Source organism: Ooceraea biroi, chromosome 5, assembly GCF_003672135.1.
Source record: "Ooceraea biroi isolate clonal line C1 chromosome 5, Obir_v5.4, whole genome shotgun sequence".
In the NCBI taxonomy this organism is placed as follows: Eukaryota; Metazoa; Arthropoda; class Insecta; order Hymenoptera; family Formicidae; genus Ooceraea; species Ooceraea biroi.
In genome coordinates this window covers 7142803-7431160 of record NC_039510.1, presented here as the reverse complement: position 1 = coordinate 7431160, position 288358 = coordinate 7142803, and the positions used below count along the sequence as shown (strand labels likewise).

Sequence of the window (288358 nt, the reverse complement as noted above, 5' to 3'; positions counted from 1 at the left end):
AGCATAATTAGGATCGAACTTCACTTGGTAAGTTCGTTCAATCTAACAATTATGTTATTAACGCGATTGATTCCGGTTCCCCGATTAGTCTAATTAAATCTAGCATGTTGCCTGCGAATTCGTACATTGTAAAACCGTCGAAAAATCACGAGTATTGCGGTGTGAATCATTCTCCATTTAGAATTTTGGGTATTTTTAAGAGAGTCGTAGACATTGATAAAATTTTGATGAACATAATGTTTTTCGTCGTTCCGGACAATACGATGTCATGCGTTGCGATTCTTGGTCGCGATTATATGTTGTCTCCGTCTATTAGAATTACGTTGGGTCACGAATTCAGAATTGAAAAAGTAGATTCGAATATTGGTGAAAGCGAGGCTGATGATTTCGTCGGTCAAATTATGCAGATCGAGTCTATCGACACATCTGAGGGTACCACCAAGAATTTGCATATTAATCCGGATATAGACTTCGGGACGTCTTTGTTGGTGAAGAAATTGTTTAGCGACGGCTCTATGACGCGAAGCGATCTCGAGTTTGCGCCGAGTGAAGTGGAGTTCACCATTAAACTTACGAGCGACGAACCAATTGTCTTCCAACCGCGTCGATTGGCGTTCGTAGAAAAGGAGAAATTGTGAGAAATCATAGACGATCTATGTTCAAAAGAAATAATTAGGCCCAGTAACTCGCCTTATGCCAGTCTAATCGTACTGATTCGAAAAACCAATGGTGAAATCCGTTTATGTGTAGACTACCGAGAACTAAACAAAATCACTGTGAAAGAAAACTTTCCGGCACCAAATATTGATGATTGTATCGATCAGTTGCGAGAGAAAAGATATTTTACCAAACTTGACCTAAAGAATGATTTCCATCATGTTAAAGTTTCGAAATCGTCGATAAAGTACACTTCCTTTGTTATGCTTTACGGGCAATTCGAGTATTTGAGGATGCCGTTTGGACTTACTAATGCGCCGCGAGTTTTTCAGAGATTTATTAATAGGATTTACCGGGTCTTGATAGATAAAGGGAAAATTTTAATATATATTGATGATATTTTAATAGCTACAAACACGATTGAAGAGCACCTCGACATTCTAGAAAAGGTTTTCCGTTTGGCTGGAGCCCATAGGCTACAATTTCGGCTTAATAAATGCTTGTTCTTTTACGAAGAAGGTACATATTTAGGCTATTTGATCGACAACCGGGGAGTCCGCCCCAGTAGAGAAGGTGTCTCGTCTGTATTAGATTATCCTATTCCTTGGACTACTAAAGGAGTACAACGATTTGTAGGTCTGGCTAGCTACTTTCGATTATTTATTCCGCGATTTTCCATTTTAGCAAAACCTCTTTATGATTTATTGAAGAAGGGTACGACATTTTTCCTCGGTGAAGATGAAATTAATGCTGAGTTAAAAGACAAATTGGCATCTGAACCGGTCCTAGCTATTTGTTCGCCGGAATTAAAGACCGAGTTACACTGCGACGCAAGTGCGAGCGGATTTGGTGCAATATTGATGCAAAAGCAATCGGACGGAATGTTTTGCCCCATGTTCTATTTTAAAAAAACGAGCAACTCTTGCCGAATCTAAATATCCGAGTTTCGAGCTGGAGTGTTTGGCCGCGATATATGCAATTAAACGTTTTCATGTTTATTTGTATGGGATACGTTTTATAATAGTAACGGATTACGATAGTTTCTGCCTCACATTGGCTAAGCAGACGGTTAACCCCAAAAAAATCGCGATGGGCAATATTTTTGCAGAATTATAATTACGAGATCGAACACTGTTCGGGATCCAAAATGTTACACGTCGATACGCTGAGTCGCACTAGCGTACTTGTTCTCGAGGCGAACAGTTTTGAACATGTATTGTCGTTAAAGCAAACACAAGATGTATCTATTGGGAAGCTCCGCAAACAGTTGGAGCAAGGCGAGCTGAAACATTATGAATTGCGTGATGGACTAGTGTATAAGAAAATGGACGACGGGAAACTTTTATTTTGCGTGCCTGACTGTATGGAAAACAATGTAATTAAGAGCTGTCACGATGACTTAGGACATTTAGGTACGGAAATGGTGATCGAGAGTATATCGAGAATCTATTGATTTCCACAAATGCGTAAAAAGGTGAAAAGTTGTTTTGATTATTTGTACCTCACTTGAGAAGGACCCAAAACAAGGGTTGAAACGTAGTGGAGATTGATTATTACCATTAAATGGCCAGTTAAGGTCGAAAAATATTTTAAACGTCTCTTCTTTATCCTTACAATCATCACTGGCGAAGATAAGAACCTGACATCTTCTTTTCAGTAAAAAGGTGAAACATACAGGGTGTCCGGCATGAAGCGGACCAACGCTCGTGAGCTGATAGAGCACAGTGAACTGAAAAGAAAAGTCCTGTACCACTTTGCAATTTTCGCACTAATTATCGAGTAATTAATTATTAAAAATTATCATATTAAGCCCGCCTACCGCCAAATAGAAGCGCGCGGGGCTGTAACAAGTTTGTTACAAGCGGCAATGGCGCACAAATGGCAAATGTCATATGGTAACGAAGTATGATCGCGCGATGAGAGCCGGAGTACGCGCGAGAGCGGCGGGCGGAAGCGACGCGTGATGTTGGGATCGGCGTGATGCTCGTATCAATCGATAATTGTTTCGTGTTTTTAATGAAATTATTTTATTTCAAGAAAATGTAGCGGCCCTATCATTCCCCTCACCACCATGCGGTAGATAGCATGGCGCGTTTTTTTAAAGTGGTTTCCCCATTAGGCCTAATTCACTCTTATTTTTTAATGCAACAGTTGTTCGAAATGTTCTCCTCGTTCTTGCAAGTATAATTCTGCTCTATGAATTATGCTACGCGTGGCACGATATGCCATTTCCGGCGTGATAGATTCGAAGGCCGCTAAAATCGCTTCGCGTACTTCATCTTCTCTATTATCACGCTAATTCTCAATTAAATTTTTAATGTAACCCCAAATAAAAAAATCTAACACATTAAGGTCGGGTGACCGTGGCGGCCAAGCAATAGGCCCCCTCGACCTATACACCTTTCCGGAAAATGCACATTTAAAAATTGCCTAACCTGACGGGAAAAGTGTGCAGGAGCTCCGTCTAACTGGTAACTCATATCTGCTCGTACGCGAAGAGGGACGTCCGCGAGGAGTAGAGGTAACTGATTTTGAAGAAAGTCGGCGTATATTTCCCCATTGAGACGTGGCGGGAAAAAATATGGCACAATCTGAAAACCATGCGAAAACATTTAAAGAAAGCTACAGAAGGAAAATTTTCTAACGCATACGACTACTTACCACTCTGTCCATGATTACTCCTGCCCACACAGTTATAGACCAACGATGTTGAAACGAAGTTTGGCGAATGGCATGCGGAGTTTTTTCTTGCCACAATAAAAAATTGCGGGAATTAAATATTCCGTTTGGTGTGAACGTCGCCTCGTCCGTCCATAAAATTCGGTCGGGAAATAACAAATTCCGCCTACATTGTGCGAGGAACCCTGTTTGCGTTTTGTTTAATTATTATTAATTAATATACCTTGAAAACTATCGCAACTATCGAATGAAAATAATTACAATACCTTCACAAAAATAGATGCGTTGTTCTGCATCCCTCGCAAGGAGCTGTTGAACTCGCTGAAAATGATACGGGTGCAACGCGTTCTGACGTAAAGTACGGTGCACCACGTATCGCGAGTAACCGAGCGCATGAGCTGCACGGCGCACACTGCTTCCTGGATTTTCTTCGAACATTCGCAAGATCCTTTCTTCGTCATCGGCACGTATATGTTGTCGTGCATTACACATGTCATTTCTTCGCGGCTGAAGAGATCCTGTTTCTCTCGCACGTTGTACACATCGTATACTTGTATTTTTTTATGAATGTCGATCTCGCTCGGGAAATTATTCCGCTGTTATTTCTTTGTTTCTTCTCTTGTTTACGAAAGAGTTTCGTGTCGCGATACATCGTGTTCCTGTCCTCATTAATAATTTACGATGGCGTTTATGGCTCAACAGTATACTGACATGATTATTTGTTACGGGATGGCCGAAGAGAATTCTCGTGAAGCGGCACGCATTTATGCGGAGCAATTTCCCGAGCGAGATCGACATCCATAAAAAAATACAAGTATACGATGTGTACAACGTGCGAGAGAAACAGGATCTCTTCAGCCGCGAAGAAATGACATGTGTAATGCACGACAACATATACGTGCCGATGACGAAGAAAGGATCTTGCGAATGTTCGAAGAAAATCCAGGAAGCAGTGTGCGCCGTGCAGCTCATGCGCTCGGTTACTCGCGATACGTGGTGCACCGTACTTTACGTCAGAACGCGTTGCACCCGTATCATTTTCAGCGAGTTCAACAGCTCCTTGCGAGGGATGCAGAACAACGCATCTATTTTTGTGAAGGTATTGTAATTATTTTCATTCGATAGTTGCGATAGTTTTCAAGGTATATTAATTAATAATAATTAAACAAAACGCAAACAGGGTTCCTCGCACAATGTAGGCGGAATTTGTTATTTCCCGACCGAATTTTATGGACGGACGAGGCGACGTTCACACCAAACGGAATATTTAATTCCCGCAATTTTTTATTGTGGCAAGAAAAAACTCCGCATGCCATTCGCCAAACTTCGTTTCAACATCGTTGGTCTATAACTGTGTGGGCAGGAGTAATCATGGACAGAGTGGTAAGTAGTCGTATGCGTTAGAAAATTTTCCTTCTGTAGCTTTCTTTAAATGTTTTCGCATGGTTTTCAGATTGTGCCATATTTTTTCCCGCCACGTCTCAATGGGGAAATATACGCCGACTTTCTTCAAAATCAGTTACCTCTACTCCTCGCGGACGTCCCTCTTCGCGTACGAGCAGATATGAGTTACCAGTTAGACGGAGCTCCTGCACACTTTTCCCGTCAGGTTAGGCAATTTTTAAATGTGCATTTTCCGGAAAGGTGTATAGGTCGAGGGGGGCCTATTGCTTGGCCGCCACGGTCACCCGACCTTAATGTGTTAGATTTTTTTATTTGGGGTTACATTAAAAATTTAATTGAGAATTAGCGTGATAATAGAGAAGATGAAGTACGCGAAGCGATTTTAGCGGCCTTCGAATCTATCACGCCGGAAATGGCATATCGTGCCACGCGTAGCATAATTCATAGAGCAGAATTATACTTGCAAGAACGAGGAGAACATTTCGAACAACTGTTGCATTAAAAAATAAGAGTGAATTAGGCCTAATGGGGAAACCACTTTAAAAAAACGCGCCATGCTATCTACCGCATGGTGGTGAGGGGAATGATAGGGCCGCTACATTTTCTTGAAATAAAATAATTTCATTAAAAACACGAAACAATTATCGATTGATACGAGCATCACGCCGATCCCAACATCACGCGTCGCTTCCGCCCGCCGCTCTCGCGCGTACTCCGGCTCTCATCGCGCGATCATACTTCGTTACCATATGACATTTGCCATTTGTGCGCCATTGCCGCTTGTAACAAACTTGTTACAGCCCCGCGCGCTTCTATTTGGCGGTAGGCGGGCTTAATATGATAATTTTTAATAATTAATTACTCGATAATTAGTGCGAAAATTGCAAAGTGGTACAGGACTTTTCTTTTCAGTTCACTGTGCTCTATCAGCTCACGAGCGTTGGTCCGCTTCATGCCGGACACCCTGTATATCGATAACTGTTTGAAGTGCATAGAATTCTCCCCATCTAACGGAAAGTCTCAGGGGTTATTTGCATAGTATTGTTGTGTCTGGGATGGTGTGTCACCCGGTACACCGGGCGACGTCGATCGGCAGAGGCTGAGAGATCGTCGGCTCGGAAGAAGACGCACGTTGCCAAGAGGAATCAACAAGCGAAGAGTTCACGAGTTGACGCTGAGCTATGGTGACAGCCGGACGTGTCGCGAGCTCAGGCCAATTATTGAGAATATTGTGTTCGAGCGTTGTATCGGAGTGCAATTGTAATAAAGTTTTTTCCTTGGAACGCACGAGCTTTATTTACGCGAGAGCGCGAGTGTTAACGAGCGCGGATCACGAGTACGGGCCGAGCGGAATCCTCACCCGGACGCAATATTTTTGGGGCTCATCCGGGATCGGATCGACGAGCGATCGCGAATGATCCGCGAGGGACTGTTAAAGACGTGCAGTGAGAACGTGCAAAACGGAAGGCGACAATGGTGTACTCGTCGCGATGAACACGAGGGCAGACGCCAGCTCCAGGACAGACGCCGGCCCCAGCCGTTTCAGACGCAGAGGATTTGAAGGCACTGCTGCAGGAACTGCAACAGCAGCGGGAGGTCCGCCGGAAATTTGAGGAGCGCATGGAAACGTGGCTGGCGGAGCGCGATCAGATCTTCCAGCAAATGGAGCGCCGCTTAAACCAACTGAGTCATAATGCTAATTCTAATGCTTCTAATCATAATTTACCTGTCGCGTCGGGAGCGGGTCAGGACCGCGGTCACCGGGATGGTCGCGCGTACGGAAATTGACAGGTTAAAATTAAAAACGGACACATACGACGGATCGGTTCCGCTGAGGGAATTCCTTGCGCAGTTTACGATGGTCGCGCGCGCGAACGGATGGAGGGACGCGACAAAAGCGGTGGCTTTGGCGTCTTGTCTACAGGGAAGAGCGCGTGCAGTGTTGAGTGCGTTAGAAAACCCGGAATCGTTTGACTTCGATGAACTGAAGTCAAAATTGGAGGGACGGTTCGGTGAGAGTGCTTACGCGCAGGATTATTATCTGCAGTTCACGAACCGTAAACAGAAAGACAGTGAAGATTTTGCGACACTCGGCGCGGATCTTGAGCGATTGTCAAAACTCGCTTATCCAGAGTGCTCGATGAGCGTGCGCGAGAAGATCGGGTGTTCACAATTTGTGGCCACGTTATCAGACGGCTTCGTTCGGCGCACGCTACAATTGGAGGGAGTGACATTGTTGAGGGCAGCCGTCGAGCGGGCCAAGACGGTGAGGATAATTAGTGAGAATAGCTTCGCGAAGAGGAGAGAAGGGAACGGGGAAAGCTCCGCGGGAAAAGCGAGTATAAGAGGGGAAAAACGAGATAGCACAGAGAACAGCGTGAGGAACAGAGCGAAAAGGCCCGAAAAGACGAAGAGAAAAGAGAAATTAGTGTTGGCAGTGTGGCGCTAAGGGACATTTTCGCGCGGAGTGCCCGAGCCTACCTAAGGAAAACTAGGCTTTGCCGAGCTCAGCGGGGTCGGCCCGGCAAGTGAGGCGCAGGCCTCGAATGGTTGTAAGGATTTTTTAGTTAGACGCGTCAATGTTGAGTTTAAATCGATTAAAAATCGTTTTTGCTTTTGCGGTAAGGTGAATGGGAAGTCGTGTAGGTTCAAAATTGATACGGGCTCGGACGTGTCTATTCTGAATCGGAAGTTTGTCGGTCTTGTGGAAAAAAGAGAGGAGGTTAACGATTGTTGTAATTTGTGGTATTCCACGGGGGAGCGAGTTCCCGTGCTGTTCAAGGTGAGTGCGAATGTCTCCCTTGGACGATTTTGTGTTACATTGCCGATGTTCGTGACCCGGATGCAAGAGGATTGCATCCTGGGAGCAGGTTTTCTTGCCGAGACTGGATTTCTCGATGGCTTTCTTGATGGGACCCTGGGCCGGCCGATAGAGGGAGGGGATGGTGGGGTGGTCTGTGCCTGCTCGCGGAGCGAATTTTCTCCGAGGAGCGGAGGCGCGCCTCAGCTTTCCCCCTCACTGCTGGAAATATTTAAGCGTGGATCAGCGAATTTGGATTCTTTGCAGAGGGATGCCTTTTCGTCTTTTCTTTGTAAATATCAGAATGTGTTTTCCGATAAGATTGTTGCAGGTAAATGTAATGTCATCGAACACGAAATAGAGCTAACTGATCCTCGTCCGATTAAACAAGCTCTTCGACGAAGTCCTTTACATTTAAGGGGTGAGGTGAACAACATCATAGAGGATATGAAAAAGGAAGGGGTAATAGAGGAATCGAATAGCCCCTGGACTTCCCCGGCGGTCCTTGTGAAAAAGAAAGACGGCTCATTGAGGTTTTGTGTGGATTTCCGGAAATTAAATGCCGTTACGAGGAAAGATTCGTATCCATTACCAAGGTTCGACGATATTTTAGATCAGTTAGCGGGTAATGTTTGGTTTACCACTTTAGACCTGAAAAGTGGTTATTGGCAGGTAAGAATGTCTTCTAGAGATAAAGAGAAAACTGCTTTTTCTATTGGAAATGGATTATGGCAATTTACTGTCATGCCTTTTGGGTTGTGTAACGCCCCTGCTACCTTCGAGCGGTTGATGGAGAAGGTATTAAAAAGATTAATTTCTAAAATTTGTTTGGTTTATTTAGATGATGTAATCATTTTTGGAAAAAATTTTGAAGAAATGATTTTGAATTTAGAGAGGGTCTTTCAGAGGTTCAGGAATGCTAATTTAAAAATAAATAAACAAATGTGTTTTTCTTAACAAGGAAGTGAAATATTTTGGACATCTTGTGTCAGCGGAAGGCGTTACCACAAATCCCGAAAAGATTTCCGCGGTTGTTGATTGGCCTCTTCCAAAAATAAGGAAGCAGATACGGAGTTTTTTAGGATTCTGTTCTTATTATAGGAAATTTGTTCGGAATTTTTTATTATTGGCTAAGTCACTATATCTTTGAACCAAGGAAGCGCGAAAATTTGAGTGGTCCTCGGAGTGTCAAGCAGCGTTTGAGCTGCTTAAAAAAGCTTTGGTTTCCTCACCAGTTTTGTCTTTTCCTTCCGGGGAGGGAAGTTTTATTCTTGACACTGACGCTTCGAACCACGGTATCGGTGCGGTGCTTTCTCAGGTGCAGAACGGCGCCGAGAAGGTTATCGCTTATTTTAGCCGTGTGCTTAGTAAACCGGAAAGGAATTATTGTGTAACTCGACGTGAGCTTTTGGCCGTAATAGAGGCCGTGAAATTCTTTCATCATTATTTGTACGGTCGAAGATTTGTTATCCGTACGGACCATGTTTCGTTACGTTGGTTATTGTCTTTCAGAGATCTAGAGGGTCAGCTAGCACGTTGGCTGGAGCGCCTTCAACAGTATGATTTTGAGATTCTTCACAGAAGTGGGATTCCCATGAGAACGCTGATGGACTTTTCCGACGTCCCTGTTTAGAATCAGCTTGCCGATATTGTGCGAAAGTGGAGTCCAGGGAGACGGCGGTTCTCGAAGCCAATATTAGTCGTATTGTTTTCCGAGACGACTTGGAAGACTGGCGTTCGGCGCAGTTACGGGATCCGACGATTTCTATCCTTCTACGGGCCAAGGAATCCGGCAAGGTGCGCCCGGTTTGGCAGGATGTGCCCCCAGGAGAAGTGTCGACGAAAATCTACTAGTCTCAGTGGGACGCTTTGATCGTGCGGGACGGCGTTCTCTACAAGAGGTGGGAGTCACCTAGCCAGAGGAAGAGTGTTCTACAGATCATTGTCTCTCGTGACAAGATTAAAGATATACTAGAAGAGGCACACGACTCGCCAACAGGCGGACATTTCGGAGTAAATAAGACTCTCGCCAAGATCAGAAGGGGCTTTTACTGGGCCACGTGTAAGAGAGATGTGGAAAATTGGTGTGCCTCCTGCAAGACATGCGTTTCAAAGAAAGGTCCACCAGGAAAGGGAAAGTCTCCTCTTCAAGTTTATAATGTGGGTTGCCCCTTTGAGAGGATACAAACTGATATCTTGGGCCCAATTCCTACTTCGGCAACAGGAAATAGATACCTATTGGTGGCAGTAGATTGTTTTACTAAGTGGCCCGAAGCAATCCCTCTGAAGAACAAAAGGGCGTCCACCGTCGCTGAGTCGCTGGTCGGCTGGGAGGTATTCTCGAGACACGGGATTCCCCTGGAACTTCATACTGACCAGGGGAGGAATTTTGAATCGCAATTAATGGCGGAGTTGTCGAAATTGCTCGGCATGAGAAAAACAAGGACGACGCCCTTGCATCCACAGTCAGATGGGCAGGTAGAGCGTCAGCATCGGACGATCTTTATTGCGAAGTTTATTGCTGAGAATCAAAGAGATTAGGATCGTTGGATCCCCATGTTCCTCTTGGCCTATCGGTCTTCGAGGCAGGAGGCGACTGGTGTGACTCCTGCGGAGATGTATATCGGGCAGAATCTTCGTTTACCCTTGGATCTTCTCCGTGGAAGCCCTCCATCGGACGTTTCGGGAGACGCCGAGGAAAGGAGTTATGTTGCTAGGTTGAGAGGGAAGTTAGATGAGATACATCATTCTGCTAGAAAACGCTTCGAAGTAAGGTCAAGAAATATGAAGGCCTGGTACGATCGTCGAGCGAGGAAGGATTTCTTTGAAACAGAACAAGAAGTCTGGTTTTACAATCCCCGTCGACTTATAGGAAGGGCTCCAAAATTGCAGAGTGCGTGGGAAGGGCCTTACGAAATCGTTAAAAAGTTGAGTGATGTAGTGTTGAATATTAGAAAATCTCCGAGGCATAGGGGAAAAATAGTGCATGCGGATAGGTTGGCGCCTTATCGTGTGAGACATGTTTTATAGTGACGTGATATGTAAGACGTTTCGGTTGTGGTTGTGTCCGTCTCGAGCCCGTTCCGTATCAATTTAGGGGGCGTACTATTAGAACCCTATTTAGTTGTTAGGACTTTTTACTGGTTATGTTTTTGTTTTTCTTTTATAGAGTCCTGAGACTGGTGGAGGAGCTGGAAGATATGGAATTAAGCAACGCGCGAAGACCATCAGGCCTGCCTTCCTCGCGGTTTTTGACTGGGGTTTTCCCGCGAAGCGAAAGGGTGAATGCCGAGGCTCGGGAGTCCTCTTCGGAGGGCAGTGGGTCCCCGGCAGCAAGTTCCCCCCCCCCCCCCGAGCCTGAAGAGAAAGAATTCGAAGAGTACAAGCGTCACGGAAAAGCGGAAGACGGTCGCGGAGCTGCTTCCTCGGAGGAACCCTGGTTCGGTAACCTGTGGCAGGAGCCCAGGGTAGAACAAGTGAAAGGGTCCCGAGGACACTACCCTGTGGGACTGTCGGGACAACAGTCTTACAAGGAAGGGGGGTAGTGTTGTGTCCGGGATGGTGTGTCACGCGGTACACCGGGCGACGTCGATCGGCAGAGGCTGAGAGATCGTCGGCTCGGAAGAAGACGCGCGTTGCCAAGAGGAATCAACAAGCGAAGAGTTGACGAGTTGACGTTGAGCTACGGTGACAGCCGGACGTGTCGCGAGCTCAGGCCAATTATTGAGAATATTGTGATCGAGCGTTGTATCGAAGTGCAATTGTAATAAAGTTCTTTCCTTGGAACGCACGAGCTTTATTTACGCGAGAGCGCAAGTGTTAACGAGCGCGGATCACAAGTACGGGCCGAGCGGAATCCTCACCCGGACGCAACAGTATTAAGAAGGAGAATTTACCTTTTCACACCATACACATAGACCACTTCGGTCCATTGGACAAAAGTAACGGCATGAAATATATATTCTCCATAATCGATGCATTTACGAAATTTATAAAATTGTATCCATATAAATCGATACCTCCGCGAAGGCGATTCAACGTTTGAAGGAGTATTTTAGAAATTACAGTAAACCATGATGAATTATAAGCGATCGAGGAACAAGTTTTACGGCAGGAATGTTCAAAGACTCTTTAAGCGAGCAATCCGTTGAGCATGTATTAATAGCAACTGCGACATCTCGCGCGAACGGGCAGGTCGAACGTTTCAACCGTGTGATTTCCCCTATGCTATCCAAGTTGGCAGACCACCCAACGAAATGGAAAAAAATCGTGGATGAGGTAGAATATGCACTTAACAAGTCCGTTTATCGTGTCACCGGCGAGACACCGAGTCGATTATTGTTTGGCGTAAATTAGTTAGGCAAAATCACCGATAACATGCGCCTTCGTTTGGATTCTGAGGTAGAAAACGAAAGAGATCTAGTGGCATTGCGTGATGGCGCCTCTTTGAATATTCGAAGAAGTCAGCTTGCGAATGAAAAATCGTATAACCAAAAATATAAAGCCGCGATAGAATATCAGGTCGGAGATTATGTAATGATTTCTAATCGCGATGTAACTCCCGGCACAAACAAGAAATTAATACCGAAATTTAAGGGACCATACGTGGTAAAAAAAGTCCTGGACCAAGACCGCTATGTAGTCAGCGATATCCAGGGATTCCAACTCACTCGCATACCGTTTACAGGAATCTTCGGTCCTGATCAAATGAGAAATTGGATTCAACCGTAAACAAACAAATATAAATTATATAATTGCGAAATTTTATGTATTTATTGTAAGATTTGCGATAGGAAATGCAACTGGCCAAATTGTGAATAGGCCTACCAGACAATTTCAAATATGTTTGCATGCTCAGGTTTGTTCATATTGACGATTATAGAAAATTCAGAACTGGCCGAACTGTAGTCAATCGTTGAAATTTGGTCGATTTAAGACGCTATCGCGCTAGATGTTGCGAAGCTAGACCATAACACTAGGCATCACGATAACACTGTGTGTTGCCAATCCGATACAGTCAAGTCTCCACAGGAGGGGCAATAATAAAAGGAGCGGAGAAGCGAAAACAGCTCTCTTCCTCTCTGGAGTCCGTCCGCGCTACGATGTAACCAGTGCCAAATATACAGGGTGCTCCCGGGTTAAATCGCCAAACTTGAAATATGAATTGAGGACCTCAAAACAAACAAAATTGTCCTCTGGACCTATGCTTGCAAACGCTTCGTTTAAGAGATATTGACTTCTTAAGTAACATTCGAAATATCTCTTTATTTTGGATTTAACACCATTAGACTTTTTTGTATGGGGTACTCTCAAGCAAAAAGTGTATGAAGTGCCTGTTAATGACCTTCAATCATTAAAACAGAGGATAGTGCAAGCGTGCGAAGAAATTACAGACGCACAATGTCAGTCAGCTACTCATTCTGTGATCGATAGGTGCACCGCTTGTCTCCGGGCTGGAGGCCATCATTTTGAACAAAACATGTAATAGTTAAATTTTGATTACTATAAAGCAATAAACAGGATAAACATATAAGAAATATTTGATACAATAAAGTAAATGTTATTTATTCCGATAATTAAAATGTGAAAATAAAATCTGTTAAGCTATATTATTTCGCTTTCCTTTTACCTTCCTTATCACTCAATTATATTATAACATACAGGTCTCAATTTTTAAATATAGGGTATCTCACACTATCTTATTATTATTATACAGGGTGTCGATTTTTGATATACTATATAGGGTGTCCGATTATAATTGACCAAACCGAAAAACTTGTATCTCTGTTTCGAGAAAAATTTGACACGATAAATTAAACGTTACTTATTCCGATGATTAAGATGTGAAAATAAAATCTGTTAAGCTATATTAATTCGCTTTCCTCTTTTGACTTCCTTGTCACTCAATTATATCAAGAGACGCGGTAGTGTCTCGCGCCAAGTTCACGCGCAGCGCAACGGCAGCGAGAGACGGACCGTGTATCTTTACGTGAGCCGACTAGTTGAGACTAGCCGAGATTTGCGGATCTTAATAACGCGTGGATCGATCGAGTTAAGAACAGGCTCAATCGATTCTGCGTACTCGAATTATATAATGAAAGTGTTTTTATTTTTCTCCTACATGCCCGGTGAAGGGAGATATTGCGATGCAAAGTCTACATCGTGAAATATTTTATTAAGAAACTCTCTTATCGTCGTCGTCGTCTTGGTCACGGAAAACGTACAGTTCACCTTTTAACCACTAGGCGGCGCGGCGTTTACGGCAGTGCCGGCATGGCTGACGGCTCCGCTAAAGAGAGCAGTGCGCATTCTAGTAGTTGTGATTCTAGAAAAATTTAACATGACAAATTAAACTTTATTTATTCCGATGATTAATTATAATATACTGGGTGTCGACTTTCGATTACAATTTAAAGGGTGTCCGATTTTAATTGACAAACCCAAAAAACTTGTAATTGTGAGATTCTAGAAAAATTTGATACGAGAGATTAAATTTTATATTTATCGATGATTAATTATAAGATTAATTATAATATACTGGGTGTCGACTTTTGATTATAATATATAGGGTGTCCGATTTTTATTGACCTACCGAAAAACTTGTATTTGTGATTCTAGAAAAAGTTGACATGATAAATTAAACTTTTTGCATTCCGATAGTTATTACAATATACTGGGTGTTGACATTCGATTATAATATAAGGATGTCCGATTTTAATTGACTAACTCGAAAAACTTGCAGTTGTTATTCTAGAAAAATTTAACATGATAGATTAAATTTTATTTTTTCCGATGATTAATTATAGTATACTGGGTGTCGACTTTTGATTATAATATATAAGGTGTCCAATTTTTAATGACCAAACGAAAAACTTGTATTTGCGATTTTATAATATACTGGGTGTCGACTTTTGATTTTAACATATAGGGTGTCCTATAAGATTATAACATGTAGGGATTTTAATTGACCGAAAACTCGAAAAACTTGTATTTGTGATTCTAGAAAAATTTGACATGATAAATTAAACTTTTTGTATTCCGATAGGTATTACAATATACTGGGTGTTGACATTCGATTATAATAAAAAAAGAAATGATATCATAAAAATTACTTTTTTTAAAAAAAAGGAGAAAAAAGGCGCCAAGTACACGCTCCAGTCGCAACCAATCAAATAAAAATTAATCTATTAAACAAATGTCGTATATATATAAAATTAACTTATTAAAAAAATGTCGTATATAAACCTATAAAAAATATGATATCGGAAAATGGCGCCAAGTAAAACTTTACCAGTCACAACTAACCAAATAAAAATTAATTTATTTAAAAAATGTCATATATATAAAAATAAACAATAGTAATGCTAAAGAACTTGGCGCTGCTACATAAACAATATTCACTAAGTAAATAACAATATTACATTAGTGAACACTGTCAATTAACGTATTTAAATATTAATTAGCATTGTCAGTTAACGTATTACTTGATGATGTACAGCGCCAAATTCTTTAGCATTACTATTTTTTATTTTTATATATATACGACATTTTTTAAAGAAATTAATTTTTATTTGGTTAGTTGTGACTGGTAAAATTTTACTTGGCGCCATTTTCCGATATCATATTTGTTATAGGTTTATATACAACATTTTTTAATAAGTTAATTTTTACTTTTATATATATATATATATATATAAAATTAACCAAGTAAAACCAAATAAAATTTAATCTATTAAACAAATGTCGTATATATATATATATATATATATATATATACAACATTTTTTAATAAGTTAATTTTTACTTGGTTAATTTTATATATATATAATTTTATATATATATAATTTTATATATATATATATAATTATATATATATATATATAAAATTAACCAAGTAAAAATTAACTTATTAAAAAATGTTGTATATATATATATATATATACGACATTTGTTTAATAGATTAAATTTTATTTGGTTTATAATATACATGTCTCATTTAAAAATATAGGGTATCTCACTCTATCTTATTATCAAGAGACACGGTAGTGTCTCGCGCCAAGTATACGCGCAGCGAGACCGCACCGTGACTCTTTACGCGAAGCGACGCTTTCGAAGACACTCAGATTATTAGATCTCAATAACCGCTGAACGGATGAACTTCTAAGTAGGCTCAATAGATACCTTGGGGTCGAATTATATAATAAAAGTGTTTTTATTTTTCTTGTACGTGCCCTACGAGCGGAGATATGGCGATGCAAAGTCTGAAATTGGAAAATTTCATTTAAGAAACGTCGTCATCGTCGTCATTTGTACAGTCCGTTCTTTTTCGTCGAGATGGCAGCAGCTCCGTTTATACCGACCGGCGGAAATGCTGTTGGTATATCCGTGTGACTCACACATAACGATCATATGTAGAGGCTCTACATTAGAAAACTCTAACTTATCGACCCGACCGTCATGTGTAAGTCACACGGATCCGGTCGGTGTACGACAAGTGTACGACGCGATGTAGTGAAAGAATTGGAGTGAGAAAAGATATATTTGCGAGAGAACGAGTGAGTGAGTGAGTGAGTGAGCGAGAGGGCGAGTGAGTGAGAGGGCGAAAGAGAGAGAGAGTGAATGAGAGAGCGAGTGAATATGAGAGAGCGAAAAAGCTAGTGAATGAGAGGGCGAGAGAGCAAGTGAATGAGAGAGCGAGAGGACGAGAGAGCGAGTGAATGAGATGGCGAGAGGGCGAGAGAGCGAGTGAATGAGAGAGCGAGAGAGCGTGAGTGAGAGGACCACGTCGACGACGACGACGACGTTGCACCACGTCGATGACGATAGAGAGTGAGAGAGTGAGAGAGCGGGAGAGCAAGAGAGCGAGAGAGCCAGTGAATGAGAGACCAAGAGGGCGTGAGTGAGAGGACCACGTCGACGACGACGACGACGACGACGATGACGACGAGGAGCTCAAAGCAATACCAGCTTCAGCGTTTGAAAAGTGTTTTGAGGACTTACGCATTGGCACGTGTGTATTGCATCCGATGGGGCCTATTTTGAAGGTGACAAAATCAATATTTACTACGTTTACACGAGCGCTACTTTTGTAGTAACTTACTCGAATTATCGTAAGTTACTATAATTCGAGTAAGTTACTACAGAAGTAGCGCTCGTGTAAACGTAGTAATTGATAAATAAACAAGTAATTTGTGTTTTATTAACTAATTCCGGATACTTTTTTTACAGAATGTATATTTATATCACAACAAAATTACCTTTTTAAAAAAAGATACAAAAAAAGCGCCAAGTATACGCGCCTGAAGTTCTTTCAAAAAAGGACTCTACAAAACTAATGATATGAACAAATTGCGCCAACTCCAATGGGTATTTATGCAAACCAGAAAATCTATTACTTTATTATTATTCTTTGACCAATATTTATTGTTGATTCTGATTTAAGACCATCTTAAGTACAATCATAAGATATTTATGAAACCAATCACACAGTCGTATCAGCATTTTAAGACATTACTTCAGATCGTCTGGAAATAAGAACGGACTATGAATACTAGCCTTTGATATTAAAAAATAAAGGACATAATAATATTAAGCAGATTTTTTTATACGAATAAATATTTTAATACATAGAAATATATTTATTAATACAAATAAGTGTTTTTTTCAAAATACTTGGCGCTGCTAAACCGAATCATTATGTTAATTGCCTCATTCTCTTTTTTTCTCTCTTGTGAATGCGTGCATGGGTGTGTATGTGTGTGACATTAGAATTAAGTATAGAATAAGTTTAACTACATTTGTACATATATGTATTTCAGCGAGTTGTTATGTAATTTAGAGTTTAAGGAAATTATTGTAATCTTTAGATTATTTAAATACTAAGACAATTTTTGATTCGGTTTAGCAGCACTAAGTAGTTTGAAAAAAACACTTATTTGTATTAATAAATATATTTCTATGTATTAAAATATTTATTCGTATAAAAATATTTGCTTAATATTATTATGTCCTTTATTTTTTAATATCAAAGGCTAGTATTCATAGTCCGTTCTTATTTCCAGACGATCTGAAGTAATGTCTTAAGATGCTGATACGACTGTGTGATTGGTTTCATAAATATCTTATGATTGTACTTAAGATGGTCTTAAATCAGAATCAACAATGAATATCGGTCAAAGAGTAATAATAAAGTAATAGATTTTCTGGTTTGCATAAATACCCATTGGAGTTGGCGCAAGTTGTTCATATCATTAGTTTTATAGAGTCCTTTTTTGAAAGAACTTCAGGCGCGTATACTTGGCGCTTTTTTTGTTCTGTATATACACAAGGGGTAACTGAGGTTTTTTTGAAACCTATACTTTCTAAAAATACACTTAGCTTTAAATACCATTAACGACTTGCTTGTTTTAAACCATAAAGGTTTATTCAATTTACATACCTTGTTTTCCTCACCGCGCTTAACAAACATTTCCGGTTGTTCCATATATATTTCATCGAACAAGTTTCCTTGAACATACGCGGATATTACATCCATTTGATGTATATATATTTGCTTTATTACGCAACTGGCTAAAAAGGCCCTAATTGTTTCAAACTTGGCTACTGGCGCGAAAACCTCATCAAAGTCGATTCCTTCACGTTGTTGATCCCCTCGTGCGACCAGTTTGACCTTGAATTTTTCTGGTGTCCCTTCTTGATTCCTCTTTATTTTAAACACCCATTTATTCCTTAGCACCTTTTTGTTCTGTAGCCTGTACAGCAAATTTCAGGTGTTGTTCTCCATTAAAGATTCGTACTCCATTTTCATGGCGGCTAGTCACAGGTCTTCCTCTGCACTGTCCATCGCTTCCTTTATGTTCCGGGGTTCTTTGTATTCTTCGCTTTTTATTTCTTGATATAATTTTGTGGTCTGCCTGGCTTTCCGTTTCTTATTAATTTAGGTCGTCCTTGTCCCTTTTTAATCTGCATGGTTTGTGTTTTTGGAGTTTCTGTTTGTACTTCCTCTTCTTGTTCACTTTGTTCTTGTTTGTATATTTTTTTCTTTTCGTCTCCCTCTTCTGTTTCTTCCTCTGTTGCAGCTTGATTCGTCGGTGTCTCCAATAATTCCGCTCTTTGTATAGAATGATCTTCAATAAAACGAACACCTCTTCTCTTTACTACCGTTTTGGTGCCGCTTACTCATAATCTGTATACCTTGGATTCTTGTGAGTATCCTACTAATACATATTCTTCTCATTTTGGTGAAAATTTGTTATCTTTGTGTGTTTTCTTATGTTACGTCCAGAAGACTCCACGGTTCCTTGCTCTCAAAAGAAATAATACATAGCTCTAGAGGGAAAAATTTATAATTTAACGAACCATTTCCCACGCTGCGATAAGTGTAACCGCGCGGGTGCAGGGGCTATGTGGTCTCAGTAAAAAATGTCTCAAAGTGATGGGCGAAAACTCTTCCACAAAAAAATTAAGAGTCTTGGCGCCTGTTCCCAGCCGAAGCATTCAATAGACAAAACATATCTGGGGTATGCAGATGAAATCAACTAACGGAGATCGCTCCAGATCTGGGAAAATTGGGGCGGCACTTGAAAGATGTCACCCGTTAACGGCAATAAAATAACTCACCGATCTTTAATACCAAGAAATTCGGGCACACATGGCCATCCGCGAACCAGATACTCAATATAAATAAATCCAGACCAACAAAACGAACACCTGGATTGTTATATTTGGGGGTCAAAGGGTGGTTCATCACAGGTGCCGCACATTAATTCCCGAAACAATTACCATAAAGCTGTCCGCTGATACTGTGATAATTATTAAAGCGACAACGACGCTGGTTCATGAAAAAACAATTCCCAGAATCAGAATAACTCCTCCCTAAGCCTTTCTAGCCCTATATAAAGGGAACGATCCGCCCCAGAGGCTTCCCTTCTGGACCCGGCATTCAGCATTACGTACGAAAGTCTCGTTTCCGTCCGCGGAACGCCGCAGTAGATTAAAAACGTAAAGTCAGTGCTAGACACCGATCCGAAGAACCTCCGGACGGATTGACTCCCTGAACAGAGGCAACGATTCCAAGACCAACATCTGAAGATTCCTCAGCCTCGAAGAAAGTAAGCGAAACCTGCACACTGCTTTTACTTCTCCCTCCCCCCTTTTTTGCATCTTCACCGACTCATACTTTTATTTCTACAATAGTATCGAACAAAGATTCTATTCCGTTTTCCCCTTTTCAAGTGGCTTATATAAAACGCAGAAGCAGAAGCACGACACCCCCACCAGAATCATTTTCAACCGACCAAAGGGCAGCCTCCCCTGAACCAGCAGCGTTTGAACGGCCGCGGAAACGCAACAATTCCGTATTAACCTTACCGCGGTCCCCCCGTCGCGATCGTACCGAGCGCTCAACAATAGACACACCTTCGCCTACTTCTCCTTCATTTATTCCATTTTCTCCAATATCCCACAGATCTTCTATTTCACCTTCCTCTTCTACATTCGCTAAACCACCTTCTCCCAGGAACTCCCCTTTCTCCCTCCCAGAACTGTCCCCAAGCTGGTATTCTCCTATCCCCACCCCGGAGCTCGAACAGTATCTACTTCCTTCGGATCTCGAGGAAAGTCCGAATCCTCCCCCTGTATCTCCCATCCAGGTACCCACAGTGATCCACAATCTATCTTTTCTCTCCTTTGCTGAACTTAGAGAAATCTATGAGGGTGGCCTCGAAGTTTTGCGCGAACATATCCTCGATTACTTCTCCACGTTCACCTTCCCCCGTCCACCTTTCACCTTCGTCCTCGGACCTGATTCCATTGACATAACTACATTGAGAGACGCAGCTCCTAACACTGTAGTTCCTCTGATTACGCGAAATCGTCAACATCCTGTCTTGATCCCCGTCTCATATATCCAATCACTTTTTATTAATAATCTATCACAGATACCTCGCAGCGAATAGAATCCTATTTTTAAGATTAAACATATATATATATATATATATATATATATATATATATGTTTAATATTAATATATATATATATATATATATATGTCCCTTCTTTTTTGAGAAAATTATTAAATTCTTTGGAGAGGTATTCTTTCGCGTTATCGGTTTCTTTATGCAGTGTCCAGTCATTTTTTCTACACGAGTTTTGTATTCCTTGAAGGCGTCCAGTACTTTTGACTTTTTCTTCAATGGCTTAATTTCTATAAAACTATAAGTTCTTGACGACCAGACTGGTAGTTTATTTAAAAAATAAGAACACAACGTTTCGATCAAAGGTTCTGATCCTTATCAAGTGTTTAACGCAAAAGAGTATTTCAACTAAATCTCATTCTACAACATAATAAAGTCACACACAAGAAATATTAACAAAAAATAAAAGACTAAAATTCAAATAAACGCAACGCAAAAATAGAAGTAAAATAATAGTAAAATACATACAGAATAATAAGATAAATACAGAGAACAAAACTTACTGGAAAAAAGAGATTCAGAAACTCAAGAAATGACTTGTAGAGAGAAACACCTCCGTATGTGATGGAAGTTTACAAACAAGTGAGACAAAGACAAAGGTTACATGTTTGCCAAGACGGCAAACTCAAGTACATTTACAGGTATGTCGATATGTTCTTAATATTGCCAACTGATAAGATCCAATACGTCTTGAGTATTTTTAATAGCTACCATCAGAACTTAAGTTCACGGTGGAACTGGAAAGCGACTTATCCATTAACTGTTTAGATACCACAGTAATACGTGATAAAGGAATGTTGATCACTAACTGGTACCGGAAACCTACATTTTCCGGTAGATACACGAATTACTTTACTAGCAATCCCACAACGCATAAGATTAATGTAGTCACTGGCTTGACCGACCGTGCCATTTTACTATCAGACAATCGTTTTCACAATGACAACATTACCGTGGTCAAAGAAATTTTAATTCAGAATTGTTATCCACTTGATTTGATCAATAAGTACATCCATAAGAGGCGGAAAAGCATTAAGTATAGGAGTCAGACCATTGATTGTGTTCCGGACAACAATAACAGCAGTAAAAACGACAATAACAACAATAATAATGACAATAACGACAATGATAATGACAATAGCAATCATAAACATTTTGTGAGCATTCCATACGTTAAAGGTGTAAGCGAAAACCTCTCAGGCCTTCTGAAGGACTGTCAATTCAGAACTGTTTATTCAGTTTTTAAAAAATTGAATTCGTTAATTAAGCTTGGTAAAGACAGACTCAGCAAGGGTGAAAGAACTGGAGTGGTTTACCAAATTAACTGTATGGATTGTGAGGCTTGCTACATAGGCCAAACGAAACGGCATCTGAACACTCGCATTAGAGAACACCAATTGGACATTACTAAAAAAATTATAGTTGTTTGTCGGTCGTAAGCAAATACAGAATGCTTACCGAACCCGATTTCGATTGGTCGAATATTAACATTTTGCATCGTGAGAACAAATTAAGAAAGAGAGAGATCGCCGAAATGATCTTCATAAAAAGGCATCCTAATGCAATTAACTTACAATTAGACGTTGAGAACCTGCCTTGTATCTATGACGCCGTCTTGGCAAACATGTAACCTTTGTCTTTGTCTCACTTGTTTGTAAACTTCCATCACATACGGAGGTGTTTCTCTCTACAAGTCATTTCTTGAGTTTCTGAATCTCTTTTTTCCAGTAAGTTTTGTTCTCTGTATTTATCTTATTATTCTGTATGTATTTTACTATTATTTTACTTCTATTTTTGCGTTGCGTTTATTTGAATTTTAGTCTTTTATTTTTTGTTAATATTTCTTGTGTGTGACTTTATTATGTTGTAGAATGAGATTTAGTTGAAATACTCTTTTGCGTTAAACACTTGATAAGGATCAGAACCTTTGATCGAAACGTTGTGTTCTTATTTTTTAAATAAACTACCAGTCTGGTCGTCAAGAACTTATAGTTGTTTGAATTTTCTGGCGTTACATCATACACTATTAATTTCTATAAATCTACAGAGACAACCCATAAGTAAATAAACATCTTGATTTTCGGACATTGTCTTTTATTTCACAGTATTTACTTTATATAAATATGAAATATGTATACTAAAACTTAGTTGCTCCACCCTTTGCTTTCTTCATAGCTTTAACTCGATCGGGCATGGAATCAATAAGTTCTGCTATATTGACCTGTGGAATGTTAACCCACTCAGCACGCAAACACTCTAAAAGCTCTCCATGGGAAGCAGGTCTTCGTGAACGTCGTCTCACTGCACGATCAAGTATATACCAGACATGTTCTATAGGATTCATGTCAGGTGACTGACTAGCCCATGGAAGCTTTCGGATGCCTTTTTTGCCTGCCAGACTTGGGTCTTTTTAGCAGTGTGGCAAGGAGCTCCATCTTCCATAAACATAGTGGATTCTTTGCTCAGCAGCCTACGAGAAAATATTGGAAGGAGACCTTTCTCCAAAATGGTGATGTATTTTTCGGCATTAATATTGCCCACACATTTCACGAGCTCTGATCGTCCTGTGCTCCAAATGGCACCCCACACCATAACGGAAAATCCACCATGCTTGACGGTTGGTTGTAGTCGATTCATATTAAATTCTTGACTGGGCGTTCTCCAGACCCATGTGCGTCCGCTACATGAAAATTGAGCAAAGGACGATTCATCTGAGAAGATGACACAATGCCAAAAACTCAAAGGGCGTTCCATTTCAGTTGCCCACTGTTTTCTTTTCGCAATATTGGCTTCGCTGAGAAGTGGTTTCCGCCTGGCAGCTCTTCCATGATAGTTTAGCTGATGGAGATACCTGACAGCTGTGTTACGACTCACTTGCAAATGTTCTGCAACATCTGCAGCCTTGCAACGGGGATTTCCTTCCACCACTCGTTTTGCAGCCCTCAGTTGTCGTTCTGTTGGTCCAGGTCGACCTGAACGTGACCTAACAGTTTCCTTTTTCTCTGTTTTGAACTGCACAATTACTCTATTGACAGTGGACAGCGGAATATCCAATTTTAGAGCAATTTGTCTCTGGCTTATACCACCCTCATATTGTCCGACAATACACCCTCTTTGAAAATCACTCAATTCTTTGGCGCCAGGAGTTCGTGGCATACTTCTTGATTTCAAGAACTTGTCACTACACACAAATCTCTGAAAATAATGGTAAATCAGCACTGTCATTAGCATAAAACACATTAATTTTCGTTTAATTAAGGTGTCTATTTACTTATAGGTTATCTCTGTACTGTTATCGTCTATAAATGTAACAAAGTATTTCGCTCCTGCGAGTGATGACGTGCTCATTGGCCCACAAATGGCACTGTGCACTAGACCTAATATTTCTTTTTCTCTTCTCTTTGATGTTTTATATGATAATTGATGTATCTTGCTTTTCTCACATGTCGAGTTCTTTACGTTATCTAATCCCAGATTTCCTTCTTGTGTGATATTCAGCGATGAATCGCTAATTACACGAAAAGGAATTTATAATTTCCACATGCATTTTTGGAGCGACAAAAATCCCAGAGTCACGCGACTCAGAAACTTTCAAACTCGCTGGAAGATAAATATGTGGGCTGGAATAATGGGAACACAAATACTTGGTCCAATTGTTCTTCCGCAACAAACGTTAATTAGTGAAACATACGTCGAGTTTCTAAAAGATAACTTTCCAGATTTCTTAGAAGATGTACCGTTGTTGGAAAGAAACAACGGTATTTTTATTATTAACGGTATATTTATTTTTCAACAGGACGGTGCTGGGCCACACAACGCTAGAAGTGTAACAAATTATTTAAATGACCAGTTTCTTGGACGCTGGATGGATCGGTATGGCCCTGTACGTTAGCCCGCAAGATCTCCGGATCTCAACCCTCTCGATTTTTTTTGTGGGGCTATTGTAAGGAAGTAATTTATAAACACTTTCCGAAGATGTCGATGATGTAGAAACAAGACTCCAACATGCCATTTGAGACATCGAAGAAGATCTAATGCAGGACGTCGAAAGAAATTTATTAAAACGCATGGGAGCTTGCATTAGGATGAATGGTAGTCAGTTTGAGTACTTATTATAAAATTTCTTCACGTCCAATCCGCTCTTCTCAGAGCGAGTAAAAGCAATCCGTTCTTCTCAGAGCGAGCAAAAGCAATCCGCTCTTCTCAGAGCGAGCAAAAGCAATCCGCTTTTCTCAGAGCGAGCAAAAGCAATCCGTTCTTCTTAAGGCGAGCAAAAGCAATCCGCTCTTCTCAGAGCGAACAATAGATTTCAACGTGAAACATCTTTTGCAGTTTCAGAAACATAAGAACAATCCAAAAGAGGGATCAAAACTTCGGTTGGCGTTCTCTCAATATTTATAATCAATCTTATAATCTTAAAGTTCATTTCACGTATAATGCATTATTTATCCTTGTTTAATATTCCATGAACAACAAGAAGAAATGATGCAATATGCGTAAAACACCTTCAGTCTTCTTTGTTATTTGAAAATAATTATCAACATAATATGGATCAACATCAATATCAAAATAAAATCATAAAATCATATCGTTACGTCATTGAAATGATTGCTCTGAAAAAGGGCCTGCTAATTCTTCAGAATTATATAATAATTTTTCTCATGCGTTCGGAATTTCGGGAATGAATGCACCGCCCCTCTCTCTCTCTCTCTCTCTCTCTCTCACTTACTCACTCACTCAAACCAAAACGGGAGAGAGAGTGCGCTGCCGAGCGCGCCTTAAACATAATCTACCATAACCTTATTGAATGTTTGCCGCGTGCGTCGAGCAGTCTCCACATCGTGTAACTGCGCGGTGTATGTAACGTGTTTCTTTTTTTAAAGTGACTTTAATAATTACTCAGTGGTGATTGAATCTTTGGTGATCAATGATGACTGTGAATAGTGATGAAACAATAGATTCGTTCGTGAATGCCTCGATAGTGATTACTGTGATTGTGCGTAATGTGTTTTATTCGTCGAGTAATTCTCAGTTGCCGAATAATTAATCGATAGTGAGTAATAAACCGATAAATGCATTTATAAATCAATCAAGTGCGTGAGTAAATACGTGATACAAATGTATTAGGTTGTTCATTAAGTTCTGCGGTTTTCTCGATAGATAGCGTTTTTCCATTGAAAAAGATAGCATGCATCGCCTGAACCGCGGATTGCCGCATACTCCGTGACAGGTTAGACAACGCTTGACATTTCGCCAGAGTCTTTGTTGTGTTTTGACGTGTTGTGTGTACGCGCTATTCATTGAAAATGGAGGATCAAAAGGTGCATTTTCGGCACATTTTGCTATTTTTCTTCCGCAAAGGAGTAAAAGCGACAGACGCACAACGTGAGATATGTGGCGTGTACGGGGACTCGGCCATAAGCGCTGACACTTGTCAGCGTTGGTTTGCGCGCTTTCGTTCCGGAGATGTGAACGTCTCCGATGCTGCTCGCTCCGGTCGTCCATCCACCACTGACGACGACCAAATCGTGGCCGCAATCAAAGCAGACCGACACCTAACGACGCGGGAGATCGCGGAGCGCTTCGACATCGCCCATACAACGGTTGCGCAGCGATTAAAACGGCTTGGGATGTCGAAAAAAGCAGATGTTTGGGTCCCTCACGAGCTCACTGAAAAGAACATTTTGGACCGCGTCATGATCTGTGAATCCCTGCTGAAATGGAACTCGCTGGAGGCCTTTCTCAAACGGGTGGTCACGGGAGATGAAAAATGGGTGGTATATAACAACATTCGACGCAAGCGGTCATGGTGCGGTCCGGGTGAGTCGTCACAATCGGTTGCCAAAGCGGATTTGCATCCGAAGAAAGTGATGCTGAGTGTGTGGTGGGATTGGCGAGGCGTCCTGTATTTCGAGCTGCTTCCGCGCGGTCAGACCATCGACGCCGAGAAGTATTGCGCTCAGTTAGAAAAATTGAAGCAGGCAGTGGTGGAGAAGCGGCCAGAATTGGCGAACAGGAAGGGCGTTGTCTTCCACCACGACAACGTCAAACCACACATTGCTTTGGTGACCAAGAAGAAGTTTAAGTGCTTTGGCTGGGAAGTCATGCAGCACCCACCGTACTCCCCAGACCTTGCGCCGTCGGATTACCATCTGTTCCGGTCACTCCAAAACAATCTCGACGGGCAGCGTTTTAATTCAGTGGACGATATTCAAACGTACTTGGAGGACTTTTTCGCGCAGAAGTCGCGCGACTTCTACAAACGCGGCATTATGTCTCTTCCAGAACGTTGGCAGAAGGTGGTCGATCAAGATGGACAATACATTCTAGATTGAATAAATGTGTAAGTACAATAGATTTATGTTTTAATTTAGAGCAAAAAAACCGCAGAACTTAATGAACAACCTAATATTAAAGGAAAAGAGTTGTGACTCATTACTCGGTGTATTACATGTAAAATTGTAATTTTGTTATCCGCGATCGTGGGGCCATTTATTTATTCTTCGCCTTTTTCAAGCTACTGCGGTATGAAGACATCGAATATCTTATAAGGTAAGAATGTGCGTGCGTGTGTGTGTGTGTGTGCGCGCGCGCGCGCGTGGCGCATGTGTGTGTGTACGCGCGTACCACTGCGTGTAGCAGCTGATCGCGTAATTGCCCGCGTCGGACAGTGAGTTGCGCCGCCCCTGCTTACCTTTCGTACTCGCCCCATAATTTGTTAACTATTTTCTCTTATAACTTGAAAACTAAGCTTCGGACAAAATTTTGGTAAAGCACAAATTGTTTTAGAATTACATCAGGAATACGTCATTTTAAGGACTGACGTTTGTTCTGAATCATCCTGTATAATCTCATAAAAATCGCATTTCGAATTTTTTTAATGGTTTTGGAGATTGAAGTACTGTGATTAAAATGGGACACCTTGTATAATTAAATTACACGTTATATAAAAATACAGTTTTATAAAATACAATATAATTTCTTAAAAAGCAGAGGAGAGTTGTCACGCGTAAATAGAGAGCAATCGAGTGCATCGTTAATCACGAAAAAATACACGATTTACAGAAAACAAAAAAATAGATGGTCATATGACCATCTTTTCCTATTAGTACTCGAAGATAATCACAGTCCTTCGCTAAAAAGTGCTAAAGTTTCAGGCACATGTACGGAAGTGCTTTTATATGCCTATGAATTTGCGTCTGCAATTTGACATCACTGCTTTTCGTCTTTCTAGTTTTTTCCGAATCTATCTTATTCTTTACCCTTTACAGAAAGAGAAGTCTTCTATTCAAATATTTTGAATTTATATTATATTAAGCAATAATATCGCATTTTTTGTATATATGTCGTAACTAATAAGTTGAGATCTTATTACATTGCTATTTTTATACACAAATTATCTTACCTTTGAATATTCCTAATATGAAATATATGCAATGTTAGCAAGAGTAAGTTTGCAAGGTTTTACACTTTGTTGCATTATCAGCAGCATCGACTTTTGCATCTTTAACGAAACTGGGTACTGTTACGTCCAGAGCTTCGACGGCTCTACAATGGCGCGGAACAAGACGCCTGTCGAGTTTCGTGGGCACTTAGCCGCAGAAATCTCGCGTCGAGCCTTCCCATACGCTTCGCTGTAAAGGCCTACGACCTTAGGTCGTAATAACCCGAACACACGAAAGGGTCAGCTCGTGGTCCCTTTTTAGGCAAGGGAACTGAATCCCTATTGCCAAGGATAGGACCTGTACGATTCGTTGCGATAAGGAGAGATGGATACGAGGTGGTTAATTAACCAGTTCTTCTTGTTTTGAAAAATAAAACATCGTTTTTATTTTTCCATTCGCAAATTGATTACAACATTGAAATTATACAGTGGTTTTCAATGAACTAAATCTAATTTATAAAATAAAAAAAAATTTTATATGAACGCGAAATGTAATAATAGCATAATAAGGGGAAGTTCTACAAAGTGTGTGAAAAATTGTCGAAAAATAACATTTGTATATATGAGACAGGGATCAAAACTGGGTATTGTCTGTTGTGTGTGATTAGGGGAAGAACAAAATGAGGTGGTAAGTCTGATGGTGGTACTTAGAGTAATCGGGTCAATTGGTCCTGGTCCAAGGACATAGGCGTTAGGGGGAAGGGGAAAAGTAAGTAAGGGGAAACAGTCAAGGATGTTCTCGCGGATGGATTCGAGGCCCGCCTCATAAAGTTCCCTTAGAGTATTCAAGGAAGGAAAGGTTAAGTCTTCTACAGATATTTGAAATGGTGAAACAGGGTGAGGAACGAAGTATTCTTCGGAATCGGAAGGTAGAAGGTATTGATCTAATTCACCTGAGGGGATGGGAGAGTACCAACCCGGGGACAATTCAAAAAGATCAGAGGGGTTGAGCGGAGGCGAGGATGATTCGGGATAAATAGAATGAGTGACTCCGCAGACAGTGCAGACGGAGGGTGGTATGGTGTTAACAATAAAATTCTGCGAGAGATTAGCTGGTGGTGATTCAGGGGAAGCTGCCCCCTGGTTGTTCGAAATGTGTTCCGTAGTCGAGGTTGCGTCTCCGCGGTTTACATGAGCCACTTAAAAAGGGGAGAATGGAAGATAACAATTTTGTTCTCTGTTATACATATATATATTTACGAAGGTGATAATCGGTGAAGATGGATAGGAGCGAGCTAGAGAAAAGTAACGGTAGTGTGCTGGTTGCACTTACTTCTTCTCTGCAGGAAAAATCTTTCGATGGTGTAGAGTGGTTGACTAGTGGTTGGTTCTGCCCAGGGAGCTGACCCGGCCGGCCAAACTTCAGAACGGTGGCACTGACTCTAATCGTCACGGCTTTCCGGACAGAAACGGGTTACCGGATCCAGACGAAGAGTTTAATTATTCGGATTGACGCGGCTTTCCGTAGTCAGAAGCGAAACTTTTCGGGCAGAGTAACGTACTACTGGATCCAGAAGAAGTGCAGAAAAAAGAGGACTTGTAAGACGTGAGTCTATTCGACACGAGAATTATTTGTATAACGCGCGCCAGTACGGCCTATGACAGCACGGTCTAATCGATTTAAGGCGCATGCGAGACGAATAGTCCTATCTACGCATGTATATCGATCGTCGATCGATAGTAATAAAAGGAGCGTAATCGCCTGCCACGTCCTCTTTCGTTTCGGGGTTCTGAGACGACAACATCATTCTCAGCAATTCTACATCAACGAAATATCAGCCATTTTTGGACAGCCATGTAGACTCTATTCCATCGGAATATCGGGATTGTGACGAGACTCGCAACGAGTATCATAAATGACGCCGTATCCTGGACAGGAGTGGACTTGGTTGATCACCGATTGAACAGCACGCTCTCAGCAAACACGAGAGATCAATTTCCGAGTCAAAGGACCCTGAAAAAGGTGAAAGAGCCAACGAGGGATCAAGCGCTCCGTTCTATTCGATAACTCAGATGAGTATTTCTATGAATTGAAACATAATTTCCGCGCGTTTATGTATTGAACAATGACTCGATTTATAATATGATTTCCGCACTTTTATTTTGAATAATAATACGACTTGTTCGATGATTTCCTCGATTACCTGTATTATATAACCGAAATATCATTATTCTCATCTGCTCATGGAATTTGAATATGTTTATTTGAAACGGATAATCGTTCGTCACCATCCTCTTGTTCGTATCTCGAGCCCCGAACTTTATAGTTAAAGTAACGAAAAGAATACATAGTTACAGACTCCGGAGCGGATCACTCCCTTTATATAGGGCTAAAAACGCTCATGGTGGGATTATTTCGTTTCTGAGAATTGGTTTTTTCATGAACTAGTTGTTACTTTAATAATTATTACGGTATCGCCGGACAGTTTTATGATAATCATTTTCGGGAAGCTAAATGCGGCATTTGTGATAGACCACCCTCTGACCTCCCGAATATGACAATCCTGACATTAATTACCTTAGTCTGGATTTATCTAACTGGTTCATGTGTGGCCATGAGTGCTCTAATTCTGAGTATTAGAGCTATCTGAATAAATTTATTGGCTTCCAGCGGGTGACACCTTTCAAGTGCCGCCTCAATTTCTCCAGATCTGCGGCAATCCTTATCGCTAATTATGTTTCATCAATCAAGTGGTTCGGCTGAGTACAGGCGCCAAGTCTCCTGCCCCCCTTTCCTTCAGTTTCGTCCGTCATTTTGGACATTTTTATCGTGGATACGTGGCCCCCCTGTACACCCGCCTCCACACTTGTCCCGCGCTGGAAAAATTCATTCATCTACTAAATTTCTTAAAAATAAATTGTTCCTTTTGGGAGCAAGGAACCGTGGAGTCTCTTGGACGTAACAGTACCAATTTCCGAAATGACTGAAAAATTATATATTTTACCTGTAGGGTTTATTAATTATGTACATTATAAATAAATTAGGTAAATATTGACAATAACGGAGACCGCCCCGATGACCTTGATCTTGACATATATTGTCAAGGTAACCCTTCTGAGTGACCTTCAAAAGGTTTTAGCCGTCGCTCGTTGTTTATTAAAAAGTTATTAACAAAAGAAGTTTAATAATTTTGCACGAATTTTCAGCTGTCCACGGAGACGTGAAGCAAGGACTTGAGTTTGACATATATTACAAAGGTCACCTTCCTGAATAACCCGTACTAGGTTCCACCCTTCGCTCGTTGTTTGTTAAAAAGTTATTAACAAAACTGTTTAATGAATAAAGCATAATTTTACGATACCATATACGTTTACGAAAGAGTATATTTGATGGAATTTTAGCTTTAAATCAGAAATAGGTTTGAGTTAGGTTATATTTTCCGAAACCGGAGCCCCGGACACGTACGTTTTCAGCCCGCTTCTCGCGGGGCAGGAAGGCAAAGCCCCTCCCCCGCCGGGATCCGTGCCGTGTACCAGATGATCAAAATCTGCACGGTGAAATCTGTTACACTGGCCCCGGCGGGGGGAGGGGCAAAGCCTCTCCCCCCGCCCTCCTGTGAAGCGGGCTGAAACCGAGCGTATGTGTCCGGGGCGACAGTTTCGGAAAATATAACCTAACCAGGCTAGGTTAGGTTAAGTTAGGTTAAGTTAAAAGCAGAGAATACTTTGTATTTAAGTGTTTGTGCTTTTGGTTAAAGTGAAGAATACTTCGTACTTATATTAAAAGAAACTATTCTACTCAATCACTGCTTTAAATGACTTTCAGCACGTATGTTTCGATTTATTTAAGGTCGTCAAGTTAGGTGACTCACCCTGTATATACAGGGTGTCCCATTTTATATTTGTCAGTCAAATATTTCGATATGACGTCGTTTCAGAGAAAAATGTTTCAAACAAAAGTTATATGGCTTCGAGGGGGCAAGATGATGATATTATCACTTTAATTGTAAATGCCACTTTAGAGATTTCATCATGGCGGCCATTTTTTCAAACGGAAGTTGAGTTTTCTCTCTAAATGAAAGTTGTAGCTGATAATGAGACGAATACAACGGTTTTTTGTTTTTTGCAATTGGACCAGTTTTCAGTGAGTTACAGCATTCCAAAGTATACTGTTTTATAACTTAAGTATACACATAAACCAAATCTTGTATCGAAAAATGTTTCTTACAAAAGTTTTATGACTTCAAAGGGGACATAAGATGCTGCCACTGATTTGACCTTGGGTGCACCTGTCAAGGTTATGTGAAGGTTAACTTTTTTTTAATGGATTTCTTTATTTCTCATTATACAGTCTTGTAGCTTACCTCGAGAGCTTTTCAAAACGCTATAATAAAGTATTTTGTCGTTAAATATTATTCGAGTTATGAGAACTAAAAGCGTTTCTCGAAAGTAAAATTCCACAAAGATTGTATATAAGTCGCTAAGCCAAACCGCGAATTAATTCTGTCGTATTGCGGCATACTGAGAGGAAGCTCTGCTACTCTATGGCGTGATAAGTTAGATATACGTTAAAGTTTCTTCTCTGTTCATATTTTCATTTCTTAACTATAATATTATTAGTAACATATTTTTTACGATAGTAGACATGGGTGATTATACTCCTAAAGAAATCGTCGATATGTTAGCAGTTTTCGGAGAATGTGTTGGCAATTACCGTGAAGCTGCGAGACTTTACCGAAATCGGTATCCAAACAGACGACATCCAAACAATACCGTCATTCGGAGGCTTAAGATAAGAGCCGAACAGGGTCAGTTGACTCGTCGTCACGCTAAACGTGATTATGATGTTGATGATGTACGTGTTCTGGCTGTCTTAGCGGCTGTTCACATTGACCCTCATATTAGTACGCGCCAAATAGCTAGACAAACAGGTATACCACAGAGAACGATTGTGAGAATTTTGAGGAAAAAGAAGCATCATCCATACCATATCATATTAACGCAGGCTCTAACTCCAAATGACATGCGACAACGTGTACTGTTTTGTCAATGGGCTAGACAGATGATTGCGTATGATGCAGATTTCTTTAAATACGTTCTATTCTCTGATGAATCGACATTTAAAAATACCGGAGAATTAAATACACATAATTGTCATTACTGGTCGGATGTCAATCCTTATTGGCATAGGCAAGTTAATAATCAACATCGTTGGAGTGTAGTAGTTTAGTGTGGAATTGTCAATGGTTATCTAATTGGTCCTTATTTTTTTCATCAGAATGTGACCGGACATAGCTTTCTAGAGTTATTAAGAGACTACTTACCCACTTTACTTGAAGAAGTCGATTTGGAGACAAGGCGAAGAATGTGGATTCAGATGGACGGTGCGCCACCACATTTCGCACGAAACATAAGACATTTTCTGGATCAAAACTTCAACGGTAGGTGGATCGGACGGGGTGATCCAATTGCATGGCCTCCTCGGTCACCAGATTTGACTTCACCTGATTTTTACTTGTGGGGGTACGTGAAAAATTTGGTGTTCGAACGGGAACCGACGACAAGGGAAGACATGATCGAACGATTTCGAATGGCTTGTAGAGCAATACCAAGGGCTGTCTTACTTCGAACGGTCGAACACTTCGCAAAGAGAATCAGGTTATGCATTTGAGCCAACGGGGATAACTTTGAACAACTTTTCCGATAGATGCTGAGAAACAGTTAATCAAGCACCCAGAATCGTGAGAGGCTAGAGGACTCGCGTAACTCAAGTACCCCGAATCGCGAGAGGCTAGGGAACTCGCGTAACTCAAGCATCCCGAATCGCGATAGGCTAGGGGACTCGCGTTAATCAAGCACCTCGAAGGGAACAGAAACCTACTTTGTCCACGCCGTTGTTCCTGGGTAGCGCTAAAAGTAGGATAGTTGATAGAACGGTACACTTTGGGTAATGCAAATGCCGGCAGTACTGTAACTTGTAGTTCGTATAACTCGAATAATATTTAACGACAAAATACTTTATTATAGCGTTTTGAGAAGCTCTCGAGGTAAGTTACAAGACTGTATAATGAGAAATAAAGAGATCCATTAAAAAAAAGTTAACCTTCACATAACCTTGACAGGTGCACCCAAGGTCAAATCAGTGGCAGCATCTTATGTCCCCTTTGAAGTCATAAAACTTTTGTAAGAAACATTTTTCGATACAAGATTTGGTTTATGTGTATACTTAAATTATAAAACAGTATACTTTGGAACGCTGTAACTCACTGAAAAATGGTCCAATTGCAAAAAACAAAAAACCGTTGTATTCGTCTCATTATCAGCTACAACCAGGGTTGGCAAAAAACTTGTTTTTTTTTCATTTTAAACAAAAAACATTGACTTTTTGATCAAAACAATGTTTTTTTTGTTTTATTCGTGTTTTTAAGTAAAATAACAAAAAAACGTTTTAAACAAAAAAAAACATGTTTTAAATAAGCAAAAGTCTTGAGTAGTTTTAAGATGTCGTCCAAGCAATGAAATGACCGTATTATCGTACTTAAGACGATTTTGAATAGATCGGCCTATAAATTCCGGCTGTAAGGCTTTGTGTACACGATGCAAGAAATTGGTCAAAGTTTCGAGAATTGTGTGACCAATCAACTTGCAGCTTTTCCATTAAAGCCATTCTACAATGGCTGCGTTCAGCGGAGAACACTGCTCAGTGATTCTTCATTATGATTGGTTTCTGCACTTAGATCGAGAGAAGATCTAAAGGCAAGAATCAATTATATTAAAGAATCACTGAGCAGTTTTCTCCGCTGAACGCAGCCAATGAGACATAAGTCGAGTATTCTAAAATCAACTGTGATTGGTCAATTTTCTTATGACTGTCGACTAATGGCTCCTGCTCACAGGACGCGGGAATGTGGCAACGCGGTAGCCAATCACCGTCTTGCTTTTCTGGCAATACTAAATATACTATCAGAAAAGCAAGATGGTGATTGGCTACCACGTTGCCGCGTTACCACGTCCTGTGGGCAGGAGCCTTTATGTCTCATTGTCGAATGGACCTAAGTGCCAGTGTTGTTATTGTTGTTAGGTTAGGTTTTCAGTCAATCACATTCTTTTTAACAAATATAAAATGACGGGAAGGAAGAAAGATCCAATATGGCATAATTTCATTGAAATTAAAGAACACAACAGATCTGTGAAAGCAAAATGTAAAAAATGCGATATAATTATGGTGGGATTAGTCGCTAGAATGAAAACACATGTAAAGTAATGTAACTCAACATTAATTAATGTTGATGAAGATAACGGTTCTGATAGCAGCACCAGCATTCATTCCCGGTCCTCGTCTTGCATAAGTTAGTATACATAACATTCTATTTTCTATTTAATATCATTAAAGTATTGACTACTTAATTACCTATACAGTAATTTCCGCGTAACTTTTGACTTTTCTTTTGACTGACAATTTTAAATATTTTTTTAACAGTGGCAGCGACAGATATGGATATTATGGATACTTTACCATCAGGATCTAGATCTACAATATCCACGCTAACACAGTCCAAAGTGAGATCAATGGAACCATTTATTGTTAGAACATCAATTGAAAACAAGAAAAAATTTGACGTACAGGTAGCTAAATTTATTTACGCCACAAACTCGGCCTTCAGACATGTGGAACACCCAGAGTTTATAAAATTAATAAACTTGTTGCATCCTGGCTATAAACCGCCTTTAAGACGTCAAATCGCAAATGAACTACTAAATGAAGTATTTGACTCAGAGATTGTAAAAAGAAAAGACTGTTTAAATGAAAAGAGTGTATGTATGGCTCAGGATGGATGGAGTAACATTCACAATGATTCTATAGTATGTGTATCAGTGACAGATATCATTGATAAATCTGTGCATTTATGCGATACTATTGATACCGAAGGTAATAGCCATACTGCGGAATACCTGCTAAATTTAGCAGTAACTTCAATCAAAAGCTGTCAAAAATATGGTTGCAGAGTTAGAAGCTTTGTGACTGATAATGCAGCAAACATGCGTAAAATGAGAGAACAATTAGCAATGTGTGAAGAACTTGGCATGCCTGACATTATTACTTATGGATGCTCCGCACATGTTTTAAATCTCCTTGCGCGCGACATTGAAATACCAGGAATCAAAGGAGACATTAAGAAAATTATGAAATACTTTCGAAATACGCATTTTGCCGCTGCTAAGTATAAAGAAGCAGGTGGAAAAGCTTTAGTGATACCACAAGATGTTCGCTGGAATACCTTGGCTGATTGTCTGGAATCATATATTAGTAACTGGCCTATTTTGTCTAAAGTTTGCACTGATAATCGAGTAGCAATTAATATTGATATTTCATCCAAAGTTAACGATATAAATTTAAAAATCAAAGCAATGGATTATTTGGAAAAATTAAAAATAATTTCAGTCGCTTTAGACAAAATTCAACGAGATTGCTGTACAATCGGTGAAGCTACAGAAATTTGGATTGAAATGGTAAACCATTTTCAACAGAACAATTTGTTGGAGTCTGATTTTAATTGTGTTTTGCAGCGTTTCAAAATGGTAATGACGCCTGCACATTATTTAGCAAATTTGCTAGATCATCGATTTAGAGGTCTTCAGTTAAACCAAGAACAATTAGATGAAGCAATGGAATATGTCAATTCGTATCACCCTGCAGCAATGCCTGACGTAATGTCTTACCGAGCAAAAACTTTTCCATTCAAAAATTATCTTTTTTCTGAAGAATCCATTAAAAATGTTCAGCCGATAACATGGTGGCTTGCGCTAAAAAATAATGTCAATATTGTAACGTTCGATTTGGTAACACAACTCCATACAGCAATTGCTTCTTCTGCTGGGATAGATAGGCTGTTTTCAGCTTTTGGTTTAGTGCATACAAAACTGAAAAATAGATTAGACGTAGAAAAAGCTGCAAAATTGGTAACAATTTTGAAAGCACTCAATAAAAAAGGTACAGTTGATGAAACTGAACATGAGATTGAGACTGATTAGTGTGAGACTGTATAATCTGACCCCTTAAAAAAGTCTTTTTTTAGTTGAAAACTATTGCTACTATTCTTTCTAAATATATATATTACTATATTCAGTATATTCTATATTTTATTCTGTTATTAAATTTAAAAATAAATATTTATAAATGTACCTAATGTATGCAATGACTGCAATGCAATTCCAATATGTTATCGTTATTGTTCATATCATCTCATTGTTCATTTTTTTATATTTAAGTGGTTATTTTTTAGTTAAAGATTGACGGTATTGTATTTATTATTTGCAATGGGTGCTAATGCAATGTGTCATAATTTATTATTTTATAGTTCCTTTATGAATGAAAAAGAAGAATTGAGATTGTTTTTAATTTCTAAGTCAGTCAAAAAGTAAAAAATACAAAAATAGTCTCCGTACTCTTTGTATTATGTAATATCGAAAAATAAATATTCTAGTAAAATAATATCCATCTTGTCATATTTATTTTATTATTTATATTTTTATATTTGTATGTTACATATATATATAAGTAATTATATTTTACATTTTTTAACAGTATTTTTCCAAATAATCATGTATTTTTATGCAATGTTTTAAACAGTATTAGTCAACAGTTTAAAATTGTTTAATAAAAAAGATTAAAACAGTGTCCACTGTTTTAAACAAGTTTTAATCAAACTGTGTTAAACACTTTGTTTAAAACATGCCAACCCTGGCTACAACTTTCACTTAGAGAGAAAAATCAACTTCCATTTTAAAAAATGGCCGCCATGATGAAATCTCTAAAGTGGCGCCATCTACAATTAAATTGATAATGCTATCATCTTGCCCCCTTCGAACCAAACGACTTTTGTCTGAAACATTTTTCGATACAAGATTTGGTTTTCGAGAAAAATCAATGCGTTACTTAAAATGGCTCACATAATATTGTATCTTTTTTGCATAAAGTTTTATTTTCTTATATTTTCATATACATTTATAATTATAATATATATTTAACATAAAACATTTGTAATTGAGAGAAACGTGATACATTTTTAAATATTTTTATTCAATAAACATTTTTATAAATAATCGAGACAACAATTCCAAACCGCCATGTGAACTTCAAAGTAATAAAACCTCAATTTTCCTCGACCAACTCTGGCTCAATATATTTCAATAAATACACAACGTTTCAGCCTAACTTGAGGCCCTCTTCGGGTGTATACAATACTATAATAAAGTCATTTCCTGTAAATAAAAACCCAAAAACTATAAAGACAAATACATAAAATTCAAAAAGAACATTATATTGAACTTACTGCCAGAAAATGACTAAACATAAGCAGACAAGGTGACAGAAACGTCTGTACACATCGCAAGTCAACTCACGACTACCCAGCAAAAGAAGAAAACTAAGTGTTTTCCACAATAACATCGTATATTTCGGATAAGTTCTCCGTGTCGCGTTTTAGATTGATAGTATTTCGACTCTTCTTTATAAAAAACATTTCAGCAATCTCTTTTTTTCTATTATTAGGCTCATAATGTAAAATGTTTTTATTGTCCCAGTCAAAATCATGTTCGTTAGTTAATCTATGTTTACTAACCACCAAATGATTGCTGAAATGCTTTTTAATGTCATCTCTATGTTCCTTCAGTCTAGTGTCGAGATGCCGCTTGGTTTGACCTATATAACTTGCGTCGCAATTTAAACAGTCAATTTTATAAACTAAACCCGTCCGTAGACCTCTCTCAATTTTATCTTTCACACGTCTAATAATTAGATATAACTTTTTCGGAACAGTATTGACCACATTCAACTTAAATCTTCTTAACAATCGTTCCACATGCTCACTTACACCTCTGACAAACGGAATCGCAATAAATTTAACATCAGAATCAATACTTGTTTTCTTTTCATTACTATTCCCTTCGTCAATCTTATTTATTTTGTGACTCCTAACCACCCTCCACCTCTGTGTGTGTGCGTGCGTGCTTGCGCGAGCGTATACATGAGGGAAAAGTATGGAAACCCCTAAATTTTTCGAAAATTATGCATTTCAGAAACAAATGTTTCAGAAAAAAGTGTATCACGTAGAGGCCCGGTCGGATTTACACCTCTTTTGTGGTGTGTGTATGTTGTGTAACGAAAGATCCGGCCAGCTAAGGCAAGATCGAGGAAGGATCCGACCAACTAAGGCAAGATCGAGGAAGGATCCGGCCAGCTAAGGCAATATCGAGGAAGGATCCGGCCAGCTAAGGCAAGATCGATGAAGGATCCGGCCAGCTAAGGCAAGATCGAGGAAGGAACCGGTTAGCCAAGGCAAGATCAAGGAAGGATCCGGCCAGCTAAGGCAAGATCGAGGAAGGAACCGGCTAGCTAAGGCAAGATCAAGGAAGGATCTCGAGGGAGGATCTGGCCAGCTAAGGCAATATCGAGGAAGGATCTCGAGGGAGGATCTGGCCAGGTAAGATAAGATCGAGGATGGATCCGACCAACTAAGGCAAGATCAAGAAAGGATCCGGCCAGCTAAGGCAAGATCGATGAAGGATCCGGCCAGCTAAGGCAAGATCGAGGAAGGATCTGACCAACTAAGACAAGATCAAGAAAGGATCCGGCCAGCTAAGGCAAGATCGAGGAAGGATCCGGCCAGCTAAGGCAAGATCGAGGAGATTTTTTTTCAAAGCAAGTTTATAATAAATTTTCAAAATGTTCACCATTAACAGTTTGACAGTGTGCTAGTCTATTGATCTTGCCTTAGCTGGTCGGATCCTTCCTCGATCTTGCCTTAGCTGGCCGGATCCTTCCTCGATCTTGACTTAGCTGGCCGGATCCTTCCTCGATCTTGCCTTAGCTGGCCGGATCCTTCCTTGATCTTGCCTTAGTTGGTCGGATCCATCCTCGATCTTATCTTACCTGGCCAGATCCTCCCTCGAGATCCTTCCTCGATATTGCCTTAGCTGACCAGATCCTCCCTCGAGATCCTTCCTTGATCTTGCCTTAGCTAGCCGGTTCCTTCCTCGATCTTACCTTAGCTGGCCGGATCCTTCCTTGATCTTGCCTTAGCTAACCGGTTCCTTCCTCGATCTTGCCTTAGCTGGCCAGATCTTCTTTTACCTTTGTGAGGTCTTTTTAGTGGGATCTCATTGCTTTTTATAAATTTTTTATATTTTGAGATATCTCAAATCCGCTCTCTCTCTCTCTCTCTCTCTCTCTCTCTCTCTCGCTCTCGCTCTCCCTCTCGCTCACCTTTTCACTCTCTCGTCATATTAATCCTTAAAATTTTCTTATGGGATTGGATATCGTACATCAGATGCAGTGTGACTTCTGCGTAACCTAACGCGCCTATGGGAATACATCTTGAAGGACAAACTCGTTTTGTTTGTGTGCGTGCGAGCATACGGAGTGGCACCCATTTGGCCACGTTGATATTGACCACGGTCCCGATTGACCACATTGAAATTGACCACGTTCCGATTGACCACGTTGATGTTGACCACGTTGCGATTGACCACAGTTCCGAATGACCACGGTCCCGATTGACCACGTTGATATTGACCACGGTCCCGATTGACCACGTTGATATTGGCCCATCGTACCGATAACTTGACAGTGTTTGCGTGGGGCGGGTAATGCAAGTGGAAGGGCTTCGCTTTCGGCGAAGCACCTTCCACCTGCACCCTCACCGAAAAAATATAAACAAACTCCAGGGAGCCTACCTCGTCCGTGGTGGACCTCGATTGGCGTGGAATGTTCAAGGAACGGACCTCGTTGAACCTATGTGGAATCATTTACTGATCATTAACAATTTTTCGTTCACAGTTTTATTAAACAATCGTGCAATGTCTAATAGTACGGTGTCCAATCGTTTCGCGTGCAAACGGGATACGCCTGTTCAGATTTCTGATTTCCAATGTGTGGTCAATCGGGACCGTGGTCAATATCAACGTAATCAATCAAGACCGTGGCCAATATCAACGTGGTCAATTGGGATTGTGGTCAATATCAACGTGGTCAATCGGGACCATGGCCAATATCAACGTGGTCAATCGGGACCGTGGTCAATATCAACGTGGTCAATCGGGACCGTGGCCACTATCAACGTGGTCAATCGGGACCGTGGTCAATCGGGACCGTGGTCAATCGAGACCGTGGTCAATATCAACGTGGTCAATCGGGACCGTGGTCATTCGGGACTGTGGTCAATCGCAACGTGGTCAATATCAACGTGGTCAATCGGGACCGTGGTCATTCGGGACTGTGGTCAATCGCAACGTGGTCAATATCAACGTGGTCAATCGGAACCTGGTCAATTTCAACGTGGTCAATCGGGACTGTGGCCAATATCAAAGTGGCCAAACGGGACGCTCCCGAGCATACGTACGTGAGTCTGAACAATCTGGAGAAAAAGGAAAACGGAACGTCACAATCTTAGCATACGATTACGATCTCAGAATAGACTGCACCAATCCTATTCGAATGGGTCGCAATCGAAAGGTTGCACTATATTATTAAAGTGCGATTAGATTTTTAAATAAGGCTTTAGTTCCTGAGATATTTTAATCGAAAGAATGGGTGACGTAAAATTCCGGATAAGCTACTTGGTAGCGCGCGACGTGCAGTGACTTTCATCGCTCGGAACCTTGTTCTTTATGTACTTGGCGATGCTACCGCGTCGCTTGATAATATAAACGTTTCAGTCCAAACGTTGGACCCTCTTCAGTATACCGATCCATATACAGAGTGTTTCTTCTAACTGTAGCACTTAGAATATCTCTGCTTCCTTTGATGATATGAAAAAAGTCAAAGGACGATAATTGTACGATTCAAAGAGACTAGTATTCTGGTAAGAAAATTTTTTTTTTTTCATGTAAAAATAAAAAAATAGTAATGCTAACGAACTTGGCGCTGCTACCTTCGCTCAGCCCCGCATTCCACGATTATGTCGCTATTATTGTTTCGCGAGGGCGACACTAATCAGGACCTGATATCGCATCGCATTATATAACGGGTGATTCGCATTTTTATTACAGTACATTACAAGAATTAGGTTTTAAGCGTTCAGAGTCAGATTATGGTTTATACAGGGTGGTCCACTTAAATCGATCATCTTAGATATTTCACTTGTTTTTGATGATACGAAAAAATGTCTCAGGAAAAAGTTGCACCGTTCGAAGGGGCTATCATGATGACAGAACAACAATTTTTTCAAGGCTATTTTTTTCGGAGATTCAAAGGTCAAGATAATTTTTTTAAATGGAACTGCATATTTTTGTTTGCGCAATTTTATAGCCAACATCGAGAGGAGTTCAGCGACCTATGACAACATGACCTTTAAATGATCTTGAACGCGGGAAACAGAAAAATCAAACTTTATGCTCTTCAACACAAACATTTATTTAAGGAGGTGTTCGAAATGATGTCCTCCGACTTCAATACATTTTCTAAGGCTCCATGGACGTTCTACTTATCGAAGCCACCTTAGATTTTCGACGGTCCAATAGTTCATATTTCTTCTATTTACTTGTCCATGGTTAGTGAACATTGATTCATCGGTAAACACTCTCATGTTCTGGAATTCAATGGAATGTAAGATTGAAATAATTCCATACATGTATTGTGTGCGTGTGTGTATGTGTATGTAAATATTTATGATCGTGAAATGCTTTCGCAGTTCAGTTCATTTCCTGAGCTTCTCGATATCAGAGTTTAAATATGACTGATTATACGAAAAAGGAAAGAATAGAAATGCTTCTTATTTACGGTGAAAGCGGAAGAAGCTCTACAGAGGCGCAGAGAATGTACGGCCAAAGATACCCTGAAAAGCGTTTACCGTCTCGCGCTGCTTTTGACCGTCTTATTAAAACATTTCGTGAAACTGGAAGTGTTTGTTCACGTAAGAAAATGCGACCTCGTTTGCAAACTAATGAACCAACAGAAGTTACTGTTTTGGCTGCAGTGGCAAATAATCCACATATCAGTTCTCGACAAATACAAAGTAATACTGGTATTTCCAAGACAAGTATTTTACGCATTCTTAAACGCCACTCATTTCATCCATATCACATTGCATTGCATCAAGAACTTCATGGAAATGATTTTATTAATCGAATAGAATTTTGTCAATGGGCGCTACAACAGTTGGAGGTCAATGAATTCTTTTTCAACAGAATATTGTTTACCGATGAATCAACTTTCACTAACCATGGACAAGTAAATAGAAGAAATATGCACTATTGGTCCGTTGAAAATCCAAGGTGGCTTCGACAAGTAGAACGTCAACGTCCATGGAGTCTTAATGTATGGTGTGGTGTTTTACACAATCGAATCATTGGCCCTTTCTTTATTGATGGTACATTAAATGGTCAAAAATATGCTGATTTTTTGTCCCAACAATTACCAAACTTATTGGAAGAGGTGTCGTTAGAAACTCGTTTACAAATGTGGTATCAGCATGATGGTTGTCCGGCTCATAACGCACGTGTTGCACGTACAGTTTTACACGAAATGTTTCCGGAACGTTGGATAAGAAAAGGAGGACATATCAGTTGGCCAGCACGTTCTCCTGATTTGAATCCTTTAGACTTTTTTTTGTGGGGAATGTTAAAGAACACTGTTTACAATGATGTACCAACTACACAAGAGAACATGAGAGAGCGCATTTTTTGTGTAAATGGAGTTTTAAATCGGGAACTATGAAAAAAAATTTTTTATGTCTTATATTAATAAGTCTTTTAAAAAAAAATCGACAGAAGTCCATCTATAATATCTATGGAAGAAAAAAATAAAAACTGAAAATCGCATTTTTTTCAATAACTCGAGAAATAATACAATTAAAGGACTGAAATTTTGAGAAAATGTTTTTGTTATAATGACAAAATAACAGTCCAAGTGTCGTTCCAAAACTCGCCGGGGGCACTTTTAGTATGCTTATCCGGTTATGGCCTTTGCTACATATCTTTTCTTTTTGTCCTCTGGATCGCTGATCGCTTGTTCGCTTTTGCTCTCGCTCGCACGCTAGCCGCTTGCTCTCGCTTGTTCTCGCTCGCTCGCTTATTCGCTCGCTCGCTTATTCGCTCGCTCGCCACTTGTTCCGATTTAGTACACGTGCTATCACTAGAACGGTCTACAGAGAAAAGGAGCGAATCCACATACGCACAATCCTATTTCCCTTATTTACAAACGCAGCTACCAGAGGACTCTGATATCTTCTCACTAATGAGGAAATTACCGCCAAGTACAAATAATAATTCTCAACAGAATCTAATCCCTATTACATGGGACAGGGCCTCGTGCGATAAATTGAGGAAGGAAAGGAGTAAATAAAGTAAGCGTGAATTAACATGAAGAAATTAAAAATAATTTATTTTAAACAGTCAAATGTATTATTTAATGATTCGGTAACCCGAAATTGAACTTTTAAACTCTCAAAATTTATACATAATTGAAACAAAATTATAATACAAATATGACTATGAAATTGATGCTTAAATTAAAAATCGGTTGACTGGGACTCTTCGGGGTCCACAGTGTTGGCCGAAGGTGGAGGGGTCATAGGTGGTGGGTCCGAAAGGAAAGATGGCAAGTGTGAGAATAATGGATAATCAGCCGGGGAAATGTTATTACTAGGGTGGTCAGCGAAAGTTTCTATGTCCTCCAACGGGATTGGAGAAGGAGACCGTGAATTATTACGCACGGGGGAGTGTTGAGCTAGTTGATCTAATGGGATAGGTGAATATGATGGAGATGAAGGTGGAGGGAAAATATCTGTATCGGTCAAAAATGATCTATTTCTTGCAGAAAATCCTCAACTTCTTTATCGATGGTTACCTCTGGTTTTAGTTGAGGGAGTGGTAGGCGATGCAACGGAATATTAGTTTCGTAGGGTGGCACTAAATGAGTCAAAGAGTGGCAATGTGTAATTTAAAGGGAAAAAGACAAAGGAAGAGGCAAAATAAAAGACAATGACAACCAGTAGCAAAAAGAAAGGAAACCAACAATAGTAGGTTAGGGGGGCTGATTCTAACCCAGGGATCTGAGGGGGGGTGAGTCAACGGGGGGAGGGGGGGTACGACGTCACACGGCGAGGGGGTCGCGGGGAGGGGGGAGGACTGCTGACCTAACTCACACGCGACAGTATTTGCTGGCCCAACCCGCGGGAGGGGGGAGGGAGGACCGTGACCACCTAACCTAACCAAGGGGGTTTTCGCGGACCCAATCCGCAGGGATTGTGACAGTTTTTTGCTGACCCAACCCGCGCGGAGGGGCGAGGGGGAGGATGCACGGCACGTGCGCGATGTAAGAGAAACCCCCATTGTGCGCAACGTGCGATGTAACAGTTAGCATTTTGTCAACGAACCGATGTCGCGGTTCGCATGTGCGCGACGTAACCGATACCCTCTTCGCTGTACACGTTTTTCGCGGTGATAAGACGCGAGCGCCGACGTCCGGCTGCTATGTGTGGGTTTAGTTTATTCTCTCTACTCTTTAGACGTAAGCAACAATAAGAGGAGTAAGTATGCACGTGCATAATGTACGTGTACCATGGTAATCTCCTCATCGCGCGGTCCGCGAAGATATCACGTACCCCTTCCGAAAGTGGCACGTGTACCATGATCATCACCTCATCGCGTGGTCCGCGAAGATGTCGCGTACCCTTTCCCGAAAGGTAGTTTTGCTCCGATCTCTCCATTGTTCAGACCTTCGTTAATTGTTAATTGTTGCCGCAGTGACATGGTGCTTCGCGAAACGTTGCGAAAATTTTTTATCGTGGGTGGCAACTTGAATGGTCGAATAGAAGCATCTGAGTATTTGTGTAAATTATCGGACAATGATGAGGATAATTATTATGTATTTCGATGTTTCGCGGAACTGTGCACGAACACAATGTTGAGTGTAATGGTGCTGTTCGGACATTGTGCCGATGATAGACGATTGATTGCAATCATCAATGACATTATGGAAACGCGAGTATGCTTCGACCATGAAGAGGAAGACACGGGGGATCACATCGGCGAGTTTCTGCGACGAAACGAAAATGTGCGAGAAAGAGGTAATAGTAAATAACAATTATTACAAGAGGAAGCCGCTCTTGTTCTTCACCTTAATAACTATTTATTTCGTAGGATGCTCCGAGGAATAATCCAATCAGAACGCGCACAACATGCCACTCATCGCCATCTCATCAGGTGAGAAAACACTTAAAGAGTGTTATGTGTAAAATATGTACGTGCCTAACTAATGAACATATTGTATTTGTAGATGAGGAACAATGAAATAATACTACTTAGTGAAAGAGAGACAAAGTTGTGTGTGTAAAAAACATGGAAATGGAAGGGGACAATAATTTTGAACGTTTATTAGATGAAGACAGCGAAGAAGAAGCGGTATCGAACGAAAGCGCTTACCACAGTGATCATGAGTATCGTGAGGATAATACTGAGAAGACAGTGCCTAACGCTCAACTCCTCGCTCTCGGACGTACGAAAGTGTGCGCCATATATTTCTATTACACTACCGGTGGTAGTGTACTCGTGTGTACCCCGTGCATGATCACGCTGGCGAACGGACAACCCGGAGAAATGTACGCCGTGCGAGAGCACGTAATCGCCATACATAACGACGTGGAATGGCACTACTGTTCGAACTGCCATGATCCGCTGCTAATGATACTGCCGTGCAACATGTGTCAGATATGCATGTAATAAAAAAACATTAAACAATACCAGTGTTAATACGCGAGCGGAACACGAGTGTGACAGTTGAATCCATTGTTATTAACAAACAGTATATTTAAAGAGAACATATTTTTATATTTTATGATATGAAATAATATAAATATGTATAATTAGTATGTATATGTGAGGAAGAGGAAGAGGAGAATGCATAAAAAGCAGATTGTAATAAAATAATAAAAATATATAATTAATGAAATAAAACAATAGAATGCATAAAAAGTAAATTGTAATACAATAATAAAGATATATATAATAAAAACTGTATATATAATAATGTACATGTATATACTAGTATGAAAAATAAAAAATAAAAAGAAAAAAATATATAAACGAATCATTTCCAAATTTCGGCCGTGTAGGGAGGATTTATCCCAAATAAAATTCTTAAACTACAAATATCGTCCTCCTCCCACGAGTTTGTTTATCGGTCTTCCCAGGATTGTTGGACATCCCTGTATTTTTACGCTCATGACGCACCCATTTCATGTGTTCCACATTAATAAACTTCGATATGCGAATCATCCACCGGGGCACCCGCTGAAAAAAATATCTATCAGAAGAATGTTGTTAATAATATATGACAATGAATAGATATGCCTACCGTAGGTGGTGGGAACGCAAGGTGCACTGATCGATGTAGCGGACCCTCTACAACGGGGGTGGCATCCACTAGGAGAAACTAAAACAAAGTTATCATCGATTTTATTAGCAGTGTAAGTGACACTCGCAACGACTGTCACCTTCATCCAATGCAATTGATAAGGTACTTATCGCTGTTTGCGGAAATGTCACGTGTAACTCATCCGCGTTAAACTGCTCCTCCTCCTCCCCATGCATCTTGGCGTTAAACTGCTTCCACATGATTTTTAAATGACTGCAATAACTGTATTGAATGAGACTCGCAATAAGCGGACGCGTGACAATGGAAGCCCATGCTCATAAGGTAGGGTGATCAGATGAAAACAACAGTCAGCAAAGATAAAGCACGTTCCCCGCGATTACTCGATAGCCGCATATACCTGTGTCTGCATATTGGTACTATAAGAAAACCGCGACGTGTGTGTGATGTCATGGAGAGTCCGCCGTAATAGGGGACGGGGGAGGACAAAATAGAATAAAAAACACAGACGCAAGTTGTAATAAGGAATGCAGTTTATTTCAGGCGGTTCGACCACCAATTGTAGAGTTTGAATACATTTTGTAAGGCGCAATGTTTCACATGGTATCCACATCGAAATGTATTTACTATATCTAATTTATATAAAGGAGCGATATCTTCGTAGTCCACATCCAAAGTCTCAACGAATACGTCATCTCGCGCATCGTCTTGAAGCAAATCGTGCAGCCATTCGCGCTTCTCGTGTCCCTTGACGTACACGAGGGGTACTGTTTCATCATCATCCTCTTTGTTCGTCGTGCCCACCACCGCCTTCGTGATCCGGCGCCTAGCCCATCGATACGGAACCGTTCCAACGTCCCATGATAGTCCGTGATGATTCGCCGTTAACCAGGATGCTTGCGATCTCTCAGATTTTAAGAGATCGTACCACGATCCGTAGGGTTCAAAGATGTAGTGCGAGAGAACACATCCCTCGCTGAGAGCGGCAAATTCCTTCACGACGAAGTTTCTGCCGACGATGAAGCCTTGCAGGTCCACAAACGTCGGTACGGACATGACGAGTTTCCCTGGATTAATGGCCACACTCGCAACGGTCCGTAGTTATAAAGAGATATCTGCTGACGATGCAATTTTACACAATTCTGCGCACAACGTTGGTCAATGGACTGTATTCGACCACGCGATCGTGCATTATGAGGCAGTAGGCGGTAGTATTCGCAGGTATGTTCTCTTTGCAGTCAAACTCTAATCATACATCTACGGTAGCACTCTTGATCGACTCGTTCTGTCGCGAACAATCGATAACCATGAAAGGACCGCGAAGAAGAAAGTTGGTAGTGGTCAAATATGCCTCGGCGCAGTCGCATCTATAATACGCCCTACGAAAACGTGAATACATGTCGTAAAGGATGACGTATTTGTTCCTCTCAAAATCCAAATTCAGGTCGTCGTAGGGATAGCATTCCGAGTTTAGATACAATTTCACGTTGGTTAACTTGCAGTCGTCGAATATAGTAACGTCCTGGGACATTACATTTTTACGCCCAGTCTGCAATGCAAAGATCACGTATCGCGGTTTCTCCAGCTGAGTCGCGGCCTTGACAGTCCACGAGTGCTTGGTGGTGCTCTGTAGTAGAGGAAACTCGTACAGATCCCACGATCGGAATGTCATGCTCAGATATCGTCCGCTCTCCAAGGCTCGTAGCATCGATAGCTTATTGACTGCATTCAGTAACGCATGCGGCATTCGCCACTGTATCTTGAACAGCTCAATCTTTGGCTCCAGTGCGGGATCTCCCAGTAGACTATTGTTGTCGTTGCGCGATCGTATTAGAATCAGCTCATGACGAGCGTTGATCACCACGCGTTTGTAATCCTCGCAAAATCCCAGTAACATAGAGAGTGGTACACAAAAATTAAAGTTTCCATCCACATTATCAATATATGTATCTCAACTGGCATTACCCAGAGTCACGCCTTTGTCGAGTGTTAACAATGTATAGTTTTTGAGTGTCGAGGCCATTCCAACATTTTTGTTGCGATCAATTTCCACTCCGTCAAGTTCGTAGCGTATCTCATCGAACATAAACGCCACGCAATTATTCCCCAATATCACATTAGAGCCCTCAATGGCTCTGTTTGTTGTTAGTTTGCCCTCGACGTACAGAAAGTTCTGACACGGTAAGGTATACAAATCTTGCTGCTGTATGGGTATTCGTATCTCATCGCTGTGTCCCAACAGCGTGTTGGCGTACGGATTATATGTATGAGTCTCAATCTTGACGATGCGATCGTCGAAGACTGGTTCACTTCCGATATTCAAAATGTCAATCATTTTTTCCCTGCGATTAGGTATTTCGTACTCTAAAGCCCAAAGATTTCAAAAATTCAACGTTTGATGCACTGAGCTTCTTCGTATTAGATTTTACAAAGTCAATGTTCGGCAGCTTTAGTTTATCGAATGTCACAGCAGTTCTTACAACAGTATCACGCACGTGCTCCGTTTCGTTCAGAAAGAGCATCTCATCTTACACTACACACACTATCGTTGTCGCCGTCGTACGTCTAATCTGACGGTAATCTCCTCACTGCGAAAATCAAGTAATCGCCTGTCTTGATCCACAACACGTAACGTCAGATCCGTAATGCACCGTGCGATGATCGGCAGGTAAATGATCTGCGCAGGTGTTTCCGATAACTTATATCCTGGTGGCACGCGCGACGAAAATTCGTGTATCGTGTGCACACGCGTACCGTTGCTGTACGCACCGGCGGTCACGTTACACTCTATGCGAATAATGTTCACGTTCATGATATTGACCGGTACGTCCGATTCGTGCCATTTTCGCGGTTGCAATATCCGATTCGACGAGAATCCCAGCAGCGATCCAATGTTGTTCGGTTTCTTAAAGTTTATTCGATAGGCACACTTGATTTCGCTCCTCATCGTATTGTGATTAGCACGAAGCACTATCGGATACTCCTCATCAACGACGTTTTTGGCATTATCGCTGGAACCAGCTACGTGTCGTTCAATCGCACGCTTCAGATACTCATCTGTGGCGTGTAGTTCGTACGATCCTTCGGGTATAGTAATTTCCTTGTCGTCTTTACCAAAGTAAAATTTATTATTCGAGGAATTCACGTTTGGTATCGTGTAATACGTTTCAAAATCCATAAGTCCGAGCTCGTACCCATCATCGCTCAAATCAATCGCGGGAAAGTAGTTTACCGCGAGGGTGCTACTCTTCCCGGTTAGCGTAAGCGTCAGCGACATGTTCGAGCGAATACTGAGCGCCGATCGCGGAATGTTATGGTTTAAATGTTTTGCCAACCGTCTGGAGAAACTTCAGGCACAATTGTCCGCAAATGCTCTGATCGTACGTTTGATACGCGGTACGATTGTACTCAATTTTCACCGCGTTATGTCCGAGATAGCGCACCAAGTCCCTCGGTGGTCGAAGATTCCCAAAACTGTTAAAATATATAACGCGATTTCCTCGCTTCGCATAAGCTACCCAATGCGTGCCCGGGCCTTCCGCGTCATTCAAATTCACAATACCGCTCTCGTTTCGACCAACTCCGTCCATCGGCAGGGCATTACGCATAAATACACCTCTGAAGAACGGTATACGCATACGATTAGCCAAGTGTTCCAATTGTGTATTGATGGTTATACCCGTAGGCATTCTTATGGTCTTTTTGACGTTTTTTTTTCCCACCATTCTTCTTCTTCGAGATACCCTTTCCACGCTTGTACGGAGCGAGATAAAGTCCCTGACCTTCCATAGCGCGATTGTGACGGTGCATTTCATCCAGCTGACGCCGCGCGGCCTTGTTGTCATTCACCGCTTTCGCGACTCCCGCTGCCCCCGCAGCCAACGATCCGATTACTCCCAGCAACGGCAGCAGTGGCAGGACACCGCCGCGTCTCGCTATCGGAAGCATTCGTTTCTTCGGTACTCTTCTGATAGTCATCTTTTTCTTCGTCTTCATACCCATGCCCAATTTGGTCTTGGCTTTCATAGCTGCCCAAACTGTTGTAGCGGCAGCTCTCTCTCTCTCAGAGTCGAATCCCTCGCGAAAATGCGTTCTCGCGCCCTTTCGGCGAGTATCTTATCCGCCGCGTGTCTGTTGTCAAGATCGTTGCTACGTAGGTACGCTATATCGTGCTCGCGACACGCCGCGTCCAAGGAATTGATACCTCGATCGCCTCTAGCTAGACGTTCTTCCACACGAGTTCTAGGACCGCAAAACTGATAGCCCGGAATGTGCAGTTCGAAGGGAAGCGCGTTTATCGCACGATTCAGCAAACCTCCACCTCTCATTACCGTTTTTGGCATGCGTAACAATCTCTGATCAACGGTACCGGACCGTCGATGTGCGTTTGCTGCTACGGTTGATTGTAATGTTCGCAACAGCGGCGATAAATCTGTACCTCCGAATCCGCCTTTATATGGTCCGGAAGCTTGTTCCACACGCAGTTGATATAGTTCCCATACGCTCGCAACAGAACGATCTTCGGTACAAATTGTAACTGTTCAGCGGTTAAGTCGCGAATATCGGAAGGACATGACAGTGTGAAAAACATTGTGGTACTGATGGCTTTCGCGATTCCACCAACCTATAAATAGTCGTTCGACTCCCCTCCTCCTAGCAAGTGTAAATATGAGATTCGTGCGACAACCGTTGACGATACGCGTCACAAATTTGGACGATAGAACGCGGGTACTATCGGAGAATGAGGTACGCAGACATAGAAAACTGTTGCCACACACGATACGCGCGATTGTTTGTGGGCCCTCGAATTGTGGCAAGACCAACGTGCTGATAAGTCTGTTGGAAAGTTCGCACGGTGTACGTTTCGAGAACGTGTACGTGTACTCGAAATCGTTGCAACAGCCCAAATATCGGTACTTGGAAAATGTATTGTCACCGATTGAAGAAATTGGCTACTTCACGTTCTCTAATAACAGTGACGTCATTCCACCGAGCGAGGCGCGTCCAAACTCGATCTTCGTCTTTGATGACGTAACGTGCGATAAGCAGGATACTGTGAGAGAATACTTTGCGATGGGGCGACACTCGAACGTCGACTGTTTCTATCTCTGTCAGACGTATGCAAAGATACCCAAGCATCTTATACGCGACAACGCGAACCTGCTGATCTTGTTTAAACAGAATGGTACCAACTTGAAATGTACAACGATCACGTGAATACCGACATGCCGTACGATGATTTTTGCGCATTGTGTCGCAATTGTTGACAACGCAAATACGGTTTCGTAGTGATAGACAAGGACAGCGCGATCACTAATGGGCGGTATAGAAGTGGATTTAATGAGTTTGCGATACCATAAAGTGGTTAGTCACCGTTAATACGTGTTCAGTGAACCATTCGTACCCCGGTACGACATGGCGACGTTCACTGGCGAAACAGATATTCAAGCGCGTGAGAGGATGGTGAAGGCAATTGCGAAAACCAGTGATTCGATCCGCAAGAAACATCGCGCTCTAAAGACTGGCACGATGGTGGAAGATGCAGCGTTGGAGAGACATTTTAGACCGATCATCGGGCCTCTGCAGAAGCTTGTCGATAATACCACGGGTGATACATCCAGCCCGCTCATACAGCCAGACGAGCCGATGAGCAATGCCGATGACACAGAGAGTGAAACACTATCCCCGCAGAGAGAGGTGAATGTGAGAGAAGATAAGAAGAGGAAACTCTCGTTGAGCGCATCACCGAGAACGTCACCGCCCAAGCGAAAACGAGTTCCATTCAATATGACAACCTCTACCCCGATGAAAGTAGCGCCGCAACCGTTTGAACGGTCCGCGATCGAAATCTCTTCCGATGAAGATTTCGAAACCACGAACGAATCGCTACGAACTTCCGTTCATCACACGCTGCAAACACCGGAGGGTCGAGAGATGCTGCACAGTCAGCTAGGTCCGCTAGGACAACAATACGTAAGCCCTGTCCTGAGCGGTGACCGAGAGAGCGGCATAGATAACGTGTACGGCGTTTATCTCGGTCAGGATGGAATGATGTTCGGTAATAAACATTTCGACGTGGACACCCGTGATAACATATTTGTCGACGGCGTGCGATACATCGGTACACCCGGTCTTTACGAACTGATCTTCATGAAATGTCCTAACAAAGTCGTGTACACAGTTAATGATTTGCATGCGTACAAGAGCATGCTGCTGACGACGAATGCGCATAGACACAAACACATCGCGCATGGTCAAGTAAAGAGCAACAAGGGTTACAAGTACAACCGCGTAATCGCACCGTTACTGCCAATCGTACCTAAGAAGCGATCTGGAAGAGGATTAACTCGCGCTGTGACATTAAATGACAATGTGACACTAAACGACAATGTGATCGATTACTTGCACTGGAACGATCCCAACGACTTGGTGGATCGTCTGCGATTGCTCGAAGCTTTGCGCCAAGCGGGAAATAACAACCACGATAATGAGATTCTGTCGATTATCGAAGAACTTCGCGAGGCAGGCCTCATTATAAATTAAACAGTACATCAACGACAGTATCAGTCGCTCGTGTGCATCAACAAGTTCGGTGTATTACTAGAAAGACGGGAGGCACCGATGAAAAATCCGTGTTATCCGTTTAACAACTACGTACGTGCAAACGCATTGTTTTAAACTGCAATAAATTTGTTCAAAAAATATTTAGATCTATTATACTTTGACTTTATAATTTTTTATATGGTTGCAGGACGTTATTTTATTTATTCCTTCATTTATTGCGCTTGAGGAGTTTGTATATTTATCGTTAATTTATGTGACAATGGAGGAGGAGTGGGCGGAGGACGAGTAGGAATACTAATTATAACTCTATTTCTACATATTGCATGTTTATTATTATTATATATTGACACACACTATAAAAAGATAGGAATCACAATATATACAATATACAATATAGGAATACGCAATATAAAATATAGAAATACACAATATACAATATAAAATATAAGATGTATTGGCTTCTTCCTCCTACTCCTCTAACCTCGGTCGTTTGTTTATGGGTAACACCTCTGAAAAAAGTCGTTTTTTAATTTTTACTATTAAACGCAATGAAAATATTAACAAAAGAATAAAAAAATAAAATAGTCCACCTATTCCTTCGTCCTCATCCTCGTCCTCATCCTCGTCCTCGTCGTCCTCATCCTCGTCCTCGTCGTCTTCATCCTCCTCATCATCCTCCTCATCATCCTCGTCCTCGTCGTCTTCATCCTCCTCATCATCCTCGTCCTCATCATCCTCGTCCTCATTCTCCTCATCTTCCTCCTCATCTTCCTCGTCCTCATCCTCATCGTCCGTATCTTCGTCTTCCTCGTCGTCCGTATCTTCGTCTTCCTCCTCGTCCGTATCTTCGTCTTCCTCATCCTCCTCCTCTATCCTCGACCGTTTGTTCGGGCATACTTCTGAATTCTCTATCCATGTCCTCTTTCGCGCATATACTGGTTCTGAAAAGGCGCCACAGATTACATACTACCATGAAAAAAGGAAAAAATACTCACCTATTTCCTTGTCCACAATTCGCAATCTTTTGCGAAACTCCTCTACCAACACGTTCTCCTCCTCCTCCTCCTCCTCGATCCTCGCTCTCTTCCTATCATATATTATTTCTGAAACAAAGTCGTGTATTAGTAACAGAACGCAGTTGTATAAGAACTGTAAAAAAATACATACAATACTCACCTAGGTCATCATCATCCTTTATTTCGATCCTCGCTCTCTTCCTATCATATATTATTTCTGAAGCAAAGTCGTTTATTAGTAACAGAACGCAGTTGTATAAGAACTGTAAAAATTACATACAATACTCATCTACGTCATCATCGCCCCACTGTTTTTCCATTATTTCAAATAAGCGCCTCAGTTGGAAAATATCCGCGCCTTGGAAGATATGCAACATGTTGTCAAAATAGTTGGCGTAGTACTCCCTCTCCCTTCGCTCCCACCTCGTCCAATTCATGTGTTCGATGTTAATGAACCCTTTTATCGTCCGGAAATCCATGTTTTCGTCCACTTATAATTACTTGCACTCTTCACTTCTTGTGTACTTTCACATTCGAGACTCTTCGCTCGACTGCAGATTGACCGACTGAAAGCACGCTGCAAGCACCGGAGAGATGCTGCACAGTCAGCACTTAGACTCGCTAAGACAAAAGTGAGTTAGCGGTGTCCAAAGAGATTGTCGTGTCGCTTCGAAGAATTTCGCGAGGCAGGTCTTATTATTATAAATTAAACTGTACATCAACGAAACGAATCAGTCGTTCGTGTGCATCAACATGCCAATCAACAAGTTCGGTGTATTACTAGAAAGAAGGGAGACACGATGAACAATCCGTATTATCAGTTCAGTGGAGTAGTGAGAAACTACGTACGTGAAAACGCATTGTGTTGCCACGCTGCTGATTTTGACGCACAGTCGCGCAAAATTCGTCGTGTAGCGCAGCCTGAGGCTGATACCGACGCTGTCAACAAACTATACGTGGAACAGTATGGTAAAGTGTTGCAGAATCAACATGCAGAATTTGAGAGAAAGCTGAGTATTGCGTTCGAGAAGGACACGCAAGCGTTATGGGCTGCGATAAAGGAACTTCGCCTCCTGCTGGCGATTACTGCATCAGAAACGACTAATAGAACGGCAACGAACGGATAACGAACAGTGCCGAACGGCTCACGAACGACTTAAGAACGGGTCTGGAACGGCGACGAACAGGACTGGAACAGCGACGAACGTGGCAAGAATGGCTCAAGAAAGGGTCTGGAACAGCGACGAACGGGGCAAGAACGGCTCTGGAAAGGCGTCGAACGTTTACAAACAGTTTGAGACATATATAACTACACGCCTAACAGTCGTTGATTGTATCGCCAAAAACATGCGTCGCGAAAATCCGATGGACGTAAAAAGATTGTCAGTTCCGAGAAACGGCGACTCGTCGAGGAACTGCATGCTCCGGCGAGAAGAACTTTTCCACGAAGACGCGTCATAGTCCGCGGATACGATGACCTGTGGCAAGCTGACATAGTGGAGATGCGTCCGTACTCACGTTTCAACAAAGGCTACAATTATATACTCACAATTATAGACGTGTTGAGCAAGTATGCATGGGCCGTACCGCTCAAGAGTAAATGCGGGAGCGAGACAGCCGATGCGTTTGCAAAACTATTTTGAAAGGATGGAAGATGTCCAAACAATTTGCATACTGACAGAGGAAAGGAATTCTACAATACTGACGTGCAGCGGCTCCTGATGAAACATGATATTAATCACTATTCTACGTATTCACCCATGAAAGCCTCGGTCGTGGAACGGTTCAATCGTACGCTAAAGAACGACATGTGGAAAATGTTTACGCTCAATGGAAACTATAGATGGATCGACGAACTACAGCAGCTCGTCGCAAAGTACAACGCGCGAAAACATCGGACGATCGGTATGCGATCCATCGATGTAACGCCCAAGATCGCGGATAAACTCTTGGCCACGGTGTACAGCAACGTAAAGATGCAGCCCCGGCGCGATTCACAGTAGGTGACTCGGTACGCGTCAGCAAGTACAAGACGGTCTTCGACAAGGGCTACACGCCAAACTGGACGACCGAGGTATTCAGAATCATCAAGGTGCAGACGACTAATCCCACGACCTATCTCATCGAGGATTCGCGCGGCGAGCCAATCGCCGGAGGATTCTACGAACACGAATTGCATCGCGTTGCTAATCCGGACATATATCTCGTGGAAAAGGTGTTACGCAGGAAAGGTGCCGAGGTTTATGTGAAATGATTGGGATTCGATGATTCGCACAATTCATGGATACACAAGGATAATGTAGTTTAGAAATATATTTCGTATTGTAGTGGAATATCTACGACAAAAAATATATACAATATCATATGAACATTACAAAACCTGTATTTCCTATCTACGCTAAGTACACACACTATTTACAATGGTATCCGATAATGTCCCCATGGTAACGTGTCGTTAGAACCGGCTATACCATAACGCTTATCGTCGTACGGACTTAGAGCGATTTTCGGCTCTGACACAGTGTACACCTCATGCAATTTTGATCTTATGCATGATTGGCGTCGTGTCACTTCCGTATGATCTTTCAGACACTGCGTGTAGTCTTCAAATGTTATCGCTTTCGATACGACATTACTCTTGACACCTTTCGCTTTTTTGGTGTTTTTCCTACCGGCCACTCTCACAGCGTACATCTTTGCTCTAAGCCCGACGAACTCTGTCATTATTGCGCCGTTGTTTTCGTCCTTCATCAAACCGGGTACCTTTTTATTTGCGAGTGGCATTCCATACGCATTATCGACCTCGTAATCGCTCGTATCGAATCTCGCAACATCATGTTTCATTTGCTCGTACACGTCGTCGCACTCGATATAGTGAATTAAACTACCCGTATCCGTGTACATGATCTTGCATTTTTCGCGATAAAGAGGTACCATATACTCGTGATGAAACTCGTACAAACACGTCTTGGATATGTCGAGTATGCACATACCCACGTAGATTGGTTTGTTGAATTTCACCTGGAGTTTGCGCAGTTCAATCGCGACCAGGTTTTCCGAAAAGACGCTCCGGCTATGGAAATTTGGTTTAGCGATCAGTGCCTCCGCACCGTACCTTCCGTTCCATTTCGTTACAAGCTTTACATCCATATGATTGCGTACATTTTCCATAGTTTTTCCAAATACCGCGTTGTTCATTAATTTGTACAAATTTTTTTCGAAATCGTTGGTCGCGCGCATTCGAAATTGTGTATTGAGTTCAATGTACCTACGAAGCCATGCGGATTGCGCGAATTGTAATACGCGATGAATTTTTATTATCCGCAGACCGTGACGCGTACACTGCTGCAGGTTGCGATAGTGTATCACGTAACGTTCCTTATCATATAACGTTGCGAGCAACTTGTCCTGGCGCTTGCCCGGCGGCTTATCGCGCGTCGGACAGAATGGTAGGTCAGTGTGCGCATCGTGCAGATGCTGTGGATATTCGAGATCGACCCCGAGAATGTAACCGGTGGACGAATCAGGAGCGATAGAGTTCACGTCGAAGTCCGAGACGTCGTCGACCCATTGAAAATCTGCATAGGGCAGAGGTTGAGACATTGCCCAACCGTATAAATTATTAACGTCAAAGTACGTCAAGTACGACGATGGTTTCAATGGATCGTACGACTCCATGTATTTATTGTTGGCACGGGCGTACCTGTTTGAACACTGACTTAGGCCGCCGCGTATGCCGCGTTCTATGAACATAACCATATCGATATCGGTGAGCAGTTCGAAATTTATACGCGTATGCTTGAGCATTGCGTCCCACGTGAAGCCCGGTAGCGTATAGTAATATGCCGCATCGAGACCATAACTTGTGATACAACTGTCGCGAAAATTTTCAAAAATGTTGGCCAATAATAACACGTCGGTTTTCAAATACAAGTCGCTGTATTTGCCTAACGTTTGAATGGCGAACCGCTGCCAGATGTTCTCGGCGTGCGCGTAATCGCTCTCGGATATCGTGTCACCCGTTAAGGAACTGTAGAATGATTCTCGCGGTGGTAAGCGGGTATCTTGCAACTTTTCGGCGCAATCCACGTACTCGTACGGGAAGACGCCTTTTTGTGTCAATAGGTCGAAATCCTCGATTGATAAATTAGAGAATTCTGATCGTAAAATTTTGAGTTTGTCTTTGCTGAGAAACGATGCCAATTTATCCAGACTACTACTCAGAAATCGTAACGAATCAATAAAGCGCAATTTTACGTGGTTCCGAAATACTGCATCTGCCTCGTTAACATTTTTGGTAAACGAAATGTACTTTTCTTTTGTAATCGGTAGTAGCTCAATTGTGCCCTTGAAATTACTAGCCAATTCTTTGATTATAAAATGTGAATCGTAGCCGGATAAATTGTGAAATACTATCGGAATAGTATAGGACTCTTTATAATTTAGATTACAATTTGAATGCGCAGGACCTCTGTACCGACCGGTCAGATGGCAATGATCGCGTACTCGCGTCTCGTCTTGCGCGAATGGCTCTTCGCAGATATGACAGTGCGTCGCGCTATGGTATGCTACTTCCTGTTCTCTCGTTAGATTTTCCATGGGCATATTAGCGGTTAGAATTGCTTTTACGCGAAATGCTAGAGCTTTCAGTTCTTCGACAAACCACGAAATGCAGTCGGTGCCGCGACGATATCGATACGCGGATAATGAGTTGTCGTATGAACACCGCACGTAGTACGCAGCACTATATGCCTTGTGATGGTGATATGGGTATGTGCCGGATTTTTCCGCTTCTCTCTTCTCCAATGCACACTCCAAGTCGGCGTATACGACGAACGGCATCCGCTCCTTCCTGCTGTGGTTGCCGAAACGCAGCCACTTGTCGTCCTCGTTCAGTAAAACGATGACACAATCGTTTAGTTTTGTGCAATCTACGGAGTGGGCCTTCAATCTCCCGTTGGAAGAGAAGTAGTGCAAACACCTGCATGAATGAAGAGATCTATTACTTCTGGTCAAAAACAGCGTATTTTATTATAATACAACGTACTTACCGATCGCAAATATATTTTTTTCGTTTATTGCTGCTAAGTTGGATGCTAACTAGCCGAGACAGGTTCTTGATCCACGTGAAGTGGCCCAAGCCATTATCTTGTGGCACGTACAGTAGATTTATGTGCCGGGCCTTCTTATCATCGATGAGACGCAGTGGAACGATACTTAATGATCCTTCTTTTTTATTTTTTTGTTTCCGGCATTCATTCATATAGTATATGTTGATTGAGACATTGTTGAGCTCTTCAAACTTGTTGACTTGCTTCAATGTCATGGGAAATTCTATGCCTTGGAGATTGAGTACTGTGGTATAATGGGGGTACGATGATTGCCGCTCTACGTGTCTTTTTGCCGGGTACAGAGTAGCAACTACTGACCATGCAAAACATGTAACATCGTTACTTTGCACGTTTACCACTGCTTTCTTCGCCATAATTTCCTCCGGCAATTTGACGTGACATCCCGCGTGCATAGGGTTATATTTGTTAACGTTAACCGTCAAGTCCAGTATACGCGACAACGCCCATCCACTGTCGCGTTCCTGGAATTCTTCAAAAGACGCCAAGGTGGGCTCGATAACGTATCGTGCAAACCACTCTTTCAGATTGGACGTACGAAAGAGTGCTCGGTTTCGCGTATTGATACTTTTATTGGCGGTCTTCTCACCCGCCACAAACTCGCCATTGAACACGGTATTCAATTTCACACTGTCATATTCATTTATTACCTTTTGCACATGATCGAGCACTATGATGCTAGCGTCTTCCAGACATCGCCGTGGTTCGATATAGCCGGAATTTATCACAGCACCGGTTAAAATGCGGCTCTCGAACGCGGTCTCTATCTCTCGCCAAGAGTTCTTCGACACCGTTATTCCACCCTGCACACTTGCCACCAATATGGATAAAGCGTCTTTCTAATCGCTTCTTCAGTCCCTCGAGCCGCGTGACTCGAGCTACTACGGACTGTTTGTTTCCGATAGAGAGTCGCGGCTGCTTGGCGTCGCGACTGCGTTCTTCCAATTGCTCGATAAGGTCATCACACTGTTGTGTCCATGCGAAATATTCACCCAAGTTTGATACACGCGATGATTGTGCCACAATGTTCTGTTCTAGTTGAGTGAGGTTCTTCATTTTTTTCGCCTTTCCACTCCTTCAACGTGACCGATGTAACATGCGGCACTTCTGACACGTATACTGATATGCTATTGCATATCGTTCCCTATTATATGATTTACCACCCTATATCTTTTGTCTCACTCTAATGCACACGTGTTGAAAAATTCGCCTTACCGCATCTAAAATATCTTGCGAGGCTATATCGAATGTGCTCGCATATTTTGCAGCTTAAGTTGCACGTGTCTCAATGTGATGATATACCTACTATTTCGTGAGGCTACACAAAAATGTGATCGCGTCATTTGATACCTTCTATGATACTTATCTAACCTATGCGAATAACTGAGGACTGTAGAAAAGTGCACTACATGTTTAGGAGTAAATGTTTTTTTATTGCATATATTTGTTACATATTAACAACGTATTTCAAAAGGCTAATGCCAATAACTCACAATCGATAAGTTCCTTGTCATCGAAATATTCGCTGTTTTGTATGGCAACGGTTATGTCATTAGGATTATCTACGCAACGTGCGATCTTATAGAACTGTTCGTACTTGTCATCTACATGGTCGGTGCAGCTCACTAACCAATTGTACATGTAATCGATACATTTATCGAGATTAAACAGAGTTGTTAGTGTCGATGCCATCATTATTGATCGCACGTTTGTTGCTTCGAACCGAACACACTTCGTATCGTTAAACGTAATAAATTCTACAGTTAGCGGCCCGATATATATGGGATCTACGGGTCGTTTATCAGTTTTGGAAAAATACTCCTGGATTAAATGCTGATGTTCCACGAGGCCTTTCCAGGTTTCCATTCCGAGGATCAATTCATTCCCACGTTTGTCTCCCACAGCAATCTCCATGTGACTCGGACCATATCCCACGTTTATGCCAACTTCCAAATACTTGTGTTCCGTCGTTGTCAGCGCGTACCTTCTTCCTAGGATACGAACGCATCGTCGTCGGCGTTGTGATTGCGATGCTGCAGTATCACGCACTTCGGAAGTGACGGTCGGTGTGGAATTAGCACTGTGGAGAAATATTATAGGTATATTAGACATCACACCTTTGCTTATTACATCAATTGCTAAATATACTTACTAGCTTCGCTTCCTCCCTGCTGTATCGCAATTCTGCTCCATGTGTCTCTTGCTCCACATTGTTCCTTCTAGCTTCTTCTCTTCAGATCTAATCATGCTCGTTCCACTGAACAACTAATGTTTGTAACATTCGCTCTTCTCTTTAAATATACGTTTAACCCCCACCCCTCCCCTCCCTCCTCTTCGCGCACACTTACGAGTCTAACCCTATAGCAGTCTACTTGGACCTGAGACGTCGAATTGTGCAATCAGCGCATTTTTCGTAGCAGCCGGATGTCGGCGCTCGCGTTGTCGAATATTCTCCGCATGCATTTTTTTCGCCGCGAACGTATCTTTAATCATACTTTAACATCCACTCATCCGATTTCATAGTAGCCGGACGTCGGCGCTCGCGTCTTATCACCGCGAAACACGTGTACAGCGAAGAGGGTATCAGTTACGTCGCGCACGTGCGAACCGCGACATCGGTTCGTTGACAAAATTCTAACTGTTACATCGCACGTTGCGCACAATGGGGGTTTCTCTTACATCGCGCACGTGCCGTGCATCCTCCCCCTCGCCCCTCCGCGCGGGTTGGGTCAGCAAAAAACTGTCACAATCCCTGCTGGTTGGGTCCGCGAAAACCCCCTTGGTTAGGTTAGGTGGTCACGGTCCTCCCTCCCCCCTCCCGCGGGTTGGGCCAGCAAATACTGTCGCGTATGGGTTAGGTCAGCAGTCCTCCCCCCTCCCCGCGACCCCCTCGCCGTGTGACGTCGTACCCCCCCTCCCCCCGCTGACTCAGCCCCCCTCAGATCCCTGGGTTAGAATCAGCCCCCCTAACCTACTGAGATTCTCAACATCGGGAACAAGCCGATCTTTGATGATCGCATCGTCAAGATCGAGACTCACACGTACAATCCGTATGCCAACACAACGTTTGGATACAGCGATGAGATACGAATACCCATACAGCAACAGGATCTGTACACGTTACCATGCGAGAGTTTCCTCTACGTCGAGGGTAAATTAACGATAAAGAAACCCGCAGCGAATAAGCATGTGGTATTGGAGAACAATTGCGTAGCGTTCATGTTCGATGAGATTCGTTATGAACTCAACGGTGTGGACATTGATCGCAGCAGAAACGCTGGAATAACCTCCACTCTGAAAAACTATGTATCTCTGACGGCATCAAGGAATGGGATGTTGAAGAATGCTGGATGGGATATTGTGAATTTTTCAAACGGCGAAGAGGGCCACTTCAACTTTTGCGTACCGCTTAGCATGCTGCTGGGATTTTGTGAAGACTACAGGCGTGTGGTGATTAATGCACGTCATGAATTGATTCTCATACGATCGCGCAACGACAAAAATTGTCTAAGAGGAGATGCCGAGATCCAGCTCGAGATTGAATTACTCAGAGTACAGTGGCGTATGCCCCACGTCGTATTGAACGAGATTAACAAGCTGGCTATGCTACGAACTTTGGAGAGTGGAAGATTTCTGAGCATGAGTTTCCGCTCGTGGGATCTGCAAGAATTTCCTCTGCTGCAGAGTACGACTAAGCATTCATGGACCGTCAAGGCAACAACGCAACTCGAGAAGCCGCGATACGTCATCTTTGCATTGCAAACTGGTCGAAAGAATAATATAACGAGATCGATAACTCGATTCGACGATTGCAAATTAACTAACGTGAAACTTTATCTAAACTCGGAATTTTATCCATATGACGATTTGAACCTCGATTTCGGCAAGAAGAGATATGCCATCCTGTATGATATGTACGCGCGGTTTTACAAATCGTATTATGGAGGCAATCATGATGAGGTGTTTCTTCCCATCGACAAATTTGAATTTCGCGGTCCCTTCGCCGTCATCGATTGTTCGCGACAAAGCGAATCTGTGAAGACTGCCACCGTCGACGTGCGATTAGTGTTCGACTCTATGGAAGACATACCGGCGAATATTACAGCCTACTGTCTCATCATACACGATCGCGTGGTCGAATACAGCTCATTGACCAACGTTGTGCGCAGAATCACTTAAGCGCGCGATAACATCGAGAACCTGATATATAAAACATCTGCGATTTATCGAGAACGATTGTAGTCGTCTTCTTCTCGACGCGTTGATACAACAACAGCCATGTCCGTACCAACATTTGTGGATCTGCAAGGCTTCATCGTCGGCGGAAACTTTGTCGTGAAGGAGTTTGCCGTGCTGAGAAATGGAAATATTCTCTCTCACTACATTTTTGGACCCTGCGGACCATGGCGCGGTCTCACTAGAGCGGAGAGATCACAAGCCTCTTGGCTGACGGCGCATCATCATGGAATACAATGGGAGGATGGAACGACTCCATACTGCTGGGCCAGGCGTTTGATCACGAAGGCGGTAATGGACGACGACGATGACGATGACGAAGCACCACCCATCGTATATGTCAAGGGACTCGAGAAACGCGAATGGTTGCGGAATCTGCTTCTGGATGATGATATCTACATCAAGACTATTGACGCTCACTACGAGGACATACCACTTTTAAATAAGCTGGACGTTGTGCACACTTTACGTTGTAACAAACATGTATCACACTGCGCTTTGCAAAATGTATTTAAAATGTTCAACTGGTGGTCTCAACAAAAAAATAAAATATATTATGTATAAAATACGTTTTCCATTTTTTTTACTTCCTTTTCTCCTTCTTTTACAGTAAAGAATCCCCTCCTCAATTGTTGTAAAGAATCCCCTCCCCTGCGGTAAATAATCGTAACACGTTCGAACCTGTTCGCACACGTTTAGTTTAGATAATCTCCTCCCCTGTTGTGGTAAAGAATCCCCTCCCTATGGTAAAGAATTGTATATATACGCGTTCAGACGTGTTCGCGCACATTCAGTTTTACATCTGCCACAGCGTGTGAAAAACCTCGATTCTAACCGGCAGCAATGTATACCGGTCAGGAGAGCAGTAGCAGCATGAACTATTACGTTCTATACGTTCCGCCTCAGGATGCTGAAACTCCATCGAAAAAATGTACCACGTAAGTTACAGAATTCTCCATTGTCTTATACTTTGATTTTTTAATTTATAGAGAAAGTATTTTTACTCATGATTTTTTTCCATAGCGTTTTATCCGCACGTCGCGCGATTCGCATACTGAGCAGGCGATATGCACTGACGGCTACGTGGTATAAGTACTTGGAAATCGGCATCAACGTTGGTCCGTCGAGCTATGTCGAGATTGCGATAGGAGATAATCGAGGGAACGAGTTGATCATGTCTCTCGAAACGTGGAAAGGACTCTACGAACAGCGATGGGATATTCAGAACCGTCTCCGCAAGGATGTTCGCGACCGCCCTATCAGCGTTGGACCGTTGACGGTGCGAATCAGTGAGAGTCCAGTATCTGATACAAAACTCATATATCTGGAATCATCCAATGTACGTTTGGTGATGACCGAATCGACGTTCTTCACCATGTTCAACCTGGACCGATGTAGCAATTTGATGTTCGACCGCTTGAACCGTATGGTCGATAAAGTCGACACAAAGTTCACACAATTTTCAAACATGGCGTCCACCAACCCTAGAAATGTATCGAACGCCATACGCGCCAGCGATTGTTTCGATGAGAATCACATTATGGATTGTGAACTGTTGGCTCTATTTTTTTAGTAAGCTACAGATATAACTTGTAAAAATATTATTATTATTATTAATAAAAATACTGTTCTAAGCATAAATTATAATATTATTTTTCCACACCTATTTCCCATTTTCCTCACACGAATGCATCTATGAGACATTCAAAGTATTAAGGGACGCTGCAATCGTCTGTATTACCAATGGAATGACATTTTAAAAAAATCTTTTTTACCGGTAATACGGGATACTCAAGATCCCCATAAAAATCGCTTACTCATGTCGGTAATATAGACGATCGCAGCTTCTTTTTAAGGACGTTCATCGGCTAATCGAGTTTCTATATATTTGCTTGAAACTTGGACTATTATCGTGAATTTCTGTGGAATGTATCTTAACAACAATCATAATTTCGTTTTGTATATGTATTTGCCATACTTTGAAGTATTAAAATAATTTAAAAAGAAATTAATTAACCCAAAAATTGTTTTTGAAAATTTGAAGGTTTCAAGGTGGCCTGACCCCTTAACTAGCGTAAAAGGAGCAGGTAGTGGTGGTGAAGGAGCAGGTAGAAAAGACGGAAGGGGTGATGGAGGAAGCGAATAAATTGTAATTATTTTCTATAACGTTTTTTTATTTTTTGATAAATGTGTGTGTGTGTGTGTTTTGTACATGTTTTTTTTATTTTTATAATTTTTGTCATCTCCGCTCCTGTTCCTCTTCGTCCTCCTCGCACTCCTCCTCGCACTCCTCATCGTCTTCCTCCGCGAACCTCATGCGTTTCCGTTCACAGAGGAATACTGAAAAAATTACATCAAAGACGTTCATTAGTTACTTTACAATATAGCAATAAAGAATAAAAAATAGAAAGTAAATAAAAAAATACGTACCGACATCCTCGTCATCATCGTCGTCCCTCCGCAACCTCTTTCTCTCGAATACAATTTCTGTAAAAAGAAAAGAGTTGGTTATTACACTTATTCATAATAGAATGCAGTTGAAAAGAAAAAATAACTCACGGATATCATCATCCTCTTCCTCAATCCTCAATCCTTTTTCTAGATCCTCCCCCGATGTCTCCAATATAGCATCTGTAACAATAAAAAGTCGTTTATTAGTTTACTATTGGTAATAGAACAGTTGTTGTTTGGCTCTTCATGTGCCGAGTAAAAAAGGAGCGGATCGGGTGTAATTAAAAGAATATAATATTTGCTCGGTGTATAATGAGCACAGCCCGAATTGTATTCTGAATCCGAATATACAAAGACACGTCCGCTCGCGTAGACGATTACCAGTCGAATCCCTTATTTGTCGACCTCTTGGTCGTCGAAAGCCTACTCTCACGAGCCTGTTTGTTTCGTAGGACCTCTCGAAGGTCCTTTTGAATTTCCTACGGGAGGAATCGTTCCGCCTATTTATCGCGCCCTGTTTCTTTCGGTGACCCGCGCCTCCATGACGCGATCACCACACTTTCAGCCGCCGCGCGTATGCCTCGTCACGGTCGTCGGTACGAAATCCCCCGACATTTCGCGGAACACTTGCAAATCTGCAACGGCTCGTTGGGGATTCCCTATCTAACGGTCTAGTCTATTATCCGCTAATCTGTTTATTTTGACGACGTGTTTTTCGGTCTATTTGCCTCGCCTGAGTCTAGCCGCGCGATACTGCCGACCGTCTAGGCGATGACGTATGTGGCCATATAATCGCCACAGTTGTATAAAAAAATATGTAAAAGAAACAAATAATTAAAATAAAATATTCACCGATGTCATCATCCCAATTTTCTTTTAACCATGCCACCCATTCCTCCTCCCGCTCCTTTGTGTGCAAATTTATCTCATAGGGTATTTCTGAAAGATTAACAAAAACGTTTATTAGTTTAATATTTGTAATAGAACAGTTGTATAAAAATTAATGAAAGAATGAATAAATTACATACCGATGTCATCATTCCAGTCTTCCTCCTCCTCCCACCCCTCCATCCCGAACAGCTTTCTTAAATGGAAGATGTCATCACCGTCGACGGATTCTTCTGCCATGTTATGAAAATTGCGTACTGCTTCCTCTCCTTACGCATCCACCTAACCCATCTCCTGTGTTGGATGTTTACAAATCCATTGATGTTAATATTGACCGGATCTATGATCTGGAAAAAGAAAAAGCAACGGTATAAATATATGCAAGTATGTACGGGAGAATGTATATACTTACCGGGGAGGGATCGAATTTTATACCGACCTCGCGGTATAATTGCACTTGTTGGAAGGGCTGGTCACCCACCCATATATACTAAAACACATAAAATAAGAAATGAAAGAAAAGTGTGCAGACGTTAGCACGCAAACGGTTAAACAATGTTTCTTGAATATGTTACTTACCCCAGTATGCGGGTATTGGACCTTTACGATATCCGCGATGTTTCCACAGGCCTGCTGTTGCAGCTCCATTTCTCTTCGGTAAGCGGCCCACATATTCTTATTTCTGTTCACTGACACACACTTCTTGCACAACCGTTTTGCTCAATCTGACTGGCCGAATGTGAAAAATCTTTTGCAAGTAGAAAAATAGGAGTAGGGTTTGTTAGAGGCGAGGGTGGAGACTTTGCGTGAAAACTGATTGGTTTCAAAATTTGTGAGAGATGGAACTTGGTGAGGAGGGGATTTGTTGTTAATATTTGAGATCGTAGATAGAAAGAAAGTTTAGGATTTAGATAAAAAATATTTGCATGCTATCGAGTATATTAAGATACCATACTAGGTCCTGCAACAGTCGCGATAAACGTCTAGACGATATGATGTAATGTAAAAAATGACATACCTATGGCAGGATTGAACTTGGAGCGGGTCGCCCATATAACCACTCACTCAACCATCTGAGCCACGCAGGTTACGATAGAGTTTACACATTACACTACACTTAGCTTATCCGCCAGACGTTATCTTACGATATATCATACATTCCAGCAGCCGGGTATCGGCGCTCAAATAGCGTTAGTGTCACAGAGTCATAAACATAATCGTAAACAATAATTCCTAGAATATAGATAGAAAAGTGTCGCAACATACCATTCGTGACGTCATACCCCCCTCGCCCCCGGTTTGGACCACCGACCCAGAACCGACTTGGGTTAGGGTTTATCTTACCCCCTCCCCAAAAGTGAGTTAGAACCCGCCTATACCCTCTACTAATACGTATATATTAGGTTGGTGCAAATGAAATGGCCGTTTTTCTTATTTTAAACTTCTCACCTTTGTAGTTCACCTTTCTTTCGCGTCGATAGCGCTGTATGTATACTATATCAAAAGTACATTTCCCGCGCGTGAATTTGTATACATAATCTGACTTTTTTAGTAGGATAGTGGTTGTTGAAATTCATGTTTATGTCAAGATGGAAAATAAGGAAATTCGAATAATTTCTTTGTACGAGTTCAAACTCGGTCATAGTGCGGCCCTGGCAACGCGAAATATTAATACGGCTTTCGGCGAAGGTTCCGCGAATGAAAGAAGAACGAGGCGTTGGTTTGAAAAGTTTCGATCTGGAGACACAAACCTTGACAATTTGCCTCGTGGACATGCACCTTTCGTCATTGATGACACTATTTTAAAGGACATGATCGAAGTGGATCCGATATTAACAGTTCGAGAGGTTGCAGAAAGGCTCAATGTTCATCACTCAACTGTCGTCAGACATTTACGAAGGCTGGAAAAAGTGAAGAAGTTGGATAAATGGGTTCCCCATGAATTGACGGAGAGAGACAAAATAAGACGTTTAGAAACCTGCATTTCTTTGCTTTCCCGGCATAATAATGATGGAATATTGCACAGAATTGTGACGTGCGATGAAAAATGGATATTATATGATAACCGTCGACGATCTGCACAGTGGCTGAATGTGAATGAGCCTCCAAAACGTATGCCAAGGCCGAACCTTCATCCCAAAAAGATTATGGTTTCAGTATGGTGGTCAAGTAAGGGAATCGTGCATTATTCATTTAACAAACAAGGTGAGGCTATAAACGTTGATAAATACTGTCAGGAAATTGACGTTATGTATGCAAACCTGTGCGCTCAACAGCCGGCATTGGTCAATAGACATGGTGTATTGTTACTTCACGATAATGCTAGGCCACACGTTGCAAAAAAGACTATAAAAAAATTATCCGAGTTAAACATCGAAGTTCTCCCTCATCCTCTTTATTCTCCAGATATTTCACCGACTGATTATCATTTGTTCAAACATTGGATGGGTTTCTAACTGGAAAAGTTTTCCAAGAAGAAAAGCGTGTAAAAGATGCATTCCATGAGTTCATCGGCTCTCGTTCTTCAGATTTTTTTAAACATGGTATTGATACACTTGTGTCACGTTGGAACAAATGCATTGAAATAGATGGAGACTATTTTGATTAATATAGTAAGTGTTAAGTTTGTCAAATAAAGCTTTAAAGTTCAAATTCAAAAACGGCCATTTCATTTGCACCAACCTAATATTTGAGAAAGCGAAATACAGAGTGTGTTCTCATCGACGGATCGACTGCGTACGAACGACTCGTAGGAACGACTGACTCGCCCGCGGAAGAAGTTCGCGCCGGGCGCACAAAAACAAAAGAAAGAAATCCAATCGCGTATGATATGTGGAACTCGCTGGTTCCACCTTGTGTAAATTAAATAAAATTACATCCTATTTGCTCGAATACTTATAATAGAGGCTTGAAAAACTTATTATCTCTACAGATACGACGCTGGAAATTTAGGGCACAGTGTATATTTGGAGCACCCTCGCCGAAACATAGGTAACATTTTATTACATCACGATTGACAATGTCATATGTACATTTATAATCTAGTTGATCATCACACACTTTCTATTTTCCTAATTCTTTTATTACAGTACAGCAAGTATTGCAGATTACTCTAGTATGTTTAATCTAAAAGAACTTAAACTTAAAAACTAAAAACCTATATACGTACTAAAATATGGTTAAATAAAAGGAGGTAGATATGCCTAAGATCTGAGAAAAATAACAAAATAAGTAATATGTTAGCGCGCAATTTAAGTAATAAATTTACCATTTTGTTTAGTCTTTTTCTTGCTATTAAATAAAATCAAAATAAAAGTCGAAAGAAAATGCAATATATGCTATCAAATAAAATGGCAAATTTATTAACTAAATTACGCGCTAACATATGTCATATGTACAGGGTGGGGAAAAATTATTGGTCAAGCTTTCGGCAGTCGATTCTACTCGTCGAGATCGCCAACATTGCATCATAAACATGGTGCCGCAAAATTAACTTTCAAGGTCATTTTCAATGTCAAATTTTTTTATTGGCTTAGTCGATTCTACTCGTCGAGCTGAACAAAAGTCTCAAAGGGACCATATGCCGGAAATCAATATTTCATAGAGAAATCTTCGTTTGAAGTTTTTAGAAGTCAAAAAATTTCGTAAAATTAATTGTGATGAATGTAAAATCTGCTTAATCTACTCTTAACGCTACCCAGGAACAACGAAGTGGGCGTGGTAGATTTTTGTTCCCTTCGGGGTATTTTGGTACCCAGTAACATTTCAACGGCTGTTGGTTTCTTAAAGCAACGGTCATTTGCCTCGGAGAGGAATAATATATCGCTCCATAAAACATTCATTACTTGTGTTTAAGAAGCTTTCCATCCATATCCAGACCTTTTTCGTGATTATTAGAAGACCGCCGCTGATCTTGAATCAATTTTCAGTGTAAAATTTAAAAAAATTGTTTTAATTTTTTACCAAATTTTTTCTAAGAATAACGTTGCTGTAGCATACCTCGACGTGGTGGCCGTGGTGGTCGTGATCGGGCGCTTCGGGATTGGCGTGACCAACGTCTAATGCTTCGAGTAATTGATCGTGCTCATGGTAATTACACACGAGCACGAGCTCTTTATGCTAGTTGGTTGCGACGCCAAGCTAATGACAGACCATTACATCCAGGTTCCGTGCCTGATCGTCGAGAATTTCAACGACTCGATGAACGATTACATGATCAGGAGCAAATGAATTTTGCAGGTGCTGGCCACCGTAGGGCAGGTCGTCCTCGTGTGTCTTAGAGAATTGAGGAACGTGTGATTGCTCTAGCTCGAACTTATCCTGTCATGGGATCATGACGCATAGGCGCGCGAGTAGGGGTTGATCATAAAACAGTCTTGCGCATTCTCCGTGAGGAAGGCCTACGACCCTACAAAGTGCAGGTAGTGCATGAGTTACGACCTGGTGATCGCACAGCTCGTCTTCGTTTTTGTCGGTGGATGCTTCGCAAGATCCGAAGATATCGGCACTTTCTGAAAAATATAGTGTTCACTGATGAATCCAGTTTTTCCAGCACTTCTATTTTGAACCGGCAAAATGTTCGCATCTGGCGCAGACGCAATCCACACGCAATGGTCCAAAGAGTTTAGCAGGGCCGTTTTTCAGTCAATGTTTGGGCAGAGATACTCGGGAATGTTTATATTGCTCCTGTGTTTCTCTCAAACTGATTGTCAAGCGTTGAGTATTTGCGGTTTCTACGTCATACTCTCCTGAATCAACTGCGACGTATGGTTCCGAGGAATGCCCGTAATCGAATTTTTTTTATGCATGACGGTGCTCCACCGCATTTCGGCAGGCAAGTCCGCGCTTTTTTACAACGAGTTTTTGGAACTCGATGGATCGGTCGTAATCCTGCGCCACACTTATGGCCCGCCCGTTTACTTGACCTGAACCCTCTGGACTTTTATTTCTGGGGAGCTCTGAAAGCTATTGTTTATGGGTCGAGCAGGGCTTTAAGGACAGCTCAGGATTTACGAGATCGCATTGAAGAGGCGGTTGCTACTTTAGCACGAAATCGAGCTGTGCTCCGTAGAATGCGAGATAATTTGGTGGAGAGACTCCAAGCTTGCATTGATAACGATGGTGGTCACATTGAAACTGGCAGACAAGCACAACTGCTCAGAGCTATTGGGGCCGAAGGGTCAGTTCTGTTTGTTCGTAGGTAGCGTCGACGACGATAAAGAGAGGCAAGGGGAACTCACTGTAATCAAGTCACCCCGAAGTGAGAGGCGAGGGGAACTCATTGTAATCAAGTCACCCCGAAGGGAACAGAAATCTACCACGTCCACGTCGTTGTTCCTGGGTAGCGCTAAGAGTAGATTACGCAGATTTTTGACCTTGAAAACGAATTTTTCAGGGTCATTTTTGGGGGGTGATTTTCGCTAATCATGATCAGGATATTCAGAACATGAGTTTAAGAACTTTATAAGCATCAGATTTATTTTCTGACTTCATAAAAATCGATTTTTTTGAAATTTCAGGCAAAAAAACTTCAAACGAAGATTTCTCTATGAAATATTGATTTCCGGCATATGGTCCCTCTGAGACTTTTGTTCAGCTCGACGAGTAAAATCGACTAAGCCAATAAAAAAATTTGACATTGAAAATGACCTTGAAAGTTAATTTTGCGGCACCATGTTTATGATGTAATGTTGGCGATCTCGACAAGTAGAATCGACTGCCGAAAGCTTGACCAATAATTTTTCCCCACCCTGTACATTTATAATCTAAATTTGACACACTTTCTATTTTACTAATTTTTTTTATTACACTAAAGGATAGTTTACAATAATATATATAATTATTTCATATATAAAAAAAAAGAATTCTTACGAGTTGTTAACTCAAGATCGTTTCCTATATTTGAGAAAAGCTCGTAGAATTCAAATAAAATGGCAAATTGATTAACTAAATTGCGCGCTAACATATGTCATATGTACATTTATAATCTAAATTTGACCTACTTTCTATTTTACTTTTTTTTATTACACTTTTATTTTAATTTTTTTATTACACTAAAGGATAGTTTATAATAAAAAAGAATTCTTACGAGTTGTTAACTCGAGATCGTTTTCTATATTTGAGATAAGCTCGTAGAATTCTCCCTGTTACGGGATGTAACGTTAATATTTTAGTTTTTGGAGTCAATGCATTTAAGCAATTTACCCCAGGGACTGAAGTCGTGTACGTTTTGCGATTTAAGGATACTTTAAATGGTCGGAAAAGGAATGTGAGAGTCGGAGATTCAATTACTAATTGGATAGTTAATTACTAAGATATTGGATTTATTCGAGTTGATTAATTGGCAATGTTGAATGAATTTAGAGTGAGGGAGAAGTAAATATGAACCTTGAGTTGTGATCGCGTTGACGCCGTTTTGGAGATCTCGTTGCTGTACTTCTTTCTAACCGCGATATGAGTGAAGAGAGCTGGTGGAGAACCAGGAAGAGAAGAGAAGAAAAGAGAGCCAGGAACCTTGGTTGGTTCCTTTTATACAAAAAATCGTGAGCAACAGAATTTTCCTTTAGCCAATAGGAGATCTCGAAAACGAATGCAACAGGCATAGACAGAGAGGGAGGATCCCGCGCAAATCCCTGCTCTTGGCCTACAGAATCTTCGCGAAAGTTCTAACGATTCTTATACGTATATATACTTATGGTATTTTATATATGATTTTATCTTGTTTTTAAACAACGGGAATACAAATATTGATATCGTTAATCTGTGCGTTAACATTATGCAATAGACATATCGTTTTAAACCGAGCCTTGGAGAGTGACTATATCGATATATGAGAAAACAATTCAAGATATGGTCACGCTTCGCCTCCAGGACGCGCGACCTGCTTAATATTTACTTATAATTAAAATGCTATAAAAATATATCTCGTGTGTAAGTCTAAGTAAGTGTAAGTTAGGCGCTATGTCGGGGAAGATGACTAAGCGTGCAACCTTGGTCCTTTGAGAGGTTGTTAGGAAAGGAATTTTGGGATGGATCATAAAAGAGAAAGTTTGTCTGAAGGCAGTGACATCGGCATATGACGGTTAAATCAAAAAAAGGAATCCGGAAGAAAAAGGAGACTTGTCGGGACGTAACATCCCTCTTAGCTTTGTTCTCTATTCTCTATTCTGTGCCATTTGTTTCATGTTACTAAGGATCTTCTTTATTTCGTTTACCTGAACAAACGTGCTGATAGGTGTTCCGCGGCTTTGTAGAAAGTTGACGAATACGTCACCGTGCTCTATTGCTTCCTGCAGTTCAGAAGGAGGTTATACACCGTTGTCATTCTTAGTGTTGTTGCTGCTCTGATTATTGTTATTTTGATGAAGATTGTTGTTCTTGTTGTTGTTGTAGAAAATGTAGTCCTGGAGTTCTCGATTATATTGGGTCGTCCGGAAAGTTCGTGTCGATTTTGAAGGAAAATTCAAAGGCAACATTTTTTTATGTCGATAAATATTTATTGACTTATGTATGCACCGTTTTGTTTCACAACCTTTGTCCATCTTTCACGCAACTGGAAGATTCCATTCTTTCAGAACTTCTTAGGTTTCGCGGCAAAAAACTCCTCAAGGTGGTTTTTTATGTTGATCAAAGAGTTGAAGTTCTTGCCGCTAAGAGAATTTTGCAAAGACCTAAATAAGTGAAAGTCTGAAGGTGCAATGTCTGGTGAATACGGTGGGTGAGGTAGCACATCCCAGCCAAACTCCAACAATTTTTGTCGGGTAGTCAAAGAAACATGAGGTCTGGCATTGTCCTGATGGAACACGACGCCCTTCCTATTAGCTAATTCTGGACGTTTTTCCTGAATCGCTGTCTTTAATTCGTCCAGTTGCGAGCAGTACTTATCTGCATTTATCGTTTGGTTGTGCGGTAGGAGCTCATAATATAGGATTTCTTTCCAATCCCACCAGACACAGAGCATGACTTTTTTTGGATGAAGGCCGGCTTTCGAAGTGGTTAATGCTGGTTCATTTCGCTTACCCCAGGATCTTTTTCGTTCTACATTGTTGTAAATGATCCATTTTTCGTCACCCGTCACTAATTGCTTCAAAAATGGTACGTTTGCGTTGCGCTTGTACAGCGAGTCGCAGATGGAAATGCGATCCATTAAATTTTTTCGGCCAAATTATGCGGAACCCATACATCATAGCGACTTACGTAACCAAGCTTCACTACATGATCGTGGACAGTGGTTTTCGATATTTTCAGTATCTCTGCTAATTCACGTGTCGTGTAGCGCGGGCTATTCTCGATCAGTGTCTTGATTTGGTCATCATCAGTAGTAAAGGGTCTGCCCGAGCGTTCTTAGTCTTTAAGGTTAAAATCACTAGCTCTAAACTTAGCGAACCACTTACGTACGGTTCTTTCAGCTAAAGCGCCTTCTCCGTAAACAAAACATATCGAATTTGTTGCTTGTGAGGCATTTTTGCCTTTCCGGTAATAGAAAAGCATCAAGTGTCTAAAATGTTCTTTGTTTTCTTCCATCTTCAAAAGAGTACAAAATTGACACGAATCAATTTATCTCAAACAACTTTTTTCCTAAAGATGCGTTGAAATGTCACCTTTAAGCATATGTATATAAATCGTATGTTTTCAATAACATTGATATATTCAGACATGTTCCAACGCCATCTATTAAAAATCGGCACGAACTTTCCGGACGACTCAATATAATCGAGAACTCCAGGACTACATTTTCTACAACAACAACAAGAACAACAATCTTCATCAAAATAACAATAATCAGAGCAGCAACAACACTAAGAATGACAACGGTGTATAACCTCCTTCTGAACTGCAGGAAGCAATAGAGCACGGTGACGTATTCGTCAACTTTCTACAAAGCCGCGGAACACCTATCAGCACGTTTGTTCAGGTAAACGAAATAAAGAAGATCCTTAGTAACATGAAACAAATGGCACAGAATAGAGAATAGAGAACAAAGCTAAGAGGGATGTTACGTCCCGACAAGTCTCCTTTTTCTTCCGGATTCCTTTTTTTGATTTAACCGTCATATGCCGATGTCACTGCCTTCAGACAAACTTTCTCTTTTATGATCCATCCCAAAATTCCTTTCCTAACAACCTCTCAAAGGACCAAGGTTGCACGCTTAGTCATCTTCCCCGACATAGCGCCTAACTTACACTTACTTAGACTTACACACGAGATATATTTTTATAGCATTTTAATTATAAGTAAATATTAAGCAGGTCGCGCGTCCTGGAGGCGAAGCGTGACCATATCTTGAATTGTTTTCTCATATATCGATATAGTCACTCTCCAAGGCTCGGTTTAAAACGATATGTCTATTGCATAATGTTAACGCACAGATTAACGATATCAATATTTGTATTCCCGTTGTTTAAAAACAAGATAAAATCATATATAAAATACCATAAGTATATATACGTATAAGAATCGTTAGAACTTTCGCGAAGATTCTGTAGGCCAAGAGCAGGGATTTGCGCGGGATCCTCCCTCTCTGTCTATGCCTGTTGCATTCGTTTTCGAGATCTCCTATTGGCTAAAGGAAAATTCTGTTGCTCACGATTTTTTGTATAAAAGGAACCAACCAAGGTTCCTGGCTCTCTTTTCTTCTCTTCTCTTCCTGGTTCTCCACCAGCTCTCTTCACTCATATCGCGGTTAGAAAGAAGTACAGCAACGAGATCTCCAAAACGGCGTCAACGCGATCACAACTCAAGGTTCATATTTACTTCTCCCTCACTCTAAATTCATTCAACATTGCCAATTAATCAACTCGAATAAATCCAATATCTTAGTAATTAACTATCCAATTAGTAATTGAATCTCCGACTCTCACATTCCTTTTCCGACCATTTAAAGTATCCTTAAATCGCAAAACGTACACGACTTCAGTCCCTGGGGTAAATTGCTTAAATGCATTGACTCCAAAAACTAAAATATTAACGTTACATCCCGTAACAGGGAGAATTCTACGAGCTTATCTCAAATATAGAAAACGATCTCGAGTTAACAACTCGTAAGAATTCTTTTTTATTATAAACTATCCTTTAGTGTAATAAAAAAATTAAAATAAAAGTGTAATAAAAAAAAGTAAAATAGAAAGTAGGTCAAATTTAGATTATAAATGTACATATGACATATGTTAGCGCGCAATTTAGTTAATCAATTTGCCATTTTATTTGATAGCATATATTGCATTTTCTTTCGACTTTTAGTTTGATTTTATTTAATAGCAAGAAAAAGACTAAACAAAATGGCAAATTTATTACTTAAATTGCGCGCTAACATATTACTTATTTTGTTATTTTTCTCAGATCTTAGACATATCTACCTCCTTTTATTTAACCATATTTTAGTACGTATATAGGTTTTTAGTTTTTAAGTTTAAGTTCTTTTAGATTAAACATACTAGAGTAATCTGCAATACTTGCTGTACTGTAATAAAAGAATTAGGAAAATAGAAAGTGTGTGATGCTCAACTAGATTATAAATGTACATATGACATTGTCAATCGTGATGTAATAAAATGTTACCTCTAATTCCTCTAATTCAAAATAAGTGTCAAATAATATGTTAGCGCGCAATTTAATTTACTTAATAAATTTGCCATTCTGTAAATTTTTTTGTTCTTTCTTTAATTAAAATAAAATAAAAAAAAGTCGAAAGGAAATGCGATATATGCTAGATACATTATATCCATTTTACATCCAATGAAACGTTAATAACGATGAATACACGTGATAAACATTTGCTATTGTATGTAGTTAGCGATATAACATTATATCATTGTACAAAGTGATAATTTAAAGAATTTTCAAAGATTATTTATAAGGATTATTTATAAAGAAGTAACTATGAACCAAAGTTAACTGTCAATGCTGTGATGCAAATGTGTACATAAGACTGCGCGTAAGTGCCAGATGATTTATTATTAGATATATGTTAGATATCGAATTTTCTTAGATATATATCTACCTCCATTAGTTTTATTTAATCTTATTTTATATAGTACGTTTATAGTTTTTTAGGTTTTAAGTTTAAGTTCTCTTAGAAATACTAATCGTATGTGTAAATAATTATATTTAGAATTATATTAGAAATACTAATAGTATCTGTAACAAATTATATTTTAAAACATAAATAAATAATTGTAAATAATTAAAATTGTAATTATATATATTAAATCTGATACCAGAAATGAGTAAAGTGATAAAAACTTATAGGTGCATTAATACCATTCTATTCGCATTCCCAATAATATTTTGCTGCATACAACCTACTAATACCTTTATTGTTTAGAAAAATATAAAGGGATTAAAATCAAATAGTTAATCGTGTAAACGAAAAAATTCTATGTAACTTCGAAAAGATAGTTATCTTTTCTTAAATATCAGAAAAGAATTTTCGTTTGTCCAGTATGACCGCATCTCGCAGTATTAATGCATCTGTGTGTAGAACAATGATCCGATCCCTAAAAAAAGAACTTGTCTTGTAATAATACTGAAACCACTTTACTTACCATAGTAATTTCCACTTTATCCGGTGACTACTACTCTATGTGGTTAGTAAGAAACTTTACGCATCCGCGCCACGTGCACATCGCAGGACATGGCAATGTAGTTCGTCGGATGCTCGTAGATACCATTTTCTGAAGAAATATAAAATATTTTGTTTGTGTTTATTGCAATTCAATTTATTAAGTATTAAAATATTTTAATATACAGTTTTCTGTTCTTAGTTCATGTTGATCTATTTGTGATCTCTAAGAATTAAGATTGTATGATATTTATAGATAATTAGAGATGACTATAAACAATAACATAAATCTCATATTTTATAATTTTATTTTATATATTTTGTTTTAAGTTGCAATAATCGTTTCATAAGAGCCGTGTCCAGCCTTCCAGTATTATAGTTATGAGATTTATGATCTCAATAGCAGAAAAGTGTGAAATATCATATTCAATTGTAGAGAACACTGTCGCGTTTTTCTCATGTTTATTTTCATCTTTACATCCAGTTAAAAACGATGAATACACGTGAGTTGCTATTGTATGTATTTAGCGATATAATATATATAATATTGTACAAAGTGATAATTTTAAGAATTTTCAAAGATTATTTATAAGGAAGTAACTATGTACCAAAGTTAACTGTCAATGCTGTGACGCAAATGTACAGAAGATTGTGCCTGCGCGTGCAGATGATTTATTATAGCCAAATTATGTATAAATAAGTGTATAGCAAACTTTATTTTTATTATTTAGAATGTAGAAAAAAGAAAAATGCTCTTTTCATGCATAAACAAATACTTTAATTGATTATGTGCTATGTATATTAATTCTTTTTCTTTCTTCATAATAAGGTTAAATAAAAAAAAATGTAAAGGTAATTGTTCAGAAGTACTTCGATCGGTATGGATGTATACATATATACTTAATAGAATAATTATATATTTATAATTAAACATTAAACAGCAATTAAACGTTAAACCTGATGTATCGTCCATTATGGTGAAGTTATTGGATACTTTGCCGGAAGAGTACGAGAGTTTGTGACAAGCTTGGTGGACTAGACCGGATGAGCAACAAACGCTTGAAAATTTAGTGTCATTGTTGACTTCTGATGAGAAGCGGAGGCAGTATCAGAATCAAAAGCAAGATGGACTGGCGCTGGCGGCGGCACAGGTAACATCGGAAGTCAAAAGTGACCGTAAAGATGGTGCTAGCGGAGCTAGACCCAAGCAGCAGAAGAAATCTACCAATGAGAAAGCCAAGACAACGAAGAAGACCTTCAAATGTTACGGATGTGGTGAAACGGGACATATTCATCGAAACTGTCCGGATGCGAAGCCGAAAAAGATGTCTGATGCTGAGCAAGCGTACGTGAGTGAAAGTATGGCAGTCAAATACGATGACAAGTCGTGGATCGTGGATACTGGTGCAACCGACCATATAACCAATGACAATACATGGTTTGCGACATATCAACGCTTTGAGACTCCTGTCACGATCAAAGTAGGTGATCGGTCAACGATGGAAGCGCTAGGAAAAGGCACTATTAAAATTGAGGCTGCTGTCAATGATCAATGGCTACCAGGATGCATGTACAACGTACTCTACGCTCCAAGTGCAAGAAAGAATTTATTTGCTGTGACGTCAGCGTTGGATCATGGTCTAACATTTCAATCATCGAAGACTGAATGCAAATTCATAAAGGATGGCGTTGTAAAGGCACGCGGCCTTTACAACGCCTCGAATCGGTCAATTGTTTAACATGGTGATACGTGTAAAGAAACCAGACGTTTTAATCGAAAGCAAGGTTAATTTATCTTCGAGAAGTTCTTTGCAGCTTTGGCATGAGCGATTGGGGCACCAAAGTAAGCGTCATGTTCAGAAATTTTTGGCTCAAGCTGGAATTGAAGCAGAGAATGATGAAGAGTTTTGCAGTGCGTGTATTGAAGGGAAGCAGCATCGCAGCGTGTTCAAGCTTCGGCAACAGCGAGCTACGGAACCAGGAGAAACAATACATGCCGACCTTTGCGGACCTATGGAGTGTAAGTCACTCGGTGGAGCCAGGTATTTTGTATGCTTCACATGTGATTACACGAAATATCGAATGGTCTATTTTCTTAAAGAAAAATCAGAGGTAGCAAGCAAGATTAAAGAAATGTTGCAGGTGATGAAGACTCAGCTTGGAAAATCCATTAAGAGATTTCAGTGTGATGGCGGTCGTGAGTTCGAAAATCAGGAAGTGCGTAAACTTCTGAAAGCGGATGGAGTGAAGTTCATCGTAACAAATCCATATACGCCCGAGCAAAATGGGTGCGCTGAAAGAACGAATAGAACGGTAGTTGAGGCAGCACGAACTATGCTGCTGGCTAAGGATTTTCCAAAAATATTGTGGGCAGAGGCTGTGAATACAGCCGTCTACGTGCTAAATCGTACAGGACCGAGCTGCATCAATGGGAAGGCACCATACGAATTATTTACGGGAAGATCGTCGAACTTGAAAACGCTCCATGTCTTTGGAACAGGCTGTTATGTGCATACACCGAAACAGCAACGGAAGAAATGGGACGCTAAAGGGCAACGTGGAATTTTCGTTGGCTATTCAGCAGACATTGATGGATTCCGAGTGTGGATTAAAGCGAAGAATCAAGTAATTCGAAGTAAGGATGTAATATTCGAACCAGAAGGCACAAGTAAGTCTTTGGCGTTGGTTCCTGCAGAGGCTGAAGAGAAGTTGAATATCCCAGAGCGGACGGTAACTGAATCTGTGGAGGAAACTGCATCTGAACCTGAGCAGGATGTCAGTGGTTCAGTGGAAACACCAAAGCGAAATTTACAAAACAGAGATAAAATAAAGCGACCAGTGCGATTCGTTGAAGTGCTTTTAACTGAAATAGGTGAACCGAAGAATTATACTGAAGCCAAGAGTTCACCTGATAAACATTTTTGGCAAAAAGCTATGGATGAAGAGATGAGTTCGTTGGGAGAAAATTCAACCTGGACACTAGTGAAACTACCCTCTGATCGTAAACCGATATCAAATCGCTGGGTTTATCGAATTAAACGGAAGGCGAATGGTAATATTGATCGTTACAAGGCTCGCTTAGTCTTTCGCGGGTTTAGTCAACAAGAAGGGCTGGATTACAATGAGACTTTTAGTCCGGTGGTACGTTTCGATACCATTTGTTTGGCTCTGAGCATCGCGGCACGAGAACAGCTAAAGACAGCACAGTTCGATGTGCAAGCAGCCTTCCTCAATAGTACGATTGACGAGGAAATTTATATGCTACAACCGGAAGGATTTGATGATGGCAGTGGACGTGTCTGTAAACTTCAGAAGAGTTTGTACAGTCTGAAGCAGTCCCCCAGATGTTGAAGTCAGCGTTTCAAGCAAGTTTTGCATGATTTCAAGTTACACGAGAGCACAGCGGATCCATGTTTATTTTACCACGTTACTGAAGAGGACAAATTAATTGTGGTACTGTATGTAGACGATGGAATGGTTATCGCAACAAGGATGGCAAGAATCAACGAATTTTTGGAAAGGTTGAAGCAAGAGTTCAAGATAACGTTTGGACCTCTTGAGTGCTTCTTGAATATCCAGATTAGGCGTGATAACGACGGCTCGATGTTTGTTAATCAGAAACGATATACTGAAGCAATAATTAAACGCTTCAATATGGAAGAAGCAAAGCCGGTGTCGACTCCGATTGAAAAAGGTTCACAAACGATGGAGCAATCAAGTGATCAAGAAACGGAAGCTCCATATAGGGAGGCAATAGGTTGCTTCATGTATCTGGCAGTAGCAACACGACCAGATATCGCGTATACCATTAGTTATTTGTCTCAGTTCCTCGAAAGACCAACGGAACGACATTGGACGATGGTCAAGCGAGTTCTAAGATATCTTCGAGGTACAGTGGCGTACGGAATCAAGTACGGATCGCATGAAGAATCTGAGCTGATAGGATACACCGACGCAGATTTCGCCAATGATCCGGAAACTCGCAGGTCTGTGAGTGGAATCCTGTTCAAGTACAACGGTGGAGTCATCACGTGGATGAGCAAGCGTCAGCAGAGTGTGACACTTTCTACGATGGAGGCTGAATACGTAGCTGCAAGCGAAGGTGCAAAAGAAGCTGTGTGGCTAAACAGACTGTTCAGTGAAATAACCTTGTTAGACAAAGTGCCAGTGATATTTATAGATAACGCGAGTGCAATAAAGCTTGTCAAAAACCCTAGCTTCATAAGCGTTCAAAGCATATTGCGGTGCGTTATCATTTTGTGCGAGAATGTGTTGAGACAGGTCAATTGATAGTTAAATACATTCCGAGTGAAAAACAAGTGGCTGACATTTTGACAAAGCCGATTCCACGTATTCAGTATGAAAGATTGCGTGACCAATTGGGTCTGATTGAGTGAATGAGCATTAGAGTAACGGAATATTATATTGTACTGATTTACATTTATTTGTGTTATGTATGAAAGAGAGTATGATATATGGTTAATTTCGTTGATTTCGTTTATTGTTTATAAACGTTTATTGTAATGCACTACAATGTTTGATTTAAGGGGAAGTGTTGAGGATATGTAAATCCGCCCATTGCGTAGTGCATTAGTGAGTTGGTATCACTGTTAAAAAGTTTTAAGTTGTCGCGTTCGCGCGCTTGTCCGTCCGATCGCGCGCCCCGCACGTCCGATTATTCGTTTCGTTTCGTTCTCGTTTTTGTAACGACTTTGTAACTGCACACGTAGTGCATGGACAATACATATTTGTGTTCTTAATAAAACGTGTTCTCACAAGAGCATATTAATGTTCACTTCGCTCTGCGGCTATCACGGAAACATTAACAAGTTCCATATAGAGAGCTACTCGGTAGTCTTATGTACGCTTATGTTGCGACCTTAGAACATATACTACTGGAAGGGGCACTGAGCACCAATTGTGTGCGGCACACGCGTGCGAGAGAGAAAGGTAGAAAGCCCGAGTTGTCTGCAATGCGCATGCGCAGATATCGGCGTTGCTATAGTTACGTAAACTTACGTGCTCGAGCAAAGCATATAGCATGTCTTTCACAACGATACCATAGCAACGCCGATATCGGCGCATGCGCATTTCAGACAACTCGAGCTTTCTATCTTTCTCTCTCGCACACGTGTGGCTTATTGGTCCGTTCCATAGGACGTATAGGCAATGCCCCTTCCAGTAGTATATGTTCTAAGGTTGCAACCCGTCCGGATTTAGATTGTGCAATTAGTACTTAAGTAATACGTTTACCGAAAATCCTAATAAAACACATTGGAATGCGTTGAAGCGCGTATTGCGTTACCCGAAAGAGTCGTTATATTACCAGTTAACGTTTGGAGATTCAAATGCCGCGACATTAATAGGACATTGTGACGCGAATTGGGCCGGAGACATGGACAATCGTCGTTCTACTAGCGGTTATGTATTTTTATTGAATAATACTGCGATATCTTGGTGTTCAAAGAAGCAGCAAACGGTGTCACTTTCGACAACCGAATCTAAGTATATAGCGATATCGTTGGCATGTCAAGAATTGTTATGGTTAAAAGGATTGTTAAAGGAAATAGATGTTTCGTATGTTAATGCACCGATAACGTTGTTTGATAGCCAAAGTGCGATAAAACTTGTGCATTCTAATAATTTTCATGCAAGGTCTAAACATATCGATACAAAATATAATTTTGTAAAGGAAAAGGTAGCGAGTAAAATCATAGAGCTTATGCATGTTCCTAGCGAGGAAATGTTGGCGGATTCGCTTACGAAACCTGTAACTCCAGATAAAAATGCGTATTGTAATGTCCATATGGGATTGAGTGTTTAATACGTAGACGATTTGGTAATTTATTTTTGTTAAGATTATTTAGTTTTAAGTAATCGCAATCTCGAGAGGGAGAATATTGGTATACGATCTTGCGATTAATATGTTAATGGTTAAGTAGTAAAGGATTGTTAACCGAGATGGCGTTGTTGTAACGCGGTTAGATTTTGGTTTTCGTTTCGTCAGTCGTCTACACGCTTTCAGCAAAGACCTTTTCTCGCTCACGCATTATATTCCGTTTGTGCAATAATCAGTTTGTGTTACCAATAAATGGTCTTTTGTTCAATCCTCACTACTGGCACGCTTATTTCCAACAACATGAAGCTGTAGTAAATTTAAGAAATATTGGTTTAAAAGTTTTATGTATCACTTTAGACATGGGTTCCAATTTTGTTAAGCTGTCTGAATTACTACATATTAGTATCGAAAAACAATATTTTGAAATTAATAATGAAAAAGTATTTTATATGTTTGATGTGCCACATTTACTAAAAGCAACGAGAAACAATTTATTACGACACAATGTAGATGGTGATAAGGTTACATCATGGCAATATACAGGGTGTCCCAGACCTACCATACCACCGGTTAATGGTAGATTCCTGAGGTGATTCTGAGACGAATGTTCCTCTTGCAAAATGTCGAGGGTGGCGTAGTTTCGGCTCTACGAAAGGTTGTAGTTATCCTATCCTTGTGCAGAATTTTCCTGCGTTCAGTGACGGTGGGTCGAAGGGGTCCCGCGCATCGCGCACACTTCAATTTGAACAGCCGCGAAAAATTAAGATCAAATTGAAGGGTGCGCGATGCGCGGGACCCCTTCGACCCACCGTCACTGAACGCAGGAAAATTCTGCACAAGGATAGGATAACTACAACCTTTCGTAGAGCCGAAACTACGCCATCCTCGACATTTTGCAAGAGGAACATTTGTCTCAGAATCACCTCAGGAATCTACCATTAACCGGTGGTACGGTAGGTCTGGAACACCCTGTATAAATAATTTATATAATAGTGACAAAAGTAAGCAATATCATGTTGCACCTAAATTAACAGATGCACATATTAATCCTAACAAATTTCCAAAGAATGAAAGTAAAATTTGCTACTCAAATTTTAAGCGCTACGGTTTCAGCTGCTCTTAAGACATATATAAATTTAAGTATAATACCTGCCGAAGCTACATTTACAACAGAGTTTATAGAGCGTTTCAACAAATTAGTTGATATTTTTAATTCTTCTAAACTTTATAGTAATAATCCTAACAAAAAGGCGTTCACAAATTCAAATGAACAAAATCTGTTTTTAAACGATACGATATCTTTTCTTCAACGTATAAAAGTAATAACTAAAACCGGAAAAGATGTTACACGTTCAATAACATCAATCAAATGTTGGATTATTACTATCAAATCATTGCTTGAAATGTGGAAAGAATTAGAACACTCTCCGAGTCCCATAAAATTGTTATTTACACGACGACTAAATCAAGATGCCTTAGAGAATTTCTTTGGTGCTGTGCGTACTCAACATGGTAACGCCTTTAATCCTACTCCAATACAATTTTATTATTCATTTAAAAAGTTATTTTGTATAAATTATTGTCAAGTTTCAACAGGAAATTGTAAAACAGATAAAGATCAAATGTCAATTCAATGTACAAACTTTCGCAATATGAATATGTTAGAAATTCAGACAGTTGTTAATAACAATACTTCTGTAAATACAGAAATAGATAATTATGAATATCGCAATATGCCAATAACTGAAGAAAATGCATTTACATATATTTGTGGATACCTATTAAAAGTTTTGTATTAAAACGTTGTTTTATAAAATATACATGTGAAGCATGCACACTACTATTAGAAAAAAATAGTGATTTAAACGCTTTAAAATTATATAGCTACTTCTGAGCATATGATAATTCAGAAAATACATTTGGCCATTTGCATATTCCAGGTTCTTTGTTTGTACAATATATTAAAGAAATGCATACAAAATTTTTTGAAAATTTTTTTATCATTAAACATTCTAATGTAGTGCAAAATTTTATAAACATTTTATCAAAAATAGAATTTCCTCATCCATGTTCGAATTTTCCGAGAAGTTATTTAATTAAATTGTATATTAGAGTTTGTTTATTTTATACATTAAAATTCATAAATCGAGATTTTACAGAACAAAGAAGACATAAAAAAATAACAATTCTTCAGAATAAGTAAATATTATTAATTAAAATATTTAATATTTTGTTTTATATGTTTTATCTGATAGGTTTTACTTGATATGTATTATATGTTTTGTATTGAATTATATGTGTACCTTGTTTTTGTTTGTATTTGTATGTTATAAAAATATTGTTTGTAAATTATGTTATAATTATAAATATGTTAATATTAATAAATATGTTACAATATTAAATAATCATTCATTATTTAAGCGCAATAAAATTTTCTAGCAATTTATATCATCGTCTAGTTTATATTTCTTATAATTAATCTTAAAATGTATTAAATAAAATATTTTTAAGCACACAAAATCAATTTTGTAAATTTATTTTTGTTAATTTTTTTCAACAGAAGCTTGTTTTTATTAATTTAATTATTAAGCAATTAATTAATAAGCAGGGTAATTAAAAGCAATTATTAAGCTTGCCATTTTTGCTTTAAAAATATATAATTAATATATTTATTATACTTTTTTAAAATTAGAATAATGATATTTATAGAATTTGATCACATTATAAATGGCAAACGTTGCTATATTCAAACATTGTCAATAAAATTGGTACACGTATTTGATAATAAGTGTCAAGCAGTTCAAATTGAAGTTGGCACTCCAATTCTTCTTTCATTATTTCTTATACTGTGGTATAGATGCTCCGGACTTGTCAAAATTAAGGGAGAATGTTGGAAAACGAATTAACCAACATATAATTTTGATCAAGCCGGTTTGATGCATGATCGGAAATTGCCGACCATTACCGATCATTCTCGATTGATTCGTGAAGCGACCGCTGTCTTGTTATTAGGGCAGAACAGTGAAAACAGTCTAGAAGTCGAGGTCATTCCGTGAGAAGCATTGCATTGTATTATTTTGAGTTTCTTTCTTTATTGTTTCACTGTGTATAACAGTTCGTTTATTTTGGAGTTATATCCAGAGATCATTTATTGTCGCTATTATTCCTCAAGTGTAATAAACATTTATATTCATGAGAAGAACAAGCCAGAGTGATTAATTATTTGTCGCCACGTGGACCCACTCAAGAATGCAAATCCTTCACATCAAAATAAATAAATTGTATCATTTCAAATTTTTCTAGAATCATAAATAAAAATTTTTTGGTGTAATAAAGTAAAATGGAACACCCTGTATATTACAATTTATTGAAAAATATATATATATATTGACTGATAAGGACGTTACATAAAGAGAAAAGCGAAATATAGCATAATTATTACTAAAAGTATAAATTTTTTTTTATTGTATAAAAAGAGAGGGCCTTGGCATCGCCATCCGGTCAGCGGTTACAATATGTGGACTTATAGTATCGACCGAAAACTACAGCTGGTCTCGCGCTAAAACTACGACATAGCTGAGACCCCACACGCTCCGCGGCAAGCCCCGGCAATCGTACCAACAAAGCCCGCCGCATGGCACGCAGGATCCTAACCCACCGCCTCCATAAAAGTATAAATGCGTAGGGTCGGCGCTGCTGCCATCTAACTAAACAAAACGAACTACAAATGACGTTGATGATAACGTTTCTTAAATGTAAATTTGCCAAATCGGACTTTGCATCGCAATATCTCTGCTCGTAGGGCACGTACACGAAAAATGAGAACACTTTTATTATATAATTTAAACCCAAGCTATCCATTAAGCCTACTCTAAACTTGATCCGTTCAGCAGTTATTAAGATAATCTAAGGATTTCTGAAATCGTCGCTTCGCGTAAAGACACACGGTCGGTCTTGCTGCGCGTACACTTGGCGCGAGACACTACCGTATCTCTTGATACCAAGAACAAGAGTTTTGATTGCTTCTACACAATAATGTAACGGCGCATAAATTCAAGATTACATATAATTTTTTTGGCCAGAAAAGATATCAGAGTGCTAGAACACCTGCCGTACTCGTTTAATTTGACTCGGTATGACTTTCGGTTAAAATTCAAGTTGGCGAAAGGAAAATATTACGATACCATCCAAAGGACTGTGATTGTGGTTTTGTGGACGATTCTGAAAATGGAGTAAAATGGAGTATAACTGCTCCGAAAACTTTTTTAATTGCTTTCAGCATTGACTCAAAAAAAATTGTACATAGAAGGAACGTATTTTGAATTAAAAAAAATAAAACTAAAAATACTTAATGTTTTTTGTACTTTCTTTTTTTTCTGCATCAGTCGTATTAGAACCTCGACAAATTGAATATGTATACGTGCGCACGCGCGCGTGTGTGTTTCGTCAAATATTTAATAATATTTAATAATAATAATAATAATAATAGCAGTAACTAAAAATAAAGAAAACCTCACAACTATATTCTATTCTTTTGTTCATTTTATTATCGTACTATTATAATTTTTATCTAATCAGTAATTTCTATCTACTCCGTCATTCATATCTTTGATTTTCCATGAATGAAATTTGTAATCGGCTAAAAGACAAACGCCGGCGTTCGCTCTTGCTGAGAAAAACAACAATCGTCCTCTGTCCCGATGACGTTAGATAAAACAATGATAGGTATATGTATAAGTCCGGACACTCACCGAAGATAAAGAGAGAAGAAGAGGGAGCTAGCGGAGGGTAACGGTAGAGAGAAGCAGTTTCGACCGGAGGTGAAAGCGGCTCCCTCGCCGCTCCGTGCGCAATAAAGGGGATGGGGATAAGAGCGGCCGAAGCAGGGTGGCGCGGTAGTGCGTCGCTGGTGGAAAGCGGGATAGCCTCCACGAAGCGACCACCCACAGTTCACTGCGGCCTCGCAAGCCGTGTGAGCCACCGCGTCGGGCATTAGCGTGCATCGTGCAATCACTCGCTCATAAAGGTACCCTTTATTACAAACACGGCAGACCCTCTTCACTGCGTAAACGGGACAGCAGCTTGGGACACGTTCGTTCTCTCTCACGGACATTTTCCGGATCTGGACAATATTTGCGATGTAGCGCATGTGGTGAAAAAAAATGAAAAATGAAATAAAACGAATAAATCGAATAAGCTAATATTTTTTCTAATCATCTATTGTCACAAGAATTACTAAATATAACAGTGAACAATTTATTTCCTTCTAAAAGTGCGTTTCGTAGAAGTAATCTACAGTGTGCCCAGTGCTAAATCGGGAATATTGAATCCGAAATACGTGTCCCTTCTTCAATCTAGAGATCGATGACGACTTCTCTTATTTTTTAATACTCTCCCCTGGATATTACGATAAATTATCGAAACCGGAAGAAGCGTGTTGTTTTAAAAAATGAGACTACGCTGATGGCTGTACTTCGACGTTCCGCTCTCTACTGGAAGCATCATTATCTTTGTTAAAACCAAAAAATCTCATGTTTCATGAATCGAACATGGTCGCCTTAATTTTAAATCTTATCTTCTGAATATTACAACGAAGCGATGTTCTTCTGATTAGATCAATGATGGTGATCTAACTTTTACAATTTACTTCATTACAAGTTTCTATTCGAAAAGCCAGTGGTTCAACATCAACCTCCATCTGTTAGACGATTCATGGCAATTGCTCATTTGCATCGCAGGCTTCTTCGGGCGAGCAGATTTTATCAAACACAGTAATTAATACCAATTTCAACAGCATTTCCAAAACATTTGGATTACAACAAATTTTATTTAAGTTAAGCAAAACCACCGAAAAATTTTTCCTCTCAATCGGAGCAATTTACTAATCATTTCTTCCATGCTGTGATTCTCCTTATGTCGATAATGCTCGTAATCGATAACGTCTGTCTGAGATGAACATTATCAAACATCACTTTGAAAAGTTCATGACACTAATCTCCTCGTTTCCACAAATTAAAATCTATTTAAATTAGCAGTACTTTCTTCCGTAACAACAAGAATTCTATTTGTCACAACTTCTTGAATACTTAAAATGTATTCTCTCTGTTCTCCCTATTGATTCTGTTGACCACTATTTACTATCTACTATTTACTATCTACTATCATCTGCTATCATCTCTTTGATGATAATGCAAATGTGAGTGCAAGTGCAAAAATCTTTCACAATAATTATTTGTAAAAATATCATTAAAATTAAATATTATTGTATTTTTTTGTGTTTTCGAATCAATCATATTCGGTCAGAAAAAAACTTACAGATGATTTCGATGCTCGATGTTTCTATTAATCAATCCAAGATTATTGATTATGTTCATTTAATTGCTAACATTTCGGATAATCAGAGATATTAATATTACAACTATGGTTAATTATAATAATTGAGATGTATCCTGTATTTACGCGGATTATTGACAACTGGTACGGACAGTTTTATAGCCGCAAACATGCCAATTACGAGAACGTTTCCATCATATTGTAGTATCTTTCAATTCCGCGCGTGCGATTGCTAAAAATTTATTTTCTACCAACTTGATTATGCTTCCAGTTTAATTACACGTCTTGTGTGTTCGAAAATTCAAAGTCTCTTCTCTCGAATATTACATGATTATTCGGCTTTATAGAACAATCAAGAATAATGCGAAAACACTTAAATAGAACCGTTTCGTTTTCACGGAAGATTCTCATTTTCCTCTCTTAATTCTTACAATGTCGGAACATCATATACATGTAATAACGAAACTATGCGCTTTGTGTGCTTTACAATTTATTCATATCATCGATCAGATAATCTCAATGAAATTTATCGTGTATCGCACAATTTCTCGTTTTCTCGCAGATCTTCCATTAAAGGACCAAAAAACCGCTTCATCAAGAAGAGATGCGTGCAAGACGTAATCAAATGACTGAAGAAAGGAAGGACGATGAAATAAATGGAACGATTGAAAAACAGATAATATTATATATATTATCTTTTTAGAATAAATAATGACGATAAATCTAATAATATGGCGTATACGATTGAATCGAATATATAACAACTGAAAATGCCGTGATTGGAAATTTCGCGATTAAGCGAAGCAAGAAAGGTCGTGATATTTATTCGTTCGCGTGAAATTCGTCATCATGAAACTAAAATACTGCAAATTGATTTTCTTGTGGCGAGCAAGACACACCGGAAGTAACTTGATCAGGGAGCGAGCGCAACCAAGATACATCGAGGTAAGATATTGCCTCTCTGATGCAGCTGAAATATCGATGGGATGCGAGTGTCTCGAGTGTTTATTCGTTTTTGAAGGAAAGCACACATGCATGCCTCTCTCTTTCTTTCTCTCTGTGTGTAGGTGTATGTGTATGCGCATGTATTTATTCCCCTCCGGCTAATCGATATCTTTTATCTTCGTAATCGCACGCAATCCATCGTTTCCGATCTGTGTGATCGTCAACCACGTTAATTAATTTATCGACGAGTGAACAACGAATGTAAATGTGTAATTATTATTAGAATTTCATGCAGATATACAGATCAGCCTGAATTGCAATATAGGTCCGAAATGTATCCGAAGAAAGTTTTATAAATAATGCAAAACCGCGAAATTGTTTATTCTCGGCGATTAAAACTAAAGCAGTAGGGTAGGTGAACCCAATAAGGCCCGCGCCCTAACAAGGCTCAGCTTTTAAATTTCCCACTCAATGAATATGGAAAGACTACGTGACTATGTGGTAGTGAGTGCCCACGAGTGTCAAATGTTCGTCTCGCCGGATTCGCTCGGACGCAAACCTGTCGGTGTCCGCAATTGTATAACGTCAGCGAACGGGTAGGGTCACGCGCTGTCCTTTGTTAAAAAGTTTCCGCAAAATACGTGAGTGTTTTTGTTTCTTTATGCAAGATTATATATGTTTTTGGTTTTTATTTATATTTTGTTTATTTATCTATAGGATACAGATACATTGTTACGATATTCCTTGTATTTTTTTTATTAATGAATGATAAATCAGAACGTTACTTTTGCCTAATAAGGCCCATTCGATTTTCACTCGGCCCATATTAAGATTATTGAAACTAATCTTATTATCATTTTTTTCAGGCTAAAATGGAAAAGTTTAATAATAGCCAAAGATTACAAATTTACGAGAAACTAAGTATTTTTGTTAAAATTGTTTAAATTAGTTACTTTTGTTAAATTTGTTTATTAGTTATTTAAATTTGTTAATTGTTAAAATAGCCAAAGATGATAAATTTACGAAAAGATAAATATTTTTGTTAATTTTTGATGATTTATGTTAAATGTATAATAAGTATATAATCAGTTTTTTTTTAAGTTCAATGTGAACTTATTAAGAACTAGGATTCCTTTATAAGGCCTAAAATATGTTTTTTTTAATGTAACGAAAATAGTGGAAATTTTAAAAATAAAGCAATTTCTTAAGGCTTTTTCTAAAGTTTAATAAATAAACAATGATTTTAAAAAATACAGTCTGTTTTTTGCATAATCCTTTAACTTATTAAGCACTAACAATAAGGTGGGCCTTATTTGGGTTACTTACCTTACTATGAAAATATCTATGAACATTGAACAATAATGAGTTTCAAGGTAGAGACAGCTCTCAACGTTTATGTTAGGCACATCGAAAATCGATCGTCGAACGCGACGCGATTGTTTCAGCCAACATCTGATAGAAAATCTCATCATTTCACGAAATAATTCATTTATACTGCCCGCGTATTTATTTTTGCAGCGTAACGATGCAAAATAATTCCACATATCAAAGATAAGGTTTGAATTACGTTTATTCATCAAAATATTTTTGCATTCCAGTAATTATGATGATAAACGAATCGATCAAATTTCACGCCATCTTACATGCTTTTGTCAGAAAAATGTCTAATTAACCCGAGAGTTTTTTTATAATATAAACGATGTGCGTGAAAAAAGATATGACCAAGCCAATGATATTACTCATGCTCGACATTCTCCGACAGGAATATTACAAAGCCAGTTAACACGGCTTTGACTTTCTAACGAGTTCTTGTTTTAAAATTCACACAAACTTCCTCCAAGTCTCGTCGTGCATTATTCACTTCCGCGATTTCTTATTACGAGAGTTCGACCGCGTTCTACATAGGGATTCAACCGTAAATTTCCATACTCACGAATCCTATTATCGTCATTTGAATAAAATTGCGTATCACGCGATTCGTCGTTTTTCATTCATCACAAAGTAGAACCTCGTCTTCATTCGAATTTAAAGATCGGCGAAATCCTCATTTGCTATTCATCGTAAAATGTTAACTCGAAAGATTTACGTACAAGAATGCAAATATCAGTTCTGGTCTTCAGGTTGAAGTATCAAGTTACTTCTCGCTCCTGATGAAGTAGATTGAAATCTTCACGATGTGTCGGAATCAAAAACCGCGGCTTTTTATATATGTATATTTAAATTAAATATATACATATATAAAAAAGCTTAATTTAAATATATATACAATTTTAATTGGAAATAATTAATATGAAAATCGACATTGCAATTTGCGATGCAAATAAGCGCAAAAACGTGTGCACGTTATTCTGTACGCTTCTGTACGCGAAATCTTGAATGTTACGGAATCGCATTGCGAAAATGGAAATCACGATTCGTGAACGACGTCTCGTATTTCTCGTATTAGTGTTTCGCACTCGTATTTCGTAGCACGCGCGCAAGAAAATGATAGCGACGGCGCGCTTTATAGCCATGTTAGTGGAGCATCCACGCGTCTTATCCGACGCAAGCCGGCTTACGACATCAATATATGTATGTTCCCTCTTCTTTCGTCTCTCGTGTTTTAAAACCTTCGAAATTTCTCATCTACCTTTCTTATCTATAGTCCCGTTAACTGTAAATAGTCAAAACAGAATTTTTTAAATAAAAAAGAAAATTTGCTAAATCAAAATCACTTGTAGCACTTATGCCGATTAAAATCCTGTTTATTCGTGCTTTCGTTAATACCAGTATTGAAAATGCGTTTCATGCCTGATTCAGGTACCTAATCATTATATGTAAAACTGCACTCGCATGATTTCTTTTTTATATAATTTTACATTATTATTTGCGTAATTATCCACGACGAGTAAAGCCATGCTAACAATTACGTTACACTCATGTTCCAGGAAATTATTAGTCAGACTAACGGTAAACCGAGTAACTTTTTTCGCGTGAGAGAGAAATTATTCACGCGTCAACTTTTCTACCACTGCGAAATTTCTGCGCTCGCGAAATTTTCATCATCACGCGATGAACGAGTGTCCGCGTATATGACTTCAACGGGATTTCATTTTCTTTTTGTACATCAAAATGGTCAAATTAAATTTTTGAAATCACATGTCTGAGATTCTCCTCCTCTCTACCGATCACATTTTGCAAATATAATTAATTATTTATCATTATTAAACTTCTTCCACACGGTATATGTATCATAATTTCCCGATAACGTCGTAACGATTTTATATTCCATATCGTGATTTTTAAATAGCGTTTAGTCAATTTGCGGACGGTACGTTCGTCTATGTGTTAATTTGCGCGTGCAATTTTCATTGTGTCCGATATACGTGAGCTCTAGATCATATTGTTGTGACTTGTTACTCACATACATTTTATGTTTCAATTTTAATCCAATCCAATTTTAACGATCTTCTATGCGAAAATACATTCCTGCGGTAAATCAACAGCCTTTTAGCTGGGATTACATCGGAACGTATCTAAACGCACCGTTATTGACCCGCAATAAATAAGCCAAATTATTTCACATATTTACAATTAAGAGACTTAATTAATGACTTTTAATTCATCGAAGTTTTAATTTACAATTTACATACATTGCGCTATACATGATCTGTCCAGTCTTTGCTGCAACTGATTTTTTCAAATTTTTCCTGCAGCATTATCTCTTGATAAGTGATTGCGTTATTAAGCTTGAAATTTCAGCTATATAACCACACAAATTTTCAAAGTGCTAGCCTGTGTCATTAAATTTTGATGTTAAATGTAACAGTATCTTATTGACGAAAACTCGATGAAAAAATACGCTTCGTACTGCTGATGGAGGATTAAAAAGATGCCAGAGTGCAGCACTGCAAAGACTAAAAGCGACCAACATTGATCCCGATTTCATAAAAAACATTGTAATTGGTGATGGTAATTAAACATGGTGTTTTCAATATGAACTATTCATGAAGTGGCGGAAGAAGCTGTGCACCGAATCAAAATATTGCCCACTGTTCTTCGATTCGAAACGAATCGTGCATAAGGAATTCATACTGGAAAGGCAAATGGTGCACGCTGATTATTATTTGGGTGTTCTGAATTGTTTGTGGAACATTGGTGTTGTAGAACATTCTTCGAGTTTGATCTGTACCGAAAGCAAGGCTCGTTTCTGCACGATAATGCACCGGCGCATAAATTCAAAATTATTGATTTCTTGGCCAGAAATAGCATCGCAGTGCCCAAATATTCCTGTATTCGTTCCGTATGACTTCTGCCTGTTATTAAAATTCTAATTGGCAGTGAAAAGAAAGTATTGATGAAAGTGTGATGACATCATTCAGGACATTCAAAGGGTTTTGACTGCGATTTTGGAGACGATTCTGAAAACGCAGTAAGTAATTGCTTCAAAAGGAGTGTTTTAAATAAAAAAAATAAAACCAAATAATAATTGACGTCTTGCATTTTTTTCGGTAATTAGTCTCACCAGAGTCTGGACAGACCATGTACGTCTCTTAATCTTCATATTGACTAATCTTGATATGATATTACGCTATTCTCGACTTATTAAATTGCGTTTTACCAGATTTAAGTTTTCTCATTGTTTCATCAGCCCCATTATTTATACGTATTTGCGTTATATCTGGTTCGCAGGTTGTCGTCGCACAAATACACTTGAAAACCTACGAGAGAAATGCAGCGCTCGAAAATCTCGTTCCGTCATCGACTCAAATCTCGCCCGGAACAACGTTTCGCTTGCAACAGCATCAAACTGCAATCACTGTTTCGGACAATCACTACGAAACAAAAAAGTAACAAGAGAGATTTGCAACTAGAATAATCGCAGAATCGCACTTAAACGGACAATCATTAGCATAGAGTTCAACAAGTATACGAAGCATCTATAAGCTCAAGTACTACTCAAGTATTCGACTACCACGCGAGTGTCAATTTACTTAATTGAACGGTGCTCGCATTCCGAGATGCATTCCCGTTTATTAGTCTTCTTATTTCGGGTCTTATCGGGCTTTCATCCAAGTCTCGGATGTCACGATCAGATAATTATACGATCAGTATTGATCGTCTACGACGTCATCCAAATAATAAGCTCGTAACCTTTCCTCGTAAATGGATCGGTTACACGCGCTCCTCGTCCGTCACATCGAGGCAGAAGCGGAAAACGAGCAGCAAGATAAGCGATGGTAGCCAGTCAAACGGTGAGAAAGCTCCAAAATGGGATTTAACGAGACACTGAAAGAAAACCTGGACAACATCACGGATTTGCCGAGCAACCTGCTTCTCGATACCGGCCAGCATAACAGCAGTAAGAATCACTATGAAGTCGATTACGTCCTTTGGCTGACATTCAAGGCTCTCATCATGGGATTTATCATTATCTGCGCCATCTTCGGTAATCTGCTGGTCATTGTTTCGGTCATGAGGCACCGCAAGCTTCGAGTGATCACCAACTACTTCGTGGTATCGTTAGCTCTGGCCGACATGCTGGTAGCTCTTTTCGCCATGACCTTCAACGCTTCCGTGGAGTTGTCGGGACGTTGGTTGTTCGGATACTTCATGTGCGATGTATGGAACTCGCTAGATGTTTTCTTCAGCACTGTTAGTATTCTCCATCTGTGTTGTATCAGCGTCGATCGTTATTACGCGATCGTACAACCATTGGATTATCCATTGATCATGACCAATGTGAGACTGGGGACCATGTTGAGCGTAGTGTGGTGCTCGCCGACCGTCATGAGTTTCTTGCCGATTTTTGCGGGGTGGTACACTACAGAGGAGCACTTGGAATACAGAAGAAACTATCCGGATGTGTGTGTATTCCAAGTCAACAAGCCTTACGCAATCGTTAGTTCTGGCATAAGCTTCTGGGTGCCGGGAATAATCATGATCGCGATGTACTACAAGATCTACAGGGAAGCAGATCGTCAGGAACGTATGCTGTATCGGTGAGTGATTTGCATTTTCTTCTTTTTCAGTATTTTATTAGTAGTGCTGGAATTATTACGTAACGAAATCTGCAATTATTAGCGAAATAATTGAAATATTATAGATATTACCAGTAATATAATTATGTGTACATATGTCATGGATAATTTAAACATTTGCGAGATAGATGAGTATACAGGATGTTTCAGAAATAGGCGGACAAACTTTAAAAGCATATTCCACTCACTGTAAGGATGAAAAAAAAGTTATATAAATATGGGTCTGGAAATATTTCCTTTCTAAGTTATAAACACTTTCTATTTACAATATATTTTGGTAAATACCATTTCATTAAAGAAATTGCTTTCCTTCCGCATCAATCACATCGTCTCACATCGACGTCTCATGGATTGTTGAAGACGTTCAAAACTTCCTGCAACACTTCGTATTTTGTCACACAAAGTGATAATACGATTTCATAGTACTTCCACAGTAGCAATAGCAATATCATAAACGAAAGTCTTAAGATGTTCCTATAAATAAAAATCCAAAGGATTCGAATAGGAAGAACATATATGGCCTACTCTGCCTCAGAAACTCTCGAACAACGTGATTAAAATGTGCTGAAGCTCTATTATGCATAAACCATATTTGATTACGTATCTGTAGCGGAACGTTTTCTAATAATGCAGGGAGTTGCCTTCTCAAAAATTGTCTGTAATTATTACCATTAAGTGTAGGTGGGAAAAAAACTGAGATCCAACAAGGAAATCTCCAATCAACCCATACATTACAGGAAAATTTATGTCGATATCGAATTTATATAATCATTGATGATTATTATGATAATTTATTATAGCATCCTGTGAAAGGAAAAAAGCTTTATTCATAATCCTCCACAGTTGAGAAACATTTTGCATTTCTAATGTGATCTGTCTCATGCTGAATCTTGGATTTTCTTCGATTCGTCTAATCACTTGCTCTTCGATTGCAGGTGTTCGAATGTTTTTGTTACACTCTCGATTAAATATACTGGGTAAGAAAGATCCTGTTTCTCTAAATCGGCGATGGATCGAAATAAAGATAATTATAGCAGGACATCTTCTTTGAGGAAAGATTTGATAAAAATGCTGAGCTTTGCTGCAGTTTCCATTAGCTCGTCCATACATGTAATGGATATCTGCCTATTCTATTTTTCATCCTTACAGTAAAATATGCTCTTAAAGGTTATCCATTTTTCTGAAACATTCTGTATATGTAATATAAACTCAAGTACGTCTTGAAAACGTCTGAAATACTGAGAGGTTCGTGATTCAATGATGATTAATTATTGGTAATCTTAAGATTTCTTTATACGTTTAACATATCTATCACAAATCGAAATTTATTCATTCATGTTATCAATAGCGTGATCTATGCTGCATGTATAATTACCATCTTAAAGAATTCGTTACTATAAATTTCATGATTGTGAATAAGAAAAGAAAAATTGTTTGGAAGAAATAGTTTACTTTTCTGGTCCTTCGTTATCTTGAGGATTTATGCTCAGGATTTATGTACGTTAGTGATTGGGACTAGCTTTCAATTTGACCTGATTTTTATTGGCTTGTATTCTTTCTTATATTGTTGGTATTGATATTAAAATCATATCATTTGAATCATATTGTGTGATAAACACGGGATATAAAACAATGTGAAAATTTGTAATATGAACATCCATCGTGTTAAGCTTTCCAAATGTTCTGCTTCTTCCAAATGATCTAATGCGTAAAATCTGGAAAGATGGCAAGGCTGTTAGCATGTTGCTTTATAGCACGGTACATAGACGTTTAAGTTGCGAAAAATGCTTTTGGGTTTGAGAGGAACAGAGGGAGAGTAAGAAGGAGAAAGAGAGAGTGGGAGAGGGAGTGAAGGAAGGAGAGAGGGAGGAGGAGAGAGAAAAGAGAGAGAAGAGGAAAAAAGAGGGAGAGAGAGGACAAAGATGGAGGGAGAGAGGTGGGGGAGAAAGGAAATAGGAAAGGAAAGAGAAGAAAATAAAGAGAGAGAGAGAGAGGAAGAAGGGATATTCGCCATTAGTTTCTTTGAAGAGAAGCTCCCGAAAGCTTCGCATCATTCTTGAATGTCCAATTAGGGTAAAAGGCGCGAATAAAGGTAGAGACGACTAACAACAAATGTACGATATTTCTCGAAAGGAAGAAGCACTCCAAAATGATACTTTACCATTCTTTTCAGCGAACAATTTTCGCGTCATTACGGGCCTCGAAATTGTTCTGCTCAACGAACTTTTTTAATATATAAGTTTATAATATACAGGATGTCCCATGACTAAAGGTCCATACATTAAGAACGTGTTATTGACGTCATTTAGAGTTGAAATTGTTTAATAAACATATGTCCGTAAATGCTTCCTAACAAAATTACAACCATTGAAAGTTGTGAATTTCTTATTTGCGTTGCCGCATCCATAACTCTGTAATTTGAAATACATTTGTAAATTATATACTTTATAATACATTTGTAAATAAACAAATCAAATTAATTGTCTTTTTCCTTTTCTTTTTCAAATATTTACATCAACTTTTAATGATTGTAGTTCTATTAGGAAGCATTTACGGACATATGTTTATTAAAAAATTTCAACTCTAAATGACGTCAATAACACGCCCTTAATGTATGGGCCTTCAGTCATGGGACACCCTGACTGAAATCGTATATACATACGATTTTGCATATACAATGATTTAAATAATGTACAGGGTGTCCCATAACTCTTCATTAATATTTCAAAGGGTGAAAGAGGGTTGAATATTGAACAAAAAATTCTTTTTGCGATTTTGACTCAGATTATTATTTACCGAGTTATTAACAGTTAAAGTTGTCTACTCAGATAGCGCACGGTCGGAGTACGCAAAGACGTAGCATGCTATGGGATAAATAAGAATAAAAAGCAATCAGAAATTGAATACATTTCTGTATTTATTTTTATTTATTTTTTATTTATTCATTTATTTATTTATTTGTCTATCGATTTATTGATTTATTTGTTATAAGAAAATAAGAAAAATTAAAATAGAATTTTAACCGAGGAAAAGTACGGTAAGCGCGAGGGATCTCATAGCATGTTATGCCTCTGCGCCGTCTGATTAGACAACTTTAACTGTTAATAACTCGGTAAATAATAGTCTGAGTCAAAATCGCAAAAGGAATTTTTTGTTCAATATTCAATCCTCTTTCACCTTTTAAAATATTAATGAAGAGTTATGGGACACCCTGTATATAAAAAATCTTGTGGCATTCTGAAATTTGGATTTTACATAACATTTTCCATCCTCTCCGAAATTTTAACTGAAATAGACCTAACCGGTATTAATAAAGCTGTCATATAGACGTGACGTACAATTAAAATAATAAGAATAATTCCGAGTAAATGTGATGTTTCCTGTTTCTCATTCGCCGTTCGGTCTTTGATGCAGCATGATGTTCTGTTTGCTAACAATTTCAATCTAGACTGAACCTCTGAGTCCTGGGCTGAACCAAAACTGATATTGTTTCGGAATTACACTGAAGGAGAGACGAATATCATTTTTGCATTTCGCTTTTCCGGAGCATGTCGTAAATTCCGCAAAATCGACCGTGACTGACGAGCTGGAAAGCCACATTCGGTTTACGAATGTATGCGACACGCTTGCAGTATGTTGCTACTAGTTTTTGAAACATTCCACGATGATCACGATGATGATATTTGCCGAATGTACAACGAGAAAAATATTTTATCCGACTGTATCCAAATACTTTGTGGTTTCTTTTATTTTAAAATTATTTCATTTTCTACATAATCTATCATGTATGTAATGTAAGGGAGTTGCGTCCTTCGCATTAATTATTTTTACAATTTTATCTGAGTCTTTCTTTTTGTAACAAGAAGGGCGAGAATAAGCACCAAGCATTTACAGCTTATACGTTGTTAAAAAGACATAAAATAAAATTAAACATACATATAATAAATGATTGAAGGTAGAGATGAAAATGACCCAAGCTAACGGTAATTTACTCGGTAAATTGCAGTATATTACCCAGTAATTTTGGAAAGCCGGTAAAATAGTAATTTTGACAAAAATAATGAAATATTGATATAAAATTCAAAAGCAACATTTTTAGCCTTTAAGATGAGTAAAACAAAAACACTATTTAACTCATATTTGCATTGTTATAATATTGCAAACATTTTCGACAAGTGACTCGTTACATTTTCTTCTTTCTTCTTGAGAACAAAATGTCTCCACAAACGTCAACTCTCTTCTCTGTTTCCATCTAAAAATGAAATATAAAACGGATTTGCAGATTATGTTTGTCAGCTGTTCGACCTTGTTTTACTGCAGTTCAAATAATTTATTCAGAATGAGAAATCGTATTAAATATGAACATACTATGTATAGAAATTTAAGGGAATATGAAATTTCAATATTACATACTCTTAAGTGGTTTATATATCAGGACAGCAGATTGGCAAAGCTTCAGATTTAAGAAATCGAAAATTTAATACTCTGGATTACTCTCGATACTCGCGAAGGATTGTAAATAGTTTCCTCTTTTTCATCTTAATCTTAAAAATACTTCAGAAATTATCAGATGTACATTTGATGAGAATATTTTTTTAACTTATGCATTATGCAGTGCAGAAAACATGAAGAGAGCCCATTTGACAAATAATATTTCTGCATAAAACTCATTAAAAAAACGAATTTTATCAAAATTACCAATAAATTACCATTTTACTGTAATTTTACCGTCAGTAACCGTCACTTTAACCGTAAGTTTACATCTCTAATGAAAAGTAATAAATAAATGACTGCGTTATATTAATTTTTTCCAAAAAACTTTCAGAAAACTTGAAAAACGCTTGACTGTTTTCTCTATTACGTGCATTTCTCAAACAGTTTATTCTGGAAACATAACTCTCTATTTAGCACGAATACGTTAGCACTAATACGTTACTAATTAATCGATCATCAATTCCAAGGTCGTTGCTAAACTCGCAGGAAAACCCTCGGAACTAATTGCGAGAAGTAAGACTATAACAAGCAGCCTAACTGCATCTTAAGAATAATTTCACGTTCCAGTTTATGCTAAAGAGGCCCTTGAAGAAGCGCCTCGACTAGTGACCCTCTAATAAGAGTCTGGCCATAAGAGCGATTGGATCAAAATCGTGCGAGAGAGAAAGATGAGTTATACTCATCTTTTTATAAGATGAGTTATACTACAAGATGAGTTATACTCAAAATGAGTTATACTCATTGAAATGTAGCGTGGACTATCTGTAGCGCATGCGTGAGCACATGCGTCAGCGAATATATATATATATATATATCTTTCTCTCTCGCACGATTTTGACCAAATCGCTTATGGCCAGACTCTTATTAGAGGGTCTCTAGCCTCGACTGGTCCCATTCCGTCCAGCAATCCACAATCCTTCAGACTGTCAATGACGATGTCGTGCATGGCATCATCGTGCATCGCGTATGGCGTCCAATTATTCGTACAATTAAACTATAATAGAGAGTGAGAGAGGAGGAAAGGGAAGCGTGTCTCTCGACGGAATGATGCGCTTGGCTAAGTAATTAATATCGGAAATCAGACTCACAACAGAAATACAATGACGCGATCAGATCACAATTCTGCAATTAGATGGATTAATTTATTTCGAGCTGTTTCGAGCTTGACAAGTCTCGAGCTCAACAAGTTTAAGAAAAATCGGTTTTCAAAAGAGACATACCCGTTTAAAAATATTTCGAGATATTTTCTCCTCGGTGAATCTCTGAACAACATAAATGCCTAAACACGTAGAGGCATTCGAAATATTTTAATTACCCCTCTTTCATGGGCAGATATGCTAAATGTCTTTTAGAATTGCATGTTCGCTTTGCATGTTGCGTAGTAACAAATAAAGAGAATTCTATTTATGTTGCTGGTTGAAATCTCTCTGAAAGAATGTTATGTCTTTGATATACCTTTAAAAGCTAGGGCTGTTTCTATAGCATAGTAAGCATGTGTGTTGGTATGCGCGAACGTGCTCAGACGAGCAATTTAAATGCATGAAAATGATTCCAGTTATGAGCAAGCCTAGTTCAACTGTTGAAAAATGAACGAAGCAAGGCACGTGGAAAAATATGCGTAATTTATGCGTAATATAGCTTGGAATTTTCATAATTATATTACGAAAGAGAAATATATTAAATGAAGATAAATGAAGATAATAATGATAAAAGAATGAGAAGCTTCGTGTGGAAAATTATGAGAGGATGCCACAACAACGCACCCAAGTTACATTTTAATGAAAAATGAGATTAACCATTCAAATGGCTTTAGTTTATCAGAAGAAGAAAAAGAAAGAAAAGAAAGATTACGCGCTTTTACGCAACTTTCGAGTAAACAACGTCGTGCATCCGTGTGCTGAATCACTTCAGAAGATTTCCCGCGGACAACTCAGAGAGAGATTAGGGCTCAAGATACTTTTGATAGAATTTTCCTGCCGACTTGCAATTCTCCTGTATCTTGTCAATGAAGGCCTGCGACCGCACCAACCTCGTTTCTCAATGTTCTTATTCCTATACCGTTAACCCTTTGACAGCACATCGATATTCACGCCACCCATATTCTGTTCCTTGGTCGCAGTCCGCAGTCCGATCCGATGTCATCTCTTGAGGAAACCGTCAATTTTTTATTCGTGGGAACGTCTTGAAAAGTTTATTCGTCCCGCTGTTCTCGCGTCAACATTTTCGAAGCCCTTTGAGAATCTTCCCATTGAGATTTCCATAGAAGTATACAGAATAACGGAACAAGTCGCAAGCCGACTCGTCTCGGTATCGATTCATAGTATAGACTTATAGAGGGACGAGCAATGGCAACTTTTCGGTAGTTGATTTTCCGGGACGCTTCTTGCGCCCTTCGTTCTATTTTACTCATTATTGCGACGCTACAGTTGCAATTTCCAGAAGAAAATTTCAAGAACAAAGCTGCAAATATACAAAATAGCGGCGAAACTCTGTCAACTTTCGCAAGTTTCTCCTTTCTTCAGATTATCGATATTTAATTATTTAAAAGTGAACTTTCAAATGTTGCGTTGAATTTGGCCGCTCGTTATTTTTTTCAAATATTTAATCTCGTTTTGCGCTAAAAATCGATTTAAGGCGTTTAAGTACTTAGTTTTTAATGACTCGATATTGTATTAATTGTCTTAGCTATTTTTCTTAATTTTTTATGATGTTTATTAAAATGACATAAAATAATGTCATTTGCATTCATTGCCACGATTATGTTCTTCTTTAAAAATAAGTAAATACTTTATAATGTTTATATCACTTATATTCGTTATGTAGGGATAATAAAATGTCCATATACAGGGTGGGGCAATAACTATTACCACCTTAAATATCTTCTAATTTATAAGGTCCAGAGGAAAATTTATGTAATCAACATTATACGGTACGAAGGGGGCTAACATATGGCGATAATAATTTTTGTCCTGGTGGAGGCGCTTCGAAGATATCAAGGTCAACTTCATTTTTTTTAATAGGTTCGGTATGTTTTTTTTCCATAATTTTATAGAGGAGCTTAAAACAAGTACGGAACTCATGACACAAAATTATTGAACAAGATTAAATGTAAATGAAAACGATAAAAAATACATTTTTATATTAAATGAAATTTACGTTTAAAAGATGTACGAAATGACGCTTTATTAGTATGTTTTGTCGGAATGTTTTGATTTTGACATTCCTCATAAATGAGGATCAACTTGTTCTTCAAACGGATACATCGATGAAAATAAATAGGATTTTAAATGTTCGACGCTAAGGCTGAGTGCGATTAGGATATCGTTCAGCGTATAAATTTTGCACTCTCACTGAATTTTTTGACATTCTCCATAAATGAGATCATTCTCCATCATGTCGACTTGTTCTTCAAATGAATACATCTTGCACGATTGACTTATCTATCGATACTACTTTTTATGTTTATCTTATCCTGTGAACTTATTAAGATGGCCTTCAAAGGGTCTTTGTTTTCATTGAAATAAGTTTACGTCACTATTTATTTTCATCGATGTATCCGTTTGAAGAACAAGTTGATCCTCATTTATGAGGAATGTCAAAATCAAAACATTCCGACAAAACATACTAATAAAGCGTCATTTCGTACATCTTTTAAACGTAAATTTCATTTAATATAAAAATGTATTTTTTATCGTTTTCATTTACATTTAATCTTGTTCAATAATTTTGTGTCATGAGTTCCGTACTTGTTTTAAGCTCCTCTATAAAATTATGGAAAAAAAACATACCGAACCTATTAAAAAAAATGAAGTTGACCTTGATATCTTCGAAGCGCCTCCACCAGGACAAAAATTATTATCGCCATATGTTAGCCCCCTTCGTACCGTATAATGTTGATTACATAAATTTTCCTCTGGACCTTATAAATTAGAAGATATTTAAGGTGGTAATAGTTATTGCCCCACCCTGTATATGTGCAAATTCCGTGAATATTGCTTTCGCGGACTCGTTAACGAGTCAGCCAATATTACGTTTGCTGATTCTCCTCCAACGAGAGAAAAACATCTGTTTTAGTATTCTCTGCAAGGTTTTGATTAAAAACCATCGGTCTGTAAAAGCATCCGTTGATAAAAAGTGTCTGTATCTTAATTACTGTATCACATTAATTAATTTTCAGCGAGCAATCTCTCGTTATTACAGTACGTATTTTATAATGCATCTCACATTTAATTACGACAAATGGGAAGGAAAATAAAATTACATGAAAGAGAAAGAGAAAAGAAATGATTAGCACAGTTACAACTAGTTACACACAATACCAATGTTATTATATTATACATTTGATATATTAAATATAATTAAATATAAATGAAATTGCTCTAACGACGCAGTACTTGATGAAAGTAATTAAACGACTCGAATACCTGAAATATTTCATTCGAAAGGAATTTCGTGCGTTTTGCGTCGACAAAGAATTCAATGGAACGACGGTTCTCAGTTGATATCTCGCTGGCTATCCTGATGGGGCGGTGATTCACGGATTGTTCGCCGCATCAGCAAAATCCGCAAAATCCAGTCCGAGGCAAGAAGCTAGTTCACCCGCTTTCTCTCTCTCTCTCTCTCTTTCCTCATGATATTGAATGTTATATCGCGCCTGCAATTGACGTCATTATTTCATCGGCCGGATAATTTCAAAATGCACCCCATTTCGACTGTTCTCTCTGAGCGTGCGGGAACTAAGAGGAAAACTGTGTCGCAGTGTTCTCATTCAAGCGATGTGTATCTCGTCGTTTCTCTCATGAATTAAATCATGTTAATTCTGATCGCATGCATGATCGAAGCCTATACTACCACAGAGTATTCTTCTTATAAATAGATGTATCTCACAATAGCGAGTTATATTAATACATTAATGAAATTATAAACGGGGACAAGAAGAAAATTACAAATCAGTCCGAAAATGTATATACAAATGATTTTACATATATATGTACACACATATATATATGTACTCTTTATTAGACAATACGTATGTGCACGTATTGATTTCCAATGCGCGCCGATATAGCGGGTGTCCGAGATATAATTTACACAACTTGCCAGTACTCGTTAAATTACGAGGAAAGCGCCTGAATTTATGATCTTTGCTATAAAGAATCGTCGCGCTTCAATAATTATTATTTTACTAGATAATGAATGACAAATGCAATTTTTGTTGCCGTTTCGGAACGTCAAAACAGTCGGAACAATCCAAGTTTATACGCGGCTCCGTATCTACGGTACGTCGCTGGGGTGATTATTTCGATCTCTAGGGGAGCGAAAATTTTTCGTGGAAGCAACTTGGGGTTGCGATTTCTTACCAGGAGACAGAAACGGCGTCGTTTTTCTTCCTTATCGTCATATACGTCGTCGATCGTCGTGTGACGTTCATTCGTCACCATTTGCGGCAAAGTTATGGTGAAAGCTCAGCGCAGAAAAGAAGATAAAGAAAAAGGAGTGCTCGAGGGCTTTCCTCGGCCATCACGCAACGTCGTTTTCACTAAAATCTAGCTGGAGATGTACGCTGATGCTACGCGAAGCGTAACGTGGAGTATAAAAGGCTCACGAGGTGAAAGTTGATCTTTACGTGATCAGGAGGTTTCGTGAAAGCAAGCAAGATTTTCCGAGATGGTCCCAAGACTCCAAGAGTTGTCCATCGTGAATTCGATGCTTGTAAGCGGATTTATCTAGATGGAATTTTAGCGCATACATGCGAAATTTCCAAGCCTTCGATTCCAAGTTTCGACCACTCTGAGAATCAATGCGAGAAGAAAAACCGATTACGCTCATGCCACAATCAGCGATAAAACTCGAAGCGACTCGAAGATTCGTTTTCTGAATCTTCGTTTTCCTGTGCATCGCCTCGATTTTGCTTCTTACATCTCGTTTCTGAATTTTCGAATATATATTTCTCTTTTGCATCTTGTATGCCCACGTGTACAGTAATTGCCGCAGTGTCCTCTCGCAAATTGATCGATCTTGGCGATATTGAATTTCGCGTGCGGTACGCGGTTTGCGGATCACGTGTCCAGTGGCAATGATCAAAAGATCCATTAGGCCTCTATGGTCACTGCCGTGATTACGGCGACACGGCTGACGATATTCCAACTTGATCGCGGCATGGAAACCGCGGTAGACAATTTGCTCTGTGGTAGACGAGAAACTCTTCGTCGGAATTTCATCGGTGATTCCAGTTATTATTATCGAGTGAAATTTATGGCGCTTTAACAGTCAGCTCGATTATTGTTATTACTAGCTTATTAATACCGCAATCGTAAACAATCTAAATCTGAATTATATTATCGGATTTGTAGTAATTATTAACGCGATGTCAATTATTAAGCGTTCCGCTATTCAATTTCACATAACTGACAATCGTCATAATTAATACAATAAATAAATTCAATTTAATGAGTAGTCAAAAATTAATTACGAGAAACAAAAACGGTGGCAAAATTCATACGAATGCAGAATGAAAAACGGGTGAAAGTATTCATGAGAATTAAAATTAGACGAACGCGCACGACATTTGCCGCGAGTGATTCCATTTGCATCGATTATAATTCCGTATGCCGCGATTGTATAAAAGTAGCCAGTTTCATTGGAATATGCATATTAGATCCCTTGATAGAACATTTTAATAAATCAATTCATCTTGCGATGCCCCCATCGGTCGCTTCATCGATTCTTTCCTTGCAAGTTGAGCGGGTTTCCTATTAAGGCACTAGTCAGGTTTCCCCCGCTCGTATTCGTTACGTACACGTAATCTTACCGTTCTGTGATATGTACTGCGAGCTCATCAAGTATTTATTTTATATTGATAATTACCGTGAAATATTTCATTTATAGTGATGAATTGTACCAAAGATTTTACATTAATGCACAGCAAAAAACATTTTGTATTTCTAAAACGTATTTCTAAAACGTTAAAAACGTTCCTCGTTAAAATTTTTATGTTAAATACGCAATCCACATCCATGTGTAAATTAACAAATCGTTGTTGCGTTAATCAAACTTTATATGTTAAATTTATAATCAACTAGTCCAAATGTTAATAAAATAATATTTTATATGCAATAATAAGAATTCCATTCTCTCTCTATAATGTAACATTCACATATTAAATCAACCTTTTTCAATCATTAACGCACAGTACTACATTATGGGGGTACAAATACTATCTTCTTTAAGTAAAATTTAACATTATAAGTGTGTTTATTTTATATAAAATTCCAAACATTATAATTTTCCTACTAATTTTAAATGTTATATTATTTACATAATATTGATTGACATATTCGTCATTGTCATTGTTTGACATATTCGTTAAATTAACACAAAAATTTATCTAGATCATTTAGGATATATGAAATATGTATGTTAAACTTAACAAAATTGTTTTTGTTTAGAAAAGAAAACAAACGTTTCGACATTTTATCTGATATATCATTATTAATTTTATCTGATATATTATTATTAATCACGAGAATGATTGCGAAATCGCGGTGTCGGATTATGTTCCGAAATAGAGAAAAAAATATCATGAAAGCTACGTAAGCCGTAATTGACATGCATCGGGGAAATGTTAGACCAGAAAAAAAAATCTGAAAAGAACATCGCCCCTTGTGCCTGGGGGACTCGAAAGTAATCATTTCGAGGCTGCTAACTTCGTAAAACTGAATTGTGCATGCATTTTAAGGGTCGGCTCTTTCCAATCTACCATCTTGATTTTATGACGAGGAATGACATAGCCGAAAATTCTTGCGCTCCATATTTTCATTCCTTACTTTTTCCTCAAAACAATATTTTTTGTATTCTTGAAACCTGTAAAATATATCGGAAACGCCTCCCATAAAATCAAGGTAGAGAGAGCCGACCCTTAATCGTAGACAGACAACCAGAATCCATCAAATTATCGCCGAACGAAGTTCATATATTAAAATTCCATCTCGTTGCAAATCATCATAATGTCCTTTTATTTCTGTCGATAGTTAAAATGAAACTGCGTCGATGAGAATGGTACATCGCTTGTATCGCATTCTCATCAATGCGTCTCTTTATCGTGGAAGCCTGACTGCATCATTCCCTTCCCATTTTCCCATTCCGCGATACATTCGGTGGCGAGAAACGGCCGTAAACACACAATCGGGCTGTAGCGTTACCCATTGCTGCATCGAACATCGAGCATTGTCTGTATGCACATGCGAGTTCCAATAATTTCTATAGTACGGTACAGTCTTCGTGAACAGATACAAATCTGAAATAGCGAATTTATCACGTTCATGACGTTAAATCCATCAAAAATTAGAATGATAACTTCCACCGCTTTATTTTTGTTTAATTTTCCTTCCTACCGCGGTTTACGAAAATAGACACAAAGTACTGACAAGAGAAGCAAGGAAAGCGGGAAAGGGGAGAAAATGTCAGTAAACATCGTAATGGAAACTGAAACTCTCCCACGTTCGAAAACTGCTGTTTCGCATTCTGTTTCATTAACCAAGTAAATAAGGGTATTTGGATTTAACTGATTTTACTCGCTGCATCGCCGCCGGCAACGCAATCGGAAATACGCACTTCCGATGATATGAGTGGTAAAATTACATTTGCAAATAAAGCAGCAAATTTCCCAGAAATCTCTCCATTGAAATATAATGTTATATTTCTCATCCAGAGAAAAGGACGAAGGAGAAAAGGAGGGGGGAAGAGGGAAGAAAAAGAAAGAGAGAAGGGAATGAAAAAGGAGGGATAGAGAATGGGGTAAGAGGAGAAAAGAGCAGAAGAATAATTGAGGGAGAGATATAACATGGGAAGAGACAAAGAAAAAACAGGATACAGAAACAGTGAACGAAGAGGAGAGAAAGAGAGGAGAGGAGATAAAGAGAGCAAGAGAGAACCGCTGTTGGATGAATCGCAACACCATTATTTATTCTTCTTTCCTTAAAAAATAGCAACTTCTTCGAATTTTCGAAATCTCGGAATTTCGATACTAGGATTCGCGATTCCAATTATTTAGAACACGTTGTAATAAATTGAATTTTTTAATGATTTTTCACATTATGGAGCGGAACAAAGACACAATATGGAAATGTAAAATGTAAAAATCAAAATGGGGGGAAGAAGGGTACAAAAGAGCTTCGCAGGAAAGAAACACTTGCGCTCGCACAAAGTTCCGTGAAATGTAATAGAAGAGTACTTAACGCGAATAAAGTGGAAGCAATCAATGCCGGCTAGTTTCTGCTTCTCTCTCAATTTATTTCGAAGTACTCCGCACGTTCTCTACACGTTTCGTCAAGAATTTTCTGTACACATTTCGTGTTACTTCATAGAGCTAAGGCTTGTTTAAATCTTTTACAATTTCATGGAATGTTGAACTTAATTTATTGCCAAGCATAAAAACAATTTGTAGAAATACTTGAAAGACATTTGCAATGAGAGTTAAAAGTGTAATATTCGTAAACTAGAAAATTGTTACTACCTTGATGAATTTGCAAAGATAATTCATTACAAAAAATACCGCAAAACTCCCCCCCCCCTCTTTCTCTCTCTTCATTCTCGATACAGTTTCCGACTAAAAAATAACACGAAACTATGGACCGAAGGTGACAGCCTAGCCAGAATTTCAACGAGTATTACTTTGTTACTTCCCGATCTGCAACGGCTTTCAAAAGAGACTGATGCGCACATGTTGTTAGGTCAAGAATACAGAGTGATCCGTGCAAAACTCTTTGCACAAAATCTCTACGTACAAAAATGAGGTATTTATATTTCAATTTTATCAGATGTTTGTTTAATTCTATATAACCTAATTTAGTGTATATATCTTTATTTTATTTATATATTGTGTATTTTTTTCTCTTATATTATATATCCCACCGTATGATTATCTCATATTTTGTATCTGGATATATATATTTATTTATTTATTTATTTGGAACATATTCGTTATTAAAAACACCAAATAAATGGGATTAATACATGTTATAATCCAATATATGTATACTTATTTACTTATACGTTCCCTATTTTATATTTATGAGGAAACTACTTGTTTTCACACATCTGTGTTTCATACATTTAAAAGACAACGTATCAAGATCTGGCTAAAGGTGTTCACTAAAGTCGTTCGCACGACGCGCGCGTTATCGTATTATCAACGATAAGTAAAATGCCACTTTCGACGTGCACGCATCTTGATAAAGCGAGTAACGGCAGCAGCGTGTTGCAACGCGAGCAGCAACATGCAATTCCCGTCGCAAAATGATTTCCACGAAAGATCGTGACAGCTGCAAAGGCTTTGAAGCCTCCAGTAATTTTGTCACCGTTTTTTTTTTCGTTTTCGTGATTGCAATTACGTCGTCGACTTAATTGCTAATAATTTAAATAAACTAAAATAATTTCCCATCATAACAAGATTATAGATTAATTGTTGTCTGATTGGTTTGCAAAATTTTCATATAAGTAGGCTGTGTAACATTTCTTTCACACATTCTCGATTTTACAAGTTTCAATTTTTAAATTAATTTTATTTAATTTGTTTTTCTAAATTAATATTAAATAAATTATAATACTCTGGTACTATATTGAGTACGTTATTGAGATTTGCACTAAGGTAACTTGCTAAAAAAATGCATAATTAAGACAGTTGTTGAATCGGATTTCTATCTCTCTTCCTAAATACGTGCGACAATTTCGCGAAGCAATTCTCATGATGGTCTTTTCCGATCACTAAGAGTCGAGACCATTTATTTTCTTTATTGTTCTCTTTCTTGTCGTTGATGAAGGACGGATATTCATGAACGACAAGCAACCGGAAAGAATGTATTAAATCTTTTTGAGACGTCTGATACAGCAAATGCATGAGGTTGCACGTAAAAGAATGAGACCAAAAATAAGAAATTTACGAATATATGTAACGAAAAATTCGAATAATATAGGCGCTGAGCAACATCAGAATGAAAAGTAACAATCACAGAAATCTGTATGATAAATATGTTATTCGTCGATAAGTGGTACATTAATTCTGCATGCTATGGTTGAGTAATCTATTTCGGGCTAAGTGCACTATTACGTAAAGCCGCATAATACTGACGCGATGTACGTGCTGCAGCATCCTGTTAAGTTTTAATTAACAGACGAGAGCGTGGATAATGCGCTCCCTGCAAGACGGAGTATTTCCGGTTTGCTCGTATTTTTACTCCTCAGTATATATCGAAAGGTATTATAGTTTATAATTGATGTAAACCTGCAGGTGCAACAAGACTTTAACATTCAAGTCTCGGTTAATTAAACCTTGCATGAATAAGTACGTCTTGCATTTGTCTAGGATTGCATGTCTGTACGATTATTTGGCATTACTTGCTTGACACCGACCTTGTGTGTTTTCTGTACTGTTTTCAAATAAAAATTTTCATATAAAATTTTCATATATATAAAAATAAAATATCGTTTATCAAGAGGGAGGGAAATATGAAGTATTCCGCTTTAATATGATAAAATATGGATAAAATGTATATTGAATATTGATCAATTTTTATTACCATTTTATTATCATCATATATTACTGAATTATTTCTACAAAGCGAATAAAGTCATTGAGGATGATTCTTTCTTTTCTTTATCAAATCATTCATTAGGTTTGTGCATACGAAAGCATACGGTGTTTGCGATATTAAGGTGGTAAGTGCACAAACATGGCCCACTAAAATTTCCAACACAATTTCGGGACAAGCTCGGTCTCGAAACTTCAGACTGTAGATCATTGTGTAGAGTTAATAGTAAACAATACGGCTCTCGCGCAACTTTGACGAGAGTTATGCAAATTGCGGCAGCAGAAGCTCCAATCGGAAGCTCCAATGGCAATCCCTCGATTCGCATAAATATGGAGAAAAAAAGTTAAACAAATTGCTAACTCTTTTTCATTGTAACAGCTCTGATCGAATATACAAATTTACAGAATAATCTGTTGCTATCACTCCCATGACAGTTTAATTTTAACAACGAAAAATAAAAATAATAATTGTGGAATTTCCGATATCCCCGGAAATTTTGTAGTTCGTACGATATCCCAGAGTGAGTATCGGCAAATCCGTACGAGATCAATTTCCGCCACCGGGGAGCTTTCTGCTATTATCAAAACGAAAAGCAGAAAAGAAAGAATGGAAAAAGAAAAATCGGCTTCCGGCTGATTTAATTGCTGTCGATAAATCATCCCTCATTGCAAGCGGTTCGCGTCAAACTGAACGTGAGCTATGAAAATAATAGCTTTCCTTCTCTATCCTGAGCAGAGCGATTACATCTCGTCTGAAAAAAAAGTAGAGAGCAGAAAAGTGAAATTGCTCGATGGAGCTTCTCTCTTCAGTCTTCAGTTAACTGCGCGTTTTAAATTTCGTGGACATACGTCTAATTCAACTGAAATCTATCCGGAAATGGGATATTGCGCGCAGACAATTTCGTAGGAAGAATCATGTTTCCGTGATTGGTCCAAGTTTTATCGTTTCGCCGTTACAAACCTTCACGATCAAATTATCGAGATAATGACCAAATTTAATTTTCCTTAATTGAACTTTATCGTATCCTTTTAATTAACAATGCTCCGATCATCGTCCATCTTTTCGTTTTCTTTCTATGTACTTGTCGATTCTTCGAGATCTCTCTACAGATCGATCCCGAGCACGTTCTTGTCGGTACACGCGCGGCTAGAATTCCATCCTTCTCTATCGCGGATTAAGGTTACCGCGAGAATTACAGCGAAGCGTTTTAAATTGCTGTGGCAATCTCGATCCCGTCCCCGCGCTCGCGCGGGATGAACTTGTTACGCAATTCCGCGCTTAACACTCGGCTATTAATCTAACCACCGTGGACTGTCCTATAATGTAGCGAGATCCAGGAGAATTTCAGGTGCAGGTACGCGATCATCTATCCTCCGGTCGTGAATCACACCACTATGTTTCTAATTAAAATGGGGATTCATTGGGTCTAGACGGTCGTGCGCAATATAATATACATTTACTCGCATAATACATTTATAAATGTTAAACGCAAACAATATTAATTGCTTTCATATGCTTTCGTACGATTTGCAATCATTTGATTATTTTAATCATCGAAGGTAAGACGGCGAGATGGAGATTAAGCAATTTTCCTCAGTATTCTAATGAAAATTAATAGCCGCAACTTTTCCAGATTTCCAGATCCATTTTTACGATTAAGCATGAGAAAATGTAAACTCTTCAGAAGATAGTTCTTATCACGATGTAATTTTACGTGTAATTGAAATAAAAAATATTAAAATGCCAGCAAAAACCAAACACCCCTCGATGCTGTTCAAGTGTCGATAAACTGAATTTTTTAATTGACTTTTATTGAAACATACGTAACGTAGCATGTAAGATGCATTCTTTCTGTAACGGAGGATAGAAATCTTTTATACTTAGTGCAAAATAGGTACGTAAAGTGTCTTCTCTTTAATCATGAATTCGTGACGATAAAAAGTTGGTAATAATATTTTTTAATTTGTATAACGAGAAATATGGAAAGTGGTTTTTCTTTGCAGTCACTTGTACTTAGTGGTATTGTCATTTATTTTAAGTGTTTCAGGTGACATTCCTTCTTGTTTCTTGTCCCTTCCACCGGTGGAACGAGACAAAGCAGAGGTATCATTGTCGTCGACAATAACTACGTATCTGTGTGGAAGAATTATGGTTACAATCAGAGAATGGCGGGCCCCGTTTTAAAGCTTTATTCGTTTCTTAATGACGTCGCATAATTGTAACCATATTTCTCGACGAACGCAAACATGCTACTCGCGGGAAAGCAATATAAAGTTCTCTCTAATTCATTTGATCCCGTTATATTCCATTTCTTTTTTTACCTTTAATTCAATTCATTACATTTTACAGAAATACCTTTACTTCATTTCTGATTGAGCAAAATGTTACAGCATTAGCAGCATTAATTTCTCTATTTAGTCAATATAATCGTGATCTTTTATCGTAACAATTTAGATTAAATTGTGAATTATGTAGACGTTATTTACGTTATTACTAATGACATTATCGTATTTTTTCTCGTACGTCGTAATCGTGATCGTGAGTGTGCAAACATGAAAAAAGTACAAATAGTACATGAATTATACTTATAGACTTAGCTTATAGGTGATGGGCTTTATGTCACTGGAACACGACTTTTTTATCGCTGCTATTAATCGCACGTAATTATCACCCTTATGAATGCATTTCATGTTATATCGCAAAGAAATCCATAAAATTACGATGCATAATGACGTCGTCCCGTTCATGTGTCATCTATAAAGTAACTCGATGTTATACACGATTGTCCAGGTTCTGACATGACAAGTACGGAAAAAAAATACAAAACGTCAATTATTTCTTTTGTTTTTATTTTTTTTTATTTAAGATATATTCCTCCTAAATCAATACAACGCTGGAAGCAATTAAACTTTTTCGAAGCAATTACTTAACTACTGCGTTTTCAAAATTGTCTCCAAAATCGTGGTCGAGGCTCTTTGGATCGTGCAGCCGCAACCAAGATTCTTGTTTTCGATAAGCCGATCAAAGAATCCTGTTTCACAATCGATTCAGACACAGGTGAAAAATTTGTGTTAAATTTAACAGATATCACATGTTGTATATCAGGGCAGGGGTGGAATCACGTACACTCAACTTATGAGAATACAATAAGTAACTGTCTTTATTATTGAATAGTGGCTCGGATACTGCACGCAGACTGACTATCTGTCTATCGCAACTATCGCCGTGCGACTTCTGGTCCGCGACTGACGGGCCCGTTCGCGCTATCGAGCTCGCGCTCGTCCTTTGTTTTTTCAGTTCCGTACCTATAAAATATGCGCAACGTCCTTCCAGGACATCACATGTCCCAAACGGTCTACATAAATTTTTGTGTTAATTTAACATAATATGGATATGTTAAATGGTGACACTAATATTATGTTAATATTTTAACCCAAAATGAATGCAAACTGCGAAGTAATTTGAAATAAATTTTGTGTAAAATCAACATATTTTTAATGATAAAATTAACTCGAAAAAAAAGTTATTTTTACATACATCTTTACTCTCAACATAGTTTTCTGTAAATTTTAACAGATAAAACTTGTCACTAATAATATGGAACATATCTATTGTGTAAAATTAAAAATAGGTGCACAATGTGTAATTTTTACACTTTTTTTTAGTTGTTTTAAAAAATTAACACTTGAGTTGAATTAACACAACAGCAACATGTTAAATTAACACATGAATGTGTTAAATATTTAACACAAAAATGTTAACCGGCATATTTTTTAACAAGAAAACACAATTTTCCAACTGTAGAACACCCAAATAATAATCTGTGTTCACGATTTGATCTTGCGGTATGAGTTCCTTGTGGACGATTCCTTTTAAATCGAAGAAAACAACTTGAAAAAATGTCTTGATTCGGCTCTTCCGCATAGGCATTTTCTTTGGTTTTGACTTTTGTGGGTTCTGCTAATCCGCACTCTACCGCTTTGTAAGTAGCTCATATCGAGAACACCATGTTTTATAACCACCAGTCTTTTGATGTTTTTCATGAAATTCAGATCAATATCGGCCTCTCTTAGTCTTTGCAGTGCTCTATTCTGACGTCTTTTTGATCCTCCGTAAGAAGAACATTCGTGACGTATATTTTGTTAGTCCAAATTCTCAGTTAGAATTTGATGTACAGTGCTGTTAGATATACCAGTGTATTTTTCAATGCGTCTGGTAGACATATAAAAGTGTACAACAAAAGATATTTTGTATTTTTGCTAAAAACGGTCATTATTAAAATTTTAAAATGTTGAAAGCGCATATCCAAGCATAAATTTAATAAATTATTGTTGAGTTAATTAAACTTTATGTGTTAAGTTTATTATCAACTAATTCAAATAATAAAATAATATTTTATATGTAATAGTAAGAATTTCACTCTACAACAGCCATCATTTGTTAAATTAACATTTCTCAAATATAAACGCGATAATGACGTAGTGCGACATTATATGAACCGTACAAATAACATTTTTCTTTAAAACACTTAATACTGTAAATAGTTCAGTTTACATGAAATTTTTACTTCCAACTATCCTATTAATTTCATGTTAAAGTGTCTATTATACATAATATTGATATCATATTCGCATTATCTTAAATTAACACAAAACTTTGAGTAGACCCTTTGGGACATATGAAACGTATTGAATTTAACACAAATTTTTGTTGCGTCCGATCGAAGCATTTCAAGCACTTTTTGCACATTTTCAAAGATATGAGTTTTGATGGCTCATGTACTCATGAAGCATCCACGACATCCTCCCTATTGTCATGAAATTGAGCATATTACCTAAAACGATCCAAAGAATCTCTGTGGTACATAGTTTTCACAATTTTGTGTGTTTTGCCCAGCTTAAAATAAAAGTTAATATTGGCTCTTTGTTTGTTCATAGTATTTTCTCACTGAGCGTCTACAAGGTACTGTTACATTTAATGTCAAAATTAATGATGCAAACAAGCTAGCACCTTGAAATTTTAGTCCCAACTGAAATGTCAAGCATAATGCAACCACTTATCAAGAAACAACGTTGTAGGAAAAAATTTTGGTAAATCTACCGATTAGCGAACCCACCTCCTATCACCTTGTCCTTGACATATATTATAAAGGTCACCCTCCTGAGTAACATTGTGCAAGTTTTAACCGTCGGTCGTTGTTTACTAAAATGTTATTAACAAAAGAAGTTTAATGATTTTGCACGAATTTTCAGCTGTCTACGCGAACCAAGAACATAATATTGACATATATTACAAAGGTCACCTTCCCGAATAACCCGCACTAGGTTTTAGTCGTCGATCGTTGTTTATGAATAAGTTATTAACAAAAGAAATTTTGCAAATATAGTAGTTATTTTGAATATTGAAATATATAAAAGACGAATATGTATATGAACGAAGGAAGGAAAGTGATTTAAAGCAGTGAATCGTTAATATATAGAATAGTTTCTTTTAATATAAGTACAAAGTATTCTTCACTTTAACCAAAAGCATAAACAGTTAAATACAAAGTATTCTCTGCTTTAACGTAACCTAAACTAGCCTAACCTAACCTGGTTAGGTTATATTTTCCGAAACTGGAGCCTCGGACAGTTCGTTTTCAGCCCGCTTCGCGGGAGGGCGGGGGGCGGAAGCTTCGCCCCCCCCCCGCCAAAATCCGTGCCGTGTACCAGGTGATCAAAATCTGTACGCTAAAATCTGTTACACTGGTTCTGGCGGGGGGCGGGGGGCGAAGCCCCTGCCCCCCGCCCTCCCGCGAAGCGGGCTGAAACCGAGCGTATGTGTCCAGGGCTCCAGTTTCGAAAAATATAACCTTTTGCTTGTTGCGGACGGCTGAAAATTCGTGCAAAATCATTAAACTTCTTTTGTTAATAACTTTTTAGTAAACAACGACCGACGGCTGAAACCTTTTGAAGGTCACTCAGGAGGGTGACCTCTATAATATATGTCAAGGACAAGGTGATAGGAGATGGGTTCGCTAATCGGTAGATTTACCAAATTCTTTTAAGATTAATCAGATCTGAGTCTGACCTGAGAGTCTGGAAACATCATGTATCGCATAATTGCGTACTTTCTTATGTAAATATATGAGGCATATAAATTATAGAAAACATTCTAACAGTAGAAAATTTACGACTGTCACTTTAATGTCATTATATTCAGGTATTTTTTCATTGGCGAATTCCATTTCGCGAGTTCTATTTCTTCGTGAAACCTTTTGCGAATTGGCGCAGAGAGAGAGAGAGAGAGAGACAGTGAACTTATTTAGTGGCTGGAAATTGAACTTCCCAGGGGTTATCCCGCCTGCCAGCCTTAATCTAAAAGATTATTACTTACTTTGGGCACCACTCGACTACCACTGGCTACCATTTTCATTACTCCTCGCTTTTCCTCATCTTATTCTTAAAAGGATTCTGTAAAGAACGACAGATTGTACGAGAATATCCCGGAAGAAGATTGGCTAAGCGATACAAAAGTGACGTCCCACTGTCAAATTACAATTGTATTTTCTATATAACTGCATAAATATTTGAGAAATGATTATTCTCGGTCATAGGTTTTATATATGTGGGTTACGCTACTTCTACATAATAATGTAAAGTTGGGTCTTGATGAAGAGGTATATTGTAAATTCCTCTGTACATTTAATATGTGCATAATCAATACAAAATTTCCATAAAACTGAAAGATTTTAATTAGGGAATAAAATTTCGATCCTCTCTCTCTCTCTCTCTCTCTCTCTCTCTCCCTCTCTCTCCCTCCCTCCCTCCCTCTCTCTCTCTCCTTCCTATTCTTAGAAAATTCGTAGATTGAATAAAGAATTTATTCTTGCTTATTGGTTTACTTCTCGCACACAAATGCGCGCGCACACATAATTCTATATCTTCTACTTTAACGACAAAACTTTCCTCTTAGTGCATTCAAGTTGCAGCAGTTGTGGCCCGTGTAACAAAAGCACGTGCTGCCCGTCCACAACTATATATACACAGTCTGATGACTATTAGATGTAACGTAGGCAAATTGATACACGCTTCTCGCTTCTCAGAACCTCAAATAGACACTAATGCCTTTATAAGTGATTGCGTTTCAACAATCATTAACAATTAAGTTCTAGTTGCACTTGCAGACCTAAAGAAGTTTTATCAAATAAGTCAATAAGCAGTAAATATTCTGTGATTAATATTCATTTCTCATTGAGAAAATCTATAACGTAAATATAAAATATAAATATAAATATAAAATCTATATATATATATATATATATATATACAGGGTGTTTCCTAAGTAAGTAGACAAACTTAAAGAGGATATTCCTTGGCTTATTTTAAGAAGAAAAGGTCATATAAACATATGTCCTAAACTGCTTTGTTTTCCAAAAAAAAGTACATCACTGTTTTCGTTCACTTTTCGTTTATTATAGAACAGTTTGTGTTATTGCAAATGAAACAAATGAAAAACAATAGTAACCAAAAAGAAAAATTATAACGAAAAAGAAAATAGTAACTAAAAAGAAAAATAATAACATCACAGTAACTGCTGAAAATGTCCACCTGCAGCCATGATACACGCCTCAACTCTCCTTTCCATTGATTGACGTACACGCTCAAAAATACCTGGAGTGTCTGAAACGAGTGTTCACTTGCAGCGCCGCGAGACCATCCCCACTCCATCCCCACCGCTGTTGACTCGTACTGCAAAAGCACGCTATCCGAAAAGTGAACGAAAACAGTGATGTACTTTTTTGGAAAACAAAGTAATTTAGGACATATGTTTATATGACCTTTTCTTCTTAAAATAAGCCAAGGAATATGCTCCTTAAGTTTGTCTACTTACTTAGGAAACACCCTGTATAAGCCAAATACCACTCACTGACTCATCAACGTGCAGTCCGAACCACTGCATCTATCGATTTGAAATTTTAAGGGTATATTCCTACTATTACGTAGGTGCTCACTAAGGGTGGGTTTGCCGAAATTCCACCCCTAACGAGCGAGAAGGGGTAAAATGTGTTTTTATTTAATTCTACACATAATATCGCAGGCGAAGCCCGCGTGACGGGGGATGCTAGTATTCTATATTTGTAAGTTTGTGACAAGGAGTACGAAACATTATAATATATTATAAAGATCACTCGAGGTACTGGCTGTCGCGTCTACTTACAAGTTAGATGTGAAGTAGAAGCAACTCGACTGCGGTCAGACGTGCGGTAACGTCAACCACCAGCCAGCAATAACGTAAAGCGTGTCACAAAGAGTTCACGAATCTTATCTACAATGCATGGCATTAGTAAGATCGCGTTTGATCGACATTAAGTATAAGCGAACTTTTTTTATTTATGTTTCAAAAAACGTCTTTACAGAGATTGCCCAGTGAACAGGAAATGTGCAAGATGCTGGCAAGATGCCTACAAAAAGATAGGGAGATGACGATCAAAAATTGTGCAAAATGTCCCATGCCGTGATGCAGATCGTGACGGTGTTCTTTCCTCTGATTGGTCGGCTGTCATGTGACATGCGTCATGTTAATACCGCGTTATTCAAATGTGGTATTTATATGAAGGTGAAATGAGAACGTTATGTCAATTGCCCATTATAGAAAAAGGTCAAGTTAAATTAATTGCGGAATCATTATTAATGTAAACGCAAGAGAACAAATAAAATACATGTAATAGGAGAGGTTAAAATAAAGAAAGCAATATATATATATATATATATACAGGGTGTCCCGGGTTTTAACCGACAAACTGCGGGAGCATATTCTATTAGTGGAAATAAGAAAAAATTCTTATATCGAGTTTGCTTAGAAATGCTTTATTACAAAGTTATAAACCAATATTGAAAAGAAATATGAGATAAGTAACAACGGAACATAGTGTAGAATTTGGAAGGTCGAAGATGTTTATGTTATGTGTATTCACATGTATTCATGTTCACTATGTTGAAACGATTCAGTATGATTGTTACTTTCACAACAGTAGCTGTTAGATTTCAATCGTCGTGTGAACTAGCAATTACTATCAGAATGCCAAAAGTGTTTTCAAATGAGGAATACACTGATATTCATTTCGTGTACGGATTCTGTGACGGAAATGCACGAGCTGCCGTACGAGAGTATCAACGTAGATTTCCTAACAGGAGAGTACCAGATAGATTTAAAGCAACGAATTACTAATTCAGTTACTGAGATGCAACAAAATTTTCAGGAATGTAGTACTGTAACAAATTCTGTACTACGTCGATGTCTAGCTTGTATCGATGTGCAAGGACAACATTTTGAAATGCGTCACTAAATCATTGCGTACATAATTTTTATTTTTGTGAAAAAATCCGTTGTTACTTATCTCATATTTCTTTTCAATATTGGTTTATAACTTTGTAATAAAGCATTTCTAAGCAAACTCGATATAAGAATTTTTTCTTATTTCCACTAGTAGAATATGCTCCCGCAGTTTGTCGGTTAAAACCCGGGACACCCTGTATATATACACACAGTTATTTATCCGATTATATATACTTACAGTCACTGTAAGTATATATAATAAACTGTTATTGAATATTATTAAATATTAATTAAATATTATGAAATATTATACAATAAACTATTACAAATATCACAAATTGCACAGATAAAACTAAAACATTGGGTACTACAGTACTACAAACACGCTTACATGCTTTGTAGTACTGTAGTACCCAATGTTTTAGTTTGTTGTATAATATTTCATAATATTTAATAATATTCAATAACAGTTTATTATATATACTTACAGTGACTGTAAGTATATATAATCGGATAAATAACTGTATATGTAGAGGAAAGTCCCCGATAATGAGATACCATATCGATTTTGCCGAATGTAAGGAAATCTATAGGCAGAATTAAAAAATGTAATACGTTATCTTGAAGAGAATTTAATAAGCTTTAGGTTGGTGAAATGAAAAATCTAATTTAAATATTACTTTTTCTGAAAATTAAAAAAATTTGAAAAAAGAGCTTTACGCAAGATCGAGAAAGTGTGCTCCTAATATAAGATACCTTGAGAAATCAGTGTTAAAAGTGCAAAATACATCAATATTGCAAGTAAAAAACTTTATTAGATATTTTTATAAAAATACTGCTGCCACAGCCTTCGCCAAATCTTCACGATTCCACTGTCGACGCTTCCTCGTTTCTTTAACCTCCATAGTCAGATTCTATAAAAATTAAATACACAAAAATTCGTAATATAAATTCGTATTAACTTTTCTTTAACCTTAACGTAGTATTTTCTTTATTTTTATTACACTACATAATCTTCATATTCGAGCAATAATTATCTCATATTAAGAGTACCCTGAATATCTCATTATACGAGCCATACGCCTAGCGGTTCCGCGATCATGAAATCTAACCTCTACAATTAAGCAATTCAACAAATCGCGTATTTTCCTGTTAATACGATTCTACTCTATCATTGCATACTGAATTTATTGCCAACCATTTCTTTATCATGTAATAAACAAGGTTTAAAGACTTACCTTAAGTTCCTTTGACATGTTCACAATTTCACAAACCTTTTCTTGCAAAGGCTAAACGCAATAACGAACAATGAATTTTTCACTAAATACATTTTACATCAAGAGTAATAAGTTCATGGTGGAATTAACAGATGGTGCTCACTAGTTTAGCAGAAACTCCATTATCTCATATTAGGAGCATATCTCATAATAGGGGATTCTCCTCTATATACATATATATTGCTTTCTTTATTTTAACCTCTCCTATTACATGTATTTTATTTGTTCTCTTGCGTTTACATTAATAATGATTCCGCAATTAATTTAACTTGACCTTTTTCTATAATGGGCAATTGACATAACGTTCTCATTTCACCTTCATATAAATACCACATTTGAATAACGCGGTATTAACATGACGCATGTCACATGACAGCCGACCAATCAGAGGAAAGAACACCGTCACGATCTGCATCACGGCATGGGACATTTTGCACAATTTTTGATCGTCATCTCCCTATCTTTTTGGAGGCATCTTGCCAGCATCTTGCACATTTCCTGTTCACTGGGTGTTTTTCAAGATCAGCAATTATCGCTTAACAAGAACTATACAATGGTGGAATAACATTTGATTGTACATAAAGTACATACGATACATTATTTAGTTTATACGTTTACTCTTCTAATATTAATCTTATAATGTTAATATTATCTTTTTTTACTCTTATAATATTAAATAGATACATAGGCGATGTCTGGAATGAAGATAAATTGAGAAGAGAGTTCGTTATTAAGGGCTGTGCATGTTAGTAATCTGTGAAGTGGAAATTTGTTATACGAATGAATGATAGGTTGTGTACCACGTGGTATACATCCTTGATGTATACCTATGTAATAATATGATGCTCCAATAGGTCTGTCTCCAACTGGTGCAATAAGTTAGAGTGAGAAAACATATACTTGTCTCACTTTAACGTATTGCAGTTCCGCAATGCAGGAATAAAAAAACAGACCTAATGGATTCATTTAGTGAGGAGAAAAATTTAGTTGCTAACTTCAGTATATGTGTTTCTATCGTGTCTATGTCGACTTCATGATGGAGCTGCGGATAAACTAACGAGCTTTGATTATTTCGATTTATTAAAGGGAAAAATTGTGCGAAACGTCGGTTTTTGAATTTTCTTGTTAATGTGGGGAGTCTAAGTTAATTTAGTATTCATAAGTATGCCCAGGTATTTTTTTATTTATTACTTATTGAGAAGGGGGAGCTATGATATAGGATTGTTTTTTATCATTAGAGGGAGTGGCAACGTAAGTTGATGGAGGATGAATATTTCAGCTTGTGTTTTGAAGGGGTTTAAATTAAAGTTATTTTCCATTTGTCTATCCAAGACTTTAAAGTGTTAAGGCAGTTGTACACGGTTCGAGAAATCTCGTTCGAGAAGAGCGTTCGTGACTCGCATCTCGAAACTGATTAGCATAGCATGCGTGATTGTGTTGACATGGTTCGAGACCTGATGACGAGTATATGGTCCCTTTTGAGCACGCCTCACTTCTAAGTTACAAAAATGGATTCGATGAATGAAGGTGTTGCAGTTGTTAGTGAGATTTTAGGATATATCGTAGCAAGAAAACTGATAAATAATAAAAAGAAAAGAATTTCAAAAAGACGAGTCGGAGTAAGGAGTTGGAATACCTATATGCCGTTTTCATACGAGATGGTTGCCATCTCTATTCCAATCTTCGGCAAAGCGGAAAACCCTAACAAGAGCGCGTTTTCGTTCGTGAACACGAGCCAACTAACATGTTTGAAACAAATTCAAGCACGAGTGTGCTCGCTTGTTTTTCTAGAATTTTGAAGAGCAAAGAAGATAGAAGACTAATTGATCGATAACTTCCTAAAGAAGTAAAGAAGGATATTTTGAGGTTTACGGATTGGGATTATTATAGCCTGTTTCCATTTTTGTGGAAAATATTCTAGATATATGGCAGTATTTATTATTGCTGCGAAGATGGCTGTTGTTTTTGTAGTGAGATATTTTTAGGTTTCGTCTGAAGAGGTAATGAATGCTAAAAAGGACTGATAAGATGATATTCAGTTTTCGTCTAGTTCACGTTTGATAATATGGATCAATTTGTTTAATACTTTTCTTAGATAAACTAATCTTTGATTTTGCCATATCCGTCTAATTTTGTTTTTTAACTTGATTAGAGAAGCAATGTGATGTGGAAGAAAAGTTTTTTGATGTGTTTTATTACTTGTTTCTGTAGGAAAAGAAGAAAGTTTTACTGATTCGGAAAGGATGAAAGTAAAGTCTTCAATTGCCTTGTCAAGATCTATGGGGGTGTTTATGTTTTTAGGAATCTGTATATGTAGATCTAAGAGAGTTTTAAAGTGGATCTAATTTGTGTTTTATAGGGATATTTTTAGTAGTGATTTGAACAGGATGAAACGCAAAAGAAACGTTGAAATAAAAGGATAAGCGAGTGATCGAAATCAAGTTCTGGTAGTACTGAAGAAAATAACGGATTTTTTATGTTGTTAAAAATGGCAATATCTAATATATCTGGTGTAAACTACGTAAATACGTTTTTTGGGTAGTGAGCAGGTTTGAGAGAGCAATGGATTAATAAATTGTTGGTTGGTATTACTTTGTAAAGTTCTCTTCCTGCCGGAGAGGTGATATTGTAGCTGCAAAATGTGTTTTTGGCATTTAAATCGTGTAGCAAAGTAGTTGGAGAATTTTAATTGAATTTTAATTAGTGCCAAAAGGGAACCAAAGTCTGCTTTTGTTAAGAGGATGATATATAATGACCACGATTAGTCACTGTTTTTGGACAAGTTAAATTGAATGGCGTTTGGAGAGACAGAGATTTATCACGTAAAATCGTTCCTTTCAAACAAGCGATCTCGTAATGCCTTTGGCAAATCGTTATCCCCGAGGGAGAGAAAGCGATCCCGTTTTGGGATAGAAAGAAAACAGAGGAAAATGTAGATATGTTTCTCTCTCTCTCTCTCTCTCTCTCTCTCTCTCTCTCTCTCTCTTTTTCTATCACTCTCTTTGATATGCTAAAATCAAGGAGATAGCAAAGCAAAACTGCTACACGCCACGCCTTCATCAAAATCAGATCTCGTTTCTTTCAATCTTTGCATTGCAAGCCAATGGAGTTCATCATCAATCGCAGGCATGTGCAAACTGCAAATGCCGTTTGATGTCCGTCATGAAAAGGATTATAAAAGCTTTTTCCGAAAGGAAGCACGTTTTAGCTTAAATCTGTAGCGGTAATTGGCTTTCAGATAGCTTCTTCATTGCTTGAAAAAATCAAATGACGTTTGCGTGAAGCTTGAGAATTCTGCCATTTCAGTATGGAATATTCGAAAATCGAAATTTCCTTTCAAAATATAAATGAAACATAGTTTAATCCTCTTATTCTGCTGAAATGTATATATTCGACTTGGAATGTACAGTTTCAGAACGTACGATATCGTAATTGATCGTAACATGACTGATAAATACAGTAATCGTAAGAATGCAAAATAATTTTTCGTAAAACAAATTTTCAATTGAGATGCGATCAGCATGTTTTCCATTCAATCCGCACCATTTTCAATTCAAGTCGGCAGCAAGCTCCCAGCTTTCGATTACCGGTCGCTATTTCCTTCTGCTGCCATTCCGAATATATACTCGGTAACTGACGTTCTTCCTCGCCGCAGAATTGACGACGAATCGCTTTAGCAATTCCGATATCGCTTGGCAATTTCCAAGCTTACGATATCCGCTTCTTCCATGTAAAAAGTATTCGTCAACGAAGCTATCCCGTTCCTTTAATAATTTTAATGACTGCGGACGCATCATATTAAACATAGGAAAGGAGAAACTGACTCGAACAATTCATTCTTTGTTAATGAATGATTCATTGTTGCTCCTCTTGCCGTGGAAAACATTCAATAAAATATCTGAAATCTGTTGTTTATTACATTCGAGTATACACACCGCGGATAGTGCAATAATAATATATAGGGTGGTTCAAACACGCCGTACAAGATTTCCATACGGTCTACTTCGCCAGCTCGGGCTAAAATCCTGGCGATGTGTGGACCTACTGTGCACATATATATGTAGGTATATGCGCGCGCGTGTGTGTGCACAGGATTTTATCGAGACGTGTGACGGCAAAAGTAGGTCGTGCACGACGTAAACATTTGTTGAAAAGAATTGCAAATAATGCTCGCGTGGAATAGACGGAGATGTGTACATGTATATTTGGAAGAAGGTGAGAGAGGCTTAATTTACAACGCATTTTTTTAGAATGGGGATAAGCTCGCTTCAACCCTGAAACGTCACAATTGAAAAAGATTTTAATTCGAAATAATAAATCCGCAAAATAATAAAAACTGAATTGTCTTTTTTAAGCAAATGCGTTATCCATTCTCGTCTTATGCCCCCCCCCTCTCTCTCACTCTCTCTCTTTCTCAAGTAAAATTTTGTCATTTTCTATACTGGTATTAAGCAACATCTTGGATGGCCTCAATCAGCAATATATTTTTGTAGAAGAGACGGAAAACGCTCACATCAAAGATAAGTCATAATCTAGTCTACGAAAAGTTTTGCGCACGTAAAATCGAGCTAGATCAAAAGAGGAAACTTGCGTTTCAACTTCTCTACTGCGTAGCAGCTCATCGAATTACATCGAAATAGTTGGACGCGAGCTCTCTTAACGAGATGAATATTCCATAAATCGGTCCCGTGTACTTTGCAAAATTATTAAAATTATGTTATGCTGAACATAATATTGCTAAATATATTTATTTCATAATCTGTCAAATTTTCCAAAATACACAAACAAATATAGATATTAGGTATACAAATGAATAATCCAAATTTTTCGGCTAAATGCGAGGTGTAGTTTTAAAGAAAGTAAAACAAACCTTTTAATCAAAATATGTGTTGCTTTCTTTAAGTCATCTTTCAAGCAGTTTATGAATTTTATCTCGGACAAATGTTGTGTCTTTGGTCACGATAAAATTATTAAACCATTTTGTAACCGATGTCGATGATTCGCCAGAATTTACCCATGACTTTCTACGTTTCGGATTGTCATAGAGTATTAATTTTTCATCGCTCGTAACAATTTTTCATAAGAAAGACTTTCTACACTGTTTACTGAGAAGAGAATAACACGCTGCTACTCTTTGATTTTTGGCTTCAGTCAATTCATGTGAAATTCATTTTCCTTCTTTTTGAATCTTTCCCATATCGTGTAAGAGTTTGGAAATGATCTGCTCCCAACTACTTTGCAAGCTCTTTTTGTGTAATTTGTGCCGAATTCTCAATGAGCAGTTGCTCCAAATCAGTGTCGCACTTCCGAGAGTCTTCAGAGCGGGGAAATTAATTGATTTTAAATTAGTTTCTTCAATTGCTTTAAAAAAATTGGATTATTTATTCACATCTAATAAAATTATTTTTCTGAAAAAGCGTACAGCAATTTATTCAGTTCAACTATTTAATCATCTATCTTGTATCTCGCAATGGCACTACCGAGAACCTTTTCCAAACAATTTTTCGTTGTTTTCTGCAACTCTATTACCGTTTCCATATTCCCGACTAGAAATGTTGTCAGGTTTACCTAATATGTTATAAGGACCTGACGTGGTTGGCGTAAGGTAATCCTGAATAAGGTATACCTAAGAATATCCTCATCAGGTTCAAATATGTATGACCTTTTTAGGGTTAAAATAATAAGGAACGTATTAGGACCTTCTTACGTTATGCCTGATATTTCAAAGTACAAATTTTGTTGAAGTTTACATTATTAGTACCTACTAAGGATCTTATTCCTTCATCCTGATATGTTTTAAAATTTAGAGGTAAAGGTTTCCCACATCTGGTCCTACATCGGACCATACGTAGTTTATCATATTATAATGTACGTTATATACTTAATGTAGAAAGAATAGTAATTTCTACTTAATTTGCGAGTATTAATTATTTTTATATCATATACATTTCAATGTACTCGATTATGGAACAATAAGAGACAAAACTCAACACAAGTGTGTGTTTCCCGCCTCTGATTCACCAAGCGACCGATAGATGGCCAGGTCAGGCGTGACGTTCTCGCAAGAAACATTTGGTTAGCACCTTACAAATAACCATCTGGAAAATCGATCCGGTACTCTATTCTTCTCTTCTTTTGGACTCTTACTTAGAACATATACTAGTAGTATATGTTCTAAGGACTCTTACACTCACCGAAAATATCAAGTTTTTAGTAATCCTTTAGACGACTTGGTGCTGTCTGGGTAGTAAGGATTTAATAATTCAACCCGATATAAACCTGATGAGGATATCCAGATAAGGATCTAACTATTATGCTGCGTTACATGACTGATCAGGTCCTGATGAATTTACCTTATCAGGACCTGATAATAAAATAAGGTCAACCTGATCAGGACCACTGGATAAATTTCTAGTCGGGTTGTTGCTTCGCAATCATAAGTTTCACTTGTCTGTTTCGCCTTTATATTTCGATCGACCGATTTTTCGTTCCTATTCCATCGCCTGCACATACACATACTGAGGTTCTGTTTCCTTCCTGTCGGGAAAACGACGTCTCACTGATATCTATTGTTGAGCTATCTATTGGCATTGACCGGAAAATTCGTGCGGATGTTTTTAGCAAAATTTTATAACACGGACTTTTCAGTCAACCTAAAATTATCGCGCAAATATGTGTATGTAAATTTGCCTTCGTTATTTTGTTGCACAAGGATATTTGTATCACAATGAACTTTTATCGCTCATAAAAATTTGCAACATGGGAAAACATAGCGACACATTTTGAAAGAAAACAGAAATATTATTTTATGATTACTGTTTTAAAAATTATATTATTTCAATTGCCATGAAATCTCTCTCTCTCTCTCTCTCTCTCTCTCTCTCTCTCTCTCTCTCTCTCTCTCTCTCTTTCTCTCATAGAAGAGGAAAGTTTAGTTTCAAGTATAAAAATTTAATTTTTCTTTAAAAATATGAATCATTTAATTAAAAGTTATACTCTTTATATCCATCAATCAAGATGTGACATGTACTTAATGTCAAAAGATTGACAAAGGTACAAATAAAAGAACTAAAATAAAATAAAGCTGATATATCGGTAATGAAGGTGAAACGAAACACTTTTATCGGTGAAACTGCCGCAATCGTTTATTTGCGCGTAAAAGTTTCCAATCTCTCCGTACTCGCGTAATATCGAATTTAGCTTCAGCTAAAGCTTCCCACGTTCTCCTTGTGTTACTACCAAGTGTTTATAAAAAAGCTTCGTCGACAAGCGTCTTCCGAGTTGCGCCTGTAACGAGAACGAACACAACTTTCTGCTGAAAGAAGAGCTTCGTACGATATTCGTTTCGTCCTTTTTTTTCTGCGCAACTGCGGTTGCCAAAGTTCAAAGTAATATAGCAGCTTCTGTCGGTCGATGTTTTCCGATCGAACTTCCTCGTTGCGATAGTTTATTAAATCAAAGATTTATGTACACATCTTCCTACAACAAATGATAAAATAAGATAACTTACTAGCGTTTTAATTTATCTGGATTGTACAATAATATAATGCAAGTACATTTCTAATGTATTACACGAATGTATTAAATAATGAGGACTGAGAAGAAATTAATTCACGATAATATCATTTAGTACTCAGATTTCCGAGTTGATGAATAACGAGATACGCCAACGAACTACCCAAGTTAAATTGTGTTTGCTCCTAGTAATGAAAAAGAAAGAAGGGGAAAATTACTTATTTATAAATTGCTTGTTTCGAATATGCTAATTAGTAATTTAAACTTTAAAAAACTTTAATTTACCCGCGTTTTATTTGTGCCTGCATTACCAATATTCCTTCAAGTTTTTAATATATTACAAATGCAAATTATCCTTTTTTTATAACGTATCTTGGAACGTATTAAAAATCTTGGAATCATTGAAACGAGATCGAATTATCGTGATATCTTTTCTTAATCTCGCGCGCGTCAATAGTGTTCCGAAAAAAAGAAATAAATGTGAAATAATTGATGAGATGTTTTATATAAAAACTAAAAAATACTAAAAAGAAGACTAAATACGAAACAATATAAATAACAGTATAAATAAAAGACTCAATAAGATCTTCACCTGAAAGATTTTCTTTTAAACGATATCTTCATCTTGATAGAATAAAATAAAGTAAAAGTATTGAATAAAATACGTCAAAGTATTGCTTCATTTAGAAATGTTATCGGAATTTGTTTTGCAGTTATTTCGCGATATCACGTTTTTATTTACACGGATTTAACGCAAAGCTGCATTTGCCTGTGAATCAGATATGAAAGAAATAAAGCTGCGTCGTTAAACTGTGCGCGCGCGCGAATCGAACTAATCGAATAATGAATACAATATTTGTCGCTTGTCAGCGCGTGTGCACGAAGTGCAATTTTCCAGAATATATGCTATTTTATTACGTGTTTTTTTATGATTTGCGGATACGAATGTACGTTTGCGTTTATTCCGCGCAAAATATCGTTATCTTAACATTACTAAAACTCAATACGGCAATACGCTCGCGCGTCACTTGTTTTTTGAAATTATTTAAAATTAGATCAAATCTATATTATTAATCGAAATATGTCGCATGGCTTACGCGTCGCGATATCAGCCGGCATCAAGAAAAGAAATTTCGTTGTGTAGCTGTGCCAAATAATTCCACATGATAAAACGCAAAAATAAATATTTTAAATGCAATGATGGCACAAAGTAGCGTGAGAATATTGGTAACCCGCCGGCTATTCATAGTGAGTTAAAATTACCTATCATTGCCTCTTCTTAGAAATCGATACTCAAAAGCAGCTGCTTTTGCACTCTTGTTGCATACACTCGCACACTCTCATCACTCACGTATCATGTGATTGGTGTAAGAAATTAATTCAATGTCATACGTTATATTTATATCGCTGTTCATTTTACGCGGCCTTGATTAGTCTCCGCGACAGCCATGTATGCGTTACTTTGTGCATAATTACGTGGCTGTCATCGTAATTTGAACAATTTGCATTCGAGTGATGGAGAATACGAGCGAAAGACGAACGAGGAAGAGAGAGAGACAGGGTGGTGGGAGAGACAGAAAGAGGGAAATTGAGAAAAAAGGAACTCATTTTTATGTACATCTCTCATCCACATATTTTCCCTGTATAGGGAATTTATTTTCCATGTATATAATTGTTATTTATTGGTACATAATAATTGATCATTGCAACATTTATGTTTCAGGAGCAAAGTAGCGGCTGCTCTGTTGAATAAACATTTGCAAATCAACGGGATCTCGGCCGGTCTGACTACTCTGCCGACTGTGGACCAATCGTCGCCGGATCCACAACCGGAGGAACCGCCGATGACCAGCAGCAGCAAAATGAAGAGAGAACGGAAAGCGGCCAGGACACTCGGCATCATAATGTCGGCATTTCTGGCCTGCTGGCTTCCATTCTTTCTCTGGTAACGTATATTTAGTATCACCTCTCTTCGCTTATCATTATATTCGCAAAGATATTCAATTGATCACCTGACCGACTCTATTTCATCTAAACTAGTCAATGCAAGTTTAATGTAAAATATTACTTAATAAGGAATTTACTCACGGCAGTTTGCTTCGTTGATAATTAAATCTGATTTTTCAAGAAAAAACGCGAGAGAAGGAGAGAGAGAAAACTGCTGGCTTTTTATCAACGCCACGCGAGATGACACTGTGCCATGCGCAATCTGTCATGATAAGTAACGTTATTTTCTCCCGCTAAATAACGTATAATACGTTAGCTTCACTTTAATCAAGTCACGGCGATGGGACAGATGATCCTCCCCCCATTTAATTACGTGGGACACGCGTAAAGGGTAAATCGTTGGTGTCACGTTGCGTGTTATCATTGAGAGGACTCTTAAATGCACCTTTAAGCATCCCACGTCTAAGCGCTTACGTCTATAGGATCTCAAGTGCATCATCCTTTACTTTATCCCGCGTTACGCTGCGTTTACGCTATTAACAAATATTCCTTTACTATAGATGGTATTTTCGAAATTTATATTATTATGATAATTTTTCAATTGAAAAACAAGAAATACTGTCATGCTATCAATTAAAAGATCAACAGTAATAAGTAATATATGTCTCATTCTGCTTTGAACTTGATGGAAAGTTGGTCGTATTGTCAAGAAGAGAATTTCACTCAGTGCACCGTTCTTGGAGAACGAGACGTTGCAACCAGAATAGTCTCGAAACTCAATAATTAATTTCACGGCGCGTAAATAGAACTGCGCGAGACACGGCGCATCTACGATGTACCTACATTTCGCTCTGTTTTCATGCAAACAACAAAAGCAGCAGCAACAAAAAAGATGTTGTCACTGTACACCAGCTGCAGTTTTCGTCAACTGTCACGTAAAACAATTTCGCTAATGCACCTTTGCAACATTTTCGAGTATAAGTGGAGTACGTAATGCAGTAATATACGATAAAGTTATGCATGAATTTTCTTACAAGTCACACATTTTGTACAAGTTGACAACTGATCGAGAAATCGTCTCCCCTAAAAAGAAAGAAAAGAGGAAAAGAAAGAAAAAAAAACTGTTGGCGGTTATCGTCGAGCGATATCCGTCGAACAAAAGGGCCCGCGGAATATTGCGCCGTGGCGCCTTGAAATTCCTGAGGGTGCAGTAACGCGGGAAGGAGGTGAGAACTGGTCGTTCGGTCGATCGGTCGATCGGACGGACTGACGGACGGACGTGCGGATGAAGGCGAGCGGTTACACGGAGAGCCGCGATCGATAGGGAAAAGTAGCGTGTACTACCGCGATCTCCAGGGATTTACAGCGAGAGAATTCTAGAGTCGTGTACAGCCACCCCCTAAAGGGGCGGCACAGCGTGGTGTCAAGTGCCTCTCAGTCAGCAAGATATAACACGGCGGCACGGCGACACGCTACAATGGACCATCGAGGGTGCGAAAGACCAAAAGTCAGCCATTTTTAGATTTAACCCTTTAACACGGGGTGAATGTAATGCCGGCCTTTAAGTTAAACAAAAGGGTTAGCCAGACGAGATACGTGTGTAAGAAAAGCCATACTGAAATTTGAAAACAAGTGTCGCACGATGAATATAAATGTATCTTTATTATATTTTTATTGATTTCTCGCACGATTCTCCGGCAAGCACGTTACACGACTAGGTCCCCTCTATAGTCGGCTATTAATTTTCTTACACTCAAATCGGATCCGTATTCTTATTACTTACTTGGCCGAATAATACAAACCAATACTACACTTCCCCTCTTGGTCTGGCCTGATTACGGGACGGATCCTTGACCCATTTTCCCTCCCTCAAGCTTTCCCCAAGCTTTTTCGTGCGATTTTATTCGCCACCGTCACTCTCTCTCCCTGTCTACTCCGACTGCTCGTACTTACGCGAATACTTGGCAGAGACAAATTGAATTCGTCGGTGTAACAAGAACACGAACTCATTTCATTAACGGTACCTTGTAGGCTTGTACTCTTTACGGCGATAGATAATCACGACATTCGTGACAGACAATTCAACACGGAATTCAACCGAGTCAACCGACCAAGTAATTTGATTGGATCAACTATTTTAATTGTCGTTCAATACCCACTTGTTAATTCGAAAACTATTTGTATCGTCAATGTAAAAACGTAAACTTTTTACGTTTAAACGAAATGTTACATATGAATGTTATCTATAACATTAACTCGTGCTACATTGTCGTTAATCGCGTATCGATTTGACGTAGGAGCCAGCGCGCAAGATATTCTCTTGAATAAATAAAGGCGCATGCTATTGCATAAGAAATAGGTAGAGAAATCAAGTATCGATCCGCGGGAGTTACGTTGCGCCGTTGTGCCATCGAGAAAGAAAAACGCGGATAAAAGTTTTAAAGAAATTCAACGACGCGTCGGTCAATGAAAAGCTGCCCCGGCGTGTAAAGATCTTTAGCCATTCACATGGGGGAAAAAAGAAGAGGTTGACCTTAACTGGTTGTCGTTCTATTCTTAGCCGCTTCTAGTCGCAGCTAATGTACTATTACGAGACACGAGTGCGATTTGCGATCGATCACATCGAACACGTTGTAAAAACGCAACGATCCTCCTACAGCACTAAGGAGAGACGAAATTTTCGTAATTCCGAGCAAATTGCACTAAATATCAATTTCCAGATCCCGGAACAAACAGCTCTTATTTTTAGCTTCATGGACTTTATAGACTGACGATTCGATTCGGTTATTTCTGTATGTTCGCCACCCTTGAAACATCGATAATGATGTCAGAAGCAATCAGAAAAACAATGTGACAATGGAGAGATTCGCGGAAGATCAAGACGCAAGGTACAATCCTTTCCTGAAAGCCCGCAAGTCCATTCTTTCCTTGTCGATGTAAACAATTTCGACGTCAAATGCATGTAGGTCACGCCGAGGGAGAACAAGATATTCCTCGTTTCCTCTATCTTGCTTCAGTCCATCGCGACCTACAGACTTTTAAAGCTTTGCACCGCGGTTGCATTCGGCAAGAATTCGATCGATACAAAGGTCACGTTTTTACTGTCACGCTTTCACGAAATTATTTCGTCCGTTAAATTTTAAATCCTTTAAATTCGAACGACTCAGCCGTGTGATTTATTCGACCGTAATCTCTCACGTTTGTTTAATGCCCGTTCGTTCTGTTTCCCGATTGACGCAGGTACATCATCACGGCGCTGTGCGATTCGTGCGAGAGCAGCGACGTGGTCGTAGCGGTGATGTTCTGGGTAGGCTACTTCAACAGCGCCCTGAACCCGGTCATCTATGCATACTTCAACCGCGAGTTCCGCGCGGCCTTTAGCAAGACTTTAGAGAGCTGCTGTCGTGCGATCGGACCGGTGCACGACCTGCGCCAGGTGCACCGCAAGCAGGACCTCGTGCACAGCAACGCCTCGTCCGAGCTGCACGTCAACAACCAGCTGCGCAACAGTGAGATGACCAACGTCCACATCGAGGCGTGTATTTAAACGGCGAATCCTCGGCGAGGTCGAGTAAGCTCTCGAGATGCATGACGATAATACGATCTTCTCGTATTCAATTTTATTTCACGCGTCGAACCGTACAATCTGAAAAATTAAAAAATTGCGAATTTTTGACACAGGGACGGATCTCTTTATCTCGTGAGACAAGCTTCCAGGTGATTTCAAAGGAACTTTATTCCTTTTTTTAAGAAAAACTTTAATATCGGGGGTGAATCAACTTTTTGAGACCAATGTAATATTACGGGAATTTAAGATTGCATTTGATATTACGACCGTATCTTCGTTTTTCTTGTACAGCCTTCTCCTGTTCTCGAGGTAAAATTTGAAGAATTTCAGACTTAGGAGAAACATGAGATAGAGGATATAAAACAAGAATGAAAGGCAGAGAGAACACGTAAGAGAATACGTAAAGAATTTCAGTGTACGATTCAGTGTTTTTCGTGGCCTATTTGCAAGAGGGAGGTTCATCGTTCCAAAGAAAGAGAGAGGGATTGAGAGGGAGAGCATAGCTCATACCTAGTTTCGTCCTGCGACCGACCTATTTTAAGGGATACACTCGCTGGCCATCCCCGAGGATCTATTTCTGCCCAGGCAGCGTTTTATCGGGTTCGTAAATAAGGCTCCTGTCCGTCGGCAGATTGATGTTCCGATTTAGCAGTAATATTTTAACAGCGGCTCGATAACATCGGAATGAACTTTCGAACCGACATTCGATACGTGTGGAAACTCGTCTATTTCGTTCGTATTATGTACCGTTGTTTCCACTATTGTTTCCTCGATCTCGACTAACCGAATATTAATCGGAAAAATCATTTGCGATTAACCGACTAGAAACTACGTGCGACTCAGGGATTTGTATTGAAAAGATAAGATTTATCGATATTCAAAGACTCTCTGGAATGGAATATGAAAGCGTCAGTTTCAAAGGATCGAGTAATTGGTGATATTCTGTAGATTGTAGACAAATTGGAGGAGAAGTAAAGGGAGAAACGAAGAAACGGAGAAGCAAGAAAAAGAGTTGGAAGCTAGGAGATGAAATCGTTTTACTCGTTTGGGGAATCACTTTGTACATAATCGCGCTGCGCAACGCGTTTCGTTATAATCAAAGGGATTTATAATAAGAATCTTAGCATAAATGACACGACGTCATCATTGTAAATACGAATCCGCGTGCATCTAGGCTCGAGCAATGTCGTGTATAAGTGTTGAAACACTTTGTATGTCACACACGTCCCTCCCGCAAAACAAATCATTTTACCCAAAATAGGTGAATTTACGAGAGTACCCCGTTGAAGAAAATCGCTAAATTGCCAAAATTGCATGAGAAACAGAATTGTTAGACACACACACACGTTGTATATCTATGTGTACAGCAATAAAATATAAGATTGTCGTTTCTCCCATCATCCGTTGCTCGTCGATCGTTAATACGTAGTATACGTTGATTAAAACGTATTTCGTATTTTGTTTACTTGATATAATGAGCAACTCATTTTCTTGCTTTTGTACATGTGTATATACATTTTTTTAAAAAAGACGAAATCAAATGTAATTTACTATCTATCTTCTTCAGTCTATCTTTTGCTCTTTTTCCCCTTGTTCTTTGTTATCTGTAGTGATGGACGATAAGACAAGAACTTCAAGATCTTGTCTTGTCTTGTCTTGAATTTTCAAGACAAGAATATCAATTTTTTGCATTTGATAAAAGCGAGACAAGACAAGATTTATACTTTAAAATCAAGAAAAATCAATCAAGATTCTTGATTCTTGACAACTGAAATTAAATCTAATCCGATTCATTTTTAATTTTGAACATACAATTAACCTGGAATATACAATTAACAAAATATCATTGAAGATTTTGAAAGAAGTAATTTAATATATTTTTTCTATAGATTATGTTGAAAAATAATTAAAACTTTTTAGATTAGATTATATTTCTAAAATTATAGACTTGATTAAAAAGTAACAAGTAATACGAGTATTAATATTAAAATTATAAAGTTGAGCATTAATTTCTTTAACAACTATGCAGCTTATACAGTCCAAATTTATAATTTAATCAATTATTTTATAGTGTGGCCAATAAAATGTGTATTTTTATTTAAGTATATTTAATATTTGATATTCATATCTACTTTTACCAGCAATACAATATTTTATATTTTAATAATAACAATATTAATATTTATAGATATTATAAAAATATCAAGAATCTTGCAAGATTCTTGCAAGAATCAAGAAGAATCAAGATAATTGAATATCAAGATCAAGACGTAGTAATTCTTGATTTTAAAAGATCAAGACAAGAATGTTCGATTCTTGTCTTGTCTTGTCTTGAATCCATCACTAGACTTATCTACAATCTGTTTCTTTCTTTAAAGCATCATCTAATCCTAATGGATAAAAAACGACGATACACGTATATAGATATGTATACTTCAGAGTGCAGAACAATCACTAATGTAAGTACGAACGAGTGCGCGGATAATATCGTAGACGTATCCGTCTTTAACAATTACGATCTGTAAAAATATTGAATTATTTTGCATTAGTAAAAATTGTAAATTTGTGTATTAGTACAAACAAATACGCTAGTGGATTTCTGACAATTTTTATATATATAAGTGACAATATTTTATTTGTTTTCTAATAAGATAATCAGCGGAATTTAAAATCGCTACGAGATTGTTCGTCGGCTCGATTCATATGTCGTATATCACGTATCTATTAGGCTGCGTATAAAGTCGGTTAGTGCCCTAATATAATGTAATGTGCAACGTTGTAAATCGATGTTTACAGGCCGTTCCCAGCGTTAAATTGGCTGATGAAAATCTAGCGGTAACAACCATGCTGGCAAAGCGATTTTATCGTGAGGAAAAAGCCATTTTGAACGATCCACAATTCACAACAAAATTGGAAAATTGTATATGTGTGTGTGTGTGTGTGTGTGTGTGTGTGTGTGTGTGTGTGTGTGTGTGTGTGTGTGTGTGCGCGTACGCATACATATATAAATATATTTCAAAAATAAAATTAAGGCACTTTGATATGTGAATTATCAGTTGTTCAAAATGAGTTTTGGACAAAAATTCGTATTTATGATGCGGAACGTAACACGTAGTATTTTAATGACAATAGCGCAAAAGAAGAAAAACTTGTTACGGGCGCGCAAGTTTCCTAGATTCTAGATCGATATCTCGAGATCGAAGTATCTTGCAAATGTTCATGATTGCGGTTATTTTGGATGCGTGGTCACACGCATGCAGCAGCCAAGTTACGCGACTATATTTACTTTAACGCGATTTCTGTAAATCGTGACGTCTAATTCCTGAACGAAATTGCGACAAAATATTGCAATACTTATTAGGCAAAGTAATAAAGATAAACATATCCTTATTCCCTTCTTTTTCTACATGTATATCGACATATCCCTTTTCATGTATTTACTTCAGGTAGTCGAAACAATTCGTGTGATAACGAATATTTCATATTTTATTATATAATATTTGTTATTAACTAGATTATAATCAAAATCATGGAGGTAATTATTAAAATATATACGATATTAAGGATTCTTGAGTACATGTTTCAAATCCACACGTTTCAAATCCACATGTTTCAAATCCACACGTGGAAAGATATTTTTTAATCATATATTTTTTTCTCTTTCTAAACATTAAATATTCCTATTAATGCATTAAATTGCTCATTTTGAAGAAGATTAAAAGATAATGTCATAACTTACCGCTTGCCCGTGCTACAACGGGGACATTAAATTGCAAAACGCGACTCATTAGTTGTATTCATCCTGAAAAAGTTGCCTGCGACCACGCATTCTGCATAACAAAAGCCTAATGCGTAACGTATTTGCGAGATGTATTTTCAATGCGACGACGCGACAGAAGAATATGTATGCGTGTGTGAATGCTGCGTCGGTCGTATGGGAATAGAACGCGATTGTATGTAATTCGACTGATTGCGTTTGTGACTAAAAAGATGTGAATATGTATACGTGTAGAAAATTAATAACAATGTTTTAAAAAAATTTTGCATTTTTCTTATAATTTGCCACTTATTCCATTAAACGTACCGTCACGTTTACTTCTTTATCCATTTTCCCTAAAATAAAAATTCAAACGTGTAATAATATTTCTTCACAAAATCTTTTTCTATTAGATATAAAGCTGTAAAATTCGCGCTATTTGCGAGATTTCTAGATGTTTCTAGACGCGACGTTTCTCGTTTCAGAAAGCTTGTCAAGATTTCATGGGTACTCAAACTGTAACGCCTCTTTAACATGAGGAACAATAGCTTCTCGCCATTGTTGCCGAATGCAGGCAACTGCAACACATCGAGATGCACGTTTATGCTTTTGTGTGTTTACCGTTCGAGAATTAGCAAACGCGCGAATGAACTGATATATCGTATCACTTGCCTTTAAAGTAAACGAAGATGTGTCATATACAATAATTTCTATTCTCTCGACGATGTTCTTCCAACATGAATCGCGCGGTAACGAATTATTAATTACACGAATTGCGCGAATATGATGGAAACGCGGTAGCATCTCCATCGTGATAAGAGGACCAACGATTAATTTGCGGAAATGAAACTGGGTTAATATGATATTGCCCCCGAAGCAAGCCAAATGTTTGCCTACCGATTCGTGTACCTATCAAACGTCGGGATGTTCTCGAAGATGCTGCCTAGTCGACGTGAATAGACGTGGATGGACGTGCAACACGATGGAATATTCGCCTCGTCTCAAGTTGACGAAAGCGATCCGATTAAACCCTTCTCCAGCGAAGATCCAGCTATAGTCTCTCTCTCTCCCTCTCTCTCTCTCTCTCTCTCTCTCTCTCCCCCTCTCTCTCTCTCTCTCTCCCCGTCGAAAGTCTTAACTACACACGAGCGCTTTTCATCCTTGTTTGTTCATTATATCTGAGATACCGTGTTTGTTATTATTAAAAATATTAGATGCGCAAAACTTAATTCGATGATTTTTTTTCAAGAAATTGAGCTTTATTTACTTTCTCGTTTTCGAGAGAAAATTCAGCAGCTGCTCGATGGATGTAGAAAAGTATTAGAAAATGATGGCGAATATTTCGAATAGAGAGATTGACATTTTTATTATATTTATATTTTTGTAAATAAAGATTCAATTTTGTCAAACAAGCACCGAATTGAGAATTCAAACAAGCGCGAATTTGCGCACTTAATGTAATATCGGAGAATTTAATTTCTCTCTCTCTCTCTCTCTTCTGTTTTCTTTCACTTGTAACCGGATTTTATCTTTTTATTGTTTCTTGTATTTTCTGGCCTGTAATTTACGCAAGAGATCTCTCCATCTCGAAATAATTCAAAGAGGCAAAATGTCTTTCTCTGCTTTTTTTCATATTTACTGGCTCCTCGAAAAAAACGAGACTGGGGAAATGTGGGACACGCAGCCGATGCCGCCGTCCTGATTTCGATGCTGGTCTCGGATTTTTCCAACTCGCCCGGAGCGGCTCTCCGACGCATCGTAACACGGGCGACTGCGTTCATGCATATACGCTTCAGATATTTTCTAAGGACCAGTCATGAATGGAAAAGGTCGAGATAAAAATGTTCAGGTCTCTTTTATTTATTGATACGCTATCAGCGCAATTTCAGAAAAATTAGTGAAATGTTATAGGGTACAACGATTGTCGTATTTATATTACATATCAAATAAAAATATAGCTTATATAAAATGATAATCATATAAAATGATAATCATATAAGATGATAAAAAAATTTAAATGCTCTACTTGTATTTCCGTGAGCAGTTATATCAGCAGCATAGGTACGTTTTCATTTGTCGAAATCGCATTTCTTTTTAATATCTCAAAAATTAATTTACCATTTTATTCGACGGTTTTACCCGTGAATGCGTGAGCATTCAGAAGCATGCACTGGATAAGCACAATAAAATATTATTGCGACCTTCGAAACCAAAGATAGGGATTATTGACCAATCTCTGCGGTAAAAATAACGCAACAAGAGGAATATCTTGCACGTGTGCTTCATTAAAACTTACAGTTTGTGGAGACGACCTCCAGACTTTGCTCAGCTCGCCTTGTTACTTCATAAAATTGTCTATTCGAAAAATCTAAAATAAAAATTACACCAGTACTTGAAAGAAATATTAACATCTTTTATATGAAATATATCTGTCTGTAAATTGTAAAATTTATATTGAGATATTTCTTACAAGATTGTGGTACTTACGTTGAAGTTATCGCGCGTTTGACGAAATTTACTCTCGATTCTCGAGCGAAACTTGGCCGAAAACTTTGCGGTCCTGTATCAGCTGCGTAGTATTCGTAAAACGAGGACAAGTCCCAGCAGAAAAATCTGATAAGAAAAAAAGGAAAAGCCGATAACGACAGGGTTCGAAACTTTTCGAGGCGCACGCGTCTCGAATAATTCCGAATAATTCAGGTTCCTTCGAATATGTGCGGTTCACCGTTGTGTGCAATGCACATGATGTTGTACGAAATTAAAATCGGAATTTCAAAGTTTGATCGCCAAGCCATCGCCACTTTAGCGCGCGTTTAATTAATATGGCACATACATCTACCGTCAAAGCAAAGTTTCATCGTATTTCGCGCGTAAAGCCATCAAAATTAATTATAAACAAAAGGAATGTTTTCTAATTAACATCGTGGCATATATATATATATATATATATAATGCAGTTAAGATCATCAAACAGTTTCTTTTCCTTACGTTAAGTGCTCTAATCAATCTCTTGATTGATATTCCTGTATAAAACTTAGGACGTTATTTAATATTGCGAGAAAATGCTAAATTATGGAATAAATAAATGAAATTAAACATCGATCTTAGAATTTTCATCAAATTTACCCAAAATTACATTTAAAAATTACATTATTTTTTAAATAATTAGAGTAGATAACATCGCTTAATCACTCAATTTCATATATCAGAATCTTAATATTTAAAAATATCTCATTATGTAATTTATTTATGAGTTTTGTTGAATAAATTTCTGAGAAAGAAATTTTTGACTAAAGAAGGGCCTGATTTTACCGACAGACAATTCCAATAATGTGTTTGTGAGGAAGATAAAGTGTTTGTATTTGATGTAATAATAAATTTTATTTATTTTATCTTCTTATCTTATTTTTTTGATAATTATTTTTAATAATAGTTTTGATGTTTTGAATCTCATTGTAACATTAATTGTTTTGTTGTAATAGCTTTATTATAATATAATAGCTTTTACAATCTCATAATTTTCTGCATTTCCCTATACTTTAAATACTATTGCAATAATAATACTATTATACAATAAATCAAATTCACGTTTTACGTGGTTAACCACCTGAATCGACATGCGTCTATTGCTTCGATGTCCATTATATCGACGATCGCAAAAGTAAAACCCACGTAAAGGTTTCTCAATCGTTACCATACGATACGAAACAGACTTCAACTCTATTTAATTATAATCTCATTGAGGGTGACAATTTTCATACAATACTAACTAAAAGATCTCAGAATGAATTTATTGCTATGAAAATAAGTTTCTCAAAGAGTTTTATGCAATCGATGGAAATGAAGTTTCCTTCTTTCCTTTCTTCCCACAAATGATAACAGAGCAGTTTTCCACGGATAAATCCACGCTTTCCTCATGATGGTTATAATAAAACAAAGGGATTTTCGCAATCGGTGATCGATAAATTAAAGAATGTCCTTTTATTTAGAAAGAAGCATATTCTTTTCAAGTTTTTGCATGGCTGGATAATTTGCCGATGCTTTCTAATATCATTGATTCACTTTCGCATTCAATGCACACGATAATGTTGTCCATCTGATCATTTATATCCTCAGCTGCACAATGGGATATTCATAAATCTTGCACAAAGACCACAATTCCTCTTTATCTGAGTTGAAAGCTAAATTTAAAAAAGAAGACGAGGCGATCATCCGTAATTTATGCGTTTCCGGTGACGATTTCGTGACGTAATGTCACGTTCCTCAAGTCGACAAGGTCGACTATCGACCAACTCGATGAATCGCGGACGAGGACGATGGTGAGAGTAGAACACACGCCACAGTGGGCCATCCCGCATCGATTATGTACATAAGAGCCTCGTTCTGGTGCATACATTGCTGATTTTGTCAATGGCGAGGTTAATTGACAATTCCTATTCCTAGAATTAATTCTTAATTTCTAATATATTATTTACTAATTTCTAATATTAAATATTATTCACATCTTTTTATCATTTTCAATATCTTTTCTTTTTTTATCTTCTCTCTCTCTCTCTCTCTCTCTCTCTCTCTCTCTCTCTCTCTCTCTCTCTAAAACATAAGAAATATAATTATATAACTCATCAACAATAAAATAATCCTCAGAGTTATTTAAATGCTGAAAAATTTGGACGTTCGTGTAATGTAAAAGTTGCATATTTTTCCTAAATTTAGGTTTTCGAGAATTTTTCCATTTAAGAGAAGTTAAAATTTTCAACAAGTTTTTTATCACATCCTTTGATCATTTTAAGCATCATTACTGTAATTGGTGATGACTGATTAATGTGGTTTCAGGAAATACATAGTCTACTTTGAATCATTTGAACACATAACCGAGTTACCGAGGCGCTAACTTTCGCCCGTTATTCGCCGAAACAATCAGGATAATACCAACACCACACATCGTAATGTCCGTCAAATGTTCACAGTTGCTCGTACTGCACAGTGCACAGAGTTGTTGCAAAGTTGTTCGTGCGATATGACGCTACGACGCCTTGAGAGAAGTTTGCTCGCATGCCTTGACGCATATTTCGCATCTAGAATATCTAGATACACACTTTAACGCTAATATCATAGGCGTTACACGTTGCGATCTTATGTAAATAGGAACACGCTCGTGTGCACGATACAGAATTTCTCTCTTTCTTCTCGTTTTCTGTTGCGGGAGAAACTTGTCCCCTTCAAAGAGTTTCCAATAATTTGCGCTAAAAGACTTGCGAAAATGCAAATCAATTAAATGCAAATTAAATCTTCATTGTTTAGCGGTAAGAAATTTCTTGCTTATTGTCTATCCATTAATAATGACAAATTTCCGAGAGATTTCTCGTGTTGGCGACAGTCAACTTCTCTCTTTTCTAAGCTAACACGAGAAATCTCTTGGACAGTTAAATTATTGACTCGCATCGCGATATCTTTAAGATTGTATTACTTTTAGCGCTTGAATTCGCAAGCTTTACTCCGCGAATTACAGTTACCTCGAAAGTTGGTGCACTCGGTAATGCTCCCGACGCTTTCCGTCCGGGAATATGCAAATACTTGAGAAATTTTCAGAGTTGATTTATCATCCCTCTCTCGTCTAGTTTGCGTGGCGGAGTGAAAGCTATTTACACGCTGATCGTAGTTTATCACTACTCTCTCTCTCTGGCCCCCGAGGGACTCGCCTCTCTGAACGATGCAACGAGCATCGTAAACTTCCAAGATCGCTTCCATCATCGTCGTTTCTTTGCGTGGTTTCACTCGGTGGGATTTTGGAAACTCTTCGCTTTTGACGTAGCAAGCAAATGTTTGCATCCTCGCGTGATAAAACTCATATCTTTATACGTACACCAAGAGTACAACGCGCTTAATACGCGCAAATTTCAAATAGAAAATTGAAGCTGTAAGAGTAATCTTGAGACCCTCTTCAGGGGCTATCGTCGTGATTATTAATGTTCGCAATGCATTATTAATCATTAAATTTTCAAGTAAAGCTCTGATCGGAATGAACGTTCGGCAGTACCGAGGCTCATCCACAGGGGTTGTTTTCACCGACCGCGACGCCGCTAGCGGAGGGTGTCGGAAACAGACGGCTCTCTCTCTTTCGTCGAAAGACAGTGCGACCTGATCCGCGGCGCCGGTCGAATCGTCGGCATCTCATCCGCGTCCGCTGAACATCCGTTTGCGACGCGGTGTGCCGGAAACGATGAATGAAAATGTGCGCGACCCCGCCGTCCTGAACGCGTACCGCGTAAAAGTACTTTGCACGATCTTCCCGTTGGACGGTTCGCGCGAGGCGTTTGCAAATAAAGCGATTAATGATTATTGAACCTCGCGAATGGTGCGCGGCAAATCTGTTTGCTGATACCGATCATGGGAAAAGCTGTAACTTGATCGAGATGGACCGAAAGTGTCCCGGACGCGACAGTGGCGGATGCACGTACCGATCGTGATTACTTCTCCAGGCCGTTTGGATCCCGGAGATCCAATTTCCACTTTTCAATATTGATGCATCTTTACGGAAGTACGTTTTGGTTGGAACACTGGCACTATGGATCGCAGGATTCTCCAGCTTTTTATTTTGCGTTTAATCTATGCAAACGATCATTGCATTAAGGTTGCATTAAGGGGGATGTGTTCAGCGTGTGGCTTTCCCGAACGCGATTTTGGGTAGGATTCTCGAAAACGGCTCGGTTCGATCGAGCGAGGATGCCGAATGGTCTTGTCTCTTTGTCCACTTTAAATTTAGACTTTACTTTCGTGAAAACACGAATAAATTCTAGCTGCATTGATTAATGATCTTCGAAATCGCTACGCAAGAATTTCTGGTCGAACAATCGTTTGTTGCAACTTCGTGACATTGTTCCGACGTTGTTTTCTCTGTAAACAAAAATGGAATAATGAACTTAGGTTCAAGAATATAATTATGCGCAGCTTAATAAATTTCACCCGCCGCGCCGTGGAGCGCAGTTTGTTCAAGCTATCCGAAAGGAATTACTGCTTCCTGTTTGCTGGAGATAGATTAACGTTAAGTGTGTGCCCGTACGCGCGCGTTCAACATATAAAATCGAATTAACCGGGAAACGCGCCATTTACATCGGCATTTTGCTAAATAAATTACGGTTCGTGATCGCACGGTGAGCCAGATAAAGAAGCACGTGGAGAATTCATTGTAAACTTATATATAATAAATACATTTGTCACGCATAATATAACAATAGAGTTTTATTCATCTTGTATAATTATACGCGTAAACGTAATTCCCATAAATATTGAGTATCGTCAGACATAAAAATTGCATGCAAGCCATTTAGTTATCATTCATTTCGCAATTATCCTTTTACATATATATGATTGAAATATATTACATCATAATTTCATTGAAATGACTTTTATGAATTCGATTTGCCGAGCGATTTTTGATAACAAAGATTGAATTTGCAACGTAATAGGCGGGATGGATCACGCGATAATTCAATTTCCTTCAAGTTTCAAGAGCGATCGTAATAAGATTCTTTCTTCGCGTAATTTCATTTGTCGGAGCCCATGGTGTACCCTTATAATAAGAGCTACAGGAGCTGCGGACGCAAGATTACACTCATTGTGGCACGTAAGAAAGCATTTTGGCTTTCTTTAACCATCTCGTATCGTTTATTTATTATCGTATCCAGAGGGAAGCTCGTGTCTTCTTTTAGAGAGATATCGACTCTTATCCTGAACCGAATTTTAATAAAAACAATAACGTTGAAAATACAGCATGGAGGAAATGCAGCAAGACATAATATTTTCTGTACGATATAGGTATATTTCGATTGTTACATCTCGATTGTTATACCTGACAAACGTCATACAGAGAAGTAGATAATCTCGTAATTGACATTACATCTATTTTTTCTTCTACATTTATTATTATTTAATCGTTTCATACATTTTATACATTCATTTGTCTACGCATTTTTTAAATTTTTCGGATATGTTTATTTTTATTTATTACTTTTTATTATGTCACGTGTGTGTGTGTGTGTGTGTGCGTGTGTGTGCGTGTGTGTGCGCGCGCGCGCGCGTGTGTGTGTGTGTGTGTGTGTGTGTGTGTGATGAAATTCAGATATTGCGCAATACGAAAAAATTGTCAGTCGATCGATAGTGCCTTTCCGTATCGGTAACATTAAAGTCTGGAGTTAAATTTACTGTTTCTAAAAGTTCAGTTCGTCTATTATTTTTAATCTAAAATTGTTTCTCGCGATACGGGATATGCGTGCGTCGTGAAAAGAAACCGCCGAAATATCTTCTTCGCAAAAACGTTTCATGTAATGAAACGTTTGCGAATCGTGGAACGCACTACGTTTTTACGTATGAGATATTACGATACGCGATAAGAATTCGCTTTCAGATGGATCTATAAAATTAATAGAATAATTAATACTGAATAGAACGAATTTTTAATTAATCGGTGTAAAATTCATTAATCGAACAAATCATAGAACGAATTTTTATTTAATCGGAGTAAAATTCGTTAATCAGACAAATCACGCGAGAGTGCGCGATTTACATTTCTACTACGAAATGCCTTCAAATTTGAAATTTAAATAATCGTTGTGCGCAGACGAAAAATTCATTTAATTTCAACTATGCGGAAAAATGGCTCTTCTTACTTTTAACGTAATTGTCGCAGCAAAAACGTAAAAAACGTAAGAGATCTACACAAACCAGCGGCGTTTACGGTATTATGGTAGTTAATAAACACTTTTAAACAAAAAGCTCTGGTCTTGCTTCCGATTCCAAGTATTTTAAGTAATTGCGTAGAGCAGTAATTAATCTTTACAAGTAGTTCTTATGTAGGGAATTTTAAGTAATTGCGTGGTGACATCTCGAGTTAATTATGAAAGTTTCAAGTATCGAAAAAGTGCGAAGGAAGAATCTCATCGAGGAGAAACGCATCAAGTTGTTTTTTATTTTCTTCATGCAATATTGCAACATTGCAGCAGCTGATAATTAAAGTCGATGGTAAAGAGTTTCGCGCATCAAACTTCAGTTTTTCATTTCTCCACTGTAATTATAACTTATCTGTTAAAATCAACAAACAAGTTGCAAGATATATAAAAAATTCTTGTCTATTAAGCAAATATCGATTTGATCCATCTTTTTGGTTCTACAAAGATCTTTCACAGCGCAGACTTGATGAATAATTATCTTTTGAAAGCTATCGCAAGAAATTATTCTTGAAATATTAAGTTATAACATATTATATTTGTCTTGTTGTGCTTTAATTGTTTCTAAAATCAATATTTATTTATAAATAAAAATACTAAATAAACACACGCACACACGGGACGAATATATAATACAACCCAATATATCTATTTTGCCCCATTTAGAGATCAATTGAAATATATAATTTTGCTTAATGCGTTGTATTAACGATTCTTGTTTTTGCAATGCGAAACGGAAATTGGAACAAAGAGTTCCCAATACTGTATTTAATTAAACATTTATGATTTTATTTACTAGATTCTGATCGACGCATATTATGCCGCTGCTAGGCAAAAGATGCATTACGCGCTCAGAAGGTGCAATTAATTGCCGGTAATTACCTAATTAATGTTTCATGGGAAGCGGCACTTATCATGACCTACTTTTATATAACGATATACGCATATCGAAACCTATCATTTACGTAATAATTCCGAATCATAGAAAATTTGTAGAAACTGAGAAAGTAGTGGAAGAAGGACATATTAAAGAGGGTAATAGAGAGGGAAAGGGAGAGAGTGCAAGATAGGGGTAAGAGAGAGTGAGAAGAGAAGTAAGGAGTAGAAAGAGAGAGGGAGAGAAAAAAAAGAAAGGCCGGAAAGACAGGAAAGAGAGCAGTTTTATTTAAATATGGTTTGTGGCATTGCGTAATGCTTAAAAGACTTGTATAATGTCATAATACTGCATTGCAGCACAGTTATAGTTAAAACTTAGGAACAATATAATATTTAAATATTTATATTACAAGATCAATATTATTTGCAGTAGAATTTTATCCTAGTATAGATAGTTATAAACTATCATTTATCTGCAAAATAAAGTTACAAATAACGTGTCAACACATCATATACGTGTAGCGTTTGCCGGCGAATTATAATATTATTGCGGTATCACCTCTTTAAAATACAAATACAAGCAGTACTATTATCATAGAGTGCTCTCATTTCTCTCTTTTCCCTTTTACATTTTCGTTGTATTATATAATTTGATTATCCGCTTCTCATTCACGCTCTTTTGCCAAAGAAAAGTGGCCTGGCCGAGTGCCAGTCAGCTAGTGCGACGGTTACACCGTGCTACACTTTAATGCGAGATTTTATATATTCGCAAAAGAAAGAGAAGAAAAGAGAGAAAAATCTATGTAGACATCTCTCGGCAAAATTTATGCTTTTCCGACGCGCCGAGAAATGGCGGGCGGACCATCCCTATGTTTCTTGTGCTAAAATTATGGTAGAATCCTCACAATTGAAAAGTAAATATATATATATATATATATATATATATATATATATCGTTCCGTCAAGTATAATTATAGAGGCAAAATAATCCTATTAATTGAAATTTTAATCATTTCAGTAATTATAGTATCCAACCTCTCTGGCAGCTATTATTCTTGTACTTTCTCGTCTCGTAACTTCTTATTGACAGTGCGATAACGAATTTTCGCGCGTATTACTTATTAATTCGATTCACGATATTAATAGCTGCTTTGTCGAGTCGATTGAACGAAGCAAACCGACTTGGGGTTGCTATTTGTAAAACCGAAATTGTTGACAAATAGAACCGTGAAAAATTCGTGCAATATTTGCTGTATCGACTAGCATGCCTTTTGCAATTGTGTTAGTATTGCAAATGCACATGTATTCGACAAATATACTCACACACACATAGACATTAGAAAAACTCTCTATCTCTTCCTTATCGAATATGTTCTATCTTTCACTTATCTCGCCCTTTTTTCGGCCCATCTTTCAGTTGACTCGTGTGTTCTAAAATCTATTCCTTTTATCTTTGTTACTTTTCTAAAGTATTCGCATATTTTCTCAAAGTATTTTCCTCGTGATGTGAAAATTCGTGGGGAAAGTCATTGATCCCGCCCTTCTCTTCCCCAATCTCTATACGGATTATTTTCCTCTTCTACGCACCACGTGTAGGACGGAATCCTTGATCCGATAGAGAACTCCGGTGATGCTGATCTTTCGCTCCCGAGATTGGATTTCGTGTAAACACGCGAACATTCGATTACGCAATTTGTAAGTTGTAATTGATGTATAAACATCATATAATATCACAGGGAGGTAAAATTAATTTGCTTCGCTGTTTATATTGGAACAGCAATACGATTAATTGCCTCACTTAATTCATTAAAAGCCACGAACACACCTGCGAATATATCACACTACGGTACATTCATTAATAATACACAACATAACAGATTACAATGTAAATAATTGCATAGAGAAAATAATAAATGGTACGCCGTACATTATAACGTATAATGGCTGACATGAAATGTGGATAAATTAGAAAAATCACAATTTACATTTTTTAATTTACTCTCCAATTGTTTTGCGTTATCTTGGTTGATAGATTTTTGCTCATTGTAATTTTTCCGTCGTATTCTCTTTGCTCTCTTTTTCGGTAAATTTCCGCGGAATCTGACAATCGCCTTAAATGAAAATCGGTAGCTTGATTAAAAGTTTTTCTTTACTTTTGTCTCGTCTTATAATTACTCGAGAGTAGGCGAGGCATCGAATCGAGGGTGGTTTAAAATACCCTGAATACTGCGGCTTCGTGGTTAAATAATCACGGGGAATCCCCATTAAAAGAATTCACAACGTAATAATACTCATTTAAATTGCAGAGAGAAACGACAGAAATATTCTCACGGAAGTACTTGGAAAATGATAAAAAGGTATAAATTCTTAAAAAATAAGAATTTCATTAATATTTCAAACATGGAGCAATCAACGTGCAAGTCTCTCTCTTTTGCCCCCCCCCCTTCTCTCTATACATATATATATTGCTACTAGTACAACAGAAGAGCAGATAAGAATTTCTGAGCAAAACGCGCATAACATTTGCCTATCCAAAACACGAAGAGAAAGAAAATCCCTCTGTCTCCATTCAAAATATTTCTCTACGAGAAATGGAAAGTTATTAAGCCTCTTGCATCCCTAATTTCGCAGTGGCCGTTCTACGGTGACAATGTAGTAATTAAAGATCACCCGCCGCAGGCGAGCGGCATCTCGAGAATCCGCCCGCTGTTTCATTATGCTAGCTACTGATGCGCACTCGTGTGATTACGTCGCGTCCGGAAGATGTCTTGCTGTTTCCGTAATACGAAAGAAAACAAAATTTTTCTGATAATCTCCACGACAGCTGATGCAGCAATTTTGCTCCAGTTTCGATAATAAACTCCGAAGAAATGTGCCGGAGATTCTTGTATAATTATAGTTAGTCGGTATCGGAAGCGAAAGGCGATTTTGCATTATATATAATGGTTCGCCCGTAGCAAATCCTCTTAGCAGCGTCGCTTGCAATACGTATATCCTCGGAAACATTTTGGTGGCTGAAAGTTTCAGGAACCTCTCCTCCCGCGTATTAATATCATCCAATCTCGTTCGAGTGCGTTAACAAGTATGTTAACAGGAATATCGTTCATTCAGGTTTAAAGTAAGAGATTAGACGTCATCTTTGAGTTAGCTGTTGGGATACTGGTGACGCTGAACGATGAAATTCTCAAGCATCATTGTGGAAGCTGTCAACAAGATACATTAGGTATTACTGTAGCTGTGAAAAGCCTTCAAAATTATTCTTTTGCTGAAAACACGTTCAGGCAATCGAATTATGCACGAGAATCCTTCGATCTTTGCCAACTGGAAACTAATTCAAATTTATTCATTTTGAGCAATTATAATTAATTTCGATTAATCAAAAGGAAAATCGAAGAAATCACATTCAATTCAAATCATTCTATGCGTATTGTTTTATTGTTTTACAGTGACATTTAATGCAATGAAGAAAATTCGATGCGTTAGCAAAAATGGTGATACATTTCTCGACATGTGTGCATGTGTGTGTGAAATCTGTGAAATTATTTCGTGTATAGTGATTATAATGAAGTCTTAATTCTCATTAATCGAGACTGTTTCTGCAATCGATACACTCAGATTGATAACCATGGATGTACGAAAATTAATAGTGATTCGTACGAAACTACCGCAAGATAATTTGGTGCAATTTAGACAAAATTGGTCGAAAAATGGCAAAATATTTGTAATGATATTCAAGAGATTTTATTCGAACAACGAGAAGAATAAGTCTCTTCTATGAAACACAAATCCACCCGCAATAATTGTACGTGACAACTTGATTATAAAACAATATATTCGATACATAAATAACAGATCCAGAAGAGAGAAAGCGAAGATTCTTGAAAATACTCCTGAAAAAATAAAAGAAAAATGAAAAATTAAAGTAAAGAATAAGAGAAGATTGAGCAATTTTGATGAAAATACAAAATGGTGCTTTGATTATGCAATATTATTTTTGCATCGCAACATTATGGTATTACGATTATATACATGGTGAATAACTATATACATCTCGTATGAGTAGATCTTGGATTAACGGTAAAAATATGAATGTCGTGATCGTTGAGCATTTTGAAACGGGAAACGCTTTTCTCGTGGAATATCAGATCATGGTGAAAGATTTTCCGCAAAATTTAATATGCAAAGGATGAACACGTAAATAGAAACTCTGAACGCTTAATTTGAAGATTGAGAAACCTTCTCACTCTGATACCTTTGCAAGATTCAATAATGTCTGATATAGACCGCTACGATATTATACAATTGAGTTGAAATATGAACGAGTTTCGTTGACAGTGATATCAATGAAATAAGAGATATCAACCCATCTAAGATGATCACCAACAAGTAATTCAAGCAACGACTTTCGATCGCTATGCAGCCTGAAACAAGCGAGGGACCCGAAAAGAACCATTCTCCACGACGTAAACAGTAAAGTCCAGCATCAACAGCCTTCCACCAGCATGTTGAACCTGATGGCGACAATGTCAACGAGCCTACCCCGAGTAGAACCTATATCTTCATCGGCTTTCGTCAACACCACTATCACCGTCAGCAGTGCAACGACCATCACGGCCACCACAAATATGACATCGTCTGCGGAGAACCCGACGGTGGAGAACCTGCCCGAGAATATGAATATGCTGTTGGTGGTGATAAAGGGCGTCATCATGGGCAGCATCATCATCACGGCGGTTCTCGGCAACATGCTGGTGATTGCCAGTGTGCGCAGGCACCGTAGACTCCGCGTGGTCACCAACTGCTATGTGGTTTCGTTAGCGGCGGCTGATCTATTGGTAGCCATATGCGCTATGACCTTCAACGCCTCGGTAGAGCTCTCAGGAAGATGGCTTTTCGGGGCAGTAATGTGCAATCTGTGGAACTCGTTGGATGTGTACTTTAGCACCGCCAGCATCCTACATCTTTGTTGCATCAGCGTGGATAGATATTATGCCATTGTAAGTCCGCTGGAGTATACGGTGATCATGAGGCAAGGTACGGTGTGGTGTATGTTGGGTAGCGCTTGGCTCCTGCCAGCCCTGATAAGCTTCATGCCGATCTTCATGGGATGGTACACGACAAAGGAACATTTAGACTACATGGCGAAACACCCGGAGGTACGTAACGCTTTTTCAATAAATATCAACGACAATGGAAATTAATCATTTCCCTGATTACGACTCAAAAAAATGTATAATGTATTTTATGAATTAAGAGATTACAGTGAAAGTGTAATTCTTTCAGAGCTGCGAGTTTCGAGTGAACCTACCGTATGCGGTTATCAGTTCCTGCGTGTCTTTTTGGATCCCAGGCCTAGTAATGCTCATCATGTATTACAAGATCTACAAGGAAGCGATTCGGCAACGAAAGGCGCTCAGCCGAACATCTAGCAACATCGTGCTCAATAGCGTGCACCATCATCGCTCGTCTACCCGGCATCATCATCATCAACAGATGTTGCTGCAGGCCGCCGCCGATACCGGTGAGCTAGCCCTTCACACGGCACACTTCATGGTGCCCACGGAGCTCCACGCCGTTAACGGTGAGTGGAACTCCGTCTGTGTGTGTGTGTGTGTGCGCGCGCGGGCAATAAATTCGTAAAGATAAATCACACTTCGTCGTGCCTAATTAAAAAACCTTCTAACTTCAATTTTTTATAAAATTGAGATATTTATTTCAGCCAACTTATCTTGAGATTTTGCATCGTCTACTAAAGTTCCTGTAAAATTGTAATTTTGTGAGTTAGAAGTTTTCTAATTAGGCCGACGATTTGTGTTGCAATAATGCAACTTTATTAAGTTGATTAATGATGAATACATTAATCTCCAAATAATAATTGTTTTTCATTAATCAACAACATTGCACTATATCGCACGCAAGTTTTTCACAATTCTTATTTGCGATGCTTGAAGAGAATGCTTAAGAGACGTGATTCAAAGTAGTCTCTTTGGATCATTACACCCAAGTCGATTAAATCTCCAATTAGAGCGTTAACATTTTACGCAAGATTTCCCAGACTCAACTGGTGCGACGACGCGATAAGAGTTAACAAGTGACAAGACAGTTACTTGGATCGCAAGTTTCGCGCGAGAATCGGAACTTGAAATGCGTATTCTCGCAACGTGGGACTACCGACGTTGTCGCATATTCCCGCGAAAGCGGTAAACGCTCATTCGCATGAAATCCTCTTATCTCGTTAAGCCATTATGCGATCGCAAAAGAGATGCCCTCACCAGCACAGAATAGCGGAGCAGAATCTGTGGTTTCCCCAGTAGCATCCACAGCACATTTTGTGAAATTTGCGCAATTTCGCAGCAAAATGCTTCTGTCATAGCTTTGCTAATAATATCCTTAACGAAATTACGATTCATTGTCAGTTGGGTGAATGAATCCACAGCGACGTCAATTGGGATATTGTTCTTTAATAATAATTTAGGATTTAAATAATTTATTATAAAGAAAAATTATAAATTAAATATTAAAAAAACCTAATAAAATTATTTCAAGTATATTTTTAGGACTTCCTAGATGGTACTTTAATGTAATCGAAGCTTCATTTACATGTTAATGCAAATCCTTTAATGTACTTTACTGATGTCGAGAACGCTTTGTAATTATCAATGATTGACAATCGAGAACGCTAGTCAGCATTTATTCGCAAAATAGGGTTTCGTGGTTCATTAATAAAGTGATTGTTATTCTCGTCGTGACTACAGGTGTTATAACAATCCTCATCTTCTGCAATAAACGATTTCAAAGCCGCTATAATCTACAAATTGTCAACATATGAGAATAAGTAGAAATAATGATAAATTCTATGTAATTCGATTTAGCACGATAATGAAATTGGCTCTCATAATTTTTTCATTAAACTCTTTGCGATTTAATTATATTTTCAATCATTTTTTCAAGAAAATGACACTTCTACTATGAAGATTGACTCTCATGTAATTTTCTACTAGAAGTTTGCTGCTAATGTTGACTGACATAAAAATGAAAACCTTAAAAGCTCAATGTAACAGAAAGCTGTGCACCATTTGCGCTATCCCGATCTAATATCTGATCACATCTCAATGTAAAAGAAAAATCTGTATCGATCTGTAAGAGTTTAAACGAATAAATGACAACGGGCGATATTTTCTCGTTAATGAAAATTGTAATTTCTTGTAATTTCAATAATTTGCACGATCCGATGTAGTTGTATTCGAATTAGACTGCATTCCGCAAGTGAATTAGACTCATACGCGCGCTGCGAACGTGTGTAGAATAATGCTAAAGCAAAGTTGATGTTAATGCAAGTGCATATAGTCGAGCATTTCCACGTGTATATTAGTCGAAACTTTTCCTACTGTCTAAACCATATTTTGGAATTGTAATTATACACGATTACGCAGTCAACCTACATTCCCGCAATTTAATGCGTCTCTTAATTTTGTAAAATATATGCTTATTTAACGCAATTTACGGTAATTCTTGAAGAATGTCGTCTCATTTTCTCCAATTCTGGAAACTTCACGCTTTTAAATCAGAATTAAAATCGTATATTCGCAACGTTTCGCAAAAAGTTTCACTTCTTTAAACGTCTGATGAAATAATACGCGATTATTATTCAGCTAGCTATTTTGTAAAATGCCAACATTATTATACTGATCAGCGTAAGTGTTGTTACGTATGCCTGTCACTTTAATGTCAAGTTGTTCAAGCAAAATGTGTTAGCCGCGATCGTTATATCATGCGGTCGCGAAATATCGACAAAAGTTTACGCGATAAAACTCGTGAATTCTTTCACCATAGTCAGACAATGTATATGCAGAAATTGTACAAAAATATTGCAGATTCCGCACCGATTCGATAGAGAACAAAGCCAATAATCGTCAGTCATTTCATTTTTTTACTAATTTTTACTAATTCGACGAATTTAATTTTAATTAATTAGAATGACAGATCTGTTTCTTTTCATCAAGTAGTTTCACACACAAATCGTTTTGTATTTTGATGATATTTTATGATATTTGATGATATTTGTGTGCGGGAATTTTTCTTGATGCTCGCTTGATGCAATATAATAGCGAGTTACCATTGAATTGGAACCCTGAAACAGAGAGTTTGAAACAAGTTGCGAATACGAGGAGGAATAATCAACAGATTTGCATACGATTCTAGCGTTCACACATTGGACATTTTCATTATCGTAGGGCTTTATTTCTCAACTCATTGTCAGACAGTCTAAAAATTCAATTAAACTCTATCAAATCAAGAGCGCTTCAGTGGTACCGCGGCAAAGTATTTTTCTGTTCCTTTTTGATGAGAGAAAAAACTTTCGTGAAAAGTCGCTGATGGATTATTCTTGGCAAAAGTTTGGAAAGTTGTGCAACTATCGAGAAATGTCTCAATAAAAACCTGATTCATTCTCGTCATACCTAACAGAAATTGTTATATAATATTAATAAATAAGATTAAATTCCATATTATATATATTTACATCATTTATGCAATTATTCTTCTCTTGCAATTTCACAAAATAAAAAACATCCTGCAGAAAAATATTTGAAAAATATCTTATTTGACTTATTGTTAGGACATGTTACATCTTACAAATGTGAAACGTATAAACATATAGTCGCCAATTTCGTTTCAATTGATGCAAATGAAAATTCTATTACTTGGACGAATATGTTGCCGTAAGATGGAATTTTCGATGAAGCAGCTGTTGTACCATGTATCGTAACGCCATACATCACAAGCTCACCTAATGGATCCAAGTAAGATCCATACATGTAAGGCGGAAGATATCATAAATAATATCGACAAGAAGCGAGAGCCAATATCCCGGTCGGCAATTTCTGACATCGGAAGTTGTTTCCCGGACAGAAACCGCTGCTCCCTCTCTCTCTCTCGTGTTTCCCGATCATCATCGCGCGAATACGGAACAAGCCTCATTAAATCAGCTTTGCCGAGGTATTAATTCGGTCGCTAATGCGTTATTAACGACGTCAATTGTCACGGGAATTTCTTCATCAATGACGTAATGCGTCCCGGAGCTCAATAAATCAGACGCGCTCAATTCAATTTTGAGTTTGTAACTTAATCTTTCATTTGTATTTTCATGTGCAGAGTTATGAGAGACAACATGAACCACATTCGATTGATTCTTCTCGAAAAATTCACATAATTTCATATAGTTTCACGTAAAAAATATTTTTTTCAGATTTTAATATTCTTGGAATCAATATATTTCTAGATTATTATTATTATTTGTAGGATGAAAAATTCAAGATAAATAAAAGTCGCAAAAACGACGAGTTGAGACATAACAAAAAGATAGATCAGAAAATCTGCGTAGTAAATGTATGTAAGTACATCGTTGCATTATTTGCAGCTATGCTAAACGGATACAAAAAAAGGGAGAATGAACAAGTGAGAGAGAGAGAGAGAGAGAGAGAGAGAGAAGTGAGAACTTAATTTTGGCATGAAACAGAATTGTACTTTAACTGCTTTGCTAACACATTCGCGACTCGCCTCTTGCCACCCTCGAGGTTTAATTAGGTAAACATTATTTGCTCTCACGGTATACACACACATACGTCACTAGGAGTAATTAAATTTAGCATTACTCTGTAAACAAGTCTAGCAAGAACGATGTGAGACTGAAGAAACTGCCGACCAGTAAAACTTTCTGCCTTTCTACATAGAGTAAAAATGGAAAAAAATGTACATCTCAAATTATTTTACAGTACGTCAAGCGGCGCGTAATATTTTTAAAAGATATTTAAAATTCAATTTCTTCCGTTCATTTCATTTTTTCGCAGATTCAACAAGAATACGATGTGGGAGGGAGGGGGAGGGGACGTATGAATGTGTGAGTCCGTGCATGAACGTGTGTATAATCACGATATAATATAAAACTGTAGAAAAAGATTAATTAATAATCAGGTAAAGAGATTATATAAAATTGCTCCGAAAGGAGATCAAACAAATCCCTCTCCAATCCGAATAAACATTGATTGAGTTGCCCGTACAGAGTACAAACGGAGCTCGCGGAGGTTTCGGCATTTGCGAAGCGGATTAATGCACATCCAATTTCGCTTCTTAATCGAGGATTTAATTTACAAATATCGTTTATAACGATACATTCGATATATCCGTAATCCCAACAACGCATCACCGTATTCGCTCAAAAACTTGTCTACAGATGCCGTTTGACAGTAATACCTTTTCAATGTTTGTGCTCGGAAAGAGTGTCTGGGTCGAAATCGATAGCGTTGATTGTGAGCGCAAACAAAGGAAAACGGGCGAAATGTAAAATGAAAATTTCTTTCTCCTTTCGCAAAATAATATTATTTTATAGAATATTTTTATAATATGTAAAACAATGAAGGAGCGACACTTTTATTTATGTTTGTGCAATTCAGTTCAATACAATCTCCCTCTCCTTTTCCCTCCCTTTCTCTCTCTTCTTCTTCTTCAGCAAAGTTAGGAGAGCTTTCGGATTGGACGTAGCAACAAATTTCGCTTGAAATCGTTTTATCGCGCGATGAATGAAAGTCTGAATAGGCATCATCGCAAACTTTCTTTGCCACGAATTTTCAGAAGATTTCAGGAGATATGCACATATCGAGGGGACCTGCATTGGGAACAAATGTGACTGATTCGCCGTGACTTTTATCACTCGGACGCAAAAGTTGCGCACACGTAAAATATAGCGCGGTCGGTCGCAGAATCGAACTAAATCTCACGACCGTGCATTCTTCGTTCGAGACGCGCATTATCGTGCAACGCGCACACGTGCATGCCTATGTATGTCCGACAAGATTTATTATGTATGGACGTGTGTTGGGAACATGACAGCGCCGAGGAGTCTGGAGGTCGGTTGGTACAATCGTGTTCGCCGATGGTGTTCGAGTGAACGAAATCTCGCGGGTCATCCCAAGTCCAACCGTCGAAAGAGAGAAAAGAGTTCATCGTAACGCCTTATACATAATTAAAATAAAACTGTAAATGCTAATTATTTAAATCTTCATATACATCAACTCGCATATCTCTCACATTATACAAGAAAAAAACAGGAACAGGAAAAAAAAGGAAAATGCATGGATAGACATATAAATTGATGTTTGATTTATGTAGCAATTGTTCATCGCGGTCCGTCCGTAATGACGCAATGATCCTTGTTAGCCGACAATTGGAGATTACGTAAGCGTGTCCGAGTGGATTTCCGAGGTGGATTCGAGAAACGAGGTTTCGTCCGGCTAGGCACCACTGTGCGCCCACCACTACCATCGCCACCCGCAAGCAACTACCACCCCCGATCGAAGCCGGGAGACCGATGCAAGCCACGAGGTTAAGGGCGCTCGTGCATCAGTGCCATGCGGTTGCATGCTTGTAAAAAGCGGTAGTTTAGATAGAATCTCGAGAAGCCGATGGCGGTAAATGCGGTGGCAAGGTCCACCACCTTCATGTATAAACGATGCGTGCAATGAGCTCCGACAGTCGTGACCGAGACCGAGACCGCCGCTTCCTCCTTCCCTTCCGTTTTCTTTTCTTCCAGCTCGAAAAGAATAGCGCAACAAGAACTTGAGAACCTGAAATTGCCTCTTCAACGTTTCTTCGATACCTGTAATTATTGTTGGACTATTTTATTCGATATAAGTGTCGTAGTATCACTTGGAATAAATTGTGCGCACGTTGTATTTATTTCAAATATATGGCATTGCTTGCAAAAATTGCAATCATTGAAATGAGATAGACGGAAAGTCACTAGATATAATCTACGTACAGACTGTCTCTTTGAAAGTTGATCGGAAAGATCTATTAATATCTAGGCAGACAGATAAATTATTTCTCGGACGAAACCAATATCCACAATTATCGCTTACATTCTTTATGAGATTCGTAATTAAACTACAGCCGAGTCGCGAGCTAATCTCGATACACGGGATACAAATATATTTATATTAGAATAAAATATCAGACATATTTTGCGCATTACATTTGTAGCAACAATGTAACGTACAATTGGATATGTAAAACAATGAAAATAAAAATGGAAACATAATGTAACAAAATGCCCGCTCGTGATGCCAACTAGTTGTTTGCGTTTGACGGTTTGACTGTCTTGAATGCAAAAACAGCTTGCAAAAGTACTTCAATGAGTTTACTGTTGTATCTTGTGTAAATCACGTTTGAACGTGCTAGTTTTTCGCGGCGGGCGAGCAGGCTGGCGGGCTAACAGAACTCTTTATATTGCTCGACATGACAAATGACGTGAAACATGATCGATACGGAACTTCCAATTTTCCAGCCGCCAGCCAGGAACTTGGCAAGGTACAGATGTTCTATCCGCGAGAGCGAGAGTAGTTATCGACGCGCGGATGTGTAGAACAATGCCAAAGTTGGGAGAGAAAAACCGAAACTGAAGAATCGAAGAAAAAGGAGAGAAAACGAGAGAAAGTCATGTCTTCATAAAATGGGATAGTTTTAAAAGATTTCTTGGTAAATGTTAAGATTAGAGGCAACCTCATCGATTTCAATGACCTTGGCATATATTGTTGAGGACATGGCCTTGATTAACTTGCAAATAATTTTAGCCGTTGTTCGTTGTTTATTAAAAAGTTATTAATAAAAAAAGCGGAGAGGTCGGTTTTAATCTTTAATTTTAATAAAATTCAAGTAAAAATTTGACATTTCGAAAAATTTCTTTAAAGCGCCTTTTGATTAAATTTTCTTCGCCTTTCTGATTCATGCTAAACAATTATCTTTTTTTGGTTTATGCCACATATTGGATAATAATTTGTACATGAATGCGAATACCGCAGAAAACTATTTGCGACAATATAGCGGGAAAACGCGATATCGAATTCCAGTTCCGCCCCATGTTCACCTTCCGTGCGAATGAAGAGGAAAACGATTTGGCTCGGTCATCTCTATTGTTCATCCAACGAAAAAAATGAAGAAAAGATGAAAGAGAAGAAATGGATAAAATATCTTGTATAAAAATAAAGTGTATCATTTTTATGATACAATTTAAAATATTGACATTAAATTAACATTAAATATATACAAATTAGAATATAATCCAGTCAATAATTCAAAACAAATACGCGTGTTCTTCAAAGGTATAAAATAATTATCGTGCAGTTTTCGTTGCTAGCAAAACTGTGACAAAATTATTTTTATTGAAAATTATTCCACATTCGAGATACACGAGAAATGATATTGACACGTTTCGCGAAGAAAAGAAAAATGCGTCCCGTTCTCGCATTCATTGCATGTCAAGTTCAATAGATTGCTGTTCGTTGGTTTATTTGGCACCGCGAACTTTCAGACAGAAAGAGAAAGAAAGAGAGCCAAAAGGAAACTCGCAAAAATTGGCTCGTACAACCTTAACCTTCGATCGCGAAGCTTTCGCGGCCGTGGCAAATGCATCATTATTATCGTCGCGAAAACTTCTCACATCCATTCCATATCTTGTCTTACAATTGGCCAATTGAAAAAAGAAGGACGGAAGAAGAGAAAAGGAGAGAACATAAAAATTTTTTGTTAGCTGTCCAAATTAGCCTAATTTCATCGTAAACAAAGGGCAAAATGAGCATTCTTCGCAAATGCTTTTGAGGAAATTTTGCATAACGAGAGTCAAATACGGTAATAGAATGAGTCGATTGCGTTGATTATGGATAAACAGAAGGTACAAACTACGGTGGTAATTACGGATGAAGGCTCTTTGATGCTATAACATTCGTAATCGCTCTCGTGTACCGTGCGGAACTGTTGGCACACAAATCATTACACTAAATAAATTATTACACTAAACAAATCGCGCGCGTATATTTAATAATAAAATAAAACAGCTATATTAAAAAAATGTGTTTTTCAAATAATTTTCACACAACTTTATTACACATACAGTGAGTGCAAAAAGTATTCGTACAGGGGAGACTTCTTTGAAAATATCCTTATTTGTAGAAAATAAACTTTAATTAACGATATATTAATACTGAATACAATATATGTTATATCTCTGAATAATATTACATCAACAAAAATATAATAATTGAAAGATATCGTCCTTATAATTAACAAAAACAAAAACTTGTAGTAAATCAATGCGCAGAAAGTATTCGTACAGTTGAGAGATTTAGATTGTAGCGTTACGACACAAGTGTTTACGTGGAGCTTTTTTGTTTACAATAGGAATGTGTGTTTTACTTCTCGGTTACGGTCCTAGAAATACTATCCATATCAGTCTTACTGCGTTATTAGAGCAAAATGGGTCGCAAGAATAAGGAGACTAACGAAGAAGAGCAAAAAATCATTATTAAATTACACAATCAGTGTAAATCTCTACGGGAAATTGCTCAGCTCATCGATAGACCTCGATCAACAGTCCAATCAATAATTGACCGTTTTTGTATTAGAAAAACAGTTAAAAATAAACCAAGAAGCGGCCGACCACAAGCCTTCACTAAAACCGACAAACGTTTCATTCTTCGCCAAGTAAAGCTGGATCCGAAAACAAGTGCTCCAAAGATTGCGGGCGAACTAAAAAATCGCGGTGTGGACGTTTCCGCTAACACAGTTCGAAATGTGTTGCGAGAAAACGGATATCATGGCCGTGTTGCCAGGAAAAAGTTCTGAGTAAATGCGACTAATCGCAATAAACGATTAGAATTTGCGAAACAATACTTAAATAAACCGGATGAATTCTGGAACACAGTTATTTTCTCAGATGAGAGCAAATATAATATTTTTAGCTCCGATGGCAGGCGTATGGTATGGCGTAAAAAAATACAGAATTAGACCCAAGAAATCTTATACCGACGGTTAAACACGGTAGCGGTTCTGTACTTGTTTGGGGGTGTATGAGCGCAGCTGGAATCGGCAATCTACATTTTATTGATGGTATAATGGACCACAAAATGTACATAGAGATTTAAAAAAAATCTTCATACTAGTGCACAAAAATTAGGAATCGCGGAAAAATATATTTTCCAACAGGACAATGATCCTAAACATACAGCATATAAACAAAACTGGCTTTTATATAATGTTCGAAAACAATTATATACACCTCCCCAATCACCTGACCTCAATCCTATTGAATCCTATTGAACATTTATGGAAAATTCTTGGAGATGCTATTAGAAAAAGGCAAATTTTTAATCAAAATGATTTAAAAACAGCTCTTCAACAAGAATGGAATTCTATCTCATCAACTGTCACGCAAAAGTTGGTACATTCGATGAATTAAAGACTACAAGCTGTAATTAATGCTAATGGAAACCCTACAAAGTATTAATTAATAAGTTTTTTTAATTAAAAAAGGAGTGTACGAATACTTTCTGCGCAAGGAATTAATACAAGTTTTTGTTTTTGTTAATTATAAGGACGATATGTTTCGAGTATTATATTTTTGTTGATGTAATATTATTCAGAAGTATAACATATATTGTATTCAGTATTAATATGTTGTTAATTAAAGTTTATTTTCTACAAATAACGATTTTTTCAAAGAAATTTCCCCTGTACGAATACTTTTTGCATTCACTGTATGTACTATTAATGTAAACATTAAGATCTCGAGTGGAAATGGCATATCTTCACTGCATGCAGCAATTAATACATGTATTAACGCATGATACGTTTGCAAAATATCGCTGACAGTTTCTGTTCAGAACGGGTATTGTTCTCCTCTATTATACATCGCGTCCCATTGTTCTTCTCTATCGTTCGAAAGCTAATTATAATCGGTCTTTGTTAAGCGTGTAATACGGGAATCTGCACGTAGCGTTTGCGTAGGGGCAACACAAACAACATTAATTTAAGCACGCATACACATGCTCTTCATCGATTGATTTCCTTTTTCGCGCCGAGTGTTTCAATAACATCAATTTAATAAATCCCGGATCAAATCAAGGGGGTCTGAGAGAGCGTAGTTCGTTTCGTTTATTCGCGTGACGTTTTTCAACCTATAAATCCACAACAAGTTTAGCCAGGATAAACAGCGAAATAAATGGTGATGTAGAGTTATCGCCGTTTTATTGTATTACTACGCTACTCACCATACTCTGTAATTGTTTGTTTATGTTTGTTTGTCGTTTATTTGCAATTATTTGCACAACATACGCGAGTATGATAAATATTAATCTCTCCGAATTACAATTCAATAAATTCTCCCGTCTAATTGACGACAAATGTATACGGAAAATACATTAATTTGAAAATTAACCATTTCATTATCACGATGAAATATTTAATGATTTATTAATATAATAATAATGGTGAAATGTTGAATGCGAAGGGATATAATTGAAAATGGAAAGAAATCCAAAATGCACATATATTTTGTTTTCCTTTATGGTTCTATGTTACGATACACGCTTAATTAGTAGTAATATTTTATAATTAATCACTCGTAAGGTTTAATCTGTGCTTATATAATCGATTGATTTTTTGGGCTTTATCATGAAAAGTTACATTTAAGAAAACGCGAACAAATAAATCGAAGCTTAATTAATGATCGCTACTAATTGTTTCATTTTTGTTCGAGGATATCTACCTGTCTATCATCTATCACTGTCCTCTATCATCATCATCATTTTTTGTTTTTAATTTTTTATACGCACACAGACACACATAGCTTATTTATAACGTTATTTGCGTTTATTAACTTGATAGAATATTCATGAATGGATGCTTTCTACGAGAACTAATTACACTGTCCAACACTATTTTTGTAACGCGAGTGCGAATAGTCATTTCCGATGTAGTTGTGCCTGCTAAACACGAATCCGTTGTCCAAATTGGCTGTCACGTCACAATTTTGACAAAAACGTTTTTGGCGTCAAAGAGGCCAAAAACGATGAGTTCGAAGATTTTTATGACGTTGTAGCACCGGTAGCAACTTTTTTCCCCAAATGTCGTTTACGTCATGCGAAAGCGTCAACTTTTAGCTTTAAAATGCGTATTGTTTCGTTTGTGCAACAACAAGAATGCAAGAGAGAGTTTCGAAAATACTTTCCGTAAATTCTAAATGTACAATGTGAGGTATTTCCAAGCTTTTTCACCGGTAAGGTATTTCATTGCGCGTACAAAGCAGATAGCATCAAGTGCCAAGTACGGAATAGCGAATCGTAATCCACAAAGTATGCAAATGCTTCTTCTTTGCCGTTATATTGCGAAGCAAAACCAGACTGGCTTTTCTTTCGCTTTAGCATGCAGAAATCCTTTTGAGCAGATACAGCCCTTTGTATCACGCAATTTTAACGAGCATTCGCTTATTGGAAATTAATTTTCATCACGATTCTTACAATCAGTTCTGGTTTTCGGGTGAAAGTCGCGTTTTCTATCATTTTGATTTCGATGTTTTATAAACATTTCAGTCCACTTTATCAGGGAGCGATAAATAATCTGATGTAATACCAGATTACTCCTCACCTCCTGACAAAGTGAATTGAAATTCACGAAACGTTCATAATAGCGCGAGTCTCAAATTGTTTTCTTGCGGACTAAAGAATTTTACTTTGCACAAAATGTGCACAAGTTTTCTCGATTTTTTTTTTAATTCAGGCATTATATTTCATGTTTTATTGTTGTTTTATCTTTTATCCTCTTTATCTTTTTTTATACGTAATCACAGGATTTTTAGTTAAAATTAGGATATAAGATTAGATATTCGTATATAACGGAATATTGCTGAGTTTTAATATTTACGCAGTCGTCTCAACTATTAAGAAGATAAGAGAGATATACCCGAATGTGTTGTGCTATGTTTTTGCCGCAAACCGCAGTTCAATAATTCGAAACATTTTTCAGAAAAAATAAAAAATCAAATTTTTTCCAGCCCCGTACTTTTCGAATATTGAATTTTTAATAATTGTTCTGTGTTCTGCTACATTTGTGTTAATTTTTACCGCAAAGAAAAAATCAATAACTCAAATAACAAATAACCGAAAAAGTGACAAAAAAGTATTCACTAGCCCCTAGTATTTTCGTGACTGAACTCAATTGTTTTTCTTAAATTGACACTAATTGTAAGCTGTGTCGTGTTGTGTCTCCGATATCTGATTCCGTTTCGATGAAAAATTCACAAGAAGAAACATGTATAAATCGCACAATAATGCAAATATCAACTTTCTGCAAGTTTTGCTTTTTTACTACATCAAATGTAAAATTGAAGCAAATAATAAAATTCCGATAATCATAGGAATAAATAAATATTCAAGGAAAAGATTGGAGATGAATTAAAACTTTCACATTTTCGGATTTTCTTCGGTTGTACCAAATTGCGCTAGAGCACACAATCCGTCACTCAGCACGAAACTCATTGTCAGCACAATTCGCAAATATTGATTATCTGTCGTCGTTCGCTAGTTATAAAGGTTTGAAATTTTTCATTCCTTTTCCCACCCCCTTTCCATGAATTTCTATCGATCCTCACGATTATTGGAATCTTTATCACTTACTTTCACTTTACATTTAACATAATAAAAGAAGCACAATTTGCAGAACTTTGATAGTTACATTGCATTGTGATTTATATATGTTTTTTGTATTTATCTTTGTGATTTTCTTTTTATTGAAACGTAATGAGATATCGATATTTTTTTAACGGCACAATACGACACAGTTAGTGTCAATTTAGGAAAAACAGTTGAGCCTAATCGCGAAAAAATGCAGGACTACTACAAATTTGTTTTCTGCTATTTTTTCGGTTCTTGTTTGAGTTATCAATTGTTTTTACAAACATCAGCACAAATGTTATTAATTGTCTTTGCGGCAAAAATCAGCACAGTACAGCACAATTATTAAAACTTTTAAATTTTAAAAGTGCGAGGCTAACAAAAATTTCGTTTTCTCATTTTTGTGAAAAATGCTTCAAATTAATGAGCTACTGTTTGCGATACTAATCGATATAAACGTATAATAACGTAGGATAATTCCAAAAGTGCGAGACTAACTTCACACAGATCAATCTTAAATACATATATTTATCCAAGAGATCAAGATTGTGACTGACAATTCCACTCCAAAAACTAAAATTAATAATAAAAGAAAAGACAAAATACGCTCTAATATAATAAGGAATGCAAGCAAGCAATAAAAGAAACAAAAAGTGCTTACAATAAATATAAAAGAAATAAATCCATTACCAACATAATAGCCTATAGGCTATATTATATATAATATTTAAAAACATCTAGAGCAAACTTAACGAGACACTCGTTAATTCCAGTAAACGACAAGCATAGCATAAATGTCTCGGAACATTAAACAATAGTTCATTATCTAAACAAATTTAAAGTAACAGCAAGCAACAAATACGTGTTATTACACGTAAAAATTAACATGCTAACAGAAAAGGACCAGACAATTAAAACAAACAGAAAAGAAATCTCAAACATTTTAGATTCTATGTTTGCAAACAATTCAAGCAACATGATGAACCATGATCCGGAATTTCTATATCACATGGAAAGCTCAGATAGAATTGAATACGTTAACTGTCCAATTGAAAAACAAAACCCTTCCTATAGAAAATAAAGTCACATTTCCATCGTGACGACTTGATCTATTTTCTCGCCAACTGTCAGAACACAAGTTCTGATCCAGATGAAGTACCCAACTTTTTAACCAAATTTTTAACTAAACTTTTGCACCTTTTTTACATTTGACAATTTATAAAAAACTTCTTTAAAACAAATGAAAACTTAAAATCCAAGGTAACAATATCTTATCTAAATCTAAAACTATTAAAACTGGAATGCTACATCGATATTGAGTATCATTTTGTAGGTATAATGGCAATTAGTGAAATCATTTCAATAATTATCTCATCAATAACTGTATTCCTATATGCAAACTTAACAATCATATGCAAAGGTAAGCACTCTGAAAACTGTGTAACATATAAAACTATCAAATCATGCAACATATAAAAACATCTAAAAAAACGTCAATAAACTTCAATACTGAACCAAAACAAATAGATTTGCGTTTTCGAAACAAAAAATTGAAAGTTATTACATTCAATCGAATTTAAAAAAATATCACACCTCACACTTCAAGACACGCTAAATTAAAATAATCTATGACAGTTAAGCTATTGGTGATTTTTAATAACACACTCTTATGGAATATACATATAAAGTAGTTTAAAAACGGCATCCGCCATTTAAATATCCTAACAGTGTTAACAAGCAACAATTGAAGATCAAATTTGCACACACACACACACACAGAGAACACAGCACAGCAGCTGCTATACAAATTGTATCAAATCCGATAAAAATAACATTCAAAAAACCTTTTCCAACGGAAACATAACTTTCTTTAACTCTCATCTTTATTTATCAAAACTGTTTTATAATAGAATCCATACATATCAACAAGAAATTGGGGAAAAACTATCAGATATCATGCAAAGAAAAATACCACCTCTTTCCCCTTAGAGTAAACCACCAATAAAAACCAACACCAAACTTTATGATTTCAAACAAAATGAAACTACTCCTCAAGTATATAAAACTCTATTCAATGAAATAATACAAAAATTATAAGCATATATGTACACAAAAAAAAAGACGAAGGAACAGAATCTGACATAATTATTGGCACAGATATAAAAATGATCAGAATATCTGATGAAGCTTTCATCTTCCTAGTTGAATTAATCGCGACAACAAGCAATTAAAACTATTATAGAGAAGCCTGACAAAAATTTTATAATTTTATAATTTTTATAATTTTTATTATTCTTTTAATTATTCTAAAAGTGCTATAAACGATGATTTCTCAAATAACCATATGATCCTCGACATTCAGAAAAATCATTATAAAGCAACGAAAAGCAAGAAAAACATTTTGTGCTGGATTTGATCCTATATTGTCACTGCTGGAAACAAAAGAGCAGATATGACAGCTAAGGAAGTGCTAAAGGTGCCGATCTTTGAGACGTATACACGTTTTCTTAATCGAAGATTTAATAAAATATGCAGCAACCAAGATTAAAATCAAATAGAAGGAAGATTGGAAAGACTCCAGACTTGTTGTAGAAAGTGACGAGAAATTTTTTGACTAAAGACCGCTGGAGGAATTAAGTAGAAGAGAATAAGCTTTACTGAATTCAATTTTGCCTCGCTTGTCTCGTTACTGATCGACGGACGACAGTTAAAAAATATCATATCCGTTGTTATGCGATATTCTTCTTAAAAGGGCATTTTATTGTTTACTCTGTTCATTTTTCCCTCTCTTGTCTGGTCCCTGTCTGATTTATTCTTTTATTATATTTATAACAAGTATGGATATATTTATATTTTATCCATAATACTTCTTTAAGATTGTGTTATTGACATTGAATAACGCGGCAGTGTTACGCGCAAGATAATTTTGTATATCACACATATATACAGGCCCGAAAATAAACTATTGCGGATTAAGTGCATTCTGGAAAATCCATTCCTACTATTCCTGATATGACTCTTTGAAATGTTTAATAATATCCAGTAACATATATTGATTGAACATTGATGGGAATTTGATGATATGTGTCGTTTTTTACACGCGGGATAAGCTCGAGGATGAGTTTTCCGTTCGGCACGTTATGACCGATTTAGCCTCACGTGCCGTTCCATTATTCTTTCATGACACGCATGTGGAGAATAAGGATTACACGTGCTATGTATTTTATGGCCGCCATCGCGAAAAATAGTTCTCACTGAGGAAATCAATCCGGTCTACAAAATTGTTTAAATAATTATTAAGCGAAAAAAATAATTCCCAAACAAATAATACATAAATACCAAAGAATAATAAATTTAAAATAAACCCCGATGAAACTGAGAGAACAATAAATAATGCATACACGTGACATATGTATGACATGAAAGAATAGGTATACGAAACGACTAGCATTCTATTTTCGAGGCGAGCGGGGCCGTAATGGTGCTTCCATAATCACGTTCCCTCCGACTAGAACGAGATTTCGTGCGGCGAATGTGTATGCTTTCGTTTCCGCGCAGAAAGCTGTTGAGGAGAAAGGAAGCTTTAGGAAACCGGAAGCTCTCGTTGCTCGCCCTTGACTGAATCGAACGAGGCGATGTATTCCTATATTCTCATTCACGGCCAAAATCATCACCTTTCTCTCTTTTCAAACTTGATATTATATTGGGTCAGTCAAAAAGTGCGGTTCGATTTTTGCGTCATATTTTACTTTATTGCATTCAGCAACAACAAATTATTCATCAACCAAATAATCACATCGTGATTATGATTTTAGAAATTATTTTCTATGATACACATTATCAATATTGTTGCTTGTGTTACATGTAAATTGATTTGAAAAATTGAAAATTGAATCGAACGATTTGAATGATCCAATAGATAACAGAGGAAATTGTTTGTAAATTAATGCGCCTATTGCGTTCTACGCATCAAGATTATATCTACTTATCTCAAATTGTGTGATAAAAAAAAACGTCGTTAACATTAGATTCGAGGAATCGATCGACTCATCAGGATCGTTTAATAAAGAGATCGCGATATTCCCTCGCAAGACTGTCAAGATTGGAATCCATCCTGTGTCTTACACACAGATCTCGATCTCCATTCGATGAAAGGACTTCCGCCGAAAATGGGACGTCCTAGTCCCAGTCCCGTAATCTCCGTAGGGTTTTTTCTTGCCATCTACTATCAATCCAGCTTTTTCTTTTCATGCGTCGGTGGATAGGCGAGACTTTGTACTCGGTTTCCAAAGGGGGTATAAATTGCCGCGCCACGGCCTCTGCAAGATACGATCCACGAATCGAATCGGGAAGACCTAGTTCTGCTTGTAACTGAGACTGCGACTACATACGATTGAGGAAAAAAGACAGAGCAGGACAGCGGACTTTGTGTGAGAGGGTGATATTTATGAGGGTCGTTGATTGTTAAGAAGCGAATTCTCCTGCTTCCGAGAAAAAGAGAGTTTCGGAAGAATCTAAAGAATCATTCACGTCGACAGTGTCAAAGTTTTTATTGGTTTTCTTACCGCTTTGAAAGGCACTTGGAAAATTCTTATTGTATCATATTTTTGCAAACTATGAAAACTAACAAAATAGAATCACGTTACGATGCTGCACACGGAGAATGCCTCTTGTACACTGACTTACTATTGCGAAATAGATTTTCCAAGTGTGTTTGTGTGTTATAATAGCTTTAGCTATTATCGGCTATAAATAAAATTCGTTCAAAAATGCGAAGATAGAAATAAATCTTTATTTCCAGCTATATCGCGCGCGCGTGAATATAGTTACTACTACCGTTTTACTGAATTACTTAGCGGTATCGATCCAAAAGCGCTTCTCACCATGTCTTGCACTGTATCATTCCAAAGAATAACAAAAGCTCTAGCTTAGGAAAAAATTCCAAGAGGTCCAGAAACAAAAAAAACGCAAAGAAAGCGCAAAAAGAAAAGGAGCAACTTTTAAAATATTTGTACTAAATATAATGTTCTTTGTCATATCATATTATAATCATATCATACTCTAAATATAATATTCTTTGTCGATATAAACAAACTAAACAGGATAACTTGAATGTTCAACATCGGTAGGATATCGGATAGTAAAACCTTGAAACAAGCGGATTACGACGGATCACGGTAAACGAGAGATGTTATCCCGCGGATAAGAACTAGTTGATTCTTGCCCTTTTATACAGGAAGGTGCAAGGAAGGTGCAAGGCCTCAAGGCCGCGGCCAAAAATAGTTTTAAACGGCAATGCAACAACCCCGCTACTGGTCTAGACACGATGCGCGCGCGATAGAAAAGTCGATACGCCCATTATTAATACACAATCCTAGCCTTCGTGGCTTAACGGCGAAGAGATTGACGTCAATTTTTCGAGTTTAACACGCTATTTTCTATATCACGACCTCCTGCCCTTGATGGAGGCTTATTAGGAACATTTCCTTTTTTTAAATCTCTCAATAATCAAACTGTCGTTAATTCACCTAAGTGATTAGACATATTGATTAGAAATAGAAAGAATATTAATTTCATCGAATTTCGTCGAAGAGATCAATGATTTTGTTGTCTTTTACGAATTTAGCAAATCAAACGGAATCAGAATTGTAACGAGCGATCACCGACAAAATGCAGCGAAAGGAAAACAAGGAAAAATACCAGCGATGGAGTATACCATCTCTCTGGAAGTCGGCTCGAGTATCGAACCGGAAAGTAACAGGGTCATTGGCGAGCATCCAAAGCCGACGCGACGTGCTAGCGCGGCCGATACCTCGGTACGCGTTCCCGCAGTTTGTGAGAGAGAATTGTCAACATAGAGAACTATAAGCAGCTCGAGATAAACGCAAATAGAAATTAGGCCATTTAAGAGCAAGCGAGAGTTAATGGCGAATCGCTAATAACGCGTTGCTTCCTTGTCGATTTCTATTCTGGAAGCCAAAGTATTATAAGATGAGGCTGATTGTGAGTGTTAGGGAGAGTTTAATATTAGATTTCCTTCCAAACTTACCACGCTTATGACGCTTGTAGTTACATTACTATAGTTGGTTACAGATGATATAGTTAGTAGAGGAGAATCCCCTATTATGAGATATGCTCCTAATATGAGATAATGGGGTTTCTGCTAAACTAGTGAGCACTATCTGTTAGTTCCACCATGAACTTATTACTCTTGGTGTAAAATGTATTTAGTGAAAAATTCATTGTTCGTTATTGCGTTTAGCCTTTGCAAAAAAAGGTTTGTGAAATTGTGAACATGTCAAAGTAACTTGAGGTTAGTCTTTAAACCTTGTTTATTATATAATAAAGAAATGGCAATAAATTCAGTATGCAATGATAGAGTAGAATCGTAGTAACAGGAAAATACGCAATTTGTTGAATTGCTTAATTGTAGAGGTTAGATTTCATGATCGCGGAACCGCTAGGCGTGTGGCTCGTATAATGAGATATTCAGGGTACTCTTAATATGAGATAATTATTGCTCGAATATGAAGAGTATGTAGTGTAATAAAAAGAAAGAAAATACTACTTAAGGTTAAAGAAAAGTTAATACGAATTTATATTACGAATTTTTGTGTATTTCATTTTTATAGAATCTGACTATGGAGGTTAGAGAAACGAGGATGCGTCGACAGTGGAATCGTGAAGATTTGGCGAAGGCTGTGGCAGCAGTATTTTTATAAAACTATCTAATAAAGTTTTTTAATTGCAATACTAATGTATTTTGCACTTTTAACACCGATTTCTCGAGGTATCTTATATTAGGAGCACACTTTCTCGATCCTGCGTAAAGTTCTTTTTTCAAATTTTTTAATTTTCAGAAAAAATAATATTTAAATTAGATTTTTCATTTCACCAACCTAAAGCTTATTAAATTCTCTTCAAGATAACGTATTAAATTTTTTAATTCTGCCTATAGATTTCCTTACATTCGGCAAAATCGATATGGTATCTCATAATCGGGGACTTTCCTTTATCTACATGTTGATTAGTGATAGATTCAAGATCTTTTAAAATCAAGAATTACTACGACTTAATCTTGATATTCAATTTCTTATCTTGATTCTTGATTCTTGCAAGAATCTTACAAGATTCTTGATATTTTTAAAATATCTATAAATATTAATTTACAACCGATTTTATTAACATTTTTTAAATATTTTTACAAAAAGTATCGAAACAAATAATTTCGACAAAAAAATATTGACACACAAAAAAGAAATTAAAAAATTTCATGAAATGTTATTATTATTAAAATATAAAATATTGTATTGCTGGTAAAAGTAGATATGAATATCAAATATTAAATATACTTAAATAAAAATACACATTTTATTGGCCACACTATAAAATAATTGATTAAATTATAAATTTGCACTGTATAAGCTGCACATTTGTTAAAGAAATTAATGCTCAACTTTATAATTTTAATATTAATACTCGTATTACTTGTTACTTTTTAATCAAGTCTATAAGTTTAGAAATATAATCTAATCTAAAAAGTTTTAATTATTTTTCAACATAATCTATAGAAAAAATATATTAAATTACTTCTTTCAAAATCTTCAATGATATTTTGTTAATTGTATATTCCGGGTTAATTGTATATTCAAAATTAAAAATGAATCGGATTAGATTTAATTTCAGTTGTCAAGAATTAAGAATTTTGATTGATTTTTCTTGATTTTGAAGTATAAATCTTGTCTTGTCTCGCTTTTATCAAGTGCAAAAATTGATTTTCTTGTCTTGAAAATTCAAGACAAGACAAGATCTTGAAATTCTTGTCTTGTCGTCCATCACTAAATTGTTGATAAGTTGATATCTACAATATCATTTCTCATATACTTAAATAAAAAGGGTTTTATGTATTGGGTTGTAACGTTGTTGTAATTCGTGTACATAATTAACATCCCAGTGTTTTTAGTGTTTTTAATAATATATATCCGTTATAATTATCATATATTTTATAACGGATTATAATTTATATATTATAACGAATTATAACACATTTCCGTTATTAAAAGCATTAAAAAACGGGATGAATATGTTACAATCTAATGCATACATAAATATTATTGCAATTAATGTATAGAATTAAATATAAAAACGACAAGTATTCTCTCAATAATTATGATAAAATTAGACAGTTGGATTTACTTTCGCCTCTCTACATTGAAGTAATTTCACATGTTGGTTGCATATGAAGAAAGTTCAATTAATTGCTATTGCAAAGTCAACTTCTCGAAACGAGTCACATCTGCGAGAACGGAAATTCCGCATTGGTGTAAAAGCTGCCTCACGTCGTCGTACGAAATAAGAAGTGGGTGATGTGAGCTTTAACAACGTATTCAGCTTGCGTCTCTTTTCTCCTCTTTCGGAAGACGTGAGAAAGGCTGACTTTAGTACCGGCAAAACCGACTCTCGTAATTGCAGTAACGATTACGACACATTAAGAAACGCAAACACACTGAGAAACAATGTCATTTGTTACACCCCAAGTATAATATTTTATTGCAGCCATCGTGAAATCTCATCGTGATTCCTCTTGATTCCGCATTAGGAATGCATTGATTTCGGGGCAACGTAAAAGGTTTCCGCGCAATGTACTTTTAACGCACGATCGAACAATGATAAGAGGAATTCAATGGAGATAAGGGCTAGAGGGAGAGAGGGAGAGAAATTCAAACAAAACTGTATACAGAAATGAAATATCAATTGTGCGCTTCTCGCAATCAGGCCATTCCACCCTATTTGTTCTCAGCGTGTCTCGTCGCGCGTCCCCGACATTTCCTCCAGCAATTTAGTGTCATCGCACACGACAATCCAAGTGAATCGATATATTCTTTAATCTATTCAGAAAGTATATTCCAATAAGTAATGAAAACTGATCGATCCAGCAATTCTAGGTCCCAACGATCTTATCGATCGATTGTATCCCGAGGATGGAGCACGTGAGATTTTATCTGCGAAATTTCTTCGTCTCTGTATCTCATCTGGCGCGCTATAGCTATAGCTGCAGACTCAATTTAACGCGACGGCGCAGCCGGGAATATAATCGGGATACAGGAAATAGTCGCAAAATGCACGAAATGCGAAGAAGATATTGGTTTACGTTTCTGTTATATCTCTTCGGCATTTTCGCTCCTATTATTTCCTCCCAGCATTTATTTATTCCATTTTTCCATTTGCTCCATTTTCCGAGGGTATCGCGCATCTAAGATATTACTAATAATAATATTATTAATAATAAATGTGTCGAAGGCGCGATTATCGTCCCCAAATGTCACGTGTACGAGAAACTTTGCTTTCCGGATAAATTGCCGCGTTCGCTATTGACACTCTTAAGAGAGTCGTCGGAAAGTCTCGCAGCAGAGGAAGACAAGTAAAATCGCCCTGCTGTACACTTGCTGCGGGGGATTTTCTATTCTCGCATAGAGATACATCTCGCTCGCTTTCTCTTCTCTCTATCGATTCACTAACCGGTCCGTAAGGAAGAAGCGGCCTTAAGGGCGCACGCTCAATGGCGCTAACCCATTTACCTATGTAGACCCGCCGGGACACCACACCGGGTGACTCATTTTCATCGATCCGACATCTCTTGACTGTGCAACTTCCGCTTTTCATTCTCCTTCTTTTCTTTCTTAATGAGCAGGAAGTTCGTAGACTAACTGAGCACTCTCTTCACTTGATAAATAAGAGAAGGAGAAGCCTATAAATGAATGGAAGCTTGTACGCAGGATGCTTCGAATTAATCCGCGCGTAGGCCTCTTCTATTTTATTAATCAATAGAATTTTCTTCATCTAGACTCGAAACTTTGCTATACGTTTCTTCTTTCCAAGTCCACAATTGTGTACATACGCTATTCGTTGCAAGAATATCTAGAGGAGTGCACTTTTTGCCGTTTCTTACCAAGCGATGCGTCGCTTGTTAAGGCAAACTTTGGTACGGGCGGAAGAATAAAGTTTAGTAACGTAACTTTAGCAACCTCCTTTTCACCTGCGAAAAACTATCGTACACCACGTACAAACAATGTAAATAATGTAACGCGTAAATAAAAGGATGGAAGAGTTTTGTCTATATTTCGAATCGCGCCTTTTTCCATCAGACACTTCGATTGCGTCGTCTCTTCAACAAGTAACAAGAGGGACTTGTCTGGGCTTCTCCGAAAGCATCGTATCATTTATTTAATGCCATCAGACTTGCTTTTCTTAGAAGGTAATCTTATTTTAGACGTTGTTATCTTGAGAATTAGTCCGCCGTTAATTCGCTGTTTCTGCAGGGACGGGAATAAGTTTATTATCCTGTAGCATTTAGAAGTTATAATAGGCTCCTGTTTATCTCTTAGCGGTATTATCTATATTCTGTCTCGTCTTGGCAAAATGCCCGCGGGCAAAATTATATCGACCTGCCAATTTATGGTGGAAAGCACTCATCTTGAAGGAACAAGAATTTTTCTCTCTTTGATATGATAAGAAGAAGAAGAAGAAGAAGAAAGGAAGCTCTAGAATAAGCAAATTCGATCTTGTATTTCACGCTGTTCGCCAAACGCGAAAATAAAACGTATAATATATGCAGTCTCGGAATTATTACGTTATCTTGCACATTCACATCTTTTACAGAAGTTAATCTGAAAAAAAGGTTTCCCTAAACAACTCTTTTTAATTGTCGCCGCGAAGGAACTTATCTATTTCAACTCTCGCGATTGTCCTGCGAGATTTCCCATCGAGCAGAAAAGGCACGTTCGCTCTCCATCTTCGTCACTCGAGGCTTCCATTGTCGTGAGGCAAGTACGAATTATTTTATAAGAACGGAAAAGGACATTTTCACTAAGCCGCAGCAGCGAGTAACGAGCAACACGGGTGACGGCTTCGTTCTCGCGGCTCATTACTTTTCTACAAGAGAGCGAATCGCGGATTGAGTTTCTCTCGCGGCGACTCGCTAACTTCTATCTAGACTGAACATTCCTTTGTCTTTCTTGTAAGAGAAGAAGTGAGTTCCTTTGAACTCGCAGTATCAAAGGAAGACCGCGCGAACGAAACAAGTCATTGTGCAAAGCAACTTTTCGCATTTCGCACTTTGAACGTGTATCTCTGAAAGAAAAGAACACTATACGTTCTACTATCCAACTGGAGGATAAAGAAATCTTTGCTCGAAAAATCGGAATCATTTTTTTCGTATACGTGTGTGTGTGTGTATGGACTATACCAATTCTCCTCCGAGTACATCCTCCGGAATAAATTTGTAACGCACTGTATCAGATGTAGCCGATGTAATGCACTTCGCACATACAATCGATAATGTGCACAACTAGCCGTCCCGTGGAACGTCCTAATTTGCGACACGACATCATTTTATTGAGTTAATTAGTGCCGTTACATCGCGCATCGCTGCATTGCATCAAAGTGCTAAATTGAAATATTAAACATGTCCTACTCTCTTTTGTTCTTTCGAAGGTTTCCGCTTATATGTAGATGTATATCGCGGACTTTTCTCTCTTTGCTCTCCGATTTTGATTCAGAAAACGATATGCTAGTAATCAGGATTAATCGAAATGCAAGAGTACAAATAACTTACATGGAAGAGGAAAGAAGGTTAAAATAAAGAAAGAAATTATATATAATAAATAATTATATAATTTCTTGTATTTATACTCTTGCGCTTCAATTAATCCTGATTCAACAATTATAATGTTCGATTCAACAAATATAATGTTCGAGTACTGTATCGTGGAATTCCGTTTCAAGTACACCCAAAAAAAATTCTATTCCTTAATAGTTCCATTTTGATTATAGAGGATTTTCCTCTGCTATATGGTCACAAGATGATACCCTGAAATCTAGAGGAATATCCTATAACTATGAGATCCTGAAATTAAGATTACAATCCTCTTAATGCTATAGAGGAATCTCCTCTTCTAGTAAATCTAATAATATTTTTATTTATAGCATTTATGACGATACCTTAATGCCCGATTCCACCAACGTCGCTTAATTTTAACTGTAGTTTAACTCACTCTTCGTCTCTTTCTAACTACCTGCCTTAGAAAGAGACAAAGAGTGAGTTAAACTACGGTTAAAATTAAGCGACGTTGGTGGAATTGGGCCTTAAACGAATATTTTCTACTTTTAACCTTAAAAATTTCTGAACTTCGTTTATAATATCACTGCACGAAAGAACAAACACAAACTGAAATTCAGTGCACACGCTACACTCGCTATAACGCACACTGTGTGCCAGACGGCAACCGCGGATCACGACTCACGATAGTGAAGCATGACACACCAAGCAAGAACTGCGTATGTGTGCGCTCAGCGCTTCGCGCCGTTCGCAGTCTTCTTCTTCTTAGTGTTTAATGACACCCGATCCCTTTCAGGTTCGATATGGCCAATTGCAAAAGTGAGTGAAATACGAAATAACAAATTGAAAAAAAAAAACTCGGGACAATCGTTGTGCACCTGACGACCGTCCCCTTCGGAATGATGGTTCGCAGTCACTTTTGCGCATCGTGCAGTCGATTGTCACAAAACTAATACTTAAATGACAACCTTCTTCTAACAAGTGCGCGTGCCGCGAATATCTTGCATATCCTCTTATTTCAAGAGGCTATTCAAATTACATAGTGATATTTCTGATAGAGGAATTTACTATTGAGTATAGTTTACGCATCCACTCTTTTATAGAGGAATACGTATATATAAAAGAATATGCCATTAATATGTAAGATGTTTTGCTTAAAGGAAATTCTTAGAGGAATTCCCCGCTTAAGAATAGAACTTTTGTTTTTGGGTGTATCACGCTACAAACGTTCAATATTTAGAATGTATACTCTCGTATGGAGATCCACAAAATTCTCAGTATAATTTATTTTTTTATGCGTGTAATTGTAATTATTTAATGAATCATATGCGCGCATATACGAATTTGGTTATAGTACATTTTAATACAGTGAAGAATAAGAGATTGCGACTGCTATGCACCCAAATGTATAATTTCTTTGCATCACGAGTATTTGTTTTATTTCACGTCGATTAATTGTCTTTTTATCTAAATATTCAATTCAGCATAATTATGCGTTAAATGTAGAAATTCGTGATATAACGCAGTGTACGAAATTAAAGAATACTATACGCAGTCGCTTCTAAGCAGCAACTGAGAATTAATAAAAATTGCCACTAATTAGCAACTAAATTATTAAATGTTTCGATTGTCTCTTTCTTTGCTCGTTTCGAAAACCAGATGGAGATCTCGCCGATGCAGTATCTAGTTCGAAGAACGTAGTGTACGGTATCGAAATTCCATGGGGACGCGAAAGTTTTCCTAAGTACTACCAAATAGGAAAAAGGAAAGATTAAATTTCTTTCTTTAAGAAAAAAATAAACAAGAAAACGTTGTATTTATATTTACTATCAGATTTCTAAAGATTGTATTATATATATATAAAGAGAAAAATATATAAATTAATAAATCTTAAAATTAAGGACGACCTCACCCAAAAAAAATATTCTATTCTTTAATAGTTCCATTTTGATTATAGAGGATTTTCCTCTGCTATATGGTCTCAAGATGATACTCTGAAATCTAGAGGAATATCCTATAACTATGAGATCCTGAAATTAAGATTACAATCCTCTTAATGCTAGAGGAATCTCCTCTTCTAGTAAATCTAATAATATTTTTATTTATAGCATTTATGACGATACCTTAAAACGAATATTTTCTACTTTTAACCTTATATATTATTAACTTATATCTGATTATCTTATGCTGACAAGAGGAAACTCCTTTCCATGTAATCTAAATAGTGTTATGAAGTATAACTTTATTTCACGCATGCGCGTGTATGCCCGTGTGGGTGTGCGGAGGCAAAACAAAATAGATCAGATTCACTATATTTTATATTTCTGTATATTTGTTTTTGCAATCACTTGCTACATATGTGTTTAAATATTACAAAGTATTACAAAGAAACGAAGAAATCTTTGGACAAGTAATCCTGTGCAACATATATATATCGTGCAACATTCGAACATAATATTGAAATAACGCAAATCAAATATAACAAATATTTCCGTTTACGCGTTTCATACAGTTACAGTATATTTCATACAGTTTCATACAGTTAAAATATACCAAACAAGTGGTGTATCAAACAATAAGCTCAATTAATTAAGAGAGAGAAAGAATATGTAATGTATATAAACTTTTCTCGTATTCATTATAGTTTAGTAACTATAGCGCGGACTTTGTTCTCAAAAAAAAAAGATAGTTCCAACAGTCCGTTTAGCATAACTAGCACGGATTCAATCCTTAAAAGAAAATAGTATCCACTGACTTGTTTTATAAAAACATCACCGATGCAGTTCTATCTGTCAAGGGTGACAGTCCCAGGTAGGTAACAGTCGAAGGGTGACCGTTGTATTAAATCATAATGAATACAAGGAAAGTTTATGTATATTATATATTGCAATCAAGCTTCCTCTTTTATTTCTTAATCAGCCTTCTTCTTCATTCACTAAATATAAATTTGGCAAATAATATTATATGAAAACTATTTTGTAGTAGTTGATGACCATCTAAATTGAAGTTAAATACCTTCAGATGTACTCGTACTGGGCTGATTTTCATCATTGTGAGCAGAATCATATCTATGATAGTTAGCTGGATTGAGCGCACCGAACCTCCTCAACATAGACTTAACATTTCTCACTTTATCAGCCAATTTTCCTCCCAAATTTTTTTGATTTGGACTATTTGCAAAGGGTTCATACACGTATGTAGCCTATAACATATTTACAAAAACAAAACTATTTCTTTATTTATATGATACTATTAATTAATATTACGAAATTAAATAAAGGAGTTTTACCCCAGTCTCAGTTGGAAATAATTTACATATTTTTGTGGACACAATTTGAAATTCTTCAAAAGTAGGACAACAAAAAGAAAAGGAACATTAGCAACATTAAACATATGTATGCAGTTATGATATTATATCGTAAAACAATTTACTTAATATTAAGTTTTATCATACAGCTTGCTAATATATCTACTAATATTCCTCTTGCCTCTCCATTTAGAATACCATTCTTTTTATAATAAATTAAGACAGCATTACCCTTTAAATGCTCCTTTATTTCTTTCTCGATATTCTGAAAACAATATATTTTGAAAATGATAAATCAGACGTAACTAAATATATAATTCCAACTATTGTATTTTTTATTTAATATATGAAATTTTTGTTTGGTATCAAAGATATTATATAATAAAATTAATTTTTTCCTATGTTTTGTAGTACCAATTTGCTTACCAGTTTTTCAAATTCTATTCTTGTTAACCACAATGCAAGTCGTTTCGGAGGTCGCTTTGAGTTTTCTACCTTCGACCTTTCTAGCTGTCTTTTTTTTCGTTTGAATCAGTTGAACACACTTCTTCATAATCACTCACACTATTTTCTAAATCAAATGCTGTTTCGGGTTGAGGAGAATCATTATTTATCTGTATTGTCTGCAATGTTAAATATTACAAACATAAGAATTTATTTGATATAAAATAAAAATTTCATATTTTGCTTAGTTTTTGAAATAACAGTTTGTAACACCTTTAACTGTATAACTGTATGTGCATATACATAATGTATAGAGGAAAGTCCCCGATTATGAGATACCATATCGATTTTGCCGAATGTAAGGAAATCTATAGGCAGAATTAAAAAATTTAATACGTTATCTTGAAGAGAATTTAATAAGCTTTAGGTTGGTGAAATGAAAAATCTAATTTAAATATTATTTTTTCTGAAAATTAAAAAATTTGAAAAAAGACCTTTACGCAGGATTGAGAAAGTGTGCTCCTAATATAAGATATCTCGAGAAATTGGTGTTAAAAGGGCAAAATACATTAGTATTGCAATTAAAAAACTTTATTAGATAGTTTTATAAAAATACTGCTGCCACAGCCTTCGCCAAATCTTCACGATTCCACTGTCGACGCATCCTCGTTTCTCTAACCTCCATAGTCAGATTCTATAAAAATGAAATACACAAAAATTCGTAATATAAATTCGTATTAACTTTTCTTTAACCTTAAGTAGTATTTTCTTTCTTTTTATTACACTACATACTCTTCATATTCGAGCAATAATTATCTCATATTAAGAGTACCCTGAATATCTCATTATACGAGCCACACGCCTAGCGGTTCCGCGATCATGAAATCTAACCTCTACAATTAAGCAATTCAACAAATTGCGTATTTTCCTGTTACTACGATTCTACTTTACACAGTTGGAAAATTTGTGTTTTCTTGTTAAAAAATATGCCGGTTCACATTTTTGTGTAAAATATTTAACACATTCATGTGTTAATTTAACATGTTGCTGTTGTGTTAATTCAACTCAAGTGTTAAATTTTTAAAACAACTAAAAAAAGTGTAAAAATTACACATTGTGCACCTATTTTTAATTTTACATAATAGATATGTTCCGTATTATTAGTGACAAGTTTTATCTGTTAAAATTTACAGAAAACTATGTTGAGAGTAAAGATGTATGTAAAAATAACTTTTTTTCGAGTTAATTTTATCATTAAAAATATGTTGATTTTACACAAAATTTATTTCAAATTACTTCGCAGTTTGCATTCATTTTGGGTTAAAATATTAACATAATATTAGTGTCACCATTTAACATATCCATACTATGTTAAATTAACACAAAAATTTATGTGGACCGTTTGGGACATGTGATATCTGTTAAATTTAACACAAATTTTTCAACTGTGTATCATTGCATACTGAATTTATTGCCAACCATTTCTTTATTATACAGGGTGTTTAAAAAAAAGGTCGGATATTTTATCCACGTGTAGTATTCATGAAAAGAAGCAAAAAAGTCTTAGGTAACATAGGTCCGCAAATCACTGTTTCAGAACTAGAGTTGATTTTGTATCTTTTTGGATGTTTATTTTTGTTTTATTTTTGTATTTTTGTTTTAATTTTTATTTTTTTGTATTTTTTGTTTGTCAAATGGCATTATTATTAAAAAACAAACAGTAAACGCATTAATAGCTAAATAATACAAGATGTTTCAACGAAAAATACTTAAAGAAGATATTCTACATGTCCACCTTCCATTTGTACACAAGCTTCACATCGCCGCAGAAAGGAAGCTCTTATTTTTTCGAATATCCCTAATTTGGCGAATAGCCTGGCAGACATCTTCTATTCAGTGCCGCAAGTCGTCAACGTTATTAATGGGTCTTGAATACACTAGCGATTGTAAATATCCCCAAATGCAAAAGTCCAATGGGTTAAAATCAGGGGATCTGGGTGGCCATGGCACTGGACCCCCTCGTCCTATCCAGTTATTATTGTAAGTTCCATTTAGGAAATTTCTAACGATAACTGCGAAATGCGGAGGAGCCCCATCGTGCATATACCAAAGGTTAACTCTATCATTTAGGGGGACATCTTCCAGTAGTGGAGGTAGAGTGTTATTTAAGAAGTCAAGATAAACTGCACCAGTTAAACGATTTGGAAAAAACACTGGTCCAATTAAACGGTCCCTCAAAATACCCACCCAAACGTTCAAAGAAAATCGATGCTGATGTCTGGACTTGACACGGTATGAGAGTTTTCATCAGCCCAAACATGATTGTGGAAATTAATGATCCCGTTGTCTGTAAAAATAGTTTCATCTGTAAATAAAATATTAGCAGCAAAGTCTGGATTTTCTTCAACTTTTCTTAGTATGAATCTGCAGAACGCTAGTCTGGAATCATAATCGGGGGTTATAAGAGCTTGCACCTGCTGAATATGGAAAGGATACAGCTGCTGTTCACGTAAAATCCTCCAGACTAAGGCATTCATATTTAGTTCCGTAGCTATTATTCTGGTGCTGATATTCGGATTTTCTTCTACTCTTCTTAAAACTTCAAGTTCTGCTTCAGGAGTAGACACTGACCTGGGCCGTCCGGCATCATGTTTCTTTACACTAAATGAACCATTTTCGACTAAACGTAAATGCAATTTGGAAAATAACTTATCAGATGGAAGTGCACGATTCGGAAATGCTTCAGCATACAGACGCCGTGCTCCATAAGCGTTACTATTGGCACGGCCGTACATGAAATGCATATCTGTCATTTCTGCATTGGTATAGAGCGGTATTTTCTTTTATTTGCAAATACTTTTAAGCGAAAACAGTAGGAAACTGATACAGCACTGTAGCGAGATTAATGATACTTACAGGAAATAAAGGGAAACAAAAAGCAACGACTTAAATTTTATTTTATTTTTTCATGAAAAACACGATGGCGCGGCCGTTCATTCACGACGTAAAGTGCGTGGAATCGAAATCAATGACACGATTAGATACAACTGATAAATGACTCTTGCACACACTGGACTGCACAAGACGTTCCTATACTCCGTCCAGCGAGAGAACGTTATCCGTCTGTGCATAGGCGAGCGAAGTGGGGATAGCGTGGCGTAGTGGTGGCGTGTATAATAGCATTAACGCGCTTGTATCGCGGCGTAGTGGGGGGTCTCTAGAGAGGAGATCTGCGCGGAACGGTCGCGTTTTTGTCTGCTCCGATAACGTTCTCTAATCATCAATAAATATTAAAACAAAAATACAAAAATAAAACAAAAATAAAAATCCAAAAAGATACAAAATCAACTCTAGCTCTGAAACAGTTGATTTGCGGACCTATGTTGCCTAAGACTTTTTTGCTTCTTTTCATGAATACTACACGTGGATAAAATATCTGACCTTTTTTTAAACACCCTGTATAATAAACAAGGTTTAAAGACTTACCTCAAGTTCCTTTGACATGTTCACAATTTCACAAACCTTTTCTTGCAAAGGCTAAACGCAATAACGAACAATGAATTTTTCACTAAATACATTTTACATCAAGAGTAATAACTTCATGGTGGAACTAACAAATGGTGCTCACTAGTTTAGCAGAAACCCCATTATCTCATATTAGGAGCATATCTCATAATAGGGGATTCTCCTCTACTTACTGTATTATCTAATTGACGTGAAAACTGTGCTGTTTCTTTCGCTACAGTGTTCGCTAGAAGACTATTATCTACATTGATATCTTCAAGAGGCAAAGTGCAACAGTTTCCATATTCATCAACCTAAATTGAAACACATGTACATAAGAAATAAAGAAACAATCTCATTGCACCCTATGCATAATGACTTGAAGAGAATAAAATACAAATATTTCTGTTTTTGTACCTTTAAAAATACACTGCTAGAGTTATTAATTTCTAAAGAATGTCTTTTACTAAAAAAACAGCTCGATCACCCCACTTAGGCAATAATTCTTCAGCTTTCTTATCAGAGATTAAAAATAACCGATCTAGTGTGGTTATTGCATCTCCTAAACATAAACAAAAGACAGGCATCGTGATAATAACAATCAATTATGATTGGTCTATACACTTATACATCCTTCTCTACACACACGCACGCACGCACATGCACGCACACACACCTATATATGCACACAATAATACATTAAAATATATTATAATTATAACTTTAATTATACATCACATTTAGTGTAAAATATAAACAAAAAATAAGTCTTCTCTTCTTTAATTTCTCACCCAAAAAAAATGTTCTAGTCTTAAACTGGGAATTCCTCTAAGGATTTCCTTTAAGCAAAACATCTTACATATTAATGGCATATTCTTTTATATATACGTATTCCTCTATAAAAGAGTGGATGCGTAAACTATACTCAATAGTAAATTCCTCTATCAGAAATATCACTATGTAATTTGAATAGCCTCTTGAAATAAGAGGATATGCAAGATATTCGCGGCACGCGCGCTTGTTAGAAGAAGGTTGTCATTTAAGTATTAGTTTTGTGACAATCGACTGCACGATGCGCAAAAGTGACTGCGAACCATCATTCCGAAGGGGACGGTCGTCAGGTGCACAACGATTGTCCCGAGTTTTTTTTTTTTTCAATTTGTTATTTCGTATTTCACTCACTTTTGCAATTGGCCATATCGAACCTGAAAGGGATCGGGTGTCATTAAACACTAAGAAGAAGAAGACTGCGAACGGCGCGAAGCGCTGAGCGCACACATACGCAGTTCTTGCTTGGTGTGTCATGCTTCACTATCGTGAGTCGTGATCCGCGGTTGCCGTCTGGCACACAGTGTGCGTTATAGCGAGTGTAGCGTGTGCACTGAATTTCAGTTTGTGTTTGTTCTTTCGTGCAGTGATATTATAAACGAAGTTCAGAAATTTTTAAGGTTAAAAGTAGAAAATATTCGTTTAAGGCCCAATTCCACCAACGTCGTTTAATTTTAACCGTAGTTTAACTCACTCTTTGTCTCTTTCTAAGGCAGGTAGTTAGAAAGAGACGAAGAGTGAGTTAAACTACAGTTAAAATTAAGCGACGTTGGTGGAATCGGGCATTAAGGTATCGTCATAAATGCTATAAATAAAAATATTATTAGATTTACTAGAAGAGGAGATTCCTCTATAGCATTAAGAGGATTGTAATCTTAATTTCAGGATCTCATAGTTATAGGATATTCCTCTAGATTTCAGGGTATCATCTTGTGACCATATAGCAGAGGAAAATCCTCTATAATCAAAATGGAACTATTAAAGAATAGAATTTTTTGGGTGCTGAATAGGCCAATAGATAGAAAATTCTTTGATATATTAAAAAAGGTAAATGTTAAAAAAGACATCCTAAATGACTTACATTCAAGTACTGCAGAATAATATCAAGAGACATGGTAGAATTGCGCGCCAAATGCATGCGCGAAGCGCGCACGGCAGCGAGACGTCCCTAATATAACATATATACGTATTTACAACACTTCACGTAGTTACTGCGTAATCCCTTGCTTTACTTCTATATGATCGTGATCTATTATTTATTTCAGCGGTCATATAGAAGTAAAACTGGGTTTGTGCAGTCTGTATACGTTAATGCGATGTAAGATGCAACTTGTACGTCTAGGCTACGTTCCGAAACATCCTCTCCGAGGAAAATTTTACTCGATGGCCGTACCGAAACCTTTTCGAGCGTTTCCGATTGGTTATCGATCGACCATCGAGTAAAATTTTCCTCGGAGAGGACGTTTCGGAACGTAGTCTAGATATCTTTATCTATTTACCTATCTTGAACAGAAGCTATTAAAAATAGGAAAAAATACTTACTCTCAAATGCGGGCCAATAGTTGCCTAAATGTGCTTCGCTTAAAAATTTCTGAACTTCGTTCATGATATCACTGCACGAAAGAACAAACACAAACTGAAATTCAGTGCACACGCTACACGACTCGCTATGACGCACACTGTGTGCCAGACAGCAACCGCGGATTACGACTCACGATAGTGAAGCATGACACACCAAGCAAGAACTGCGTATGTGTGCGCTCAGCGCTTCACTGATCGGTTCGCGCCGTTCGCGATCACCTCTGCGCATCATGCAGTCGATTGTCACAAAACAAATACTTAAATGACAATCTTTTTCTAACAAGCGCGCGTGCCGCGAATATCTTGCATATCCTCTTATTTCAAGAGGCTATTCAAATTACATAGTGATATTTCTGATAGAGGAATTTACTATTGAGTATAGTTCACGCATCCACTCTTTTATAGATGAATACGTATATCTAAAAGAATATACCATTAATATGTAAGATTTTTTGCTTAGAGGAAATCCTTAGAGGAATTCCCAATTTAAGACTAGAACATTTTTTTTTGGTGCTCACTATCTGTAATTGCTCATAATCACTTTGTGATCATAAACGCCGAGTAACGGCTAAAACTTTTTACAAGGTAATCAGAGCTATGTTCTTGACAATACATATCAAGATCATTGAAATCGGTGAGGTTGCCCCTAATCTCAACATTTATCTTGCGAAATTATTCGCGATTTGTTTCAAGAGAAAAATTCTCGTAAATCGAAAAGATTTCACGGCCAAAGATCTCTCTTAACTTGAAGCATAGTGGTATGAAAAATGTCCCACTTTTTTAGTGCTTGAACATGCATGGGACGTTATTCACACCACCTTTAAATCGTGAAATTACTAGAAGCATAAAGGTTTACATACTACATTTCCCTTATTTAATATAGTTAGAGACTATGGTTAGAGACTCTCAACAGATGTACGTCAGATGTCAATTATTTTTGTTTTCATTATTTTGTGTAATTTTGTATTCCAAATAATTCAAATAAAACTATTTTGTCACATTTTATAGAAATAAAATTCCTGTGCACCTAGGGAATTTTTGTTGTTGTAAAATCCTGTGCTTCAAAGAGTTAAAGAGTATTACATTTTTCATCTTGAAGCATATTCAAACTGAAATTCTTTGTTCGAAACAAGAAGATATTTTCAGATATTATTAATTTATTTGAGAACATTGTAAATTCTAGTCATATCATTGGCTATTCGCTACAATTATCATATAATGTTCTTAATGCTTGCAAAATAAAATTCAACAAATTGAAAATGAGGAAATTCTTCATGTAGGTTTTTTCAGAGTCTCGTGATAAAGAGAAGGTACAAGAAAATGTGTTAGAAAACTCTTTTAAGCTGGCATTGTTCCATTGTACGAAGCAACATGTACGAAGCATATATATATACATATATATATACTCGCGCGCGCGCGCGCGCGCGAAATTAATGCAAAATTGATGCAAGCAGTCGTTAATATGACTTCCACTACTTGATGCTAGCACCATCGATGCTCGCATAATTACACGTTTCAGCGAATTAATTAAACAAGATTTGACTCGATGAGCAGCAATGCGCGGTCGCTTAGGTGATATTCCGGGATTCTATTTAGCAGATATTGTCGGACTCGAAATCAAACCCGAGCATCCCGCAGGCTGCACGCAAAGTCAATATTAACACCTGCCGTTCCAATCGATCCGCGCGAGGCAAACGAATTATTTTTCAATAATTGATGAAATCCCTGCCTTCATCACTTCGTATTAACATTATTTATTTCACAGAAATTCAAATATAAAGGGAGAAAATAAAACACATTCCTCAAGTAGTAGTTGCAAAGATTTGCAAGCGAACGTAAATCGATTCCCGTGATATGGACATGGCACGTGTCATCGTCGGTTTCGGTCCCCACGGTGAAAAGTGAGTAGTATCGGAAAAGTGGCAGTATTTTAATCGGACAGTTACCCGCCTCGGGAAGAGAGTCAACTGTGCATCTCGCGCCTCCACGCGAATAATTGAAAAGGTCGTCCTTGAACCGCGTTATTTATTCCATTTTCGTTCATTTCGAGCATTTTTTAATAACCTTTAAATGAATTTATTTTGCAAAGCTACTCGGAGGGAAAAACATGCCGCCTTTTATAGTCGCCGGGATCGGATCGGAACTTCGTACTTATTTGCGGATATAAGTTTCTCCCTATCCCCCCCCCCCTCGACACATGTAGAGAGCAAAAAGTTGGAACGAGGTAGAGATTCGAGGAGTCGAAGTAATCTTCGTCCTCGCCGATCAAAGTCAAATCTTACTTTGCCTGTAATAATAATACAAAGTATAATAATATTATTATTATTATTATGTAAATGTATCATATTAAGTGATCGATGATGCGCATTGATCTATTACAATTGAACTCTTATCTAGCTGATTGTTCATAAACTTTAACGAGAGAATCGAGGAAAGGACCTTGAAAAAGTGCACGTAACTTGTTGGTTCGTGTTCGCTCGTCATTGCGTGCAGTCACTCCTGATTTTCGCGTGATCGCCGGCTTTCGACCGCCCTCCTCGAGGAGGAAGCGATACCCTCGAAGAGACGATTTCGAGAGAGCGGGAGCGTGCGGTTACGATAAAATTGCGCGCGCGAAGGGGAAACAGGAGGAAAAAGGGGGACGACGTGTGTGGCCTCGGTGCTTTCGCGCGAAGGCCGCAGTTCGTTGTTACGTGCCCCGTGAACCGATCGATCCTCCACGCATACTCCAGCCGCTGGTGCGCGAATTTAGCTTGAAAATTTTTTCATCCGACGGATTCGCGCAAACTCGATAAGCGGAAAAATAAATATCATTTCGCGTTATCTCTATTCATTCGCCGTGTGGATCTCATCCGGCACGATTGACGGAATTGCACATACGCGAGCAACCGCTCGCACGCGCTCATTGAGACAGATTATAGATAATATGCCACTAGGACTGCGCCAATAAAGCGCTGTTTCTTTCCTTAAGATCTGGAATTAAGGCTTCCTCAATTACGCAGCTGCAGGTCGGCTCTCTGCAAGATGTCTTTTTTTTCCTTTTCTCTTAACGACAGAGGAATTTATATGACTCGCGAAAACGCGAATTTTGGTAGTAAGGAAAGAAAGCTTGTGAGCTATTTCTCCAAACGTGAACCATACTCTATATTATAATTAGCACCATTGACTGCATCCTTCTCGTGTTCCCGGGTATGCAAATATTTGCACGATATGCACAAAGACATGCGCGTATCTCTATGCATATCCAAACACTGTATATATCCGGATACGCGACCTTATATCATCGGGACAATAGAATTTTTCGGAGAGATCGCTGGTGAATGCGGAACAATGGAGTTCGCTTGTTTGCGTTTGATCATTTCTCGTAACATGAAGCAATTTTTATACAAACTTAATTTTATGCGAGATAGAATGTAAATAAGATGTAATTGTATAAAAATTATATAAAAAACTGCCATGTATTTTACAATTGAAAATACAAGGAAGTGCGGTACCATACGGGGAAAGAAAAGGGAGAGGCAGAGAGAAGGAAAGAGCGAGAAAGAACTCGAGAGAATTCGAGGGGGAGAGAAACGTGGCGCCGTGGTGAACGAGTGAACGTCGCGACGCTCAGTCTACCGGCGTCGTCCGAACATGTACGATCCGTCAAAGCGTTACCATTCGCTGCAACTACCCGAAATCGCCGCCGTCGAGGACGACGACGATAACGACGTAGAAGACGACGGTCTCGTCGCGACCTTGCCCGCGAAAGATCGATCCGACGACATATCGCGGATTAGGGAAGAACACCGGCAGCTAAGACCGACTTTTCTACCAACGTCCATTGATTGATTGAGTAGTTTGATCCCTTGAAAAACTGCTGAATCTGTCGTCTGCTCGCGAAAGATTCGAGAGAAATTGTCATTGACAAACTCAATTGACTCGATTGTCTAGACACTTTAGACAATGATGGAAAATTCAATCTCAGTCATTAATATTGCGTGACTTATTATTTATTTACCGTTTTCCCACATTAATCGATATAAAACGCTGCGGTGTCACTGTTTAAAGAGACTTCATCACCATTCAAGCTTGGCTTTCCTTTACCACAAACTTCTTGAAAATGTACTAAATGTACGAAATACTGAATAGAGCGATGCATTCAGCGGTATACACTGTACAGTGATAATAAACTACGAGTAGTGCTGTCTTCGACGTTGGTGGAAAATCGGCTTTAAACCGCGAGTGATGGAAATCGCGAGTGCAATGACAGCCGTTCGATCATAAATTGCTTTAAGTGGGTGTCGTTTTTAAGGGTGGTTAAATTTCGACCATTCCGTGACTCTAATGATGACCGATAGTGAAACTACTCCAAGAGTTGCCGAGTTCCTCCAGGCTGTATGAAACAATCGAGGTCGGATCGATTGACGGTCGTATCGATAACGCTTATCATTGCAAAACGTCGCGAGGGTGGTTAGAAATGTGGAGTCGCCGCTAGGGCGCCTGCGCCTCCTCCGGCGTCCTTGGACACGGCTACCGGGATTTAGACACAAAGACGCGGTTTTAATTCGTCTTCGCGTCTTCGAGATTGATGGAGCTCTGAATAAATAGCGAGTGATGATTCGTTGCTCATCCCGCACTTCAAGATTGTCGACTCGTTCATTGATAAAATTTCTTTTTCTGGGCGCTTTTTCTGGCGCTAATATTGTAATGATTACATAACGATATTTATACTGTATCGTAGACAGGGTGGCAGATACGTAAATTTAATTGCTTTAAAGCAGGGTTCAAATTAGTGATAGACGACAAGACAAGAATTTCAAGATCTTGTCTTGTCTTGAATTTTCAAGACAAGAATATCAATTTTTGCACTTGATAAAAGCGAGACAAGACAAAATTTATACTTCAAAATCAAGAAAAATCAATCAAGATTCTTGATTCTTGACAACTGAAATTAAATCTAATCCGATTCATTTTTAATTTTGAATATACAATTAACCCGGAATATACAATTAACAAAATATCATTGAAGATTTTGAAAGAAGTAATTTAATATATTTTTTCTATAGATTATGTTGAAAAATAATTAAAACTTTTTAGATTAGATTATATTTCTAAACTTATAGACTTGATTAAAAAGTAACAAGTAATACGAGTATTAATATTAAAATTATAAAGTTGAGCATTAATTTCTTTAACAAATGTGCAGCTTATACAGTGCAAATTTATAATTTAATCAATTATTTTATAGTGTGGCCAATAAAATGTGTATTTTTATTTAAGTATATTTAATATTTGATATTCATATCTACTTTTACCAGCAATACAATATTTTATATTTTAATAATAATAACATTTCATGAAATTTTTTAATTTCTTTTTTGTGTGTCAATATTTTTTTGTCGAAATTATTTGTTTCGATACTTTTTGTAAAAATATTTAAAAAATGTTAATAAAATCGGTTGTAAATTAATATTTATAGATATTATAAAAATATCAAGAATCTTGCAAGATTCTTGCAAGAATCAAGAATCAAGATAAGAAATTGAATATCAAGATCAAGACGTAGTAATTCTTGATTTTTAAAGATCAAGACAAGACAAGAAGTCTGATTCTTGTCTTGTCTTGTCTTGAATCGATCGGTAGAATCTTTATTTATCGATGTTTCTAAAATAAAAAGGATAAGAATATTTCTAATAAAAAAACATTTATTTCTTAAAACATTTGAATTTGGAGAGCAAAATAATGTTTTGTTGCATTTAACTACACCAAATATGTCGATTAATATTGATTGATTTTTATAATGATGTATTGAATAAATCAAATGATACATATCGCTATGTATATCATGATATTTATCTATTGATATGCATCCTCGACCCTGCTTTAAAGTTACGACTCTCAAGAGCTTCAAGCGTACATGTGTTTATATTTTAAAAGCAATTTTTTTCAAATCTTTGAATCAATATTTCGGACAGATGCGCTTTGAGAGGATGGCTTGAAAATAAACTGTCGAATTCCTTACGCATAAAATATGTTGGCCGCGGTTCAACTATCATTCCTATTTACGTGTAGACGAATTGGCCACTCAAAACTGACATCGGTACTTCGGCACCACTGACATATGAGCCTGGTGTCATTTAATCCTTTGCGAATTGGATTACGAACCGGAGATCGTACAGGGATCACCGTGACAGTTTCCCGAAAACGAATTCGAAAATTCACTTGGCGAGCACTTGACATTTTTGTCTAGGCCAATCAAAATTGAAGCGGCTCGTATTTCGTATCGCAAACATTGTTTGATAGAAAAAAAATAAAAAATGATTATTTGCGTAAGTCTTCAACTTTAGTACGCAAAATAATTTACATGTTACATTACACGTAATACAAAATGCGTTCGTATAGAAAGCTACATTTTCCATAAGGAATAAAATGTCGATCGGGAAACCCGGATGCGACGTCGAATCGTCAGCGACGTGTCGACATCCTCTAAATTTTAATCTTCGTCAGAACGCAGGAGAGATCCATCGACAAATTGATAGATGAAGCACGAATGCATGTCTGTCTGATCCGTCGAAACTTTGTTTGCGCCTATGTCGTCACGTAGACACATCGCGAGAATGAAGGAATCAATCCTGCCATTCGTCAATCAAAAGGTTAAACTTAAAACCACAGCATCGACAGCATTGAACGAATGAAATAGAAAATATCGCGAGAAAATAATGCCAATCGTGATCAGTCGTGAGGAAAATAGCCCGATAGCGGCAGAAGGGATACGTTATTCTAGAGATATTTCCCTTACGCGTCTCGATAATATAAATCGTTAAAATGATTAGCGTAAAATCGAAGCTAACATTATCGTGTGCTTACTCTGTGCGCGTAATCGCTAGCGATTTAGAGCCGTTCTCTATGAATATTGCGGTATGTAAATCCAAGCCTCTCTTGAATTTGCTCTATACTCAATGCTCAACCTCCCCTCACCCTGACCCCTGTAGTTAGCTAACAGCGTTTTCACTGGCCCCCGAGGAGGCCAAACATCCACCAAGGCCACGATGATTGGCCACGTTTAATGCTTAATAGCGAAACATCTTTCCCAACAGTTGCCAAAGTCGTGATACGAAACATCATCCCTCCTCGCAGAAGGGACCACTTTGTATGCGAAACAAAAAAGCTTTCAGGTCGCACATTGCGAGAAAGTTTACGTAAACCAAGCGTAAATAAGCGTTTACAGCTTTAGAGAAAAACCATTATACCTAACGATTTTATAATATATCCTTGCTTAATATTTACTGTTTTAGCCACTTTCAACACGTATCGGTATCAAAGTTTTAAAAAGTGCCGTCGCGACGTAAACCTTTGTTAGCAGAAACGAGATGCAGATTCGTGTCCGTGCTGTTTGCAAGATTAATGCAAGAAGCTTTACCTTGCTGTTTTCCAGGATAACACAATGCTTTAATTTGCTTAAAATGTTTGGAATAGGATAAGAGTCAATCTTCCCGAGATGAAGTATATTTCTTACTTGTAAAATCTATATTTAATATCTTTTTCATTAATGCGAATTGACGAGCGAAAATTCGTAATTGTGTGATTATATCGTTGATCCATATAAGAAAAACCTAGAAAATCTGAGAAAAAGGAAAAATGTCAGACAGAGAGTGGAGGGGGAGACGATACAACTTAGTTTCGTCATGGCAGAATCGCCAATATGCGATCATGACGATTACGGTAACTCGGGCTTACGAAATTGCGGTAATTATCCAACCACTCCAAGGACCCTTATGTAGTTTCGCTCGAGTTATCTTCCCAGGGAAGTTTCTCACGAGGAAATTCCGTTGATGTGCCTCTGTCGACGTTTATGCCAATTTCACTACTATATATATGTTAATCAAATTATCATCCCCCAAGTTTCCGCTGGACATTTGACAGATTGCCTAATTGATCGTTGATTTTGTGACGTTACCGCGTTACTGTATCAATCTATGGGAAATAAATTCAAATTGTGTTCGTTTAAATTAATAACGAAACATTAATTTAACTCGAGTAAAAGTGAATTAAAAGCACGGCAGTCTATTTGGAGTCTATTTTATTGACGCGTCAATGAAAGCAAGATGGAAAATCCGTTTCAGTGTAGTGACCCGTAAATGTGTCAGTCGTGAAATACGATTCTCAATTCTCGATTGGTCGATCCGCCGTTGAAAGAGCCGTGAGAGGCCTGAAATTACACGCATGCAATCCCGAATGTAAAACGAAATGGCTCCAAGAAAGCAGAGGAGAAATCATTGATGGGACGTACTTTTCGTCATCGTTAATAATATGTGTCGGATGCGCTTGCGGATAACGCACACGATTGTAATTTTATGACGCTTTTTTTTCTTTTGTAACGTTGCGATGCGTTAATGGACACTCCCGTAATTTTTAGCCAAAGAGTACTCATCTCTGAGACTCGCATTAGAAACGCAAAATACTCAATCCGCCAACCATCATGACGGCAACGGGGAGCGCTCGGCAAACTTGCCGACCGACTTTTATAAATCCACCCACTTGACACGCTACTTCCGGTCTGGGATGGAAGTAAGCGAGCCTCCGGACGAGGAGGTCAACCGTCCAATACTCCAGATTAACCTGTCCTCGAATTTCGAGGATCTTTCCAACGACACCCATGACAGCCTCAACAACGAATCCCCGCGGAGCATCATCTTGTCCGCGCTGAAGGGGATCATAATGATCGGCATTATCGTCACCGCACTCTTAGGGAACGCTTTAGTGATCGCTAGCGTCAGGAGGCACCGGAAGTTGCGTGTACCCACGAATCGTTACGTGGTTTCCTTGGCAATGGCGGACCTCCTGGTCGCGGTATGCGCAATGACATTCAACGCTTCCGTCGAGCTATCCGGCGGCAAATGGTTGCTGGGAAATCTCATGTGCGACGTGTGGAACTCGATGGATGTTTACTTCAGTACAGCATCCATCCTGCATCTCTGTTGCATCAGTGTCGATAGATATTACGCGATAGTTAGACCGCTGGAGTACCCGGCCATCATGAGAACCGTCACCGTCACCGCGATGTTGAGTAGTGTTTGGACATTGCCGGCTTTAATAAGCTTCATACCGATATTTCTGGGCTGGTACACCACGCAGCAACATCGGGACTTTCGCAAGAAGCACCCGCAGGTAGATCGACAAGGATTCTCTCTTATGTACCTACTATATAGAATTTCTCGTAGAATCGCAAGAGTTTTCTGTGACTCGCGTCTTTTACAGGCCATCGCAACATTACTTTTTCGTTAGACCCATTAATAAATATCTTGAAATTGTCTCGACATGGCAAATATAATACTTGCTCGATACGAGCATTGAATTGGGGGATGCGATTTTAACTGCAGCTAACGTAATTGAACGTTTAGCGTTCCGTCTTGCACGTTTCCGACGATTGAAACTTTCCGGCTTCTTGCGACCTCTCTCTCTCTCTCTCTCTCTCTCTCTCTCACTCTCTCCCTTTTCTCTCTCTTTTTCTCTCTCTCTCTTTCTCTCTCAGGTGTGCGCTTTTGTGGTGAACCGCCCATACGCGATAGTAAGTTCGCTCGTATCCTTCTGGATCCCGGGCCTCGTAATGATCGTCATGTACTACAAGATCTACAAGGAGGCGATCAGACAGAGGGCGGCCCTCAGTAGGGCGTCCAGCAGCACGGTGCTCAACAGCGTTTACGTGCGTCGTGCTTCCACCGGCTCCAGATATCCCTCGAGGACGTCGCATCAGCTGTTGCTACATCCGAGCGACGCGAGCGATTACGGAAGACCGCTCTCTTACAGAGCCTCGGCGGCGGAACTCAACATCGAGAACGGTGAGTGCGGGGAGTGCACGAATCGCGAAAATGGTGTCCCTCGATTATCGCTGGTGAAATTGAGCGGTGGCGAATTCAATTGCGTCTCCCCTCACCCTCCCCACCCATTCTTGCGCCAAAGAGAACCTTGATGCACATTTCGGCCGTCGTTCACAAAGCGAACATTATTAACGACGTCGGTCGTTCCCGCGCCACCGCCGGCGGTTTTATCTTTTTCTCGCACTTGATACGTCGAATACCGCACAACCAACCGTGTAATCATCCCGAGAGAAATTTCCTTTCAATTTTATTGCGAATGCGTATAATATGCGTGTATGTCCATTGTCAATGGTAATCAAGTTCTCCGTATGTGCACTGCGACACTTGCAACATTTCCTATAATGTGTTGTATAATTGCAAATATCAAAATTTCTCATCTTCAATTTGATTCTTTAAATGATTTGGAAGAAAACCGTTTCTTTCTTCCGCATGAATTTGCGCTATGTAACACCGTAAATACCGCAGTTACGATCGCAGGCACGATCACGTCCGCAAACTGGAATTCTCCAACGAATCAACTAATTATGCTCGTTGCATGCTCTCAGTGAGAAATTTCGCGTTAAATTGCTGATTAAAAATATCGCGTTTCGTAACCGGATTTAATTTCATAATGTAACAGAGAAATGCTCATAAAGCGGACAAACGTCGATTGCAAGTCATTTGATTAACATGTGAGCGGTAAATTACTGGGAAGCTGAATAAACAAACAATTCATACATCAAACACGTTTGTTTGCGCATACGCAAACGGTACATATCAGATTTGAATGATAGGATTTCTTATTAAATATCATATTTAATATAGAAAAATAAAAACTTGTTTTACAAATTATTTCATTTGATCAATAATTGTTTGAATATAATTCATCTATCTCCTTCTGTGTTATATCGATGCTTTAGAAAATAAAATACATATTTTATTCCGAGACACGTTTCCTCCGTCGCTGATGTTTACAGATGGAAAAAAATATGTCTGACAAGATTTGCGATATGTAAATTGCACTGCACGTGACGTTACTTCAATACCAAACATTTTTAAAAATTGTTTTTTCTCTATCTTGTGTTGCAATAATAACGAAAACAAAAATAATCTATCAATCCATGAAAATGTCATAACGGTAAATGTTTGCTGCATTAGAAACCGATTACAAACACGTTTAACGTCGACGTGAATTAATCACCTGTGTTATTGTAAACGCTCACAATAATCGTCTCGATATTGCGATCGGCATGATTCACAATAACACCCGCGCGCAATACTCTGTCCGAAACACGCCGCGGCAAAATTTATGAACGATATTCTACCATCCTAGAGAAAGAATTACGACTCCATTAAAAGGAGACAAAATCTTTTGAATATGTTTCGCGATATTTTATCCCAGAACGGGGAAAAATTGTGTCTTCGCGAATTTTTCGCGTACACACTTTGCGTTTTGTACGCCTATGAAATAAAAAATGCATTGCAACTGCGGAATAAAATAATGTTAGACAAAGGCAAATGGTTTTCTTTAATAAAATAATAATATAATAAAAATAATTATATAAAATTATTAATTATATTGCAATTTTCATATGAAAATAATTATAAAATTTTACAATATTCGATTTATCCAGATAAATATCTAGATTTGATTTCTATCCAGGTTTTATAAATGATTACAAATTTGATTACGTGGAACACGGCCGAAGAAGGATTCACGACAGAGTGTGATATGTCAATGTTCATCATCGAAATCAAAACGAACTCGTCGCATCGATCGGTCTTGCATCCCTTTAATATCACGTCGCGATATTACAACTCTCGCGGTTCCCGCATCCCCGACGCGTCGGAGTATCTGAAAGCTAGTGACAATATAGTGTATATATATATATATTTCTCTTTGAACACGTACAGACGCGTACGAACGTTTTGCTCAAGAAAATAACATCAGGAAGTCGTGCTTCTAAATTTGACGTGTAATCCGTAGACTAGCGCGATCGCTCGCCTGTCGTTTGCAAGCCAAGTAAACACATCTAGTAATAGATCATATAATCTGGCAATGGATCATCCAGCAGTACATCACGTTATATTCTACTACACAGCGGGACAGCCGATAACGTCATATCACCTTGGTACAACAGCTGTGCATATAATCTATGATTCTAATAACAAATATAAGATAGAGAAGAGGTAGGCGTGATTTTTAATATAATATCTAAAACTGAGAGAAAATTAAATAAATTTTATGATTTAATCATGATTTATGTTTTTTGTCTGTAGGTTTCTTTTCTTAATTCTTTAAGCAATCAGGGAAGTGAAACGAAGAGTATTGATGGAGATACGTAATTGCAACATTGCGGAAACTCCAGTTTTTAACCTGTAAAAAATCTTTTAGAACGTAACATGTTTTTAAAACGTTTATCAGTCACAACGGAAAGCTTTGAAAGGTTCTTTTTTATCCAAAAATAAATAAGCTTAAGTACATTTATTGTATCGACATTTTAAAACGGATCAAAATACATTGCGATGTCAGAAGAGGACGTTTCGGAACATGTTGCACGAGATTTTCGGTATTCTACTCTCTCTTTCGCTTTCCGCCTGTCGAGAGTTTACGTTAACTTTTATAAAAGCATGGCCATAACTGGCATCGCTTGCAAAATTCATAAAATATCAAACATTTGACACCTGTGGCAGCCTTTTGAGATCGATACCTCGCGCCTCGTTTCACTGGAAAAATATTATTCTGCGGACAAGATATAAAAACATATCGATTATTCGTCGATGATATCTCGTGCGAGGAATATCACAGCCCCATACAATTGCTATCAGGCAATCTGACTACACACAATGAACTGCAATTAATTTTTACGTATGATGTGTCGCAAATGCGAATCAGAGAGAGAGAGAGAGAGAGAGAGAGAGAAATTACTTTGCGCCGCAAATAGAAAATCAAGATTCGATCCAACTTTACCTCGTTTCATATAATTTTTAACGCTTCAACTTTGAGTATCCTGGCGACCAAGCTCATTAAAAGTTTGCTAAATCGCGAAATTTCACGCGCGCCGAGGTGCCAGGACGATAGTTTTAAAATCTTTCAAAGTTGACGACCTTGGAATTAACTCTCATTGAGAGACATAATTATAGCGCAAGGAAGCTCGCTAAGCCGTAATGGCTTTTTATTTTTGGAAGATTAATGGCAAAGATAGAAGCGTCATCTCTGCGTAATTAAATATAAGCTTACGCGGGAACGTGGCTTGTCGGGTTACGAGATATCCCATTTCAATTTTCGAATCTCGTGGTTGCGGCTAAGAGCCGTCACCGTCTCTTTTTCCCTCGCTCGTCACTCCTTTCCTTGCAATCTTGCTCCTCATTCCGCTTTCTTTCTTTCTCTTTTGCTTTTTCAATTCGTTTCCCTCTCACTCTCTCGCTACGTATTCACCAGATATTGAGCGAACGAGTCGCGGACGAGAGGGTGCTACCCCGGACGGGAGGGTGTACCCGTTGGAGCTGGCTGGTTGCTGCAGTTGCGTTCACTGACCTACCCCAGCCTGTTCCGCTGGGTCGAGAGATCGAGTCTACCTTTCCCGCGACGCAGCGTCATTTCTCCAATCCAGCTTTATCTCGGTTCATTTACTGGATCCGCAGTCTTTGCGGATAGATTCGCGTAGAGACGGACAGAATCCAGAAAATATTAATAAAAAAATGGGAACTTATTTTATCAGAGCAGCACTAAACTGTCCGCGTGGAAGTAAAAGTAATTTGGAAAAATTAAAAAATTAATCTTGGTGATTTATTAAGATAAAAATATATAAAATGACATGTAGAATATACAGATAAGAATAATATTACCTTTACCTTGTTTATCTTGTGTGTTTTTTCAGAAAATATATAATTATAAACTAAAGCAAAAAAAGGACATCTCAATGAATGAGTGAGATAAATCTTGATTAGCTTAACTTTTTGCGATCTAGCAAGTCCGAAGGAGCATGCTGAGTTAGATAATGCGCAGGATCCGACCTCTCCAATGAAATTGTGTGTAGTATTCCAAGGGCTATCCCTCAACTTTTTACTGATCCTCTAATCCATCAACGAAGAATACGACACTATAGCGTAACGTAAGGACTAGCAAAAAGAATCAATCAATATTAACGGTGATAGCAATTTATTAAGTATATTTCATGTATAAATATTTATGTAAACATAAAGATCTAATTATTATGTCGAAATATTCGATCGAATTAATCTGCAAGTGAAACGAAGGAAAAGATCTTGAGCTTGCTTTAGAGACGAGACAGTCATCTCGCGGAATACTTTTGCGGAATAATACCTTTCTTCGCCGTGTGGATTACGGTTTCTCGTTACGCGGAATGAACAGCTGGATCAGCTCCTGTTTTATACGATTCATTATACCGGACGTCCGAGAGGTGTATTCCGACCTGTCTCCATTTTCTATTTTACCAATTATTTTACTCGCGCGAGGCGACGGCATAGTACGCGTTGATCGATGATAAAAAAAACGGCGGTTAAATCAAAAGCTTATTGGCAGGCGAACATCGACTATCGAGAAGACATCGACAGCTTAACGCGATTGTGTCTAGGTAAAGTTTAAATTTATTTAAAGTCAGCAACGTGACAAAAATTGTCTCTTCCTGGGAATTTACGCACTATTTAAGATATTTCTTTCTTATTTCTAATATTAATGTCAATTTTGGCTTGTTACAATTTTATTAGAGAAATTTTGAGAGGAATTTTATCAGAGGATCCAGTTTACAAATGATTTCTTTATTTCTCTCTCTCTCTCTCTCTCCTTCTCTTCTTGCAAAAAGTACATTAAGGAATAATTTAGGAACAGTCAAGAAAAATGCTACGTATCATAAAAGATTTATGGCCACTTTTTTCTAGCGTTGGTCCGCTATATCACGTTCAGAAGTTAGGTAGATGTTGATTTATGATTCTAGCTATTATTTGTTATCTACTTGTACATTTGTTACGTCGGACGCAGAACTTACTCAATCAATTTTATTATAGTTAATGAGAGCACCAAACATTTGTTACTAACAATGACGAAATAAGGTTTCCATTAAAAATTTTGATTACATTGTTAATTATCCAATTATTTCGACGGATTATTTCAACGACGTCTCTGATTTTATCATCTCAAAAGCACCTCGAAATCACCCGTCAAATCGAATCGAATCGACATATAGAGTGACGACCCGATTTTCGCGCCGTAGGCCGTGCAACGCTCGCTCGCTCGTGTACCTCGCGACCTAATTTTGCGAAAGGCCTTTCAGAGACGTTGACATTTAGTCAAGTACACATCATTCCCACATACATGTGTTACGACACACAATTTATGTGCACATACATGCAACTGACCGGAGATATTATTGCACCATTAAGGCAGTTATAAAGGCGTAAGCTGGTTCCGAAGATGATGCACTTTAGCTACGTTGCACGTTGCACGCCCATTAACCCGTAAACGATATCTCGAGCCCGAATCTCTATGCGAGTTTAATTGAGCGAGCATGCGTATTAATTTTCCTCTCCAATAACTAATAAATATTGTAAATAGTAATAATTGTAATCAAGAAAAGATTTAAAGAGGGTGAGAAGAAGAGAAAGAGAAATTTTACTATTCCTAAATGTCCTCATTTTCTCAAATTATAATTATGCATTAGGAGAGACAACTCCAACGATTCTTATATCTTGATCTTGATACGTGTCATTGATAACCCTGAGCCATTATCAAAAGATATTAAACGGTGTTCGTTGTTTATTAAAAAGTTACTAACAAAATATAAGAAAGTATGAGAATTGTAATTTTCGATAAATGTAACAATAGAGATAACAATACAAAATGAAATCAAAATAAATATGTAGGCAGGAGGAAGAGCAAAGTCCCTCCTCTGCATCCTGGAAAAAATATAATCTCCCTTATACCTTCCACCTCGAAAAAATTAATTATAATGTCCTCTCATGTCTCTCCTTAATAAGACAATTTCGTTCCTCTCTGGCACGTAATTCCGTCGTAATTCGTCGCCTATGTGGAAACGTGGAACATTGATCCTTCTTTCCAAAAATGTATTTAAAAACCTTAAAATGTATGAAATATCTCATATAATTTATCGATTATACAATTATACAATTTAACAATTATGTATTAAACAAAATAGTTTGAGTTAGATTATATTGTATTTTTTTCATGATAAAGAATACAAAGGAGATTATAGTTTTGATGGGATAAAAGTGTAAGAGAAAGGGCTGCATCTCTTCTATATACTAACACATTTACTTTGATTTTGTTTTTTGCGTGTTACCTTTATTGCTACAGTGAGAAAAATATCTAATGGGATAATCAATTACACAGTAACAAGCGGATATATCCGAGTAAATTGTATTAAGACAAACAAGATGATCGGACATATCCCATGAAGGTAATCGGATATATCCATCATTTAATCGAGTCAAGATCAAGATCATCGGAACTGCCTCCCCTATAATGCATAATCCAGATTCGTCCTTTCACATAGTTGTTAAAACTCTGACTCTTTGCAAGTATATCTTGTTCCTAGTGTGTACTCTCGGTTAATAAATAATTTATGTTCATCGCATAATATCGTCTTTTCCACAGACAATAGCGTCTAGCTGCTGCGGAAGAGAAAGAGAGAAAGGGACAGGGAGAAAGAGAGAGAGAGAATAATGCACACAGAGTCTCATCGAAACATTCCATTGAGAACAATATCGCGTGTTGTGCGTGACTCTATGACGGCAACTCGATATGCGCAACATCTGTATCAGTCTCATCTACTCGCGAATCACGTTTCCAATAATAGACGCGACCGGGAAGAAGAAGCAACGTTCCACGTTTGTGTTACGACGGAATTACGTGCCAAAGAAGTGTAAGAGGCGAAAAATAACTAGGAGACTGCCTTAGATTTGAACTCGAACTCTCCGGGATCCCTGGTTCACACGCCTAGGTCTTAGGCTGTACGGCCAATACTCCTACTGTTGTGATCAACTTGTTTTCATTCTGATCCTCTATACGACCTGTCAGTCTCGACTATCTTTCCAGATCTTACAGAAGAAAGAAATTGTCTGATTAAGGAGAGACACGAGAGGACATTGTAATCCGTTTTTTTCTAACGAACGAGCTTCCGTAATACGGATGAATCCATCTTCTAATTGTGCGGTACGTACCGTGCGTAGTTATCAAATTAGGTCTCGGATTTGAGCTCGAATCATGCCGATAATAATAATAAATTCATGGATTTAGTTTTGAGACACCGTGTACCGTGTCGATCAGTCAGCGTGAAAATGAAATGGTGCAATTCCGAAAACTGACAAAAGCCGCATATTATGGAACGAAAGTGGAGCGATGGGCGTTAAGTTTCCGCGTTCAGTTCAGCAAGAAGATCTCTTTGCTCCAGGGCGAAATTTCTCCGAATAATTCCCATGGTGAAATTCTGTCACTGTAATTACGTAAGTTCGCCATTACGCGATTATACCCTCTGCCTCTGTCCGAAGGCTTTTCACAGAAAAGAAACACGACGTTTAACGGGATGTTGTGTCAAAGAGCACTGTAATTCAAGCGAGTCGATTTCGCGGTCCATTATTGATTACCAGTTCAATCGAGCCCCATTATCCGCTCGTTACGGTGTTATTTGTGGCAGAATCGTACTTGAATCGTGGCAATACGCACGATAGCGCGTGAAATTAAAGTGCATTATATCCAAATGAATCTTGTTTGTAAGGCCGATCAAATTGCATAATTTCTGAATCACATGGGCATCACGGAATACGATTTCCTAACGAATTCCAATAAACGTCATAAACGTCCAAAAAATTTTTTGGCTCTGAATTATCATTCCTCGTATGTATTATACATGAATATGTGTGTGTGTGTGTGTGTGTGTGTGTGTGTGTGTGTGTGTGTGCGTGCGTGCGTGCGTGCGTGCGCGCGCGCGCGTGTGGTGAACAGGCAGTGACATCATATCATTATAGACTCGTCGTTAGTCTGCTTTAAAAAGCCAGAAACCGGACGGGGCGGCACAAAAGCGTTAAAGATATTTCCCCAGAGACACTCGTAGTATAACGAGCGGCATATTAAGACGCAGCTTTAGCCGCTGAGATTACGCGATGCGAAATAGGGTCGCGATTGTCTTGCATTCCAGATTGTCGCTCGCGCGCGTGCACACATACAGGGTGCCTCAGTCCGCAGCCTGAGAACTTACGAGGAAGGGTGCGAGTAGGCGAATACTACTAGACGGACAAGTTGACCTATTTAAAACACGTTGTCGAGAATTTCCAGACACTCTACGTCATTTAAGGCTTTGATGCCTTAATTTTAAGTGGACAACGCTCTTCTCGCTGAGAACTGACTCTGTAACTCCATGGCACGTCCTAGCTGTGTCTTCTCCCGTGGATCAGCCTGTATGCACAGGCGCTTCTTATATCTTGATAGACGAGTGCATTGATTGCACGAAAGCGCTGAGCATCGACCAACCAACCTAAATCTGCCTCACTGCGCCCGAGCACGCGAACCCTTCAGCCTTCTGTTCGGACGGACACCCTTCCTTCCATTCCCGTATTATCTAAACAACAACCACCTTCCCGGATATGGCCCCGCCCGAGTGAATTCGTTCTGTCTGCGGTTCTTGGGATCCCGCTGCGTATCAACGAGCTCGAGAATTAAAGCTCTCTGTGCCGATGAATCTAACACAATTTTTTCTTCATTCATCTGCAGTTGAACGACATCATTGAATGATTCTACTCAGAAATATCCGTCATAATTCTTGAATGTGTATCTGAGAGAAAAATTCAGTCGTGAAGAAACGATTGACACAATTTAATTCCGCGAAGAAAAATTTCATAAAAATAAAATCCTCCGTACAGCAACTGAAGCTCGCTGGTTCATCCGCAACTCTCAATTACATCATGAACTCGGTATTGACACGCTAGAAACGCGCATGCTGAAACTGGTTACAAAATTTTTCTCTTCTTTTCTCCTGAAGGAGGATTCCTATCCTCCAGAGTATCATATTGTAACCTAGGAATACATGATTTTCCTTTCATTCGTATCCAGAACAGGTTTCCGCAAAATAAAAGTTTAACACGTATCGCCTATCCTCCCTAGCAATAATGTATTTTTGTTCGTATAAAAATTTCTCTCCCCTTGTTTTTCTCTTACATAAAAATAATATATATTTTACATTATATCTTCTATACTTTTTATATTCAATTGTTATTCTGCTGCTGTATACTTTCAGTTCTTGCAAAGCGTTTTACGCTGATCTTGAAATAAATAAAAAAAATTTATAACAGAAATGTAAAATAAAAACACGATTTTTTGTTATTCCTTCCGTATAAAAGTTATCGTCTGCTTGTGGCGGAAAAAACTTTCTCACGGGATACTAACTGGCGAGATTAAGTGGCGAGAGTGCATGTTAACAGCTCGTGGAAAAATCTCTACGTATGATGATGTTTGCTGGCGATTATCACAGTTATGATAACAACGCTCAATCGCACGTTGTGCAAGTTAATTATATCAGAAATTGGGTAGGCTGACTTTTAATTATGTTTGCTGGAAAACTCCGACGAGTAAAATCGCGAGAGAAAAGCGCAATAGCGTGATGGAATAATTTTCCATTAAACCTCGTTATTAAATGTGTCTCATTGATGCGGATCTCGATAAAAGGACGTAAAGTTAAACGTCGCGCTCGCAAAATCATAGTAATAATAATAATAATTATTATTATTATTACGGTTATCACAGCAATTGTCAGTAAATTCAGCTTATTTCGCAAGGATAATTATGCTAACTATGGTATTATTCTCGGTGAATCTAAATTAAAATTTACCGACACGTAATTTGACACGCGTTTCCCGGAAATGTAATGCGTTAATATTCACGCTTCACATTTCACCTAGAAACGTATTATCGGCCATCTAGCAAATATTTCATGATGAATCTCATAAAATGTCATAATTATTCTAAGAGCTTGCGATATTCTTTATGACTTACCTTCCGAAATTTTAGCCGAGATAGCGTAAAATCTATTTGAAGAGGACTGTAACTTGACATTCTTTGTTGGAAATGGAAATGCGAAATAATTTGGACGTTTGTGTGTTTCAGGCACCTCGATACGACAACAAACGAAAAGTTGGCGGGCCGAGCACAAAGCCGCGAGGACACTCGGCATAATTATGGGGGCATTTCTTCTTTGTTGGTTACCGTTCTTTCTTTGGTGAGCATTGATGCGATCGTTTCCAAGAATTCCATGAATGACAAAATTATTTTTTTAATAATAGTTCTCCAGTTTTGTTTTCTTCTTTTCATTTTTGTTAACTCTCGATCATCCTGTCGAAAGCAAATCCATCAAAAAACTTTCTAGACGGTGAAAGCCTTTTATAGTGTTAAGTATGCGATATTTAAGCCGCACTCTTGAATGTCAATGAACTTCTTTTTAAGAGAGAAAACGCAGCGAGACGTAAGTTCTCGTCGAGCAAAGTAGTTCAGTAGAAATCCACTTGGAGACTTTACTTTTGAGAGTGAAGAGATGAAGGTTGGTGAATTTATACTATGAGATTTATGTATCGAGTCGTCGTCAAGGGAAAGAGCTTTGCTGATACCGCATGTCTAAAGTTAGCGAACAACAGAAGAGGGGGAGAGGGAGAGGGAGAGAGAGACAGAGAAATAGTTTCGTCTCTCCCATGTTTTATTAATGCGAGCTTGGAGAGTGCATCTCTATGAAGTTTGCTGAGGACTTACCCTACTCTCCCCGCAGGCTTGCTCGCAGTTTGACTATTTGCTTGACTAAGCACCGAGACCACAGCGGAATATGAAGATTTCTCTTATTCGTGAAACGGAAAAAAAACTTTTTCTCGCGCGGGATCCAGATTTTAAATATAAAGTAGAAAATTGCTTCCCCTGACGGAATGTAACAATTTTCCGTGAGCACGTAACACGCGGTATCACTTGTTTTTTATATTATCCGTTCGCAAAGATGAAAAATTTGTTGCTTCAAGAATGAAGACAATGTAAAAAGAGATTTCCCTTTTACGAGAATAATAAAAAGGTATTGGAAAACAATGGCATAAATCCGTAAGAGCGGATGCGCGGTTGCGGGAGCGATCAACTGCGTTTTCAGAGTCCAATTTGTTTGATTGATATCGATGGCTTTGTAATTTTCGTCAAACGGAGGCAGCGACCACAAATCGACGACCAACGACGTCAATCCGTTTAATATCGGCGTTATATCTGTATTATAGCGATCGATGCTTCGTGCATTAGTAATGATACGACTGCGTGGTCGAAAATGCGGTCGCATTACGTTCTTATTTGTACGGAATATCTCAAAGCTATCGAGCAGTATTCTTGCGATAATGGATTTCCTGATAAATTTAGGATCCGTTACTTCTTCAGAAAGATTGCGAAACAAAAAAAGAGAAGAGAAACCATAAAGTCCATGATTAAAGTTATCACTAAAAGCAAATAAACAAATATTTTACGATATCTTTTAATTGAATAGTTCCGGACTTGGAAAATTTAAATAGCTTAATTAAACCATATCGAGAGGAAAGGAGGGGACAAGCACAAATCTTGTTACCGCAAACTGGCAAATTACGCCCACGATCTTCGTGGAATATTTCGGTGTAATTATAACCGCTATTAATCAAATATTTCTCTATAACAATTTGTTTCGTTAAATTCTCGAAATGCAAAAATGAAAATACGGTTCTTCGAGTCTCGGGGAAAATGAGCATGATCGATGCCGCGCGTACGGAATCCGTAACGCAAATCTCGTTTTCGCGTGTATGACGGGCAATATTGAACATTGATTTAAAATCACCGACAGCATCTTGACGCTGACGTACATAGCTGTATCTATATGCAAAGTATTTCTTTCTCTCGCAAGAGAAAACGAGTTTTCTGTCACGACAAATCCACAGAATAAGTCACGTAGGTGCCCTTCGAGACATATAGGCAAATAATATATTTTAATATATCGATACATTTTAACATGTATGTAAAGCCCGTTTTAGACTATGCAACATATTGCGCAAGATTTGATGCAATTGTTAAAGCAAGAAATATTGCAGATATCATACACAAATTGCAAACAAATTGCATTTGCATGTGTTTCGTAGATTGCGCAAGATATTGAAAACGTGCTCCATTTCTGAGCAATGTTTTGTTTGTTGACATGCGCCATGATTTGTGCGTTTCGAGATCTGTTTTTTTTATCTCTGGACTGTCTGCACCAATACAAGAAGTATATACATCTGTTCGTTTCAGCTGCCTGCACCAGTGCAAAAAGAACCTCGAAAGAGAAGAAACTTTTGTTACTTGTTTATTTATAATTAATGTAACGTTATAATAATCGCCTCGCTACTTGCCTCTGCATTATTCGTTTTGTTATACATGTTCTTTAATTAATTATTAATAATAATTATGATTATTAATTATTATTAATTATTATTAATAAGCACGCTATTCCAATATAACTGATACGTTCCTCCATGTTTGCAGTTTGTACATATTGCGTAAATCTTGCGTCAAATAAAATGTACAGTATAAAACACAATACAATTTAACGAGAAACAATTTTTGCAATAAAAAATTGCTCAAGAAATTGCGTCACATCTAGCGTAAATATTGTATAGTCTAAAACGGGCATGCACGCACTCGCATGTGCATACTGATAATAAAATCGGTGATAAAATTGACTATAATTGCATGGTAAAAACATTATAGCCGGAATATTTATTTTTATAGTAAATTCTATTATAATAATAGTAATATGAACCATTATACTATTCCATTATACCATTAGCACTATTTGATATATACTTGACTTCAGGATACTATAATTTATAATAAAATTATAGTAATTTCAACTATATTTTTTTATCAGTGCAGTTACAAAAATGAACACAGTTTGTCAAGCAGACATAAAATGTGCTTGTCTTTATCGTTTTTCTTTTCAGGTATCTGACGACATCGCTGTGCGGCGAGGCGTGTTACTGTCCGGATGCAGTGGTTTTGGTGCTTTTCTGGATAGGGTACTTCAACAGCGCCCTGAACCCAATCATCTACGCGTATTTCAATCGCGATTTCCGCGACGCCTTCAAAGACACTCTGAAGAGCGCCCTGCCGTGTTGCGCCGGTTGCTGGAAGACACCCTCGCAATTCGTTTAGCGTAACAAAGTCCCAAAGAATCCCCTTATCATCCCTTATTTACCCTTTTTTTGGATCAAGCTCCGAATCCAAGCACAAGTTCCTATGCCAATGAAAAGTGTCATCGCGCTCGTTCTTACAGCAACGACATCGGCGTCGGCGACACGTAATTGCCTCTCGCATAATCGCATTTCGAAATAATGTAATATTCCAATTTCAATAATGTAATATAATCCGCTAGTGCTATCACATCGCCAGCGGGAGGCGCTTTCGACAAACGCTTTCGGAGAAATACGAGATCGAAATTAACACACCCGAAGAGCAGATCTATTAAAATTGGATATTAGCGAGTATAATCGGTGCTATTACTGAGCGATTATCGTCGATACGCTTTCGTATTATAGCCGTCAAAATTTACGTGGCTAAAATACGGAGGCGGAGTCCCTCCTCGGCGTGGGTAGTCGGAAAAATTTATTCCACATGATAAGATGACGTTTCTGAAAGTAAAATAATAATAATTGAAACATTTTCGAGAATTCTGACTCGCAGAGATCACTCGAAAACGATTAAGAGTAACTTGATGATTACAATCTTTTTGCATTATTTTCTTCACATCATTCTCATGCTGATTGCACGCGTGACGATCAAATCATCGAGAATGAAACAATAATGATGAAATTGTAACATTACTGCGCAAGCGAAATGAGATAAAATAATGGAATCTTGAAGAACTTTTGATTGGAAATAAATAAATGCCGAAATGTAATGCGGGTAAGTGCTTGCGGGGCACAAAAGGGACTTTGTTAATCTGCGTTTATCTTGTAAATATGTCGAGATATCTGACTAGCGCTAATTAGATGTAATTACTAGGGCGCCGGCACAGGCGAGGTGTTGTATTATATTGTAACGAAACACTTATCAACGCGGCGATATCGTGTTCGTAACGTTATCGTAATCACAAAACAATAATGTCGCGATGGATCATCCGGGCTGAGGATATTCATCGTGCGCCATCGCGTCGTTTTGCCTGTATAAATGTACCATATATAGCAATAACTACACGGAGGAGGATTGTAAATACGTAGCAACACGCGTGGATACTTGTCATTTTTCTAAGTAGGAAGTATAACGTACTTGATGTACGTTGGCGTCGAGTTTTGGGTATTTTATGTGTCGTTTGAATGTACACGGTAAGAACGTGATAGAGAAAGAGGGTTAATGCGTGTGTGTGCGTGCGTGCGTGCGTGCGTGTGTGTGTGTGTGCGCGCGCGCGCGCGATAATGAAACTATCTTACGCGCGCAGTTACGCGGACCGTCCGAGTAAAGATACCGTAATAATTAGCGTAATTCCTTGGCAGACACGGCTCTCCCGTGCAATCTTGCAATTTCTGACAAGTCATCCTTTACGTTCTCTTAACGAGGCTCGCCGGAAACGAGGTTCAAGTATCCTACTTTACACTAGTATTATCGCGGATTCTCTCGCTTTTCGAAAATTCGTCATCGGGCGAATCGGCTATCTCCGTTAGAGGAACGCATCAAATTCGGAGCTCGTCAATGGTTTAGCACATCGGTGACAACATCGACGACAACAACGAGAAAACTTATACCGGCAAATTTGTAATAAACGCATTAAAACGTCTCAATTTACGAAAAATTCCAACAAGGTATAAATTAACGAAGGAACTGCTGCACTGCGCTGGAGATATCTCTCTGCATAATCCGTTAGAACGAAACACGGCGAATCTAGAATTAGACTCACACAGAAGACTGGATAATAATATACGTGCCGTATCTATTTTTGTCCCCCGTTTATAGCAAATTACTCGTCCGCGTAGAAAATCTTACGGACCTTGCGAATAGTGTCAAGCAACACCTCGATTTGCCTCCCATACTTTCTGACTATACGAATTTTCAGCTCAAATGATTAATTTAACATTCAACTTGAGGCGAGAGTGACCGAGTGTTTCCTTCCCTCTTCACGCATTCATACTATTCTTACTTTCCTATACCGCATCGTCGATAAGCGTTTAGACGTTTCATATCGGGCTTCCGTTCAAGTAGATTTCAGCTGATCGTAAAATGCAAGAGAAGAGAAAAGGAATAAAGTAGAACACAGGAGACTCATCACAAACTTTTATCAGCGAAATAATCGATCGAGTTCGTTTGTTCGTGCGAATGCTGAATCCGACAATCCCAAGTAATGCAAGGAAAATCGCATTCATCGAGGAAACAACGGTTTAACTTAAGTCGCGCTGTACACACAGGGCCTAAAACGAACATGGTAGCGTTTTAAAGAGCGGTACTAGCAATTCACTGCAGCGGTAACTTTAGGTCGGCGTAGGCGTTTCAAAGTGTCTGGCGGCAGATCAGACACATGCAGAGTAGGTAGAATTAAGTGCGAATGTGAAAACGCGACGCGAAAGGACTGATATGTAGATACTTATGTAAATTGTGAGGGTAGAAAGGGAACGAGAATCGGGGACGAGGAAGAGGGAGCGTCTATATATAAGTATATAAGTGAATCGAAACGGAATAAAATGGGCTCAAATGGGATACCTTCTGTGCGTAATCTATGGCTCGAAATATATTGGCTTTATACGGGTGACTTGGAAATTTTCATCCAGAAAAGCAACAAGTATCTTTACATCTTAACTTCATTCGTTTAACTGAACTCTTAATTTAATCCAATATTATTTTGATGGCTAATTTAGGAAATTAATTTTGTTTCTACTAAAACATCCTGCATATATCGGCATTTATACGTAAGGCATATTGATATTAAGAATATCATTCTCTGGTGGATGTGATAAGACATTTATCTTTTTCGCCTATCGAGCCAATTTTGTTCTATTCGATAAAAGCTGATGAGAGAAAGAGAGAGAGAGAGAGAAGGATGGAAAATAAATGAGATTACATTACGAAGGACAGTACGGTGCAGTCTTTAATCACATCCTCGTCATTCACCCCTCGTCTATCCTATAGCACTTTCCGCAGCAATATTTCATTAGTTCCAGCATTTTACGCGATGAATTAATTTGACGGGGACACATCACGTTGGGATTGTTTGCGGTTAACCGATAACCAGAAGGATCGTGATTAATCGACAGATTGACCTGAGAGACCGAGGCAATTATCGAAGCTATTACTTCTGCGTTTATTAATTATCTTTGCTAAAATTAATCGATATCATTTTGATATTTTTACTCAATGTAAAAAAAGAGCTAATTATGTCAGCTATATTTCGTGGACACGCGCGCGCGTTATTATTCTCCGTAGTAATATATCCATTACTATTTGCTGCAATAATGCTTTGCCTTGCTTCGTAGAGACGCATTACGTGTTCACTAACATCGGGTTCCGTGCGATGAGTTTCGTGAGGGCGATCGTAATAACGATCCCATTTGCTAAACCTGCAATCGCACGGAGATGAGAAATTGCGCACAAAGCAGCCGATTGATGGATAGACACTCCGGGAAACGAGGGACGCGATTTCGCGAAAGCAATCGCCGATATTCGTGTCGTTTCGCGTCAGCTGATGTGCTGACAGCCATGAAAAGACGTCCCTTTATTCCCCTGCTTTATACATACGGGCCCTCGTCTCACCAAGTCGCTCATGAAATATACACACGTTCAACGTATTCTACGTGGAGACCGCATGGGAAATGGAACAAGAAAAATATTTTCCCGCCACCCTAAAAGGGAGGGAAGGAATTCCCATAACTTGTCTCGCTATCACGCATGAAATTTTCCACGTTAATGCTTGACGGAAATGTCTAACGAGATCATTCTAAAATACGGTACTTGTCAGAAAATATTTTGCATTTTCTTCTTTGTTCCTGTACGTCATTTATTTTAACTAGATTAATTAGAGATTTCTATTTTTAGGCGAGTCTTTTGCCTGACAACACACACCAAAGCAAGATGTTCTTGTCTAGGGGAAAAGAGGCAAGGAGAAGCAACATTTGTCACGAGTTCGAGGATACTGTGACACGCATTCCGTTTAAACAAAATCGTTTGTTCCCTTTCTTGCGGACACGTGGTGTTTTATTTCTTCCGTACTTAACGTCACGTGAAGGCACGCAACGTAACGCCCCAAGGAATGAGCATTTGAAAAATGACTAACCTTGCGTGATAAATATCTGATGACGCAGGAGAAAAATGTTTCTGCTGCTAATACTAAAAAAATAAGGCGCAAAAAATAAGACGAGATCAACGAAATAATGTTTTTAATCAAGCTTTCTCTGGTACAATAAACACTCTAGCGCTTTCTTCCTCTATTTTGTAAATGTCTAAGGCGTGATGAATCTAATCATGCTTATAAAGAAGCAGGAGATCATGCTTCAAGGAATGATATGGCAACGTACAATATGCTTCAATTATGTATTCTCTTCTTTTTCGCGTTATGTATCCCCGATGAAGAATACTCGATCACCGTGAGATACGCGTAACATCAGAACTCACCTCGCTCTCTAGTTTGTATTTTGAAAATTCGTACTTGTCATCCGCTCGAATAATTAATTGTAACAGCCGTTCAGTCTTCCTTCTGGAGATTCTTATCGGAGGATGAATAATCGTTCGTCAGATTCGTGGAGTCGCGATAAAGGCTGTCACGCAGCTACTGCGTAAACGATATTCGATAAATCGACAGATAACGCGCCCTTTTGTTCAACGAGATGAGAAATGTCCCGCGATAAATCGCCATAATTCGTGAGCCGCCATCTGCCCATCCTTTAAATAAAATAATCATAATTTGTCGAAAAGTAGGTTAAATTCATGTATTTATATCAGATTCTCCGATAAATTTATTACGCTAAACTAGCGAATATTTTGAAAAAGATACCGTTGATATTGCTGCTCACGCATTGAGATATGGCTCGAGATTTACACGTGAGAAGATTCCACCGAGAGAGAAAAGATTCTTCTAAATTGAGAAGATTGAGAGGTCACCATAATTTCTACTCAAGCTCCGCTTTATGGTAAACAAGAGATATAAACAGATTATGATATTCCATAACTCTTCGCGTCCCTAAAAAAAAGAAAAGTAAGTGTAATGAAAGGAAAGAGAAATAAATATCGAATAAGAGCTAAGCCAAGTGGAAAAACGGGAAAAGTACTTGATAAAAGCGCAAAAAATAGATCAGTAAATTTATGATAACCACTTTAATAGATTGAAATTAAATATCTGTGTAAACTCTACCTAATCTATTTCTTGATTTACACCAGATTTTATGCCGTCTGGTTATTTTTGGCGGATCATTTTGCAAAATTCATTTTGCAAAATTCGACAAGATGACCAAGTTAGTAACAAAGTTATTCTCGGCAACTTTCGATAGATGAGTACTCTTAAGCATCTCACGGAAGTAATTAGTGTTATATTGCAAAAAGGGTGAATATCGGTCGGCTCTTTCCGAACTTATCAACGCGATGAGACCCTGATACGTCAATCATAAGTAGAGTTGTGCAGAAATTCGTGTTCACGAATAACTTTCCATTTTATATCGGCGAATCGAATCGAGTTTGTGATTTGTCAAGTGTACGACAAGTTTGTTTCGAAAAAAAGATCTTTAATAGTAATCTAATAATAAAAAATATTCGTTGAGCGGAAATAGAGAGAATTTTAGTCGCGACTCGTACAAGTTATACGCTAACAGATATTACGCAAAAGTTCTCATTTTTTTACTTTTTTAAAAAGTGACATCAAGGTTTGTAAAACGTCATATGTCATGATTTGACGATAACCATAACTTCGAAAAACAACAGTGAACGCTGTAACCAATAAAAAACTATATATAAATATAGCTATGTACATTTTTCGTATTTAGCAAATATCATTTTTGACTTGATAGTTTTTTCGTACGTGATGTATTTATCTAACTTGACGCCTTCGGATTACTTATTCCAATCGATGTTTTTGGGATAGTATTTTCGAGATGTGATTGAGATACGAACAAACTTTTTTCGCAAAGGGACTCGAAATTTATTGGAGAGAGAGTATAGAATCGTAAAAACCGAGGGCAAACATTTTGATGATTGCATTGCATACATTATGCATCTAAAGCGAAAATATGATAAAATGTTTACCTAATAAATAATAAGGAACGAAAAATTGCAAGAAATGAAGCACATACAAAAAATAAAGGCAAGCAAGGCTACAGGGATAATTATAAATTTGTCTTGAAATCGGCAAGTGTTGTTTTCCTGCATACATGGCACTTACAACTTTAATACTCGTAGCTACATCGCAGCAGATGAGACCAGCCATGCTATATGAACCTGCTCTATCCAGTCGATTGTCCCAATTCCCTCAGCGGAAATCGATAACGATATTCAGAAAATTTATTTGCAAATTCGCACGCCAACGCCAACGCCACGGTCACGAAAGTGAGCTATTGTCTCGTGGCCTGAGAAAATTCTGTCCAACTTGAACGATCAGACCTGCGTTGCTAACAATCATTAGTGGATCAAACATTCAAGAGAATTAATTATATATAAATAAATGTTTTTCTTTTTCCACCGAAAATAAAATCAGGTATTCACGTTGTAGCGCAAAAATCGAATTATTGTTGGCGATAACGTTCGCGTATCACGCTTGTCAATGATGTTGGCCAGCGAGAATAGTTGATTCGAATGAGATCGATGCGATTTCAATATTTATTGCCAGTGTAAAGGCCACTTTCATGTACGTCAAGGTTGGTCATGTCTCTGCGACCGACTTAGTATCTCGTTGCATCTCTCCGCAAGAGCAAAATTATGTCAATATTTAACGGTAACTCTCATGGACCAGAAAAACCTACAAACATATAATATCGCATAATATTAATATCCAAGAATTTCTTTTTTACACATTCAAACAGTTTTGCAGATGTATGGTTATGTTATTCCTGAAAAAAGCGATAGAATGCGTAATTCCTAAAAGATTAAACGTGACTTGAATCCAAGTCAAGTCTTCCCATGCATCTATCTCCATTTTCATCCCTATAACTCGCGTATTTCTGTTTTTACGTGACTGCTCTGGCAATGAGATCGAGATAAATTCCTTACAAGCTTCACGTCTTACAGCGGGTTCGTACATTTCAATTTTGCATAAAATCTGATAACTCGAAAGATCTGCCACACTCCTCTTTTGTCAGAGATTCATATCTTCCGCTATGTCTCCATGACATCAACGCATTTTAATATATTTTCATGCCTTTGTCACGGAGTAAATTACAATTGCATAACGATATTAATACATACCAAGGAGACTAATTTCATAAACGAGTCCTTTAAAACCTTTAAAACCTCGCTGCACTAAAGCTGCACTCTCGCATGTATACGCTTAATTTGCACATGGGATCGACCCCTTCCGACCTCTTCTCCTTCATCCTCCAAGATCACACACGAACCTCAAAGAGATTCTCTATGGACGACGTAACCGCAGAAAAAAAAAGAAAGAAAGCTCTTCGAGGTTTGTCTATCCGTCGATCTAATCGACTTTTTTTTCCTCCCCTAATATCCTCTAATGTCGTCCACACCGTTTAATTGGAGCTTGACATTAGGCAAGCTTGCAAAAGTTAACAAAAAACCCACGTCGGAGAAACTAGTAAAATCGCCACCATCTGCCTCTCTCCCTTTTTATAGCAAGAGCATTTATCTCCCACCACCCTCCGGCAGGATGAGATATCGCTGACATTGGTCTTTAAGGGTGACCGGCATTCCATCTCGCCTTCACTGTCTAACGATCGAAAAGTCTAGAGAGGCGCGACACGTGATTGGCAAATTAATTAAATTTGGAGAAATCGGTCTTCGTATGAATTACGAATTCATTTTTATACTTTCCATCTCGCTATTATAACATTAAAAATAAACTACAATTTCATTATGAGCTAAGAATGTATTATGCAGTTATACAGTTGAATTGCAGTCAAAGTTTTCAAATATAGAGGCGAACAGAAAATATTATTTATTAACAAATATTTAAAAAATATTATATAATAATATTAGAAAAATAAAATATAAAATAAATATGAAAACGAAAAATAAATATTGTAAAATATTATATTGACAAACCAAGTTTATATTGACAAACTAAAATTGCAACACCAGAGTTTAGTCGTCAATCATCTCTTCAGTTTGCAATTTTCTTCCAACATTACACCTAACTCACTGAAATAGTTATAACATTACAGAGGTACAACGTATGATGCAGAAAATATATAATGCAAATTTTTCAAGTCGAACGTTGAAACTTTTCTATACGATATTCCGAAGCGGCTCTTATGGATAACGTTGCAAGTTGCGCGTGAAGAATGTACAATGAAAAGTTTCAAAGTTCTATAAATATATCTTATATCCTTGCAAAATTTCATATTCGTACGTCAAATGTAGAAATATACAATATTAAAAGTTAAAAATCATATTATACAAAAGGTAAGTTTCTGTAAAAAGATATGCATCACTCTGAGAAAAATTCTTCACGTAGTTTTACCATTTCTTTCCAAGATATGATATGCTTTCAGTTTTTTTTAAAAAGTGCTTCACAAATTTATAAAATCAAAAAGTTTTCTTACATTTTATTGAGAAATTATAGGGGAAATATATATAAGGGAAATTGCGTTAAATATTGCGGAATATATTGCATAGTCTAAAACGGACTTTATAGATTTGTAATCAGTAAGACCCTCACACACATACATACGCACACACAGCGCACACATAAAATTATAATTTTATTGTTGCGCATTTATCTTTGCTTCTTGATATAATACTGAAATTATAATAATTTATGCCGGCAGTCGGTAACAAGTATCATGCGAAGATACACGATAACCGACACAAGCAAGTTAAACTGTTTAACCCTAAACAGATACTGCTAACCAGTAAAAATTATCGATAAGAATTACTCGGTCAACAAAGAGTTAACAACAAGTGACATAATGGCGATAAAATTTTTAATCCACAGCGAAAAATCTACTTTGATAAACAGTTGTCATATTGATAAAACAAATAGTCACGTTAATTATGATTATTAATATATAATAAACGTTTATACACCGAGCAGCTAATCGTGGATGTTATAATTAGTCACGCGCGTTAAGAATTTTTAATTATAAAGTTATGTTTAACTATTCTAAAACTCGCAATCGGTATTTAAAATACCGATTTAAAACTAAATATATTGCAAATGTTCGAAATACGGCAAAAGAGGGAGAAAGTTGATAAACACAAGCAGAAATCTCGTTCGCTCTCTCTTCCCCTCTCTTTCTCTCTCTTACTCTGTACCTTTTCCTTGCGCTTTTTGCATGCGATAATTCGTTACGACATCACAATCGCGCCGGTAAAGCAAAAGAGAGAGAGAGTGGGGGCTCACTCTCACTGTTTGCAGCCACGACCGCCTCTTTCGAGTTTGTTAAAGTTGCAACTGGCGAACGGTCGCGAACGAGTGCTGTGCAACAAACGCGACTGTGTAATTCTTTGACAATTTCTCTGTTGCCTGATTGAGTAGAAAATTCGCAGTTATGGATCAGGTTGTCCAGGCGGATGTCACCTGCGACCCAAATTACGTGCCATCCGCTATTCAACTTGTAGAAAGTGAGTTCCACTAAAAATTCAAAATCGGTTAGGAATTTTGTTTTCTCATGCTACAGTCGCAAGATTGTTAATAATTAAGAGTCTTGGAATAAATAAAACATGAAATTTCCAATAATTTTCTAACATTATAAAATTCATAATTTGATATTAAATTAAATCGATATTGAACATTGAATCGATATAAACTCACTCTTTAATCAATTTTTTAAATACATATTTAATTAAGTTTTTAATAATTTTTTAAAATTAATTATCAACTTGATTATCAAACTGGCGTTTATCTCTTCATATAATATTCTCACTTATTGTTTCCTTTAACGGCAATTCTTTTATCGCAAAAATATCAAATCGCAATGTTGCGGCTGCCAGCGTCAAATCGCATTCGATTTGAGTTTACTCCAGATACAGTTACGGCGATCAGAAACGATAGTAGAAAGTGATTGATATGTCTAGAACGGGTGTCTCAAGTTTACAGCGAGAAAAATCGCGTAAGGCCTAAACGTACTGGTACAAAATAATAATAATAATAATAATAATAATAATAATAATAATAATATAACATACACTTATTACTTATAATATTAACAAAATGTTAATATTAACATTACAAATAACAAGTTTTGTTAAGATTACGAAGAAAATTACAATCTGGCATCATATAATATTATTGTCTAGCATCATATAATGTATAACTGTTTTCTTTTTTTTTCACACGAACATAAATTGATTACAATATACGTGATGTACGCTTGCATCGAGCAGCGCAATCGGTGAAAGTCGGGACTCAAGTCCCCCGTTACAACTATGTATGAAGCCTTATAGGTATGTACGAGTTCAACATTCGCAAAATTCCTTAAGCGTAACGCGTACACGTGTAGTAACCATCATTATTTTATATATTAACATAAAAAGACACATTTACATGAAGGAACAAAAAGAAATCGTTGAAATTTTATATTTTAATTAGAGAAATAGAGACATTTTGTCTAAAATGTAAAATACAAACTATAATATAATATAAAATATCTAATGAAAAATATACGACTTTCGGCGATTGCGTACATTTTGAACGTGTGGCATTTTTACAACACCTTGTATATATTGTATATCGATACTATGAGACTTGTTATCCGAGTCTTAGCCGTTGCATTTACACAGAGAAATTACTTATCAAGTAGCAAACAAGTGCTACTGATTGCTTGGATAAGTTATTTTTGCAGACTTAATATGGGTGATGTTTGGAATAAAAGATTATGTAAATCTTAACTGACTGAATGATTCGTTTTGTTTTTATTTGTTAGCGAAATTCCTTGGACAAGGTATTTTTGCAAATTTATATGGGTGATGTTTGGGATGAAAAATTATGTAAATCTTAACTACCTGAATGATTCGTCTTATTTTTATTTGTTAACGAAACTCGTTGCATGAGAAACAGTAAACAGGAAATCATCAATAAGTATTGCAATTCTTAATTTTGTTCTTTATTTTAAAATATATTCTGTATATAATAAATATAACTTTCCATTTATTTATATAGTAATCATGCACAATACTTTTTTTAATTTTAAACACGCTTTATAAATAAAATAAGAGATTATATGATAAAAGTACGATTTGTTACGTTACGGAGAATTGAGACATGTGTTGTGTCACTGTCTTACTCGTTGACTCATTACCGATAAGATAAAACAATAGCTTAAGCGACAATATTTAATGACAATGTAAAAAATGTATACCTACATGTTGTATATGTACATACCTACTATGTCTACTATGTTGCACGATCACGATATTATATTAATTATTGTATTATCAGAAAACTATTATTAAAGCATTTTTATTCTCTGTAATATAATTTAAATAGTTGATTGAAAATGCAGGATAGCAGAAAATAGCTTTGAATGTGCTTAATGCTAAAATCGTACTAAATATATTTATACCTAGTACAAAATGCAGATTGACTATATCTATTTATGTAGTTTATTCATAGACATGTATAAATAAACGGAGCATACCGCCAAAAAGCATGTGCCTGGGCGAGTAATGTGATTGCGATAGAAACAGAGACAGAGAGTGTACGCATTGTCTCTCTCTCTCTCTCTCTCTCTCTCTCTTTCCCCATGCATGCGTACATTGTTAGTTGCTATGTTCAAATACAGCAGATATAGCAATCCCTAAAAAACCTTTTTAAAAAAAGAAACAATATATACGCCAAGTACATAAAAACTCCCAACTTGTCAAAACTCAAAACTAAATATGAAATCAATAATTAACTAGCCAAGTATCTAGAACCAGTTTGAGTATTTTACCCAAACGTTTTCCATGCATACTCTCTTATCGCATGACGACATTGAAGTACTTGGCGTGCCCGAATCACATTAAAACGTCCTGTCCTACCTATAAGAGACACAAAATCATTTGCGAGTCATTATTGAAAATCATGAAGATACAAGATACAATACAAATCAAGATATTGTACAAATTTACAAGAATACATGACCACTGCGATCCGGGCACGCTAAGTACTTCAATGTCATCATGCGACAAGTTGGGAGTTTTTATGTACTTGGCGTATATATTTTTTCTTTTTTTAAAAAGGTTTTTTAAGGATCTCACTCTTTTTTGTAAATTTTTAAAATTTGATTATATTTTAGTTTTACATTCTTTTGAACATATAATTAGTATTACATAATTTCTTTTTATATGTTTTATTATCAATTATTTTGTATGCTAACACATCGTTCCGATGCAATTTGTAATAAGTTTTATTAAGAATAATCTTTTGATTTTTATATAATGTAAATTAATTTTATATATTTTATACTTTTTTCTGTTTTGCTAACAAAATTTCTCTATGTGATTTACAATATTTTTTATTATAACTTTAACTTTACTTTCAAGTAAATCATTTTTACGAGTTTTATAATTTTATGCAATGAATGTGGTAGCGCTCGACGTTATGCAGTGAAATTTGTGGTATTGGTGCAGTCAATCCCTTTCTTACTAACTAATACTTAAATTAAATAATTTATAACACTACAGCAAAGTATTATATTTATAGTACGCCTAGTATAGTCCTACCTATAATCTCTGTCTCTTTCTCTCGCTGTCTCTCACTTTCTTTCTTTCGCTTTCTTTCTCTCGCTTGCTCGCTCGTTAAGAAATTAAAACGTGTATGTGTGAACGCACCTTGATGGACAAAATCGCTTTGCATGTGTTTGTGCGAGCATACGTACGTGAGTGGTCTAAATTCCATGGAAATGAAAAACGGAACGTCACAGTTTTAACATAACGATTGCAATATCTCAGGATTGACTGCACCAATTTAATTTGAATTGATCGCGTTCGAAAGCGTGCACCCATATTATCTTATAAAAGTGCCGTTAGATTTTTGATAACGGCTTTAGTTCCTGAGATATTTTAATCACAAGTTTATGTGACCTTTCATCCGTGTTCTTTTCTTCTTTTATTGGACTGGCAAAGATAAAGTTTTCAACATCAAAATCATATTTATGTGACCTGTCAAATGATGTCGCGCTAGTGCTGTATCAAGCCGCTATTTCTCATACGGCTATTAATTTTTTTATGTACTTGGCGTCGCGACGCTACCGCATCGCTTGATTCATCATCTTTTATCATTTATTCTTTATCACTTAAAAAAACTACTTTATGCAAAAAAGAATAATTCAATATCAGACGATATAGGACGAATATTCTCAATTTTATTATTTATGTAGATAAATAATTTATTTATAGATAATAAATATTATCTGTTTATATAGATAATATTTATTATCTATTTATTTTATAGTTTATTAGCCTTTTAACTGGCGAGCTAACTTAACAAAAGCGCATTCCTTCAATTCCGTGCACGCCGCGACAAATATATTATGACGAATTAACTCACATGATATCAAGAAAAAACGAATGATGTCGAGTTTAAATTTACGTGCGTCGTCTTCAAAGAATTCCATGAGGTTAATTAGTCATGCGCGCGGAGAAGGATTTTCCAATGACGAGTTAACTCGTCATCCCCAATTAAAAGGTCAACTAGGTAATATGAGTTTCGCGTCTAGATAGCGAAACTAAATACATCCTGCGTAACACAGTTTATCGTATATTAATTTTATAGCAGGATAGGTATCTTTAAAAAATAGAAAGAAAATTTTTCAAAACATCGCTCCATTGAGTTGTATCGCCATGTAAATGAGGCCCAGATCACTTAATTAATGATCTAATATTTGTTGTCTTTTATTAAATATTATTTATCGTTTCAGGTTTAAATGCATTTGGAATCGGCTTGCTCAGCATCGGATCGGTATTCTCGATTCTTACGTTGTATTTTGCGGTTGATGCCTGTCACAATATTCTTTCCCAAAAGGATTCAAGGTTTTACAAAGCAAACGCCATCACGATCCTATCGGTGTATCCAGTCGCTAGCGTTTGCAGTCTCACGGCTATCGCGATACCAAGGTAAAAAGTAAAACTCACTTAAAAATGCGCCGCAATCACTGCAAAGCTTCCCACAAGTGATAAATACAATTATGATCATGTACAATTCTGAAATGTTATCTATATAAACAAATAGTACTTCAGAAATGATAAAAGCTTTTTTAAATTCCGGTTATAACATGCGTCAGTTTCTCTTGATAAAATTCACGAAAATGATAATGCTCATTCAATTAGATAATATATATAATATAAATAGATAATACCTCAGAAATGATAAAAACTTTTTTAAAATTCCGGTTATAATAAACAACCGCGTCAGTTTTTCTCTTGATAAAATTCACGAGAATGACAACGCCCGTTCAACTTTCGATTAGAGGCCAGCTACTCTCGGAGGCAGTGACTCAGATTTTCCTAATGATCTGCCTTTATCGGCTCTATCTTCTACTGCTGGATGTCGGTCGTCGAAAGATCAGCGAGACACCGACGCTGCTGCTGCGAGTCGGGCCCTGTTGCTGCTGGCCCTGTCTGCCCTTTCCGGACCTTCCGATGACCGATGCCAATTTATCCTGGCTAAACATCTTGGCCCTGCAGCTTCCAATCGTCCAAGTAAAGCATCTCTCCCCCTTTCTTTCTCGCCACGCTTCAATTACTTCTCGTGTTAAATAATTTTCATAATGGCTCTGGGTTTATTAAAATTTCAAAGAAGCAATGTTTCTCGCTACTTTGCGTCGCACTCTTACGTACATACTCTTGCAATCTCGAACAAACAAACAGCACAATAGCGATATGAGCTTGCATATTATATCAAGTATCACAGATACGAAAGATCTCGAAAATTTCATTCGAAATAAATCTCTTTGCATATTTTCAGAGTCTCCTTTACTTTATACTTCTCTTCATAGGGGTTGAAGAGCCGATACTTGTCACGCAGTACAGTTTATACCTTCAGCCAGTCATGGTTCTCAGTATACTTTTAGGATTGTACAGTTTAACGATCGTTACAAAAACCTTGCATTTGGCAGCTCCAGGTAATAACTCAATACAATTTATCTTCTTTATCTTATTATCTTGTATTTATCTTTCGCAATATGTGTTTATATTTGCATTACTGAAATATGGAAGTGTTGAAGATAACGACGCCTTTTACGTACGCGCATAATAAACATTTTTACTTTGTCTTTGTTTCAGATGCGAAATTACGATACAAAACGGTGGTGTTGCAACTGGTGCTATTGTTTTCCAAATTGCAGTTGGCTATTATCAAAAGTCTGCCGAGCACGGGTCTGTTTCCGTGCAATCCACCCCTCACTCCGGCAACTTATGCTAATGGTAATAACGACACGTTACCATTTCTCATCAAAATTACAAAATTATGTTAATTGCGTGACGTTGATCATGCACGTTTGTCGTTTAATATTCCGCCGCATCACCGGCGGAATGCATTCCGATGAAAGAGCAATTGCACGATCGGCCGATTTACTCAAATATCGTGAAAGGTCCTTTATCCCTAAATTTAGAATACGCCTTTCGTTGCGTCCTTAACCGACAACAAATGTAACAAAGAAAGAACTCTTACAGAAGAAAAAGATATCACGCAACATCCATGAACCTCGAATAAAAATTATGTATACGTACTCATTATGCGTACTACAAGTAGGCTGACTCAATTTAATCGCATAACACTTATGATGATTACGAACCAGAGTGTGCAAGTTATGATGCGAATCTCACACATGCATGAGATCATCTTCTCCAACTATAATCTTCGAAGATTCAGTCTTAACACCTTGATTTCATTTAATCTCTCTGGTCAATCTCTAGACAAAGACATTTTTTATGTATTTGTAACGTTCGTTACAAGTACGCAATTTCATAATTCGTAATTAAATAATTTGAATTATATTTAGCATAATTCCATTTAAGAGTTAACAATATTAAATTAAATGGAATTTAAAATAACGGCTCAATGGTAGTAGAATAATTCATCGAGTGAGTAATTCCGTCGTTCTCGATTTCAGTGACGTTTAACACGTTGATGCTAGTTGAGATGCTAGCTCTGTGCTACGTTGCCCGGCACGTATATTACGTCAATTTGGAGAAAAACCAAGAAACAGACGCGATAGATCGCAGGACATCGAATCAAGCGGAGCCGAGCAGCAACAACGACGGTAATAAGCAGCTTCCAGCTTCAATGGTGTCGATCGCGTGACAGGCTCGAAGTGTCAACTGTCGGATTATTTTCCTCGATGAATTCGAATTTTCATCACAGAAATTCCTGAAATGCGTTCCAAGCGCGCTTTTCAATCGGCAGACACAACGCGAGCGAAAAGTCAGCATTGATAGGTACAAGAGGGAAGTGCAAATTAATAGTACGTGGATACGTGTCAGGGTAAATGCTCTTACCTCTTGGTCGATAAAATCCATTTGCGTCACGCTTGAATCTTTTTATAAGTATTATATGTTGTGTTGTGGCTCATGGGTATTAGATTAAGATTCTATGATAGTCGCTGTGTGTGTATGTGTGTGTACGTGTGTGTAATTTGAGAGAGATTTAAATACATTATATAGAATGTTTTATATAGATGTATAGATATTATAGACAGAATCGAGATTCTCTTTCTTTAGATACGTTTCCTTGTAAATAATAATTTTCGTAAAATTAGAATTAATGTAGCATATTTATATATACCGATAAAAAGACCTGCTTTTTTCAATATGTTCCCTCTCCATTGATTTTACCACCATTTACGTAAATTTCTTTCTCAAATTCGTTACTTGACTGCGCTTAAGATACACAAGATCAATACACAAGATTAATACATAAGATAAATAGACAAGAGACGACGATGTATTTTCTGTGGCCAGGTTGAAACTTTATCTTTGGTGTCATCAAACATTCGTCGCATTTAAAAGGGAACGTTAATATTCCGATAACGTGTTTCCGTAAGATGTATTTAAGCGTTCTTGTCTTATTTTTATTCCCTGAGAAGAAAGATGAACATCCCGCAGATAAAAACTTATTCAAAGTCCACTCTCTTAGCTTATTATTCTTTCTCGGGTCTTTATATTTATATAGCTTTAGTCTTTTGCTTTAGTTATGCCATTCTTCTTTGCTTGCGCTCGTGAAACCTAACTAAGCTATAGAATCGAAATGATATTTCAGACATTTTCCAAACTAACGTTTGATTACGCCGGTTTGCAATCACTGACGGAGACTGACGGAGGCACAAAGACAAGCCACTCGCAGTTTTCATCTCTTTTGTTATAATTATTCGACACTCTCGACGAGGAGACAGGTGATTATATCACGTCCGAGAAGAAAAGGAAAGAAGAAAGAAACGTTACGGGGTCCGTGTGCCCCCTCATTTTTCGAGCGATTTCAGAGGACCCTTCTGCGCCTACCTGGCCCTCGGCCATAACTACAAAACCTACACCTCTTTTTCCCCCCTTCGTATTCTTCCTGAGATGCAACTCTCGCTGCTCGATCCTCGACCCTCTTCACGGGATGTGATCGTGATCGAGCTTTACAGCCGTAATAGATTTAAGTTTTCTTCGAGGGATCGGCCTAAGAACGGGACAGAGGATATTTGCCGAAACTGAATGGGTCTCTTGCCCTTTTTTTATTTCCGCGCGAATAAATCGAACATTTTTCGAGTCTTCTTCGGAGTCTTCTGCATTTTCGCGGATTAATCATGTGATTATTGTAAATATATTGTTAATCAAGAAAATCTTTTTTGTGTCCATTGACGCATTTGTATGATGTATATATAATACATAAATGAGAGCGCGAAAGAAATGTGAGACGATGATGTGACGCGAACGGGAGTGGAAAATGGGAGAAAGTGCATTTCCATGTATCGACATCCTATCGGGCATCTTTATCGGTTTAAAAGAGCCTTGACTGTCGTGGACTGAAAAATCACCGCGTCGTAATTCCCGAATTGCTGATTGGTAATCTGCTGCGGTGGGACTAATTAAGGTACAACCCACGTCTCAAATGGGCCATCTAAATTGTTTTCTACGCCGGTCCCGACTAGATAGCCTTGAGGAGGATGAAGTGAAAAAAAGAAACCAGACGATATTTCGCGAGCTAATGAACCGGCCCTAGCGGATTTTAACATAATCATCCTTATGATTTATAATAGGACATCATCCCTTCCCACATATCCTTTTATCGATGCTTCTATACTCTCAGAGTTCGTTAAAGTATTCGTGGGAGTCCGCCTATGTGAACTTGGTACCTCACTTTTATTAAATTAAGTTTTCAGTATACGAAATGTTAGCATCTCGTTCGTAGTAACAATAATTTCGTTTGTAGTTTAACACAAACAAATTATAGCATTTTGAAAAAATGAATGAATTGGCACTCGACTATAAGATAATATATGCTAATGCAGAATGGAAACTGGAAGAGGTAATAGCGAAAAAATTTCCGAATTTCGCCTATCGCTATCGCCTATTGTGCAAAGGCCTTAAATTAGTAAATTACGGTAATTTAAGAAGGTTCAGGTGCTTCAAAAAAATGCAGCCAACCTCATGGTGAAATAAAAGTTTAATGTATTGTTCTATAATGCAAAATAGAATTATGTGAATTTTTTGGAATTTTTCATGGCCTCGTTTTGAAAAAAATCGACTTAATAGGCTCAAGATTTTCCTTTTTTTCATAGGTTTTTATGGGTAATGACATAGTACACAACTTCAGAATGAAATAATGCAAGAAAAAATGCAAATGACAAAGAAAAAAAAATACACATTTAACTTAATAATTTACAAATAAATGAGGGAAAAAAGGGGATTTAGATTATCGCACATTGCATAGAGAAATTAATTATTAAAAATGACCCACTATTCCCCCCGATGAAGTACCCGAACCTCCTTAAAGAATTGGACAAATAGGTAATTTCGTTCACTTTTAAGATATCTGAAATCCGCTAGCACCAATCAATTTAGAATCGTTTGTAGTTGTTTATAGTTTATATTTTATTTTCGTTTGTATTTATGTAGTTGCTCAGTTGAAAAATTGCTGTAGCTCACATTTATAAAATAGACAACTTCGTCAATTTTGTAATAATGTCTGAAGATAATTTTGCAGCTACAAATGAAATTTCTTGACATTATTTCAATTCGTAAATTTGTGGATATTTTTTGTAGAAAACATTTGTCAGGGTGCGGAGAATCGCTGTCGTAAAAATTTCCAGATCCCTCAGGATAAGGTAGGCCCCACTCGGCCATCTGTTGCACGCGCACACGAGGAACTGGAAAACACTTTCCAAGAGATCAAGTCGACATATGGCACGCGGGCAGACGGATTTATCTTCTGAGAGAAAAAAATGCATTTTGATCTTACCGAGAAATCCTGTCCGCCGAAAATGTCGAGGGAGGCGGAATAAGTGGCCGAACATCTTTTATTGTACGAGAAGGTTGGGCTAGCGCAAAGCAAAAAAGAAAAAGAAATAATCGAGTTAAAGTAGCGTATCCAAGTATCCAATATTGCGCGCTGATCGCTAGAGAAAGAGGAAGAGAGAGAGAGAGAGTGTGTGTGTGTGTGTAATATTATTTAAACGATATTCAAGCGATATTCAAATGATAATCAATATAAACGATCAATAAATATAAACGTTATAACCACTATTTAATTGAACAAAATGATATTAATTGAGGAAGCAATTATCTCTTATCGCCACGCGTTCGCAATTTTATCGAATGTTACGCCAATTAGAATGGCGGACGTTGTATAAATTCCGAGATACGTCGCGAGATTGTAATTAGTTTCTCTGCCGTGTGTTTTCAAATGTACAAAAATAAGGCAAAACGTTATTAAAAAAAATGTCCTCCTTCCTGAAAAAAACCATACCAACGATTCCTTCTCAAGAGTCAGCTTCAACAGCTTCAAAGCTCTTTCAAGATGCTGAAGGAAGTAGCTACTTAGAGTTCCAACACGCTCTTTCAAGTAACGAACTGACAAGAGTGTGTACACGACAACGCACTTATTATAAAACACTTGCATGTACGATCTTCGTCAGGATATTTCAAGTTCTCTTTGCATGACAAGCGGCATAATCTTAACGACGGTATATAATACACTCGAATAAAAAAACGGTTACATTAAATTCTGAGTGCTGTCGATGTATCATATAACCGACACGTTCAAGTGGAGAGTAAAATTACCGTACAAAAAATTCTGATTTATCTCTAGCATATGATGTACCATCACGCTTCATATACATGTGTTTCTATATCTATAAATGTGTTTCTCTTCCTCCATAACATTATAACATCTGGTATACATCAGGTTTTGCAGTAATAAATACAAAGCGGATAAACAAATAAATCGATTCATTTGACGGGGATACTGCAAAATATTTTTGTCGCATATCGGGAAGAAGGGAGCATGAGGAGGAACGATCTTACGTGCATCTCTTCTTTCGTATTGAAATTCAAATTAAAAATCCCGAATCATAAAATTATCTCCGAAAAACGAAAAGCCGAGCAAGGCGCGCCGAGTAATTTTCAGGCAATTTTGTGGTGGGCCCCAACCTCCCTTCCTCATCCCCTTCGTCACTTCCTCTCGCTCTCTGAATCCCCTTTCGAGCGATCCTGCTAGAAAATAATGACCTGCACCGCCGGCGACCATATGGTCGCGCGAGGAATGGTCCTCTCTTCGAAAAGGCCGAATGCACACGAGCGAAACTTTGGGCCTTCTTTGACGTATCCCAGATACCGCTCGATACCTTCTGCTTCTCTTCTAGAGATGATGGATGGATCGCGCGTTTCTGAATCGAGCGTGACAAAACTGAAATAGAGCTCTGGAGTATTCAAGAATGACTGGATTTGATTTTTCCGAATTTCTCTCGATGATTAATTGTACGTAGAGCCTGTTTTATAAAAAAGTGTCTGATTAAAATAAACGCGACGAGTATCAATCTCGATACAATTTCGTGAAGGACGATTGCGAATTGATTGCCCTGAAATAAAATAAAATCAGTTGTGCGTGTATCCATCCTCTCTTCCTTTTTAATTTCGTATCCAACGGTGCTCTATCTTTCCTTTTCTCCTTAATTCCTCTTCTCTTTAAAATATGCTAAACTCCCCACGGCGTTTCCAACACTGTTATTTACGAATTATGAACGTTGCAAGCGACGGAAGGGCATAATGATTGCGCGATGAAGCCCGGGCCAATTTCCACTTTAAGCTTTACCAAATGACCCCGACTAGGACCCAATATGCCTCCCTCTCCCTCTCCTCTCTCTTCCACTTTCCTCTCTCTCTTTCCCTTCTCACTCCTTCTTCTTTGTCTACTTCTATCTCTTTACTTTTCTATAATACCTCTTAAATCAATCAGTGATGTGTTAATTTTTAATCAAAAATGAAGGAATAAGGAATTCGGGATTTAATTGATTTTAGACATCTTTTCTAATACTTTAGATAATTTAATCAAGAGTTTGGGATGTGTCAATTCGTTTGAAATTCTGCACTCTTCAGACTATTCGCGTATCTTTGACATATCTCTGACGATTCGTGCGGTTTTTTGCAAATGAAGTGGGATTTCGTTTTCAGGAAATCATTAAGTCCCGACGAAATCCTTTTTTCACCGCGAGTTCCATTCAGGCACACGAAATATGACTATAAGTATGCACGTGCGTGCATATATGGACCATATTAGCCTTTGTATAATCGCTGTAAGCGTGCAGTAAATTAACGGTGCGCGAACAACACGAAACACATTATTCTTTTGTAAAGTATCGACAAATTTGGGAATATCTGCATGCAGCTTCATGCTCGTAGCTCACACTTGTACATCTATAGTGCATATCTAAAGTCCTTAAAAAGTACTTAAAATGCAAAAACTATAGGTACTATAAAATGGAAATCTTACTATACTTCGTACGATATGGTATAAAGGGATTCCGTAAATAATTCAACGTGTAGCTGAAATATATTTTGCGTGTAAAATAAATCACGTTTTGCAGGGATTCTCCCTGTAAACCTCTAGCTAGCTTAACATTTTCAGGACGGAAAACCTCAACTGAATGATATTGTACTATCGCCTGCCCTAATATGCCATAATGTAGCGCGAAGAAAGGCAGTAAAAGTCCATCCTCTCTCCTCTGACCGTGCCTTTGGTAACCATCGGTAGCCAGATGGATCATAAATACCGTTTTTCGAGAATTTGTCAAACGTAAACGCATCGGGATCGGGGCCCGCCAGTGTCCTCCTCCAGCGAGACCTACGAAATTCTCAATGGTGATTTCTGGCATCACCTGTCCATTAAGATAAATGTGTCCGCACCACTGCTTATTCCGCTTCGCGACGCAAGTGCGAGAAACGAGGGGAAACGACACGGTCACAATGAAAATTTGTCGCAGCCACATTTGACGCGAAAACTAGCTTACAAAGCGACTTGGTTGCCTTTCGACAAGTCGAAACGACGAGCCGGCTAGAATTTTCCGCTTTGTTAATCCCGCTCAATGGATTTCTTTCAAGTTATTCGGCGAGTCATGCGAGATACGTTTTGTTCGATCTCAGCAATTTGCGAAAGATCGATTTCGAGAATAACAGATCCAATAAATAAATAAATTACAAGCTCTTTCTTGATTCTTAATGTTTTTATCAGTTTAATGAAAAACAATGAATGTAATGCTTCATTACCATTAAAGAAGACAAACTTTCTTTTCCTGGTTCTTGAAATTTTCAGGGCAGACAATTAAGATAGTGCTGGAACAGAACACGAAACGAGGCGCGTGCAACGAGTAAAAAAGAAATGCGGTTGCAGTAAAATGCGGTCGCAGATAGAATCTAAATCTCGATCGGCGACGAGAAACGTAGCTACGAGGCCCTTGTTTCCTGCGGAATGGGACGTTATTCTCCAGGCTAGTACCTGGAAAGCGAATGCAATCTTACGGAAAATCGCCGGACCTACATAATCCCTCGTGTCCCCTCGGATTACAGGGACGATAAATAATCTGCGCTTGCGCTCGTCAAAGTACGAGAAAAATAGTGAAGACACGACGGCGCGAGAGCTAAAGCGCCTGTATGTTACGAAGAAAACCGAGAAAGACGCTGGCGTTGTATGCCACGCGGATTACCAGATGCTACAAAATATATTACACCTACGGCGAGAAAAGGGAAATTGTAGAGAAGTTTTAAAGAAGATCGAACTAGGTCAAATAATTGCTGTTTCAAAAATCTTGAAGCGAACTAAACAAACAAAACAAAATTGATAAAACAGCCGTCAAAGTCTTATTAAGGAGAATAAGCAAAAAAAGAAGAAGGATGAAAAAAAGTCATATCAAACATAGATCCGGAAATGCTTCCTTTGAAAGTTATGAATACTTTTTATTTACAACAAACTTTGATAAAAAAACGTTTCTCGTTGCATTGATGTAGAAAATAATTTCTTTTCGCATCAATGCAAGCCATATCGAAGTTCCATGGATTGTCAAAAACGTTCAAAAATTCCTAGGGACATTTAAGATTCTCATTTATGATACTCGTGTTGCTACTGTGGACGTACTAAATCGTATTATCACTTTGTGTGATAAAATACGAAATAAAAAATAAATAAATAAAAATACGAAATATTGCAGGAAGTTTTGAATATCTTCAATAATCTATGGAACGCCAATCTGAAGTATTTCCAGCAATTGCTTTAATGAAATGTCCTTTTACCAAAGTTTGTTGTAAATAAAAAATGTTTATAACTTGGAAAGGAACCATTTCCGGACTTATGTTGATATGACTTGTTTTTATCCTTACAGTGAATAGAATATAATCTTAAAGTTTGGCCACCTATTTCTGAAACAACCTGTATATGTCTCATTATATACAAATGATATTAATTTTCATAAATGTCATCGTGCGAGCAGAATTAGAGCCGAGTCGCGTCGATCCAGGTGCGCACAATGTCGAAACTGTCGCTGCTCTCTCGCGTTTATTCAAGGGACACCGAAATCCGTTGCTGCCCATGGACCCAGCACGCCACCTTGAACCAACCTAGATGAATGAGTACACGCTCGGGGTCCTTTTCTATTTTGCCACCGGGCATAACGCGAGGGATGTAACGCGGCTCTCCCGCTCGCTAGCGTCACATATATTTCATCCCACAATCAAACGACGAGACCAACACCCTTATTTGTACACATCCTGTGAATTGTGGTGTAGCGCGGGGCACCCAGATCCCGACATCCGGCGGACGACTGAGTAAGGCCCACCCTTCGTATTCTATATCTTTTATTTTTTCCCTTTGATTGCGAAAGTGGGTGGAGCGGAGATCGCGTACCTACTTGCCGGATGAGGCATACATCGCTCGAAAACTCTCTAATATCAAACTAATGGACCGATCGTGATTATTGGATTCACAGAGTGCGTCTTTTCCATTCGAATTTATTTCTATCCTCCTTTGTTGTATCGAGATTTTCAAAGGAAAGCAAAAACAAGATGAACGTGTATAAATAATTTCGAAATCTTAGCGAATATTGTTTCGACCGTTGTTATGATGCTTCTCAGAGCCCGCCGTAATTACTCATAGCTCGTACGGTCCACGTTCTGAACGGCATATGGCTCAAAATGCCATCTTACTTTCGAAGGATAGAGCACTTTTTTACCACAGAAAAGGAAAAAGAAAGACCAACCACTTCACCAGCAATATTTGAGCACGGATGAAAATTGGTTCCGTAGATCGAACGTATCAAATATTACTTCACGTTTTACAGATAAAATCATATTGTTTTAAGGCAGCACGTGCGCGCTCATACTGGCCTACATTTCACGTAAGCCGAATAATTCGGTCAATACTTGAATTTCGAGGCTGCCCATATGTCGAGGAACGAGGTATAATTATGGAGGGATGCTCGCCTCGGCGGCGAACCGAACCGACGAAAATCCAGGGAGAGCGCGTGGTAGGGGACGCGCGGTTATATAAGGAGGGTCCTGAACTCCGAAGGGTCGCAGTCGCGTCGATATTCCGGTTGTGGAATCTATGCCTGTGGTTTCCACGTATCTCACAAGCACGATCCGCGCGATCGGGTAGACGTGTTCAATCTCGAGCTTCATTTCTAAAGTATACGCGTATTCTTGTGATAAAAAGTTGAAAAGAGAATTGATTGATTTTTTAAACACATAAAAATGATGACCGCGTGGTTTCTGCCGCTGATGTTCTACGCGTCCTTGACCTTAGCAGTAGGCATGGATCTTGGACCAAGCATCAGAATCGCTCAGTGTCGATCAACATGCCTGAAAAGTCACGGAACCGCCGATGGCGAGTGCGACAAGAACATCGGTTGCCAGGAGGTAATTAATTTCCAAGTTTCGAATTCCAACACAGGGTAACATGTTCGCGCGTAACAGTCGCTTCGGAAACATTTTCCAAATAATGTTTTTATCGTACAGATAGATATAAAATAGGTATAAAAATAATAACTCTGTAAGCTAAGCTCTTTGATCAGCGATCGATACAATTTCGCTTGCGTGACGTATCGTATTTTCGCTTTTCCTGAACGCGTATGAGTCAGAGAGAGCACCGGTCTCATAGCTGGGAAATTCGGAAAACAGATGACTGATAAATTGTGGCGTTGGTGAAAAGAGGGATTTAATGACAATCACCAGGTGTGGCCGCCCTATCCCTTCGATTCCTACGATCGATTGGAAATCGCGATTAGGGGAGTAGAGGAACATAATGCGCGAGAAAGTTGCTCATTCGGTACCGTATGCAGTGTCCATTAGTCTCGGGGGATCCACCGATTCCGTGTCACGCAAGGGGGCCCAATGTTCGAATTTACACATGAGCCTTTGTGATGAATGTATTCTGGGAAAGAGGGAATTCAAAATTGGAATAACAGCTTGCCGAGGGAGCAGAAACGGCCCTTCGGGCCTTTCTCATTAGAACACTATATAGTTAACTGTTCTCTTGAGGAACCGAGAAAATTACAATTTACACACCATGAAAATTTAATATAATAATAATATAAAAATTTCGGAAAATAATAATGAGCCATTTCTGCGATTAATTAAAATTTTGATTCGATGAGGTGATGAAGGAGGAGGAGGAAGAGGAAGAAAATAGATGCTTGTTCGATCGAAAGTAAATGATTGTTATTGCATTTCAATTAGCAGGAGCTTGATGTAATGCAAACAGGGAACGAAAGAAATAATGCATTTTCGATATTCCAGAATACAGATTTTCGCAAATATTTTCTTAATACTTATTAGATATTTTTCTAATATCGCTAATATCGATTTTTCCCCAAGTTGGTTTTCTCGGTCCTTCGTATTATCGTAGTATTCCCGTTTTTTCTCAAAAGATGTGCCCTAACCGGCCGTTTTTCTTTTCGGACATTTATTTCACTTTACGAGCCTATCGTTGCCGGACAAACGAGTCACTGATTTTCAGATTAGAACAAGATGACGCGACGCGATCCAAGTCGATAATCGCAACTCGGTACTCAGTCTGATCATTGTCCGATAAAGCCAAGATCGACGGATCCGATTTTGCTGGAAGAAATAAGTTGGATTCCTTCACCTACCGATATAATCTCCCTATCTAATTTATTCAGACGATATCTGAATTTCTCGATTACGAATCTTCCAAAAATAAAATGGTACATATTGTACCTGCGATTATAAACAATATTAAACAAATGTAAGATGAGCTCTTTAAAGCCCGAATGTCTATTCTGTGGGTAAGATGCAACTCAGCGTAGCTTTCGGGAAATGTCATTAGCGTGTGAGGCCTTTCGTTTCTACGAAGTGGAGGGTCAGCTTTAGCGAGTGTACGCCTCGGAGAAGGGTAATCGGGGATCGAAAGAAGGAAAAAAAGGGATAGGCCGCAAGAAAAAAGAAAGTCGAATTTAGGAACGGGCGAGCCCACTCGAGACTCGGTACCCCAATAAATATGAAGACAACAACAACGACGACGGTGCCTGTTATGCTCAGAACAGGTTGGAGCTAATTCAGTTCCCCTTCCTCTTCTCCGTTCCCCCTTTTTCTACCTTCTTTACGGTGTTTCCCTGCCCTTCTCCTCCCTCGCTTCTTTCTCTCTCCTTAAATCGTTCGATTCAACGTTTTTTATCTTGGCCTCTCTTTCTGCATCAAATCTACTCTCTTCCTCTCTTCTGCCCACCTCCCTCTCTAATAGCGTCTCTTTCTCCTGGCGCGTCCCGTAACTGAAAAGTTTTTGTGCGTCGTTAAATCTCTGGCTATTTTTCAAAGTCCTTCGAGAGACAAAACCTTGACGAGTCAAAATTTTAAAGTCTGAAGATTTAAAAATCCAATTAAACTTGGAATCTAATTCAAAAGAATTTATTTTCTACTTCTACTTCTAATTAAATGCTAGATGTTTATACAGCCTTTTTTTCTGTTTACAGTGCTGGTATAGCTGCTATGTGTTTGAATATTTGTTTGAAAAAGAGGCAATGCGTGAGATGTGCGAGAAACACGATTTTCACAATGTAAGTAAGCGCGTGATAGGATTCTTATATATCGTATGTCAAATCGAGCATCTATCCCAAATAAAAAACTTGTTTAATAAAATTAATCGAAAAAAATGAGATATATAATGATAAATCTTAATCTTTCTTCTTGTTTAATTTTAATTTAGGTGACAATTCTACCTGACTTGCCTTGCAAGCATTTATCGAAGAATCCGGTATCAAACGCACATCAGGTAAAAGCGTTTTCTATTTAGGATATATTTAACTTTTTATATAATATCACGAATTGGTATTCGGGCGATCTCCTTTGCCTTGAGGCAAGGGTTAAAAGTACAAATCGATTAACCTCAGAAGAATCTCGGTTGTCGCTCGGGAATAACCATCGGGAGATTTTATAAAAAAGAACGAAGACCGAGCGGTCTCGAAGAAGGATGATAATGCTTATAGGTAGAGAGTGAAACTCTAGGAAACGGCTACCTGCCAATTCTCACGGAAAGCCCGTTCGAATAGAAAACGGTCTTGTACAAAAGCTAGACTCCCTCAAACATTCCGAAAAAGTCGATTCTTTCTTTTCCCTTTTTTCTTAATTTTAAATTTATTGCGAAAAGTTTAATTTTTTCATGATAATGGAAGTTATTTGATAAATTCGTGTAGAATGTGTACAGTACATATAACACAGTGTTTGTCAATCTCATAATATCGTCTTTTCAGTGTTTGGGTTGCGACACAGCATGCACGTTTTTCCAAACTAAAGGAAAGGAGATAGAAACTTATGACGCAAGCAAACTGCCGGCACCCGAACGAGATGAAGTCCGCATGAACAAATACGATGTGGCTGTAGTAATGCACAAAGATCTGATAGGAATATGGAGAGAGGACAACTACTATTCCGCAAAGCAGAAACCCACGCTCGCACCGTTTGGATGGATTATCGTCGTCGACGAAAAAGGCATGATAAAGCAATACAGGTAAATTACAAAAGAGTATTAATAATTTATATAAGATAAAAAGTGTCAAGGTATAATATGCGCGCTTAAAACTTGGTGTTTAGTGAAACGCAATGTCAGAGCCGTTTGTGTTTTCTTCAAGCGACACCATGTACATATCAATTTTTCCTTTTAATCTATAAAACTATCAAGATTCTCGTAATATATTTATAATATATTTATGTATATTATATTTATAATAGTTTCATGTCAATGTTATTCTGATCAAGATACTCTGCATCTTCACTTCGTTTGCACACGAGAAAAATGTGATCGTTATTACAGCTGGGAAAAATGGTGGCCCAAGTTGGATACACTTCTATACGGTGGTACTCTCGATCAAGCATATATCACGTGGCATGACTGGCGTGCCCAACTGAGTCAGCAACGCAAGAAATTCACAGATCTCAGCCCATCTACACTCGAACACTTCGATAAAAATGAGGAATCGGACAAGCCAACGTTCGTCGTCACTTGGGAGAAGACGGGATACGGCATCACGGGTAACCAGGTAATTACAGATTAAACGTGTCGCGTATATTTGAAGCACTTACTTCAAATAGATAGATTCATGTGTACTCGATACACAGATACGTATCTGTTAGACTCGAATATTCGTAAAGAGATTCCATTTGATTTCTGCAGGAGACAAAATGTGAATCGGCGCAGATCTCTTTGTCGCCCGGTTACAAATACCTGATTAGGGTAGCAAGCAGCGATGGTCCTGGAAGCCATCCGATCACCATCCATGCCCAGCGTTGGACCGATGTTACGATAAAAATTATCGATATCGAATTTAACCTTGTCCATTGCGTATTAATGATACTGGTAGTGTTTGTATGCATGGTATTAACAATTATAGCTCTCGAGGTAAAACACGTTTTACTAAGGTTCAGGAACCGTTTAAACAACATAGAAATGGCGCTGCTAGAAAGCTGCGATATGGAACTGGAGAGGCTGACGCTAAAAGCTACAAACTCGTCGAAGAAAGATTCCAAGAATTCGAAGGATACAAAAGTATTATCGACTTATGTAGTGCTAGATATACTACATAACGGCGAGTCCGAAACGAAAAATGAAACGCAGAAGCCTATGAAAACAAAGGCGATATGCGATGCAAATGTGACAAACGATGCAAATGTGACAAACGATGCAAATGCGACAAACGATGCAGAAGATGTCAAGTGATTTTATCTTACGATGTAGATTCTCGTCTAGACCAATAAGAACAACTCAGGAATTTTGCTTGCTGTCACGAAAGAAACATCTTCAGTTACTGACGATAAAGACATCCGCGAGCATATTTCGTCAATAGCTTTGTCATGGATGAACGAATCATTCTTTAACGAAATGTGTGAATATTCTTTTCACGAGAGCGTTGCTCATCGCATCGATGAGCATCCTCGCTTTAATGTATGTTTTTTACAATTATGGTTTATTTCGAGGATATTGTAAGTACCGATCCCAATACACATTGCAATATATTCTGTCTAAAATTTTTCTATCGGGATCGGAACATTTCAGATATATCGATACCTCTGTGTCAATATTGTAGGAAAGTCCGATGATATCGGAGAAACTTGTGACTATCAATACTATTTTTAATACAATATAATTGCACGCGAAAAGATATAAAATATCGAAAGCTCAAATGTACAAATCAGATAATAATAGTAGAATACAAATAATATTAGTCGAGATTTGCTCAGATTGTTGATATTCTTTTTAGAAACAAAATAGATAATGTTGAATGCCTCTCTAGCTCAACGCAACGGATAGACTGAATTCCAAGAGTTCCTAATGTCGAAAATCAACAGCAACGTAATCGAGCAACAAATATTTATTTGTAAATACATAGTTGTGGTTTTGTGTAATCTATTGTAATTGTAAAAAATTTAGTAGAATAAATGTACTATATTTCTCTTAAGATATCATTCCATTTATATACTTTATACTCCATTTATATTATTATACTAACAATAAGCTGCGATTATATAATTTGCTTTTATTCTAAGAGACTTATATACTATAATAAATTCAGATATATAATAAATATCATAATATTTTATAAATATTAAAAATATTATCAAATTTCCTCAAAACGCTTGCGACAATTGTGACACTCATTGTCAGGCCGAGAAAAGCGAGAAGCGAAAAAACGGAGGGAGAGTTTCTTATGAATCTTCTGATTCCTAAGGAGAAGATCTTGAAAAATTTTTCAGAATATTGAAAATAATTCTTCCCGGAAAAGATCCTCTCTCTATCTGTCTATCTATCCTCTTCACTGTCCTCTAGCCTGTCCGTGGAGTGCATTGAACTCGAGTGAGACGAACTCACGATGAGTCGACGAAAGAATCGTTGCTGTACCACGCACGCACTCGCGCGCACGCATACACGGTAAAAAGTATGTCGTGGCCTCGAACAAGGTCCCGTTATCCTAGGCTTCGCCTTGAACGTTTTCATCCTCGCAGTCTTGACTCGGAAGTCGAGCCAAGATGATGATATCGCTACTGCTTGCCACCTTCCTCGTCAAGTTTCCTCATCAACTAGCACAATCGGAGACGAATGGACTTGTCACAGTTGTCACGGTCCTAGGGACCTCTGTGTTGCCCATTGGACTCGCCGCCGGACCGAGGTATCGTAAATTAGGCAGATTAACATAAATTTCGGATAATTCGGTTAGACAGAGATTTTAAAGCTCGAAGCAGTGTCTTGTCATCAAGACTGTTAAGAAAGCCGAGATTGACACACGTAAGCGAGCAATAATCAACAATGCATACGCATCGGTTAATTATTTATACTTGAGCTATTCTCGAACGTCGTTTTCCTTGGCACAGTGTGATTAGAATTTTTCTTTCGCCACGCGAGGTAACCGCTCGAGTTACCAATGAATGAAGAAATATCCGAGCAATGACGAGCAACGATTTTGCAACCTTAGTGTATTAATAATGGATCGAAAGATACAATTTGTGTCATCGTTTTTTTTTCAAATCAGGAGTTTATTACATTTAATCATCTAGGTACGTGCCAAAATGGAAGAAACAAGCGTGCGAAATACCAGCGTCCCAACACCCCAATTCCCACTACATTTGCGACGAAGCTGGCGAAGTAAAATGTTTACCAGGTACGAAGGAGAGTTTTTCGTTTCGGAACATGAGATCGACAATAAGCAAAATTTTTACTAGAAAATATATTATATAATTGATTATTTATTATTTATTATTTAGGATGGACCGGAGATCTTTGCGATGTACCAATTTGCCGCAAGGGTTGCGATCCCCTTCAAGGCTACTGTCGACGTCCCGGGGAATGTCGTTGCAAACTGGGCTTTTATGGCGAACTATGCGACAAATGTGTGGCTTTGCCAGGCTGTCAACACGGAAGGTAAGATCGATTGATTAACGTGCAAAGAATATACTTTCCAATTTTTCGCGAATAAATTTTCACCTTTGACAAACACGTTTATGAATATGAAAATCAAACGGCATTTAAAGCCGATCACTGAATTCCTATACGATCGTTCACCCACACGCTTGCTATAATGCGGCGCGACTTATCGTTTCGTATGCCATGAATTGAACTCCACTTGAACAATAACGGGTATCGTATCGGAGCCTCGGTTTGCTTTCACCTTGGGCGAACGAGCGAGTCTGATTTCCGCGTAACACGAAACCAAAGTGATCTTTCGTGAATAGCGATCGATTCTGTTCGATAGATTAGCAGGCATTTGACATCATGATTTTCTCTTTTAGGTGTAACGTGAGCTTTGAGTGCTCCTGCGATCCCGGCTGGAAGGGCATGTTCTGCTCCGAGCCTATCTGCGCAGCTGACTGCCTGTCGAGTCAGGGCTACTGCGAGAAACCAGGCGAATGCAGGTAATTTACCTTATTGCAATATTTCATATGTACGTGCTTCTTCAGATTCAGACATTAAGGAAAAAACGCAATGGATGATTCACTAGAGCTTTATTGACACAAACGTGTCAGAAAAGGGAAGACGGAGACTTAACGCGTTTTGCTTTTTTAGATGTCGTTTAGGTTGGCAGGGTCCCAAATGCAAACAATGCGCGGTATTGCCGGGCTGCACCCATGGGACCTGTCAAGGGCCCCTGGAGTGTCGATGCGAGCCAGGCTGGACCGGACTGCTATGTCAAACACGTAAGTTTGTTCCCGAAACGAGAGGAACAAACAGAGAGACTCTTTCGAAAATAAACGGGAACGTGACTATCGACGAGGGCCACTTTATTTTTCTTTCGCTCGAAACTTGAATTTGAAACGGAGAATCTTTTCCCTAAATATACATCAAATCTTTCGTGAATCCACTTTGACGAAATAAGAAATGTACGTGCAGCAGAAACGCGAGAACTTGTATCGAACGAAAAAAGAAAAATGTCCAAAGTCACGTACGTTTTACGTCGACACGATGGATAGAGTTAGTTGCGTATAATTTTCCGCGGTTTATTAAAGTTACAAATAATCATCTCTTTAAAAATAAAATAATACGTTACACATGTATATATAACAAAATATGATTATCCATCAGCGATCTGCGCGCAAGGATGCAGTCGGGAACACGGTAACTGTCGGCGACCGGGCACGTGCAGATGCCGCGTCGGCTGGACGGGCCCCAACTGTACCGAATGCGTGCCCTATCCCGGATGCGTGCATGGTTCGTGCAAACGGCCGTGGGACTGCCGATGCGAACCTGGCTGGGCCGGTGATCTGTGCAACGAGAAGCTTACTTACTGCGACGAGCACCCCAATACCTGTCGGAACAATGCTACTTGCATTAGCATGACTCACGAGGACGGCAATTATAGGTAAGACTCGCTCGCTCGACTTGATCGTATTATAAAACGTCGACGCGAATAAAATAAAAAACGTGTGTGCGTTACTCTTGCAGATGTATTTGTCCCCTCGGCTACATGGGTCGACAGTGCCAGATAAAAACTATGATGCCATCGGTGGAGCTGGTACCACCGACTCCCGATATCACTCTAGAGACTTCGCATGAAGTCCAAGATCTCGCGGATAAGCCGAGCATCGAAGAAATTTCGAATGAGGAGGGACCTACCACGGAAAAGGAACAGACCGCGGAACCTCTTGGACCCATCGTGATTACGGACCCACCGAACACCACTGCTATCATTACTACCACCACCACTGTGAGTTCTGCTGCAACCGCGGAGAAATGGCCAACGGAAGCGACCACGAAATCAAGCGAAAGGGACCACGAGAACGAGACGTAAAAAGACAACGGCCTGACGGCAGATTTAATATTATTTCTTTATTTATTTATTTATTTAAGCTTTCGCAAGCGACAAAGATATTTAATAATGGGGGTCAACGTGAGATCTAAACCGACCGAAAAATCATTTCTTCACTAATTGACTAGATTTTATTGTGTATTACATTATATATTTGATCGAATAATAAAGATGGTGTTGTAGTAATCATCAACGATGATCAATGATGATCGACAATTGTGCCAGCCCGTCATCCGGTAATTCAAGAAACATTTCACGTTTCAACTATCGAAATTCTTCGCCATTGCGTGGGCGAGAGATCCTGGGTCGCGATCCGGCAGGATATTCGCGAGAAAGCGGACTGGCTATCTCTCGGTCCAATTATTGCCTCGTCCAAGAGACGCAAGTAGGATGTAAGGCGCAAGATACCGCACGTATATCTACGAGAAAGACACGGGATAAAGCCCGCCTAAGTACATGAAACGCTCTCCAGGTCACGCTCCAACGATCGCGCGTTCGATGTATGTGCATGTGCCGTTTTCACGGATACGTTTACACGGATTGCGATCGGCTTCCCACATAATCGAGCGCAACCGAGGGAGTTACATGCATCGCTTACGTAATACACACGACTGCATTTCGTCTTCCATCTTGCCAGATAAAGGGACGGCGAAGAGATGGAAAATCGCGAAATTGGATCTTAAATTGTTGCTTTTGCCCTCGAACGATAAACATATTTTAAAGATCTATTAAAGCGTTCTTTCTTCTCGCATTTCCTCGTGTTTTACGTCACGTTTGACAAGTGATTATTTATAGCAGATAACAAACTATAAGCTCTTGGTTTATTACATTCGATTCGCGGTTGCATTGCGTCAGATTATACAAGGTATGCCCGATTCGACCATGTCACCTTTCATCCATAGATATCTTTTACGAGTGCAATTCTTCCGGCACATTTAGAATTTAGTTGTTTCCCTTCAAAAAATAGCGTCTCATTTCGGCTAATTTGTCCTTATTTATAGCATGAAACCTGTCAATATTTGTTGCAGGACTGGCGAGAGACACTCCGTAGATTAAAGCATTAGCACAAAGTCCATGCGCTTGGTCCACTTCCTCCTACGTGAGAATTCGATTTGCCGTAGGGTATATCAAGTAACCCTTCCGATTCCGCGTCGATCTTTTGTTGCACGCTCCAACGCTCTACCCCGTGATAAAATAGCTTTCTACACTGTGCCCACAAGTACATAATGTACATAATGTACAACATTCCTGTTTTCATTCTAATTACTCGTGGAATGTGGTTTGGCACTTTTTTGCGGCTCCCAATCCACGTGCATACATTGCTCTCGCTCAGATCGAATTACTCGGGCAACATTTGAGCCAGACTTTGATAAATCAAACTTCCAGCTATCAAATTACGCGGAATTAAGTTGATTTCATCCACCAAAAATGCGGAAAACTGGTAGTCAGTTTTGAGAAAAAATTGCTCTTGCCATTACAATTGAAAGCAAAGATCTAAGATCCCTTGTGTTTCCCTCGCCGATGTTATTTTTTCCATTATATACTTGGATCAAGGTGAAAGAGAAAAAAACGCGAGAGTGCATCGAGCAAATCGATGACGCAAATCGATGATCGGTCGGCCGCTTCTAGAGCGAAACGACCTAGATTCTGACGTACGTAGCGTGTAATAAGATATTACGTCACGTTACAGAAAGCAATATACTCGCGTAAGAACCCGTACACAGGTTCATTTGCCATTACTGCGAAACACTTTTAAGATCCATCCACCGTAAACGCGATACGTCTCGAACGTATCGAAAAGATCGAGAAGATACGACGCTTAACGTCTCTTCGGCTCGAGGCATCATATCTCGAACGATCGATGGATATTATCCTAATGAGAAAATGCATTGACTAATGCTAGTCCACGCGGAATCCGGTGAAGGGTGCATTTGAGAAACAGAAGCAACCGCGATCGTTAGTCACCGCAACGTTTCATTGCATTACTAGCGTGCAAATACACGACACGTGCACGATACACGCTTGCGAACGCAAGCGTGAGAGGCGAGCCTCGTGTCGGAACTTTCTGATACACACGAGAGAAATCGAGAGGAGTGCGGCGAGTAGCACGTCTCGTTTAACCTTGCGATTTAATCCTCCCTTTCATTTTCATTTTTTCTCATAGACGAACAAGAGATATACTGATACACATACACACACACACACACACACACACACACACACACACACATATACAAGTATAAACCTTAGAAGAATAATTATCGTTTCATTGGAATGCAAATAATGAAGATTAAAACATTACAAAAAAGAAATGAAAAATTCTTTCTTTAAATCCTCGCGCATAAATCTCATAAAATACTGTATTAAATAATTTATTAAGTAGCCGACAGTATTTCCAATGACTGAATATTTTAAAACGTTGTATCAAATATATCGAGTTAGAATTTCGAGTATTAGACAAATTAAAATATTCGAAAAATTTCTATCATTTTTACTGCCCTTCTCGCTGTTCCTCGTCCCGACCGGAAATATTGTACAAATATTTTTCTTCCTCTCGCACGGATGTCGGTCGAAATCTCGATCGAGCGTGCACTTTGGAACGGTGCAAAACAGGAAACGAGATCGTTCCAATAGAAGGAAGGAGGAAGAGGGGGCTTTCATGTGAGCAGTTTCCCTTTCAGTCGCCCTTCGCTGTTCTCGTTCTCGTGCGTTTAGAAAACTCCAGATCCGCAATTGCGCCAAACCCAATGTCCGCACGATCGTGCATTTCCCGAGCAATTGTCGTATTGGGTCGTAATATTCGTTGCATTTTTTTTAGTATTTTTAATAGAAAATATATATTACAACCCAATATTATAATAAAAATGTTACGGCTAAGAAAGAAAGAAAAGATTCGCAAACATTCCAAAAAACTACAAACAAAAAAATGGAAACTTAATAATGCTTAATTGTATCAATGCTGATCGACACAAATAAAAGCAAGAGTAAGTAAATCATTTATAAAAATTTTGAAAAATGTAATTTATTTATTTCTATATACAGAAAGTCGTAATTTATATTTTTAAAAAGATTGGCACTGAAACGCAGGTCAACATTCATGACACAGAACTTGCAACAAGTCTCTTGTATAAAAACTGAGAGAAATAACTGGTTGCTGGATAGCAACATAATCTACATTTCGCACGTGAAAAATCAACCGTGCAAACAGGATTACTGCATGTTAAATTGCTAATAATATATATATGTGTATGTACATACATATTTGACTGGTTGGTTCGATCATTCATTTGGTTTCGCTTGATGTGCGTAGATAGTAAACAAATAAAATAAGCAATATTATATAAGCAATATTATGTAAGCAATATACATATACATATATATACACACTTGTAATCATTCTCATACTTTGAGACTTTTGGAACAAAGGCATTAATTGAACTGTTCTCGAATTATATGTTCGATATATATTTAACGGAAATTCCCTCAAATTATACAATTGACATATATGACAAAAATGTCCTTAAATTATACGATCAATGTGTATTGTATAATATTGCTTATTTTATTAGTTTATATATTTTTCGTTAGATTATATTATAATATTAATTGTATATATCTCTCCCGTATAATGTGCTCTCACGCACTTCTCGATTTTTTATTTCGATAGTATTTTCTTGTATTATTAGCAAGTTAATTGAAAACACATCAAGAGGAAAAACCTTAATTAGTTAATAATCATTAGTATACGATAAGATAAATTAAAAATCGAGATGTGTGTGAAAGCACACTTACGTGTAATGACATAATCCAACAAACGGGTGGTCCACGTAATAATCGATATGAGCAAGTACCGACAAGCGCGCGATTGCAATCGCAGGAAAATGGAAATTGACAAACAACCGATCATGATCGTATCGCAAGACTTAATCGCAAGCGTCCTGCTCGGTGCTGCACGGGGTCATTTTCCCGCTTGCTTCATCGGAACGAATTAATTTTGCGTGCGTGAAATTTCGCGGCTCTTTGTGTGCGTTCGCCGACCCGAGGTATATCACATGCGCGAGTACCAATTACAAGGTTTCCTTTTTGCAAGTTGAAGGATACTCATCAGTGTTGCAAAAACAGACAGACAGACAGACAGACGGCTGCAGGGAGTTCGATGTCGCAGGGGAATATTGGATTAGACGTAATCACTTACCTCGTTAACGCAGCTGACTGCAGGGAAGTCGATGAAAGGGGAAATGCCTGCCGGCTATCGGTGCGCGGTGTCCCGAGAGAGAGAGCTAATCTTCAATGTCCACGACCTGCCACACAAAGTTCTCTGCCATGGTCGGCGGCGCGAATTAACAAGTAACGTAACGAGTCGCCCCGTACGATCTCGCAGCCGTACGACCTTGCTATTGTTCGTCGCGTCATTGTGACCCCGAGCCGGGTCAGGAGACGCATTCGAGGTCGTTGACGCGCGTCAACAGGTACCGGCAGCTTTAGAATGGCCGAGCCACCATTGATAAAACACGGATCAACAATTTCACGGTGCTCGCCTCTGCACCAGCCAGCGTTGAATTATATGGGTGTCATTGTTACGCGATCGATAGCGTTCGCGCGTACTGTCGTGTCTGATAGCGACCGAGAGAGTCCGCGAAACGCGCGAATTACGCGATTTGACATAGGTACAGACGTCGCGAACGCGAGAAGCGCAACGAGAATCTGTCTCGCAATTTAGCGTTATTATTTAATTTGGCATTGTTAATTAATTGATGCTGTTTTTGAAGAAATTTTGTTTCGAAGAAATGCTGCTTTTGAAGAGCCTTTATTTACTTTCTTTTTTTCCGAGAGATGATTCGTCAACTGTCCGATAGATAGAAAAATGCGAGATGCAGATTACGGCTTTTCCAGACTATGTTCCGCTCCGATAACGGAATACACTTTTCTCGACACACTCGAATTGCAGCTCGTTACGTGACAGAAATTCGCCAAGCGTGCAACGTTACGCCTCTTCTCGGCTAAAAAAAAGTCCATGCCGAAAATAAGCGTGTGCACACGTGCGTGTACACGATTCCTCGAGGAAGATAAGTCGGTTGGTCGGTCGGTCGACTCGCAACCACACCCCGGTCTCGGAGTCCTTGCGAGGAATGCACGAAGCAGTTGCATCATCGCGGCGGAGTGCAACGGCGCATTTACGCGTTGCGCGTCACGTCGAGAGACAAAGGAGAACCGCTCGAGCAACATCCAAAAACCATAAAGCTAAAAAACAAAAGACAAGAAAAAAACTATAATTCCGATAGTACAAAAGATAAAATTACTTAAAATTTTTTCAGAATTTTTGTACGCAATAAATTATAAAAGGAAATAATTTTTAAGTGTCTCGTATCTCGCCTTGACAGAGATTTAAGAGCGAGAGGACATTAATAAGAATTAGCGGTTGATAAATGGTCTCTTGTGAGATATTGTACCTGGCTCCCCGAAATAATTGTAAAACTTGCAAGATTTTTTAGAAAACTTGTTAGCGAATTCTCGTAAATTCCTTCGCTTCTAGTGGTTTTCGTGATTATCTCAAACAATTGTAAAAATTAAAGGCTTTTATTAAAATTCCATCGCTTGTAACTCTCACTTTCTGATGATGGTGGGGCCAGTGAAAACTGCGAACCGCACTTACATCAAGATCTGCATCTTACGTAAACACGACACAGGATTGGGTCCGGTTGCGTCGTTTGTTACGTTATCTCGGGTGGATACACGCCAATCCAATCGCCAAAAAGAATGCGCCTTTGCCACACCATCTCTCTTATTAAGAGTAACAGAGAGCAGAGTAAAAGCTCACGGGAAGACTCTCCTCGATTGACTTGAATAAGTGTTATATATTTATCATCATGATCATTACAATATTAACAAAAAATAATTAGAATTCGTCATGATTAATTAATGATCTCTCATTTATTTTTAGCTTAATTTGCATTTTGATACAAACAACTTGGAGCATTTCTCTTGGCCGCCGGTCCTTGTGTGCCGGCTGACACCAAAAGCTGGCTCCTAGCATATGACATATTCCGCATTACAAAATCTCTCGCGTGTGACTCATAATTATCGGTAAGGCGAATTCTTCTTGAGGCTTGAGCGAGCACGCAACGTGACGTTTGCCCTCCGCGAAACGCCAGCCTTTCGTAATGTAATACCTGCGTTGTTAGTATCGTTTCCCATCGGTTTCACACGCTAATGCGACAACGTGATCGTATCGTTAACGACGATTAGTAAAAAAGGAACTTAAACATGACAAAAATGGGCAACACGTGAAGTCAGATTTTTTGTATTTTTCTTGTGACGTCGACACTCGACAATTTATAAAATAGATATATAGAGATAAAATATTTCTTTATTACATTTACATTATTGTTTGTTTATTATATATATAGTAGTAGTTGTGGCGAATCAGGGTTAAATCCATTGTCGCCGGTTTCCATTCTCCAGTGAAAAGTTAACTGATTTATTTTCTCGGCTATGACGTTATGGAGCGAGGCGTTGCCGAGGCGGCGGGTGATTGCGTAATCGATCGCGATATCGAGATCGAGAACCAGCCTCTGGAGCCGGACCGGAAATAATGCTTGGAGGTGTGTCACCCAGGTTCGCGACCGCTCTTTAACGGTTCTACATTATTTGTGTGCTCGATTACCGTACCGGATCCATATTAGACATAAATACGAGCTCGAGCGTGTCGAAAAGCAGACTTTTCTGACTTTACGCACGGGCGATTTCGAGCGCGTGAGAAAACCCAAGTTGATGCAATTTATCTCTAGGGTGCCGTCAATATGAGAATGCCTACAATGCAACAACTTGAGGAAATTGTATATACACTTCATCAATATGATGATGCGGAATATGAGATATCGAACGAATATTCGAGCACTCAACTACTTCATAAGATAATTAAATAATGAGATGATGTCATAGAAAAATTTCTCTTATTATTCACGATCGGAATGACGGTTGATCTAAGTGACGTTAGTATATCGAATTTTTATATCAAATTCAATTACGTTTGTTTAAATCGCAAAAAATAACGTTCATTTATCTGATTTAATCATTTTATCTGGTTTAATGTAAGAGGTTTAATTGACAACTATGATATGACTCAATGTGTAATCTTTCTATCTCTGTCATTAAGAGATACGACTTCTTTTGTTGCAAGGTTTAACGCACGCTTAAGTAACGAGTAAATACGAAGCTCAGTGAGATGATTTGTTGAGAGAAAACGGATGCAATGACTTGTAATAAAACGTGTGACTAATGTAGGCATGAAAGTGTTCTTGAAAATCTGAGTCGGCGACGATATCGTAAGATTTTGCTACTATGTGCAAACCGCTAACTTTGCTTTACTTTTTACCCAGATTGATTTTGCACTAAAGAAACCGATCGTGTTATCTTATGCAAACTTAGGGCTAATTATAGATATTTCCATCGTTATTAAACGCGGTAATACGACTAGCATATCGAATTATCTAATCGATCGTCACTTATATTAGCATTTATATCGATACTTAAACGATACTTTACGACAAACTGTATTTATATAGCGTTTAATGACAAAGCAACGAGTTTATTTATACGTGCTACATAAATAATGCCGAGTAAGAGTTATGCGTGAAATTATTACGCTGTAAATGCTGACTTGCGCCACAAACAAAGTAAGCTCGATATCTCTAATGAAACGACAAGATTTACACTCTTAGAGATAGTACGTCTACAATGAGAGCTGAAATGATGCAACAAACGTGGAATTCGAACGTCGACCCGCGTTTTCCCTAAATAAATTTTCTCGATGACAACTAATTAATTTTGCCAGTCTGCAAAATAATTTCAATTTAATGAAATAAGTTTCTTAAAGAGCGTTATCACTTTTGCATAACAGGAACGATCGATGATTCCACTAAGTAAGTGCGATATGAGCGTTAACCGACATTAAGCGCTAAAGCGGGCGCTAGATAATGGGATCAATCAAACTTGTGGTATTAGATCAGCGAACAAGCTGATCCGGCAAAGCCGCGCCGTGATCCAAGCTACTACTAGTCAGACAAGCGGGACCGTGAGATCCGCGCTAGAGAGGGTGTAAATCACGTCCATTCAGAAATTCGGCGAGCATTTGCTCGCGCTAATCATACTCGGTAAAAACCCTTTCCCAAATAGCGTGTTCGATATCTCTATTTGCCATTACTGCGTTATCACGCAACGATACACGTGAATTAGCCGCTGAGACCTTGCCTCGAGCAAAACATGGCAGGGGGCAATTATTTCGACAGCCAAAAGACGGATGCCGTGATTATAAAATTGCACATTTTCTGCAGAATTTACTGGCGATAAATTATATCGCGATAATCGAACAAGTCACATATTTATTTATTTTATTTATGTTTATAAGTATTTAAGGGTGCGTCTAAAATTTCAGATTACTTTTAGTAATCCTTTATTCAGTAAGTATCCTAATTGTATGTTGCACGTAGTTTGTTATTTTGCAAATCTCGCAAGACTGGTGCTCGCGTGAAATAGGCAGAAATGAATGTTGAACCAGGAAACGTCCGTCTGGGCGTAGAGAACCGGTATGGGGTCCTATTTCGTGCGCCAGTGTGACAGATCCGAATCGCCTTGTGTCAATGTCGGAATGCTGTCTTTGGGTTTATCGCGCGGTGTCACAATTTAGACAAGTCGCTGTTAAATTCATTCGCAACTGTACATAATACAATTTGATTTAAAAACAATTGTTTACACTTTGAGATATTTAAAATTGTTTATACACAATATTGTTTATGCTTTGATATTTGAAAGCAATCACTAGCCAAAAGCCACAGACACGAGATGTCAAACGAGATTTTACGACGTTCGTGAGAGCGAACTGACATTAATTTCACTCAGAAAAAAAGAAATTGTCATAGATCATTAACAACGGGCGGTTCGCGCCGATAAAGCAATTTTTTACACAGGCTTAAACCAACATATTAGTTTAATCAGTATTTCGCGCGCAGATGGCAAAGATAATGCAAAATTGCAGAGTCGCTATCTCGCAGCTTGCACTTTGTGTCACGAGCGCATGATGTAATGACAGTGCACTAGACAGTGCAATAGAAGACACCGCGTATCTAGCAGGCTTATGATTTATATTAGCACGGCAAACTGGCTGTTTTACCTCGTAATGAAGCATTGAGCAATCTTGCGCAAACCAACGCCGCCGGACATCGAGAAATAATTATGGACTTGTTACAATTATTGTTCGGTACGTGCGTGGCATTAATTAGAAATTCGTCGTTTCATGTCACACTTATACGATCTCAGAAATCCACTGTGCGATTGTACTGCGATTTAGAGCAGAGCGGCTCGATGAGCGATCGTAACGTCGGCGACGGCGTTTTTTCTCTTGCTCTTGTGTCGTCAGACAATCTCTTGGCGGGTGGAAAAATGGTCTCGTTAAGGCTCCCGCATCGGAAGGCTGCGTGCATCGAACATGCACATTTACATCGCACATTTACACATTTGCATAAAGCGGCCGTGCGCGCGATCCATTTACTAACGGCAGCTCGCGCGCGCGTGCACGTTTACCGTGTTATACAATCGTTGCACACATTATGTATTATAATACATGTATATACGTGTGTGTATGTGTGTGTGTGTGTATGCACCTATACCATACTTAAATAGCGTAAGGATCTAGGTAGGTGTGGCGATAGGCCGGCCGTTGGCTTCCCTCGCTATTGGCGGGGCGCAGGGTGCGCGAAATGAAAGTCAATTCCCTATATAAAGGGTGGTTTTCCAGCCCGACACCGACAGAAACCGATCTATTTTACTTACGTGCGAGAGTATCACGCCAAAGTATCGTTCGAGATGAAGGCTCTGGTATGTGTTGTACACGCGACATCTCTGCGATTCACGAGATTAAAGGCGCTGATTTTTGTGACACGCGAGAATCATCTGGTGCCAAAGCGTTCATCCTGACTCGAACGATGAACATCTTTGACAAAACCGCTCAAACATCATAGTTTTCTACGTAAAATGACATTCTGTCCGTTTCTTTCTTTACTGTGTGATTATCGCTATATGCTTGGCTGACAAATATTCGGAAAAACTTGGCTCCAGTGATAAAATTTCTACGTGACACAAATTTCATTCAGTTTTATTGAAATATTATATAAAAATGTTAATTATATAAAAAGTAAAAATAAAATATTATATAACAATATTAAATAAATTCCATTCAGTTGTATTGAAATATTACATAAAAGTCCACTGTGTTTTACAATTTTGCAGATCTGCCTGATGCTGATCTCCGCGGCGTTCGCCGCTGAGGACAAGACGGTGACGAAGCGCGGCCTGGGCTATGGCCTGGGCTATGGTGGATATGGTGGATATGGCGGTTATGGTGGATATGCTGGACTTGGTGGATATGGTGGATATGGTGGATATGGTGGATATGCTGGACTTGGTGGATATGGTGGATATGGTGGATATGGTGGATATGGTGGTCATGGCAAGGGTGTCGCTATCGCCATCGCCGAGAAGCCTGTCCCCATCACCGTCGCGGTTCCGCACCCAGTTCCCGTTGATCGTCCCGTCCCTGTTAAGGTGAGTATCTTCGGCAACGACACTTACGACGGCAATAAACAATAATGCCAACGACCGTTCGTGTTATATGCAATGATAATGTTTAACACGCATGTAACTTTTAGGTACCAGTCGCTGTTCCGCATCCGGTTCCAGTAGCTGTCCCGGTGCCGCAACCCTATCCAGTGATCCAGACCAAGACCGTCACGGTCCCAGTGGAAAAACCTGTCCCGGTTCCGGTTAAGGTACCAGTACCAGTGCCCGCGCCATACCCCGTCAAGGTAAACAATGACATATATGATCCATCCACGTATGAACATTAATTTCCATTAGTCTCGTATTATCTCGCGCGGTCATCGAGTTAGAGTTTTCGGAGGAAATACCATAGTATGACGAACAGCTTCAAGTAAAATAATCGTTTCTCAAAATTCTAACGCAGATTTTTGGCAAACCTTGCTAGTAATTATGCAAAGAGATGACAATTGCGTGTGATTTATATTAATCGCACCCTCGAAACGTAATATGTTTAAACTTTCAGGTTGCGGTGTCTCACCCAGTTCCAGTTCCGGTCGCGGTCCCGCAGCCGGTCCTCGTCAAAGAAACGGTCCCCTTTGCCGTTAAGGGCTACGGCCACTACTAGATGAATTTCTCCCTCTCAAAAATCATGCGCATACCTCGTCCTTCTTTGTCTTATCCATTTCTCCGCATCGCAAAATCCATCACGACAAGCGTCCGCCCAAAGAGATGCTTCTCTCGTCGTGATAGCACCTTGAATTCACGGAATAAATGAATTTTATAAACGTTTTCGTATAAAGAAACAGCCGACTTCTTCTTCTTCTACTGAACCCGTTATTCACTTTCCATCCGAAAAATTTAGATTATCAAGGCCTAGCGCAACGCAATCGCGCGAGAATCGTGGATTCGCAGAATTAATTGGTGTCAAGGCAAACTTTAAATTGAGCAAGTTAGAAAAGATATTCAATGGGAGAAAATGATCTCTCGTGACTGTAGTTTCTACTATAAAATTTACATAATTACTATTAAATTTTATATTACAAATATATATAGTTAGAAATTTATTTCTTGACAGAAAATTGATAAAAATATATAAAATATAAATATAAAAATATATAAGATAATAGAATGAAGAATTAAAATGTAGAATAAACTTTCTATATGATATTCGATATGATTTCAGCCAAATAAGAATAGATAACGTTCTTTCGTAATGAAGTTAATTACTTAATCTCTGTCTCGACTTGATCGCTTCAGTTGACTTCTATCATTTTAACACGATTTTATACTTTGCTTTATATCTTACTCAAAATACGTAAGATCTTCTATGCTCTCGGTCTGCTTCAAGTAGCGTGAGAAACAACGTCTTTACACACAATGAAAGGAAAGAAGTACATTACGACAGTACTTTCCTGTGAAGTTGTTACGTGAGATTTTGGCAACATGTTTACTTTATTTATTCTGACATTAGTATCAACAAAAGTATTGTTAATTGTTTAAATTTATTATTACTAATTGAAGAGGAAACGTGTTTAAAATCCTTATTATAAAACTGAGGTATAAAGCTGGAAAAGAATTCAATAGCAAGAGAAAGGGAATTTTGCTGAATTATAATTATTATTTCTCATCTATCATGAAGCACAAATGTGATTTTACCGATGCGATTAAATGTGTAATGAGAATAATGAGATATCAAACTGCTCGAGGCTCTCGAACAATCTCCGACGTTACCGCATCTGCGAGAAGCTAAAAAAGATCAAAGCAAAAATGCAAATATGCAATCGAGAACGACGCAAATGAAGGAATGTAAAGGTTTCATAAAATACTTGAATTTATTTATAGATATGGAGAACGTTTCTCTCTAGAGAAATGCGACAGAAGAAATGAAATGAAACATATTTGTAATCCTGTTTGTCAGCTACCGTTCGTTGCATAATATTTCCATAGATTTTCGAAGCGGTTGCGGAATGTAAGCGAAACCGAGATAAGATCATTCGCGTTCCAGACGCGTCTCTATATTTTTTTTTCATATATCTTTTTCTCGATTAATCAAACATTGCTGAGTAACTGTTAAAAAGGTAATATATTTCAGCGGTAGTACGCGCAGAGGAAATGTTTCAATTGCGGCGGGAGTTACATTTTAGGCTCTTTAAGCACGCGAAAGCGAGTGCAGGTTGTACGCATTCGATGCAAAATACGTGTATGTGTATCGAGAGGTGGGACGATGCGAGGAACGTGCGTGTAATAACCGGTGCGAGAGGCACGAAACGTGGAATTTTCGGCGATTTCGCCGAGCCTGGCCGGTTACCTGGGCCGGCGCTCGCAATTACGCAATCACTACGCGACCGACTACACGTCTCGTGCCCGCAACAAATGAGGGGAGGACGACCCAGAGGCCAGTTTCCGGTGTCGAAATCGGCCGCTGGTCGATTTATGCAACACACCCGCGTCCCTTTCCCACCCGGAAATCGCTCGTCTGCACTAAACACTGCAGATTTTCTGCGAGATCCGTTCAATGAATAATGCTGCGCAATTTACGACGGACAAATTATGATTCTAGCTGAGCGTAAATCTTCGCAAGTAAGCGCGACGAAATTTCTATCGCGGATTGCGATCGTTCTTTCCCTGCGACGAGAACCTCCCACTTTTCTTTCGCAGCAAGCGAATACTGTTGACATCGGTCTCGATAAATGTCACATGCAAATTCGGATCAATCGTATCATCATCGTATTGCGAGAATTACGAGAATCATCGAAAATTATGAGACGTCTCTTATATTTTCGTCAAGGCAAAGATATCGCAAATCGAAATATACTTTACTATCTATTTTTAATTGATTAATCATTCTCACTTTCTCTGTGAAGATAAACCTAGAATTCTTTCGCGAATGAAAACTATATTAACATGTTATATGATAATTGAATGTTTTCAAATATATACAGTATACGATATTTTACACCGTTTCACGACTCGTATCCCTTGTGACAAAATGCGTCAGTAGCGTTTAAATTGAGTGGCGCACAAATCGATTTATAATGATGGATATTAATCATTTATAAGAATGTCGAGCATTGTAAGCAATAACGAATGACCCGGTGCCATATTAACTTTCAGCAACAAGTAGACAGCTGCACTCGTTCGTCTATGACAGCATACACATATTAAGAAATGCTATATAATTAACGATGTGGCGCGCATCACGCTCTTTGCAACATTTCTGGCGGGACAGATGGCCAATTAACGGCCGGCGAAATTGCGCGGAGCTGCCCAAAAGTCGGGCTATTTTCGGTAATAGCACTGCTCGACTCGAAGAGAAAAATACCGACCATGAGATCCCTAAATTTCGCAAGCATCTCGCGAAAAGTACGAAACAATGGAGATATGTAACGAGATACTGTCTTATTTCATGATATACATGAATGATATGAATAAAATTACATGAAATAAATGTTAGAATAGTTTCCGCGAACTCAAAAATCACGTAGCATCTCTTGTTATCGAATATTTTATATCTTAGTGATTGTTTTCTTTTCGATCCAATTGATTGACCGTGTTAAAGATATAAAATTTTGTCATGTATGTATCTCGCAGTTATTCGTCAAGATTTATGAGATCTGACCACGCTAAACGTATATCTCATGCCTGTCTCTTTTTTTTCGCCGACTTTAAAAAGATAATGAGACTCGGTCTCGTTATACGTGATAATAAACGGCGGAATAATTTATGGGAGAAAGATATCCACACATAATATCGCGCGCGTAATATTGTTATGTCATTTTTCTGTCGAGCATCATAATTAAGTATTTTTTATTGATTTATATGCATGATTGCGAATATGAGTGATTATCGAAGTTAATCGAAAGCTAAGCCGATTACTTGTTTTCCATTTGCAGATTTTCAATTATGGAATCGGGTGAAGGCACGGTTGCGCAAGCAGCCGATCGAAGGAGCACCCGACGCGAACGCGTTCTCGAAACAAAGATCGAACCAGTACAAGGCTCGGTCAGCTGTGCTCTTTACGTACGTGAAAATATGTTTGCAATTTTGTATTAATATGAAACAACAATATAATATATATAATATATTCCGCCCCCTTAAGTAGACCGTAAAGCGGAAACTTAACGCAATGAATTTCGTGTTCGAGCTGGTGTATTTGCGCAAGACTTACGAGCAGTGAGAAGAGTCGCGCGAGTTTTTCGGCGGTCCCCTACTCGTACGGGGTCCGGTTTCGGTTTCTTTTCACCTAACCGTGTTTCGGCGGCGGTGGGCTCAGCCCACCACCTCGCTCTCCTTGCCGTCTCTCCTTGAGGGTTCATCGTATAAAAGCAGGAGGATCTTCATCGCAATCATCAGTCGCAAGCACGACGAACCGTGTGCAAAACTCGTGCAGCATCATGAACACCAAGGTATAATTTTGGATACGAGAATCTGTGCTCTCCTTTCGTCAACGGAATCTCGAGCAGAATGAAAAAGATCGGTTGCACTCTTTCGCGAAGGTGCACTCTGCTGTGCGCGTTTAAAGAAAAAATTACCACGTCAACCTATCACAAAGTATATTTTGCTCTCTACGCAACTGCAATACCAAATTTTATTGTTGATTAAATAACAGCGCACGGACACCACATGATACTCGCTACGAATGCACGTAACGTCATGTAATGGATAATGAAATGCATAATTCTCTGATTCGCAGGTGGTGGTTCTGTTCGCCCTGGTGGCGCTCGCCTTTGCCGAGGATGCAAAGCCCGAGACCGACAAGAAGGTGGAGACCACGAAGAAGGACAAACGCGGCCTGTATGGCTCGTTGGGCTATGGCTACGGTATCGGCGGTATCGGTGGTTTGGGCTATGGCTACGGTCTCGGTGGATTGAACACGTACTCGTCGCTTCCGATCGGCCTGAGCCAAGGTGTGAGCCACGGCATCTCCACCGTCCTGACGAAGGAAGTTGCCGTACCCGTACCCCAACCGGTCCCCGTGCCCGTCGAGAAACACGTCCCAGTACCCGTTAAGGTACCACTCTCATTATTACAACGTGTAAATATGTGGACGTCGCCTCGCTGACAACTTTTGACTAAAAAAAGTACCTGATCATTTCTCATCTCCTTACCTTGATGCTGGATTGCGCTACCAGTAACATTTTTACTAGTTTATTTATTGGAAAGCGCAATTAGAAGAAAACGTCGCAATTAACGAATGACTCGCAGAAGAAATAATGTTTATCTGCTACGCAGAGTCGACAAAGAGAGATTGTCGCGCGACAAGTAGAGCGTCATGAGAAGCACAATGTTCTCGTTACATTTGCAAAACGATATCTCGCGTTGATCTCTGCAAACCGATCACCTTGATCCAGATATCCGCCGTAACGCGAGGCAAAATTCGATCTCGTAGGCTCTCGCGTCAGGCGAGGCTTTCTCTCGGCGAACTGAACAAGAGTCTTTTGCAATCAAGACTGATGAAGTGTCTAATCTTCGGCCTTTTTTTTGCAGGTGCCATATGCCGTGCCCGTAGACCGCCCATACCCCGTCCAGGTGCCCAAACCCTACCCCGTTGAGGTGACAAAGCACGTCCCAGTCCCGGTAGACCGTCCCGTGCCCGTTCCTGTCAGCGTCCCGGTCAAGGTAGCAGTTCCCGCGCCGTACGCTGTCAAAGTACCGCAACCCTATGCCGTTCCCGTCGTTAAGCACGTTCCCGTTCCCGTCACACAGCCAATCGTCTACTCAAAGGTACACACCGCCGATCTTGGATACTACGGCGGTTACGGTAATTATGGAGGCTACAATGGAGGTTATAACGGCTATAGCGGCTATGGTGGCTATAGTGGCTATGGTGGTTATGGTGGCTATGGTGGCTATGGATACTCCTCCTCCTGGTAAAGCGATTAATTGGCAAATCTTGAACGGCGCTCCTCGACATCGTCATCGTCGAGTGGAACATTACACAATCCATCAGTCAACTATCGACGATCTCCCAATCAGGAGAAATCTTCTAAAACTTCGACGATAGTGCTGCCAAATGAGTGAATGTCTCTCGTTTCGGAATCTTTCAGTTCTCCGTTTTGTGTTCCTAAATATAGATTCAAAAAATTCGCGAGAAAAGAATTTTGTTTTCAACGGAGGGCGTGCCTCCTCGGAAAGAGCGATCGCCGGCTTACGAAATTGAAACGAAAGGACGTTGAAACGCATTCAAGTGATATTTCATCATCACTGTGTGACTATTTAGAACCACGTATTTTTTTTACTTGTAATCTCACTATATTTGTTTATAATCGAAATAAATTTTTTCGTATGAAAATAATTTCTACATGTATAGTTTTTTTTCATATCCCTTCACGTTTGTCGTAATATTATAATATCTTTATATTAGTAAAAAATTATCAGTTTTCATACTGATAATTTCTTATTTATTACAAAATTATGAAACATGACGAGTAGTCGATCGAAATCGTACAATACAATTGACCAGCATAAAAGGAAAATTTAAGGTCACATTATGAAAGAGATCGTTACATGAACGCGGCGGTGAAACGTTCATTCAATGGAAAATGAGGACGCGTTAAACACGCGATTAATGGAATTTGCATGCAGAGCACACGCATCGTATCGAGATGTACACCGTGATACATGTGATAATGTAAGCACTTCCATTGGGCAAGTCAAGAAGTAGCTTGCACCTGCTCAATAAGAAGTGTCGCAACTGAATATTTATGTACGAGATATGCTTTAACAGTGAACAATCATTAAAGAAAGATCGAAGGAGACGCTATATTAACATGTATAAATGTTTTATTAAAAAATCACTCTACAACTTTAACAATAATGTATAACATCAAGAATCTACACAAACGTAGCAAAAACAAAAACTCAACATGTTTCAGAAAACTTATTTGTCTATGTACAAGTATAATCTATAATCTCACCTTAATTCTGAATAGTTGATGATCGACAATCTTCCGTAATCATATAACCGTATTGAATTATGTGGAGAAATGTGGAAAAATAATATTATAACAAAAATTATTATGATCCCTTCCTTCTTTTTTTCCTCTTAACCTAATTAAAAAGAATTTTTAACTAATTGAAAGAATCCTAATTTAATAAGTCAAATTCGCGAACGACGAGTGATTCAATCATTGAATAATAATAAGATTGCATAAAAATTGATCATTGATCAATCATCAATCGCTGATCGTTATAATATAAATCGAATTTTCAAAAAAGGCCGCCATGTCATTTCATATTCGTATCTTACTCGAATCCCGTAATATTTGGCCTACTTTCGAAAGCGATCAGTTAACCGTACGTGTCACATGCGATAATTAAAATTTATCCGAGCTCTTTTGAAACTCGAGAGTTAATGTTCCGCCGAGTAGTCAGGCTGGGAGGGTTGGAAATGCGCCTGGTCACCATCCTGCTGATCATGGACTCCATGACTTTGAACGTTGACGGAGTAGGAGCTGTAGTTGGCAGTCTCATGACCAATGTGTTCGTCTCCGCCACCTCCAGCAATGAGTCCACCATCGTCGTAATTCGAATGGGGAATCGGGATTGCCTTTGGCACCGGTATGAAAACCGGCCTCGTCAAAGTGACTGGATGCGGTACGGGGATCGGATGCGGTATCGGAACTGGTTTAGAAACCACCAGCGGCACCTAAATCGAATCAAATTGGTATTCAGTTTATTATAATCCCTAATTAAACTCTAGAAGCTGGAGGTTTTCCTGTTTCTACCAAATCGAACGCAAGGTAAGATGCATAATTCATACGCGAAAAAGATTGACGACATGAATAGGAAAAGATGCATACCTGTTGATGCAGCTCCACCGGAACTGGTTTCTCCACCGGCACCGGCACGTGCTGCGGCACTTTCACTATCTGCGGCACCGGAACCGCCACGGGATGTTTCACTGGCACCGGAAACGGAATATGATGAGGCACCTGGAAAAGGGAAAAAGAAATCGCACCCGATCAGCCACGGAATCCACTTGCATGTTATGATCAATGAAGGAAATGCAGAATATTTGCTTTTCTGCGAATTTTCATTTTAGCATATAGAAATAAAAAGCGTACGAATGTATAAAATGTATACGAAACACCACAAGAATCTCATCGATAATCCAATCATGGCTCGCATTTTTTATTCATTTTCGTTATTAACGCGATGATTGGCCTTAACCGATTTCTTTATATGGGAAAAATCGTTTGCAAATTGTCTCCCGCAATAGTAATTGCGAAAGTATTATCTTCGATAATTAAATTCGATTGATATACTTTTAATTAATCGCTAATTAACTTAAAGTGTTTATTTTCTCAGCACCTATCTACCATCTGCTTACCTTAACAGGATATGGCACGGGGACCTTGATGGCCACCGTCTTGGTAACCTTGATCACCTTGGTCGGCACCTCGCGTAAATGTATCGATTGTGAGATGAGTTTCGGCTCATCCGCCCCAAGACCGTGGCCTTCGTACAAGGAGGGTCTCGCCGTGACCGCAGTTACCACCAGCGTCAATAAAAACTGCAAAGTAACGTTATCGTGAAAGCGTAACAAGGTCTTACCTGACAAATGACGGACAATTGGACGCATCTGTGAAACTGTGACAATTGTAGTTGAAATAACGAGCGAAATTTAAACGGGATACGTAAACTTTTATCAAGATTTGACAAAATTTGGACATGTATATTACAAAATATATAGATTTTGTTTCATCAAGATAAAATAATCAAATAATTTAAATTATTTTAAAAGTTAAACAATTTTGATCGCAGCAGTGCAGCAGTAAAAAACAGACCTAATGTAATCACGGCTCGCGTTTTTTATTTGTTTTCGGTATTAATGCGACGACCGGTCTTAGCCGATTTTTTTTATGGTAAAAATCATTTGCAAATTTTTTCAGGAATCTTTAAAAATTCTCTTCAGTACTGGTACCACTACGAGATACGTTTATCACGAAACTGCAGGAGAAATTTCTGAAAGTGATCGGCGTACACGTTATGCAGTTCTCTCGATGATCTTAGAATGTCCGATTGATCACAAATTTGAATTACAGTTCAACTAGTTAGAAAACTTACAACTTTTAGTGTGATCATCTCGTACGTAGTTCTGGATCAGAATCAGATGTCTTTTCCGATAGGACGAATCGCACTGACTATTATAGGATTGCCTATACGGTGGCTTATATACGAGGGACCTTCACCGTTGGTTCACCGATCGGTTCACCACGAAGAAAGCACTCGCTCACTCTCTTTTCGACCGGCCGATCTCTTTCGCCGTCGATCTCGTCTCCATCTTCTTCGCTTTCTGCAATTACTCCTTTTTACGATTATTTCTCTCACGGCTAAGCAGGTTCAATGACCCGATGTGAGCTCGACATTGATATTGACGGTCATGAAAAGAGAATATCTTCTCGTGTCAAAATATATGAAAATTAATGATACTTGAATATATTTTTTTCTAATACATTAATCACGTTACACGATATATTACAATTAAAATATAAAATAAAATATAAAATGTACTTTTAAACTATATTTAAATAGTCTAATATGCTAATATAAAGGCTAAGAGAATTATATTAATAATTAATATTGTAGAAAGAAAGATTAAATATTTGAATAAAATGAAATTAATTATTTGCAAATATGTCGCGAGTGAGTGCGATTCTTTGTTAGATAATCTCATGCGGACGTGAAAAGGCAAGAACGCTTGCATAGGAAGTAATAATTTCAATATGTAGCTCGCGTCTCAATTTCCGCTTATAAATGCGGACGTGCGATCGATGTATTCTCAAGCGCGAAATGCATATGAGACGCGAGAATGAGAGTGAAAGGACTATCATTGAAAGGCAGCGGAAGAGCTGACAAAGTAAAAGGACCCATGATTTCGTTCATTGATTTCGTTCCACTTGGGCGTTCACCATTAGTGCATAAGAGTACATTTTATGAGGGAATATCAATTTTTCTATATTTATATTTTAATTAATTCTATGTAATTATAATATTATTCACTTGATTTATAATAGTACTTCTATTGTAACAAAATTATAATTATATATAATTTTATTCCGGAAAAATGGTAAGTATATCGAACTACCGGCTTACATTGAAAGTGAGAGGAGAAAGAAAGGATCGTACAATAATCTTACCTTCAATTTTGTACCAAACTAGTTTCTATCCTCCTCATCTCGAGCCACGATTATCGTTTAAATTCCACTAGTTCTACGATATAAAAGCAAGAGATAATTTCTAAAAGTCTGCTTTTGTATAATTTAATTTTGTAAAACAATCGCACGAATTGAGTAGTAATAAAATTCACATATAAACTTGCAGGATGCAGACGCGGAAGTGAACGTAGAAAATGTACTACTTCCTACCTTCACCTGGCTTAATCTGAACATGCGGCAGAACAACAGCAACATTTTTGTGCAAACTGCTTTTTCAGTAAAGCGGGAGAAAGGCGTAAGAGAGCAAAATGAACACATCGAGATCGCCGTTACCTTAGTCGACTCGGCAAGAAGAATCGCTTCAAGCTAAAGAAATCGGAAAAGCTGTTGTTCATGTTTCATATGAACAATAAAACTATTACTGATTTAAGTAAATACTACTCGAAAAGTTACTTTTAAAACCTGCAGAAGAAAAAGTTTATATTACTTATATTATAATTATCAAGTCGGCACAGTTGAGGTAAATTTAAAAATTAATTAAAAATAGTATATTTAAAAAATTAAACAATTTATTAAAAAACATTTTTACTAAATCTTGTAGCGATTGATTCGATCGAATTTGAATTTACCTTGATAGTACTCATCGTAGGTAACAGTGTATCACGAGAAACTCACTGATAGAATTAATAAAATGGGTACAATTTTATCTTTTAGCTTTCTCTCTCTAACGAAAGAAGAGTGGGGTGTAACAAAAAGAGAAAGATGACATCTACTTTCCTTTTTCAAATTTCGCACCTCACTCTCGATCTACTACATTATATCTATGGGTGTGATATAATTTTTTAACCGATATACTACTTTTTTTAATTCACTCGTGCACGTGATTATATGCACAATGACAAGATGTTCAGGACTGTTTTGCAACAATTCTGCAAAGAAAGGTAACGTGATGAAAATTTTTCCAAGGAATGCAGAACGTCGGGCTGTATAAATTCAAACTGTTGATCGCGAGAATTATGTAACAACGACTAATTGTTATCTCTGAGATAAAATTATTATGTTACATTTTTACATTATAATGAACTAAAAAAAACCTCCCAAAGATGAAGAAATACGCCAAGTACATAAAAAGTCCCAACTTGTATACAACAAAAAGTTTAACAAAATGTTTAATATAAAAATCAAAACTAAATATGGAATCAATTGTTAACTAATCAAATACTTAGAAGCAATTCAGTTTGAGTATTTTATCTAAATATTTCTCACGCCTACTCTCTTATCGCATGACGATTGACGACATTAAAGTACTTGGCGTGCCTGGGTCGCATTGGACATGTCTTACAAAATTCTTATAAATTTGAGTAACAGTATCTTGCTTTGTACTGTATCTTGTATCTTGATTTTCAATAATGACTAATCTTTTTAGTTGGAAATATTAAAATAAACACATTTACAGTTGTACAGACTAGCAAAGTGATAATAAATATCTCTTTTCATTACTTAGCCGATACAAATAAGTTACATGTAAAGTACAGATTATAGGTCGGACAGGTTTGTATATTTTAATTCGACCCGAGCACGCCAAGTACTTTAATGTCGTCATACGATGAGAGGGTATGCATGAGAAATATTTAGATAAAATACTCAAATGAATTGCTTTTAGGTACTTGGTTAATTAACAATTGATTTTATATTTAGTTTTGATTTTTATAATAACTATTGTGTTAAACTTTGTTGTATACAACTTGGTACTTTTTATGTTGGCGTATTTTTTCACCTTTGTGAGGTTTTTTTTAGTGGGTAATCTAAATCTGAAAAACGAAACGTCACTTTTCTAGCATACGATTACAATATCTCAGGATTGACTGCACCAATCTTATTCGAATTGATCGCAATCGGTAGCTTGCATCCACATTATATTATAAAAGTGCTGTTAGATTTGTAAATAAGGCTATAGTTCCTGAGATAGTTTAATCGAAAGTGTGTGTGACATGAATTCCGGATAAAGTTATGCGGTAGCGCTTGACGTTTATGCAATGAATTTGGCAACGCTCGACGTATATGCAGCGATGCTCATTGCTCGGAACCTTATTTTTTATGTACTTGGCGTCCCGACGCTACCGCGTCGCTTGATAACTAAATTGTAAAATTAAAATTGTTTTTACCATAGCCACACTTTAGTCCAGAAATATTGAAACGAAAAGCTGACCACAAATGAAAATTTCAGTTTTTCTCATAGCAATCAACAAAATTATTTTACAAATGAAATATTATGGAAATCTTAAGGCGAGGCAAAAGGTTTTGAAGGATAAATTCCAAACTTTTCCGCAATATAGAAAATTTAGAAAATTCGGTAATTATGCAGAAAAGATTACCTCGCAGATCTTTTTCATTTTGACATATGTTATTTTGTAATATTAAAGTAATTATACAGATTAGGAGAGCTAAGTCATCTCCGATTACTTTGACCTTGATATATATAAATTACTTAATATCTCAGAACTGACGTGCAAAAATTGAAGAAATTAAAATAACTTCTTAATAAAATCAAATTTTTATCAAATATTTTCTTTTAACAAATCGCAATAAACAAACAATAAAACAAACAATAAAAAAACAATAATAAAGTTTTGCACTTTCAATACTTGTTCTATGCTGTCGAATAACAACAAAGATTTGCGGTTACTTCTACTTTAGCAGTTTAGCTTAACTATAATTAGTTATATAGTCATTGAATTCTGATTTTATGATATTCTAGTTTAATCCGAATCTTGTCTTTGGTCTGCCCTGAAACTGTTTTATTAATAACATAGCAAGATATTCAAAGACAAATACCAGATACTATTTCCAAGCACTATTATAATTATATTTTGCTTAATGAGAAGTTTCTTCTAAAAGGAGCGAGAAACCTTTTGTACCCCGCAAAGGCAAAATAGATATTATTCTATCTAAGTATATTTTCCTTACATCAGACGCAAAAATGCTTGACGATTGCTACATACGGAGAATTTTCCGCGCGGCAGAGAATTGTTCGGTGTAAAAAAGGATAAACTTAGGAATGGGGAATCATGTATATAATTGAGCATTTTGTTTGTCTACTTTTGTTCATATGTAACAAATCTTTGCAGTACGTCGAGCTTTTAGCGTGATTCGCATGGAATATTATTCTACCTTCGCAGGCATAACATATACACAGTCTATAAAAACCGTCCTTGTTATCCCAAAACAGAAGGTAAATTCGACGTATCGGCGACTTGACGGCTCTTCTCGTATATAGCTACTGTTACGTCCAGAGCTCCGTGAGCTCGAGGAAGGGCGCAACCAGACGCCTCTCGAGGTATGTAGGCACACAACCGCAGTACCTCGTGTGTTCGAGCCGACCGATTTTGTTTCAATTTTCGGGTCAACGACCAAAGTCGATTCTACCCTATTATTTGAAACGGTTCTTCGATTTTTGGATCAACGACCAAAGTCGATTTTACCCTATTATTCGAAAAGGACACTCGATTTTTGGGTCAACGACCTAAGTCGATCTGCCCTAATAGTTCGAGACGGTCAACTCGATGGTCCTTTTTTGGTAAGGGAAATGAATCCCTATTACACAAGGATAGGACCCGTACGATCTGTCAAGGACGAGGGTGAAACGAGGGTAATTAACTGAAATGAAATTTATTTGGTAAATTAACAATAATTTATTCTGTCAATAATCATCAGAAATACGAGTACAAATGGTTAGAATTTTGAAACTGGCTTGCGGATTTGAACATGATTATAAAAACTATAATTCGATTAAAACACCGCTATAGGAAACGCAATATAATATCAAAACGCATTTTACTAAAATATTTGTACAAGTTGAAAATTAATCCGATTCATTCGGAAGAACTTCGGTACATATTTTATAATTCTAAATTAATTCTAACTCAAACGTATAATAATTAATCCAAAAAACGTTGATACAAATTACTATCATTACATTATTTACGCCTACATTTCAAAATTAAAATTATATAAAAATTCACTTATGTAAGACGCGGGGATCAGGACAGGGTGGACGCGGTTGTGGGTGATAAAGGGGATAAAGATATCAGGGCCAGCGTAAACGAGCGCTTCCCTGAGAGCCGGTATGTCGATTAAGCCAGGGCCGCAAATAACGGTGTGTGGAGGAAGGGGATGTGAAGGTGGGGAAAAGATCCAGAAAATAATCAATAACCAAGTTGAGGGCTATCTGGGAAAATTCTTGGAGTGCTGAAATTGAGGAGATTGACATCCCTCCAGTTTCAGGGTTTTCATGAACGGGGGGTGGAAAGTCAAGGAATTGTCCAAGCTGTTCAGAAGGGATGGGTGAGTACCGCCGCGGGGATAACTCAGGTAGGGAAAAAGGGGAAACACTAGGGGAAGAAGGTGGATTAGCAGTCGTTGAGGTAGGACATGGTATGCTAATTGTAAGTGGTGATAATCGCTGCTCGATTCTATCGCTAAGTGTATCAAGTTGTTCGGTTGTTTCCAGCGCGGGGAGGGGTGCGGTTTGGTCGCACGATAGCAAATCTGCCGATGAAAAATAACCCGAATCTGCTGAGGAATCGGTTGGTCCGCGAATATTATCGGCCACTTAAATGGAAATAAATCGGAATAGACAATTGCTATACTGGAATCGCGAAACGATTAGAGGGTAATTAAATGAAATAATTAAAAAAAAGCTTACTTTTCTTGTATCGGTTCACGGATGGAGTTGATCGTCAATGAGTCAGGCGATGGAGCCAACCAGACCAGAATCGCTCGGGTGGAGTCCAACACTGACTCTAATATTTAAGCCCGATGTCCCGATCACGGGAACGTAACAGTAACGATGTGAATTGCAGGCTGGCCAAGATAGAAGAGTCCTCTCTGGCCAAATTTTTCCTTTTATATAGGGCTAAAAAGTGTAGGTGGGGGTCACTCTTTTCCCAGAAAAGAGGAACAACGGAAAAAGGCAATAAAATTGTTTCTAATGAAGCGTCCATTGCTTCTGTATTACTATGATATCTGATGGATTTACGTTATCGTTTCCAAGGATTAGAGTCCGGCGCTTGACTTGTGAAGACCCTTCACTTGACCATCCATATTACAATCCATGTTTACATTTCCTTAATCTGTTTCACAGCTGCCCCTGTATGGCAGGGTTCCTTATCGGTGGATTACTTTTATTGCCGTCAGCGAGTAACAATTCCCAAGTCCCGCTCCGTCTTTTCGAATCAGAAGCGGTCTTTGTTTAGTGATTAACTATTGATTCCGGGTGATTTTTCCCTCTTTTTCTCTTATCGAACGTTTCAGCCGAGCGCAGGTGGGGGTGTGTGAAATAATTTTGTGAACCTTATGGTTTACGTATCGTTTCATGATATCTATTGCAATAAGACCACTTGTTCTCCCCTACGCTCGTCCGGTCGTTTTCCCGCTACTGGGGATTAATTCTTATCTGTTCTTCCCTTTATTTTATGTTTTCTCTATGGAAGCGAGGAACCGTGGAGTCTCCTGGACGTAACACTATTTTTCCGTGTGCAGACATTGTCATACTCATACAGGCTCTTGCGATAACTATCATTAAACGCCACTTATTTTCATAGCTTCTCTGTTATACGTTTTGCTTTGACATCCTTTCGTTTCATGTACGTGCGAGTGATCAATGATAAGCTTAACGGATATTAATATTTATTTGATTGATTACGTTCTCATTGAATGATCATTTAAGGCTAGTTTTAGAGATTAAGCAAGCGCAAATTACGTTCACAAATTTTTATATCATACCATTATTGTTCGCTTTTCATTATTCCGAATACGATTGGAAAAACTTAGATAATATTTTACATGAACAACTGACATTCCACATTTTGTCTGCGAATAACACAAACATTTATAACTTGACAGTATAATTTGTAGACGATTGGAAGATGACGAAGAAAGTACTTTTCCAGTCTAATCAGATACACAAATATGTATTTATCTACCGACAAAATCTAACAATTTGACTTCGAGAGTCGTTTTATCTTACATGTTCCGTCAAAGATATTAAATAACTATTATTGTCTTTTGTTACAGCAATATTATTTTCCTTTCATCATGGATATTAAAACCAACGGCGATACAAATTTAACAAGTGTTTCCTCCGCTGCAGATCAGTGCACATCCAATTGCGACGTTTGTCCATTTATAAAACGTTGGCTGATTAACGTAATGTTTATGTCCGAGAAATGGAATCCATATGTATGTGATCGTATCAGAGTGGTACATATCCGTCATGATGCGCTACATTCCCGAAATATAGTACGTCGAGTGTATGTGTCTCTAAGTTGTGACCAGGAGCAAAAGGACGAACAATACATCGTCAAACTACCGAAAAGAGGACAGAACATGGATTCATTCAAGAACGAAATGCGGTTGTATAGTATCAGGGAAGAGCTTAATATCGATCTATTTCCTGTCTGTCACTTAGCGACAAAGTTTTTGAGTTTTCAACCGTTACTGATCGTTGTACTACAGGATTTGACTAACGAAGGTTTCACGCAATTTGGACATAAATTGGACAAGAGAGAGCTGAGAATTTGCATGAGATTATTGGCACAATTCCATGCAAATACGTTCAGATTACAGAAGGGAAACAATGCTGTTTCCATTTTTTTCAACGCATTGAGGAGAAATAAAAAGGAGAGGATGCAACAACGGAGTATAAGTATCAGGTAGTACAGTTATTTTTGTCATAATGTATTCCACGTGTTTTATGATAAGAATAAGCATAAGAATGTTGTTATTGAACGTGATTACTTTAAATCTGTTTTATACAATCAGATTATAATAATGTTATTAACACTATCCGTTTGTATAATGTTTCATATTTAAATAATGACTAAGTTATCGAAAAGATGTATAAAATTTGTTTATTTTGTTGTTCGTAGACGTTTTCTGAAGAGTAGAATAATGATCGCACTCGACGACAGCCTTAGCCAGAACATAGAGCGGAAACTGAGAAAAGTGGAACGTTTGGAATCTGAAAGCGCTTCAACTGTTATTCATGGTTGTTTCACACGGTCCAAAGTATTTATCAAATACGGTGATGGAGGATATAATATACAATTGATCGATTTCTAATCAATGACATATGACTCGCCGGCAATCGATTTCGGCCGCATTTTCCTCACTAACCTGCCTGATGAATATAACGTATCAAGCCTCGAAGAGTTGTTTCGGTCCATGCTAGAAGCTTATTTGGAGAAATTAAAACAAGAATATCCGGAGGTGCCAAGTTTGCTTGTGGAAAAGGATATTATACACAACATGATACTCTCATACATATATTTGAACGCTCAGGAGATAGAAGCAATAGAAAATCATAAAACGATATTGGATATGCTTAATAATGTCGGCAGCTTTGATTGAATCCGTTTTTGACAATATTTAGTCTGCCATCACGTTTAGCCTACTTTCTTATAGCATCGAGATTTAATTTCTTTAAAGAACATGTATGTACAGCATTCTTTATTGACACCGCATTCTTACTAAGATATAGTCCATTTGGAATTTAGTAGTTTTACCAATTTCGTTAAATTTAGTAGTTCAACAGTTGTGTATTTCAAAATATAAATGTCAATAAAATTATCTTCAGATTAAACAAAGGTAAAATTTATGTAGAATGTTTTCTAACACCAAACAAGAAACATTCATCCAACGTTTTTATAAAATTGCTGATCCTTTCTGCAGCCTGTAAATAAACACATTTAAAATTTTTTTTCTGATGTATAGTAAACTTACAACAGAGTTTTAAGTAGACGTGTCAGAATTATTATGTAAAAATAGATAAAATCTGAACTTGTAAGAAATATATAAAACATATGAAAGCATCGTGTGCAAACTATTACTAATTAATGAACTGGTATTATTGATTAATAGGTATTCATGTGAGATATTGATGTCAAAGTTTTGTATTTTCTAGGCTTCTATTCTGTACTGAATATCGGAACAATAGTGATCCTTTTATTTTACTCCAGCTCTATTTGCACGTATAGCTAATACCAACTTTGTAACGTCATCATGAGATTCCAATATTGTATTTTGTCGTTCATCCAGTATATTTTATGTAACGTAACAATGGACAAAAAAATACCAACATGCCTGTACGTGATGTTAGCCGCGTGTCAAACAATAAATCCTTCACATTGTAAGAGGAACGAGAGAAAAATGTACGGAGCACGGATAGCCGAGGCCGGGAATCGAACCCGGGTCTTTCGCTTGCCGGGCGACTGCTCTGTCCGTTGAACTCCCGCTTACCGACACCTCTCCTCGTCCTCTTATTGTCTAGGATGGTAAACACCGATCGCTTGAGTGTGTACAGAGGACGTCCAGCGCAGCAGAGAATCATTCATCGCAAAAACGGATAAAGTTAGAAATATGAAATTTTATACATAGGTGATGATCTCCTTATTTTGGTGATTTAGTATTTGTCTACTTTTGCATTTATGTTTGTAACACATTGATCGCGATCCTTTGGCGTGATTCGCATGGAATATTATTCTACCTTCCCAGGCACAACATATACACAGTCTATAAAAACCGTCCTTGTTATCCCAAAACAGAAGGTAAATTCGACGTGTCGAGCGGCTTGATGGCTCTCCTCATTGTACACAGCTAACTTTCCGTGTGCAGACATTATTATACTCATATAGGCTCTTGCGGTAACTATCATCAAACGTCACTTATTTTTATAGATAGCTCTTCTCATATATGTCTCTTGTTTAAATGTGATTTCTTTTTACATGCATTTACCTATAATAAGCTTGACGGATATTAATATCTTATTGATTGATTACGTTCTCATTGAGTAATTATTTAAGGCTATTTTTGAAGGTCCAAGCAAGCGAAAATTAAGTTTAAAAATTTTTATACCACTACAGTGTCCTTTATATCATTCCAAATACGTTAGCATAAAATTACATAATATTTGATATGAACAACTGATATTCCATGTTTTGTCTACGAATAAAAATACTTACAATTTGACAATATAATTTGTAGACGATTGGAAGATGACGAAAGTTTTCCTGTCTAATCAGCTACATAAGTATGCATTCACTATATACCTACTGACATAATCTAACAATTTGAGAGTCGTAGTATCTTACATGTGCCGTAAAAGATTTTAAATAACTATTATCTTTTGTCTCTTGTTACAGCAATATTATTCTATCGCTATGGATATTCAAACCAACGACGATACAAATTTACCAAGTTCTTCGTCCGTTTCGGAGCGATACATATGCAATTGCTATAGTTGTATATTTGTAAAAAATATACTGATTAAGAAACTGGTCGAGAAATGGGAACCGAATATATATAATCATATCAGAGTGGAACACATCTCGCAATGTTCTCGTAATATAGTACATCAGGTATTTCTGTCTCTAAGATGTGGCGAGGAGCAAAAGCACGAACAATTCATCGTCAAACTACCGAAAATGGGACAGGACTCCGCAGGATTCGAGAACGAAGTGCGATTGTATTGTATGAAGGAAAAGTTTTTGATTTTTCGAACTTTATTTCCTTTCTGTCACTTAGCCACATATTTTTCGTCTAACTTTCCATACCCGGTTGTTGTGCTAAAGGACCTGACTAAGTACGGTTACACGCAATTTAGATGTAAATTGGACAGGACAGATCTGAGAATTTGCATGGAAGTATTGGCAAAATTTCATGGTACTACGTTCAGATTACAGAATGGAAACGATTATGTTTCCAGAGCTCTTTCGTATGAATTGAGTAAGAATAAAGAAAAGAGGATGAATCAACGGAGTAAAAGTGTCAGGTAGTACAGCTATTTTTGTCATACTGTATTCCAAGTGTTTTATGATAAGAATGTAATAAGCTTAAGAATGTTGTCAATGAACGTGATATCTTTACTGTCGGTTGGAATAGTTTTATAACATTTCATAACATCGAAATTATTGCCAGAATTGATCGATTAAAATATTAGCAATTTTAATTTCTATAATGTATTTAAATCTGTTTTATACAATCAGATTATAATAATGTTATTAACACTATCCGTTTGTATATTGTTTCAGATTTAAATAAAGAGTAAGATGTCAAAAAGATGTATAAAATTTCTTTGATTTTATTGTTCGTAGGAATTTTCTAGAAAGTATATCAATAATCGGACTCGATTGCGATCTTTACGAGAAAATAAAGCTGAAACTGCAAAAAATAGAACGTTTGGAAACGGAAATTGCTACAACTATTATTCATGGTCGTTTCACACGGTCCAAAGTATTTATCAAATACGCTGATGGAGGATGTTATATACAATTGATCGATTTCCAATCAATGACATATGACTCGCCGGCAATCGATTTCGGCCGCATTTTCCTCACTAACCTGCCTGATGAATATAACGTATCAAGCCTCGAAGAGTTGTTTCGGTCCATGCTAGAAGCTTATTTGGAGAAATTAAAACAAGAATATCCGGAGGTGCCAAGTTTGCTTGTGGAAAAGGATATTATACACAACATGATACTCTCATACATATATCTGAATGCTCAGGAGATAGAAGCAATAGAAAATCATAAAACGATATTAGATATGCTTAACAAAATCAGCAGTTTGGATTAAAACCGTTTTTGACTACCTTTAGCGCACTTTCTTATAGCGTTGAAATTTAATGTTTTTAGGGAACATGTAGAACCTTTTTTTATTGACACAGCATTCTTGCTAAGATGTATTCCATTTGGAATTTTGTTTTACTAGTTTTGTATCGCATTATAAATGTAAATCACATTATGTTCAGATTAAATGAAGCTGAAATTTATGTAGAATGTTTTGTATCAGATAAGAAACAATTATCCAATATTTTTATAAAACTTATCTATTATGTATTCTATAAATAAATACGTCGTTGAATCCCGATTTCACTTTGAAATTTTATTTAGATTTGAAATAAAAGGTAATTACAACAGAATTTTACGTAGACGATTTGTCAGAACTTAACTGCAAAAATAGATAAAATCAGAAGTTTTATAAAATATATAAAAAATATGAAATTATTTTGAGCAAACCATTACTATAGTTAATTAACTTCATTAGTAATTAATATTTTTCACGTGATATGTAAAAGATTTGTAATTTCAGTGCTTATATTCTATACTGACTATTCTATATCAAAATAAAAGTGATCCTTCGAGATTTGCCTCACCCCTATCTACACGATAGCTATATCCTAATTTTACGGGTGAAATGTCATAGTGAGATTCTAATGTTGTATTTTATCGTTCAGGTAATATATTTTATGGATGCAACGTACAACTTGAGAAAACTAATCGTGCCTGTATACAATGTTATTCGCGTGTTAAACGAACAAATGCTTCACAATGAGTGTGTACAGAGGACGTCTAGCGCAGCAGAGAATCATCCACTGCAAAACTAGATAAAATTAGAAATATGATCTTTTATATATAGTTGATGATCTTCTTATGGTGATTTAGCATTTGTCTACTTTTGCATTTATGTTTGGGACATATTGATCGCAATCCGTTGTCGTGATTCGCATGGAATATTATGCACCCTTCGCAGGCATAACACACAGTGTATAAGGATTGTCCTTGTTATTTCAAAACAGGAGATAATTTCGACATGGCGTGCGGCTTGACGGCTCTCCTCATTGTACACAGCTAACTCTCCGTGTGCAGACATTATCATACTCATACAGGCACTTGCGGTAAATATCATCAAACGTCACTTATTTTTCTAGATAGCTTTTCTGTTATACGTTTTGCTTTGACATCCTTTCTTTTCACTTACATGCGATTGATCGATGATAAGCTTAACGGATATTAATATCTAGTTGATTGATTATGTTCTCATTGAATGGTCATTTAAGGCTAGTTTTAGAGATTAAGCAAGCGCAAATTACGTTCACAAATTTTTATATCATACCATTACTGTTCGCTTTTCATTATTCCGAATACGATTGGAAAAACTTAGATAATATTTTACATGAACAACTGACATTCCACGTTTTGTCTGCGAATAACACAAACATTTATAACTTGACAGTATAATTTGTAGACGATTGGAAGATGACGAAGAAAGTACTTTTCCAGTCTAATCAGATACACAAATATGTATTTATCTACCGACAAAATCTAACAATTTGACTTCGAGAGTCGTTTTATCTTACATGTTCCGTCAAAGATATTAAATAACTATTATTGTCTTTTGTTACAGCAATATTATTTTCCTTTCATCATGGATATTAAAACCAACGGCGATACAAATTTAACAAGTGCTTCCTCCGCTGCAGATCAGTGCACATCCAACTGCGACGTTTGTCCATTTATAAAACGTTGGCTGATTAACGAAATGTTCAATAAATGGAATCCGTATGTATGTGATCGTATCAGAATGGTACATATCCACCATGATGCGCCATATTCCCGAAATATAATACGTCGAGTGTTTGTGTCTCTAAGTTGCGACCAGAAGCAAAAGGACGAACAATACATCGTCAAACTACCGAAAAGTGGACAGAACATGAATTCATTCAACAATGAAAGGAGGATGTATAATATCAGGGACGAGTTTAACAATCTATTTCCTTTCTGTCACTTAGCGAGACAGTTTTTGAGTTTTCAACAACCGTTAACACTGATCGTCGTACTATAGGATTTGACTAAGGACGGTTTCACTCAATTTAGACATAAATTGGACACAAGAGAGCTGAGAATTTGCATGAGAGTATTGGCAAGATTCCATGCTAATATGTTCAGATTACAAAACGGAAACGATGATTTTTTCAGACATTTTTTCCACGAATTAAGTCAAAATAAAATGATGAGGCTGAACCAACGTAAGGAACGTGTCAGGTAGTACTGCTATTTTTGTAATGTATTTCAAGAGTTTTATGATAAGAATAAGTATAAGAATGTTGTTATTAAACGTGATTACTTTAAATCTGTTTTATACAATCAGATTATAATAATGTTATTAACACTATCCTTGTGTTTAGTGTTTCATTTAAATAAAGACTAAGTTATCGAAAAGATATATAAAATTTGTTTATTTGGTTGTTTGTAGCCGTTTTGTGAAGAGTGGAATAATGACCGCACTCGACGACGGTCTTAGTGAGAAAATAAACCGTAAACTGGAAAAAGTGGAACGTTTGGAAACGGAAAGCGCTTCGACTATTATTCATGGTCGTTTCACACGGTCCAAAGTATTTACAATCAGCTACAATGATAAAAGTTGCTATCAACAATTGATCGATTTCCAATCAATAACATATAACTCGCCGGCGATCGATTTCGGCCGCATTTTCCTCACTAATCTGCCTGATGAATATAACCAATCAAGCCTTAAAAAATTATTTTGGTTCATGCTAGCATCTTATTTGGAGAAATTAATGCAAGAATATTCAGAAGTGCCAAGTTTGCTTGTGGAAAAGGATATTATACACAACATGATACTTTCATACATATATTTGAACGCTCAGGAGATAGAAGCAATAGAAAATCATAAAACGATATTCTATATGCTTAATAATGTCAGCAGCTTTGATTGATATCGGTTTTGATCACTTTCTTATAATAGCAACTTATCCTAGTTATAGCATTGAGATTTTAATGTTTTTAAGGAACATGTGTAACGTTTTTTATTGACACTGCATTCTTGCTAAGGTGCATCCCATTTGGAATTTTGTTTTAACAGTTTCGTACCAAAATATATGCGTAAATCAATTTATGTTCAGATTAAATGAAGCTGACATTTATGTAGAATGTTTTGTGATACCAGATAAGAGACTATTATCCAACGTTTTTATAAAACTGCTGATCTGCTCTACATTCTATAAATAAACACGTCGTTAAATTGATTTAAATTTGAAATGTTTTTTAGATGTGTAAAAAGAGCTAAGATTACAACAGAATTTTAAGTGATTTTAGGTGATTTGTCAGAATTTTTCTGTAAAAATAGATAAAATCAGAAATTGTAAGAAATATATACAAAATATAACATTATTATGATCAAATCATTACTATAGTTAATTAACTTTATTATTAATTAATATTTTTTCACGAGAGATTCTGATGTAAGAACTTTGTAATTTCAGCGCTAATATTCTATACTGAACCCATTAAAAAAAACCTCACAAAGGTGAAAAAAATACGCCAAGTACATAAACAATCCCAACTTGTATACAACAAAAAGTTTAACAAAATATTTATTATAAAAATGAAAACTAAATATAAAATCAATTGTTCAATAACCAATTACTTAGAAGCAATTCAGTTTGAGTATTTTCTCTAAATATTTCTCATGCATGTTCTCTTATTGCATGACATTGAAGTACTTGGCGTGCCCGGGTCGCATTGGACATGTCTTATAAAATTCTTATCGATTTGAATAACAGTATCTTGATTTGTACTGTATTTTGTATCTTGATTTTCAATAATAACTCACTATATCTTTTTAGTTGGAAATATTCAAATAAACACCCAGTTTTACAGACTAGCAAAGTGATTATAAATATCTCTTTTCATTACTCGATACAAATAATTACATGTAAAGACAGATTATAGGTAAGACAGTTTTGTATATTTTAATGTGACTCGGGCACACCAAGTACTTCAATGTCGTCATGCGATAAGAGAGTATACATAAGAAATAGATAAAATACTCAAACTGAATTGCTTCTAAGTACTTGATTAGTTAACAATTGATTTCATATTTAGTTTTCATTTTTATAATTGTTGAATAAGGTTTGCGATCCATAGCCCTATTCCCTGTATTATCGATTTATTGATAGTGCCTCATTAGATCAATAAGTCAGCGAATGAAGCGCTAAAATCGCCGATCGCGTACTGTGTGTGGGAGACGAAAATTTGGAGCGCGCTGTCTTTCGCTAACCGTCAAGTAGGTCACATCAGATAGAGTCAGATAGCTAGAGAGTTTTTTGTACTCAGTTAAAATAGTTAAGTTCATTTTTCCACAACTGTAAAGTGTAATTTCCGTTCTTATAATAAACATTGGTGTACTAGTTTTTTTTCTTTTAAACTGGATGGAAGTTTTTTCTCACACCTGACCCCGCGGACCTCCTGAGAAGAGATTAATTTTCAACAATAATAAATATTTTGTTAAACTTTTTGTTGTAAGTATACAAGTTGGGACTTTTTATGTATTTGGCGTCGCGACGCTACCGCATCGCTTGATTTTTCCATTTGATAAAACCAAAGATGTTTGACGATATTTAACAAAATAATGTATATGATAATGTTTGCATACGAAAAGGTAGTTGTAATGAGATACGAGGAAAGCCGCCAAGCCGCACGACTGTCGAAATTATCTCCTGCGTTGAAATAGCAAGGACAATCTTTATAGACTGTGTGCTGTGTGCTATGTTGCGAAGGAAGCATAATATTCCATGTGAATCACGCCAAAGGATCGCGATCAATGTGTCACAAACATAAACAAAAGTAGACAAATGCTAAATTATAAGGAGATAATCAGCTATACAGGGTCTAATTTAATTCGTGCCCACTATTTACACAGTGATATTTCTCATGAAAAACGGGGAATCGAAAACTCCTGTACCATTTTGTTTTTTTAATGTTTAATAAAATAGTAATTTTTGAATAACATAAAAATCCAATCAGCATCTTTAGCTGGGTATGCATTGATAGGATTTACTTTACTCTATAATTATTACTTTATTAAACATTATAGAAAAAAATCATTCAAGACTTTCGACTCAATTTTTCATGAGAAACATCACTGTGTAAATAGTGGGCGCGAATTGAATTACACCTTGTATATAAAATTTCATATTTCTAACTTCATCCGTTTTCGCGATGAATGATTCTCTGCTGTGCTGGACGTCCTCTGTACACACTCATTGTGAAGGATTTATTCGTTTGACGCGCGGATAACATCATATATGTACAGGCACGTTTGTATTGTTTTGTCCATTGTTACATTACATAACATATACTCGATGAACGACAAAATACAATATTTAAATCTCATGACGACGTTACAAAGTTGGTATTAGCTACCGTGTACATAGAGCTGGGGCAAAATAAAATTCAAGGTTCACTATTGTTCTGATATTCAGTACAGAATAGAAGCCTAGAAAATACCAAACTATCACATCACTATTTCACATGAATAACTACCCACACAGCACAAATGACTGTTTGTCGGCTGATAGTCGGCATTTTTCAGTCAACTTGAAGTCAACTTTTTAAGTCGACATTTAGTCAACTATTTGTTGGATGGTTTATTGTCGACTTTAATTATAGACTGAAAGTCGACCTAACGTCGACTATTTTCGAAAGTCGACTTCTAATTGCCATAAAGTCAACTTATAAGTCCACTTTTGGCTGACTGATAGACGACTATAGTCGAGTCATTTGTCGACTATTAGCTGACTATAAGTTGACATTCAGCTTGACTTCGACTTTTTGAAGTCGACTTTAGACTTCTTCTGCCGACTGACAGTCAACTAACAGTCGACTTGGTGCTGTTTGGGTATTAATCAATAATACCAGTTCATTAATTAGTAATAGTTTGCTCACGTTATTGTTATATTGGACAAACTAAGAGACATGTAAACACACACGTATTAAGGAACATAAATCAGACATTAAAAAAAGTGACAGTTCGCATTCTATGGTTAGTAAGCACAGAGTTATTAACAACCACGAGTTTGACTGGGACAACGTCAAAGTTTTGCATAGAGAAATTCATAATAAGAAACGTGAAATCGCTGAGATGTTTTTTATTAAGCGGGAGAATAACACCATTAACCTACAAATTAATACTGATAATTGACCTTGTGTATATGACGTGTTTTTGAAAAATACTTGAATTCTATTGTCGTCTCACTCGACTACTGGCTACCGTACAGTGTGACGTGCTTCGGTGGAAAGATTGAATCTTTGCTCGTTGTTCTCAGTCATTTTCTAACAGTGAGTTGATTTAGTTTTATTTTGTGGTTTTCCGCATTTCCAGTAATATTTGTATATCTTATGGTTTTGTATTATCCCAAGGAGAACAAAAAGTCACAATAATGTCAAAATGATGTCTTTTTTACTCAAAATGGTCAATTTATCATCAATACTGCAAGGAGCCTTGATGATAAATTGACCATTTTGAGTCAAAAAGACATCATTTTGACATTATCGTGACTTTTTGTTCTCCTTGGGATGTTTTTCTTTTTCTATAGAAGGTGATTTATATTTGTATTGTACACTTGAAGAGGGCTGGAAACCCGGCCGAAACGTTGTGTTTTTCACAATAAAATTGCCAGTTTGGTCGCGTAATTGACTTTCTACTTCCTTTAAAAAGATTTATATCATACCACTGTACTACAGTTCTCTTTATATTATTCCAACTACGATAAGAAAAAAAGTAGTTAATATTTGACATGAACAAATGACATTCCATGTTTTGTCTACGAATAAAAGAAAGACTTACAATTTGACTTACAATGTAACTTGTAGACGATTGGAAGATGATGGAAGGTTTTCTGTCTAATCAGCTACACAATTATGCATTCACTACATACCTACTGGCAAAATCTAACAATTTGACTTTAAGAGTCGTATTATCCTATATGTTCCGCAAAAGATGTTAAATAACTATTATCGTTCTTTGTTGCAGCACTACTATTTTCCTTTAATCATGGATATTAAAACCGATACAACTTTAACAAGTGCTTCGTCCGCATCAGATCAGTGCATTTGCCGTGGTTGTTCATTAGCAAAAACTATACTGAGTATGGAACTGTTCGAGGACTTGGAAACAGTCGTATTTGATCATCTCAGAGTGGAACATATCACGCCATGTTCCCGTAATCTAGTACTTCAGGCATTTGGCTCTCTAAGACTGGGCCAGGAGCAAAAGCACGAACAATTCATCATCAAACTACCGAAAAGCGGACAGGAGTCGGAAGGCGATTCATTCAAGAACGAAATTCTGTTCTACAAGTACATGTCGCAAAAATTCAAACTTGATATACTTTCGACGTATTACTTAGCCGCCGTCTCGCATATAACTTAGCAACCAGTTGTTATACTGGAGGATTTGACAACACTAGGATACAGAAAATTTTACAATAACTTAGACGAGGCGAAACTGAAAGAGTGCATGAAATTACTAGCACAGTTTCACGCTAAAACATTCAACCTGAAGAAGGAAAACGACAGAACTTTCATAGTTTTGCTCGGCAACTTAGAGAGGACTAAACAAAAAATAATCAAAGAACGGAAGGAAAAAGTCAGGTACAACTACCTTTGTCCCCAGCAAACACAGAATATAACTATTATATATCTCAGAAGTAACACGTAATATAACAGTTGTTATACACTATTAATATTGAGACTACATAATTTCCTTTTATAACTGTAATATTACTTTGTTTTAAAACTTTATTATAACTGTGTTATTTCCTGGTTATAATAATATAACAGCAATATAAATTGAACATAACACGTGATATTACAAATGCTATATTATTATTACTTTGATGTTATACAACGTGTTATACAGGGTGTCTCGCGTAAGTTGTCCAATCGCTCAGCTGCAGGTAGATCTCGTTAAGTTGAACGAAAAAGTCTTATACCATTTTGCATTTTGCACGCAAAATTTTGAGATATTAATGAAAGAAGCTGAGCGAATCGTTACGCGCGATACGGCGCGAGGCGGGTAGGCGGGAATAGTAGGCTAGCCGCGCGCGCGACGCGGTGGCTGCGAGTATCGGGTTACAGCGGCAGGCGGAACGACGCGTGGACAATAATTTCTCGGCGTCTCATTCACGCGCACGTGTTGACAGCCTCGTTCGCGCGCCGAGAATGTGTTGTCACACATTTCTTTTTTATACAGTTTTCAAGTTTTATTAATTTATTAATATTATTATTATTACTATTACTATTAATTATATTAATTTATTACTGTTATTAATTAATATGGTTAATAATATTAATTGATATTATTACTCAGTATTTTCGTGCTATCTTTTCCACACCACCTGGCGGTAGATAGCATGGCGCGTTTTTTTTAAGTGGTTTCCCCAATAGGCCTAATCCACTCTAATTACTTAATGTAATAATTGTTCGAAGTGCCGTCCTCCCTCTTGTACACAGATTTCGGCTCTTCGACCAATATTGCGCGTCGCACGGTACGCCATGTCCGGCGTGATGGTATCGAAGGCCGCAACAATAGCTTCACGGACTTCTTGTTCTGCACCATCACGCCGGTGCTCTATCGCATTTTTAATATACCCCCATACGAAATAATCTAATACATTTAAATCAGGCGACCGTGCCGGCCAGATGATTGGGCCACCTCGACCCATCCACCTGTCCGGAAAACGCGCGTCTAAAATATCTCGCACTTGCCTGCTGTAATGTGCAGGAGCTCTATCGTGTTGATAAATCAACTTCTGCCGTATGTCGAGGGGAACATCTTCAAGGAGCAATGGAAGTTGATTCTAAATAAAAGCCACGTACAGTGGTCCGTTTAGCCGCGGCGGAAGAAAAGTTGAAATAAAAGCTGAAATAAAAGATGTACTCACCACTCGATTTCCAATTACGCCAGCCCAAACATTTATGCTCCAACGATATTAGAATGCGCCTTCTCGAACGGCGTGCGGATTTTCTTCTTGCCATTGCAAGAAGTTGCGTGAATTAAACACGCCGTTCGGTGTGAAGGTGGCCTCGTCCGTCCACAGGATGCAGTCGGGGAAGGAAATATTCCGCCGACACTGCGCGAGGAACCCTAT

At 37.9% G+C, this 288358-nt stretch overlaps 16 protein-coding genes, 2 long non-coding RNA genes and 1 pseudogene across 30 annotated transcripts; 10 read left to right on the top strand and 9 right to left on the bottom strand.

The window, feature by feature from the left end:
* The first annotated feature begins 21309 nt into the window (after positions 1-21309).
* LOC113561944 (DNA cross-link repair 1 protein-like) lies at positions 21310-21954 on the top strand. The gene has a single exon (XM_026969620.1). The coding sequence runs from the start codon at positions 21310-21312 to the stop codon at positions 21952-21954; it is 645 nt and encodes a 214-aa protein (XP_026825421.1).
* A 26566-nt stretch (positions 21955-48520) lies between these two features.
* Positions 48521-49168, bottom strand: LOC105282200. Its single transcript, XM_026969619.1, has one exon. The coding sequence runs from the start codon at positions 49166-49168 to the stop codon at positions 48521-48523; it is 648 nt and encodes a 215-aa protein (XP_026825420.1).
* Positions 49169-54303: 5135 nt separating this feature from the next.
* On the bottom strand, positions 54304-55228 carry LOC105275941 (glutamic acid-rich protein-like). The gene is made up of 4 exons (XM_026969618.1): positions 55137-55228; positions 55012-55052; positions 54426-54776; positions 54304-54344 (listed from the first exon to the last, which is right to left on the bottom strand). The coding sequence occupies exons 1-4, from the start codon at positions 55226-55228 to the stop codon at positions 54304-54306; spliced, it is 525 nt and encodes a 174-aa protein (XP_026825419.1).
* Positions 55229-57266: 2038 nt separating this feature from the next.
* LOC113561943 lies at positions 57267-61036 on the bottom strand. The gene is made up of 3 exons (XM_026969617.1): positions 60866-61036; positions 59903-60783; positions 57267-59832 (listed from the first exon to the last, which is right to left on the bottom strand). The coding sequence occupies exons 1-3, from the start codon at positions 61034-61036 to the stop codon at positions 57267-57269; spliced, it is 3618 nt and encodes a 1205-aa protein (XP_026825418.1).
* Positions 60097-62694, bottom strand: LOC113561924. Its single transcript, XM_026969562.1, has one exon. It carries the CDS (start codon positions 62090-62092, stop codon positions 61448-61450), a length of 645 nt encoding a protein of 214 aa, XP_026825363.1. The 5' UTR covers positions 62093-62694; the 3' UTR covers positions 60097-61447.
* Positions 62643-64159, top strand: LOC113561942. The gene is made up of 2 exons (XM_026969616.1): positions 62643-62648; positions 63008-64159. The coding sequence occupies exons 1-2, from the start codon at positions 62643-62645 to the stop codon at positions 64157-64159; spliced, it is 1158 nt and encodes a 385-aa protein (XP_026825417.1).
* A 1159-nt stretch (positions 64160-65318) lies between these two features.
* LOC105275937 (glutamic acid-rich protein-like) lies at positions 65319-68044 on the bottom strand. The gene is made up of 6 exons (XM_026969713.1): positions 67968-68044; positions 67696-67902; positions 67520-67606; positions 66776-66847; positions 66647-66703; positions 65319-66556 (listed from the first exon to the last, which is right to left on the bottom strand). The coding sequence occupies exons 2-6, from the start codon at positions 67793-67795 to the stop codon at positions 66456-66458; spliced, it is 417 nt and encodes a 138-aa protein (XP_026825514.1). The 5' UTR covers positions 67796-67902; positions 67968-68044; the 3' UTR covers positions 65319-66455.
* A 1071-nt stretch (positions 68045-69115) lies between these two features.
* LOC113561386 (histone-lysine N-methyltransferase SETMAR-like) lies at positions 69116-70108 on the top strand. Its single transcript, XM_026969712.1, has one exon. It carries the CDS (start codon positions 69145-69147, stop codon positions 70009-70011), a length of 867 nt encoding a protein of 288 aa, XP_026825513.1. The 5' UTR covers positions 69116-69144; the 3' UTR covers positions 70012-70108.
* Positions 70109-75050: 4942 nt separating this feature from the next.
* On the bottom strand, positions 75051-80088 carry LOC113561941 (annotated as a pseudogene).
* A 9763-nt stretch (positions 80089-89851) lies between these two features.
* On the top strand, positions 89852-141990 carry LOC105286413 (octopamine receptor beta-1R). Of its 3 annotated transcripts, none has more exons than XM_011351354.3 (6): positions 89852-89980; positions 91850-92232; positions 96904-98213; positions 112478-112540; positions 134168-134389; positions 137632-141990. In XM_011351354.3, exons 3-6 carry the CDS (start codon positions 97483-97485, stop codon positions 137936-137938), a joined length of 1323 nt encoding a protein of 440 aa, XP_011349656.1. In that variant the 5' UTR covers positions 89852-89980; positions 91850-92232; positions 96904-97482; the 3' UTR covers positions 137939-141990. The 3 variants fall into 3 exon arrangements, with proteins under 3 accessions (XP_011349656.1, XP_011349658.1, XP_011349657.1); XM_011351355.3 differs by lacking the exon at positions 89852-89980 and adding an exon at positions 90735-91150; XM_011351356.3 differs by lacking the exon at positions 112478-112540 and having other exon boundaries at positions 89853-89980.
* Positions 102086-105608, bottom strand: LOC105286411. The gene is made up of 2 exons (XR_895233.3): positions 103606-105608; positions 102086-103246 (listed from the first exon to the last, which is right to left on the bottom strand). It is a non-coding gene; the product is annotated as an uncharacterized LOC105286411 (long non-coding RNA).
* LOC105286414 lies at positions 140833-191666 on the bottom strand. Its single transcript, XR_003406545.1, has 2 exons — positions 191055-191666; positions 140833-144329 (listed from the first exon to the last, which is right to left on the bottom strand). It is a non-coding gene; the product is annotated as an uncharacterized LOC105286414 (long non-coding RNA).
* Positions 147817-217039, top strand: LOC105286415 (octopamine receptor beta-3R). 10 transcript variants are annotated; one of them, XM_026969742.1, is made up of 6 exons: positions 147817-148254; positions 154427-154538; positions 154762-156471; positions 156599-156896; positions 211068-211179; positions 213923-217039. In XM_026969742.1, exons 3-6 carry the CDS (start codon positions 155818-155820, stop codon positions 214131-214133), a joined length of 1275 nt encoding a protein of 424 aa, XP_026825543.1. In that variant the 5' UTR covers positions 147817-148254; positions 154427-154538; positions 154762-155817; the 3' UTR covers positions 214134-217039. The 10 variants fall into 10 exon arrangements, with proteins under 10 accessions (XP_026825543.1, XP_026825550.1, XP_026825542.1 ...); XM_026969745.1 differs by lacking the exon at positions 147817-148254 and adding an exon at positions 148261-148400; XM_026969747.1 differs by lacking the exon at positions 147817-148254 and adding an exon at positions 149752-150418.
* A 6292-nt stretch (positions 217040-223331) lies between these two features.
* LOC105286888 (organic solute transporter alpha-like protein 3) lies at positions 223332-230850 on the top strand. The gene is made up of 6 exons (XM_011352161.3): positions 223332-223682; positions 227960-228155; positions 228509-228740; positions 229006-229162; positions 229323-229463; positions 230153-230850. Exons 1-6 carry the CDS (start codon positions 223610-223612, stop codon positions 230341-230343), a joined length of 990 nt encoding a protein of 329 aa, XP_011350463.1. The 5' UTR covers positions 223332-223609; the 3' UTR covers positions 230344-230850.
* An 8203-nt stretch (positions 230851-239053) lies between these two features.
* LOC105286890 lies at positions 239054-248006 on the top strand. Its single transcript, XM_011352163.2, has 13 exons — positions 239054-239423; positions 241496-241579; positions 241729-241794; positions 242273-242529; positions 242833-243058; positions 243193-243734; positions 245033-245182; positions 245568-245671; positions 245775-245931; positions 246300-246422; positions 246574-246704; positions 247090-247366; positions 247450-248006. Exons 1-13 carry the CDS (start codon positions 239259-239261, stop codon positions 247793-247795), a joined length of 2628 nt encoding a protein of 875 aa, XP_011350465.2. The 5' UTR covers positions 239054-239258; the 3' UTR covers positions 247796-248006.
* Positions 248007-257674: 9668 nt separating this feature from the next.
* On the top strand, positions 257675-259175 carry LOC109611483 (tetra-peptide repeat homeobox protein 1-like). Its single transcript, XM_020034161.1, has 5 exons — positions 257675-257686; positions 258098-258217; positions 258323-258412; positions 258517-258672; positions 258930-259175. Exons 1-5 carry the CDS (start codon positions 257675-257677, stop codon positions 259029-259031), a joined length of 480 nt encoding a protein of 159 aa, XP_019889720.1. The 3' UTR covers positions 259032-259175.
* Positions 259176-262760: 3585 nt separating this feature from the next.
* On the top strand, positions 262761-264701 carry LOC105286895 (zinc finger protein 512B). Its single transcript, XM_020034160.2, has 3 exons — positions 262761-262812; positions 263100-263417; positions 263894-264701. Exons 1-3 carry the CDS (start codon positions 262801-262803, stop codon positions 264278-264280), a joined length of 717 nt encoding a protein of 238 aa, XP_019889719.1. The 5' UTR covers positions 262761-262800; the 3' UTR covers positions 264281-264701.
* Positions 264702-265171: 470 nt separating this feature from the next.
* Positions 265172-267078, bottom strand: LOC105286891 (E3 ubiquitin-protein ligase RNF12-B). The gene is made up of 3 exons (XM_011352164.3): positions 266739-267078; positions 266209-266340; positions 265172-266054 (listed from the first exon to the last, which is right to left on the bottom strand). Exons 1-3 carry the CDS (start codon positions 266988-266990, stop codon positions 265758-265760), a joined length of 681 nt encoding a protein of 226 aa, XP_011350466.1. The 5' UTR covers positions 266991-267078; the 3' UTR covers positions 265172-265757.
* A 10132-nt stretch (positions 267079-277210) lies between these two features.
* LOC105286892 lies at positions 277211-279542 on the top strand. 2 transcript variants are annotated; one of them, XM_011352168.2, is made up of 5 exons: positions 277211-277268; positions 277609-277654; positions 277767-278081; positions 278196-278395; positions 278718-279542. In XM_011352168.2, exons 3-5 carry the CDS (start codon positions 277785-277787, stop codon positions 279196-279198), a joined length of 978 nt encoding a protein of 325 aa, XP_011350470.2. In that variant the 5' UTR covers positions 277211-277268; positions 277609-277654; positions 277767-277784; the 3' UTR covers positions 279199-279542. The 2 variants fall into 2 exon arrangements, with proteins under 2 accessions (XP_011350470.2, XP_011350468.2); XM_011352166.2 differs by having other exon boundaries at positions 277767-278395.
* Positions 279543-288358: the final 8816 nt, after the last annotated feature.

Coding starts and splice junctions, on each gene's coding strand:
- LOC109611483 (XM_020034161.1), top strand. Junction 258,413..258,516: donor ATCGTCCCGTCCCTGTTAAG/GTGAGTATCTTC, acceptor TGTAACTTTTAG/GTACCAGTCGCTGTTCCGCA. Junction 258,673..258,929: donor CCGCGCCATACCCCGTCAAG/GTAAACAATGAC, acceptor TTAAACTTTCAG/GTTGCGGTGTCTCACCCAGT.
- LOC105286892 (XM_011352166.2), top strand. CDS start 277,785: ATGGATATTCAAACCAACGACGATACAAATTTACCAAGTTCTTCGTCC. Junction 278,396..278,717: donor CAACGGAGTAAAAGTGTCAG/GTAGTACAGCTA, acceptor TATTGTTCGTAG/GAATTTTCTAGAAAGTATAT.
- LOC105286888 (XM_011352161.3), top strand. CDS start 223,610: ATGGATCAGGTTGTCCAGGCGGATGTCACCTGCGACCCAAATTACGTG. Junction 228,156..228,508: donor ACGGCTATCGCGATACCAAG/GTAAAAAGTAAA, acceptor ACTTTCGATTAG/AGGCCAGCTACTCTCGGAGG. Junction 229,163..229,322: donor CTTGCATTTGGCAGCTCCAG/GTAATAACTCAA, acceptor TCTTTGTTTCAG/ATGCGAAATTACGATACAAA.
- LOC113561944 (XM_026969620.1), top strand. CDS start 21,310: ATGTTGATCACTAACTGGTACCGGAAACCTACATTTTCCGGTAGATAC.
- LOC105286895 (XM_020034160.2), top strand. Junction 263,418..263,893: donor ACGTCCCAGTACCCGTTAAG/GTACCACTCTCA, acceptor TTTTTTTTGCAG/GTGCCATATGCCGTGCCCGT.
- LOC113561386 (XM_026969712.1), top strand. CDS start 69,145: ATGGAAAATAAGGAAATTCGAATAATTTCTTTGTACGAGTTCAAACTC.
- LOC105286891 (XM_011352164.3), bottom strand. CDS start 266,990: ATGCGTCCAATTGTCCGTCATTTGTCAGGTAAGACCTTGTTACGCTTT. Junction 266,341..266,738: donor CCGTGCCATATCCTGTTAAG/GTAAGCAGATGG, acceptor TCCCTTTTCCAG/GTGCCTCATCATATTCCGTT. Junction 266,055..266,208: donor CGGTGGAGCTGCATCAACAG/GTATGCATCTTT, acceptor GATTCGATTTAG/GTGCCGCTGGTGGTTTCTAA.
- LOC105275937 (XM_026969713.1), bottom strand. CDS start 67,795: ATGGCAGAAGAATCCGTCGACGGTGATGACATCTTCCATTTAAGAAAG. Junction 66,704..66,775: donor GGAAGAGGATGATGATATCC/GTGAGTTATTTT, acceptor TTCTTTTTACAG/AAATTGTATTCGAGAGAAAG. Junction 66,557..66,646: donor CGATGATGACGAGGATGTCG/GTACGTATTTTT, acceptor TAATTTTTTCAG/TATTCCTCTGTGAACGGAAA.
- LOC113561924 (XM_026969562.1), bottom strand. CDS start 62,092: ATGTCTAATATACCTATAATATTTCTCCACAGTGCTAATTCCACACCG.
- LOC105286890 (XM_011352163.2), top strand. CDS start 239,259: ATGATGACCGCGTGGTTTCTGCCGCTGATGTTCTACGCGTCCTTGACC. Junction 243,059..243,192: donor ACGGCATCACGGGTAACCAG/GTAATTACAGAT, acceptor TGATTTCTGCAG/GAGACAAAATGTGAATCGGC. Junction 246,423..246,573: donor GAGAAACCAGGCGAATGCAG/GTAATTTACCTT, acceptor TTGCTTTTTTAG/ATGTCGTTTAGGTTGGCAGG.
- LOC105286415 (XM_011352159.2), top strand. CDS start 198,761: ATGGCAGAATCGCCAATATGCGATCATGACGATTACGGTAACTCGGGC. Junction 200,915..211,067: donor GGAACTCAACATCGAGAACG/GTGAGTGCGGGG, acceptor TGTGTGTTTCAG/GCACCTCGATACGACAACAA. Junction 211,180..213,922: donor TGGTTACCGTTCTTTCTTTG/GTGAGCATTGAT, acceptor TTTTCTTTTCAG/GTATCTGACGACATCGCTGT.
- LOC105282200 (XM_026969619.1), bottom strand. CDS start 49,168: ATGTTACTGGGATTTTGCGAGGATTACAAACGCGTGGTGATCAACGCT.
- LOC105286413 (XM_011351354.3), top strand. CDS start 97,483: ATGGGATTTAACGAGACACTGAAAGAAAACCTGGACAACATCACGGAT. Junction 98,214..112,477: donor CAGGAACGTATGCTGTATCG/GTGAGTGATTTG, acceptor ACATGTTGTTAG/GTCAAGAATACAGAGTGATC. Junction 112,541..134,167: donor TCTCTACGTACAAAAATGAG/GTATTTATATTT, acceptor TTTATGTTTCAG/GAGCAAAGTAGCGGCTGCTC.
- LOC113561943 (XM_026969617.1), bottom strand. CDS start 61,036: ATGAAGAACCTCACTCAACTAGAACAGAACATTGTGGCACAATCATCG. Junction 60,784..60,865: donor CTATCGGAAACAAACAGTCC/GTAGTAGCTCGA, acceptor GCAAGTGTGCAG/GGTGGAATAACGGTGTCGAA. Junction 59,833..59,902: donor AAAAAATATATTTGCGATCG/GTAAGTACGTTG, acceptor TCATTCATGCAG/GTGTTTGCACTACTTCTCTT.
- LOC105275941 (XM_026969618.1), bottom strand. CDS start 55,228: ATGTTGCATATCTTCCAAGGCGCGGATATTTTCCAACTGAGGCGCTTA. Junction 55,053..55,136: donor GGCGATGATGACGTAGATGA/GTATTGTATGTA, acceptor AATATATGATAG/GAAGAGAGCGAGGATCGAAA. Junction 54,777..55,011: donor AAAGGATGATGATGACCTAG/GTGAGTATTGTA, acceptor GCGCCTTTTCAG/AACCAGTATATGCGCGAAAG.